The following is a 238,749-nucleotide window of genomic DNA, read 5'->3' as shown; positions in this document are numbered from 1 at the left end:
TACACTGAAATTCTACCTGTGTTGGGTCAAGCCTAATGTATGAAGTGACACTGGGCACAGTTTGAAATGGGAAGTTGCCCACCTGATGGAAATAAACTTGCTACTTGTGTAAAAGGAGGAGCCCAGAGAAGAGAGTCATCTCCACCAGCACTCCTCCTAGTTTTTCAATCTATCCATCTTCATTTTTGTTTTTAATACGGCTGTGGTTGTTAGAGTATGCATGGGCAAATCTACATCATATTATTATGATCCCATCATGGTAACACTATATCCCTCTTGCACATGTATACCTCATAGGACATGCAATGACATTTGATGGATAATGTGGAATAAAATGCAGGAAATAACACTACAGTAGCAGTATACAGAATGCCTAATGTGCCCCTATAGTTATCAATGCACTTCAATACTGCTATAAAGTAGTAGGGTAGATCTATCTAGTAGATCTAGTCAAAGCTCTTAGTTGTGAATTACACATGGTCATGCATAACGACACAACTGGTGTGTGTATTGTGCTGCGTGTAAGTGTGGCATGCAACATGCTGGTGAGCAGGCTGCACATTCGTTCTTACACGGAGTTAGTATTAATGTAGGAATTTTGTACTGTTTGAAGGGACAGAAACCAAAGGGAGCAGCAATACACTTAAAGCGGGTGTCCCCACCGGAAGTGGCCCTCGGGACCACAATGGCTGTTACAGATGGTGGAAGGAGATGCTTACTTGTAGCGAGTCGTTTCCAGACTCCCCACACACTGCAGCTTCAGAATATCCCCTTTTTCTCCTCTCCCCACAACGGTGTCTGCCTCCCTCCTCCCCCCCCCCCCGCTCCGGCACTCTCTCCGGCTCCTAAGGCCCCAGCCAGCCCCCTTGCTCACCAACTTGTTCCCGGGCTGCTGCGCGGGACGCCAGGTGCGATGGGGCGCCAGGTCCCCTCTGCGGCTCAGCCGGCCTCCCGGCCTCCGCTATATTTTCCTTTCTCTTTATGTCGTGACCAAAATGCAACAAACAGGCCGCAGCCAGCAGCTGCCGTGGTCGCCATAGCAACGCACAAGCTGCCGGGGAGCGCAGGCCTCCATTCGCCTCACCTGCGACGCGAGGCAGAGGAAGGACGGACAGAGGGGCGACTGACCTTGGCGCTCTCTTGCCTTCGCATTCCCCTCGGGCTTCCCTTCGCCCATTTGCCTCTCCCAACCTCCATCTTATTTTAAAGGAATTTCGGGACATTATACAAAAAGGAAGAGAAGGAAGCGGACGGTGGGTGTGTGCGTGTCCGTGCAACAACACCTCCGTTTTCTGGTTCTACCCCCCACATCATCCCCATATTTCTCATTCCCAGGGGTACAGCTAGGGGTGGACTTTGAGCGCGAAGTCGAGGACCCCATAGCTCCACCCCCCCACCCCCCATGGCCACCCAGAAACTGGCAGAAGAAGCAAACTATATTTCATTCCTGAGCTATGATGGTGCTATATAAATCTACTTAAATCATAGATGGTGCTATGATTTAAGTAGACTTAAAAATGCAAAAATGCACATGTTCAGATTATTATTAGGCTCAGGGTAAAACAAGGATCCATGAAATCAAAAGGGATCCCTGCCTGTTTTCCCATGTTTTTGCACCATGACCAAGCCCACAAGTGGTGGATCTGTGATTTTTCTGATTCAGTCTTTGTTGGCAAATGTGCTCTGTGATTGGATGGTGGTTTTCTTGGCGTCCTCTTTAACAATCATGAAATCATGAGGATCCCTTTTTTGATTTCATGGATCCTTGTTTTACTTTCTACCTTATTATTATCATCCTCATCAAACAGGTAGCAAACAGTTTTGCAGTTGTTCCAAGAATGGAGAAACAGCAATAAAACATGGAATGGTGGTTGGATGGGGTGAAGAGAAATGTTAATTGTGTGCTTCACAACTGAAGTAATACCCATGGCCATCTAAAAGAGCCCCGCATAAGCTATTAAATACTCTAGGGTTAAAACAAAAACAAAAAACCTAGCCGCCTGCACCACTGGTTGTTCCCCTTATTCCATCAGGTAATTATAGGTCCTTTGCACTTCTTTCTATAGGCCTTCAAGCAATGGTGCAGGTAAGGCTGGATCTCGGGTTGAAGTCTAGGAGCCCCACAGTTCAACTCACCCTGCCAAATAAGCATCCAGAGAGTAGCAAGTGATGGGGGCAGACACAGTAGGCCTGGCAAGATGCCGCTGATCACTGCAGCAGCATCCTTATTTCAATTTTCTTTTGATAATCGGGTGGCCAGCTGAGCATTTGTATAGATACAGATGCTCATTTCATTATTTTTAGATTGAAATACTATTCTTTTTTAAAAAGGAAAAGAAAGAAAAGAAAATGGTGCTTATTCCCAATTAAAAGTTTATCATCAGGCAGCAGAAGGGAAGTCCCATTTTATTCCTGTAGTCATATTTAAGACGACTTATTCTGTTTGATGGTCTCATCCAATAGTTGTACTCATCTAATAAGTACAACAACAAAAACCATCACCAGGAAAAAATACCTTTTATGATCTTTTATATTTGTGGTCATTAATAATACTGACAAATAATTAGCACTTCAGAGCATTCAAAGGTCTTCACTCTCAGTCATCTTTAATCCTCTAAGGTGTGTCAATATTATTATCACCATAAATGTGGATGATGAGTTGGAGAGTCCATGTGAACAAAACTAAGCATATCTCTTTACAGTACCAAATGAGTTTTTGTCCAAGCCAAGGGTAGTGAGGTGCGGAGAAAGGAGCAATGATTTCCGAAAGTATGGGAGATTGTCATAATGGAAAAAGTAATAGACTAGCTGAGAGTGTGTTAAACAGCTGAGAAATCTGATTTTTTTTTAATAATATGGACTTTTTTTTGTCATGTGCTGAAGCAAGGCTGGCAGGCAAACTATCTCAATGCTAGCCAAAATCCATGTACTAAAATATTCTTCTAAAGGAAAATATTCTGCAAAAGGAATTTGGTGAAATTCATATACTGAAATTTTCTACACAAGGAAAGGAAAAGAAACATTAACAGTGCAATCCTATGCAAGATGACTCCAGCTGTGTTCAACTGGGGATTACTCCCAATCCTACGTAAATAATATGCGTAGGATTGCAATCTAAAAGAGAGTAATTAGCTGATCGTTACCACCTTGGCCTTTGGAGGCTAAATATTTCTCAATAACTCTTAGATACGGTAAAACTAATTCTGTGATGTATATTATAGGTTTTATTTCTTTTTCTTGCACACCTGTACAGGCATAATAGATATTGTAAGGAACATAATAAATAAAAGATTTTTTTAAACTAATGGCAGAAGTGGCCCTAAATGTCCCTTGATATTGGCTTATCTTAAGCAAACTTTGACTCAGGCTTATACCATGACTCCACCAAGCTGAACTCAGCTCATCATCAGCTATGTATTTTGCCTAAGTGCTTGACAAGGTGTCCCCCTATTCTTGCTGTCACAAACAGGCAGCAAAACCAGGAGGTTTCACTATACATAGCTGTTAAAACACAAGTTTTAAGGTCCGCCTGGCGCCTACACTGTACTGCTTTCGTCGCCAGCTGAAGACCTTTTTATTCACTCAGTATTTTAACACTTAATTTTAACTTAAATTTAAATTTTACTGTTTTAACTCTGTATTTTAATGTTATATCAACTTTGCTGTGTGGTTTTATCTTGGTTGCGCTTTTTATACTGTATTTCGTAATTGTGTTTTAACCTGTTGGGTGTTTTACTGTGGTTTTAATTTTTGTGAACCGCCCAGAGAGCTTCGGCTATTGGGCGGTATAAAAATGTAATAAATAAATAAATAAATAAATAAGTTGTGCAGGTCAGTTTTAACTCATCTTTGAGGCCATTGAAAGTAATGGTGTCAAATAAGATACTCATGAACTTATCGTAAGTAGCTATCACTCACAATAACAGACATTTCCCCTGACACAAACCACAGCTTTCCCAGCCAGGTATTTATATAAGAGGGGCTCACCTATTAGCCTGTAAGGGAAAACTGCAGTGAATAACACTAGCAAAGATTAGTGAGGGAATTGTGTCAGTCTGAAATAGGAGATCCCCCCCCCCCCCACACACACACGAGGATTTGTGTGGATTGATTAAAAACCCATTACATGGCTAAATGCAGACAAAGAGAAAGTAAAACATAACAAATTTACATTAATCCTAGATAGCTGTTGTATAATCTATGAATAATTTGATTTACACCTCCCATAATTCCTGCAAGATGGGAAATGAAATTGCCAATGTGACGTTGCCAGAAAGAAGCTATTATAAAACTAATTTCATTGCAGGCAGGAATTGCTTAGTTAGCGGGGAAGCAAAGTACACACAAGTGAGATGCTGGCTTTGTCACATTGTACTTTATTTTTTGCAGACACTTCTTTCTGCACTTTCAGATTAGGTTTCAGTGCCAACCTGATAGCCTAGTGAGTTTTCAGGTGTACCTTTAGGCCATGGTGTGTTCTTTTAAACTTTTAAAAATCAGATCTGAAGAAATTTATTGCCTTGAACTCATAAACATTAAATAAAGTAAAAACTGGCTGTCACCTGTCTCATATCCAGCAAACTCTCTTTAGCCATTGGCTGAAGTCCTCTGCTTTCATCATTAAAGATTTATCTTTCCTAATGTTATGAATGTGTAGTCTCAGTTTTTAGGAAGCCTTAGAATGCAATCTTCACCACTTATGTGGTGTCTATTAACCACCCTGTATGTGTTGGTCATGTGCTGGCCAGATTTACATAATGTTAACCTTGCCAGTGTGGCTTGTTGTGATGTCTGAACCCAATGAGGGTGGATGGTTGGGCTGGTTGAGAACCCATCCAGAACCCATAGCCTGCTTCCTGAAAATAGGGTGAACCCTAGATCACCCTTAAAACCACTTGGGGGAGACTTAGGGAGAGGTGGAATGGAAAGGGTAAATCCCATACTTTAAAACTTAAGGATAACTTTGCTAAAGGGCCGATCTGTCAAGCCAGCCTATATGCAGCCCTGCCTTGTTAATTGCCTTGTATATTTCCTAGTACACTTTAACAGCTGAAACATACAAGGCTATAGACCAGGCAAGGCTATATAGATTGACAGCTGCAATTGTGCACCTCTGCAATTGCAAAAAACTGACTAAAAGAAAAAAAATACAAAAACTTTTGTGCACATTCCTGGGGTTGAGAAATAATAATAAAGAATTAATTTTCAGGGGGCGTGGCTTGGCTCTGCTCAAGATGGAGGCCTAATCTCTTGCTGCTCTGAACCGTGGGCACAGTAAGCATTTGGAAACTGGCTTTAAGCACTAGTTTTTTCTTAAAAGTGGGGGGAATAGTGAGGGGATGCAACAGAGACTGCAGCCAAAGAGAGAAGCTGCAAAAAAAAACAAGTCTCAGAGGCCTTGACACTGACTGCCTATTTGACAGTGCAGATAAAACCGAGAAGGCCGCAATGGCAGCAACAAAGCCTAAGGCCGGAAAAAATAGCAGGGAATTAGAGGAGACTGTTAGCAATCATGATCTCCTTCAATACATCAAGCAATTAAAACATGATTTAACAGAAAGCTGGACTGTAGCCTTTAAAGTGCTAGAAGTCACAGTAAAAGAATTAGCCAACAAACAAGCTGAAACGGCCGTATCTGCAAATACAGCCCTGGAAATGGGAATGAAATCACAATCCCAAATTAAGAAAATGACAGATGCAGTGAGAGATTTGCACATTCAGCTGGAGGAACATCAAGATTACAGCAGACGTCGAAATTTTAGGGTACGTGGGATCCCAGAAAAAGAAGAGGGGGGAGACATGATCAAGTTCATAACAACCTGGCTTTCTGGCTTAAACTTAGGAACCCAGATTTCGGGAGAAGACATAGAGAGGGCACATCGATCCTTGGGAAGGGCAAACAACAATGGCGGTCCCCCGAGAGACATTATTATATGCTTTGAACGGTATACAAAGAAAGAGCAAATATACAAAGCTTTGCGCAATCTCCATACAATCAAATATGAGGGCGTAGATCTTCAGATTTATCAGGACTTATGCCCAGACACCCTTGCACGTCGTAAGCGTTTTAAACCTTTCACAGATGTTCTCCGTATGGCCAACATTCGTTACCGGTGGGGCTTCCCCTTTAAACTAGTGGTTCAGCAAGAAGGTCATTTCTACACAGCCTCATCTGGAACCCAGGCGATTGCCTTATTGAAAAGCCTGCACTTGGATCCTCCAGACTTTGCTACAGGTGACACCCCCATGGGCTCACGTGGCCACTCTCCAGATTGGTCAACTGCTCGAGGGCACAATAGAAGGGCTGGAATTCAACGTCGTCTAACAAGGGCAGATGGTTCTCCAGACCACAGTCGCTCCCCTCACCCAGATTGAATATGGATACTCATTGATTTGTACGGCTTACTAGGGAGACTTGGCTTTCACCCAATCTCCTGTACTGCACCTCCTACACACATATTTAACAGGCTTTCCTTGAATACCTATAACCCCATCTATGTGGGCTTTCAGCAATGCCCACGGTTCAAAAGAACGTTATGATTTTCATATCAGATGTTTAGAATTATTTCCCCTCCTGTTGCCCCCTGGAAACGCCCACAGGTGACGATCACTTCTAGTGATTTCGTGGAGGTCTCGCTTGTTCAGACCTCAGCCAGTTGGTGGCGCTTGTTTGTTATGCTGTTTTGTTATATTAATGTTGTTCAACATGGTAGTTCCCTCCACGTGCATGCTTTCACTGGGTGTCCTATATCCTCTACTTTGCTTTCTATGCAGTGGTTCATATCATCTAAGCACTACTTACCAATAGCTTTGTTTTTTCTGGACTCTGATGGCTGACAAACTGAAAATTCTATCATTTAATGTAAAGGGCCTGGGTTCCATAATAAAACGTGCCAAAGTGGAACTGCTACTCAGGAAAGAGCGACCCGACATCGTTCTGCTACAAGAGACCCATCAGAAATCTCAATTGAAAAACAAAATTAAGGCCAGATGGATTCAACACTACGTATGCTCCCCTGGTTCTTCCAAATCAAGAGGAGTAGCCATAATTGTGGCTAACCAATGCCCATTTCAGATCTTGGACACATGCTGTGATACACAAGGCCGTTACATTTTCATTTCGGGACTCTTGGGCTCTGAGCAACTCACAATTGGATCTATCTACGCCCCTAATGTTAATCAATGCTCATTCCTTCAGGGTATGTTTTCTACCCTAGACACTTTTAAAAAGGGTCAGGTAATCCTTGGAGGTGACTTCAACACTGTACCCAATGATGAGATGGATCGCTCTAAGGCTAAGTCTGGTCGACCCCAATCCTCAACTTTTCTCACGGACCTTCTTCAGGAACAGGGCTTGTGTGATATTTGGAGAGTTCTACATCCACAGGATAGAGACTTTTCCTGTTTTTCTGCAAGATATCGCTCCTACTCCCGTATAGATCTCCTCCTCTTATCTGAGCCCTTAAAGGACAAAGTGACTACAGCTGACATAGGCAACATCACAATGTCAGATCATGCCCCAATTTGGATTGACTTGACACTTTCAGAAGATCGCACCAACTCTTATTTCTGGCGCTTGGACCCTCATCTTTTAACTAAACAATTAGTTCGAGAACAACTGCAAAAAGATCTCTCTGAATACTTCCAATTCAATGACCTGCCAGAAATCTCAACTGATATCTTATGGGATTCTATGAAAGTGGTTCTTCGAGGATCGTGCATCAAAGAGGCTTCACAGATAAAGAAGAAGAGAGAGGCAGCACGCACCAGGCTACTGTACGACATTTCTCATCTCGAAGCGCTTCATAAACGCACCGGCAGTCAAAGGACATACAGACAACTAATAGGCAAACGTGGTGAACTTATTGCTTTAGACACACGTACTGTACATAGATCCTTGGCATTTCTTAATCGTTATTATCACAAATTTGGCAACAAAAGCTCTAGGCTTTTAGCCAAAGCCTTACACAGAAAAATGGCTAAATCTTGGGTCTCACATATCAAGTCACCTCAGGGGGACCTTCTTTTTAAGAATGAGGAAATTTGTAAGGCATTTGAAAATTTCTACCAAAAATTATATACTACAGACAGCCCTGATGTGACCAAGATAGACGCATTCTTAGACAGGCTGATTATCCCTAAATTAAAAGTAGACCATAGAACTCTTCTTAATAGTCCCATAAGAGCTGAGGAGATAGAAGAGACCATAAAATGTTTTAAAAATGGGAAATCACCAGGCATAGATGGTCTTGGGGGGGAATTTTATAAAGCTTTTAAAGTCACCCTTACTCCCTATTTAGTGAGATTATTTAATTTTATTTTAGAAGGTGGGGAGATTCCAGAATCCTGGAAACGCACGCGTTTGATAGCCATTCCTAAGCCAGGACGAGATCCCCACCTAGTGAACTCTTATCGCCCAATAGCACTTCTTAATCAGGATGCTAAACTCTTCACATCCTTGCTTGCTCATCGTCTGAACCAGTTTATAACAGAATATGTAGATGAAGATCAAACAGGTTTTATGCCAGGTCGACACTTAGCAGATTCAGTGCGCAGGATACTTAACTTAATTCACCACAGCGAAAGCCAAAAGTCTCCTTTGGCACTGTTTTCTCTTGATGTTTTCAAGGCATTTGACCGCTTGGAATGGCCTTTTATTTTCCACTTATTTCATAAAATGGCGTTTGGTAATCAATTTCTTAAGGTATTGAAGCAATTGTACTCTGATGCTAAGGCAACAGTATGTGTTAACTCTTGGGAATCAAAAAGGTTTCAAATAACTAGAGGCACACGTCAGGGCTGCCCACTCTCCCCACTTATCTTTGCCATTGCAATAGAAGCCCTAGCAACCTCAATTCGGGCAGACCCAGCTATATCGGGGCCTAGAATAAATGGGAGACATCATTGCATCAACCTTTTTGCTGATGATATATTGCTTATGTTAACAGAACCTAAGGTTGCTCTTCCTGCTCTTCGCACACATCTGGATACCTTCAAGGAAGTTGCTGGTCTGGAGGTCAATTATGACAAATCTTATTTGCTCTGTGTTAATATCCCTTTGGCTGAACAGAAAAATATTCAACGAATTTTTAAAGTCACTTTAAGATTTGGCAGTTTAAAATACCTAGGCATTCAGATCACTAAGGAAATCAAACAACTGCGTATATGCAATTTTGATCCTTTATGGAATGCGCTAAGAAAAGATATGACACTGTGGAAGAAACTTAAATTATCTTGGCTAGGGAGGAATGCAGCCCTGAAAATGACTTTGTTGCCTAAACTGTCTTTTTTATTTCATACCCTGCCAGTAGAGATTCCTGGAAATGAGTTCAAACGTTGGCAACAAGCTCTATCCACATTCAGTGGAGGGGGCAAACGCATCCGGGTCAATCAGGCGACACTATTCCGACCAACTAAACTAGGGGGGTTTGGTGTCCCAAATCTTAGGCTGTACCATGATGCTTTTCAATTGAGGCAACTACTCAAAATAATTAGAAATGAGACAGCAATCCCGTGGGTGTCAATTGAAAGCGCCTCCTGCATCCCTACGATCAGGGCGATCCCATTCCTTCCAACACTGAAAAAACATATTCAAACAATTAATAACCCGTTTTTGAAAGCAAATTTAAAGGTATGGGCAAAGTGGGCAAAATGGTTTGCACCATCCCCTTCCCCCCAACCCCGATTTTAGACCACCCCCAATTCAGAGATCATTTTAAGTATAGACAATTTGCAGGTTGGGAAGAAAAAGGTTTTTTCCATATTCGTGATCTCTTTATACAAGGAAAAATCATATCAATGCAACAATTAGAGGCAAAACTGAGCCCACTCCTTGTACCTGGCTCCAAAAAATGCAAATAGTCTCTTTTGCAAATGCTCTATATCAATTCCATAACATTCCACGCTCGCTTACTATATTTGAGAAAGCTTGCCTGACTTATTCTAGAAAGGTTAAAGGGGGAGCTTCTGATATATATCACATGATGTTGGATTGTCAATTCCCAGATAAGGGAGGGTTAAAAATTATTTGGGAACATGATCTGTGCACCAGTTTCACTGAAGGTGAATGGAAAAGCTTGTGGCAATCAGCACCCTATAAAACAATATCAGCAAAAGTTAAAGAGCTCACTCTGAAAATCACTCATAGGTGGTATATCACCCCTGTTAGACTGCACCATATTAGTGGTAATATATCCCTGCTCTGTTGGCGTGGTTGCTCAATTCCTGGCACTTATATTCATCTTTGGTGGGAATGTCAACAGGTCAAAACTTTTTGGTCAAGGGTTTTCCAAACCATTACAAACATTATTCATGTTGAAGTAGAAACTGACCCAGCACTGGCTCTACTTTCTATTTTTAGGAATGCCAATATAAACATTATTCCCAAAGCCTTGGTCACCCATTTGCTGGTTGCAGCCAGGTGGGAAATTGCCCAATTCTGGAAAAGCGACAGAGCTTTTGACCATCAACGCTGGTTTGATAAGATTTGGAAACTAGCTTTAAATGATAAATTGACACAACATAGCATGTTAGCAAAAGGGGAAACAACATCAGACACATTTTTGGGAAACTGGTCGGACTTTTTCACATTTATTAATGTGAATCCTGGCGAACCTAGACCCCCAATGACTCAGGAATCCTTTTGGTCAGAGGTTCTAACCTAACCTGCATCTTTTTCTGTACTAAGTGCTTATTGAAGGAATGAACACCCATGCTTTTTTATAGTGGTGCTGTGGGAACATCTATATTGTTGTTGAGTGTTTTCTTTTACTCTCTGTGTGTTTATTGTATTTGTCCTTAGTTGAAAATCTATAAAAATAGTATTTAAAAAAAAAGAATTAATTTTCAGCCCTGTTTTGTATAAATGTCAGGGCACTTAAAAAAAAAGGTTGCTGAAAGAGTAATAGCCCCTCCAAACTGCTACTTGGGTACTAGCAGAGGGGCTGTCACTGTAGCACAGGTGAGATCATCAGCAAGGGTTTCTGCTGCTCTTGCTGAGTTGCTTGCTCACCAATGCCCACAACCCATTGTGGGTTGGCAGTGCCGGGTTCAGATGATGCAGCAACATATCGTGGGTATAGCAACTCCTAAAGCAAGTCATTGGTTGTTATGATTGCTTGTTGCCCATAAACAAGCCATCCTGCAGGAATCAGTCCAGTTTCACATGACACGACAACCTGCCATGCTGTATAACCCACAATGGGTTCTTGTGTCGTGTGAACCCAATGTCACCCATGGCTGAGTGGGACTCGAATCCAGGGTTCCAACACTCTAACCACTACCACTATGGTAGGTGCCCCAGACACTCTAGGGGATAGTGGAGGTGCAGGGATGAGGAGGGGACAAGAAAGATCCATTGCATGAGGTTGCACAATGATAAATACCACCTACGCATTTGTTTTTCTAGATAAGAGAAGACATCTTAACTAAGATTTACAATTCTCTTTACTGCTATTACACTACCATCAATTTTATAGTTTTTTTTATAGTGCTTTTTATATTGTATTGTGTATTTGTGCTTTTAACCTGTTGGTTGTCTTACTATGATTTTAATTTTTGTGAACCGCCCAGAGAGCTTCGGCTATTGGGCAGTATAGAAATGTAATAAATAAATAAATAAATAAATAAATAAATAAATAAATAAATAAATATTCTTTTCACAACATTATTTATTGACTATTAACTCATAAGCAGAGTTTTAAGTAAACATTTGGACCCCGAGCAGGAGTTTAATAACCCAACACTCTCTTTTTGGGTTGAAGGTGAATTAGCACTCCCCACCCCAGTAGCCATTCCCAGAAACTTAAGAAATGCTACACAAACACACACCCCACAATCCATGACATCATGGAATGATCCTCAGGTTGCAATCTTGTACATACTGAACTGGAATTAAATCCCATTGAACTCAATGTTACTTCTGAGTAGACATTAGGGGTGTGTGCTCCACTCAGCAAATCCGAGGGTCCATCGGAGGTCTGATCTCGCAGAGAGGATATTGAACGGTTTAAAAATTGTCGGATCCCTGCGGTGTGGAGCAAAAGTCGTTCGGAGCTCAGAAGGTATCCAAAGTATCAGAAGATTTTTTAGGCTTTGTGAGGGGTCTTTTTAACTTGATGGACTAACTGAACACGTTTCCATATTAGGAAGATGCTGAAGAGTGAGTGAGGAGTAGTTTTGAGACTGACATCTGTGGCTAACCAATAGCCACAATGTTCTCGCTGCCCCCCTCCAGTCACAGTGCTTAGAGGGAGGGATTGCAAATGATATAACCCATTTGTCCCTGCCCTGGAACTTATTCCTTTGCTAGCTCATGGAGCTATAAGCATTTGGTTAATTTCCATTGACTATAATAGGGTGGTTATCTGAAAATGGAGCGGTTCTTCAATGGATAATCCAACGGGGCAGAGCAAGGGAGTTGCTCCAAAAATTGGAGCAGAGAGCATGATCGTCCGAGCTCCACTCTGAATTTTGGAGCGGAGCAGACCTGCTCCGCACACCCCTAGTAGACATGCATAGTGTGGATCACACTGTATCCTAAGTGCTGTGAGGGTGGGGTCAGTTATAGATTGATGACAAATAGTACAATATAGATAATAAAGTTGAAAGATTAGTGTGCCTGGGAGAAGAAATGTTTCATGCATTAATGGGGGAAATGGAAATGTGGGTAGGTTGAGGAGAAAGAGGCATAGCTAATGGAGGGACTAGAAACCTGAGTGGAAAGGTTTTGCCTTTTTAATTAATGCTATGAGTTCCGTGTTCTCTGTTCTCAGTGGAAAGAACATAAAGGATACATCTGTAAAAGAATTCAGAAAGTAACACTTTTACTCTTTTCTATCACTCAGATTTGTGTATTGAAGCTTACTTCTTTGCAGTGCACTTGCATTGGCCTCAAATCAGGCTTTTGGGAATGAGGTTCCTCATGTTCAGGGCTCTCTCAGGGCATAATTTGGCCTATTGAAAATAGTAGGTATTGGTTACTAAAAGTAATGCTTATTATCCTCCCTGTCAGTGTAAGTTTATTGTCACTAATTCAGAAACTCTCAAATTTTACTTCCACATTAAAAAATGTCAGGATTCATTTCAGGAAAATGGGGGAGGATGTTTTTTGTGTATGATTTGCTAAGCACAGATTCTTAAATTAAGGTAATTAAGAGCAGCTCCTTGTCCTCCAGCTGGTGAGTAAATACCAATGAATGAATAACTAAAAACAAGTAGCATATGTCCCAAATTTCCTAATGAGACATCTGGATTGATTCTTGCATGAAACAGAACATGCAAACTATGGAAATAGATAATGTGCGTGAAAGACAAATAAAGCAAAAGGCATCCAAGGCTGATAAGTTGTTAAAAGGATGGAGGTACCCATAACAGCACCAAACTAATAGCAACTTATTTATTGTGAACTTGCGGCCCTCCACTAGCCCAGCATCACATGATGGACCTATTCACACGCTCACGTGTGGATAGGGGAACCACATTGTAGGAGGGGTAGGAAAACCATGCTGCATGGACCTCTCACACAACCAGGAACCATGCAAAGAAGTGTGGTTCCCTTGCCCATACCTGCAGCATAGTTCCTGCATTGTCTTCTCACAGTAGTGGCTGCATATTCCAGTGACTGCCATGGCAGGAATCAGGTCCCGCCAGCCACTGCATCTATTACTATGCGGCGGTCACCATCAAGTTCAGCCGCATGTGTTACAGCGTTGCTGGAAGTCCCAAGCACTCTAGGCAGCTGTCTGGCTGATTGCTGCAATTTCTGTTTGGAACACTGTGATTGATCCATGCATTGCCAGACAGACAACTCAGCAAGCTGCTGCAGAGGGTGGATAAAGTGACCATCATGGAGGGTGGGGGGGACGCCCATCACATGACATGGTAACCCCATGTGGGTTGCTCCTGAACACAACTAATGGTGGGTTAGCATTGTGTGTGAACCCAGCCAATGTGCAACATGATTTCAAGCAGGATTCAAGCAAAAGAGAGACCCAGCAATGGGGAATCTCAGCCATGGAAGGTTGTGGAAAGGGTAAATAGCCCTATGCAAAAAAAGTGCTGTGTTGCCTATCTATACCTTAATGAAAGTGGAAAGGACATAGTTTGTTAAGGGTAGAGTTCTCAAGAGGTTTTTTTTCAGCAACTTAAAGCTTGTCTGCCTAGTAGCAATCTAGGTTTAGCAGCATTTGATCAGGCTTAACTAAAGCTAAATTTGAAAGGGGCAAATCTCTGTTTTCAAGTGCAGATTTGATGTGAAAGCAACTAACATGCACATTAACAAAAAACATCTAAATAAGAGCTTTGGAAGGGTGTGTGCACAGGATCTGGAATGTGGCAGGCAGGCAGGAATCAAAACACAAAATCTTATGTTTTGATTCCAGTGGGTTCCCCTGGAGCTGATCTTAGATCTGGGAAAAATGCCTCCATTGTTACCTATGAATGGTTTATTATGGTCACAGACCAATACAAGTTGTTACACAAAAGAAAGATACAAGTGATTAAGAGTAATTAGATCAAAACAATACATTTTAAAATTGGGCCAACATATTTCCCCCTAATTTGCATTGAAATAAGAAATTTGCAACTTTCTCAGTGATATAGGATGAGTCATCCTACAAACAAAATATCACCAGCTCTTCAGAAGATCGTCCGGGGAGAGTTCTTAATAAGGGAAGAATCAGCTTCTCTCTGCAGTCTCTATACAGATTACAGTACAGGAGTACATGACCAACAGACTCAGTTGCACCCATTCTGCATGGAGACAGACATTCATTAATCGGGATCTTCTTGTATAGTCCACTTAACAGTGCTGAGGGCAACACATGGAAAGCAGTGAGCATAAGTGGCCTCCTGTATTTGGAAACAGTCAGTGTTTGCCAACACAAAGCTCTAATGATTCTGTATTTCAGAGGGTTACTTACAAGTAATGGGGAACAGGATTTATCAGCTGCAACTCTCAAACATTGGAGATCTAAAACAACAAATATCTGCATGAGAGGGTTGTGCCTTTTTCAAGCCACAATTGCCCCAAACCTCAGGAGAAAAACCCAGCCTGAAAAATCTTCCCCATCTCTCTCATCCACCAAGGAGTCAGAAAGCAATAAATGAATAAAACTAGCAGGAGCTGTAGAAAAATGTAAATATAGCCACCATTTCAAGGCATTTATCCAAGCCTGGCATTCAATTGCTTGAATACCCCCTTCCAAGTAAATAGCTGCATTTCCAGAAGGTAAACCCAGAATCTTCCTAAGGAAGCTACTAGATTGAACACTTTCCACTTGAGAGTTGGACCCAAACATCCAAACTGGGATAGCAAAGGTAAGTTGGGCCAAAGACTTAGCTTTATAAACATGGATAGCAGAAGATATGAAGTGGCCTCCTTGCATAAAGAAAAATCTGGAAATGGCCTGTTGGCTAGAGTTTACAGAATTAATTGCCTGCTTCCATTGTTCAAACCAAGAGACAGTGGTCTGTATTTGTATACCAGATATCTTATATGAGGGACTTGCTCTGTATTGTTGCCATTTAGGGTCTGTGAGTGCTACCACAAAATGGCTACTATGGAGGATGTGGCTAGTTGCGTAATGGCTGCTATGGGGGCCTGGCTAGTCAAAAGTGGGCTAAAGAGGAGGGGGAAAGAACAATGCTAGAGGCTGGGAAGGAGAAGGAAATTAAAGCAAACAAAGGGGAAGGAAAAAGCAAGACTAGAGGCTGGGAAGGGGGAACCAGCAAGGTAAAGAGGTGAGAGAAATAGTGAAGCTAGAGGCTGGGGAAAGCAGGAGGAAACAGCAAGCCACAGGGGTAGATAAAGAGCAAGGCTAGAGGCCAAGAGTGGGAGAAACTTAGCTAAAGAGGTGGGCTGGGAATAGCGAGGCTAGAGGCTGGGAAGGAGGGGAAAATAGCAAGGGAAAGGGGTAGAGAAGAGAGAAAGAGCAAGGCTAGAGGCTAGAAAGGGAGAGGAAGAAGGCTATTCTAACATTTGCCAAGGGTTTTCTTTCGTTGGGCCCGTTCAGAAGACACTTTAAACCATGGCTTTAACCATGGTGAATAAGTATTTTTGCTTTATTCACCATGGTTAAAGCTGTGGTTTAAGGTGTCTTCTGAACACAGCCTAGCTTTCTGGCTTAATCACTGTGGTTAAAGCCATGGTTTAAGGTGTCTTCTGAACAGGGCCATTGTTTTTTAAAGGGAGCAGGGAGTGGAGAGCTCCATGGGCACTACTGGAGCTGTCTGTGGGCACCGCATCGAGAACCCCTGCCCTCACAAGTCCACATCCCAAAACATATTCCTCAATCCCATCCTGGGCAAGAAAAGATGTTCCATCAGGATTTGGAGCTCTCATACCTTAACCTTGCCCTGACTCCAGGTATGTTTCTTGGAGTCAGGGTAAGGTTGACCCCAATGGATATGAAGCGGCAGGCAGCATATTGACAAGGCCATCTGAACTTTCTGAGTGTTCAGTTCAAAAGCTCACAAATTTTTTTGAGCAGTTACGAGTATTCAGTATGAACTCTCCCCAAGGTCTTGGCCCCCTGTGGGGTGAGCAACATGACACTCATGCATTCCCAGTTACAACCATCTAGATTTGAGCATTAGGTTTTTTGGGGAAAGAACTCTTGAAGTGCTGAGAGATTTTATTATATTCAGCGGTATACAAATGCCACAAATAAATAAACTTCAATGAAAACTGAAATGTTTACACTTGGTGGCTAATATTGCCCATAGAGCATGTTGGGGGCACACTAGTGTGATCTGAAATATTTGCTAGAAGCCAACGTGCAGCTAGCTCTTTCCACTAGATATAAGACTAGGATAACTCTAGATATAGCGCTAGGCTAACTCTAACACAGTTCTGTTTTGGCATTATTTTGCTTTCCTCGTGGAAGTGAAACAGAAAGAAATGTAACTTGCATTGCAATTTGAGTAGCAATTTGGACAAACTGAAGCTGCCATAATGCAACAAGATTATCTGTCTTGTGGGTGCTGCCCGTGGCATTATAACTATCATTGAGTGAAATGATGTTGGATGCTTCACAAATGGTGTTTTATTAAAACCAGCAGAGCCCAGCCTCAAAGTCATTCCCTCTACCACCATTTGCTATCCGCTATGAATAGGCTACATTATGTGGTGTCGAAATGAGCCTGCCGCTCTTGACAATACTTCCGGAACTTTTCAAAAAATTAAAGTTGTAAGATGCAGCGGCTTTAAGCAAGTTTTCAGGTTTTGCGTTGATCTCTGCAGATGGATATCGTAGTAATTGGTTCTGTTAATGTATAAATATCAAGAAAAGGCAGGGAAAGAGCTGTCACTATTATTTTCTAAAATTGGCACTATTTCCAGAAACACTGATGGCAAGCAACGTGAAGTGTGATGTTGCTGTCTTACAAAGCAGTTGCTTGCTCTCTCAGAGGTAAAGACACGAGCTTATCTAAAGGCTATTTTCCACTTTAATTTAGAAAGAAAAGAAACGGATGTGCCTTCCAAAGTCACACAGTGTACTGTTGTAGGGTTACTGAGTGGTTTGTTAAACATCCACTCTTGCTGAGTTCATAGGTAACGACAAGCCATGCCCCACACTTGGCGAGGGTAAATAGGGAAATGAGCCAGCATATGACTGCCACAAGCGGGTGTGGCTAACAACCCACCGTGACTTATTAACCACCCTTGTATTTTGTGGACTGGACCTCTGTGTTTTAAATACATTATTAGAAAAGCAATACATTCACTAGGACTCTTGCAGTAGCATGTCTTAAACGTTTTCTTGATTCCAAACTGATGGGTGTATTTCTATTTTTAGTTATTTTAGCTGTAGCTGATTTCTAAATGGAGAGGGATAGGGGTTCAAATGTGCTTGGAGTCATTTCCTTCCTTCTTGTCCAGGAGCCCTTTCCCTATATCAATTTTTGGAATGCATACGGTTGTGTTTAATTTGTAGTGAGGGAATCTAGGATTCCTTTGGTGCATAATGCATCTCTGTGTGTTCTGTGCACAGCGATAGATTGCACCCTGTGTGAAGTTCTGCCAGCAAAGGCTGGGCCACCCTGTAGAGGGTGGTGGTAGGTTTTGTGCCTGCTGCAGTGTTGTCCAGGAGTGCAAGTATTTAATTTATTCACCTGCACGAAGCAAGATACCAAGTGTTCCAGTTTACACAGCATGTTGGCAGTTCCTGGGCTCAGAAAAAGAATCTAATGTTGCTTCAAAATTATAGCAGAAGAAAATTATAAAATACAAGTAAACAATTGTAGTTACATGCTGGAAATGTGCTAAATATTTTTATTTACATTACAAGCAGAAATTACCATCCCATTTTTGAAAGCAATCACACAGGGACAGTTTTATTGCAAAGCAATCTGAAGTTGACTGCTGAGGGTACTTCGGGGAGTTAAATGAAACAGCACCATCTAGTAGTCCATGATATCCTGTGATAACTTTAAACATTGCATTATCTCTGATCTTTTTTAAAGCTAGATTGCCAAGGGAGGGCACGGGAAATGTCCTGGAAATTGATGGCATCATGTAAACGGCCCACAACCTTCCATGAGTGGGCAAGCACGAGTGTGCAATAAATCACTCATGTAGAGAAGCTCCAACTCACAATAGGAGTTTCCCTTACCCACCCCTCCTTGTAGTCCTCCCATGTCCCACAGTTCTGCTCTGGAGAGAGACCCCTAAAACTAGGGTGACCATATTTGGGAAACCAAAAAAGAGGACACCTAGTGTGTGTGGTGGGGAAGCAGCTTTCTGAGTCCTGCAGAAAGTACGTTATTCCCCCGCCACCTTAAAGAACCCGATTGGATTGGAGGAAGGGAAATGATTTCATTCTGCACCACCACCATCCACTCCAATTGGGGCCTTTTCTATAATGTCCACGAATGACCCACTTTCCCCTTTAAGACCTCAATTGGAGCTCGGGGTGGGGGAATGATGTGCCTCAAGAAAGCATGTCATTCCCTCCTGCCATGCTAATGGCAGCCTTAAAGAGGAAGGTGTATCATTCCAGGACATTATTGAAAATTATAGAAATCCCCCGACACCATGGAAAGAACAAAAACCAGGACAAATCCGGGGAAATCCTGACAGTTGGTCACCCTACTAAAACCTCTGGAGCAAATCTAGGATATGCATGGGAGTTGGGGTGGATGGGCACTGCAGAAAGGAGGGGAATTTCAATCCACCAGCAGTGTCCACTCTGCTGGCAGAAGGATATCATTGGATACAACCCAATGGAGTCACCTTGTTTGCAAGATGTGGTAGGAAAAGTACAACAAGCTAATCCAGAAGCAGGTCCACAGCATATCCAGCCACCCCAGCTGTGGCAAATTTGTCATAAATCATATGTTACCAACAATTTACGCAAGTTTATAATACATACAAAGGGAAAAGAAAGAAAATGGGAGGATAATACTGTTGAAAACTGCAATCACTTCTTTTCATTGGAGTCGTTCAACCTCAAACGTTAAAAGCCCTAGTAGGTCTTCATACTAACTTACAATCATACTTACAAACACCACATTGATTTTTTTTCATTTTGGCTTCAAAAATATGAATGTTACCAGCCTTTTTTCTCATATTTCAAGCATGCATTTTTGACAATTGGTGCTTGATTATTGTTAGTATTATTTACAAAAAAACCCATAATGTAATACTTGCCTTGAACGCTATCCGGTGGAAAGTCTTGATGCAAATGTAACAAATGACAAATAAATGTATAATATCATTTTTAAATTGGAAAGGGGGGAAAGAGGATGAGTACTATACAGTTATCTCCTACACACTATCTTCAGGAGATCAAGGGCCACTGGGAGGCTGCACCCACTGGCTCCTGGGAAAACTGTAATGCCAAGGGGAAGACCAACCTGGTCCTATTCATCAGCCAGTGAAGACGCAACTACTCCAATGCTTGTTTTCCTCTTTTCGCCCCATTCATTTTTCTTTTCTTTTTTATTGTTTCTATTAGATATTTTTCCTGCAGGAGGGATTGTCTCATCTTTTAACATCTGTACAGCTCTTAGAAAAATGTAGGTGCAACGAAAACAACAACAATAATAATTTAAGGGTTTAGTGTATTACAAATTTTTGACTACCTGTTTTAGTTGTTCAGATAGTTTAATAAATTACCATGGTCTTTCATGGGTTACAATCCACTTCATCAAATGCTGTAAGTTCTACTTGAATTTGTAACAGAAGGTTAACACAGTTGTAGTATAATAATTATGATGTGATTCCCCACCATCACCACATGCTGGAATGTGTGGGAAATATTAATCATGATTACAGGTTGTGGGCCTTATCAAGAGTTAAAGCTTCCCCAAATTTAATAATTGATATATTTAATTTCATTTACTACATGTGTGCTAATAGCTTCTGGGCATTTTACAAAGATTAAAAACCTTAAAAATACAATATTGCAACATAATACATATGAAAACATTTACACACACACATATTAAGGATCAACAATAAGAAATTCAAGGACCTATTACGAACCCTACCGTATGCTGTCAAATGAGTGGAAGTAGAGGAAGGTCGTAACCTGGCACTAAAAATGATGACAATATTGGCCTCACTGAGGAGAATGTTCTATGGCTGGGAGGAGGCCTTCTCCCTTGTTGCCATCCTTCGAACTCCCTCTGAGAAGGCACTTGGAGAAGGGCCTCAGTTTATGATCCTAGTGTACAGGAGATTAATACTGGGAGAGGTGCTCTCTCGGGTACTGTGGTCCCAAGCCATGTAAGGCTTTATAGGCCAAAACCAGCAGCTTGAAGTGGGCTTGGAAACATGCAGGCAGCTAGTGCAAGTGGGCCAGAATCAGTGTCATATGTTCAGAACTTTTGACTCCTGCTATCAATCTGGCCACTACATTTTGTACAAGTTGCGGCTTCCAAACCGCCTTCAAAATCAGCCCCATGCAGTTTGCATTTCAGTAATCTAATTTACCAGAGCAGAGACAACTGAAACTAGGTTATCCCTATTCAGGCAGGAGCATAGCTGGGCTCCAACCAAAGCTGATAGAAAGCACTCAATGTCACTGAGGTCACCTAAGCCTCAAATAACAGTGACTGGGTTCAGACAACATGATAACCAACGGTGGTCTAAATAGTCAATGGTTGGTTATGTAACCCACTGTGGGTTATCACGTCATCTGGAGGGAGTTTTTTTAACTAATGATTGGTTATTTGGCTGAAATAACCAATGCAAATAACCAACACAGTGCAGAGTTGGCTATTTGAACCACCATTGGTTATTGTGTTGTGTGGAGGGCACCATTGATTATTACTTTGGTCACTTTGGGTATTTCATCAGCCTTGGGGCTCATCTACACCAAGCAGGATATTCCACTGTGAAAGCGGTACGAAAGCGGTATATAAAAGGCAGGAGCCACACTACTGCATTACAGCGATATTGAAGTGCACTGCAGGATCTACACTACTGCTTTATAGTGGTCATGAAGTGCACTGACAACTGTTGAGGCCCATGACACATCTACATCAAACAGGACATAGCACTATGAAAGCGGTATATGATGTGTCATGGGCACTTTAGTACCACTATAAAGCAGTAGTGTAGATCCTGCAGTGCACTTCAATACCACTATAAAGCAGTAGTGTGGCTCCTGCCTTTTATATGCCGCTTTCTTAGTGGAATATCCTGCTTGGTGTAGATGATCCCAGAGTTGCAAGGCAAGAGCAGTCAAAGCAGTGGCTGCTGCTTTAGTCCAGCTGGCAGCAGCAATGGCTGATGGGATACTAGCAGGAGGACTGAGGAGAGAGAAAGGATGGAGGATGAATGAGTCAACTCAGCAACTCAACACCGATCCTAATCTGCACCATGGTTGATTATTATCATGTTGTGTGAGGATTACCCCCTAGATAAACAACTGTTGAGGTTATTATTACCTCACCGTTGATTATTATATTGTCTGAACAATGGCTCTAAGAGAACCACCAAGTTATGGACCTAAATTGATCATCTCTATTAGTAATCTGTTGCAGGTGACACTGAGGGGGGGGGAATATATTCCTACAAACTGTAGAATCTCATGGCTAAAGTTGTCTTTTAGGCAGGACAACTGTTTTCTTTTTCCTTATTCTCTTTTGTTTTTATGTGTTTTGTATAAAAACACCTTTTAATATATAAATGGAATTCCTACTCACTTTATTTGAAGGCTATGAAAACCGGTTCTTTGTTGCTGGAACCCACAGGGCAGAAACTGGGAATAAAAGTTTGAGAGTGGCTTTTTGCTCCAGCCTGTAATAACACAATGTTCTAAATTAAACTCCCTAGTGGTCAGATTGCAATAGGAAGATTAAGAGGATTTTGTTTGATTGATTTTTAAAGACAGAAACGTATCTTTGAAGTTACGCTTCAGTGTACGTTCTATGATGAGGGAGGTTGGGTGGGGAGTTGAATTTAAAGTATAAAATTAAACATATTTGGGGGGTCTATACATTGTGGCTGTGCAGTGGCAATGCTTTGTTTATATAATGCAGCCACCAACTCACAGCCACATTGGGCTTCTACACCCAAAACTCTGCTTTTTTGCTGTGTCCTTTTACTGTGATTTTTTTAGTTGCTCCGAGGTCACCACGTTATTTTTCAGGCCTTAGGTAGACCTAAGGATTATCCCAGGCAAATGGAGGGGTCATCCCTGCCTGCTCCCGGGATCCCCTGTGTGTCATTTGGATGCAGAGGGATGATCCCAGGACAATCCCGGGATATAGGCCTGGTCTAGCCATGGCCTCAGTCTGTCAGTGGTGGCCTTGGTTCGGGTTAAGTCAGTGAGTGTTGCTGAAGGTGGATGCAAGTCCAGGTAAGCATGGGGAAGCAGGGCAGGGAGCAGGCTTGCAGGCATGGCTGCGTTTTTTCTGTCCAGATAGCTCATTCTCCCTCCTGCCATCTGAATTTAGTGTTCCTGCCTCACAGCAGCGATGCTGTAGGGTTTTGAGGAAACCCATCTACAAAGCGTCATCGTAGAGACACACAGGATTAAAAGAAATGCAATTTTCTGTTTTAAAAGATAGATTATTTTTTCTAAGAGAATGAAAACAACTCCAAGGAGATCAAACATGTTTTATTGATCTTTTTTTAAAAAAATAACAACACCATGATCACTATAAATAAACTTGTAAGACTGTGAGACTATATCAACCATCTACTCCCCTAAACAAACACTGCAGAAATGTATGGGGGGTTAGGTCTAAAATCCATAGCAATGGAACAAGTCGTTAACTAGGGGTGAAGCAACAGCAAACACAGAATACTAAAAAGCTGGTGATAATGATCTGTATCACTGCAATTTAGCACACATTTAAGAACCAGGCAAGCCACAATCCAATACTGTATGTTGGTTAACAGTCTTTTGTTCTGCTGATGATATCAGAGGAATAAAAACAGGTCACTAGCATTTATTTGGAATATTTCTAGTTATTTTAGTAAGAGAGAATTGAGACATGTGGAGATAATGGGCAGCATCCTAGCTGGCACTACCACGAATATAAATTATGTTGCAACAGGTTCCCCAGAAAGCCGATCGCATCAGCAAACACTATTGGGGTTGCACTAGAGGTCACTTTTGCTAGCACAACAATATTTACATTAACAGCATTGTTGAATAGGATACTGTTCATATACATAAGCAACAAACTTATACTGTTAGTTTTACCCTACCCAGTGCCTGTTTACCCTACCCTGTGCCTGTTTGCATTCTCTTCCCCTCCTTATTGTTTCATTATGATTTTATTAGAATGTAAGCCTATGCGGCAGGGTCTTGCTATTTACTGTTCTACTCTGTACAGCACCATGTACATTGATGGTGCTATATAAATAAATAAATAAATAAATAATAATAATAACAAACAACTTACAATATCGTTTTGTTTATTTTTCCTCAGGGGTTTGAACAGAGCTGAGCATGCAAGCATTTGACATATAAAATACTGATTTGGCATACAATGAATTGTGAGTCCCGTCCCCCCATTTGTCCCAGGTGAAATTACATGATGACTTTCCGTTACATGCTCGCTTCTGAAATGTTGTCACACCATCACAAACGTTGTTACTTTCACTCCAGGCATAGTTCTGAAAAGCACTGAGGAATCTTTTAAATAGAACAGTGGGCAAGATGCAGGAATGAACATTTTTTTAAAAAAATGCGATTGCTTATTCTTTATTTCCTGGCAGAGATTCTGGGTGGGCCTTTTTCATCCATGTGACAAACAGAAGAAACTAATGCAGTAAGCTTGGAAAAAGCTTTTCCTATCACTGTACTTCCATAGCAGGAATAGTTGCACCACATTTGAATGTCTGGGCTGCAGCTGTTATAGGCACAAAGCCTCTGTAAGTCCCATTCAACGTACTCCCATGATTCGCATGTAACAACAATCCAGAGTCAGGATTGTGTATAGGTTGTTGTTGAACTGTGGGTTGTTGTGTATGAACGCGGCACTATGGTTTAACTATGAAGTTGTTAACCATGAACAACTTGGGAAGAAAACCCATGGTTTATTGCTGGGTTATGAATGCTATGTTGTTCATGGTTAACAACCCATAGTTCAAGCACAGTGCAGAGTTTGCACATAAAGCCAACCCATGATTCAACAACACTCTGCAATTCAATGACAACCCACACTCAGGCCTTAGCTAGACCTAAGGATTATCCCAGGCAAATGGAGGGATCATCCCTGCCTGTTCCCGGTATCCCCGTGTGTCATTTGGATGTACAGGGATGATCCTGGGACGATCCCGGGATATAGGCCTGGACTGGTCTAGCCATGGCCCTTAGTCTGTACTCTGGGTTGTTGTTACATGCAAACCAGATCGGTTGGATTTATTTCTCAGTCAGGATGCACAGGGTTGGGTTGTATGTATAGCATAACATAAAACATTTCAAAATAGTAATGACTGGGAACCAAACCAGCACAAGTACCTGCTCTGCTCACACAAGAGATGTTTAATCTTCCCCTTTGGGTGATAGTTCTCATTTCTTCAAACAAAGGCTGGGGAGCCATCCAAATATATATCCATTAGTCAAAAGGGGACAAGGAAATTATCCACCAGCCCCATGACCAAGTGGACACCCTTCTCACTTCTGCATTGGGTCCACTGCATCTTGCCCACCAACAGCAAAAACAACATTTTCTCCCCCTCCACCCCAAAGCCAGTGCACCTATATAAAGTATGGACAGAGTAAAAGCCTTTCTGCCCTATCATTTTATACAAATAGCATAATGATTTGATTCTGTTCATTGTATACCCTGGTCCGAGTCAGAACCTTGGCTTCCTTGGTTTCAAATTATTGCCTAGCATAGCTAGAAAGGTAGTACTATCTCTAATAATTCCGGCTGTTATGAATGGGTCACTGTTCTTATCTTGCATTCACTTGGGCTCTCCAGATTGACCACTGCCTCTTAGATTTTATGACCTTTTTGTTCCTTGCCAATTGAAGATAGCATTTCATGCGTCTGATTAAATGGGCTCTCTTCCATGGAAGCTTATGCCAGAGTGAACGTGTTCCAGGAGTGGGCAACTTGTGGCCCTCCAGATGTTTTGGCCTACAACTCCCATCCGCCATAGTCAGCATAGCCAATGCGAGGGATCATGAGAGTGGTAGGCTAAAATATCTGGAGGGCCAAATGCTGCTTACCCTGTGTTACATTTTAGGAGGCCACATGACTTTGGCGTGTGAGTGCTGCAACACATCAACATCATGCCTGGGTCCAGCTCCAGCTGAGAGCCCCCTCTCTCCTGCTGCCAACTGTCAACTGTCCCTGCTGAACTTTGCAACTAAGAATCTAGTGCCTGAATTTGCTTTTCTTCCCCCCGTCCTCCCTTCCAATCCCCTTTCTTTTTCTGTCATGTCTTTTAGATTGTAAGCCTGTGGGCAGGGACTGTGAAGAAATATTTTTGTAAGCCGCCTTTTTTGGCTGAATGGCGGGATAAAAATGCTTAAATAAATAAATTAAATTAAATTAAATAAATAAATAAATAAACAAAACTCTCCCTCTAGAATTTGTTCTATTTAGTTGTATCCCATCTCTTTAACTGGCTGTGGTACACCAGCAAAGGATACAGCTCTGGTGAATCTTTTTCTTTTCTTTTTGCACAATAAATGTGACATTTAATTTAGGACTTTGTGCTGCTGCTTGGCAAATTATACATCAGTTTTGAGCCTATCATCTTTGTTGTGCTATTTATGTATGTTTTTAAGTATATATACTTAAACTATATAAAGATGTGCAATACCATGCCAATGAAGAAGGGCAGGATATATATATTAAACCAGCCTTTCCCCAACCTGGTGCCCTCCAGATGTGTTGGACTACAACTCCCAGTATCTCCTAGCCAGCAGGTCTGGCTGCGGGATGCTGGGAATACATCTGGAAGCTACCAGTTGGGGAAGGCTGCATTAAACGCAAACCCTCTGTCCCCCCCTCCCCAAAGCAGCTCTTTTAGGCTTTTAAAAATGCACAGCATGCAATTTAAATGAACAATGCAATAAGAGGAAGAAAACCGCTGTGAATTAATTAGCAGTGTTGATTGAAAACAATGCAAGCTTTGTAAAAAGAAGAAGAAAGAAATAGTGGTTATCCAGGCATTGCAAGAGTTGTTTAAAATAGAGAAAATGTAGTCAGTTGCGGGCGCAAATTACTTGAACTACACAATTATCCCAAAGGCTGATTTTAGTAATCTTTTCACCATTTTCAACTTTTAAACATGGTGACAAATCAGCCTTCTTTGAAACTCTGTGTCAGGTGCTGACATCAGTCCTGGTTCAATTTCCTCTGCTGCCATACTGGATTTTGCTGGCCATTTAGGAAGTTAATACCATTGGGCAAGTCCCCAGTCAACCTTGGCTTAATGCATTCCAGTGGCCACTTCGCTATAGTATTCCTGCGGCCATTTGGAAGGCAACAATGCATTCTGATGATCATCGGAAGGAATTCTTTCTTGTATGATCCATTAACATTCTTTCTCCCACTACAGATTATTGTCCACCAGCCTTAAAGAAAGGAAAATGCTACCAAAGAGGACTTAAATTTTAACAGCAGCAACACCCAAAGTTGATCTGGCGATTTCTGACCAAGAAAGAGACCTTGGGGTTGTGGTGGACAGCTTGATGAAAATGTCAAGCCAGTGTGTGGCCAGTGTAAAGAAGGCAAACTCCGTGTTAGGCATTATTAGAAAAGGAATTGAGAATAAATCTACAGTTTTGGTCACCACACCTAAAAAAAGATATTGTAGAACTGGAAAAAGTGCAGAAAAGGCAACTAAAATGATCAAGGGACTGGTGCATCTCCCCTACTAGAGAAGGTTTCAACAGCTGGGATTGTTCAGTTTGGGGAAAAAAGGAGGTTAAGGGTAGACACAAAAGAGGTGTACAAAATTATGCAGTGTGTGGAGGGACATTTATGCAGGGATATTTTTCTCCCTCTCCCATAATACTAGAACCTGGGGTCATCCAATGAAGCTGATTGGTGGGAGATTCAGGACAGCTAAAAGGAAGTACTTCTTTACACAGTGTATAGTTAAACTAAGGAATTCACTCCCATGAAATGTGGCGATGGCCACCAATATGGGTGGCTTTAAAAGAGGGTTGGATAAATTCCTGGAGGCTATCAACGGCTACCAGTCCGAATGGCTAGGCAGTACTTCCAGTATCAGAGGCAGTTAGCCTGTATGCACTACTTGCTGGGGATCATGGATGAGAAGGTGCTGTTGCAATGTATCCTGTTTGAGGGTCCCTGGTCAACAGCTGGTTGACCACTGTGTGAACGGAATGCTGAACTTGATGGACCCTTGGTCTGATCCAGCATGGCTCCTCCTCCTCCTCCTCTACTACTACTATTACTGCTATATAGCACCATCAATGTACATATTATGATGTTCTTTTAAAAATAGCATAAGAACAGCTATGCTAGATCAGCCCAAAGGCCTATATAGTCCAGCATTTTGTTCACACAGTGGCCAACCAGATGACCATGCGAAGCTCACAAACAGGACATGAGCGCAATAGCACCCTTCTGCTCGCGTTCTCCTGCCCCTGGTTTTCAGAGCCATACTGCCTCCAATACAGGAGGGCATATAGAGCCATGGTAACTAGCAGCCAGCTCAACAGAGAACTATTCATATTATGATCCCCCTTCCATTGCTCCATCATATTTGGATGTATTTTCTCATATATTAATATCTTGCTTTTGGAACGAGCACAGCCAGCAAATCTGGAGGAAGGCAGGGGGACCCCCCCTCCCCTTCCTTCCCTCCTCCACCCAAACTAAGCCCCCGCCTCCCGCCAACTGCATCGCGATGATCTCAGAAGGTTAAAGGTAATCCCCACGTTCGCGCGTCCTCGAGCGCCACCTAGCCAGGATTCGGGGCGCAGCGACCCGCGTTCCCTTTCAGGGCAATCGCCTCCAGAAGTCTCGCCGGTCAGCAAACACACACACGCACACAAAGCGACCGCTCCGGCTTGTTTCGGGTGGCGCGCCCGGTCCATCCAGCGCCGGCGCCGCGGCGCCTTCTTCCTTTGGGAAAGCGCCGGATCCGAGGCGGCAGAGGGCGCGTTGCTTTAAGGAAGCCACGATGGTTTTGATTTAGAGTGGTTGGTTCCGTTCGCTCGGCTTTCGGTGCGCACGCGAGGAGGTCCCGAGCTTGAGAGGGGCTCCCGTGTCCCCGTTCCACGCAGGATCGTGGCCGGGCGGTCGGACCTGGCAGGAAGGAGAGTGCGAAAAGAGAGCGAAAAATCTTTGGGGCTTTTGCAGTTGCAGCCATCAGCAGTTCCCTCCGCCTCCTCCTCCGCCTCCTCCTCTTCCAGTGCCATGTGTGTGCGCGCCGTGTAGACAAAAGCGAGCGGGGAGAGAGAGCGAGAGCCGGGAGAGTGTGGCGGGGAAGAAGCGCCACTCCGCCCGGCTACACACGGGCGTACAAACACGCGCGCGCGCACACACGCGCTGCCAGATCCATCTTGAAGGTGTTCCCTCCCTCCCTTCGGCCGCTGTGTCTCCACGACCGTCGCCGCGCCCGGCTTGCCCGGATCCCCAGGACTTTTAGGGAATGCCATCTCGCCTCCGTCGCCAATGTTTCAGTGGAGCAAGTGGAAGAAAAGGATGGGAGCAAGTACTTCTTCCTCCTCTTCCAAAAGACCCGTGTTCGACGAGAAGGAGGATGGTGAGTCCCGGCCACAATCCTACGTGGCGTTATTGTGGTGGTGACGGCGAGGGCTTTACATTTAAGTTGTTTGACACACTGCCCGTCGTGGCTAGCCAGTCTAAGTGCGGAGGGGAGGCGGGATGGGGGTAAGGAGAGATCCAGGTCAGGAGGGCAGCTGCTCCTGCCGCACAGAAAAGATGCTTGGTCCAAGGAAGGGAACAAGCGGGATCCGAGAAGGCGCCGTCCACAGCAGTTAGGAAAGTGATCGATCGATGAAATGGCAGGAAACTCACAGCTGCTTGGGGGAATCGAGTCGGCGAGGCTCGGACTGCCTGGAAATGATGTAGTCGGTTGCGGGCGCAAAGCTGGGAAAGAGACAATTTCTATAAGGGGGAGAGAGAGAGAGGGGGGGGGGATTCGGATGTTCCATCTCTGAGGGGCAAAAGATATCGCTCGATTCTCTGTCGGGGTGAGTGTGCGTGCGTCAAGGAAGTATTGCTGATGTGTTCACCACCTTGTAAGTTTCCTTACTCACAGGTGCAAACCTATATAACAAACAACTTTTTTAAAAAAAAAACACGCACATCTCTCATCCCCATCAAATGAAACTCTGGAGCTGGTCATCTGCAAGTGTAGGTTCCTTCATGGCATGTAGGATCCTTCAAATTATAATCGGCCCTTGCCCCTCAAAAGAGAGATTTACGATTCCTTTAATTTGACTGGTGCTGGATGAAACCGGCGGGGCGGGGGCTTAATGGGATTAGGCATTTGCACGTGTTAATTGGAGGGGATTATAGGACGGTTTGCCATGGAGCTGTGAAGACTTGATAATGGGGATTAGGCTATATAGCCCACTTTTGATCATGGGGATTAGGCTATATAGACCACATGTCCCCCTTTCCCCCTTTCCTCTTCTGCTACAGCCTGAGATTGGCTCACAGGTTGGTTGAGGAAATGGATTCTATTTTATGATATTGCTCTCTTCTTGGTTGTACATAATTGATAATCTCTGCATGGCTTTTCAGCCTGGGTTGAGTATTGGTGAGGTGGCTGCAATGACATGCATCTTTACTTGGGAGTAAGACCCTCTCATGCACTAAATAAACATGTGCAGAATTGGGCTAGCCAAGTTCCAAGTCAGGTCAGGGCTTGTTTATATGACACTTGTAATACTTGTAATAATTATGTATGGGTATAGGGTTGTCCTGATAATCTCCCGCATTATTCTTTCTATGTGTTATTACTTTAGTGGTGTTCATTCATTTCAGTGAGGAGCAGCGCTGAGAAAAACGACCATAAATCACTGAATGCCCTGCAGGAGTCAACTTGCTGATGGCTTTGAGGACAAATGAAAATATAAAGTTCTAAGGAAAATGAACCTCTACACAAACCATTAGTTTCTGAAGACATAGAATAAGCATTAAAACCCTGGGTATCTATCATTTTGAAAACAAGAGTGCTAGCAAAATTATTTCCCAAGATAGCACTTTGAATGAGATGGATTTACTGTGTTTGCTCAGAATGTATTAGAAAACATGCACACACACACATCACACTTTTTTTGTCATTTCATTCTTTATAGAACTATCAGTAAGTTTCCTTGAATTAATGAACTGATCAGACTATATTTCATAGCTAGCATGTCATGAATGACTTGGAGAAGAAGGAGACCTAATATATTCAGGGTCTTCATTTGAAATTCTCTTCAAATTATTATATCACTGAAAAATCCCAAATTGAAACTTTTTCTGCCAATCAATAATCCCTCTAGCTGTGTGTGTATATGTGTGCCCCTCCCCTCTTCCCTTATTCACTTGCAGCATTTCCAGCGCCTGCCCTCTATCATCCTTAGGCTTCTAACCTGCTATGTACAGACCCCAAAGCCAGGGGGTCTAATTTAACACATTGGGGGATTGTTCTAGGAGTCATACTTGTTTCCTCATTTTACTTCTCGAATTTTTTTTTTAGAGTTCCTCCAGATTTTGCATTGGATGAAAACCTGGAAGCGCATGCATAAGATGAAACTTCCTTTACTTTGCATTGCATTCCTCTGGGACTAGCTACAATCTCTGGTTCTGCACTCACAGTTACTAATATGAATTCAGAATGCTGCTTTACATATAGGAAGCTGCCTAGTGCCTACTTCGTTAGACCACTGTTTCATTTAGCTCAATGTACACTGACTGGGAGAGACTGGAGTTTTCCCCAGCCCTACCGGAGATGCAGGGAATTCAGCTTGGGTCCTTCTCCCTGCAAAATAGGTGCACTGTCCCTCCTCTGACATACATACCCGGAAACATACAGCAAAACATTGGGGAAAATATTTAATTCCTGTTCCCTGATTTGAGGACAAATGAATGGTTAAGGTGTAATAATAAGGGGTAAGTAACCCATGATCTTGAGATGACATGCTAAGGTCTGTTTTGTTATCTCAAAGAAGAAGGGGGGAGGGAAGCAGGACTCCTTCAAAGGACTCTGGGTATGTCATTCAGTCTTCCCCACCCTGGTGTCCTCCAGTTGTGTTACACTGCAAACCCCAACATCTGCAGCCAGCATGGCAATGATGGGAGTTGCAGTCCAACACATCTGGAGAGCACCAGGTTGGGGAAGGCTGAATGACATGCTCAGAGGTTCCTTTGCTCCCAGGTTTCTACTCGAGGTGAGATTTTGAGCAGGCCTTGGGCTTGTACCCTCCTTCCTCTTCCCATTAGTCTCTCTGCAGGCTGAAGGTAACTAGTGAACCGGGAGACCCCATTTTATTTGATTGTGGGCTCTCCTTAACTCAAAGGGAGAGACCCTCTCCTTAGCCAGAGACTCGCTTCCAATCTTACTCATGGTAGAGTTCTAGGGAGAAAATTAACATCGGGGCAAGACCCCAGACTCAGGGTAGGTGTAACCCAACTTTCACAAGTCTTGTTTGGCTGTAATGTGGAATACCTTCACGAGTGTATGTTTTCCCTAGAAGCTTTCCTGAGAACCAGTTCCATTGACACCCTGGGACAGAAATATACCAAAAAAGAAAAAGAAAAAAAGAGCCCCAACAACCCTACTTACCCAACTCAGCTTGGTCAAAGAATCATAGAAGAGCAGAGTTGGAAGGGGCCTATAAAGCCATCGAGTCCAACCCCCTACTCAGGTGGAGTTGACTATGACTATGACTATGGAGTTGACTATGACCTGAACTCATGACTATGCATGAGTTCAGGGGGCCACACTAAACTGCTCACACAGGTAGACCACACAGAGGAAGACCAGGATCTCTTCTCGATCATCCCAGAGTGCAGGACATGGAATAATAGGCTCAAATTACAGGAAGCCAGATTCAAGAGGCAGCTGGACAACCATCTGTCAGGGATGCTTTAAGGTGGATTCCTGCATTGAGCAGGGGGTTGGACTTGATGGCCTTGTAGGCCCCTTCCAACTCTGCTGTTCTATGATTCTATGATTCAGTGCAGGAATGCACATTAAAGCATACCTGACAGATGGCTGTCCAGCTGCCTCTTGAATGCCTCTAGTGTGGGAGTGCTCACTACCTCCCTTGGTAATTGGTTCCATTATCGTACTGCTCTAACAGTCAGGAACTTTTTCCTGATGTCCAGCTGGAATCTGGCTTCCTGTAATTTGAGCCTATTATTCCATGTCCTGCACTCTGGGATGATCGCGAAGAGATCCTGGTCTTCCTCTGTGTGGTCTACCTGTGTGAGCAGTGCAGTGTGGCCCCCTGAACTCATGCATAGTCATGGCTCTCATTCTGTGAAAGCAAGATTTTTGCAAAGTGTCTTTTTGTGTATTGCAGTTCAGGTTATCCTGGTGAATTTTCAGAGCCTATTCTGAGGCTCAACAGTATTGATACTCAAGACTGCACTCTGTATATTTGTTAACTCTAGGACTTATTCAGAATTAGAGCTTTTCTACATGAGTTATTTATTGCCCACTAATGATTGGCTATTCGTGGAAGTTTGTGGATCCTTTACATGCCACCGTCAACCTCCAGGACTTCCCTCAGTAATCTCGTTTTAGAAAAGATCAGAGACAATGCACTATTTAAAATTATTGTGGGATATTGCAGGCCAGTGGATGGTGCTGTTTCATTTAACTTTATGGAGCATTGCCAAGAGGGGAAGTATTCAATTACAAATCATGTGGTCACCATCTAAAGAAGCCATAGTCAATCCAGAAAGACCCCAGAAGAGGAAGGAATGATAAGGGTATAGGTTTTTCTTTTATGTAGAGATGCTCATAGAGCAGAATCCAGTGTCAATTTTCCCTGTCTGCAATCTCAGGTGAACGAAACTCAGCACAGAAGTCCACAAATGATTACCGACTGATAACTCAAGCCAACTTTTGTGGTCATTGTTACCAAACCCTCTCCTCCCCTCCCTTCTTTGCCCTTGAGCCCTTTGGCATGTGCAAAGGCCTTAGGGAGAGTAGCAGGGTCGCCTTTTTCATTTTCCATTTCCAAAAATGGAGGATCCAACATTTTCCCCTTTCTTCATTCAGGCAGCCCTAGGGGCAGCAGCAGGTCCTTCGTGTAACCATCACATGACCTGCAGAGCCCAATTTAAATGTCTGTAGACCCCTCCTTCCCCATTCCATCTTGGGACCCTCAATATACAGATAATGACCCAGTTCACATAGCACACCAGGTCACCATGGGTTGTTTAACCCTTGAGGAGCTGTGACATGTGCCAGACGCCATTTAGAATATGCAACCTCTGATCGTGAAGATTTTAGGGTGTGTGTGTGTTGGCATATCCTGCAAACCTGACCACTGTGGGTTATTTAAAGATTAAGCAACCCTTTAACGCTCAAATAACTCTCCGCGGGCAGGTTTGCACAGCCCCTTAATCCTGCAATCACCCTGATCATGGGTTGCATATTCAAAATGGTGCTCAGCACATACTGCAGCTCATCAGGGGTTAAACAACCCAGCATGAGCCCAGTGTGTCGTATGAACTGGGCCATAGTGATTTGACCATCAAGTCAGTTCTCGCTCTCTCTCCCCTATCTGTCCTCCCACCTGCTTTTTTTTTAAATAACACCTTGCCTGATGAAGAGATCTGGAGATCTTAAAACCTTGCAGTTTTTGTGCTCTTTTGATTGGCCTAATAAAGGTATTACACTAAAATGGATTTTTGAATTTTATGGAGAAGGGAAGTCCCCTTCTGTTCTGAAGATATTCCTGCTGTTACCTTCTCGAAATGTCAGCACAAGGCAAGTTTTAAGGAGGGGTTCTGTGGGGTGCTCGTTAGGGTGTCACTATCCTGCTGGCAAGTGGATTTTTTTGATGCCTGATAGCACACTTTCAAACATGCAAATGGAAAGATTTGCTGCCGTTTTCTCGTGCTATGCCTGCACATTAAGCTTCAAAGTCTAGTGCTGCATGACCCTGACAAGATAAAAGACAAGAACCCATGTTGAAAAAATTAAGAAGGAGAGGAGTGTAATTTACAGTCCTCTGTAGGAAAGCTGCATTCACTTTGGCTGAGCAACCACACAAGATTTCAGAACAAGCATGCATGACCCTTCATGCTATGTGAGTCATGAAATGTGCTTTTGAATTTGTCCCTAATATACACCTAGAAAACTGTCCAGTTTAGTTAGTCAGAAAGTGGAGATTAGCATGGTTTTTTTTTACTGCCATAAGAGGATAGAGACATCTACAAAAAAGAAATATAAAGGAAAAGTAGGAAAATGACTTGAAACTGTCCCACCTGTCTTATGTCGCCCTAGCTAAGACAGCAAGTGTAAAGTAGCAAAATTGAAGAATCCACTTAACTCCATAGGCCATGTATTTCTACTTCTGTTACCTCAAATTTTCCATAGCATGAGTTTATTGTAAAATCTGATGCCATGGGTGGAGAGATATTTTCTATTTTTGTTTCCCCTAGGATTGCGTTCCACCATACACTGGGGATATGTTTTCTCTTATCTGATGATACCGTGTGTTTAAGAAAGAACTGAAGGTAACTGGAGTGAGATATTTGGCATTACTCACACTCTCATTTACATGGAGGGCAAGCCAATGGAGAATCAGAAGAGGTCAGTTTTGGCTTCAAAGCCATGAAGAAGCTCATGTTGCACTAGGGTGACCACATGAAAAGGAGGGCAGGGCTCCAGTATCTTTCACAGTTGAATTGAAAAGGGAATTTCAACAGGTGTCATTGTATGCATGCAGCCCCTGGTGAAATTCCCTCTTCATCACAACAGTTAAAGCTGCACAACCCCTGCCCTCTTTTGTATCTGGTCAAAAGGGCAGGTCTCCTGCAGCTTTAACTGTTGTGATGAAGAGGGAATTTCACCAGGGGCTGCATGCATACAAATAACACCTGCTGAAATTCCCTTTTCTATGCAACTGTTAAAGATACAGGAGCCCAGTCCTCCTTTTTACATGGTCACCCTAGGTTGCTCGCAGACTTGCCCTTTTCTCTGCTTTCTCATTCACTCAGTCTGGAGAATCCAGATGATGTCGCTGACAAACTGTTGCATCCTAGTTTTTTCGGAGTTGTACTCCAGTCGTCTTAAAGACCAGGTTTGTGGCGACTTTTCAGCATGTACATGCGGTCAGTAGAGGCTGGTGGCTCCAATGTCAGTGGGGCTCTGAATTCACTTTGGGTTTTGGACAGAACTTTAAAGGAACTATCCAAGGTGCTTGCATAGTTCTGACTGAAACTCGGCACAGATTCAGTGCCCCATTGACCTCAAAGCCACCCCCCCATACTGCATGCAGTTGCAGCACCAGCCTATCCAATGTGGGCTGGCAGGGGGAACAGAAGGAAGAGAGGGCCTTGTTAGCTCGGACTATAGAGATGACAAGTTTTGTTCACTCCCGGTAGACTAACCTGCTTGCCCAGTAGCAGCAGAAGCTGTAATGCAAGCATCTCCCCTCAGCTGCAATGAGCCAACCAACTATGGGCCTGTTCAGTCAACACACTAAGCCTTGGTTAGGCCGCTAACCCCTTTGCAGCAAGTGTGTTTAAACCACGGTTATGTAGCCACCATGGTTAGGATTGGTCACACGACACACTAAGCCATAATGCTTGGCTCAAAACGCTTGCCCATCATGGTTTGGTGTGGTCACCTGGAACTTTTTGGGTGGCTCTTGTGTTTCAGGTCCTTCCTTCCCCACTCCTCTTCATTTTCTTCCAAGTCTTCTGAACCATTGGAAGCTGTTGACCCCCCCCCCCCAAATCCAGGCTCTCCAGGCAGTGGTGTGTGTGTGTGCGCATGCATGTTAGCGATGGGTGTTTGATCTTAATTTTACAAAATGTTTCATTTCCTGTTTTGCATAAGTACACTAATATTTTTTTTTTTAATGAGAACATTGTGGGATTAGAGTTCAGGGAAGTAATTATTACAGGGCTTGATGCAGGTGGCTGGGAGGAAATCAGTTCAGCAAACAATTAATTAAAGGGCCAATTTTGTTAGTGCTGGGAGAAGCAGGAACTGATTTAAACCACAACGAATGGAGAGAGCTTTGCTGTTTGGAGACTACGATCATCTACATACTTTCAAGGGAAGAAGTCGCATTGAATGGGATTTCTTTTAGAATGTCATTGCAGTAGGGAATGCAGTGCTGTATTGAATGCCATCTGGAACTCCAGTTATAATTCCACTTTCATAGCAATTATGAAAGAGGAATTCCCAGCACTGTCAAAGGGCCCTAAATTAGAAAAGACCAGAGGCATCGTCGCTGACTGAATTCCCCATCTACACATCGTGAACAACAGAAATTTAATTCACAGTCCAGAATGAATAAAAGAAATTTTACCTGCTCTTAACTTTCAGCAAGCGATTGACCCTGCATCAGCCTTCCCCAACCTAGTGCCTTCTGGATATTTTGGACTACAACTCCCATCAGCCCCAACCAACATGACCAATGAGCAGGGATGGTGGGAGATAATCCAAAATATCTGGAGGATGCCAGGTTAGAGAACCTACGTGAATAAATACCAGTGTTGCCTGTGTAAATAAGGAAGTATAACGAAGGTACCGCTTCTTGTTTTGTAGTAGCTGGTGGAAGATACTATATATAGCAGCCTTCTTCAGCCTGTCTGGGAATGTTTGGAGCTGTAGTTCCACACATGCGGAGGGCTCCCGGTTGGGGAAGCTGATGTATAGTATGCTTACGTTAAAATGTAGCTGTTCCAGGAACCGGCTAACAGGCTTTTAACAAACCATTCAAAATAATTAACGCTGAAGAATGATTAACATGCACTGTGTTCTGAAGGTGGAATAAAAGTTTTGTTAGGGCTGCTGGCTCTGCAAAAATTGACATCATTTTAATAAGCATGGAACTTTCTAAATTCTCGTCAAGACCTCAATTCATTCTCTAATCCATTTTGAATGTAAAAGAGCAACCGGAGCTGTGTGTGAGGGTTTTAAAATAATACAGTCAAACATAAATTTTACTATGTATTTTTTTTAAAATATATGTATGCAGTTTAAAAAGATGCACACACACACACACCCCTTTTCAAATGATGAAATATTGCTGCGAAGCAGATTATGTGTGCCTTGGAGGATTCTTCTAAAGGGAGGATTGCCTGGCAATGTTCATCTAAAGATATTAACATTTCATAGAAATATATTTTTAGTATTGCTTGCTGTTTTTTTTTTAACACACACACATTGCTTGTTAGTATATCCAGAAGCAATTACAGCATTGTTCTGGTGTGCTCCTATTTACTGGCGCAGCGTGGTTGCTATGGAGACCCCTTAAGACATTTTGGGAACTTCCTTAAATAAAACATCAATTAATACTTTACATTTTTGTGGGAGAGGAATAATATTATGCAATATATGCTCTTATTATGGCCATGTGATGTAATATTTGGTTAAAATCATACAAAAGCAGGACAAAGAATCATCAAGAGGGGATGGCCTAGTGCCAGCTGGAAATGAAAGGCATAAGCAAGCATCTCTTTGTTACGAAAGGGGGAAAAGGCAGGAGCTAAAACCATCCTTAGCAGACATACGAGAGGGGTACCTTATCTGTTGTTGTAGAATGTATAGACCAGCCTTTCCCAACCTGCTGTTCTCCAGATGTGTTGGACAGGAATGATGGGGATTGCAGTCCAGCACTTCTGGAGGACACCAGGTTGGGAAAGCTAGGATAGACTTTCCTCCAGAGAAACCTAGCTCCATGAAGGTGGGGCATGTGAAGACAACAGCATCCCAGCTGGTTGAGGGGTGGTTCTTGTTTTTGCCTTCCACGGCAGAGATGGGAGATATCAAAGCCAATCTAAAAGGAGATGACACACAAGGCAAAAGGAAGGAAGAGGAGAAAATGAAGTAGTCTTTCAGCAGGGCTTAGTGGAATGGCCCAGCCGCCCCTCTCATCTTCCTCTTACATCCTGCTGAAATGGCTGCAACTATCGAGGATGGAGGAGCCTTCATAGAAATTGGGATAGGAACATTTATTTATTTATTTATTACATTTCTATACTGCCCAGTAGCCGAAGCTCTCTGGGTGGTTCACAAAAATTAAAACCATAGTAAGACAACCAACAGGTTAAAACCACAAATACAAAATACAATATAAAAAGCACAACCAGAATAAAAACCACGCAGCAAAATTGATATAAAATTAAAATACAGAGTTAAAAAGGTAAAATTTAAATTTAAGTTAAAATTAAGTGTTAAGATACTGAGAAAATAAAAACACTGCAGAATGTGGAGCTTCTCAGAGTTAACCAGCCTACCTCAGTTCTTTACCCACAACAGTCCAAGCCAACCTATAGCAAGTAGTCTTTTTGGAAATGAAATAAATATGATAAGTGAGCCACTTTAGTAGAAATCAACAACACACATATCTAGACTGCTGCTAGAGGTACTCTATGTTTCTTGGCTTCTGCCCTGTGCCAGTTTGTGTCTCAATTTTTTACTTTTAGTTTGTGTCCCATCATTCTACCCCACAGGCACGTGGTGGGTCACATGGGCAATCTTCATGACCCCCTCAGTAAAATTCCACTGTAAAGTGCCACACACTAGTTTATTTGTCATGCTGACTATAATACTTAGCTGCTAGAATATTTCTGGTCAATAGGAATGAGACAAGGGAATGACAGGTTAACACAACTCTTTGAATCTGGACTCTGTGTGAACCCTTGAGTTATTAATTTTTCTGGAGAATATCGAGGGCCATGGGGAATTCTTGAGGCCCTACAGTAGAGGTGAGCAGAAGGTAGATCTGGATCTACTGGTAGATCTCTTAATGATTTGCAGTGGATGGGCAGACTGCTTATAACAGCAATAACAAAAATGTTCCCCTCTCTAAATTAGGTTGCTGAAATAAAGAAAGCTCTGTGGGGGGAATCAGGAGTGGATTCCCCCCCTCCCCATGCTGGAAATGTATTCTTCATCTGAGCCATATTCTCAAAGGCACTCTGTTCCTTAATTCTTCTAGGTGTATGTTTTCCCTGAGCCAACATTTTGCACCTGACTTCTTCTGGTGGACCTTGAAGTTGTAGCAAAAAATCAAAGTAGGTCCTGGAAACCTGAAATCTAGGGATGCTGGAGAAACTTGCGACGGGCTAAAATGAGTTTGGATTTCTAAGAATCTGACCTGTGGAATCTGCTGCAGGCTGCATGGAGTTTGCGGATGTCTGGTTTTGTGTTTTGTTTAGACTTCCCAAAAATTTACGCAAATTCATTCACAGGAAAATACACACATTTTTGCTGAAAAATATGTCATGCTGGAAAATATGCTCAGGGAAAATGGGAGAAAGTACGCTAAATATTACCTACTAACATAAGTTATGTAAATAATTGCAAACTTTCTTAGGGAATTATTTGTGTATTTTTATGCATAACAGGAAAAAAATCAAGTCCATCTGTGAACACACGCTGGAGTTAACGACACTGCACAATTCACGAAACACACGTGGGACGGATTTCACAAAATCTAGAAATCTCTACTAAAATCTGACCACCCCTGCTTTACAGGGCATCACAAATATCTTCCTGTGATCTCCACTGTATGCAGTACTGCTAGCTCTAAACACAACAAACTGTATAACCAGCTCAGATATACAGGTAGTCTGGGCAGCTACTAGGGTTGCTTATCATGCCAGGAGCAAGTCTGTCCCAGTCATGGTATAAGCAATGTGCGAGCCCAGACATTCATTTAGGACAGAGGTGGGCAGAAAGCCAATCTCCAGATGTTTTGGACTCCAACTATCAACATTCCTGGCCATTCGCTATGCCGGCAGAAGTTTATGGGAGTTGAAGCCCAGAAATCAGGAGGTCTACCTTCTGCCCACCCCTGACTTAGGAGGCTATCCTGTTTGGCTTTGTAGCTGACCTGGACCTGAACTTTCCTCTTCATCTAGTTTGTCTTTGGAGTTCACAAATGAAAACACAAGAAGAGCCTGGTTGGGGACACCAAAAATTTCACATAGGGCCCAGACTGGTCCCCAAGAGGTGTGCATCCGGGCAGTGTACCGACAAGGGATGAAGTACCTCACCATCTGCATTGCAGGGGCTGGAAATGCGAAAGCAGCCTTCCCATCTCCCAAGATTAGAGCTGGCTGCGTGTGCTGTTGTTTTTATTTTGTGTTCTATATCTTTGTGTGGAGCCTAAATGCTGTTGAACTTAATCAGAGTTGATTATAAAGAAGGGATGAGGCACCTGCTCCTTGACTAATCCACTTCTTCGCGCACTCCTTGATTATGGTATGCATTTTTACAAATATTTTTCCACACGTCTCTGCTTTAACCTTTAAAGTGCTCCAAAGAGTTTAGTGAAATGCTTCAGTTAGCCCAAAAGATGTTCTGTGTAATATACATTTCATAGAATCTAAAAGCCTGAATACATCTGCAGTAGTGTAATTTCTGTCTTCTCTGAAACCACAGTAGATATTTAAGCTGTACACAAATTCAAGTAATGGCTGGTTATCACTGCTAGCCAAAATTGGTGAGACTTGGATGTCAATAAAACCAGAGTGTCTGCGCTTCATTCTGAGGTCATATGATGCTGTTAAGCAACTTTGACGCTGTAAGCTGCTTGCATGGCAGATGGACTTAGAGCCAGCTGAAGAGGGGTGTATAACTAGTATAAGTAAAATAAAAGAGATTCATTTTCACATGGGGTTTTATCCAATGAGGGCTTTGTTGGAGCATAAAATGCTTCTGTTTGTTCAAGTTGGGGCACTCTGTTTTCACCATTCCTCCCTATCTACAGGAGACCTTCATTCCATATCTGTCATGGACTAAAACCCCAAACTCTTATCCCCAGAGGCTCTATTCAGGAAGAGGATGTGGTCATTTCAGGTAAAGGCTTCCACCTCCCCAGGACCTAGTTCCCCAGAAAGACACTGGGGGTCCTCTGTACCAGAGAAGGTATCTTTGGACTCTGAGGACTCCAGCCGGGAGGACACTTGCATGCCATAGCCATTCCTTCATTATCATAACATGAGGCTGTTAAACAAAGCCTCACTCTTATTTAAGGATCAGTTGATCTGCTCTCGTTGGAGTAACATGTAGGCAACCCACTTGTAACATGTAGGCAATTCCTGCTAAAGATGACTCGTAACAAAACCCTGCAACCAACACTACATTGCAGAGGTTCCAGAGAACCTTCTGCCTGAAACTGTACAATATCTTATTCAGTTCCAGATGGTCCACAAATCCTCAGAAGTGGATGTGTAAGTGGGTAGGGTGGATTGTTGAAAATTGAGCCCCCTCAACTGGTGTGAGCAGAAAGGCATTTTGTATAGAAAAGCAACCATTGGATAAAAGCCACAAAACTCATCCAGGTGGTCTGTGCCACATATCAGTTCTATTCTCTGATACAAAAACTGGAGAAAATATTTAAACTTATGAAAAGGCCAAGATGTTTGGTTCAACTGAGAGAGAAGGAATCCCTTTAATATAACTGTCTATCTGAAAAGGGAATGTATAAATTACTTGCAGGACTTTCCCCCCTGGTCTACTTCCTTTGACACATTTAGAGCACTCCAGGCTTCAGGAGTTGTATTAGACCCTGCAGGCTCTTAAAATCTTGTAAGTAGCATTTGAAACATGGCACTTGCTATTTTTCACCAGCAGCTTCAGTTAAGAAATTTCGCAGAGACTAGTGCCTCTGGTTGGTCTGCCACAATACTGTTCCCGTTCCCACGGGAGTCTACATGAAATCTGAAAATAAATAAATATATACATAGAAGGTAAGGTAAATAATTTCCAAATCTGAATCTAGTAATAGTGGGCTGGAAGTTTAAATGCACATCACTAGCAGGCATTATATTGTAGAGGGGAAAATATAAGCTGTTTGTGGAGTTCCCTTGCCAAATGAAGTTGGGTGGGGGCTACAATAGAGAGGACCTTCTCAGAAGATGCCATGGACTCTCATCCTCAGAGAATCCTGACCCCTGGTCCTCTAAGGAGGCTCCAGGAAGAGGATTTGGTATCAGAAAGGTATCAAGGGTTCCATCTCCTCAAGACCTACTTCCCCAGAAGGATCCCTGGGGTTGACTTCTCTGAATCCAGAAGAGGTTGCCTTGCCATCTTTGGACTCTGGCCATAGCCACTCTCACGTCATATCTAGGGATGTATAAGAAATTAATTACAGTTCATTTTTATCAGGATTTACTCAGTTAGCACCTTCTGAACTGAACACTAACTTGAACACAAACTGAGGCTGAAGTCCATAGATTTCTGAGCCAGCAATGTGATGCATGGGCCAAACAAAATGTGTTGAACAGCATGCATACATTGCTGTATGCATGAAAAACGTGTATGAAAAAAGCATAATTTTGAAAAACGTGCACAATCAATGGATGAAGAATGCGTACATTTCAAAGATGCTAACAATTGATGTATACATTTGGGGAAATATGCATACATTTTCATGTGAAAAGAGAACTGAGATGGGCATGAGATTGAATGAGATTAAGGGTGGAATTTGGAGAACTTCAATGAACTGAGTTTGGCTTGTACTTGCATCCTTCATCGTCACAGCTTGAGGCTGCTAAAACAGGCCATGTCCCTTTAAGAGACAAAGCCTCAGTTAGTGTACAGGTGCAGCCACCTAGTCTACTGGACAACTATCTGTCAAGTATGCTTTAAGGTGGATTCCTGCATTGAGCAGGGGGTTGAACTCGATGGCCTTATAGGCCCCTTTCAACTCTACTATTCTGTGATTCTGTGATTCTAAATGTGAACAAATTCCTACTTAATGCTCAGTCTTGATCTGCTTCGAGTTGGAGCAGATACAGACAACTCTGTCTGGCTTCTAGCCCCAACACCACTTGGAGCTTTCTGCAATGCTGATCTCTTACTGTCTTGCTTCTCTGAGAAATCTGAATTAACCTGATCTTTACTAAACATCTGATCCGTAGCAGAACACTGCAGCCCAGACTAGATCACAGAGCATTATCAGAACCCATGGCCTGAAATGGTACAATTTGGGTGCCCTGTTTATAGAGACTTACATGGCACTCACACAGTTATCTTTTTGGTGCCAGGTGAAGACATTTCTCTAAGGCATTTGGGGTTGTATATAACAGTGTTGTTACACTAGTGCAAATGATGTTTCGCTAGCAGAAAGCAAGTTTTGAACTATGCATAAGGGAAGAATCCAACTAAAGTACTGGTTGGGGGATACTTTGGAGCAGATTTGCAACATGCATGGAGTGCTCAGGGGGAGGAGAGCATGGGGAAGTCCTGTTACACAGATGGAAGTTCCATTGCGGCTCACACCAGGGTTGGATCCAACCCCTATATTTTGTGTTTATTTTTTTAATCTTGGCATTAGCTGCCTTGAGTGGTTCTAACAAGAAAAGGTGGGATCTAAATCAAATAAATATTATATATTTAAGAGACTGACAAAATGAGAATCAGGATAACATTATGCCATTAAACATTTTAAATAATGCCTCATCAGTAACACAGAATTGTTAACGTCAAAACAAAAGGCTTGTTTCGAAATCTTAATAGTTTGCCTTACTGATAAAGGTGGAAGCCTCACTATTTAACAAAGTAATTTTATCGTGATCTCTGTTGACACTCACTTCTTTACCCAGACTGCTTCCTGTTCAGGATCTAGGGCTCAGCTATATATGTTTAGTTGTTTTTCACTTGACTATATATATGTGTGTGTGTGTGTGTGTGTGTGTGTGTGTGTGTGTGTGTGTACACATGTCAGTATATGGTTCTGCATATTTAGCATCAAAGTGTACCAGTAACTCCTTGGAAACTAGTGTGTCTCCCTCTGTCTGCCTCCTCTCTTCCTTTCTGTTTCGTTCCTTTCCTGCCCTCCAACTTTGCATGCTACTTTGCACACTGACCAATGCCTGCTCCCATGCATGCCTATGTGCTGTGCATGCAGGGCGCTGCTGGGGCTGGTTTGACCAAAAGGCTGTGGGGCAGGCAAATGAGGTGGTGCTAGGCCCACTGGTGGTTTCCCAGCCCACTGTTGGAGAAACACTGGTCTAAAGTTACCATACCTGCTAGCCTTGCATCAGAAACTCAGAGGTGCGCACACAAATATGCACATACATATACGTAAGTGGATCCAAAAGGTTTCAATGGAGCTTCCAAGCATGTGTGGGACTGCAGCCATAATGTCACTTCAGCAGGCACCAGATAAACCCACTGGATTTCTGTTTTGCTCCACAAAACAGTTTTAAACAAGCAACAGAGAGTGTATTATTTTTAAAACACACACATGCGCGCGCACGCGCACACACACACACACACACACACACATGCCAAAATCAACCCCTGCAATCATCCTGGATCTTAATTAAGCATAGATGGCATCGCAGCCTCTCCGGCTATGATTTCACACATTTACAATAGAAACCATCACAACGTTGTTAAAAAGAGAACTGGTGATCTTTGTTAAAGCATTTCAAAGCAAAAAGAAAAGCAGGGAGGGATTTGGCAAAGAAAAGAATTGATGAGAGGGGATGTGAAAAGACCAGAAATGAAAATGAAAATTAATATATAAAGCACTTTTGAGCTTAATCAGAAGATCCACTCAGCCAATCGCATGTAGAGCAGGGTGCAAGGATTGCTGGGCTGTCCCTGAGTCATTTCTTGGGATCACTGTGCCATAATGGCTAAGAGATTGAGCTGTGAACAAGGAAGTCCGTGATTGAAATCTCACCTCTTCTATCAGCTCATGATGGGGGCTTCTCAGGCTTGAGTGGACTTTGGCATAATGCTCTCCGGCAAACCCTGTTGTGTCCCACTGCCCACTTTCTGAGGGGCTTACCTGGAGCTACCCTTGCCAGTATCAGGTGGCCACCATTTTATATGACCCATAATGCCCCAGAGCAACATTACGTCACACACTCAGGGGCACTGTGGAAAATTCTAAATGGTGCTTCAGTCACCCAGCGGAGGGAACCCATGGGAGGTATTTGCATCAATGGGCCCTCTTGAGGCACTAGAGCCTCTGCAGCTGCCCAGACATGCCAGGTGCTGACTCAGGTCCTGCTGTTAGTCTCAGCCTCCTACCCACAACAGGTAGATATTGTGAAGGGAGCGTGTTGCTCCTGAGCCTACCTGGCAGGGAGGTCTGATTAACTCGGACCTTCGTTACAGATATTTATTTATTTATTTATTTATTTATTTATTTAAAACATTTCTTGGCTGCTTTTCAGGGCAGAGGCCCTCACAAGGCGCCTTACAACAATAAAATAAATAAAATATTTAAAGTAATAAAATATTAAAAGCAATAAAATGTGTTCACAATAAAATAGCAATTAAAACAATAAAACCCGCAGGAACATCTATAGCTGTAATAACAGCATACATCATGAGAAGGCCATAATGATACCGAAGTCCTTACAAGATTATTGTAAGAATTACTGAGGCAGGGTATGAATGTGAAGTGCTTTGAACTCTCAAAAGTGTTAAGTATTGTTGTTATTATTATGAACTGTTGCATCACACTAGCATTTTCCACCCAAACGGGGTGTTGCATTGGCGGAGCAGAATGGTTGAAAGCTGCTGTGCTAGGAACAGACACTATGGCAACATCAGTAATGATTGCTGTCCAGGACAACAATGTTGATTATGGGGAGATGAGTCAAAGCGGAGCTGGGAATGACGTCTTTATGCTCTGGTCTTTGCTGCCAACAGGAAACATACAGCCTTGCTACATTGTGGGAACATGGTACAATATGTTTGCAATGGGCAAGAAGTAACAGAGGGTGCACTGTTTGCCTTTTACAGGAGGATGGGAGGATGTTCTGCTTGCAGCTCAGAATCTTGTGGTCCATATCGCTCAGTATATCCACACAATGAGGCTTCGCTTCAGGCATTTGTGATACTACAATCGAAGGAAGTATTTTTGGATGCTACGGTAGCTTGGCACAAGCAATTTGAACGTGTGGGTTTTCCTCGGCTTGACCCTCTCCAGGGGCTCCTTGCATCCTTGTGCAGAGTATTCAATGCAGAAATGTGATAACCACTTTGTACCCACCCTCTACATCATCAGGGTGGGGAGGGGACTGTCGACATCAAAAAAGCAGACACAAAGCTGCCCTTCAGTCTTGCGAATCTGTTGAGATGTGATTGGGATACGCAAGTGTCATAAACACAGCCTTTCCCCGAGACATTCGGATAGCATTCATGGGGGTTGCCCCATCTTATCCTCAAAACAGCACTGAGAAAATACACATGACCGCAGGTGTTGTCCTCTCCTCTTCATAATTCCATCACACCTGCCATGGCTGAACTGCACACAGAGCATACGTTCTAGCTCTGAAGCCTGTTCTCTTCAGTCTAGCCCTGAAAACTGTAATCCTAGGAGAAAGCCCATTGAAAACAGTGAGCTTTATGTCTGAGTAAACATCCATAGGATTGAAGTGTAAATCAAACCAGTATCTTCTGTTCAATCAGTGTCAGGCGTCAGAGTCTCACAGAAAGAGGCCCGTTGATCCTTGGTTTAGATGCACTTCCGTTAAAATGCTGATTCTTAGGTTGAACCAGTCCCTGGGTGCATGAAAAGCCATTACGGTATATCTAGGACATTAGTAATGGGGAAAGGGAGTGGAAGAGGGGAGGTTTCAAATCGATCCAGCTATCCATGGAGTAAAACGCTTGGCTGCTTTCCAGCTAATAACCCTGTTGACGAGGTTATGCAAAAAAGATTTTCCCAACCAAGAGAAACAATATTGCTACCTTAAAGAGCTTCCTTTGGAAAAACAACAACAAAACCAAACCCACAGACAATCAAAGAGGGTGGGGGGCAGAACATATTTTTGCTTTGAAGAATGCGCTCTTCTTCATCGTTTTTTGCGTACCTTTACAGGCAGCACATAATAAACAGGAAGCATCAGAAAATGGGCATAAACAAGACTTTAATGCCACATTGATCCATTGGGCCAGCCCAGTTGCTTAGAAGCCAGCATATTCTGTAAATATAGTGGGCATATGGGTGCATGTCACACCCTCCTCTTTGCTCTCCCTCCTTCATCTCTTGTCTGTAGGCTGGGAGAAGATTGGAAATGACATGTTTTCTGCTCTCCACATGCTTCACAAGGACACAGTTGGGAGGCAGAGTGAGCAGAAGACATGGCACCAATGTCACAGAGAGAAGCCAACAGCAGCAATATAGTTGCATCCTGCCTTATTACCAGCACTCAAAGGCTTTGGTGTTGCCGGCTCATTCATCCCCCTTTTTTTCTTTCCTATTTGATTCTTTGATAGATGAAGGTCAAATAAATTGGGCTGTACTGTAAGGGTTATAGCTCAGTGGTAGATCTCATGCTTTGCATTCAGAAGGTCCCAGGTTAAATCCTCAGCAACTCCAGGTAGGGCTGGAAAAATCCCTCCCTGAAACCTTGGAGAGCTGCTTCCTGTTAGTCTTGACAATACGGGGCTAGATGGACTACTGGTTTAGAGTATAAGAAGAGCCCTGCTGGATCAGACCAAGGGTCCATCTAGTCCAGCAGTCAGCTGTCGACGGGAAAACCACAAGTAGGACACGAGTGCAACAGCACCCTCCCATCCATGTTCCCCACCAGTTGTTGTACAAAGCCATATTGCCTCTGATACTGGAGGTGGCAAATAGCCATCGGGACTAGTAGCCATTGATAGCGTTCTCCAGGAATTTGTTGCACCCCCTTTTAAAGTCATCCAAATTGGTTGCCATCACTGTGTCTTATGGTAGTGAATTCAGTAGTTTATGCACTGTGTGAGGAAGCACTTCCTTTTATTTGTCCTGAATCTCCCACAAATCAGCTTCATGGGAAGACCCTGGGTTCTAGTATTTTGAGAGAGGGAGATTATTGAGCCACCAGCTTCTTGTCTCCAACTGGGCCCTAGGATGGCCACATGTCCTCTTTTACAGAGGATAGTCCTCTATTTGAAGGGATGTCAAAGCTCTGTCGTTTCATTGAAGGCCTCCCCTATTTGAAGGGCTGTCCTGCACAATTCTGGTTTAAAGATAAGAACCTATTTTATCTTTTCTTAGTAACTGATCAGGTAAGCACATAGGCAGAGATGTTGTGAGCACCCGACTGAGTCCAGGAGTCTGGCAGACTCCTCCATACCTGCCCCCCCCATTGAGCCATGGGGTACTTGTGGACCCACTTGTTGAGCGGCCACACACCCAACAAATGGGTCTGGCAGCTGCCATCCCCATAGCAAGCCACCATTTGCGTAGAAATGGTGGCTCAGGTATTTCCATAGAAGTAATGTTGCACAAATGGCAACACAACATTACTTATACGGAAATCCTCAATCTGCCATTTCAAGGCAAATGGATGGATGGGCTGGTTCAGGTGGGGCAGGCAGCAGTGGAGGCTTGGCAAGTGCCCACAGGCACTGGATGAAGTTGAGTCCGTCTGTCCCTACATACAGCTTACCTGGTCACAGTCTTCTACACGGTTTAAATTATAATAATCATTTCCAAATTTGCATCAACACACATAGATCAACCTATGCATTTTTAGGCAGATCAGTGTCCTCTTTTGTACTTTTCTTTTTCGGCGATCCATACGTGTCAACCCTACACATCTAGCTGCATACCAATACCACACATACTTGAAGCCTGCTGCCTGTTATGAACAGCTGAACATTGTCTCCCCGCATGGGCCACACCTCCTATGCTTTGCTCCTGGTCATGTGGCTCCGGATAGTCCCCGGCTCAACATTATCCTGCAGTCATGTCAACTCCAGGTGCCTCATTCTGCACCTGAGCCAAGGCAGTTCCCTGGAGAGAAACAACATGGAGCACTTGAACAATGTCCTAAGCTCTGCCACTGGAATCCATTTGCTATAGAAGTGCTGGTTCTTGCCTGGATTTTATGTTTTACTTGTGAACCATTGTGACAAAGGAGACTTACAGAGAAACAGCGAGGCACCCTAGGACATTGCAATCAATCTCGACAAGGGATAGCATTCAACAAAAGGACCAACTGGGTAATCTTCAGTACCAAGGCTTTAGCTCCACCTGGGAACTTTTCCCTTTAATCACAATCCAGGGGAAGGATTAGTGCACGCTGAGCTGGCAGGAGCATATTTGAAACAGAGCTTTGAAGAATTCAGAGGCTGAAGCATCGTGCACCATTTCCCAAGAGAACTCACGGTACTCAAGCTGTCCTGAAAACAGTCTCATGCTTGCAGTTTTAAATTGTCCTCTTTAGTTAAAGGACTCAATAGAACTCACTCTATAGAGCAAGCTTTCCTAAATGAGTGACCTCTAGATGAGTTGGATTACAACTTGCATGACTGGCTGGGAGGGGGGGCTGCTGGGAGTTGTAGTTCAACATATCTGGAGGGCACTAGGGTTGAGGAAGGCGGCTATAGACTAACATTAACCAAACTCAGTTGCATCATGCTGCACCATGTCTTGCCTTGTTGGTCCCTGGCCAATGGCTGGTTGGCCACTGTGTGAACAGAGTGCTGGACTAGATGGACTCTTGGTCTGATCCAGCATGGCTCTTCTTATGTTCTTCAGTCTGATGTGCCCAGAGGATCCACTGAGGAACAGAGTTGTAGAAGGTCTACATAGGCTGCCTTTGAATATTTATTTATTTAACTATATTTATGAATTGCTTAATTTTTTCATTATTATTATATATTTATTGCATTTATATACCGCCCCATAGCCGAAGCTCTCTGGGCGGTTTACAAAAGTTAAAAACAGTGAACATTAAAAAGTATACAAAATTTAAACCCATCAAAAATGTAAAAACAACAATATAAAACAACAGTATCCATTTAATCAACAACAGTTCTGGGGTCCATTAAAAACAAACAAACTTAGCATATGTTGTTAAATGCTGTTAAATTTCTAAGTGGCATACGTGAAACAAGTCTTTGTACAGAGGGCAAGGTTACTTTCCTGGGAATGGTTGTTGGAAAAGGTATGTTTTCAGTAGGCACCCAAAACCCAGAAGAATAGTGGTACAAATTACCACTCATTTGAAGTGCTACGGAGTACCAGAGAAGTGGGTGTTATGATAGTGAAGCCCCTATTCTGAGCCATGATGGACCAGGCCTCCAAAATCTTATCACCAGGAGGGGATTTCCTGTGTAGCACAGGAATCAAGCTGGCCAGGAGATCAGGTGATCTCTTAAGTATCCTGCTCCTGAGGTGTTTAGGGCTGTCTGGAAGATATGTCAGCAAAAACATGTAAAACTGATGCAGTGTGTCAACTGTATTTGTTGCTGGTAATCTCCCTGGCGTTGGTGAAATGCCGATAACACCCTATAGATCCTGAACTTGATGTATCTCAGGGAAGACCTCCTCCCAGATAAACTTGCATGCTTACCAAGATAGACATCATCCTCTGGGTTCCATTGGCTGTGAAGTAAAATTTAAAAGAGCAAGGAGCAGGTGAAACAGCTCTGGAAGCTTACTTTTCAAAGATACCTCATCCTTTTTGTCTGTTTAATAATTTGCATTTGTATGGCTGTTTGTTAACAATATTGCTGATAACTGACTTAGGCCTCTTGATAATGAAAGGGCATAAGACACATTTTTAAAAATAAAAATAAAATAAAGCAAGCATATAGAAGCAGAAGGTCTCCCATTCTATTCATCTCACCCCGCCCCCAGTAATTTCCCTGTAATGTGGAAAGAGGGGTTAAACTGATTTAATCGTATGTAGCTGGAAGACAACAAAGCCAGAGCGAAGGTGGGGAGGCTCCCACGTCCATCACCTGACAAGAACAAATGAAGCGGAGAGGGAAGGAGAAGGGGGTGGAGTGGGGCGGGTGCAATAACAGAAGAGCAAACAAGTGAAAAGAGAGTCCCCCAGTAGAGTGATGATCATGAAAGGGACCAGTACTTGCTGCGCTAAAGAAACAGAGGTCAAAATCATGGGTGCATATGAGGGGGGGGGGGAAAGTAGGTGTGATGGAGCTCACATATCTAGCAACCATTTAAATATTAGCACTTACCTGAAACAGAAGAATGCTATTGAGTTCATTTAGATTTGTTCCCAAGCAAGTGTTTATAGGATTGGAGCCTATTATACCACTGTGGTCATACTATCCTCCTGGTTCAAGAGAGGAGGAAGAAGGGAAGTGAAAAGGACAGATGGACTGAAGGAGAGGTAAAGGAGAAGCTCTGGGGCTGGCTGTGGCTGTGGCAACAGTGGCCTCCTTCATCTTTGAAGGACAACCTGGGATTGGGTAGTGGAACTGGGAACTGGGCAACTTTTGTGTGTATGGGGGGAAAGGACGAAGAAGATGGAATTGAGTTTTTTTCTCCCTCCCCCACCTTTTATTGTGAATATCAACAAAACAGAACAGAAAATACATTGTGTAAAGAACACACACACACACATTACTTATATAGGAACATTGTTATTTTTCATCACTGAACTGAGTTAAGGTTGCTGGGTGATGGAGAAGTTCCAGGGGGGAGTTAGAAGAGAGCCAGTGGCATTGTTGACTCCTGGTCATGTGAGTTATAGCCAACACATCTGGAAGGTGAAAGGTTGGGGAAGACTGGGCTAAATGAATTTTCAAAGGGCACAATCCTCTGCATGTTTAGACAGAAGAAAGTCCTACAACCCCCAACATTCCCCAGCTAGCTAGGGGAATGCTAGGAGTTAAAGGGCTTTTTTCCTATCTAGTATGCCCTGAGATGATAAAGATCCAAATATTCAGTGTTCTCGTGTTCTGTTGTACTCTTGTATTTGGTTCACAAATTTCATCTCACCAAAAGTGGCAAGAAGGTCGTTGTCTTCCACAGTAATTGCTCTGTGAAATGCCTGGCTTGGATTTTTTGCAAGGTGATAGTTACACCCTCTAATTGACTCTCGGTACTCCAGAAGGGAAAAATAAAAGTCTGTTTGATTGCAAGCTTGGCTTATGAGTAGTTTGAACTAATGGGCTGTGCCACCTACCACCATTAAGAAATCTCTCTCCCATATTTAACCAAATTATTCCCTGCGGTGCACAGGTAAAATACCATATGTCGTTAAGTAAGAAACTTAAAAAAAGAAAAATCAGTACAGATAAAACATTTGGCCAATGCAGTAAATACAGTTCACCTGCTGCTATTATGTTAGTGGGAAATGGATGATCTTCTAAATAGTCATTCATGTTGGTGTCCACTTCCTTGACACTGATATTCTTTGATTTCTGTGCCCCGACATTCAGGTATCTCGAACAATAAGGGGACTTTAATTTATAGAAGCAGATGGAGAGCACAATTTCTTGCCAAGGAATGGTGGAAGACCCAAAACACTGAACGGGGTCTGCTGTTTTAGGATTGTGGCTCTTAGAGGCTCTCTGAGACAGGCTCTCTGTCTCACTGCAGCCAAGGCCCCCACATTCCCTGACTTCTAGGGTCCACCATTGATGTTCTTTCTTCCACCAACGTCCCCTTAGAGCAGATTTTTGTATGGTAAGAGCTCCATGTTAGCTGGCAGTTAGAGACATGATCATCCCCCTGCACTTCAGTGTATTGTTGTAGTGCTCAATTAACCCTCAAACACCTTTGGTAAAGTCACAGAGACCTCCATGTGGTGTGTTGATGGCTCTAGGTCAGGAGTGGTGAAGCTTTTTTTTTCTTTTCTTTTTCTGCTGAGGGTTGGACTTTCTCTGTGGAGAATGTTTCTGGCATGGTACGATGGTGGGAGCAAGACCAGAGCTGACAGCCACTGGAGTCAGAATCACCCCAATCTCCCTCCCTCCCTCTTAAGAACGTCATCACTTCACACTCTCTGGCCTTAGCTAGACCAGGCTATATCCCGGGGCAAACCCCAGGATCATCCCTGTGCGTCCACATGACGCACAGGGGATCCTGGGATCAGGGAGGGATCATCCCTCCCTTGCCCCGGGATACAGCCCTCCCCTTTGGGCCTGGTTTTTCTGTGTTCTTGGGCTGAGCTCGAGACCGTGGAGCGTGTGGCCTGTTTCCGCGGGTTAACTGGCTCCTCACATGGAGCCAGGAGCCACGCACGGGGCGCAGCACTCCTCATGCGCCCATCAGAGGTAGGGTGGGGGGAGTGGGAAAAGTAGTATTTTTTTTAAAAAAAACACCTTACCTTTGCACACGAATGTTCGTGCGCTCTGTCCCCTTTAAAAAATAAAAAAATGGTGGGCATAACACCTATCTTTCTGAGGTCGTCGCACCTTACATGTAAATGAGGGCAAGATCTCGCATTAATCGCAATGCGAGGTCTCCCCTCCTCTCCCCGGACTTTCAGGTAGGTCTAGCTAAGGCCTCTCTCAAGGGAGGAAGAAATGGATAAAGAGTATGGGGTTGTGATAATCTTCACTTAATATCACCATCACACATTCTCTCTTTCTCACATCCCCATCCACCCACACCCATTCGCTTGTACCCTTACACACACACACACACACACTTCTCTCTGCCTCTGCCCCTGCCTCTCCCCTTCCCTTCCTTTCCATTCCCCTCCCCTTCCTCTTCCCTGCTCCCCCTCTCTTTCTCTCCCTCATCCTCAACCATGTTCACCACCACTCCCATTAGGGCCAGTGGGAGCTCTTAAAAGCCAAAGTGCTGCACAGTCCTTTTGTTGGCATCACAGACCCCAGGGATGCAAGGGTTAGCCTTCCCCTCCTCAGCAGGAAAATGCTGCCATTTGGCCTAGAAACAAAGTTCCCATTGGTGCCCATGAAACGCCTTTAAAAAGCCTAACTGCTGTGCTGTAGCTGAGCAGGGCTCAGGAGGAGAGACCATGAGCTGGATCCAATGGCATCACTTGCGGCATGTGGCTTGCGAGCAGCCACTTCCCAAACCCCATCCCTGCTCTTGAGGTATACGTAAGAACATAAGAAGAGCCATGCTGGATCAGACCAAGGTTCCATCTAGATCAGCACTCTGTTCACAACAGTGGCCAACCAGCCCTCACCCAGGGATGAACAAGCAAGACATGGTGCAACAGCACCCTCCCACCCATGTTCCCCAGCAACTGGTGCACACAGGCTTACTGCCTCGGATACTGGAGATAGCACACAACCATCAGGGCTAGTAGCCATTGATAGCCTTCTCCTCCAGGAATTTATCCAACCCCCTTTTAAAGCCATCCCAATTGGTGGCCATCACTACATCTTGTGGTAGTGAGTTCCTTAATTTAACTATGTGCTGTGTGAAGAAGTACTTCCTTTTATTTGTCCTGAATCTCCCACTAATCAGCTTCTTTGGATGACCCCAGATTCTAGTATTTTGAGTGACGGTAAGAGCCATACATAGTTGTATGCAAACACAAAATGTAGAGTGAGACCTTGGAGTGGGCTTTGGGGGTTTATGGTGCCCTTGGTTCCCTGGTACTTGACAGATTGCCAAGTCAACAGTCTGCAGTTCCTTCTCTTGGCCAGCTGCCTTGATGGCACCCCAGAGTGCTGGCTAGCTGCTTTGATGTACCTGTGTCTCCCTCTTTTGGCTTAGTGGAGTAGAGCATGGCTGGGCATAGATTTGCCGATGTTTTGGACTTCAACTCCCAGCTTTCCTGACCATTGGCCATACTGGCAGGGGCTGCATTCTCTTCCCCTCCTTATTGTTTTACTATGATTTTATTAGATTGTAAGCCTATGCGGCAGGGTCTTGCTATTTACTGTTTTACTCTGTACAGCACCATGTACACTGATGGTGCTATATAAATAATAATAATAATAATAATAATAATAATAATAATAATAATAATAATTTTGGGAACTGGAGTCCCAAACGCCTTAGAAATCTACCTTCTGCTCATCCCTGGAGTAGGGAATAAGGGTCCAGAGTTGGTTAGCAGGGGACCCTGATTTGAGATACACAGTACCTTGCAGTGGTCTGTAATGGTGTCAGTCCTAAAAGAAGGTTACTATGCAACTTTCATTTTTATTTATTTATTTATTTTATTTATTACATTTTTATACCACCCAATAGCCAAAGCTCACAAAAATTAAAAACCACGAAGAGCATAAAAACAACCAACAAATTTAAAACACACATACGAAATACAATATAAAAAGCACAACCAGAATAAAAGCACACAGCAAAAATTAATATAGGTTAAAATATGAGATTAAAACAGCAAAGTTTAAATTTAAGTTAAATTAGGAAAAAAATCCATAGTGTCTTAGAACAGAAACTCCTGAAGCCTATGGGTGAATTCACACAATCAGAATGCTACCAGGAGTCACCACTGTTCAGTGCCTCTTATTATATGAGGGTAATTTGCTTTAATGTCTAATCAACTTAGCAGCTCTGGGTATTTTTGTTGTTTGCGTTTTATGAGTAAATAAGGAATGCCAGGCTCCAGGCCAGCCAATCAGAGGCGTTTTCTAAGCTCTAAAGAAATGGATGATCTAATGTGTAGTATAACTAAACAGCCAAAATGAGTTCTACTCTGAAAATAACCATGGAACTCAAGCCAAATGCACTGTTTCATCCTTGCATTTGAGAAGGGTCTTAAACAGCATGCATAGAAGTCAATTAGTACATTTAAAGTCATCCCCTATCACATTATCCTTCTTAAACATTCTCAACCAGCTCATCCCACACACTATAAACATTCAAGTTTCTATAATATCAGCTAAAGAAGTTTAAATACTGAAGATGTGAGGGGGGGCAGTGGAAGAGTGGCAAAAGCCTTTATTAATATTTGTCTGCTTTTGTTCAGAAAGCCTTAGCTGTTTCACGTGCCTATCCCACCCCTCGGTACTTCTAGCGGTAAAGGAAAAACAACAACTTAGCTATTATTTTCTTCTTCTCTCAAGCTGTTATCTGTGCATATAAAACCTAGGGTTTGTTCATTTCAGAAAGCATCAAGATAACCAATTTCGCTTGCCTTATTTAAGTCTCCCATGACATTGTTTTCCCCAAAGGGATCCAAATTATTGTTAGGTCTGATCTCCCTGTCTGATGTATTCGAAAACCTCCTCAGATGCTTTTGGAAGATATGTTACGCTAGTGCAGCGTTGTAAAGCACCCCCAGCAGGGCCTGTGCAGGACCTCAGGTGATGGGAGGACCCACTGCCAGCAGGGGGAGAGCACGAGCCGCCACTGCGGCAGGGAGGGGTGTGAGGAGCCACTGCTGGTGGGAAGAGCACAAAGAGCTACAGCCACCACTTCTGGGCTCCCCCTCCTCCACTCTCAGGGATGGGGAGGATCACAAGGAGCTCCCCCTCTTCTCCTGCTACCTGCCTGCCCCTCAGTACCTTGCTCTGAGGAGGAACTTCTTGAGAGCAAGGCATTGGTGGGCGGATGGCCGTCGGGACTGCCTGTTCCATGGCTACTAGCAAGGCCTCTCTCTCAAGAAGGACCCCATTTGGTGTGGGTGGGCTCTGTGGAAACCCAGATGGAAAGCCGTCAGTGTGGTCCACCTGGTGCCTTGCTCTAAGGGGTTCTCAGAGAAAGGCTTTGGTGAGGGGCAGTGCTCCCGGGAACTGTGAAGGGGGGGGGGTTCTTCAGAGCGGCTGCCTGTCTGTCCCTTACTACAGCAGGAGAATGGCCAGAGAGGCCACTCCCCCACAATGGGGGAATGAAAATAAAAGAAAACCAATTAACTAATCACAATTGAAAAATGAAACGAATGCAATTTGAATGAATGAAATAAATGAAACATTTTAAAGAAAAAGGACATGAAATTATTCCCTCCCGTTGCTTGAGTAGCTTCCTACTAACCTGGCATTCTGTATTCAGAGAATCTTCTGGAGATGTGATCCCTGGCTACGCGGCAGCTCCTCTGCAGTCCAGGGCCTCTCAGAGCAATTGCCCTTGACCCGCAATAGGTTCCATTGTAGTTTGCTGTCTTCAGCCTTGGGTGATATGAGCAGAGGGCAAAAATGTGACATCTCCATCATTGTTTACTCGGCTATGTCAATAGAGATGATGGTGATATTTTGTATGTATACTCTGTAGTATCCTGCACTCCACATGAGTAAGTACCAGTTAAACTGCAAAAATTTTTTGGTCATTTGTTTCTTTGCAACTGTCATGCAAAGGCCCATGACACCTGGTCAATACTTTCCTGTCCAACGGAGGTTCAGGGCCCTTGGCATGGCAGTTCTATGTTCTCCTAAGCCCTCTTAGCATTAAGCTTCTCTGACTATGGCTGTTCGGCACCTTTCCAACATCAGAGCATCTAAACCAATGGCAGTCAGCGCCTCTGCCTGCAAAGTTGCAGTATTTATTTATTTATTTATTTAACATATTTATACCCCGCTCCTCAGCCAAAAAAGGCTCTCAGAGCGGCTTACACTTCGCAAAAAAGTACAGCTTCACAGCAGACCAGCCAAGGCACCAAGACAGGGAAGGCAAGCAGAAAATGAAAATACTGACCATCACACAGTTGTTCTTTCATACTAACAAATCAGACTGATGATATCATGCAGGTCACTTTAAGCCCCAAATATTTCAATTCCTGCTGATCAGAACTAGGTTTCAAGCAAGATGCATAGTGGAAATGTACAAGACCAGGGCCTCAGTATATTTTTGGCCTTGTTTACCATGGGAAAAGTGCAATATACAAGTTTTAGAATTTTAAGAAGTCTCTACTCTCATTGTGAAGTCTGTCATGATGCATCCATTAACAACTCCCTCCTTAGGCAAACCTGAAAATGCGTTATCCCACAGTGTTCTTGCTCTAGTCTTCGCTCAAAATTTTGTTAAAATTCTTTTATATATTAAAAAATCCTTTAAATGTTTGCCCTGTTTTATATAATAGGGCTTTGTGTCATGCATGCTCATTTCCCAGGCACCCACTCTAAGGATGCATTTTGTGTGCATAAGTATGCCTAGAGAGGCAGTGTGGTCTAGTGCTTATAGTGCCAAGCTAATAATGGTGAGACCTGTATTCAGATTCCCATTCAGCCATGAAATTCATTGGGTGATCTTGGGCCAGTCAGTATCTCTCAGCCTAGCCTTCCTCACAGGGTTGTTGAGTGGATAATATTTGGGCAAGGGGAAACTATGTCACCTTGAGCTCCTTAAAGGAAAGACAGGCTATAAATCAAATGAAATGAAATCTCATATGCTTGCACTCTATTCCCCACCAAAATATGACCTGACAATGCACATCATATAGCTAAAGAGATCAATTAGATCCTGCTCAGTCCAAACTACTCTGTGTGCTGTATATGCATATAGAGTTCTCCACCCACCAGGGGTGACCACAGAAAACAACATGTTGCAGGCGTGAATGAGTACAAGGACCATTATTAAAGGAGCAAGGGTTTTTGCTATGCATATGAAATACAAATATGTTATGACTGAAAGCTGCAGGAGTGAATGTGATAGGGAAAATATTTGGCTATCTGTGCGAAGGGCCGGCCCTACTATGAAGCAGAGTGAGGTAGCCACTTCAGGAGGCCAACTTTGGCTGTGATGAAAGGGCAGCAAATTGTTAGTTATTTAATTCGTTGTTATTGTATTTTTTTACTGCCAGGGAGGAGGAGAGGCCCGTGTAGGATTTTATTCTCTCTCATGTGCCAAAATAATTTGGCTGGCTTTGGGTACTATGCACCTTGACTTCGGGAGGGGAAGGGTGCCATTTGCTGCTCTGCCTCAGTCAGCTACATGTATTGGGGCAGCTCTGCTTGTTGGAGCCATTCCTGCCATCCCCAAAGGCATACTGTGCACTCCAAAGAAATGTGCTCACATGGAGCTAGTCATCTTCTTCGGAGAGGAGAACCTTTGCACATGCCATCTGGTGACCATCTGATAATTAACGGAGACAGAAAAAGCTGCATCAGAAGAAGCAGTAGATGATAATATGACCACTGATTCTAGAGTAAAAGGGGGAAAGATCCTTTACAGATATTTCAATTTATTTCAGGCTCTGATTCAATACTAGACCCTCTGTAAAAACAACAACACCCTCATAGATGAATATACATTAGTGTAGGGGTTCCTAACCCTTTTGGACCTGTGGGCACATTTGGGAATTTGTGAAACTGCTGTGGGCACTACCACAAAATCCCTAATCACTAGATCGCTGCTTTGGCATCTACCTCTTGTGTCTATGGATTTTAGGCTGCATCTTATTCAGCAAAAACTTTTGTTTTGTGTCTATTGGACACTGCAACATCTCTTTAATAAGGGCTTGTCTAATTCAGCTAATTGCTGATGGGGTGCAATGCACCTAATGCTTCCTTTAAAATGTCCAGTAGTTGCTCCTTTTGGGGAGGAGATTATGACACAGATACATTTTGTACTGGAATCGTCTTTAATATTCAGTGAAGAACATGCTCTTTTAAATTATTTATCTGCTTCATAGAAATTAATACATTTAATTTGTCAGTGTAAATGGATTCTCCATGACCTTTTGACAGGTAAAAGACAGCTATTACAACATTGGAAGGATAAACACTCACCTTCTATAATGCAATGGATTGAGAACCTTACAATGCTTTCCAATATCTGAACAGGTGACATATAGACGCTACCTTCAAATGGATACTTATTTGGATATTTGGTCCACTTTTGTTGAAGCTTGTATATAATTGCTGTAATGTGGTATGCATTTCATATGTATTCATTGCTATGGATATATACAAATCCATGGATGGATATTTTAAAAATGGGGGGGGGAGTTTTATGGGTGGAGAGGGGCTGCATTAATGGGTTGGTATCATCATATAAATGGTCATGTAAACAAAGACTTGCTGGGAATAAAAACACACACAATAAAATCTAGCCTTTACACGGGAAGTTCTACTTAGTTCAGTATTCATTCTACTTCGAAAAGAGCTATTGAAATCCCTCCTACAGAAGGCAGATGAAACTTTCTACTTGATGGTTCAATTTTTCAGGCAAAGTTGCTGTTGTTGTTGTGATGATGATGATAATGATAATTAGGAATTTCAGAGTGCCTACAGTGGGACTCCTGGTGGCAACTCCACTCCTAGGGAAAAATACAAAATGTTCTCCTATTGAGTCTTTTACAACTTGGTTCTCTCAAACTTGACCACACTCAGCTTAATGGTATTGATGGGGGAAGCTGAATCTCCTTGCCACATGTTGCTTTTCAAAGCTGCTGGAAACCTGGAATGCAAGTCACAGGAGGGTTAATTTTTATTTATTTATTTATTTATTGCATGTACTGTATATATTAAACAATATTTATTTGTTTCCTGAGGGCCAAACTACATGTTATTTATTATTTATCGAATTTTTATACCGCCCAATAACCGAAGCTCTCTGGGCAGTTCACAGAAATTAAAACCACAAGGTGCAGCATAAAATATGAAATATGGAAGCTTAAAACTACAGTATAAAAGTACAACCAGAATAAAATCTAGCATGTGATATTTTTGTACATGCAGCTCTAACTGCACAAACTGGCACATCACTATTCTTGTACTTTGCTGGGTAATTTTGCTGTTGTTAAATTCCAAGCAATCTAACTGACCTAACTTTCCTCTAGCTGAGCTACTCTATGGCCACAGCTAGACCTAAGGTTTATCCTGGGATCATCCAGGGTTCGCCCCTGCCTGAGCACTGGATCCCCTGTGTGTCACCTAGATGAACAGGTTTGACCCCTGGACGATCCAGGGATAAACCTTAGGTCTAGCTATGGCCAATGATAGCTTAGGTAGGCCAATATAACCTTTAAATTATGTGAATGGATCTATGTGCTTATTTACAATTAAGAGGAATTTCGGTATATAAATATATGCCAATTTAATGCTTTCACTGCATTATATTAAACATTTGGTACTAGCTGCTGTGGACTTGTTTGGGGCAGGCATCGCCTGGATGACCACACCCTGGGCTTCAGAATCATTACTGGTGTGGCAGAGCTAGTGTGGCATAGTGGCTAAAGTGTTGGACTGGGAGTCGGGAGATCCGGGTTCTAGTCCCCACTTGGCCATGGAAACCCACTGGGTGACTTTGGGCCAGTCACAGACTCTCAGCCCAACCCACCTCACAGGATTGTTGTTGTGAGGATAAAATGGAGAGGAGGGGAGGATTATGTATGCCGTCTTGGGTTCCTTGGAGGAAAAAAGGCAGGATATAAATGCAATGATACATACATACATACATACCTGTACCAATATCTTCTACTTTTGTTAATGAAATTACAGGCACATGGGATGCATGTGCAATTCCTCCCATACATGTAGCGTGCAGCGAGGGGAAGGTTACTTCTTCCGTATCGCCCCTCCACATGCCAGGAGGCTTTAGAAAAAAAGTTGTCATTGGCATTAATGGTAAGTTTATTTTTCTAAAGCCCCTTACCATAAGGGAGGGGCAATTACTAGAGATGTGAAGGCCGGGGGGGGGACTTGAAAAATGGGGGGAAGCCCAGAAAAATCACCAGAAAAAAATATTCCCCTCCCCAATTTTCTAAAATCTCGTCAAAACCTCTGGAAAACAACAACTCCCCTTATTCCCCCCCTGTTTTTTTTTTTAAACACATTTTCCAGTCCGTCCGTCCCCAGGCCTTTATATCTCTAGTAAGTTTCATTCTGCTTGGAGCTGGGCAGGGAAGAGGTTAGCCTGCCCTCCCCATGCACTACATTTACAGTAGGAATTGCAGCCCCCCTGCCCACAGCTGTAATTTAATCAACAAATCACGAAGATGAAGCTACACAGTACACAGTAAGTGTAACATGTAGTTTGGCTCTCTGGTAATTCTTGCTATCCCAATTGGCAGAGGATACTTTGTTTTCTGCACCTGTGGTGCAAACTTCCTTACCAGCTGGGAACATCCCCCCTTATTATTACTTGTGCCCTAAGTCTTTACTTGGCCACCACCACTGCTTTTATTTTCAAGATGATGATATCACATCCTAGTGTGAGTCTTCCTACATGTGCATGGGAGGACTTGACACTGGGTACAGGGCGGTCTGGCTTGAAGGGCAGCCCCACATAGAACACATTGCAGATTTTCCAGCCAAACATACGCAAAGGCACTCTTGGCCACACAAACCACTTGATCCTCTGATGCTGTCTTTTACAGATTCAGGAATTTCCTGACAATTGAGCATGTTTTAATTATGACTGCTTTCTGGATGTTGGTGTGGATGTATTTTGGTAGGCCCAGTTTCTGAAGGTTTTTTGATGTGATGCCGGTGAGTGATGTGACTAATGGAATAATTGCGACCTTTTCCTGTTGCCATAATTCTTTGACTTCCACGGCCAGTGGTGTATATTTTTCTCTCTTTTCCTCTTCCTTTTCAACAACATTTTTGTCATTCGGTATTGCTATGTCAATGAGGTATGTGTTTGTTTGTTTTTGTCTATGAGCATTATGTCTGGTCGGTTGCAAAGGTATTGTTTTGTCAGCATGAATTGTTTTGTCCTGGTATTATATTATTATTATTATTATTATTATTATTATTATTATTATTATTATTATTATTATTTCTTCAAACCTTTTTTCCTCTTGGAAGATGGCTTATATGGTCCTCCTCCTCTCCATTTTATCTTCACAACAAACTTGTGAGGTAGATTAGCCTGAGAGTCAGTGACTGAACCAAACTCACCCAGTGAGCCAAGTAGGGACTAGAACCCAGATCTCCCGAGTCCCCTTCCAACACTCAAACCGCTACGCCGCACTGGCACAACAATCGAAGTGATGAAGAGACAGGATCTATTTTACTGCTTTAAAACAGTTTATAACAGTAGTGACAGCTGCTGAGGCCCAGGACACACTCCATATTCAGTTTTCAAACCGTTTTCGAAGTGTCATATCCTGCTTGGTGTAGACCTGGCCAGAGTCATGAGTGCTGGAGCCCTAAAGCAGCAATAACATGAGACATTTAAAAGCTGTGCTATGCAACAGTGCAGTGTGATGAAATCTGTACAGCCTGTAAAACTTTCTTTTAAGTTAGAAATTGTGCTTTCCCCCCTGCCGTCAGCACTGTTTCTTCACTATTTAGCATGAACACTTTCGAAGCACTGTGCGTCAAATGTGTTACAAAAGTTTCACACTTAGTATCAGCACATATTGCTAACACCCACAACCCACTGCCATGACAACTGCATAACAGAGAAATCTCCCTGAGAGCGTTCCCTTGTAAGTTCACCGGGTTGTCTGAATCGGTTCAACCTTTGGGCTGTTTTCTGTAGATACTGTTGTCGCTTCAGACTCAATTATCCACGAAGAGCTCAGCTCTGGATTGGAGCGTTGCCATGAAATGGGCATTATGTATGTAACATTAATTTCCTGACTCATCCTTTCCCAATTGCTCTGCAGAGTGCAACATTAATGTCTCTTGCGAAAGAGTGTTTATTAAATTCCATTGTGTAACAATGGGCTAAATTACCTTGGAATGTAAGGTGACATAATCCGTCAAAACTATGTAACTGAAGGAAGCTACTGGTTTAATGCCGGAAGTCCTATTGGGAAACAAATCATGAGGGATGGAACTAATATACTTGTTTTAGGTGCATGAAATTAACATAATTTGTTTATCATTCTCATGATTGCCAAGCCACAGATGGTGGACAGCTTGCATTTTTCCCTGTGTCATACCCCAAATGTGGGAAACCTTGTGTCAACCTTCCTGAAATTTTGTGATACGTGCTCAGAAATCATGCTGTTTGGGTGACACGACAAATTTAGAGTTCATTGTACCTGCATCTTTGTTTTTTCAGGTTTTAGCATTTTGTGCAATTACTGTTTCAAAACTATTTCTTCTACCATCAGCTCTAGAATTTTTAAAATATAGATTAAAAAAACATGCACCATGCAGTCAACAACATTTTCGGTAGTAAATAATAAAAATAATGACACAATCCAGTATAAGTTCAAGTCCCATTGAGTGTTAAGTTCATGCTTGGTTTTCTCCATTTAAATCATTGCGTTATATTATATAACACATTAGTTATATAATATATATCAACATATCGTCAGGCTCCTAATGAAAAATGTTGAACCCAATAAAAGGATAACTCATGGCTGCTTATCTCCTTTCTCAAGTTTCTAGCCCATGCTGTGCCACATTTAGGACATGCTGTCCTCACATTTTCTCTATTTGCTCACTAGCATGAAGAGTAGAAATTCAGTTTCTAAAAAAAATTAAAAAAATGACTGCAGGTATTTCCCTTGAATATATTTTTCCTGCATGTGGATGACACTAATTGGAATATAAGGTGCTCTCTCTCTCTCTCTCTCTCTCTGCCTCATAAGGCTGTCAGTTCAGCTAATATGGAAAACTTAAGTTTTATGGGAAATTTAAATGTTATTAGCGGATTCAAATACAGTGAGTCACTATTTTTCTCTGGTAAGTCTACCATACAGTGTCAGCTCCAGGTTTTTGAGGGCCCTTGGGCAAGGTTTGAAGCTTACTGAGGCAAGGTATTAAGGTCAGGCCTTAGAGGACTGGAGTTTTTCCTGCTGGAAGGGAGATCTCTCTCTCAGAGGAGTAGCTTCATTTCTCCAGTTAAGATTCATTCCCTGGTTAAGTTTAATTTCTCCAGTTAAGTTTCATTTCTTCAAAGTGGGAACAGTACTTGTTGTTTTGGTGGAAGAGGGCATAAAATATAAAAGAGGGAGAAGAGTCAGGGAGACTAGAGCCAGAGAAAGACTGGACTGTAAGGAAGGAGTAGAAAAATGCAGCTTGAAAGGTCTAGGTGCAGCTTAGGGTAAAAGAACTTGTGTGTTTGCAACTCTTATTTTCTGTTAATGCTTTGTATCACTCAGCTCTATTGAATAAATACATTTAGTTGTCAGCCACTTGTTTTACTTTACTAGTGAACTGTTTTGTTTTATCTAGAGTGTCACTCACCCCACGTCTACACCCTAAACCCCATGTTACTGGGAAGGGGAAAGTAAAAGAATGAAGGTGAGACTTTTAAGGAGGCAGAGATCCTTAAGGAGTTGGTCAGGGGGTCCGGGTCAGAGAAGAAACCCTGACACACCCTCAGTGGGCTCCTCCCTCCGTCATGAGCCCTCTACCTCAGTGACCACCATTGTCACCAGATGCTATCGCTCCTCCTCCTCCTCCTTCTCCATCATTGCTACCATTTTCTTGCTTGACAAGCAGAGAGCCAGTGAGTAAATAGGCATTGCTTTCTTTCTCACTGCCACTGTTGTCTGGACCAGAGTGAAAGGCAGATGAACAAGCAGAGGCTGCAATGGAGAAGAGGACAAGCACCTCCAGAGGGCTCTTGTCAGTGGGCCTCTGCTGGGGTGTGGGCCCTTGGCAGGGGCCCAAGTATGCCTACCCTTGATATCAGCCCTTCTGCCAACTATCTCAGGAAATGGAATCATGGGATTTAGACCATAGCATCAGTATGTTTAGCCATTCTTTATTTCTCTTGGCTACTTCATGGTGTATTTTTCAAGCACGTTATATAACCCTCAGTAGCGCATTAAAGCACCTGAGGATTTGCCCTTGACCTGTTTGTTTTCATACATCACTGCACCCTGAACTGATGACGAACACAGCCTGAAAACTCAGACTTTTGTTTGTGTTGTCACTGCAGGCTGAGCATAAAGTTTCAGAGAATGATGTTAGTGGAAATAGTGATTAAAGAGTCGATAACGTAAATATATTTGCTGTTACAAAACCTGCCAAGAAACCAAATTATTTGATATCCCTTAACAGATCAAAATTGGCTGTTTAGCAGCTTTCTGGTAAAAGTGTTAGCTGCAGAAAGGTGCCAAGAAATATGGTTTCTCTCCCTCCCTCTGGGCGAACCCATGATGTGTCAATCAGCTGTATATACATTTTGTTACATTGCTCTAGCAGCTTTGTTTGTTCACACTACATCGACATGCACATGGCAATTTGTGTATATCCTTGCTGGGTACTTCCTTGTCTGTTCTAAAAATATAGTGGGTTTGAACCTTGTTTCTATTAAATTCCCAGTACATCACTGGGAAGTATAGTGATGAATGTGTAAAAGTAATTAATGTCTCCTTAAAGGCCCATCAACATGGAAAGAGCGTGATGCACAGCTTCATTTAAACGTAAAAGCTCTACTCTTGCTGTAGTGGTATGCAACAGCAAGAGGCTCTTCATGGACATTGCACATCTGGATTGGCATGAAAAGATGCATCTAGGCAGCTCAAGCATTACCTAGGGTGACCATATGCAAAGGAGGACAGGGCTCCTGTATCTTTAACAGTTGTCTAGAAAAGGGAATTTCAGCAGGTGAAATTTGTATGCATGCAGCACCTGGGGAAATTCCCTCTTCATCACAACAGTCAAAGCTGCAGGAGCCCTGCCCTCTTTTGTATCTGGTTACTCTAGTACAGCTCCTGCAGCTTTAACTGCTGTGATGAAGAGGGAATTTCACCAGGTGCTGTAAGCATACAAATGACACCTGCTAAAATTCCCTTTTCTAGACAACTGTTAAAGATACAGAAGCCCTGTCCTCCTTTGCATATGGTCACCCTACATTACCGTATACGTATAGATATGCCCCTGAGGCAAAAGATCTGTAAGAGTTCTAGGAAGAGAACTGTTGGGAATGTACAAGTTTCTGTCTGAGTTCTGGAGAAAAGCTGCTTATTTTGCCATAGTTCCCATCACCAGCGCTCTCCCTTGTGTGCATTAAGGGCCAAAACAGACCATCCTTTAAATGTGCATCTAGTAGCTGAGACTTCTTTCGTTGTTATGCTAGAGTAGGCACAAGGCCCCCAAATAGGAATTTAAAAGCCCTCCTACATCCCCTTCCTACATGCTAGGGTCCAGACTGGAGCCCCTGGACCTACTCTAGAGCAAAAATGAAATAAAGCAGCTGCTGCTAGATACACATTTAAAGAATGTCTGTTTGGCCTTAAATGTGCATCCTGTGGGGCCATAAGGATATAACCCCCATGTCACATGCCTTGTCATCTGGTTATAGTCTCCATGAGAGGCTTAATTTGTGAGTCTTGCTTTGCTGTGATTGGGTGCAATTATACCAAATCCTGTACTCCATCATAGCAAGGTGGGCAAGGCAAGGTAGGCGGTGAATGGTTTCATGTGTTTTTCCGCCTCTTTCCATTGACTTCTATAGGTGATGTTTTCCTTACACCAATTCTATGGTTGGCATAAGGTTTCATCTTTGTCAGGTGTGGGATCAAGCTCTGAAAGGGTATAGGATTTGGCATGGATCTACCCCTTCCCTGTCCTGCCCATGACCTGTCCATGACTCTGCCTCATTTTCAGCCTAATGTTGACAGAAAGGTGCTATCATAGCAGATATGATAGCCTAGGGATATACAGGCGTATCCTCGCAGTTGCGCTGGTGTAATTCAATTCTGCCTGCATAGCAGGGCTTCATCCATAGACTATAGCCCTCAACCAGCATATCTTGCACCCCAAATGTTGATTTTTAAAAAACTGTAATTATCTAAATCATTAGCATGGAGTGAAATGAAATTTTGGCTGATAAAAGATAGATTCTGAGTTGCAACCTAGTTAAATGTCAGCCTTGAAAATTAATGTATTCCTTCTGAACACCGCCTTTAAGCCTTCATTACTTTAGTAAAATTGGTTTTTACTTGAAGATACACGTTTTTCGGCCCTCTTAGGTATAATTGGGATTGTTGCCTTTGACTTCAAATTAGGTGGATCAAGCCACAGGTTTTATATGAGAACAAATGAAATCTATTCAACATGCCTTTCTAATGTGTTTGTGAATAAATGAAACCAAGTTTTTATTTTTCCTTCTGGGGAATATTAATCACTTGAGTTGGATGCTTTTTGATTTGGAGGAAATAGAACTTATCATGACAATTGCTAAACAAATTAAATGGTCTTATATAAAGCTCTGGGCTTTCACCTTTTGAGTATCAACTAAAGTTGATGTCACAAGTTGGATAAGAAAGTGAACGGCTGAATTCATATGTAACACTAAACCATAATTTAGTACTATGTGTGTGAGCAGAAAAAAGTCCATGTGAAGCATTGAGCTCTCTCACCCTCCTGTCTCCTCCTCCCACATAATCAGGAAAGGGAATAAGCCAGACTTCAGTTTCACTTTATCAAATTCCTGGCTTGTTGTTACATGCAAACCTGGAATCCTGGTTTAAAATAAATTCAGTTGCCGAACAAGCCAACAAAACAACCCAGTTTGTTGTTGCCTTATTTAGAAATTGATTAGAATCTTTTTTAAACTATGATTCCTGCTTTGTATGTAAGGACAAGCCCAGAATCTGCTGATGTGAAACTGAAGTCTGGTTTATTCCTCTCCCTGATTGGAGCAGAGGGGAGGAAGGAATTGTGTGAGCTTAAGGCTTCACACGGGCTGTTTTCTGTGCATTTGTGTAGCACTACACCATAGGGATGTTGGAGAAATCCACAACAGATTCAAATGAGTTTGGATTTCTATGACTCTGTCCTGCAGATTCTGCAGCAATTTCCAAGTTTCAAAGTAGACTTGCAGACCAGTTTTCTACTTGGGGTGGGAAATTGCACAAATTCACAATAGTGCATTAGTATGAATTTCTACTTGCACTGATGTGCATTAGTGCAAGTGGAACAAAATTCTCATACACCCCTAAAAAAAAATCCAGTTGTGGAATTTATCTGCGAGACTTACTGCTATAGAAGATGTTGATGGACATAAGATACTAGGGATATGTAATTATTATTTACAGTTCTAATGAATTTTCAGGCTCATGTTATGTAGCCTTAGCTTAGCTACCAAGGCATGTGAATGACAGGAAACGATGCATTCTATGATCCATCACTTTCACTAATAGGGCATTGAATATTGTATCTTACAGCTTGATACCTTAAAATAATATTAATCAAAGGACACATTCTCACAACCATTTTTAATCTACTGCATCCAATCAAATCTACTGAGCTAGTCAGTTCGTGTTGACCTCAGCAAATCCTTAGCAGTATCTTGACATTTGCTTCTAAATAGCATGTTAAATTCAAGAAAAATAATCCTGACCACAACCAACATCAATAAACAACCTTTCTGCTGTTTCCCCATCTCCATAAATCTTGCACAGCAGGAGTCAGAATGAATGGTAGTGCTTAAATATACTCCGTGATCCTCTTGAATATCACTTTTTGGTTTGACTATCAAAATAGGAGGACTACCATTTTTAGTAGATTTCTATTTTGAAATACTGAAAAAGAAATTCAGCCATAACTGCTTACTACAGAGTTTACCCAAGTTTTGGTACCCACAGCACATTGTTGTTGTTGTTGTTTTACTATAAATTAACATTAGAGGCACACTTTGGTCTTACACTAAAACACACACACTCAATCAATTTCTGGAACAACTAGTTGTACCCGGCGTAACATACGCCGTTGTAGCATATTTTAAAGTTTATTAATTAAATATCATCGTGGGACATGAGCTGCTTGGAGGCAGCCAATACAGCGCCGTCTGGCAGACCTGGGGGGCAGGGAGGTTGGGGGGAGGGGGAGCAGGTCTCCCTGGGTTTCCTGTCAGCCTTGGCCCGCCCGCCCAGCTCGCATGAGATTAGGCCGTGGCCGTGGCTCGCAGCAGGCGAGCGGCCTCCCACCCGGCCACCAAGGGCCCCGGCCGTGCCTCGCTCATGCTCCGGACCGTGGCGCTGCCCCCTTCGTGGGGGGGGGGGAGAGAAGAGGCAGAAATGGGGGGTAGGATTACCTTGGAAAGCCCGGGGGTGTCGGGCGAGGGGCTTAGCAACCTGTATCAGCTGATGTTACATGTTACTGTTGCTTAGCAACCTGTATCAGCTGAAGCCTTTATGGAAACATACCTAAGCATTTTATATATATAGAAGATGTGCATGACAACGCATAGACTTTACTCAAAAAGAAACTTGTGAACCAGACTTGGAAAAGGGCTTGATCAACCAAGAATGAGGTGAGGTGAGAAAGCAGAAGACATGGAGAGAGAAATGGCAGAAACAGACTGAAGAGGAATTCACAGGACAAGCTTATAAATGACAACTTATCGGGTCACTTATAGCTATAAGAATCATTTGCCTATAGAGTTAATGGCAAGGGGGTTGGGCAGGTGGGAACAATAAGAACCTAAGAAGAGCCATGCTGGATTAGACCAAGGGCCCATCTAGTCCAACACAGTGCCTGTGGGAAGCCCAACAAGTAGGACATGAGTGCAGCAGCACCCTTACATACAGTGCTTTCCTTCTTTGAAGGACATAGAATGCTGGATGTAGCCAATATGGCGGCTTCATTTTTCAGGGTATGTGCCACTCTTTCTCGCAATGCATTAGTGAGCCCTGGGATATCATTTGGGGACCACCTGCCTTGCTATTTTATCTGCTGCTGCAGCTGAGAACAAAAATTCAGGAGGGCAAATGAAGGGGACAGTCCTAGCAGGAGAAGTAGCAGGATTCTCATTCTCATTGAATTTCATTTAGAGAATGAAAGGTCTAGACAGGGGGAATTAGGGAAAGCAGCAGGCTGTAGAATATCAGCAACAAAGTGAAGTCTTTTTTTTTTTGGTTTCTTTTGTTCATCTACTGGGGATTGTAGATTTGACAGATAAGGATGGGGACATTGCTGTAAAGGACATTTAATGGGTTTTAGATGCTACAGGATGACATGAAAAGGATGATAAAATGCTCCACTGAGCTCAGCAAATAAATAAATAAATGTGAACTAGGTGAACCTAATTACCATGTAAAGAATAACATAAGAAGTTCACCCATAACTGAATACAAAATTCATCAGATTAAATATACCTGGACTTTTTCTGTCTTACATATTGTCATTTCCTCCTAGATGCTCCCTGGATCCATCAGACTGAACATGTAGTCTTGGATTCTAAGATATGTTATCTTAAGGAGGTTCATGGAAGGGAAGTTTCCTCTCCATTCCTTCCCCCCACTGCAGCTGCCTGCAATCCCTAAAAAGCTTCCTTGGAAGGTCAGGGGCCCTCCTGAACAATATAGGATGGCTTGTGGAGGGAGGGAAACTTTTATTCCATGTACATCCTTAAATTAACTTCTCTCAGGATGCAGCTCTGATTTTGGTTGATTCCTTTCCCTAGCAATCTGCCCACACCTCATCCCAGATTGTTCAGGAGGGATTGTCCAGAAAGGCTTTGAGGGGGGCAGAGCTGGTTGAAGTGGGGTGAAGAGGAGGGGGGAAATTCCTTCCCTGAACTTTCCTTAATTTATCTTCGGATGCAAGCCATAGCTTTAGATATCCTCACATTTCTCTTTCCCATACTCATATTCTCTCACTTTTAAAGATCTCTCTATATCCTATAATTTGTGACTTATCATCTTTGATTCTTCTGCTTCTTTCTTTGAAAGCATCCTGAATTTTAAGATTTACCAATGGGGATATTAGTATAATATAATATGATAGCGTAGGGACATTATCAAAAATAAGCACAAACTTTGGGAAGAAACTCATTTCAACATAGCTATCTTTCCTAACCATGAGTTGTTTAATTTGACCCAATTTATTTTAGTTTGTTATCATCTTAACAAGAGCCACATCATTATTCAAAGATGAATTTTCCATATTTGATGTCACATATCTCACACTTTGTTGGGTGGGTGTGTCAAATCACTTTATGCCATTAGACTTTACACTTCATTTTTCACATTCTCAATAAGATGACTACCCAGCAGCTCTGCTTTTCTAACACATGGCTTTGGGACAGCAAGGCATCAAAGTGAACCCTGTTGGAAAACAAACAAAAAAGCTGGAGAAAATGTTGTTTTTCAATGAACCATTTTTGCAGTTTTCATTATTCCTGTTATTGAAAAAAGGATGAAACTTTTCTACCTGTGCTTCCCCCTCCCCTAAACAACAACAACAACCTGCAATCAAGGTGCAAAAAAGTATTATAGAAGTGTGTCAGTGGGATAATTATTCCCAGGCAATTCATTTGCGGTTAAAGGGCGTTATCTCTTAAATATTGTGGTTGCTTGCTCCAATCATATGTGTTTCCATGATCCTGAGAAAGACTCTTTTTTAAAAAAAAAATATGTAATTGTTATGGAGCACCATCTGCCAGTCATGCCCGGGGGCTATGCTGAACCACCTCCTTCATATTACCATGTCCCATTCCTTGTCAGCTAGCTGAAATATTTCATTATCTCTGTGCTACTCTGCCCATAAGGAGGTGGGTAGGAATATTCTCACTTAGCTGTTCCAATCTGATGAATATATTAGGCTGCAGCTGATCATGTGACAGAATGTAACGATGCTGGGATTATTACTTGACTTCCAGAGCGAAGCATGCTTCTGGTTTCCAGGTGGTGAAGGACAGGCTTTTAGAGCTCAGCTGGCTTCTCTATGCTCACCTGGGGACCCAAGTAGCAATCACATGGCAGATGTGAGTCAATGCATTAATTGTATCCATTTCTGTTTGTGCAGGGAGAGAATACAACTGGTGACAGCTTCTGCTGCAGCCAAATTAAAAGGGCCAGAATGTGCCTGCCTTGGAAACTGACACTGTTTGTTTGGCAGAAGGAATTCTGGAATAACCAGACACTGCTGGAGAAATAGTTCATAGAATCATAGAATAGTAGAGTTGGAAGGGGGCTATAAATGCAGGAATCCACCTTAAAGAAATTCAACTCTTCCATGTTTGTTTATTTATTATGTACAATATTTATATACCACTCCATATCTAAAATAGATTCTGGAGTGGAGAACATAGGAATAAACAGTAAAAAGAAAGAAGATTTAAAACAACAAATTAAAATTGTTCAGATTAAAACAAAGTACCAATAAATACAGTGTCAGCTAAGGAATGCTGCCTGGAAAGGAATTGTTTTCAGAAGGCACCGGAAGTAGCTTAGCGTTGGCGCCTGCCTGACCTCCAGGGGCAGAGAGTTCCAAAGAGAAGGGGCCACCACACTAAAGGCTCTTCTCCTGGTGGACTCCACTCAAGCCAAAGGGCCATGTGGAACCGCCAGGAGCATGCCCTCCAATGACCTCAGTGACTGCGGAGGTTGGTAAGGGAGAAGACAATCTATCAGGTATCCTGGTCCCAAGTTGTTTAGGGCTTTGTACACTAGTAAAAACCTTAAACCTGGCCTGGTACCCAATAGGCAGCAGTGCAGTTCCTTCAGCAAAGGAGTTATATGCTGAAAAGAGGCAGCTCTGACAACAGCTGAGTTGCTGCGTTCTGCATTAGCTCCAGCTTCCGGAGCAGCCTTACATAGAGCTCATTGCAGTAATCCAGTCTTGAGGTTACCAATGCCTGTACCACCGTGGCAAAGCTATCCCTGTCCAGAAGAGGCCGTAGCTGGCGAGCCAGCTGAAGTTGGTAAAAGGCACTCCGAGCTGCTGTGGCCACTTGGACCACCAGCAACAATGATGGGTCACGCAGTACCCCCAAACTACGAACCTGATCTTTCAAAAGGAGTGCAACCCCATCCAGAACAGGCAATGAACCTATCTCCCGGAGTTGGGAACCACTCACCCACAGGGCTTCTGTCTTGCCAGGATGCAGCTTCAGTTTATTGGCCCTCATCCAGCCTATTACTGAGTTTAGGCACAGATGTTCAGTTGCATCAGTCATAGGGTTGGGCAGTTTTTTGTTAGGGTTCTTGTGCTTTTTGAAGGCTTTAGGACAGGTAGAAGTTCAGCAGGAGAAGGATTTTTTGGAGATGAAAATGAAGGTAGAAACTGAGCAATTGTGCACTTTTTCAGAAAAGCATTATTACATTAATGCCACATGCAGACTAATGCATAGTGTTCATTTTCAGATATGGAGGGATGTGATGTACACAGGTAATTGAGTATTTGAGCATAGTATAGCATACAGTGACTTATATATGGCACAAGATGATATGAACATCGTTCATGCGCAGCAGATTATATATGGCATAGCACACTGTCTGGTATAACAATTGTGAGACATGCTGATATGAACACAGTTCATAAAGTCATTGCAAACACCAAGATACTTTTGAACATTTAAAAAGATTATTTTTAGACATCATGCATATGTGCACATGTACAAACATTTGATATAATCTGCTACCCACATACACAGTTCAACAACAATTGAGCACTTTTTCATTCAAAGCAAGATTTTTTACACCATATGTGGACATAATGATCATATTAAAATATTGAGGAATGTGATACTGAACATGTTTGCACATGACATATGTCTCTGGACAAGTAATATATCTTTTCCTCTCTGTGTCAAACTCACAGCCTAAGCAGCTGCACCCTCAAGGACCTATGGCCTTGATGAGGTGTACAGTTATGTCATTTTGACAGTAGAGGTTTACTGCCTTTATGTTGGACAATGGAATCAAAAGGGGAGGGGACAAAGATCATACATGGATAAGCCCACATGGAAATATGCTAACTCTACTCAATGGCTCTTACATATAGGCCAATGGACTGCCATTTTGCCAGAAGGCAATATATGACTGGAAGGAGGGTTCTGGCTGGAAGGAATAAAAGACCGCTTAGACATCAGGCTGGAGAAGTTGAGAACAGAATAGCAGCAAGTGGTGGCTGTCCAGAGGAAGGACAACAGAGGTGAATCCCCGAAGGCAGAAGCTGGAAGGGTTTGAAGAGACGGAGAGGAATACAGACCTACAAGAGAGAGAGTTGAGGCCACATTTGTCAGCTAGCTGTGGTTGGGCTCAGGAAGCAGTGTGTCAGACTGTAACTGAAACATCTCTTCTGTGTTGTATCCTTACCAGTAAGTCAGAAGGAAAGCTTCAGGTTTAAATCGCTGAGCAATCTGTGAGGGCTAACTGGGGAGGTGTTGGGATAAGGGGCAGTTGGATATTAGTATTGGTTAGGGATGTGGACTAGCTTAGGGGAGGCTGCCTGGCACACACAGCATTGTCCTCCAACATCACATTGCACCTCCCAGCATCTGCTGCCTGAGGCAGTTGCGTCACTCTGTCTAATGATAGGGCCAGCCTTTCACCCAGGGACCTGGAGAACAGTCAGTGTTGGCTGGCTCTCAGTAGCAGAAGCCCAAGCCCCTCAGAATACCTCTTCCATACCTTTCACAGTTCAGTAACAGGGATATTGCCATGCTCACATTCGTAAGCAGAGTTAAATTCCTGAACTCCCCCCCACCCCCAATATTGAACTGCAAACTGTTTTCATAGTTATAGTCAATTTAATTGTATGCTGCGTTTTCTGTAATATATTGTTCTCACAGTGGTTCAGAGAACAAACAAACACAATCACCATAATTAAAATCAATTACAACATAACATTAAGAAGTCAATGGCAGTTCATTTAAAACATCATAAGTTTAAATGAGCATAGGACACACCAAGAGGTCTGTTAACAATATCCAGTACCAATAATATGAACGTTAGAGACACACTAAGCAATTCACTTTACGAGTTCATATTAAGAACAACTCAGAGCAAAAAAATAGAGGAAAGATAAAACAACCACAAGGCACTTTGGACAGCCCACCCTCAAGCAGCGAACAGAGACTCTCCTCTTACCAAAATACCAAGGAAAGGGAAGGACACTCTCATCCCAGAGCCAGTGTGGTGTAGTGGCTAAAGTGTCGGACTGGGAGTTGGGAGATCTAGGTTCTAGTCCCCACTTGGCCATGGAAACCCCCGGGGTGACTTTGGGCCAGTCACAGACTCTCAGCCCAACCCATGTACGCCGCCTTGGGTTCCTTGGAGAAAAAAAGGCAGGATATGAATGCAATAATGCATACATACATACATCCTCTCCCTCAGAACCTGCCCCCTAGCTGTCTCAAGGCAACAGAGAACCAGGAGAGGCAAAAGGGAAAGAAGCCTCTCCCAGTGGGCAAGTGTCCTTATTAATGGGTATACTGCTGAAGAGAGCACAACACCTTCACACACACCAGTAGTAGCACAAGCTTTCTTATGAAGACATCTGGGGTTGGCAGTGAATCAAGGCCGGTGGCAACTGCCCAGCCCTGGTCGCAAACACAAGAGGCGCTCCCTGCTCACCGTTCCTTCTGGCAGCAGCCCCCACAATGAGAAAGAGATTCAGCATAACATCTGTGCTGCACGCTATCAGAAGCAGTATGGAGAAATCCACTGTGAGGTTCATAGCTCTCAACCACCTCCCCTTTAGGTGGATTTGAACATCTCTATCAGACTACAGTCCTCAGAGGTCAACGCACATATTCAGCGCGGTTTTCTTAAGCCAAAGGGAGGTGGATGGTTAACGCATTTGAAACCAGCGAACAGTAATACCTGCTAATTGTTCTGAACTTCCATGAGAAGAAGGGCACACATGAATGCTGCTGGGACATTTGGAGAGTGGGAAGGGAGTTCAAAGGAGAGGGAGTGTGGGTGGGAATGCAAGACGGGTGGGAGAGGAGCCAAAATAATGTTCTCTTATGGGAAGCTAATGCTGTCTCTTTTACATCAAGACATTTCAGTGGGGAAACACAGTTTTTGCTATTGTGTTTTTCAATACACTTCAGCAGGCTTCAGGGACTCTCTCTCTCTCTCTCTCTCTCTCTATATATATATATATGCATGCAATGGGTGAATAACTTTTTTAAACATGATAAATCTTGCTATTTTTCTTCTCCACCTTCTTTGGATAGTCAGCTGATCCTTACATTGGGTGGAGGGGGCGCAAATTTCTATTTAAAAACTAGCCAAAGCCTATGTCAATCTTATTAAGTATTCCTCCCTTGTCTGTACTGTTGAAGGTATTTATAGCAGCACATGTCTTCATGGGAAGAGGAAAATGAAGGAAGGAAGAATAATCTCCCCCCCCCAACCCGGGCCAAGGAACATTAAAATACAGGATTAAAGTGATTGAGGCTGTAGGCCTAGGGGTAAAATCCAACAGAAGCTCTACTTAAAGTAGACCCATCTAAATGAATGGAATTTAAATTAGTCTTACGTTGGGACTTACATTGGATTTTGCTGCTGTGCCTGTGCACCTGGGAGCAGGCCCTGTTGAACACAGTATGACTTTACTTCCAAGTAGGGTGACCATATGGAAAGGAGGACAGGGCTCTTGTATCTTTAACAGTTGTATAGAGAAGGGAATTTCAGAAGGTGTCCTTTGTATGCATGCAGCACCTGGTGAAATTCCCTCTTCATCACAACGTTAAAGCTGCAAGAGCTATGCCCAGATACAAAAGAGGGCAGGGCTCCTGCAGCTTTAACTGTTGTGATGAAGAGGGAATTTCCCCAGGTGCTGCATGCATACAAAGGACACCTTCTGAAATTTCCTTCTCTATACAACTGTTAAAGGTACAAGAGCCCTGTCCTCCTTTTCATATGGTCACCCTTCTTGCAAGTATAGAATCAGGTTGCATGCTACTTTTTATTCTTTTTGCTTTTCTGATGTTCACCTTATTTCTCAGTGTCAGCTCTTTCAGTTCACAGAAGAGCCCATAATTAATAAACACCTGACAAATCAAACATGGCATATTTTTCATTATTTTGTACATTGATGGTCCAGTAGATGGATGTGTCTGCCTTTTTTGTTTTTTGGATCACAATATTTTTGTAACCATGTCACACAAGTATCAATTATTTGCAGTTCAAAATATAAAATAACACCATGAAATGCCAGATTTAGCTCTGAATTCCAAAAGTAGGTGAGATGAGAGGAAAACTGCCATGTTTGTTGCTGAGCTTATCTACAAGAACACAGGTATTAGGCATAGGTCTAGGCCATGATTCTGCCAAGAGATTGCTGCAGGCTCCTTTGAAAGCCAGTGCTGGAACAGGTTCTTAATTAAATATGTATTTCATTAAAAAATAAATACACCAGCTTTCATTTCTACAGTTCACAGGATGGCTACCAAACAAACATTCAAAACAATACACATTTCAAAATAATATATTACTTAAAGCAGAAGGATAAATCTTCAGAAACATTAAAACAGATCTAATAAACATAAAAAGACTAGGTAAAGGAAAATGTCTTCCCCAGGCAACAGAAAGACATGAGATTCAGTGCCAAGTGGGCTTCCTTCTCCCGCTCAAGAGAGCCTTCCACAGAGACGGGCCATAACCGAGAAGGCTCTTTTTCCAGTCACCAGCTGTCTGAAGACTTAGGCCTTAGCTAGCCCTACCTGTTAGCACGCGACGGAGGAGGGAAGATCTCGTCATGTGTTTACAGGTGACGACCTCAGAAGGAGAGGCATCACGCCCACCATTTTTTTTATTAAAGGGCCAGCAGAGCACGAACGCTCATGCGCAAAAGGTAAGTATTTTTTTTAATTTAAATTATTTTTCCCATTCCCTGCACCCTACACCCAATGGGTGCAGCACCCCATGCGTGGCTCCCGGCTCCTCGCGAGGAATTGCGAGGAGCCGGGTCAACCCGCGGCGCCCAGCCACATGTTCTGCGGTCTTGGGCTCAGCCCGAGACCGCGGAAAAACTGGGGCTAAAGGAGAGGGCGAGATCCCGGGGCAAGGGAGGGACCACCTCTCCCTGATCCCGGTATCCCCTGTGTGTCATGTGGATCACTCCGGGATTTCGCCCAGTCTAGCTATCGCCTGAGATACTTAGAGAAGTGCCTGAGAAGATTGCCTTAGTATTTAGGCAGGTTCATGCGGGAGTAAGTAGGAGGAGCCATAGCTCAGTGGCAGGTTCCAGGTTTGATTCCTGGCGTCTTCAGGCAGGTCTAGGGAAGAATCCTGTCTGAAACCTTGGAGAGCCACTGCCAGTCAGTATCGACAGTACTGGGCTAGATGGACCAATGGTCTGACCCCGTATAAGGCAGCTCCCTATGCTCCTAGTGGCCCTTCAGGTCCCAAAGTCCCAAGCCAGGTAAGGTGTAAAAGTGAAGCACTAGCATTTTGATTTGTGCTCAGAATGGACTGACAGCCAATGAGATTATTTAAGAACTTCTGAGATACGTTCCGTTCAGTTGTTCCTGATCAACAACCTAGCCATCTTACTTTGGACCTCCTGAATTTCTGAGAAGTCTTCAAAGGCTACCTCACAGGCAACATGTTGCAGTATTCTGATCTGGGATGTTACCATTGTGTGGTAATTGTGATAATTGTGGCCAGGCTATCTCTGTCTATGGAACAGAAGATAGAACGGTGATGTATTTGATTACAGGGAAGGGCCATAGCTCAGTGGTAGAGTGCATGCCTTTTATCCAGATGGTTATGGGTTCAATCTCCAGCCTCTCCAATGAAAAGGATCTGATCTAGCAGGCCATGGAAAGATCTCCATCAAAATAGACAATATTGGACTAGTTGGACAGTTGGTCTGTCTTGGTTTGAAGGAGTTTCATAGGCTCCATAATTATGAAGGCGGAAGCACCGCAGAAGATAGTTTCTTCGCCACTGTATGTCAAGCTACACATGATACAATTCCCTCTATTAAGCTCCTCCTTTGTGCACATGCCAAGATGTGTAGGAGTTGCTTATTCATGGTGTATATGAATGTCACAACAACATGGGCAAAGTAGAACACAGGAGTCTTTCCCATACAATCCTGGAAGAAGAGTGCTGATCAGGCAAAAGAGGAACACACATTTGACCACCCCTCGCATCATCACCTATATGCCAGTGTTCTTGTACATGTATCATATTTGTGTGGGATAGAACCATGGGGAAGCCTCTCCCATCTGGAAGTGTACATGTAGATCCCGGATACTTCAGATGGCACTCATGAATCTAATAGCCAGTGTAGTGTAGTGGTTAGAGTGTTGGACTGGGAGTTGGGAGATCTGGGTTCTGGTCCACACTTGGCCATGGAAACCTTCTGGGTGACTTTGGGCTAGTCACAGACTCTCAGCCCAGCCTACCTCACAGGGTGGTTGTTGTGAGGATAAAATGGAGAGGAAGAGGACTATGTATGCAACCTTGGATTCCTTGGAGGAAAAAAGGCGGGATATAAATGCAATAATAAAATACAATAATAATTCATTCTTTCTTTCTTTCCTTCTTTCTAATGAAGAAAAATATTGGCATCTAAGTTTCAATTATGTTGCCTCCAAACAACTACTTCCTGCACAGCACCTATAATGAAAAATGGCTCAATAGACTGGAGCCACTACTATTCTCCATAGTGTGCTTTCTATGCATGGTGTGCTTTTTTTAAAAGCATACATGCATTTATGCTTATATTTGGGACCACACAGCAGTTTTATTTAAAAGCAAATTTTCCAACTGTACAAATGCCCTGTCAGTCACACCCACCCACACCCAGACCAAGAGAAGTACACTACTGGTTGTCACCTACAGCCCCAAATTGGAACCACTGCAACAGATCATCAGTGAACTCCAACCCATCATCATCAGACATACTTCTCTCCCACAAGCCTTGGGAGGCAGACCAGTCCTGGCCTACAGACAACCTCCCAACCTGAAGCAGATACTAACCAGCAATAGTACTCAGGACAGAGACACAGACAGAGAGACCAGACCATGCAATAGACCCAAGTGCCAACTCTGCCCCCACATCTATTCAGGCAACACTGTCATAGAACCCACTGTCAAGTGTTCTTTCACCTGCATCCTTATATAATTTGTGTTACATGCTAACCCTGACTTTGTCTATTGTTAAGTTCTTAATATACACAGAACACATGTCTTATTTTTTTCACCATTTTTTTTCAACTGCACATTATCAAATTTCCAACTGCACATTCCCCCCCCCCCCACTGCACATTTTGTGACCAACAGTACACTTAAAAAACACCTGCCACACAGGTCCACAGTGTGCAAACTAATACGGCAATTATGGGCAGTTAATTATCTCTCCTGTCAATAGGCCTAGTTTAATTTTTTTTTTTTTTTTTTAATTTTTATTCATTTTCAACACTATATAAACATAGATAAACATTTCCAAAATATAACTGAAACTAACACAATAAGAAAAAAAATACATCAAATATCTGCTGCATACATATTGAATAATTGTTGAGTACAAATATCAAAAACTATTACATATGCCTTATCACTCTACAACATCTTCATTCTTAACATAAATGTGCACCCCCCACCTCGGGATCATTCTTGAGTCCAAAATCTAATCATTTCTTCTGCTGGTGGTTTCCCACTTCCCTTAGTAAACACGAACACTAGGAACTGTTTCCAGATTCCTTCGAACTCATTTATTTTAGTTACGCCTTTTCTCCACTTAATATTACATGTCAGTTTATCATTAATGGCTATGTCCCATACTACTTTATACCATTCCTCAATAGAATATTCCCCTTGGATCTTCCAGTTCCTAGCTATCATCAATCGTGCTGCAACCAACAAACTCGATATCAGCTCTATAGTTCCTTTTCCACACTTTATATCTTCAAATAGTGACAGCAATGCTATTTTTGGTGTTTGTTCTATTTTCATTCCCACTATTTCTTCAATTTCTGAAAACACCATCTTCCATAATCTTTGTACATATTTGCATTGCCACCACATATGTAAATACGTTCCTTTTTCCCCACATCCTCTCCAACAATTTGCTGAATGTTGATCACTTATCTTATTCAATCTAACCGGGGTTAGGTACCACCTCCATAAAATTTTAAAATAATTCTCCTTTATTCTTACTGATAAACTTCTCAACACTCTTTGTTTCCATAGTCCCTCCCAGCTCTGTCGCCCTATTTGTATCTTCAAATCTGATTCCCAAATCATTTTCTCTGTATTCTCTCTAAACTCCTTCTCTAACAATATTTTATATATTTCACTCATTAATCCTTTTGAAACTATACTACTTCCTTTTCCTTTCTCCTTACTTACTACTAATTCTTCAAACCTCGTCATCTTTCTGCACATTCTATTATCTTTAATCCACTTTTTATTCCATTGCTCTAATTGACCATATTCTAGCCAAGATAGCTTCTTCTCCTTTAACAAATTTTCCATATCTTCTCTTGTTTTAATATCTCTTACCCAATCCTTTAATTTTATTTTATTTTTCTCTTTTAATATTTTACATAATCTACCCTTTAGATCCTCTGGGAAATTCTTTAACATTATTATCGGTGCTAAGGGAGAGTTGCTCGGAAGCAGCTTCCCTTTAAATTTACTCCAAATTTCCCATTGAGTCCTCAGGAGTGGATTATCTATACTTCCAACCCACTTTCTTCCTCCATCTTTAAAAAAAACATTCTCCAGATTCATCTCTACCTTACTTATAATTTTTTCTTCCATCCAATATAAATCTCCTACTCCCATAATTGCTTCTACAACATGTCTTAATCTATTTGCTACGTAGTATAATTTTATGTTTGGGAGACCCATTCCCCCCTTTTTTTGGCTTAGGTACCAATTATTTTTATTCACTCTTGCTTTCTTTTCTCCATTACAATATTTATTAATAATATTTTGCCAACTTTTTATCTCGGTTTCTGATATTTTTATAGGTAACATCCTAAATACAAAATTAATTTTAGCTAATATCTTCATTTTTATCAAAGCTATTCTCCCAAACCAAGATAAATTTAATCTTTTATATTTTTCCAATTTCTCTAGTACCTCCTTCTTTAACCTCGTTAAATTTTCCCTTTCTAAATTCTCTAGATTTTTTGTAATTTTAATTCCCAAATATTTAATCTCGTTCTTAACTTTCAATTCCATTCCCTTAACTTCCCAATCCTTTTCTTCCCTCTTAGTATAGTTAAACCTAGTTTAACCAACTCAAATTTACTCTCAGGAAAGAGGCTGAAGATATTATGACAGCTAATCATCATAAATTAATTAACACGCCACATTCACCTGGACAGCCCTAAATGATAAAATAATAACCAGTGGGATTTGAAGAAAAATGAACACCTCTGATTTTACCCAAAATACTTGGAAAGAGAAAACCAGTGGGGTGTGGCTATGGTAGATGCAGTTAAGAGAAAGTGGCAACTATTGACTCCTCTAGTTTCCAAGACTTATACGGAGGGAAGGGAGTTGGCAGGCATAGCTTTATCCTCATATTCATTCACAGGACAGCGCTGCAACAGATTCCCCCATCCGCCTGTCTCTTTATCTGACTTTTATCAGGAACTTCCCAGCAGTGCCCACTTCCTGACTCCCTTTATTTGCTTCTGACTGGTTATTCCGTTTCACTTTTTGCTGCTTGCCGTAGTCGTTGCCTCTCAGGAAAGTGTTCAAGTATCTCCATGTGCCTTTGTAATGGGGCTAGTATCTCTTTTTATTTCTGCATGCCAGTGACACAGATATCTGCCTCCTGTGAGCCGGCTGGCTCCTGCCCTGCCCGTCTCCCGAGTCTCCCCACTAAGATGAGGTCTATTCCCCACAGTGACCAAGTGCCACAATGGGCTGGTTCACATGCTCAAAACAGCTCACTGTGGGTTGCTTAAGCCAATAGCCATGGTGAGCTCTGGTCTGTGCTGGCCAACATTTTGCATGTTCAATCCTGAACTGGGGGTTGTCATTGCATCTGAACCTGGCCACCCTCACATAATCCTACAATAGTCCATGGGTTATGTGAGAATTGTTTAACCCTCATATAACCCACGATGGCTGGGTTTGGAAGCAACAATAACTCCCAGTTGGTGGTTGAATTTGTAAAACGCATGCACCGCAGTGCACCGTGACTTAAACAAACCATGGTGGGGTGTTTTAATTTTGTGAACTAAGTTAGTACATACCAGCTGTGGAAATAAATACTGTTGTAGACCAGGGTGTTTCTAGATGGCTATTTTTTCAGATGTGTGGTTGCTACTGAGTTGTTGTGGTGGAAAGAACTGTCTTTCCCTAAAGCAATGCTTTTGTGATAAAGGAAATAATATTTCCTTACTACTGATTATAGGCAGCAATATGCTGTTTCTGGAAAACATTTCTTTCCGAAAGCTTGGTTCACATATAACGTCAACCCAGGGTTGTTTAAACCATGGGTTGTCAGGGCCATGAGTGAAGGAACGAGCATTCGGACTCCCATGCTCTCACCATTTCTGTTTTGAATCAGCTTTGATCAACAATCCGGGAACACCCCATTCCTGGGTTGTTTGATGTGACATCCGAACCTGAAAATCTGGGTTGTTTAAGGTTAAAATACTGGAGTTTAACCCAAGAATAACTCATGGTTTGTTGTTGAGTTAAAATTCTGGGTATTTTGTCCCTTAATAAGCAAGAGTTACAGATTTGGACATTACATCAAACAACCCAGGATTGTTGATTAAAGGTCATTAAAAGAGGAAGTGGTTGTTTGTGGCCCCACCAATTCTTGGGTTAAACTACACATGACTTGGCACTATCATTACCCTGGATAGATTCTGGTTATGTAACTGTTATGGGCATCTATTGTATAGTGTCTATGACATCACTAGTAATGATTGGCACAACTCTACCCCTGCTCCCATTAAGGTTACCAACTGCCAAGAAAGGCAAACTGTTTTGCCCCGATGTTATGCCTTCTTAAATAAATGTTTAAATTGAATTTTAACAAATAATTATAAACATTATAAGAATAACATACAGAAATGCAACAAAGTGTTATAACATGTGCATTGCACATTGGCTGATTGCTGTTATTATACATTTATCTGCTCTCCAGGATGGCATTTTACAAATAAGTATGATCTAATGATGACAATGCAGATAAGCATTCGTTGCCCTTACAGCTTAGTATGCTGAGGCCAATTTCATGCACTGTGTTTTTGTTCAAACATGAAGTAAAATAATGGCTTTGAGGTGACATTTGCTCCACAGACTCTCACAACAAACTCCACCAATAACCAGACATTTCACTGCCATCTTGTGACTTGTTTATTGAATACACATGGGATATGCCAGACTTGAAAGTTCAGGGGAAATGCAGGAAACCATACCTGTGGAGATGTAAAGTCATTCTGTCTGAAAACTCTGGTAGCACCAAAGTTGACAACAATTGCTTGATAATGTTGCTTAATATTTAGTAAATGGTTGCTTAATATTTAATAAAGTTTGCTTTATTAAATAAATGAAAAAATGCCAAAGAACCTGAATTCTGTTATTTCCCTATGAATGTTTCTGCTTTTAACTCCATACATTCTATTCTAGGATCAGTTGGTACTCTTCTGAATAGATGAGACACACATTTGCAAGATATCTTTCCTCAGACAATATCTATATAATGTACAATAGTGTTACTTGCATATTGAATTACTTTCACAGTAAGAGTGAAGGAAGTTGAAGTGAAGCCAACAGAAATAAGTCAATTTTCCTAGGCTCACTTGGGATTGGGACCAGCAATTACCAGCAAATGCGGAAAACACTTGGACAAAGTAAATTTCCCTCCCGAAGAGTTATAAATACTCTCATCATTTTTGTTGCATCCCAAACCCCCTTACCTAGTATTGCTGCTGCTTGATTAGAGGGTGAGCTCTGTCCCATGCTCTCCCCTTTCCTGCTCCACAGTGGCTACTGTTGCTGTGTGGGACTTCCCCTTTTCTTTCTCCTTTTTCTTGCTTTTTCTTTCTCTCTGTACTCCTCCTTTCCTTATTCCTAGAATCATAGAAACACAGAATAGTAGAGTTGGAAGGGGCCTATAAAGACATCGAGTCCAACCCCCTGCTCAGTGCAGGAATCCACCTTAAAGCATACCTGGGAGATGGCTGTACAGCTGCATCTTGAATGCCTCTAGTATGGGAGAGCCCACAACCTCCCTAGGTAACTGGTTCCATTGTCATACTACTCTAACAGTCAGGAAGTTTTTCCTGATGTCCGGCCTGTATCTGGCTTCCTGTAACTTGATCCCATTAGTCTGTGTCCTGCACTCTGGGATGATCAAGAGGAGATCCTGGCCCTGCTCCGTGTGACAACGTTTCAAGTATTTGAGCAGTGCTCTCATGTCTCCCTTCAGTCTTCTTTTCTCAAGGCTAAACATACCCAGTTCTTTCAGTCTCTCCTCATAGGGCTTTGTTTTCAGACCCTTGATCATCTTCGTTGGACGATTGTTTATCCAGGGGAATCCAAAACCCAAGTCAGAGAACTCAGGGTCATGATGCTTGCTTTATTTTCAGACGTGCATTATAAGTTGCCAAGATTTGCATGCTGAGCCAAGGAATTACAAAACTTGGTAATATCCCTGGGTGTCTTCTTTGTTTCACTGTAGCCTATAGCCATGATTCCACCTGTTCTGCATCACCTCTTTTGCAGCCAGCACCCTCAACACATATGCGCTCTTCTCGCAGAAGATGGCAAGGAGAACCTAATAGAAAAGCCAAGATAATGTGTCAGAATCTATACATAGTTCCTTTGTTTTGACAACCAGCATACAGTTTATGTTCACACTTCCCTGTGCATTAGTGAATGTCTTGTAGCATGTTTGAACCAACAACAATGTCGTAGTGAAGCAAGATATTTTTAAACAGGCAGATTCTGAGAATTGTGACTAGACAATTTTAAGTAGTTAAGAACATAAACACAGCCCTGGTGGATCAGACCAAAGTGCGACCTAGTCCAGCATCCTATCAGCAATCAGCTGCTTCTGGGAAATTCACATAGGGGTTGGAGGCAAGAGCCTTCTCTTCCGTTTCCCATCTCTCCGGCGATACGTGTTTGTTGGTGTTCAAAACATGGATGTTCCATTTAGCTATCATGGCTGTTAACTACTGATCAACAAAGTTCTCTACGGATTTGTCTAATCCCCTTTAAAGTCATTTAAGTCAGTGGACAGGAATACATCTTGTACCAGTGAATGCCAGACATTAATCATTGTATGTGTGTGTACAAGTACTTTCTTTTGTCTCTCCTGAATCTACTGCAAACCAATCTAGCATTTCAGCAGAGGGAGAAGCATCTCTGCCTCTCCACATACTCCTTGCCATGTATAATTTTACAAACTTTTATCATGACAGTGATGAAATTGCAATCCTATACAATGAGAGCTATTCCCTAAGCATTCGTAGGATTGCAGACTGTCGTTTTTCTTTTCTTTTCTAAATTAAAAAACCCAAATGGTTTAGTCCTTCCTCATTTGGAAGCTGCTGCAACACTTTGATCACTTTGGTTGCCCCTTTCTGAATCAAATCAGCTCTTAGCATACCCTTGAATGCCAATTTTTGGTGAAAAGGTGAGCTATACATTGACTAAATAAATATCCTTTTTGGAGATTACCACAGGGCATGTCTACATCACAAGGGTGTAGGAGGAGGATCGCAGACTTACTGGCTTCCGCAATCCTCCCTGGGTGTCTAGATGGTCGTGCGATGTCCCGGAAGGATGTCGCAGCCGCCATTTAAAAACAACAACAACGAGAAGAGCGCACTCATTATTATTATTATTATTATTATTATTATTATTATTATTTATTTATTTATATAGCACCATCAATGTACATGGTGCTGTACAGAGTAAAACAGTAAATAGCAAGACTCTGCCGCATAGGCTTACATTCTAATAAAATCATAATGAAACAATAAGGAGGGGAAGAGAATGCAAACAGGCACAGGGTAGGGTAAGGAAAAAAAACCCCGACCCCACTCCCCAGCCCCCAGCCCCAATGGGCACAGACTGCTGTCGTGCAGCTCCATGCCCATTTTACGGTCCCTGCTACTTGCGAGGAGGACAGGACAACCCAGTAGCAGTGGCCGCATGGCCTGCACTCCTTGGGATGGTCCTGGAACCGCAGAAAAGTTTGGTTTCCTGTGGTTCCTGATATCCTGGGGTAAGTTCTTGTTAGTTCTGGGTTGCCCCCAGGATCCCCTGTGTGTCATGTGGATGCACAGGGATGATCCAAGGACTACCCCGGGATATAGGCATGGTGTAGACGTGTCCATAGCTGCTTGGATACTTGAAATGAGGGGCAAAATACAAATGTTCAAATAGACATACAAATCCCAAGATGAGAACAGAAAAGCCTGGATTTTAATGCTCGGTTATGACTTCTATGCTACATACTAACCCTTTTATGAAGCTCATATGTCAAAGTTTCAGGCTAGCCTGAATCTGAAGTCTATGGAAACCTGGAGGCACACTATTTTCAGTGTCGCTTCTCTAAAGCATTTGGTTGTCCTTGTATTGCATTTGCTGTCAACTGTGTAAGCATCAGGATGATGAATAGTGGCTGTTGGCTTGCCACTTGATTAGATACAAGTACAAGATGTTTTCTAAGCAGGTCAAGAAGGGATTTGTTTTTAAATGGGGGTCTTTGATTTGTTGTATAGCAGGGAGCGCAAAGTCATTGATGGAGAGGTTGCTAGCAAAAAGAGATAAAGGACTCAATCCTTCCCTTGGCCATATTAGCAAGGGGGGAATTCCACATGTGACTTGAAAAACTGTTTTGTCTTTCCAAAGCAGTAGAAAAAACGTAGGCTTTCAGTGGGTGGATGTCTTGTTTGCATGTAAATGAATTTCAATTAAAGTCAGGCTAGCTTCATGCTATACATAGCAATCTTTTGTGGATGTACTCCAGAGATCCTGAAACAAATCAGGAAAGTATGAATGTCTTTAAACATCCATGCCTATGAGCCCCAGTCTAATTGGTGTTTAAAGATGCATGTCTGTGGTTCACATGCAACATTCCTGTGGGAAATACCGTAGCTGGTGCAACATTAGCGTACAAACAGCAAACACGTTTTCACATATAATATGAAGCCATCCTCTTACACAGATAATTTAGTACATCAGGATACTACCTTAATCAAAGTGTGTTGCATTTTTAAGAGGAAAGACTCTTTGCATAAATACTAGAACAAATTATGAGGAAGAGACGCTTGTGGACTGTTCCGGTAGTTGTTAGTTTTGTAAAGGGAATCATCATTATCATTGCTAATTCGTGCCTGCTTACTACTAACTACTGTTTCTGCCACTAGCAGCACAGATTCCTTTGTGCAGGGGTGGGCAATTTTTTTGGGGGGGGGCATATTGGTCCCTGGTGGGGCTTTGGAGGTTGCATGATTGGATGGAGATGGTGGTGAGTGGGGAGCTGGGGAGGCAGGGCATTCACTCACACCCATTGACACACAAGGTTTCTGTCACCCACCTTGCCCGCATCAGTATCATTGGGGGGAGGGGAAAAGCTTTAAATTCCCTTCCCCCACCCCCCATGATCCCAAAGCAGTTAAATTTGCTATTTCCCCATTGATATTACAGCTATCTTGATGGGGCATGCTGGTGTGTGGTGCGGTGGTGGTGGTGGTGGGGTAGACTTTGACCTCAATCCCTTCCAGCACTCTTGATTAAGGTTGCTGTTTCCCGCAATGGGGAAACAGCTCTCTGTTCCTCAAAGCCAAGCTGGGTTGTGGGGAATAGTGGGTGAGGCTCCCTGGGGCTCTGTGAGCAACACAGAGAGTGACGGAGGACCACGTGCTGCCTGTCGGCTGCAGATTGCCCTTGTGTGGCTTTAGTGTAAATAACCGTGATCCCAGTCGTGCCCCACTGATTTCAGAGGGACATACTTCCACATCAGTTTGCTTAACTTTGCAACCTAAGCGATTAAAACCATGGGTAGTGGCCATGATGCTTGAGCTAACATTCTAAAACAGATCCAGCATCTGGAACTGAATGTACTGGATTTTATCTCATATCTCTGTATATTTGGCTAGTATCACACAGTCCTGTCTTACCCAGGGAACTATATAGTGTCACTTTTATTACAGAATATTAAACTTGGAATGTTTGAACATATGAATATCATGTAATAATATTGGACAATTTTGGCTACAAATAAAGAACTGCATCGCCTTCTGAGTTTGGGGAACAATCTATTAGGTGGGCATGTCACCAGCCCTGATGGGGTTGATGGTTAGTCACTAATAAGCCGCTGTTCAGTTTTAATATTGGGGGGATACATGACGGTCCTCGGTCCTTTACAACCTGTTGTTTGTTTATTCTGAGAAGCAGTTGATATTTCTATGGAATTATTTTGCTTGTAACAGTTTGTCTTGTTCTTATCTAGGAAGCACATTTGATATAATATATTGTTGGGTTGCTCTTTTTAACTATTAGTGTTATTGATGAGCCCCAAACTGGAACATGTTCTGGAGGCTATTAGCCTTTAGATCTATTTTTTCAGATGATCATGGTTTCCATGGCAACATATACTGCTGTTGTCATTCTGAGAAAGCCAATGGGGAAATGACAAAGAATGGCACTGGCGAAATCCCTACTGCTCTTAACGGGGAATGGCTGATCAATTGTTGTTGTTGTTTTAAACTATCTGAAAGTATTATGCTATGTGTGGCTCAAGTTTTAACAGTGCCACTACTCTGTTTAATAATAATAATAATAATAATAATAATAATAATAATAATAATAATAATTTCTTACCCATCTCTCCCTCTGGATCAAGGCAGGGAGCAACACCAAATACAAAAACATAAAATACATGAAACTGATTAAAAACATAAAATACATTATTAAAATCTTACAATCTTTTAAGACATCTTACAATTCGACTGAGTAGGCCTGCTGGAAGAGATCAGTCTTCATAGCTTTTTTAAATTCAGGAAGATTGTTAAGTTGGTGAATCTCTCCCGGCAAGCCATTCCACAAACTGAGAGCGGCAGAAGAAAAGGTCCTCTGGGTAATAGTTGTCAGCCTTGTTTTTGTTGGCTGGAGTAAATTCTTCCCAGAGGACCTGAGTGTGCGGGGCGGATTGTACAGGAGAAGGCGATCCCGCAGATAACCTGGACCCAAACCATGTAGGGCTTTAAGGGTAATAACCAACACTTTATACTTTGCCCAGAAACTAATTGGCAGCCAGTGAAGTGATTTTAAAATTGGTGTAACATGGTCACCCCTAGGTGTACTGGTGACCAACCTGGCTGCCATAGTTTGAACTAGTTGAAGTTTCCAGACTAGACACAAAGGTAGCCCTATGTACAGTGCATTGCAGAAGTTGAGCCTCGAAGTTACCATCGTGTGCACTACCATCTTTAGGTCTTCCAACTCTAGGAAGGGGCACAGCTGGCAGGCGAATGTGATAGTAGGCACTTCTGGTCATCGCATCTATCTGGGCTGTCATTTGTAGCGACAGATCCAGAAGCACCCCCAAGCTGCAAACGCAGTCTTTCAGGGGGAGTGTAACCCCATCTAGAGCTGGTTGACATACCTCCAAAACCAAGTTGAGGCCTTTAACAGTAAGCACCTCCGTCTTGTCTGGATTCAGCTTCAGTTCCTTTTTCCTCATCCAGCCCATTACTGCCTCCAAGCATTCATTCAGAGGAGACACACTATCCTTAGCTGATGCTGTTGTTGTCGAAGGCATAAAGAAATACATTTGGGTGTCATCAGCATATTGATAGCATCCTGCCCCATGCCTCCGGGTGATCTATCCCAGCGGTTTCATGTAGATGTTAAACAGCATTGGGGATAGGATGGCACCTTGTGGTATACCATACAACAGCTTCTTCTTTGAGGAGCAGCTATCCCCAATCATCACCATCTGGAACCTGCCTGGGAGATAGGACTGGAACCACTGAAGCACAGTGCCCCTGATTTCCAAACCCACCCACCCCCAGGCATTTCAGAAGGCTGCTGAGAGGTCCAGAAGTACCAGCAGGGACACACTCCCTCTGATCATCCACTAAGGTGACCATAGCTGTCTCAACTCCGTATCCTGCTCTGAAGCCTGTTTAAAATGGCTCTAGAAAATCTGTATCATCCCAAACTACCTGGAGTTGGAGGATTTGATGCTGGTCTGTAGTTATTAAGGTCCAGGGGGGCGGGGTCCAGGGAGGGCTTTTTTTTTTTTTAGAAGCAGCCATACCACTGCTTCTTTTAAATATGTTGGAAAACTTCCCTCCCTGAGAGATACATTAATAATATGTTGTAGTTGTAATCTAACTGCATCTCCTCCCTGGACAACCACCAAGAAGGACAGGGATTGAGAGGGCAAGTTGTCCTCCTCACTCTTCCAAGCAGTTTGTCCACATCCTCGGTACTCATCAACTGAAACTGATCCAGTGTAATCCTACTCACAGAGTTGCTGGACACTCCATTGTCAACTTCTGCTATAATGACGGCGTCTAAGTTGGCACTTATCCAAGAGATTTTATCTGTGAAATGATTGTTAAAGCTATCACAAGCTCCTTGTAGAGCAGGGATGCAAAATATGTCTCATGGGCCACAGGTGGCCCCCAAACCCTGTCTGGCAGTCCCCAAGACCCTCACCTCAAAAAGAAGGGGGAAAAGGAAAAGAAAATAGAAAAGAAATGAGAGAAGAATAAATGTTCCTGTACTGGGCTCTATGGTTCCTTCCTTAGAAGCCTCTTTCCTAGAGCATCCTAGGAAACAGTGCTCAAATGTTCCTATCTATTGCCTGGGATGCTCCAGGAATGCGGTTTTCATGGCAGGACCCAAAGAGCCCATTTCTAGAGTGCTTTTCTTTTATTTATTTCTTGATGGTGGGCATAAGGTAAATGTTGAAACTGTGAGTGAGCTGGTATGTGTATGTGAGAGTGAGTAGAAGGGGAAATGACTGGGTGTGAATGTTAGTGGGGGTAGTTTGTGTGTGGGGGGGCATAGGGCCCATGACAGATTAGCTTCAAGTTACCCATTCCTGTTTTAAACTGTTTTTAGTGAGTTTTCTGTGAATGTGCATCCACAGCAGATGCCTGATGTGGCCCTTGGAGCTGAAAAGGCTGTGCGACCTCATGGTAGAGGCATTGTGCCATTTTTTCATCAATTTTAACCAAATTGAATTACGTGTTGATTCACAACACACCCTTCATTATGATGAGCAGATTAGAGAGAAGAGCAGCCAGTGGGTCCTGTATGTTGTAAGTATCCTGGAGAGGGTGCAATTTGTCTCTGCACGCCCTGCATATACAAACATACGGCACACTTTGGAGTCTCTCTTGGTGATGGCAGTGCCCCCTCCCAGTATCCTGACAGGGAGTCAGGGTTTGCCCTAATTGTGATTACATCCCAAAGTACAGCAGTTTAGGAACATAGGAAACTACCTTATCCATCTAGATCAGGGATCAGCAACATGTGGTCAGGGTCCACATGCTCTCCCTAGCCTGTTTTGTGCCCCTGATGACCCCCCCCCCGCAAAGTAGGGTTGTACAAATTGTGCAAAATCTGTTCCATCTGTGTTTTGCGGATTGTCAGGCATCTTTCGTTCTGCCATCTGTCCATTGGCAGAATCGTTTTTTTCTTTTCAGTTTCCAAATTTGTGCAAATGGTAATCTATGCAAATTTGCCCTTGCACAAAATTGCACACCACAAACACACAAATCCCCCCTGCCAAATGCACATTTTTGGCCAGGGTATGTGTGTGTTTGTGTGTGTGTGTGTGTGTGTGTGTGTGTGTGTGTGTGTGTATTTCGCTATGCTGAAAATTGTGCAAAATTCCTGAAGGTTAGGAAACCGGTCTGCAAGTCTGCAGATCCCACCTGACAGGGGAAGAACCCACCCGTTGCAGAATCTGTGGGTCAGATTCACGAAAATATGAACTCGTTTGGTTCCATTGCAAATGTCTCTGACATCCTTTCCCTCATGTGCTGTTGTGTTGCCAAAAGCAAAATGCCCCCTTTAAAACAAGGTGCACAGTAACCACACACCTTGTTTTAATGGGAAACCTCACTCTTCAGGGAACACCGTTTTTTTAATAATAATAATAATAATAATAATAATAATAATAATAATAATATGTGCACTGATAAGAAATACAGCTTTACGGCTTCTGCTCTACCAAAATGGAGAGGCAATTTGGCAATGTGGTAGCAATTATTTTTATGAAAATTATCCCCTGGGCCTCCCGAAGTTGCCCAGCCCTGTTCTAGCTCAATATTCTCAATACAGAATACAGCAGATCTCTAGTCTTTTAGACAACGTCTTTCCCAATCCTATTTGGAAGATTTGAATTTAGGTCCTTCTACATGTAAAGCATGTACACTGCTACTGAGTGATGATGCATCCAAATAAACAAGTTTACTTGTTCCCATGGGAACTCCCCGAAAATTGGAGGAAATCAAGGTATAAACTAAGAGACAACAGTGAGGCAGGCCATTATGATGCCAGTTTCTTAGGGAGGAGTTTCCCCATTTCCCCAAGTGCATGGCTGATTGTAGCTGTTGACTTTGTCCCAGAGAAATGAAAGGGAGCTGTTGGTTACTAAGCCTGAACCTATTTGAAAAGCCCATCATCTACATATTCTCACCCTGCCTTCTGCTTTGTAGTGATGGTAGAATGTGACAAGAAGATAGAATATTGGGAACTGTTTATTAGATAGCCCATGGTTTTATAATGTATTTCTGTTTTAGTAAAATAAAAATTGTGAAGTGCCCAAAGAGCTTTGGCTGCTACGCTGGGCGGTATAGAAATGGAATTATTATTATTATTATCATCATCATCACCATCATCAATAATAATAATAATTGCAAAATAATATACACAAAACATGGTGCATGATGTTGAGCTAAATCTAGAGAAGTGATTGAATTCAACATTTGTTGCATCATTTGTTGCTCCCCCTCCACTTTTTAAAGTAGGCCCAGCTTATTCACATGGTAATCACAGGCTTTCAGTGTGTTGCAAATGAAATTGAGATGAAGGTCCAATTCCCTAAATAGAAGATTTCAGCAGATATTATGTTAATTTTGGCCCTGCATCTTTTATGCAAGAGTCAAGGTGCACATTGTTTGTGTGAGTTCTTTTAAAGAGAAAATCTTGTCTTGTACCAATTTAGATAATTGCCTGTTGTCGTCAATCCCTCATGAAAATTGTAGGGATGGTATCCATGTCCATGTTATTTTACTTTTCAATTAGCTTGTCAACAGATGCTCTCGTGTAGGTGTAAGGGCGGGAGTGAAAAACATGGGAAGGCAATGCTCTCTGTGGCAAGGCATCAACTTGCTGATCTCATCATGAGCCTTTTTAATCATTTGTATTCACACTAAGTCAGGAAAGAATGGATGTGTCCACGAATATTGTTCTGAAAGGAAAAGGTTCTTTATCTTATTGGAGCTATGGTTGCATATATGGTATCCCAAATCCCTTGTTTGTTTTACTGAATCATATGGATGGACTCTAATACTTTGAGTTTGTTGGGCATGAAAACTTGCAGATATGGTAAAAAATAATAATGGAAAATATACATTTAAGAGACGGTAGAAAAAGAATGGAATCATTTCAAGATACTTGGTTCCCCCCCCCCCCCCCCAGATAGGGCCTCCTAGTGCTACTACTAGGGTGATCATATGAAAAGGAGGACAGGGCTCCTGTATCTTTAACAGTTGTATAGAAAAGGGAATTTCAGCAGGTGTCATTTGCATGCATGCAGCACCTGGTGAAAATTCCTTCTTCATCACAATAGTTAACACTGCAGGAGCCCTGTCCTCTTTTTCATATGGTCACACCAGCTACTACTTAAAAGGCATTGTACTGCTATACCATATTTTCCTCCTTAATGGATTTCTGCATTAAGGAAAAAGATAGAAGAAATGCTAAGAAAATGTGGGAGCGTTAGAAAACGATGACATCTGAACTTCTCATAAAGGGCTGTAAATGAGGCAATGTGATGGCACCATTACAGCCTTGTCTAGAAGAACCCTTGAGCTATATCAGTTTTATGAAAATTAAATATAGTATGCCCCTTAATTTATATATGTCACTTACCTTGATTTGAGATTATTTAAGCTGTACCTTTATATTGGATTGCATTGTATTTGGGATTCTGTATATATTGGATTTATATCAATTACATATTAGGTAAACAAACAAACAGAAATAAAATAAGGAAAGAATAAAGAACTCTCAATAACACCCTTACGAGAAGCAGGATTGCTTGAGCTTTAAAGATGTAGAATATTAACAGGGCCGTATGTACCCTACAGTAAAGAGAGAGAAAGAGAGAAATCTGGACTTAGTCAATTGAAATCCCACCCCAATAAAAGCTGAGTTTTGTAACCTGTACATGTTAAGAAATTTAAACAAATGTATAAAACTTCTCTTATTCTGCCGTTGCTGGTTATTGAAAAGGGCAAGGAGCTATGCAATAGCTTGAATTTTGGGGCACTGGAGGGAGGGAAGAACATGCAGTCTGAGACAATCACTGTGAACTACATGATGAGTGGGTAAAAAAAAAAGGAAAAGGAAAAGGGCTACCATAAGAAGAGGACTTTTGAGGTAGGCAATACGTTTTCTTCACCCTTGGATTTCACAGCCTCTCATGAAAAATGGCCAATTTAGCCCCCGTATTTTTCTACCCATAAATGAGGCCCCAAAATGGGGTCATTTCGGGTCAGCCCAAGACAGCCCAGGATTACCAGCCACTGGCAATCTTATTCAGTTCCATTTTAGCTTCTGAAAAGGCATTGTATAAATACACTTTCAAATATATCTAGCCACGAGGACTATATTTTTAAAAATGGAAGCTGAGACTCTCAGGAAGCTCAGTGCTTTGATCAGTATTGCATTTTCTGTGCCATTGCTAAATTGCAGCACCCACATATGTTTTGTTGGTGTAGAAGGAAAACACATACAGATCAAGCAGGCCTTTCAGACTATAATAATGAAACAGGATGTGTGCCTTACTGCCAGTATCATAGCCCCAAGACTGTGATACTTAAGACACCTGAAACTAAGGGGCATGTCTACACCAGGGGGGTGGAGGGGGAGGATCTCATGATAAGAGCAGGATCTACACTACCACTTATAACGGTTTATAAGGGTTATGAAAACTGTCCAGGCCCAGGACACATTATATATACCGTTTTCATACCGTTTTAAAAGTGTTATATCCTGCTTGGTGTAGAGATCCTCCCCCATAGTCTATACATGGCGCAGGACATCCCAGGAGGAAGAGGATGTCACACCCACCACTTTTTTTATTGAAAATGAGCGCAGGAGCGTTCCAGTGAAAAAGTTATTAAAAATAAAATAAAAACACCTCCTCCTCTCCCCCCACCCCCAATGGGCATGGAGCTCCTGAAGTGCTCTGTGCCCGGTTCCCGGCTCCTCACATTTACTCGTGAGGAGCCGGGACAAATTGGAACAGCTGCCCACACGTCCCGCGGTCTTGGGATGATCCTGGGACCACGGGAAAAACTGGGACAAAAGTGTAGGGCAATATCCCAGGGAAATGCAGGGATCTTCCCTGCCTCCTCCCGGAATCCCCTGTGAGTCATGTGGACGCACACAGGGATGATCCCGGGGCAATCCCTGGGATATTTCATCATCTGTACATACCTAAGAGAACCCTAGGGATGTGCACCTTTTTTTTTTATTTTTATAAAAAGCATTAATTGATTTAAATTAATTTAAATGAGTTCATGAAGCTTACAGTACTGTCTTCAGTCACTAGGTGGCAGATTTATCCAGTGCTTAGCTTTGCGGTCAATACAATTTGAAGCTATGGGGAGTACTCTGAGGAACAGATTATACACCCTTTGCTGTGGGTCAGCCAACCCCTCCCTCAAGAATGAAGTGGGCAGACCCCTCCATCAGGGGGCAATAGGGATGCGCCAAGGAAAGGGACTTGCCTAGGGGTGCCAGCAGGTGTGGCTTCACTTAGATCAGTGGTTCCCAAACTTTTTCAGGTCACCGCCCCCTTGGTTCCACAAACTCATGCCCAGCGCCCCCCTACCCTACACTATAAAAATCATTATTCAGAATAGTGGTTTTCAACGACCAACCAAGGAAGATAATAACAATAAAATTCAAAACAGTAACAATTAATTGAATACTTTATTCAAAATCCAATTGGTGTGCCCTGCCATGCTGGCTGCAAACAGAGGCATTTGCTCTCTTCTCTCTTAAAATTATGCCTTTAACTTATCATGTCACACTAGCATGAATACAGGAATCAAATAGGATTTCCTTTTTCAGTGGAACACACTTACTTAGGAGTAAGCACCATTTTGTTATAGGAAAGGATAATGTATTTTAATTAAAATTTTAAAATAATTATCTGCCACCTGGTACAGAGTTTTCCTATGGAAAATCTGGCTGGGACTGAAGTAGAGGGGCACTAATTTTACTGTACTTATTGTCTTTAAATATGGTTAAATATCCCACAGTTAACTTGCTATTTTATTTCTACAATTCATTTTCTCCTGTCTTTTCTTCACCCTCTCTTGGTTTTCAGGCGGAATCCTATGCACATTTACCTCAGAGTAAGTTCTATTGATCTCAGTGGGGCTAACTTCTGAGTAGACATACTTAGGATTGTGTTGCAGCTCTGTTTTTATGGTGACACAAGATGCACACATACCATGTTTACCAAAAGAACGCTTGAAAAAAGGATGTTGGACAAGGGCAGATAGGAATTGTTTCAGCAAGCATTCTGGAAAAAGGTGCTGCTGAATCTTCTTTAGCCAGGAAGGACCTGGGGAATTGCAATTCTCTCTCCCTCCCCCTTTTCTTTTCTCTCCCAATCCTGTTGTAGTCCAGATATTTTTGGGGGTGGGAGCACACACACAGACACACAGCATCTCTTTCTCTCCAACCCCCCCTCCCCCCAAGCCTCACAATATGTCAATATGCCAACATTCTATGGTTGGGCAGACGCGGTATGCGGTGGGACCATCTCCTCCCTACATTATTTCAACAGCGAGCGTTGAGCAGCCCTCCTCAGGTGCTCCGTATTCACCTAGGGGGAAATGATCTGGGCCTTTTGCAAGGCAAAGCCCTCATCATGCAAGCAATTGCCGACTTCAAAGTTATTTGGCAGCGGTGGCCAGACATACTGATAGTTTAGTCTTGTTTGCTCCCAAGATTCAACTGGCGGGAGAGCAGAGATCACAAGGCTTTGAGAAAGCATGGAACACCCAGTTCTTCCGTTAGGGCTTGAAATTCTTGCGTTAGGTGGCTGCATAAATTACTAGAAGCAGGGCCTGAGAACACTTTGCTAGTCCACTTTGACAGAGATGTTAACACCTACAAGTTATCAAAATATTTGTTTGGTGGGGCCTTTAGTAAATAGTTTAGAACCAATAATCCTAGAAATAGAGCAGTCCAATATATTTGTTGGTGTTTTTCTTCTTTGCTTTGCTTTGTTTTGCAGTTCATGATCAAGCCACACATTTTATATTATCATGGGCAAACTTTGTGACCACTGGTCCTCCATTCACTTAATATGGCTATGACAGTAGCAAAATGTGCCTGTATATTGTCTAATGAGAACATGTATAGATGGCAGTCCTTTTTCCCTGTCCAAAGGATTCTCCTCATTATTGTGAGACAATAAGCTTCTATCTCCAGATTGGTTGCCTGGCTGCACACAAGATCTGCAAGACTCCTACTGCTTCAGTGACGTTGACTGCCTTCCATTATCTACAGCAGCCTTCTTCAACCTGGTGCCTTCCAGATATGTGGGACATCTCCCAGCATTCCTGATCATTAGCCACACAGGCAGGGTCTGATGGGAATTGGAGTCTAAACCATCTGGAGGGCACCAGATTTGGGAAGGTGTTTTGACCAAATAATTATCTTAAGCTCCTATGGGCTTGAAAGTCCATAGGATTCCACGTAAGTGGATTGTCTATTTGAAATTTGAATTATATTTCCCTTGTACATAAGGACCTTTAGAACATCAAACAAATTCATTATTTTTGCAACATTTAGACATTCAATAACAAGAGCCAGATATGGACTAAAAGCCTTAGTGCTGTTGTGAGTTGATTAAAACCTGCTGGCTGTCAGTGTAATATCAAATATGCTGTTGCACTAGTGTTGCAAATCGATAAACTGTACACTGGTGCTGGAGGCTGTTCTCTTAGCTTCTGCATAAGTTAGAGCTCCTCACTCTCTGTGAGTGATACAGGCATGGAAGTAGTAATGTTGAAGGCTTCCTTGACCCTTCTTATGTGGCATCCTATGGACTTCCAAGCCCATTGGAGCTGCAGATAGTGATTTGGCCAAGAGGCCAAATATCAGGTTGTGCTGATAGGGGTCAGAACTAGTGCTGCTGCAGTGGCTACTCTGGCATAATAAGCCCCAAATTTAAGAAGGGCATTTTAAGGGCCACAAATTTCTGTCTGACAATAACTGAATGTGCAAAGTTATGAATACCAGATCATTCACATTCTTTTAATAAATACCAGCCTTTTGCAATAAGCAGCGTAAGTATAATAGCTATCTACTTATACAACTTCTATAAAATTACTGATTAAAATCATATGATAGTTTACAGGCCATCTAGCCCTTGCCCATTTGCACATCTTCAATTTGTTCCAAATTTAGCTTTTCCTAGATCGCCATTCTTTCTCTCCTATTAAGTAATGATTTTATTATAATTTCCTTTTAGTCTTGCTTCCAAGCTCAATAATGCATTGATTATAATCATCTGCCTCTGACCTACAAAGTCCATAATAATGTATGTCTAACTCTTGCTGATTTTTTTCCCTGGGATCTGCGTATAATACAGACTGCTAATTTATGACTGCTTGTTTAGTGAACCCCTGAATGTTATCTGGCAAGCTTCAGATGATACTGAAAAATTCTGTGTTTGTTCTTTCCAAGAATAGAAATGTTTGTTTGTGATTCAGCTACCTTTATGAAAAGAAAATATTCTTCCCAGTTTACTCTTGTTTGTAGGTAATCCAATTTAGGCCCTGACCCTAATCCCTTTCAAAGCAGCATTAGCAAAGATGTCTTAATTAAATATTATACAGATGTATTAACTTTGCCATGGTTACATCAGGTAGATGTGAAAGGAGAGAGACATACTGGGAGAGCCAGTGTGGTGTAGTGGTTAGAGTGCAGGGCTGGGACTCTGGAGAACTGGGTTCTAGTCCCCTATTTGGCCATGAAGCTCACTGGATGCATTTGGGCCAGTCATTGATTCTCAGCCTAACTTACCTCACAAGGCAGTTGTGAGGATAAAATGGAGTGGAGGAGGACCATGTAAGCTGCCTTGGGTTCTTCGCAAGAGGAAAAAGGTGGGATATAAATGTAATAAATAAATAAATAAATAAATAAAATAATTTAAACCAGAGATTTTTATAAACAAAACTATCCATCCTTTCCATTTTTAGGAAGGAGCAGTCATGGCCAAGTAGAGTCTGAATCAAGTTTATTTTATTTATTTATTTATTAATTTCATTTCATTTCATTTCATTTCTATACTGCTCAATAGCCAAAGCTCTCTGGTAAAGTTTCTGGCAAACATTTCCAACAGAATGCTTGTTACAGTAGTATTGTGTATGTGGTGGCTGATATATGAAAAGGCTCAAAGACCAAACAAAGCAAGATGAAAGGCAATGTAGGAAGCATATCTGCCTTTCATTCAGCCAATTGGGTTACGCGGGAATGACTAGTCTGCTTGATCAGGCTCCAAGGGCTAAAGTGATGGCTTAGTCCTGGGCTGATAAATTATCAATTGCTTCTTTGGGCTGTTGCCATAACACTTGCACCACTGCAAGCTACTCTGCACATTCCTGTGGTCTGTTGGGGCAAAGGGTATCCTGTATACTAATAGCGTACATATTCTTCGAGTGGGGGTCCTTATGAAACCAAAATGTCCATGAATCTTAATAGAAGATCCATGTTCTTCTATTAAAACTATGCAATTCATGATAGGAAGTAGCCCCCATCCCACCCCCCAACTATGGAGGACATTACATTATAACCATGTGAAGAGAGGGGGCACTTTCCCATTTGTCCATACCCTTTTTCCAGCCAGTATTTTTAAATGTGAGCACTATTTATACATACCACTTTGGCCGTAACTGTGTGGCTGGAATTAATAGTTAACATGCAGCAATCTGATACCCAACCAGTCAATTTAGACCAGTTTAGACCACACAATTTCTTCATTAAAGCTAACAGTCTCTCTCTCTCTCTCTCTCTCTCTCTCTCTCTAACTTAATGCCCCAGGAAGTTTAAAAGATCATTAGCTTTGAACATTCTCTTTTCTAGCCAACGTATTAGTAGTAAAGCTAATTAAAGTACACTTTATAAGCTCTCTTGCTCCTGAGTGTGTTTTTCATGGTAAGAGTACTTTGCGTAGTACTGTTTGAAATGGCCTCTCTCTCCCTCACTGCCATCACAAATTGCTACTTTAGAAATAGCTTTTCCCTGAGGAAATGCGGGGGGGTGGGGGAGATATAACATCCTGGAGAGAGCTGCCTCCATCCAGTTCCCATGGGTCCCTGCTCAGGATGGTCTGTTCTGGCCCCGGCTGCTATCCTGGGGCTACTGAAGCTCTGGGTGAAAAAAAGAATAACCTCTCTTAAGTTTTGTACTTCCTTGGTTTGGAGTATGTAACTTGGTTACTCACAATGCTCGCCTTTAACATGGCAGGCCTATTCAGCCAACACGCTAAGCCATGGTTAAGCCGCTACCCACTTTTCAGCAAGTGGTTAGTGAGAGTGTTGAAACTGTGATTATGTAGCCACCATGGTTAGGAATGGGTCACATGACACATGAAGCCATAAGGTTTAGTTCAAAATGCTTAACAATCATGGTTTAGTGTGTTGTTTGACAGGGCCAACATGAGCATTGCAAACTCTGGATTCTTCTCAGGTTTGGAGCTCTTCCCTCCCACCAGCCATGTCCTTACCTGGCTATTGATCCAACGGCTGTGGTCACTCTTTCTCATTCTTTTCCTTCTTCCCCCTCCTTGGCATGTGGAGGTTCTGCTGTAGCAATGCTCTGGGTGCAAGGAGGGAAGGGGAGAATGGTAAGACCTCCATCCTTCTCACTGGTGCTGGAACAGTTGCCTCCAGGTGAGGGAGGTTGGGGGCAAAAATGGGAACTTGTTGAGTTTCTGATGATTTCATTTAGACTGCAACAAGCTCCTATTTGGGTTTATTATTGGGCTCAGAACAAACAGCTATTTTCTGATTATGAGGTGGGAGGGAGGGATAGGGGAAAATAATTGAATTTGCTGAGAACTCCGGTTGGTGGTTGGGAATTTGACCATCACTTCAAATAACCAGACTGAAGAAGACAGCATGAAAAGATCAGGTCAGGTCATACATTGAAACTGCCCATTTGTCTGTGACGTATCACTGTCAGCTACTGAAACCGAAGTTTTTGAAACCTATGCATTAAAAGCGCTTTTCAAAAGTTTTTTTCAGAGGCTGAAAGGGAGATTCTACATGTGTTCAGCTGAGCATGTTTAGAATGTTCTCTGCCACCAGGGACCCTGCAAAATCAGAGTTTGCAATCATGCAGAGAATTCGAACTCCATTCAGCTGAACATGTGAAAAATCCTCTTTGAGACATTCAGCCTCCATGCACAAAGTTTGGGGATGCTGGGGGTGGGGCTAGCATACACAACCCCCTCCCCCTTCATGCAATGTTTGAATATGTGAGGGGAGCTTTTATTTATATATAAACCACTTTTTAGATTAGGAGCAACCGCATACAAATATCCTAAATAAATAGTTCCCTAACTGAAGAAGCATATAATGACCATAACCAGTGCTAATGAGATAGCTGCAAAATGGAAATGAGAAGCTACCTCATAGAACATAATCATTAATGCCTACTGAATATCCTCTGGACATAGAGTTGGAAAAGGACATTATTTTGTATTGCTTAACCATGAAGGCACGTTTCTGTTTTGCTTTAAACTGTTATTTAAACTGACAGGCCTCTATCCATAGATATCTGTGGTGGTTATGGAAAAATATTTGGGCTCTAAAGTAAAAAATTAATTTAAAAAATTACCTGTACTTTCCAGTATGTGACAAAGTGAAATTTAGGGAATTGCTGTTGTGTTATTTCATAATAACTAGAACTGTAAATGTACCTGAAGAATAATCACATGTGGTCTTGAACAGAGGGCGAGTGTTGTGATGGGTGGGAAAGGGATCTGATATTTGTACTGAGAAGTCTGGGTTTTTTTGTCCTGTCATTTTCTTTTTGTTAAGCCCTATATGAAAGGCATGCGCCAGAATCCAAAGTGGTGCCAAAAGTGTGTTTCGCATATGGCTCAAAGGCTTTTCAGTTCTCCTTTGCTGCATTGTGACTCAGAAGCCCCTCTTGGAGATCACAGACTTTCAGGAGCACCCGGTCATGGGGTGTGAAGAATGTCACTAGAAACTATTATAGTTTGTTGTTGTTGTTGTTGTTTTTAAAAATGACATCAATGTTCACCAGCCTTTCCCAACCTGGATGTGTTAGACTACAACTCTCATCATCCCCAGCCAGTGGAATGATAAGAGTTGTAGTCCAATATATCTAGAAACTGCCAGGTTGGGGAGGCTGGATTTCACTGTACCTTTCAGTATGCGCATGTGTGTGTGCAAATTAAATCTATTCGTATCCTCTTCACAGAAATTGTATAGAAGTTCTCTGTATAGTGTATCTATAACATTCCCCCACCACCAATAAATCAAGTCCAACCAAGGACACCAAAAGGAGAGGTTAAGAAGCTTTTTGTCCTTCTGTTGAATCTCATGTTCATTACTGGGACTAGGGAGAGCCACCGATAATTGGAGCAATTGCCTCTCCTTTTAGCTGTTACTCTCTTTTGCTCTTTGGTTTCTTAGAATGCCAATTAATATAATACCTTGATGATGATTTCAGTGGTTCAGTATCATGGATATGACCTTTGTTCTCCAAGAGCTTAACAGTGATAGCTATCTAATTTCACACATGGTTGGACTGAGATCACATGCAGACCATGGAGTGAAAGTCAAATAGAGTAGACATTTGCTCATGGCTCAGATGTTTCACATCTCTGAGCTACACTGATCCAGATGATTTCTGTGAATCAAAAATTATTGTGAGCCTGAAGCTCAAACTGCTGAAATTCCAGAAAACAATTCATCCTATTATTTTATCACTATAACATTCTGCATGTGACCTGTGATCTAGTTTAGCCGACGTTTAGTGGGTTGGTGTGCACAAGCACACATGGACTGTTTTATGATAGTGGATGGTTTGTTAACCATGCAGACAAACCACCCTTGCTGGGTTTGGACGACACGACAACCTACGAATGGGGATTGGGTTATGGAATGGGCACCTACAGGTGCCTGATACATGCTGCAAACCATGGTGGCTTATTTAAGCCTCCATGGCTGAAAATGATCATGCAAACCAGGCCTATGGGCTGGGATTGTTAGCATGTCATTTGAACTGGGGCTCCTGGCTTGTTTCTTCAAAAGAAGCTAGGAACTGTAAACAAAGATTGCAATCCTGGCTTGTTAAATGAGTAACAAGCCTAGTTTGGTTGACACGTGAAATAAACCCTTACTGATTGTACATGATTTTGCTAGATTGTACATGATTTTGCTAGAACTGTCGTTCTTATCGCACAGGACACATATTGAGGGCTGATGTACACTTATGTGTGCATCGCAGCACTTGATGAGTCATCAATTTGTAACTTAGAGCTGACTGCTCAAGTCTCTCCATTGACAATTATTGTGTTGGACTTAATATGAAAGCAAAGCCTCTCTGGTGTTTGAGCTGAGATTTTTGTGTCATCACACATCATCATCATAACATTTATATCATCATCATCATCGTCATCATCATCAATATACAGCACATTTTACTCTTTAAATAATTAGAGTTTCAAAATACTTCACATACATTATCTTGGTAACCCTTATGGCAATGCTGAAAGTTACGTCAATCTTACTATCCCCATATTACAGAAAAGACTTTTCTGAAAGAGTGGCTTGTTGAAGGCCAGCTAATGAGTCTATAATTGAGGCAAGATCTGAATTCACAGCTTATAGAGCAATCCTTATACATGTCTACTCAGAAAGAAGCTCCATTGATTTCCTATAGGACTTACTCCCAGGTAACTGAATATAGGATTGTAGCCTTAGTCTTTTACTCACTACTGTACACTGTAGCACACCAAAGCAATTATATTTGGTTTTTTTGGATGTTTAGGTTTGACCCTGTATATTTCACATAGTTAAATAACAAAAGGTGAAGTAAAGAAGATGTGTAAAACAGAAAGTAATTTCAGCAGTAAGGTGTATTATTTTTTTTGTAGTTTATATAATAACATACTCTACATTATACAGCATTCAAATAGGCTACAGAAGTGTTCATAATAAAATAGGCAAAGAGTTTGTCTCAGTTCAGTGTTTGTTGGAGGACACAATGCCTGACCATAATGGATTGAAACACCAGGGGTGTGGGATAGCCTTGGTGGCTTCCAGACCATGACGCTGGCATTTAGGAATTTGAAATGCATATACATATCTGCTCAGAAGTAGCTTCTCAAAATTTGGAATGCATAGAGTTTAGTAGATTAATATATTTTGATTTAAATTATAGATTTTTGGAAAGCGAAGGTTAAAAAGCCCTCTACAAACTTATTATTGTGTGCCACCTTGAGGATTTTTATAAAGAAAAATGACTAATAAGTTTAATAAATATTTTTTATTAATAATAGGTCAGAAAGAACACTATCATTTGGGTATCCAATCAGTCTCTATGAATCACAGATGAGTACGCCCTCTGACTTAAAAACTGAGAGAGGGATTGTTACTCATGGAAGCAATCTTCCAGGTACCAGTAGAGACACTTGCAGAAACGAAGAACAATTCATGAACAACCCATTAGTCAGAAATTTGTACTGAGCGCGATGTGTGTAGCATTGCCTCTCAAACAATACTGGTGCGGGAAGATGAAGCTGGCAAATGTTACTGTTGGATCTGCTGTTGATTTCAAGTGCTGTGATTGATCACCAGCACTTGGTTGGAAATATAACACTTGATGGACTAATGGATGGAACACTGGCAAGGCCTACTTTTTTTCAGTAAGAGATAAATGAGAGGTTGCTGGAAACAGGTTTTAGTTAGACTTCTCTAATAAGCAAGGGATCAGTTCACACATTGGTAAATCTGTTAGGAAGTAAGCTGTGACCTGACTTCTGCTTCACTTCCACCCCTTTTTGGATGTAAGTTCAGTTGCCTGGTGGGGACTATTCTAACTTTTTGAGAATAAAATGTTACCATAATTACACCACTGAGAAGCATGTGGAGCAATACAGCTGTAGTGAAAGTGTTAAAGCACTCGGACTGTACAGACTTTTTCTAGGGGAAAAGCAATATTCAAGGCCAATGAAAAACTAGCACAGTTGTTGCACCCGTCCTGTCCACATATGCAGATCCAAAGGAAGAGGCTCTTAGTGTATACTCCAGCCTTCCCCAAAATGGTGTCCTCCAGATGTTTTGGATGTCAACTCCCGTCAGTCCCAGCCAGCATGGATAATGGCCAGGAATGCTGGGAATTATAGTCCAAAACATCTGAAGATCACCACGTTGGGAGGAAGCTGGCATATTGATTTCCTGAAAGAGTAACTGTGAGTAAAAGTAGCATCTGCTTTTTCCTTTAAAAGCACAGAATCAGTATGTGGAACCAAGATGGACTTTCAGTACTTGACCCCGAATGCCAACTCCCCAATTTCTGCAGTGCATGTTACTGACTCATTGGCATTGACCTTGAGATGTGATAGACAAAACCAGAATTGACAAAACGTATGCAATGGTGAAAGTCATTATAAAGCCTAGTGATGATGAGCTGTATTTTCCAGGTTCCAGTGTATTATTGAGGTGTGTCCACACCACAGAAGGGGTACAGGATGCAGTTGAACATGTCTGCAGCAAAAGAATTGGATCTGCAGCATCTAAACATGCATCCTACTTGGTCACAGATGGAGTGTCTGGTATGTGGGCTCTCTTCCCATCCAAAATGAAGAATGATAAAAAATGTTCACAAGATGACATTGTCCCATTTGGTTCACTTTCTTGCATTATCTGATGCATACAGACATGTGACAACCCCCATGACACACCTTTTGGGGATTAAGTCTCATAGTGCAGATTTCAAATGTCTCATCAGCATGAACATCATTGAACTCCATCAACAGCCAAGCTGTCAATGGATTCAGGAAATTAATACATCTATATCAAGCAACACGCTGCCCTTCATAGAATGGGATCTTAGGGTATCTGCAGTGCTCCTCTGGATTGGAAAATGAGAGCACAGTACCAAAGACATGACTAAAGCAAGAGAAAAGATGTGATTTAAGGAAATGTCCTTAGAGGCTTGCTCAAAAAACCACCCCAGGGCTGTTGAAGCCCCCACCTCAGGTGGGGCAGGAAATTGTGGTATTCCACCCATCCTCACCAGCAGGGGCCACCACTTCTAACAAGCGGACTGGAGAATCCTGCCAGCTACTCTCCTGCTGTTTCATTGGCCACATTAAGAGTGTGGCTGGCAGGGCTCTCCAGAGCAGCTGCCCTCTGGAGAGCCAAGTTGGCTGAGGAAGTGGGTGATGCAACTCTTCAGAAACCTGGCCAGGCCAACATCCATGACTCTGAGGGGGCAGGGTCCTTCCTCAGAGCCGGGCTTTGTGTGTGTGTTGGGGGGGCAGGGCGGCAAGAGATTGCCAGTGCACTGATTCCAATGGGGACATTTTTTCTTTTTACCACCACCTCAAGGTGTGTGTGTGTGTATAAGTTTGGGATGAAAATGAGAGGGGGAAGCTTAACCCCCCCACCTTCTGAATTGCCACAGTCCTGATCCAAATCAAGGCCATGCACTCTTACAGTCAAATAAGCAAGCCAATCACATGTAGCTCTGCCTATGCATGATTAGCAGAACATTTAGTTTGGCCCTTAGTTTCCAATTTCCTGGCTTTATGGAGCTTGAGGCAACTTGAGATAGTCTTAACTCTGGCCTTAAACTGGCAAGCGTTTTTAATCATTGAATAAATGAGTAGTTCAAAAGTACTGGTGAAAATCTCTGTCTGAAACTAGATGTTTGAAGAGAAATTGAATGGCCATGGCTTCTTGTGTCTTTCTCCTTTCTTGGAGAAAAATATGTAGTATTTTTCCCTCCTGCAATGTCAGCGTCCAATGATGTGTGATGGAAACAGGAAAATAGACAGTGTGATGATGTCAAATCAGGCACTGTGTATTATACCAACTGTTACCAGGAAAGAAAAGAACATTTCAGGATGTGAGGATCAAGCAAGAGAGTGCATTATGATTTAAGATCAAATGCCACCTCTTTTCTGCTCTGCTGCCTACTTAATGATATAATGTACACATTCTCACAGATTTTTCGTTATGAGAAGCTTGGTACGAATCTGTTCTTTGGTATTTTGTGATTATTAATCTTGTTTGCAGTCCTGTATTACACATGGAGTGATTGCTAATGAGATTAACCTTGTAACTTTCCAGTCACTCCCGTAATAATGGCGTAAGAATTATGATTAAAAACTGCTGCCATCTGAAGGGTAATAGTTTGGGAAACGGTGTGATGATTACATGGAAACAACTTAAACATCTCTACACTGGCAGAAGGCTCTGGTTGCCTTTTGGAAAATTTGATTCTGCATTTGCCATTTATTTAAAGGTTAGCCGGAAAGCTGGCTGCAGAATTTCCTTCCCCAAGCTAGAGGAGAACGGGGCAATTTTGCAGATGAGAAGAGTTCTTATAAGTTGATATTCATAATCGTTCAAGAAAATTCAGAGGCCTTTTTGAAAAGCTATAGGATTATTAATGCTGAGCCAAAAGTGAGAACTTCTGGCTTGAAATTTAGCATTGGGGTTGAGGTGCAAAACTTGCCCTGAAACTGCCCCTCGCCAACTCCTCGTACTTCTCCTACAATTAGAACACTATGCATTTGTGTGTGGCACTTGATCACATTATAAACATGGTGGATAGTGCGTTTTATTGGTTAGTCTGTCCCTCCAGAGCAATGATTGGAAAAAAATAGGGGTACAGTGGTGCCTTGCACACAAAAGCTCCTCTAGTGTAGATCCTCCTCCTGCTGCTCAACATGGCAAGGTTGGGGCTGCCCTGCACCCTCCCAGACTCCCTACATGGGTTCAGATTTCCTGCTCAGACATATTGCATGAACAGAGCTAATGTAGGTAATGGAAGATCCATGTTAGTGTAGGAGAAAATGGTTTTAGTATTCATGCAAGCAGTAGAGTTTGGAATGCATATAAACTTTGACTTGATGAGCAGTTGCAAATCATGGTAGTTACCAAATCACCATTCAGAATCCCTTCATATGTATGCCTTAACCTTCCTGAAGTACATGATTGTGCTAACGTGGCTATGTTAGGTTTAACGACAGAGGATCTCCTGGACCAAATATCCCCACTGCTACCAAAGGGTACCACCAACATACTCCCACTTGGCAACTTACAGGCAAAAGAGGGATATGGAGGGATTTGTCTGTAGGACTTTATAATAGGCACCTTTGAGTAGTGGGATGACCTTGGTCCTCATCTCTTACTCTGTTATTCAAGTGTCTTTCCAAGAGAAATAGCTGCTGACCACGGGCTCTGTTTTAATACTGCGTAGTTTATTTGTACAGATCTATTTGATGGCCAATTTTGTTCTACCGTCTTTATTTTTAGTCCCAAATAAAGGCCATCTGTTCTATGATAGCAAAGCATAAATATTTTTTTAAGGAGCTTTTCATTAGCTCACACCTACCTTAGAAAAATATGTTTTTACACAGTACAGTTTTTTAAAAATAAGTTTCGGCCCCATGAATCTTTATTCAGTAATAGATTTTTGAACACCATTTCCCATTGGGGATTTTACACCGCAGTCCTATGCATAACTATTCAGATGTAAGTCGCACTAAGTTCCATGGGACCTATTCCCAGAAAAGTGTATATAGGATTGCAACCTTAGCCTCGTATTTACTGAAAATCCCATTGTGGAATAAACAACAGAGAGTCATGTGGCATGAGAAAGATCGTGACCCACAGCGGCATTTGCTGTATTCTTACAGCCATCCTTTTTGTAAAATGTTACGTTGTGAGATGCATAACCTTTCAGATGTCAGCTTGCATTAATCTCCCTGTCATTCTGCGAAACCTGAAAAATGGCACTTTAATTCTGGTTTAATTGATTAGCTCTGGTTTGGCTGTGAGCCAGGTTTCCCAAAGAAGAGCTTTGTGGAGCTTACATTTTTTTCAAGTGTTGCCAATTCGAAGGGGAACAAAGGAATAGAAATGTGTATGTGTTTATACTTTGATATAGCTTGCTAGTCTATTGCACAATAAAGTTCTTACTGCTATTCCTTAGCTGCTACTGTTTGGTATTTATATTCCGATTGCTCTGAGAAAGGGAATCTTCCTTCTTAACAAGTGGAACTGTAGTGAAGGCCTTGGTGGACCTATAGTGCAATACTGTGTATGTTTACTCAGAAGTAAGTTCCTCTGTGTTCAGTAGGGTTACAGAGAAGTGTGCATAGGATTGAAGCCTTAAAGTTACATCTGGTGCAGCAGCATAGAACTGGGTTTGCAGTTGAAGCAAAGATTTCAAAGGAGCCCTACTCAGGTGTTCTGTATATGTGTAGAGTAAACACATGAGGGGGGGGGGAAATGCTCCAGCCCCACTCCCCTGCCTCATTCATTTCTGTCATCCTCTACAAGTACACCTATATCCATGGAGATGCTCTCTTTCAGAAAGTTGCCGTTTGAGAACAAGGCAACGGAAATGTGTGAGGAATGGATCAAAGTTAGAGTGCTCCCTCGACTTATGAGTTTACGTTATACAGATACAGAACACATGAATAGGACTTAGATGAAGGACTGTCCTACAAAAAACAAAACAAAAACAAAATAAAACCCCCACATGATAACTTATGTTTGTGTTTCTGCAATTCATTATTACTCTTTGTTCAGACTCATTTTCTTCAGTAAGATATATTGACTTCAAAATTGAAACAACAACCACAACCTTATTATAGAAAATCCATACACAAACTTATAAACTCCCCTTTCTTAGGGTGGCCATATGGAAAGGAGGACAGGGCTCCTGTATCGTTAACAGCTGTATAGAAAAGGGAATTTCAGCAGGCGTCATTTTTATGCATGCAGCACCTGGTGAAATTCTCTCTTCATCACAACAATTAAAACTGCAGGAGTCCTGCCCTCTTGTATCTGTTCACTAGAGTATAGCAGGGCTCCTTCAGCTTTAACTGTTGTGATGAAGAGGGAATTTCACCAGGTGCTGCATGCATACAAATAACACCTGCTGAAATTCTCTTTTATCTACAACTGTTAAAGATACAGGAGCCCTGTCCTCCTTTCCATATGGTCATCCTACCCTTTCTCCCAATCAGCATGAGAGTGAATCCTGTATAGATGATTGTAGTGACATGACTCCTGCTCTATGCTTTCTATACCTAATGTTTATCAGAGGTTTTAATAAGCTACCTAAAGAGGTACAGTTATCTCTGACGATCTTCACTCCTGGTCTGATCAGGCCTGGCACCGGGGGTCAGCAAGGCCATGCAGCTGCTGAGGACCCACAGGCTTCGAAGGGTCTATCCTCCACCTGCTATTGTTGCCAGCCATCCTCTGGAGAGCCACATCAGTGGGAGAAAGTGGCTGGCACAACTCTTCAGAGAGGTGGCCAGTTACAAATGCCTGGCTCTTACAGACTCTGTACTAGGAGTCAAGCAAGGCTGTATTTTAGCTCCTGTTTGTTCAACTTGTATGGTGTTGAACATTTAACATCTTCAGTTTATCATGACCCTGAATTGGCTACAAAAACTATCTCTACAGCAGATGATGGTGTAGTTCTCAGACTAAAGTAGCTCTGAGAGACCTGTTCAGGGCATGTTCTTAATACTATATATATATATATATATATAAACACCTAGTGGTCAATCATAGTAAGACAAAATTAATGGTGTTCTCTAAACAACATAAGACTTCATAAATCATATTTGGATAAATGGTCAATTGAACAAATTAAAGTAATTAAGTAACTGGGCATGGTTTTTCAGTTATTAGGAGCATGGTTTTCTCAACAGGAATATGTTGTGGAAAAAGCTTTGCAGAACATTAAAATTTTAATGCATTTTTTTTAACACGAAAGGTCATAATTATATACCTTCAGTGTTTGACATTTTTAAGGCTAAGCCCTTAGTCCAACTATGCTATGGGCTTCTCATGATTGTGTTGATGCTAATTTTAACAACTGGGGGTTGTGCAGTCCAAATTTCTTAGGCAGAACTTTCCTATCCCAGGTTGTGTCTCAAATATCTTCATGAGACTAGAAGCTGGTCTTCCTTCTATTTCTATGCAAGCTTGGCTTAGGACATTAAAATATTGGCTACAGCTCAATTTAGCCCCTTCTGGCTTGCTTCCTTTAGTTCTGCTCACCTCTCATGAGAGCAGCTATTTGAAAGCTGTTAATCGCAGGCTCCGCTCTTTTGGCCTTTTGGGCCTTTCTCCACAGCAGTTACTAACTCTTGGTTTTAGTAAACTGAGAGACTTCCTGAGGCAGCGACTTTGACACTGAACAACAGAACAATTTTTTCTGCTACAAGAAAATTTTGTCCCTGGTATCACCGTTTTCCATCTAGCCCCCCAAAGATACCAGCATCTTATTTGCAAGACCTAACAATTCCACCAGCGTTACCTGAGAGTAATTTTAAGAGAATTCCAGTGGAAAATCATGTATCTCCATGTGGTGATGGCACTGAAACACTAGCTCATGTATAGTAGTTTTGCTCTTTCTTTAAAGATTTGGAGAAAGAGTTAATTACTCCAGGGCTCTCGACTCCTCTGTATATATCTCTCCTACTTTCAGACCAAGAGAAATGGGTGACAGTAAAGTCTTAATTTTTTCTTTTATGGTGCCAAGTTTAAGATTTTCTTTAGAAATTGATTTTTTTTGGTGGTGTCTTCCAGTTTTATTTGCTTATTAGTGTTTTATAGTTGATGTGTGTTGTGGCTTGTGTAAATAAGTTTTTGTCTGATAGTTTTATCTGTTTTGTGTACGATGTTGCAATAGCTTTGGCTACTGGGCAGTATAAAAATGTAATAAATAAATAAAAAAAGGCTTGTGTCTAATGCAAATAATATTTCTATTCTATTCTGAATGAGCGTATGTAAGTGTGTGTGTGTGTGTGTGTGTGTGTGTGTGTGTGAGCATAAGTGCACATCTGTCCTGGCCCCACCAACCGCTCCCAAAGTGTTCCAGAGGGGCAAACGTGGCCATTGATCCCAAGTGGTTGCCACCTCTTGTTGCAGAGCATTAAATGACATAGTCTTTAGGGTACAGAACTAGCCTTTTGTGACACTGTGATCCTAAGAAAATGGAAATTTAAAACCTTAAATGGCTAACCAAAATCTGTGCATCTCAATTGTCTCATTTTCTAATGAGAACAATAATGAAAGGTTTACAGCTACAAAATAGTAATTGGTGTTATATTATATTATATTATATCATATTATGTAATATTACATTAGAACAGCATATCTGCTTTTATATTGACGCATTAAATATTTCATTTGACGATATAGTAGAGGCAAAATAATAGGATTCCATGCTCGTTTTACACAAGTGAAATAGCTGTTTACGTCTCTGAAGTTTCGATGGAATCTAAATCAGCAAAAGGAAAAACTGGAGACATATTATAGGTGCACAAAAAGGATTGATGCAATCAAATGAAAACTATACTTTAAGTGGAAACCTTTAAACTGCTGTCTCTCAGCCAATTTACAGGCAAACCTTTTCAAATTCGGCCATCGAATGGCTCTCACCATGGAGACTCTCTTTGCAGGATTTCATGAAAGCATCACAATCCCACCCCCCCATTGCCAGGAATTGAACGTGGACTTTCCCCATCCAAATCACGTGCTCTGCCAACAGTTGCCCCAGAATTCCTAACCACTGACCAAGGTTAAAAATCTTTCAACCTCTCTCGTGCAAGCATTGAGTCATTACTGACTCTTGGAGCGACACCAGCTTTTGCTGATGTTTTCTTGGCAGGCCTTATAGCGGGGTGGTTTGCCGTTGCCTTTCCTGGCCGTTATTACCTTTCCCCCAGCTAACTGGGTACTCATTTTACCGACCTCGGGAGGATGGAAGGCTGAGTCGACCCGAGCCGGCTGCCTGAAACCAGCTTCCGCTGGGATCGAACTCAGGCTGTGGGGAGAGTTTCAGCTGCAGAAACTGCTGCTTTACCGCTCTGCGCCACATGAGGCTAAAAAGCTCTGCTAAAATAATAACGAAGATTTTACAACATTTAGTATTACAAATTACAAAGTATTATTAGGAATTTGTTTGCAGCAGGCAACTTCAGGTTGATTACCTATAATTTTGCCAATAGAAACAATAGGTTTTAGATCTATCCCTATTCAGGAATGGGGGTGGGGAGGAGCTGGGGAGGTGTGCTCCAGCCCCGGCCCCTCCACTCCCAACCTCTTTCTGGGTGGATGTGACAGTACTGGAGATTGCATGAGCTTCTTTATGCAGCAGCTCTCCTCTTCCAGGGCCCAGATCAAATGCCTTGGTAGTGTTCCTGAATGGCTGAGCCATGTGGGGAGAGAAAATTCCTTCCCTGGTGCTTGGTCAAAAACCTCAATCACACACTTCCCATCTAGATTAAAAGGAAAATAATTTATTGTCAGAAAAACTTTTACAGAGACAGAAGAAGAAGAGAGTGTACATTTAAATAGAATACGAACCTAAGCCCTTAACTATCTAATCTGCACAGAATCCAAACTTGCTCCCACATGACAGTGACTGGGGAAAGTTTCAAGAACCACCACCTCCTTGCTGGGAGGGGAGCTAGGGTCCAGAACAAAACAACGTCCAGCTACCAATGGATCCCCAGTCTCAAATGAACAGGGACTCCCTATCCTTTTATCAGGACTAGCCAGAAGAGGAGGGCAAAGGAATCACATACCCAACATCTCTTGCTGCCGTCACTGTAGTGCACTCCTTCTTGCAACCTCACATCCCTTCCCAGCTGCGGGGCTCTTGGGAGAGCTTGGATGGGTCTTGAAATAGCTTGGCTGGCCAGGCCTTACAAGAAGAGCTCAGCCAGCCAGCTGGAGCCCCACAGAACCACAGTTAAGGAGACGGGGGCACAACATGAGGGAAGCGTGGCGGTTGGCTGCTCCAGAGAGCCTTACCATTCCCTCTCTCACTGTGGTATCATTCATTCATTTCTTTATTTACAGTCAACAGACCAATATAAAACAAGAAGTTATACCGTTACATAAAGCAATACAAAGTGGGGATAAGGAAGTAAGAGGGAGTGTTACAAAACCACTAAAGATACTAGATTGTTATTTTCTGGGTTATGAGAAGCGAACAGAATCGGGTTATTAAGGCCTAGCATAGTGAAAAAGAGAGGATGTATAGATAATAAAATTGCTAATCTGTGGAATTAAGCACAATCAGACATCCATAAGAGATCTGGTGCGGATGGCCAAATCCAGGAATTTGGCCACCTGCTCAGTGGTAGATTTACTGGAGCCCTGAAGTAAACTAATCAGAAGTGACTCGGGAGAGCGTCTTGGGAAACATTGCATAAAAATTGCAATGGAAGAGCACGTGTGAAATGGATTCCACCTCGATGTTATTACATGGGCAGTATCTGTTTTTGGATGGAATTTTCTTATATCTGCCCTCCAGCAGCTTGGAGGGGAGGACATTAAATCTTGCTAGGGTGAATGCCTTCCTGTATTTGGGAATGGTTAACCAACCCAGGTATGACATCTCACTGTGGTAAATGCCATGGTGGGAGAGCTGCTGGTGAGGTTCTCCTGAGCAATTTGCCACACCTCCATCTCTGCTGCCTGTTGCAGGAGCCTTAGTTTGCCTCATGTTAGGGCCCAGCACACACCTGGTCCTGATTAGGCTGGGAGGGGAAAGGGGACAGCTATTAATTAAGGGCAAGATAGTTGCCCCAGTTCCATAAGCCAACTGTTTTAAAGAGACTTGTTAGAAGAAACCAGGTGTGGGAAGGCAACTCTATGCCACAGTGGCAATGTAATCTCATTTGGTCAAGAAGGGATACAATGACCTTTGCAAACCTTCCCCATTGACATGGGAAGGTTAGGAGTGAAGGACAAGGGGGCAGAGTGTGTGTGTGTGTGTCGTCCCCCCCCCCCCCGGCTCCTTCCACTTTTATTGGACAGCCCTTTTTTGGTGAATGCCTGAAGGGGGCTTATACAGAGTGGAAATTTTGTATTTATCCCCAGTTTGTATGAGTGAGTTTCACGTCACAGTCCTTTCTTGTAAAGCTTGCCTGCTTTGCATCTGGGAAACAACACAGAGTTACTGGCAATGCAAAGAAACAAGCTGACTCTTCTGAATCTAGACCACTCAGCAGGACTTCCTGAACACTGTGTTTTCAGTTTGGAGAGGACTGAACAAAAAGTCGAAGTCTGCACCGCAGGAACCCTAATTAGCTCCGTGAGCATATGTATGCTAAAGTCATTAAAAGTGCATTCTTAACTTTAGCTAAGCAAGAGCTTCTCTCAAATGCCATGTAATAACGTTTGGGGTAAGAAGTATTAATCCCTTCGACATTTAAGAATTTGTGCCATTACAATGTGAATTCTTTAAACCGACAAGGAATTAATGTAAGCTGTTGACTAGCATAGCTTGGGAATTCAACAGAGGCTTAGCACTTAAACCAAGACAGTAAGCAACGCTTTTATTAACACCCCCCCCCCTGCTACTTTCTATTAAGTAGAAGTGATTGTTGTTTTCTGTGTCAAATAAAGACGAAATTGAAATAGCCAATGACATGCTTCGTGTATGCCTGTTATAAAACACACCAGCAATGGAATGCACATATATGTACTGTTCCACCTACACCCTTAAAACAGTGGCTCTTCTACTTTTCCTCTCCAACACCGGAGATGCAACTCTGTGGAGCATGTGTGTGCTTGTGTGTGTGTGTGTTAAAATCAGTTCTCACAAGACATTGGTGGTTGGCTGTGCTTGGAGGAAAAATAGTTAGTAAGGCCTATTGGCCACAACAGATTTTATATTTTTTGTTTTTGTTTTTTTGCATTGAGGCCATGAGTTTTTAAACTGAGTAATCTGATTCATTCTTACTTTAGTACTTTAGAAAGAAAATTGTATTAATTCTGTAATGTAATTAATTTTATCTACATTTTTCAAAATCAGAAATTTTAATGGATGTTACATAGAAAATAGTTTCATAGAAAATAGTATTTCAGCAGCTGTCATTGTATGCATGCAGCAGCTGGTGAAATTCCCTCTTCAGTAGCTGCAGGAGCTCTGCCCTCTTTTGTATCTGATCACTCGACAAAAGAGGGCAGGGCTCCTGCAGCTTTAACTGTTGTGATGAAGAGGGGATTTCACCAGGTGCTGCATGCATACAAATGACACCTGTTGAAATACCCTTTTCTATACAACTGTTAAAGATACAGGAGCCCTGTCCTCCTTTCCATATGGTCACCCTATTTATTAGTACTTTTATTGATCCTAGTTTTTTAATCTGGGAAAACGTGTTTGTCTACACTAGTGTTAATTAAGTGTAAAGTATCATACATTTGTTATGATAACATTTGCAAATAATTCATAACATGAATAGTAAATTCTGGGTGTGATACAAAAATATTAGAAGTAGCTGTCACCTCATAAAGTACTTCTATTGCACCATACTGCTCTTTTACTCCATGTTTCTTATTTGCAAAAAGGGTCATTGCATGCCAAGTTGCTTTAACATGTTTTCTTGTATTACATTCAGATTTCCTTTTAATCCAGGTTATTTATTTATTTTTAAAAGAAGAGATGTTTACTATAAATTACATTTTACAATTTACAATTATTATTTTTTTAAAAAAGATCTTATTTAAATACAATTATATTTTAGGTGGGTTATTTAATCAGGATTTGTTATCTAGTCTGTTTCTGAAACTGATAAAATAATATGAAGTTTGGAAGCCTATAAAAGTACCTTATGTCCATATGTTTTAAGGAAGGTGTCCCCAACCTTTCTGTGTAGGTGGGCATATTTGGCATGTTGAGAGTGTCATTGGTGCTCTCACAAAATGACTGCTGGGGGGGAGGCTTGCCCAATCATAACATTGCTATCACATTGGCCATGGCTGGCCACAAAACACTAGAAGTCATCACTTGACTTTGCAGCATGCCAGCCTCCCATTTTTTTTTAAACTATAAAGAAACATTAGTGCCCTACAGGATTCACGTTGGAGACTTCAGTTCTAAGCCTTTAATAGTTTGTGTTTAAAGAGCCGGTAGGTGATGACAGTAAAAGACTTGTCATTTGTTGCCAGTGTAAAGAAGGATTACCCATTTTCTCCACATATAGTAATTGGTAAAGTTTAAAACCATCAAGAACATAAAAACAACAATATCCTTTTAAAACAAGTATTCTGGGGGCAATTAAAAAACAAACAGCTCAGCATATCTTGTTAACTGTCTGGGAAAAGAGAAAAGTCTTAACCTGGTGCTGAAAAGATAACAATGTTGGCACCAGGTGAGCCTCGTTGGGGAGATCACTCCATAATTTGGGGGGCCACCGCCTAAAAGGCCCTCTCCCTTGTTGCTATCCTCCGTGCTTCCCTGCATAGAATTTGGGTTCCAAACATCCTGTTGCAACAACTAGCTCATTGTCTAATGGGCTTTGGTTTGGTCAACATGGGCAGATCATGGGTGTCAATTTGAATGACTCTTTCAGAGGTCTTTAAAGAATATAAGTAAGCAGATCAAGTTTCCTGTCCAGGAAAATGGTAAGTGTGAACAAGCCAATCTGGTGTAAACACGGCTTTGCAAGTGCACATGTAATGAATCCATAAAACCATTTATGTTCAGTATTAAAGCTACGTGTGGTTTATGCATATCTGGGTTTGTATAATGCGTATATCTCTGGCTTTTATACATATCTGGTTCTTTTTCTTCTTCAACCAGCCAATGCAGTGTTTTGAATCCTTTTTTTGCTTAAGGAAACCCTGTAACATGTTGTGATATCCTGCAGCACCCCACCCTCTCTCTCTCTCTCTGTCCACCCCCAATTAAAATAAAAACTAAAAAGTGGCAATAAGTAATTCCTTTAACCATTGCAACATTCAAAGGCTGGCTGGAAAACACAGAAGTGCAGCATACAGAATTGCTTTGAATAATTTTGTTTCATGCTGATTACAATCTATCTAGGGTATAAGTGTGGCACTTGAACACTATTGAACATTGAGAAGGGCTTTTAACCCCTGGGTTTGAAATAATGATGCTAATTGTACAATCCTATGCACGCTTGCCTGGAAGTGGTCCCATTGAATTCAGTGGGAGTTACTTCTGAGTAGACATACATAGGATTGTGCTGTTAGCCACCTAACTATTAAGATAATAGTTGAGAGATTCTCTAGCTGTGAACAATGGAGAAAGGCTTGTTTCTTCATCCCACCGCACCCACCCATTTCACTGCTATGTCAGAGTTGTATTACAAAACTTGTATAACACTAGTAATAACCCATTGCTTTGCTTAAATATCATACGCTAGCAAACAGACCCAGCTTTGCACCTGTTGGAGTAGCCCTTAGTTTGATGCAGTGAAGCCTTCAAGCAAATGTACACAGCTTTCAGAGATGGACATATTGTGCCTGCCATGTCCTGAGTAAAGCCATGCCCACTGGTACCCAAAGGTATCCCCCCTGCCAGGGTATAACCCTGTCATCCCCCTGAAAGAGGGGTGACTTCACTCCATTCCCCTTGTGGGGGGATGCCACACAGCAAGGGGCAGGGATTAACTCTGTCCTTCAGACTACTAATCTCTCCTGGCTTCAGACTATATGGAGGGTGAAGCTAGCTGCTGGTTAGGGAAGTCTGAAGTGACTGAAGGGTGACCATATGAAAAGGAGGACAGGACTCCTGGACCTTTAACAGTTATATTGAAAAGGACATTTCAGCAGGTGTCATTTGTATATATGGGGAACCTGATGAAATTTCCTCTTCATCACAACAGTTAAAGCTGCAGGTGCCCTGCCCTCTTAAATCTGGTCAGTCTAGTATAGCTCCTGCACCTTTAACTGTTGTGATGAAGAGGGAATTTCATCAGGTTCTCCATATATACAAATGACACCTGCTGAAATTCCCTTTTCTATGCAACTGTTAAAGATACAGGAGCCCTGCCCTCCTTTTCATATGGTCACCCTATTAAATTAATTTAAATTAATGTGTTTTAAAAACCAAGCAACCTTTAGGTGCACAACCTTAGGGTCCCCTTAACACGCATGACAAGTTACAGCTGTCTAGGTCTTGGCACTGATAGACTGGCAGATAGATAGACATTCTGCTTTACTATTATTATAGATTTGTGTGCATAAAAGACGCTTCTCGCCTCCAATCTTACTGTCCAGATTTCATTTCGGAAGGAATATTTGTGGCTGAGCTACTCATGTCTCCTCATAATACAGGCACTTGAGGTTATTAACAGCTCAATCTTATGCATGTTTACTCAGAAGCAAATCCCATTGAGTTCAATGGGGCTTACACGCAGGTAAGTGCAGATAGAACTGCAGCCTAACTGGTAGCTCTGCCAACATGCACCGCTCAAAATGTGAGGCAGAACAGGGCCTATTCGTTTTGTTGCTGGGTGCAGCTTATTAAAAATGTATCAAGCCAAGGGCACATTGTGAGGGCCTGGATTTGGCACGCTTGGCACTCCATGAAAAATGCATGAGGTCTTATTTTTGTCCTTCATCAAGTGAGAACTGAGCTAAAAATAACCACCACCCCACTCAACCCATTCCTCATTTCCTTGTTCAATCTATCTATGGGAGAGCTGATGACCTACTTTTTCTTGCAGTGAATACCTTTTTCGTTGCCAGCTTTGTGAAGTTGTTCCTAAAAAATGAATATTTCATTTCATAAGTAAATTGTTTATCCGTAGACGGAAGCCTAGTCTTGAAATGGCTGCTTAATGACTAGTGAAAGATTCTCCGTGAGGGTGCATCAATTGAGTGGATTTTCAGCCAGTCTTGGAATTTATTGGGAGTGCTTGCTTATAGATATCAAATTGCATGCTGCCAGAGCTGGCGGTCACACAGTGACATGAGAATGCGGTCATCATTATTATTTGGTACACAATGTCCATGGTGCCTTACAGTTGAACACAAGCAAAATGATGAGTTCCTCTTTGAAGGAACTTGTATTTTCTCTCAAAATAGAAATGTAAGTGCATGTTTTGAGGCATTTAAACTGCTGAGAAATGCATTGCAACATTCAGAGAAGTCTGAAACCTGGTGGATAGCTAAGTTTTGGTCTGTGTATTAGTCCGAGAGGTGCATATTGGATCTTTTTGTATATGAATCCACAAAGTTTGAGCTCCTCAAGCATCCCTAAATTTAATACAAGGGAAAGATCAGGAGAAATAGAGGGAAATGTATACTTGCCACCCTGTAAAAGTAAGTCTTTGCAGGACATTTTCCAGAACTAACAGTCAAGTTAGTTTCTGTAATAAATGTTGTAGGTTTTTTTAAAGTTTTTTTTAAAAAAGTTGTGATAATTACCATACAGATAGCTGCTCATGATCCCAGTTCTTCAAACATATGTCAATATGAGGAATTCATAGGTCTGTATTAGTTAATTGCAATTTGGAGTTTGGAGTTTTATCCATATATTGCGTTGGAAGCTGAAGCACAGTTCTTAGTATTTTCTGCAGTGCGACCACTTGGTTGATTTTGGCCAAGTTCAGTTAAACCCAATTGGTGAGGCACTTGATGAGTAACTCCAATTTAAGCCATCTGATAGTATTTAAGGAATATTCCCTTTGAGGTTTCGTAGTCAAATTAAGCTGAGATGGCAGATGTGTTTCCTACTATGAAGAGAATTAAAGAAAACTAGGACAGTCTTCAGACATCAGTGGCTGGAATTTCTAAGAGCAGGGAACCGGTGTGTGTGTGTGTGTGTGTGCTGGTGAATGTCACATTTTAAAAGCTGGAGCCCAGAAGTCGGCCGCAGCAAAACAAAAGCACCCGTTTGTGTAAGAAGACACAGTGTCCTTCTTCACTTGTTGCAAGGCTAAGCTATTAACTGGGAAACCTTAAACATTGAATTATAGTTGCTTTGCTAGCCTTGTGGGGGAAGAGGGGGATTAGACAACCAATTTGTACGTGGGTCTGAAGGAGGTCAGATTTCTGAGGTAAAATAGAGAGTATGAGATGAAACAATCTGCACTAACCCTCTTTATGACATCAACTGCAGTTGAAATAAAGATAGCATTCCCTCTCCCCTGAAAACAGTTACAAGGCCTTAGTTCTTTCCCTTAAGATTATGCCCTTTTCAAATTTAACCATTATACGTCTATAGCCATGAAATCATATACTTTCAGAAAATAAGAGGAAGGATAGCATTATCATTGCAAAATTTTACCTCCCTCAGTTATGACCCACCTTCCTCCTCTGCTTTCTATACTCATTGAAGTTCCTGTTTACTTTCAGTCTAGAATTGAACATTTTGCACTCAAATCCTAATTCTGGGGTGAGCAACAAATGCCGCATGTGCCCACCCTCCCCCAGACCTTGAGTGCATCCTCTGCCACTCTGTAGTGGACTCTCTTAGCTGTTCTCCCCACCCCCCAACAGTGAATAGTCTTGCATGTACTTGTTGATGCCATTTTTCAGATGTTCAACGTGTTTTCAGTGCTATTTAAGATGCTCTGCGTGAGTTTCCACAGTTCCACTGATGCTATCTCTGTACTCCCCAGGGCTGAGCGCTTTCCTTCTTATCCCTTTCAAGTGCTGTGCCTGACCTCTCAGATCCTGCTGACCACTCTGATGCTTTCTCTGCTGTCACCCGGACAGTGTGATCTTTTCTTTGTAATTCTTATGACGGTTCCCTTTCTCCTTGGTGTGCTCAGCTTGATCAATCTCATTCTCTCTTCTGGAAGCTGCATTCTTTGCTTTAGCTCCTTCAGCACTCAGACTTGCAGCAAATTTGCAATCTGTTGGTTTGGCAATCAGTTGATTCATACAATTTCCACTGTTGATGTATTCATGTGATAAGAAAGTTCGGTGTGTGTTTTTTAACTGTTCTGTGATAGGCAGAAGGGAAACTCTTGCTTAATCACTGCGGTGATCAACTGATAAAGTTTGCACTGTAAATTCTCCATTAAAAGAGCCATTACACAAACTATATATTGTATCCAGACCAGAGCAAGAGGCTGCTTCGCTTGTGCATAGGAATCTGTAAGCTGCAGTTCCTGGGATTCCTGAAAAGGCAACTCCCAAGATTGGGGGTCTTCCAGAACGATACCCCATAAATATAAGGCATTGCTGTCAGAAGGTATGTTTCCCCTTCTTATTCATGCAGGAGTGGAGGGATGGATCTCACCCTGTGTTTTTCAGATGTACAATGTGGCAATCATATATGGGGTTCACACAACCCTCCATGCATTTGTGAAGATGTAAGGAGGCTATTAGGATTGTGCCTGCTGACCATGCCCCTTCCTCACCAAAACATGTGCTGGCTATGCATTTGGCACCAGTGTAGGGATAAGCAGAACAGAAATTCAGGCTCTGGAATGTAGCTGGTGGAATTCTGACCACAAGCCATTTAAGTAAAGAAGCTAGTTAGCTAGACTGATTGGTAGAGAGATACTTAAAAAAAAGGTGGGGGGAGAAATTATCCCACAATTGTGAAATGTTGAAATTGTACAAATATTTGTCTTTCAATGTTTGGGGCATGGGTGGATTTGGCTTTCATGACATCTTAACTAAATATAACTATTTCTGATTTCTCCTATTTTTTAATATTTGTGAAATTGTACAATGGCGAAATAGTGCAATTCCAGCATTGCATCTTTTCATCACTCCACTCAACATTGCTCTGTTCTTTCCATCCGTCTTTTCATCAGTTCAGGGTGGGTAGGTGGACTTGCTAAGAACTTCCAGGTGGGGTGACTACCATTTAAGGAAAGGTAGCCGAGGGTTTCTCCTTTTCTCCCCCTTTTTTAATGCTCACCCAAAAGCTTTGCTGCTGCCCAAGCAGTGTCTACCATCCTCAGCGGTGTAGTATAGATCCCAGAGATAGTCTTGATAAACATGATGGCTGCACCCATTGGCCAATTTTGAAACATACTGCCAGAACCACCCTACTGCTTTAAAACGGTTTGTAACAGTAGTGACAACTGTTGGGGCCCAGGACACACTCCATATACAGTTTTCAAAACGTTTTCAAAGTGTCATATCCTGCTTGGTGTAGATCTGGCCCTGATCAGGAGCCCACAAAGGGGTTAAAAACAACATGTGAGGAGGAGGAGGAGCACCCTAGCCCTTACCCTTGTAATGTTTTTTGCCCTCAACTCATAAGAGGAGAACCTCCTACATCCGTGGAGGCTCTCCCCACGAGCCAGAATGCTAATTTTCCAGCATCCTAACTGTGAAGAACAGGACCCTGTTCTTCCTGGCCTCCCTGAAGGGACGCTGTGAGAGTATGGGGCCTGGATCTACCAGACCAATTTTGCTCATTTTTGTTTTAAATCAAAGCTTCAATAGAAATTCCTTCTGGTGGTTCTTTATCTTTAAATGGGATTTTGTCTTAACAGTCCTTCAAATATAGAACATTTTCCAAATAGGGGGCAGTTATCATGCAGTTGGACATATGTAGGCCTCTTCCACATGTAATGCCGATTGCACAGACATCAGTGGTCATGATCCCATCTTCTGTGTGTTCGGTATACACATGTGGGAGGACGAGGGAGGACATGTGTACAACTCCTCAGCTTAAGACAAGTTCCATCAAAGCCTTTTCTCCTCCTTTTTCTCCTATCCTATCTGCAGGATTTACAAGAACCCTGAGGTAAAAAATGCTTGTACTAGCAGGAAAATATATTGTCTAAGACACTCGGCTTCCTTGCTTCACTGAGTTTGTTATATGGAGCCATCTGTTTGCATGTACTTTTAGTTCCTGATCACAGCACACTGGAGTCTGGGTTGTCTTGCCCCTGCCAGGCCACGCCAGGGCAAGCTGCCAGACTCCATCCAACACTCCATTCACTTGTGCACAGGAATTGCCCTGTGTTCACCTGTGAAATCTTGGGTAGTAGGTTTGTGATCCAACTTTGTAGAGTACTAAAAAATCACAGCAGCTTTCTCTGCAGACTGTGGCCTTTGCTAGACCAGGCTATATCCCGGGCTGATACCCGGGATTGTCCCTGTGCATCCAGATGACGCACAGGGGATCCCAGGATCAGGGAGTGGTCATCCCTCCCTTGCCCTGGGATACAGGCCTACCATTTGGCCCTGGTTTTTCCTGTGGTGTCAGGCTGAGCCCGAGGCCACGAGCATGTGACCTGTTTCCGTGTCTTTACCCGGCTCCTCACCCATTGGGGTTAGGGTGAGGGGAGCGGGGAAATCATTTTTTTAAAAAAAAGAGAGAGAGAAAGACTCGCTGTTTAACTGGAGCCCTCCTGTCTTTCTAAAAATTAAAAAATGGCAGGCGCGACACCTCTCTTCTTGAGGTCGTCGCACCTTGAGTGTAAATGAGGGCGAGATCTTGTGTTATTCACAACACGAGGTCTCCCCTCCTCTCAACCCGGAATAACAGGTAGGACTAGCTAAGGCCTGAATTTCCAAGGATCATACAACCTTCCTCTTGCAACGAGGTCACAGCTAAGTAATTTTAGTCCCTGGAGTTGATGTCCTTACAGCCCCCTTTAGACAACCATGTGTATCACTTCATTTTTGGAGCACATAACTAATATTTTTTTATCCTCATCCCCCATACCGCCATTCCATGCTTTACAACTGGTTCTGCATTCCAGATGAAGTTAGTTGAACTTAGTTCCTGTTAAAATCAGTGGGACAATTTAGTCATGACTTAAGTCTCACTGATTTCAATAGACCCAAATTCAACCAACTTTGCTTGGATCAAACCCATTATCTGCAATTATCATAAAAAGATACAAAAGACTCCCATCTTCTCACGAAAGTCAAAGAATGGTCGATAGTCAATGAATTACTTTACTTCTGCCAAATTACCACTGTACTATTCAAGACAGCACTGTTTGCTCAACTAATGATAATTTTAAAAGCTGGCTTCCATTTAAATGGATGCTAAGTAGCAGAGCTGCTTGAATTTCCATTCTTTAATTTTCTTACCTTTTCAGCATGCCATGGGGCTATTTCTCAGTGATGCTTATTGTTGCATTCAGACATAAAATAATCTTGAATGATTAAAAAAACATACAAAACAGAAGAAACTGGGATGCATATGTTTGCTGTCACTCCTGATTGCAGTACAGAGGGCGATTAGAAAAGCCATTAAGGCCACTCAGGAGGGCAAAGAATGATCTGGCAGGAAAGTATCGCTCACAGGCACTGAGTAAGTAGGGAATCCTAAATAACACAAAGAGGCCTTGACAGAGAGGAATTGAATTAGGGTAAAGTCAGCGTGAAGAATTGCAGAGTGCATCCCGAGAAACAGAGCCCAGAAGCAGAGTAACTAGAATTCTACAGTGATAAAAGGAAGATCCTCACATGGCAACCAACAAAAGACCAATAGGCTTTGGTAGGCATAGGATGAGGGCTGCTTCACATATTATATAAATGTGATGTCAGTGTAGGAAGGGACATGTAGAAACATGGGTACGTGTTCATTTTGAAGGAAGCCTATATGGCTATCCACTGGTGGTACAGATTTATGGTTGAATGCAGGCTTTATTATTCATGGATTTATTAGTAATACTGGTATGCCGTGCCATATAAGAAAATAGCTAAGTGGTTTACATATATTAAAAATCACAATTAAAGTTTCATAGATTATGCAACTCAGTGCTAAAAAAATTCAACAAAAAATATAAGATAAAAAAAAAGAGACAGTAAAGTGGAGCAACTAATGATCAGTTATAAGCCAACAAAAACTTTCCATGTAGAAGGTACAGATTTATTCCACAACATCTCCAGATAAAAAGATCTCAGGAAACAGTGCTGGGGAAGACCACACTGAGACTCTAGGGAGACTCTGCCAGCCCGAGTAGACAAGATTGTCTACTCCAGTGTGGTGTAGTGGCTAAAGTGTTGGACTGGGTGTCAGGAGACCGGGTTCTAGTCCGCACTTGGCCACGGAAACCCACTGGGTGACTTTGGGCCAGTCACAGACTCTCAGCCCAGTCTACCTCACAGGGTTGTTGTGAGAATAAAATGGAGAGGAGGAGGATTATGTACACCTCCTTGGATTCTTCAAAGGAAAAAAGGCAGGATATAAATGTGACAATAAATAAATAAGATTGCGCTAGACCAACATCCCCAAACTAGTGACCTCCAGATATGTTGGGCTGTAAGTCCCAGTACCCCCAGCCAGCCTGGCCAACGGTTGGGTTAGATGGACCAATAGTCTGACTCACGTGTAATGTAGCCTCATCTATTCACTGTGCAAGCCCAGATATGTTCATTCTTTGCACATTATACATGCCTTTAAGCAGACTGTGTGTGATTTTTCAGAGTAGCAAAATTCCATCTGTTCAATGACGTTAACTGACCTTTGTCTGAGGTGAATGAAAAGCACTCTTTTCATTCACCTCAGACAAAGATACTGCCCCATCTTGTGTTCCCTTGAGGCTCGCAGGGGAAGCTGACCGCATCTGATGGCAGTCAAAAAAAGGCAAAAGAAAAATAAGACTTTGGATAGCTCCAAGTGGGTCCTGCTAGCTGAAGTTCTTACCTACTACAACAATAGGAGGATGTTGTCTCAGCAAGGAACTAAAGCCAAGCGAAGCCTTATGTAGTTTGACAAAGCCTGGAGGCGCTGACTAAACTGTTAATGGGTTCTCACCTGATTGTTTAGCCTTTTACTTTTGTGAGGCTGGGCTGATGGAGGTTCTGCCAGGGAATCATCTTCTGAGCCAGAAGAAAATGGTAGGGCTGTGTCCTCTGGCTAGGGCCCTGGGTAAGGCATTGACTTCTACCCCTGAGGAAGTAGCCTGGGCCTTGTACTCATCAGAATCCTCCACTGTACATTGGAAGGGGTAAGGGCTGGCGGTCATCACAGATACCAGTTTCAAAAAAAAAAGAAAAAAAAGAAGAAGCATGTAAAAGATGTATTACCAGTGGTTGCTCCCTGGCTCTGGAACTTTTTCCTCTGAATGTCTCCCAGTCCAGAAGATTGGTGATATAACTCCAGTTACATTCAGTTTATTTATTTGGTTTGGCATTTTTTGTCAAGGGACAAAGAAAGATTTATTGTACCGCTGTGTTATACGGCTGCTGAAACTGCATCACTGACAGGGCTGGCATCAACAGTGGCAAACTGGACCACATTATGGACATGTCTTTTGGAAAGGTCCCTGCTGACCTCGCCTTCAGCTTCATTACCAACCAGGGCTAATGACAGCAAGCAGAAACTAGGGAAATCACATGGATGACTTCTTCCCACCCCATTCCTGATCCAGACAAGCTTCATGCAAGTGGAGGGCTGTTGGCTTATTCTGATGCTGAAGATAAAGACTGGGAAAGGGCACTCACAGCAAAGCTATGAAAATGCTGGGAAGGGCTGTAGCTTAGTGGTAGATGGCCCCAGGTTCAGTCTTTGGCATCTCCAGGTAGGATTGGGAAGGACTCCTGTCTGATATCTTGGAGAGCTGTTGCCAGTTAGTGAAGGCAATACTGAGCCACATGGACCAATGGTCTGACTTGGTATAAGACAGCTGCCTGTTTTCCTGTGAAAGTGGGGGTAGAAACCCAGAGCACTATTGAAATATCCAGGGCCAGGACTCCTTTTCTGTACAGAGAAACAATTTCCCATTAGGAACGACTGGCTGCCTCTGTGGTCAATTGAGGTTGGTGTGTATGGTGGGGGAGAAGAATGCCTTGAGAGGTAGAGACAGAGGGCATTTCTGTCAGCATCAGACAAGCACCCATTGCTGACTTGCTAGCCACACTTGCATAGTGTTGCCTGAGGTAGCCCTGCCTTCACTGCTGCTTCCTGGTAGTTACTAGGAAAGGCCCCTGTGATCGCCCTGTACCAGCTGCCTTAGATCCCTGCTACTTTCACTGGTCACCTCTGTCAGTACATCAGAACTGTACCTGTTCAATGACTATGGGACCCACTGATTCTTGAGGTGAACTTCAGTGCTAATCCATCAATTTGAAAGAATTACCCACCGAGAATCTACCCTTTCACTTGGATCACTGGGCATACCTAGTTTAAATGAATTTTATGGGAAGTTCTACCACTTGGAAATGGGATACACATTTATTTCCTTCAGTATAAAGCCCTGGGGGGAAAAGGAAGTTTTCGAACCTGTGAAAACGAATGCTTGCGCTTGCATTTAAGGTCTGAAATGCTTCACTTAAGCTGTCTGCTGACTGTATGGTGCACACGAGGCTTGCAGCTTAATACCCACCTGCTGTCTGCCTGAACCCCTGCCAAGATTACCACAACCCAGAGATGAAAATGTGAAATTCTTTAATGCAGGCAAACATGGTATCGCTAAATGCTTTCGATTCTTTTAATACACTGTGCGTGTGGATAAGAATCACAAATGTAGCCCCAGAGACTCTGTTGTAAAGTGCTTTAGTACGTAGTTGGAATTTTTAATGGGAGTGGCCCATATTTTAAGGGCCATGACATGACTGCCACTCCCTCCTCCATTTCTCTTGGTGTATCATTCATCTCTTTGTAAGGATTCTCTCACAGCCAATACTCCCACTGTTTTGTGAGGTGGCAAAGTCTTTACGCAGTCGTTCTATTACCATGTTGGTTTTGTTTGGTGACGTACTTTAATAAAATATAAAAGGCTACCAAATTTGAGAAATGGTTGTTTTCATGCATTTTTTTTGATGTCTTAGTTTTGTAGGCTGTTGTGCAAAAAGAAGAGGAAGGAAAAAAAAAAGAACCCACTACAAAGAAAGAATACAGTAATGCCACTGACAAAGGGCTGGTTTACTTAATTGCAGTGTGATTAACTAGGGTGACCATATTTGGGAAACCAAAAAAGAGGACACCTAGTGTGTGTGTGGGGAAGCAGCTTTCTGAGTCCTGCAGAAAGTACGTTATTCCCCCGGCGCCTTAAAGAACCCGATTGGAGTGGAGGAGGGGAAAGGATTTCATTCTGCACCACCACTATCCACTCCAATTGGGGCCTTTTCTATAATGTCCACGAATGACCCACTTTCCCCTTTAAGACCTCAATTGGAGCTCGGGGTGGGGGAATGATGTGCCTCAAGAAAGCATGTCACTCCTTCCTGCCATGCTAATGGCAGCCTTAAAGAGGAAGGTGTGTCATTCCAGGACATTATTGAAAATTATAGAAAATCCCCCCTGACACCATGGAAAGAACAAAACACAGGACAAATCCGGGGAAATCCTGACAGTTGGTCACCCTAAATTAACCCTGCTGGCTCCATGCCGGCTGGATTTCCCTAATTATCCTCATTGGCACAGTTTGCTGTTGTTGGAACCCAGGCAGTGTGGCTTGTTTGAGGGGGCAACAACCCTCAAATAATCCACGGGCTGTTGTTGGATAATTTGAGAGTTGCTGCTCCCTCAAACAATCCATGCTGCCCGGGCAAGCCATGGCAGTGAGAGTAATTAGGGGAATTCGTCTGACACATGCGACAGGGTTGATGTTTCACTGGATTGGACTGCATGCTGTTTCTCTTCTCAATTCAGGGAGTACTTAGTTTTCCTGGTATCTGTTGCTGCTGCAGCCACCACCACCACCATCAGTTCAGAATTTGTATCTCTGCAGCTCTGGAGGTCTAAGTTGGGGGAAGAGTGTTTTGTGATTAGCCCCCATTGAAAGCACAAAAGACAGGCCCAAGTTTGTTGACATTCCCAGGACACACAAAAGTTGCACAAGCTTAGGGTGGGGTTGTTGCAGGATGTGGAATGCCCCTCCTTATAATTTCCCTGGAAGAACTGATGAGATGAGAGACAACTCTGCCTGCCTACAAGAAAAAAGTCTGATATGAGACGTGGCTTCTTCCTGCACAATTCCAGTATGGAATGCCTGGCTGAGACCAGTGGCTTGATTGCTTAGCATCTCGCCAGGGAGAGGCCTCCCTTTAGGTCAGGAGTGCTGGTGCTTTTTCAGCCCAAAAGCTGAATTCAGTTTTGGAGAAGCTCTCAGGGTCCACATTCCAGTGGGCAGTGCCCAAGGTAAAAGAGGCAGGGTGAAAAATACCCCCAATAACAGCATATTTTAGCTTTAAGCGCTTCCTCTCAGTAAATAAATCTTGGGAGAGGCATTTCAACCTTTTAGAATGGGGAAGAAACTGCACCAAAGCCAGGAATCCATGAAATGATTGGTTGGTTGGGGGAGAGGAGGTGGGGCCAAGGGAAGGGGGCGTGGCAGTCTGGGGACACCAGAGGGTTGGATTGGGATTCCCAGGAGGCCAAATTTGGCGTCTGGGCCTGGGGTTCCTCATTCCTGCTTTAGGTGATACAGGAATCAGCCCATAATGAATGATGGTTAGTAACAGAAGGCAGCAACCCCACAGCATTATCTTAAGGGCCAATTCACACAATAACTGGCTCACTGGTTTGTAATGCCCAATTACACGGTGCCCATGGTGAACTGGTTGCCTAGCATTTACAACAAGCACAGCTCAGAATTTGGCAAGTGTGGTGGTGTGCTCAATTACAATCTGTGCTTATAGGAAATGCTTCAAATCAAGGTTTGTTTGGGCACATGAACCACGAATGGTTTTGTAGAGCTTAATTTTTTAAAATTTATTTTTGAAAATTCAGTTTTCTTCTTTACAAAGCAGCTGTGTGAAGGCCATTTTCGTCCCAGACAAAAATAATTTGTTTTCATTTTTTTTTAACCTTTTTGACATTTTATATGTTTGCGAGTCAGAATGTTGTAAGTCAGAATGTACTGATCAGTACAAGGTTGTTATTTTACTAGGTAAAACTTGGAATTATTTTAGACACCTTTTTTTTTATCCCCACAGATTGACATATTATTCAGAGGAAGTTGTGACGGCTTAAGTAGTAGTTGGGTATATTCCTTATAGCTCCCAACTATGGTGCTATTTGTCCTCCTGTATGCAGCCGAATATATTTATTGCACTTTATTAAAAATGCAGATAAATATACACTTGGAGAACAGGATGATTATTAATGATAATAATAATAATTACGGAGAAAGCAAATACAAACGTTACATGCTGGGATCTTATTCTCACAACAGTAAGCTGGGTGAAGGCATTGTATCCTTTACATGAAAATTCCTCATTTGCAACCATGGAAAAACCAGGCTACGATTTGGCAGCTAAACAGGAACTGGAGTGCCTCTTAGATGCCAAGACACCCACTTGTACAGGCTTTCAGTAAAAGCTCTTACTGTTACTCTCAACAAGCAGATCAATGCGTACCGTTTACCTTGCGAACGGAGTGCATGTGTTTCATTTCCTACTCATTTCTCTGTCTGCTCCTCTTCCTATCTGCATCGTGGCAACAGTTCCATAAATAACACAATTCCTTTGGGAATATATGAGCTACACATATTGGTCATAATCTAACTTGGAATTAAGTGCTTTTAAACCCTGAGAAGGGCCACTGAAGCAGATGCGTATGGAAGAGGTTCTACACTTTCAAAGAACATTTTTTGTATGTTGAAACTGACCTCTGCACAGAGTGGATTGCTTGGGTCCACTGCACATTGATATGCAGAAAGTATTGAAGTAGTCTGTAGATTGGTGCCAGATATAAGGAAAAACGAAATCGGTGCTCTTCATGCTTTCAAATAAAGGGACCATGATTCTAATGCATAAAAAGGATCACACATGACTAATAGATGCAAAGGAAGCTGTATGCAGTCAAAGAGATATTTGATATGGATATTTATATTTGTATCCACATCCAGAGATGAATGGGAAGGTGCACGTTCAGCCATAATTGTACAGAATACTCAGGGTTGCACTGCACATGTCGCATTGGTATGCATATGCACACGTGTGTATGTGTGTCACTCAGTTTGCTACTGCACAGTGACATATGTTACACATTTACGTGTGTTCATTTAATTAATTTTAATTGCAATTATAACAAAACAAAAGGAACTGCAAACAATATCAACATTAGCAAGAATGTAAGAAAAACAAGAATAAAAGCATACCCAATCTCAATAACTGTTCACAACAACTGTTGATTTAAAAAGCAAACAAACATTTTTTTTGACACTTCTGTTTCAAATATAAGTATTAATATAAGCAGACCGTATGTCTAAATAAGCATCCAAATGAAATAGACCAAGGGTCCCCAACCCCTGGGCCATGGACTGGTACCGGGCCGTGCAGGTGAGCTGCTTTCACCCCCTATCCCAGCGTACCTGGGTGCAGCACGCCATCTCGCCTGCCCAGCCGAAGCGAAGCCAGGACACTGGTGGGGGAGAGTGACTTCCGGGCGTGCCGTTCCGAAGCCGCCAGGACGCTGGAGTGGGGCGGGGGGGCTTCCCAAAACCATCCCCTCAACCATCCCCATACCCACCCACCCCGGTCTGTGGAAAAATTGTCTTCCACGAAACTAGTCCCTGGGGACCGTTGAAATAGACGACTGTAAGATTTGCGCTCAAATGCATTAAGAGCAGTAAGTTCCTCAGACCACGAATGATAGGTTGTGGGTGTTCTTCTGTTTCTTTGAAACTGTTAAGGCTCTCTGAGTCCACCTTTTCTGCACATAATACTGAACATTTACTTAATTATATTCCAAAAGTCTTTTGTAAACAACTATGCTCATGCACAAACCTATGAATTTCTCTTCTCTGCCTAATTGCACACATCAAGGGTTCCAGACACAAATCAAACAACAAGAGAGAAAAAGGTTAGCCCTGCTCCGTACTCTTCTGTAGACCCCCCTCCCCCAAAAAATCCCATGAAAGAATACCATTTGTCATCACTCGCGACTTAGGAGAGAGAGAGAACATTTTAATCCATCTTGAAAATTCCTGCAGAAAGCTGAATGTTTCCAAAGTGAAAGACATAAACTGCCAAACGAATTTGTCAAATGCTTTCCAGCATTTGACAAATTACGCACTTACGTGTGCAAAGATAAGTATCTTTATCTGTCTCTTGCTTCTTCATGCAGTCACATCCAGGGTTGACCTGCATGCACCAAATGGCTTTTCACTACGTGCAGGGCCCTATTGCACATAGGGGATGATAGCTGGATTGAAGCTCCTTTGACTTTTTTATTTGGAAACGGGTAAGGAATGAGTATGTAAAAAATGAAAATCCCAACACCAGTATCAAGTGTTTGGATGGTGCTTCTTGCTCTAACCTTTCGTCCTTTACGCTGGCATCACAAAGTCATTGCAATCCCATCACGATAGCACCTTTGACTCTTTGTAATAGTGGAAACATTTTTTTAATTCATTCAATGTAATGATTTTGGAGTTGATGTCATTCATGCAACGCACTTAAGGGCTGGTAGAACAAGTCTTAGAATTAATACTTTACCAATTTGCCAGTCATATGGCCTGATTCATGCCAATGAACAGAATTAAACCCCACAGTGGCACCTTTTGAAGATTATTGTTGGTTCCTGAAGAATAATCAGTAATCGTGGCAATAAAGAGCAGACGTGATTAAATTCAGCATGCGTTTAAGGAAAGGTAAAGCATGCCAGAATTTTCATCTGTGGTTAATGTGGTTATGTATTAAAGTTTTATATCCGTAAGTGCAGCATATTCACAGTTTAGTCCATAGTAGGAAAGCAGTAATAAAAACAGTGCTTATTTGAAAAGGCTATTAATTTAACCAAGTTACTAAAATAGAGCACTGCACATGTTGGGACAAAATACTCTAGCAGTGTGTCAGTCACAAAATAATAGCATTGTACAATTATAATTAATACATTTTATTAATGAAAACTTACAACGTGTTTCACAGTTTGCATATATGCAGGAACCACTTAGTTTGCAGTGAACTGTGATGTACCTTGAAGTGGAACAAAACAGCTACTTTACATTCATGCAGCTATAACAAGACTGCTATTAATATATTATTTTATCATTGCTTTTCTTGGGTAACAACAGATCCTTCTTTGAGGTCTCTGCAGTTCCAGTTAGGAAATGTGAATGCACAGGCTGGCCATGAACCATTGCAGGCCGTTCGTTCTCAGTGTCTTGTCAGCAGAAGATGACTGCTTCTGAACATGGAGGCTCCGTGCCACTATGATGACTAATAAAAACCATTGTATGATCTATCCTCTATGAATTTGACTAATCCATTTTAAAAAGCTGTTTGCTCTACTAGTCATGTATCGTGGTACTTCTATGGACTCACCCTGATCTGGAGTCTAGTAAGTGCTTTAAAGCTCCATTAATTTCAGATAAGAGAGCAGCTCTTATGTGCAAAGGAAATGTGCATGAACCTGCCTCTTCCATTGGAACAAATGCTCGTATGCTGGAAGCCATGTGCCAGTAAGAAATGGCTGATCAGTGGCAAATGTGTTTAAGACTGAGGGTTTTAAGACTTGAGGGGTTTGAAGATTTTACCTTAAAAAATAACCAGACATTTTTGAGGCAAATTGTCAAGGGGCTTAAGGGTTTTTATTTATCTAAACACCTCAATTTTTTTTATTTTTATTTTTATTTTTTGAGCACTGATTTCTCTTGGTAAAGGTGGTCATTAAAAATATATATGTAGGAAATAGGGCTGGAACAAGCGCTTCCGCTGCCTGAGGTGAGAGAGCTGATGCACTGCTGTGCTGCGTTGCCCCCATCAGGGACCAGTCATACTGGGTCTCCCCCCCCAACCCCCAGTCCATCTCCCAGTCCACCACCACATCTCCCCTCCGCAGCCATGACTTCCTCCCACCACTCAGTCACCACTGATTATTATAGGAGGCAATTTTCTTGCCAGAAGTATTGCTGCAGACATCTTCTAACAGCCTCCTGAGGAAGGCCTTTGAAATAATTCAGGCCGAAATGCGTTGGGGTATGAAATAAAACATCTTTTGCATCCTGAAAACTTGTTCAGGCCGAAATGCATTGGGCTATGAAATAAAACATCTTTTGCATCCTGAAAACTTTTTTCTCCCTTTTTTCTGACCTGACTTGGGTGCTCTCCTCCTTTTGGTTTCCCTCCCCCCCGGCCACACAACACATATCCCAGGCCTCTGTTGAATCTCCTTTTATTGCAGAACAGGTGATCTCCAGGGACATCCCTCTAATTTATTTCATTTATTTAAAACATTTCTTGGCCGCCTCTCAGGGCAGAAGCTCTTACAGGGCAGCTTACAACAATAAAATACATTAAAAAGTTAAAACATTAAAAGCAATAAAAATAAAACACAATAAAATAGCAATTAAAAACAATAAAAACCAACAATAAAATCTTATTATTGCATATTATTCTATATGCTACTGTCGTGGATTTCCTTATTCTATTGGCAAAACCACCAACACAACACAAGTTACATTCTCAAGCATCAAAGCACCTTTAATTACAAGTCAGAAAACACACATCGCGATGGAGTCGCCAACCACGCTGGGAGGGAGACTCCCCCTCTGCCTCGAAAGTCTCTGTATTTATAGTACTGTTCAAACAGCTTGCTCTTCCCCCACGACCCCCTTTATTTCTGTCTTCGAAGGTATATTGTAGTGGTTTAAGTTTCTTAGAGAGAGCAACTACTGTCTCTCTTATCAGCCATAAATTCATTATGTCCTTCGTTGCCATGGTTATGCACATTCTTCTAGTTTGTAGCAAGGGGCCCCTTCCTGTGCAACATCCCAGAGACTCTAACTACAAATCCCATCTTAGGAATTCTACTACAATTGTTAGTAACAGACACTTTAACATATAACAGTAGATTAAAATCCATTAAACATATTAAAATCCATCACACTAGAAACGAACACAGCTGAGGGAAGGTTAAGTCAGCATCAGGGATGGCATCAACAGTAGGCATGGGTGTGCACCTGACAAAGGCCCACACCCCAGCAGGAGCCCACTGACAAAAGCCCCCTAGAGTTATTCCTTCTCTTCACCTTGCAGCCTACTTATTCACCCACCTTTCACCATGGGCCAGACAACAGAGGTGGTGAGAAGAAGGAGCAGTAGATGTCATGGCCTACTTGCTCAGTGGCGCTCTGCCTGTCAAGCAAGCAAGTGGAAGCAATGATGAGGAAAAGGAGCCGGAGCAATAGCAGCAGGTGGTAATAGTTGTGACTCACTGAGGGAGTGAGGCTATGAAGGGTGTCTTGCCCAAGGGCCCTAAAAAATCTGGAGCCAGCACTGCTTCTCCAGACACTAGGATTGCTGGGACTCCCCAATGGATCCCTTCAGTATATGTGCCCATCACAGTAACAGGCATTTTATGGATTGCATGTATATTGACTGGTCTTTGCAAAAAAAAAAAAGGGAACACAACATATTTCTATCTCAGTGAGATACTATCACTGATCTGATAAATGTTCTATAAACACACAGTGAATACAGCTTCACCTGCAAGTGCTTCACAGTTAAAATTACCCAAGGAGCATATTAGCACAAACAAAATGGTACTGTCATGCATTATAAAATAGGCAGAAAACAAATTCATATTTGAATACCTGTCTCTTTTTCACCATCTACTAGGTGTCAATGGCTGAATGAGTCAGGAGGATGTTGGAAGCTGTGGAGCCAAGACATGGTTTCACATAGAAATGTGTTAAAATAGCCTTAGAGGCGTTGTCACACAATGTTCAGTTTGAAAATCTTTCCCTCCAGACATGTGAATATGTAACACCCCTTTGGTTTTTAAAACTTCTAGCATACTCACTTCTAGGCACAGGCCGGACTTCTACCTTTCCCCCTAAGGTTTCTCTCACATCCTCATTTCCTTCCCCTTTTCTTGTAAAACTTCCAAATCCCACCTTCCCCCATCTGATTTCCTGAGACTTCTGGGTGCACACAAATGTTCTACTTGCTCTTATCTTAAGGATGGAGAGGGTAAAGAATGTTAGGCCTTGGCTTAAAGGAGGGAGCCTCCATGAACCTTCCAAGTTTGAGGTGGAATTTCAAGCTATGGACCTTGTGAAATTCTGTGGTACCTCTACTTTTGCATCTGAATGGAATAAGTGCGAAATGCATGCTACTTAGTATGAAATAGAGGCAAAACAACAAACAAAACATTGAAGAGTATTTATACCAGGGTACAACAATTACATCATAAGCGGTACTTCATTCCTTCTGTTTTTTATATTGTGTTTAGACAGCTTGTTTGGCCCTATTCCAATTAAAGTTAGCCCTAAAGTTAGCCCTAGTTAAATCCCATTGAAATGGAGCTTAAGTTCGTCACATTCATTTTAAATGAACTTAAGCATAGCTAGCTTTAGTTGGATCAGGGGCTTGGAACAGAGCTGTTGCCTGTAGTGAGTCAACTTCAGTGCAAATGTCCTGCAGCTTGTGGTGTCAGAAGGGTGAGGGTGGTTTTTTTTTGGGGGGGGGGAGTCATATATTTTTTGGCAATTTTATAAAATGTATCAAAATATGAAATCATGCTTCTGCATTTGAACATTAAAAAAAATGGTTGAAACACAAATCATGAAACCCTTTACAAATCTGAGAAAATAGATATTATTGCAAAAGTACACCACCCCACAAAGCTTTCCAATTTTTTTTTCACCATCATTGTCACCAGATAATATTGCTCCTCATTCCCATTCTCTTCATTGCTACCACTTGCTTGCTTGACCGGCAGAGAGCCAGTAAGTGGTGGAATTTACTGTGTCTCCTTCTCATCACCACTGTTGTCTGGGCGTGTCATGCCTCCCTCAGATTCTTCCCATGAAGAGGAAGGTCAGGTTGCAGATCTGGGTGAGGGTCCTAGCACAGAAATAGCTCCAGAGCCCTCACCGCCAGATAATGGCCAATGCCCTGCCACAGCCCCTCAGTCTGATTCAGAGGACCAAGTTCCATTGGCCCCTGCAGAGCAAAGGAGGCTTAATTTAGGAGAGCAACAGAGATGAGCGGCGGCTCGTTTAAGGAAGAAAGCCTGTCAGGAGACTGAGGACTAAGTACCAGCAGCTGCTCCAGGACGCTGGAGATAAAGCTGCTGGAACTCCACAGGTCGGCACTGAAGTGCAACTTCAAATCAACATGCCGGCTCTCCTCTGCCTGTTCCGAGACCCTGAGCCTTGACCTACCTGGACATCTGGACTCCCCTGGATTTTGGACCCTGGACCAGAAAGAGGAGCCTTCTCTGCCTCAGTGAATTGGCTTCGAAGAACCTCCCAAGCCCTGCTTTGTCTCATCTCGCCCTCCCTTCTTCTCTGGCCTTGACGGTTTTATTGCGAGTTATCTGCAGGAGATTTGCAGCCATTCCTCGTAAGTCAGCATTGGTCAGCCAGCAAAGCCTGACAGGGCCAGAGCAAGAGGCAGGTGAACAAGCTGATTGCCATGGTGAAGAGGAGGAGCAACTCCAGGAGGGTCTTGTCATTGGCCTCTGTGGGCCCTTCGCAGGTGCCCAGCCATGCTAACCCTTGACCCTGGGGGAGTCTACACCAGCCATTTATTGCAGGATTGTATCAGTCATCACTAACTGGGCATGTGACATTCACTGCTCCTGTGGTGATCTTGGTTCCACCTCTCATTTATCCGAGAATATCACTAACTGCTTTTGTGCTGTTTTCCCGGCTCTCTCACTTCCATACCAAAGGACGTCTGCGGTGTGCCTCCCCTTGCGATGTCTTTGCTGTTTGTTGTGAGCTCAGCAAACAGCTAATCAGCTGTGAGGGGAATACCCATGGGTATCGGAGGTGTGTGGGAGTGGACCTGTCCGCGATTCCCACCACACGTTTTGGCTCAGTATCAGTGTGTTTTATTACCAAGTGTTTTTTTTTCTAATACAACCATAGCTCTGCGCAGTAGCGCATATTCGACAGAGTCCATATGCCCCCCTATGTTCCTGTGGCTGCCCTCTTGCGCATGCTTCACAACTCGTGCACATGGCCCATAGACAGGTGTGATATGGCACTGTGCAATAGGGATGTGCTCCACTTCTCTTCAGTTCAGAGAAGCAGGAGCGAGGCGGCCTAATTCGCCTCCGGAAAAGGCAGAGGCGAAGAGAGTCAGGGGGGCTGCGGATCGAGGTGAAGAGGATCGCCTCAATCCGGAGCTTCGCCTGCAGGTAAGTGGGGGGAGGGGGACTAATCTGGCGCTGCCGGCGCCGCCATTCATGCGGCGGCGGTGGCGGCAGCACCAGGTAAGGGAGCAGGGAGGAGGGACACTTACCTTCCTCCGTCGCGGGCTTCAATTGAGGCCCCGGTTGAAGCCGGAAGTGAAGGCCGAGGCCTTTTCCGGCTTCAACCGGGGCCTCAATTGAAGCCCCTGACGGAGGAAGGTAAGGCGGTGGGAGCCTGGCCTACCTGGCGCCGCCGGCGCCACCATCCACACGGCGGCGGCGGTGCCAGGTAAGGGAGCAGGGAGGAGGGACGCTCCGGTTGAAGCCCCAGGGAGGAAGAGCCTCGGCTCTTCAACCAACGCTCCGGTTGAAGAGCCGAGGCCTCTTCCAGCTTCAACCGGGGCCTCAATTGAAGCCCGTGACAGAGGAAGGTAAGGGGGCTGGGGCCTGGCCTACTTGGCGCCACCGGCGCCGCCATCCACGATTTTCATGGATTTTCATGGATTTCATGAAAATCCATCTGGATTTTCCGGATCGGGCCACGAAGTGGATTGGGGGGTCCATGCACACCCCTACTGTGCAATGCTGGCGAGAGCTGTTGTACACGTCATCTGCCTTGCCCTGCCCACTTCTACCGATACACATGCGGAAGTGGCATAACAAGGCACACGTGCTCTCGTAATGGTTCCTGTAATTGCAGTAAACATCAGTCGCATGTGCCCCATGAGTGCTGATTGCAGACACGGGGAACATGCGGAAGCATCCTTCTTCCATAGCGAAGAAGCCCACTGTCTATCATAACATCACAGAGTGTAATTTGCCCTCTGCCTGTTTTTGCTTTTTCTGTTCTCAGTGATCCAAAGTCTGTAAGAGGGTGAAATGATACTTAAGATGTAAATATAACATGCTCTTTGTTACTATACTTTGAAACTAATTACATTTTTTTCACTTGCTGCATTGTCTCTGGAGAATCTCTGTGTAACTTGAAGTCTTACCAACATGCCCCATTATTGTATAATGAAAGACTAATTTATATACCATTTTCCAGTGTTTCCTAAGAACAAAAGGATTTACGCCTAGTATATAATTAGATACCTGATAGCCGGAGTTGCATATTTGCATTATTCCTGAAGACATGGATGACTTGAGGGATGGTGTTGTGTTTCTCAAAAACCTTCTGCCTTCAGGGGAGACAATGACGAGGCCTGCTAAGTAATCCACAAAGCTTTATTTAAGCAATAAACATCTTTTCCCACCTGAAGAGAGTCTAATCTTTTGGAACCTTCCCCCTAAGGCAAAACTATGCGAACTAAGCGAGACAATTGTTCTTTCAAGGGAAAACGGAAAACGGAAAGCTTTTCCCAAGCTTCAGAGAGGCTCTGTGCCTTTTTGATAGCTAAATATTACAAAATTGGAAGGATAAACACTCACTTCCTATAGTGCAGTGGACTGAGTACCTTAAAATGCTTTCAATATTTGAACGAGTGGCATATAGACGTAATCTGAAAATAGATACTCACTTGGATATTTGCTCCGCTTTTGTTGAAACCTATGTATAATTCCTAGGAAATTGCATATTTATATGTATTCATTGCGACAGATGTATGCAAATCTACGTATGTTTATTTAAAAAACATGGGAAAATAAAATAGAAATAAAAAAGGTTTGTGGGCGGGGAAGCCTTCAGGACACCACTGGAGGTGCCATGGTGCCAGCAAGTCTGGCATTGAGGACCCCTGCCATAATATATTCTAAAGGCATTGTTTGGAGTTCCAGTTTCATTTATGCCATACTGTAACTTTACTGCATTCCCTACCCTTTGTAATTTAGAGAATATTTTTTGGCATTTGTAACCCTCCAATTTCTTCACTGAATTGTCAAGCCAAAAGCCTTATTATATTTAATAGATTGTCATTGTCAAAACTATGTCACACTGAAGATACATTAGTGGGTGAAAATGGTCCTCTCTGAATAGGTGATAGCTGTCATCTCTTTGCTTGTTAAGACTGTGTATCATGAAACTCTCCAGTCCCTATTCATACGTGACTCGGCTATTACAAATCATCCCCAATGATAAGATATTTGAGTCATTAGTGAAAGACAGCTTTCTCTGTCAGCTGTCACACACAAAAGTAGAATTACTTATTGTTCCCAGCAACTTTACGATATTCTATTTTTGGAATAATCACATCTTTTGTGGAGATGTGTTATCATTTTTAGAAACGCTGTGCATTCCACATAAAAAGCCATACTGAGCAACTATGATTAAGAGAGAGAGAGAGAGAGAGAGAGAGAGAGAGAGAGAGAGAGAGAGAGAGAGAAGGGGCTCTAAGCTGTTTACTTATTGTAGTCTTGGTCATTAGACTTTCTTGTTCACTTCACAGTTTTGTGCTTGTATCCTTTTGTACAACCGCCTTGTACTTTTAATAGAAGTGAACAGAAGTGAACATGGATGTCTGGGCCAGAGTGATAGATTTATATCCTCCATATTGTAATAGGGACCTCATTCTCTGAGAGTGGATCCTTATTTAGGAAAAATGATGCAGCCTTACAGAAATGCTAAGGTTGGCATAACTTTAAAAAATCTTTAGTGGGTGGGAGAGAAACACCCTTTCCCCCACACTAAAGGTTTTTTTTAAAAAAACTTCCAAACAGCCTAATGATGACTAAGCATGCTCAGTGGCCAAAGAATATTGACTGACTTGACTGACTATTTGCAGGCTTGGGGCGGGGTGGGGAGGTGGAAAACAAAGGAGAGAGAATGGGATGGAGCATATCTGGCCAGTTGCCTGGCTGGAATTGAACAAGAGAGCTTGATAGAGCAACATTTATGTTCGTTGTAGGTCTCACTTGTTCATATAATAATTATATTGTTTGCAGAGCCTCCTATAAAATGTCACATATCTTATTAACTTGTAGAAGAAATCACAACCCAATTAATCCAAGTGTCAAATGGCAACCTTTTGAAGTCAGGGCCCTATTGAAGTGGAATTCTTTTATTGATTTCACTTAAGATTTAAACCAGTATTCTAAAAGCAAAAATGTTTATATTTAGTTGACGCAGATTTTTTTGTATCTAGCTAAATTATATAGCGTCTTATACTATGATTACTTTTTAAAGATCATGGATGGCCATTATCCTAGTAGTAATAATTTTCCGGTTGCTTTGTCTGCAGATCCTGTCCACGTTAAATATAATTAAAATGATGTATAAACACACTTGCCTCCCTCCATTATTTTCCATTATGGCTCTGGAATTAGCTAGGAGCCATAAATCAAATGAACAGATGCCACTGGCCTGTTCTTCAAATGCTGATTTCTTCCTAGCGGAAGTAACGCTATGTGGGCTGCTGCATATTCACAAAGACTCTTATGCATTCCTCACAAACAAACAAAAGACCAGCCTTTGAAAAGTTGGAAATCAGTATAATAATTTATTATATGTACTCTTCTTACATGAAGTACGGAGTAGTATGCATGGTTTCCAAATTTTACAGTTTGAGAATTTTTGGAAATTACATTGGGGGATAATAATAATATATTTCTTACCCGCCTCTCAGATTGGATCAAGGCAGGGAACAAAAACAAGCATAAAATACATAAAATACTGATTAAAAACATCACATACACTGTTAAAAAACATCCTAAAAGCATGCTAAAAGCATCCTAAAATTCCACTGGATAGGCCTGCCAGAAGAGATCAGTCCTGATAGCTTTTCTTGAATGCTAAAAGACTATCAAGCTGACGAGTCCTCCTCCTCCAAATAACTTGGATTGATTGATTGAATATAGCAAGCTGCCTTATACTGAAAGCTCCATCCAATGAGCGTTTTATTGCATGGACGTTACTGGGCACTCATGGATTCTTTCAAGGTAGCTCACATGACGTTGTCTGCCTCTCTCGTGCCTTCTGCCCCTTCTGGTCTTCCTTGCGCCGCAAGAAAAATCAGAAAAACGCCGAAATATTTTTTAAACCAAAGTTGCTGCTCTCTCCTGCTGTGTGTGGGAGAAGCAGCATGTTCACAATGAGGGACTGAATGGCCCTCGTGCACCCTGTTTACTTCCTGTTTGAAAACAAGAAGTAACTGAGTCTCCACGGAGAAGCAACAGTAGCCAGCGTTACTTCCAAGGTGTGATGGAGTTTTCAGTCAGACCATTGGTCCATCTAGCCCAGTATGATGACACAGCAGCTCCCCAGGGTTTGATGCAGTTTTTCCTGCACTACTTGGAGATGCCAGGGATTGAATCTGGAAACTTCTGCATGCAAAGCAGGTGTTCTATGACTGAACCACGGCCCCTTAGGAGGCTTGTGGATTTCACATGCTGAAAGGTGGGGTTTTTTTGGAAAATAATGAGATTTTATCTTTTGAGTTTATGAGGGATAAGATGAACTCATTTGTTCCGAAGCTGTATACGTGCTTTCAAAAAAGACATACCATTGTTGCATTAATTAGAAAATATGGAACACTGAAAGATGCAGCAGTACTGGGGAACTGCTTTATAGGTCAGTAAAAAGGGGGTTAATTGAAAAAGTATGTAAAATTCATAGTGAAGTGCGAAGTAAGGGATCTATGAATTATAAAAACAAATGGGGAAAGGATCTGGGTATAATCATCACAGAAACAAATGTGGTGTTGGTTAAGAGAGAATATAGGTAAAGTATTTATTGCAGTAAATTTCAAAGAAAAGTTCTATATCAGCGCATCCATGGTATTTTACACCATATAAATTACAGATGGTTTATAATTAATCTCAGGACAATTTCTGGAGGTGTGGAAAATCTCAGATTATATGCTTGTATTTTGAGAAATGTGATAAAATCAAAAGCTTTTGGTAGTTAGTATTGTGTTATTTTGAACAGATTATGGGTTATATAATATTCCAGATGAACCATTAGGAGTATTATTAAATTATCTGGAAGCATGTGTCGATAAAGTTGATGTTGAGATGATCACAAATTTATCAATGACAGCTAAAATGTCTATAGCTCTGCCTCTATCAGATTGGTTAAAAGGATTTGGGATGCAATTATAATGCTTAAAAGTAAGTATTATATTCTGGTTCATGAAAATCAAATAGATGAAAATCAATCTATTAGGAAATCATCAATTTTCATTAATTTTTTAATGATAAAGTTTGAAGGTGATATACACCTCTATTTATTGTTTTCATTGGATAAGAAAATAGGAAGCTGCCTTATACTGAGTCAGACCATTGGTCCATCTAGCCAGTACACTGATGACACCAAACTCTACTTCTCCTTTCCACCCAATTCCAAGGAAGTTGTGCTAAACCGGTGTCTGTTGGCAGTAATGGACTGTATGAGGGCAAACAAATTGAAGCTTAATCCAGACAAGACAGAGGTGCTCTTGGTCAGGTGAAAGGCTAATCAGGGAATAGGGATTCAGCTTGTGCTGGATGGGGTTACACTCCCCCTGAAGACACAGGTTCACAGCTTGGGTGTACTTTTGGATTCAGCCCTGAACCTGGATGCCCAGGTTTCAGCAATGGCCAGGAGTGTATTTGCATAGTTAACGCTAGTGCGCCAGCTGTGCCCATGCCTAGAGATGTCAGACCTGGCCACGCTGACACACGCCTTAGTTACATCTCGGTTGGATTACTATAACGTGCTCTATGTGGGGCTGCCTTTGAAGAGTGTTTGGAAATTTCAGTTGGTTCAAAGACTATTGACTGGAGCTGGTTACAGGGAGCATACAACCCCCTGTTACAACAGCTCCACTGGCTTCCAGTCTGTTTCCAGGCACAATTCAGAGTGCTGGTTATGCGCTATGAAGCCCTATGTGGCGGTCTAGGTTATCTGAAAGCCCGTATTCTCCCTTATGAGCCTGCCCATGCCCTGAGATCTTCAGGAGAGGCCCTTCTCCCAGTCCCACCATCATCACAGGCGGACCTGGTGGGAATGTGGCTGCTCCAAGGCACTGGAACTTTATTCCCAGGGAGGCTAGACTGGTTCCCCACTTGCTATGTTTCCGGAGGCAAGCAGAATATTTCCCCCCCAAGCAGGCCTTTGAGGAATAGCCTGGATCTCTGTTTATACGTATGATGATGATGATGATGATGATGATGATGATTAGTCAGTTGTATTTTAAATGTTTTAATATTATAGCGAGTTTAATTATATTTTCAACTTTTGTATATTTCTGTTTATATGTTTTAATTGTATATGTTTTTACTTTGTAAAGCCGCCTTGAGTCACAGTATTGGGGAAAAGGCAGGATATAATTAAATAAATATGTTGTTGTTGCTGTTGTTAATAAGAACAACAATAATAATCCCTTCTGTATTTCTTTTATGTTAAAATGTAATTTATTGTCAGGAATTACCTGCATGTTGTTATTATTATTATTATTATTATTATTATTATTAATAATATTTATTTATATAGCACCATCAATGTACATGGTGCTGCACAGAGTAAAACAGTAAATAGCAAGACTCTGTTAATGTATATTAGTTATATATATATATATATATATATACACACACACACACACACACACATTTATAATCTTTGTCCACATAACACAGATTTTATTTTTGTTCTTAAAATAAAAAAAACCTCACTTTTTGACCGATGTCCTCAGGGCAGTTTCTTCTGTCAAACTGAGTAATTCTACTAATTATTTCTTGAGTTCAGTTCATTATTTTTATGAAGCGTTATGTGAACCTCTGACATACTTTGCCACTATTCACCATTGCAATTCAGCAAGTTACTATAGTTTCCAAAAGTCATTGGGCAATAGAGGGCACAAAACTCTCCTGTGCTAGTGGGTTCTCATTAGTACCCTGAACTTGTTATGATTTCACTAAATGAAAATAGTGCACTTCTAGACCTCATAATTGCCGGGTTCATTTTGAAAATGTAGTTGCAAACCTGCACTCAGATGCAACATAAGGTCCGTGGGTTCTTTGGATTGTTCTACATGCATGTTCACCATTACATTCAGGCATTGCATTTTGGGGGGTCTACGCCATGGTTTGGAGCCAAGTTTTGGCTTAAGTCCCATTCCTTCCATCACCCTCCCGCTGCTCATTAGGTAAACATCCGAGTAAGGGCAGATGAGCAGATGGCTAGCATTGGCAGTGGGGCTGCATGGAGCCCCCAGTGGATCTGGGTCTGGCAGGGCAGCTGCAGCACCAGGTGTGTGTGTGGGGGGGAACAGGTTGGGTCCAGGAAGGGGGCAATCTATGGCACTGTGCCACTGGTCCTGAACATATAGGCAAAAAATGTGAACAAATTATCCTGAAGCAAACCCATATCTATATTTTATGGAGAGGCAAAGTTCAGCATGCAGTCTGGTGCTGAAAATGAGTTCTCCACCTTCTCTCTGTAATGTTTAGGCTGACTTAACTATGTTTCTTCACCTCTACTACCAGCAGCCAATGATGTGGAGCAGGGAGAGGGAAATTCATGAGGTGGAGAACTCGACCCAGTCTTGCCTTTCCGGCAACAGCCCCCAGTTGAATGACACATCCAGTTTTGCCTTAACTCAAGGCTTTGTTCATGTGGCTTTAACAATACTAGAATAAGAGTCCCAGGATGGTGATTTCAGGATGGTCAACAGGGGTCTGGTGTACCTTCCACCAGGTTTTCAGAATTCCATGCCACTTTTGTTGGTTACACGTAACTGAGTTTACAAGATAATTACAATCATTGGCTATGGCTGCTATGTGTATAGCAGGGCTTACGCTACAATGAGGCAGAGTGAGGCAGTTGCCTCAGGCAGCAAATTTTGAGTGGTCATAAATGGGCAGCAAATAGTTAATATTTACCTTGTTGTTCTTGTATTTCTATTGCCATGTGGAGAGAGAGATGCTCATGGCATTGTCTGACACATGTACCAAAATAATTCAGCTAACTCTGGGTACTGTTTACCTTGATTTGGGTGGGTTGGGACACCATTGGGTGCTCTGCCTCAGGGAGTAAAATGTCTTGGGTGTATGGAGTCTCCCCGTGATGAAGAACCCTGCTTGTGTAGAGTTCTAAATCTCCTGGAGAATCTGTGTGTATATAATAACAAGCTCCGGTCTACAGATGTACCCCTCCAATGCATGGATGGTGCCACCTACAAGTGTAGCCAATTCTCCCCCTCATGTAATAGTTAATTGCATATAGGAGAATGGCCACATTAGACATAAAGCAACTGAGTCAATTTAAAAATACATTGCCAGAGTAGGAGGTTTATGATTTGAACCCAGATTTCTGCATTACAAGTCCAATGCTCTGTTCCATCACAGTCTGGTGTTATTATCAGTGCCATACGTCTGTTAAATATGTTGATAGAAAACTAAGAAGAAATCATGAACACCTTTTCTTTTTCTTTGCAGTGAATTTTGACCATTTCCAGATACTTCGAGCAATTGGCAAAGGCAGCTTTGGCAAGGTAAGAGAAAACTTCTTGATTGGGACTGGGGTTGTGTGTGTATGTAGCGCACAACAATGAAGACAATGAGATGATCTTGATTTTGTTAGAACTTGGTTGTAGTTTTTTTCTAATTTGACCTTATAATGCAATTTACCTTTGAGTAAACATGGCTAGGATCTCACCAAATTTCATGAAAACATTTAGATGCTTTATGTTCAGAGCTCATTTCATGGGCTTGGTTTTGACATTGCTGTCATCTGCCTGATGCTCCTGAATCTTTGGATTAAAATTTTGGATCAAAATCCAAACAGGTGGTGTTTTTTTGAAGACTTTATTTAGAAAAAGTGACGTGGGCCACAGCTGATGATTTTAATTTTAATTTTGACAAGCTCATATCTCGCCTTAGGCCCTGATTAATATCTTTGAAACCAAAAAGTCCCTTTCCCTCCCCTAATCCAAAAATAATCAAGAAGATTAAGGTAAAAGTGCTAAAATGTCATGGAATCAGCTGAGTCGCAACATGCAATTTGTTCAGTGACTCACAGAATGGGTTAGGGCTGATATGTACGAGTTGCTATTTCCATTATGATCTGCATAATCTTTTAATTCAGCGCCCCATAGAGGAGCTAATAAAATGCAGTCTGGGAGTTGGAGCTTGTGTCAAAATGTGCACCTAACTCTTAGGCATCAATATCGATGGTATGCTAACAATGTTTTTTTTTTTCAACTGGTAGGGTGACCATATGAAAAGGAGGACAGGGCTCCTGTATCTTTAACACTTGTATTGAAAAGGGAATTTCAGCAGGTGGCATTTGTATATATGGGGAACCTGGTGAAATTTCCTCTTCATCACAACAGTTAAAGCTGCAGGTGCCCTGCCCTCTTTTAAATCTGGTCCCTCTAATATAGCTCCTGCACCTTTAACTATTGTGATGAAGAGGGAATTTCAGCAGGTTCTCCATATATACAAATGACACCTGCTGAAATTTCCTTTTCTATGAAACTGTTAAAGATACAGGAGCCCTGTCCTCCTTTTCATATGGTCACCCTACATCTGGTGAACAGGAATATAGAAAGCACACATTCAAAGAAGTTTCATTTAACAAGAATATAGAGGGAGAGAAAGAATGACACTGAAGCCACACATGCACACAACAGAGAGCGGAAGTTAAAAAGATATGTCCTGAGAGAGAGAAAGAGAGAGAATTTACCCAGGCATAACTGATTAACAGCTAGACTTTAAGTGGAGTTGCTCAACCTCAGAGAATGTAATGCAACAGATTCTTGCCTGTGACTGAAAGTGTGAAATACTCTAGACTAAAGTGTGTTTTAAATCAATCCTCTACTTTAGCGCAGTGCTTTTTTCTTCTCTACATATGTGTACTATCTACCCTATATGTCTCCAAATATCAGTCACTGGGGTAGAACAGTGGGAGCGTGCTGTTGGCCTCATGTCCTGCTTTTAGGACTCCCATAACCATCTGCTTGGCAACTGCAAGAAACTGGATGCTAGACTCAATTGGCCTTTGGTTTGGTCCAGCAGGGCTCTTCTTATGAGATCTATTTAATATGGAAAGAAATGACATGGGAGTAACCCAAGCTTTATTTTGAACTGGTTTAGCTACCCGTTTTTGGGGTGGTTTTTTTTTTAATGGATCAAGCTCCACATCTAACTGTGTTTGGCTACCCATTTTTTAATGATCCAAGCTCCATCTGTGCTGGACATCAGTACCTCCTTGTACAACCTGTGCAGAACCTCCTTATCAATGTGAGCAATACCACACCAGAATGACCTTACCGTAGGGCCACATAACGTGTCTTTGATTGTGAGAAGAATTGATTGAATTATTCACATATACAAACATCTGAATAATTAAATAAAGTTGAAGTCTCAAAAGTAGTCCTAGTGAGCTGTATTGTTGATTTTTGTGCACCAATATTAAGAAAAGTCCGTAAATTGTTCTAAAGTCATAGGGCTAGATACGGACCAAGGTCATAGCTAGACGGGCGATATGCTGGGGCGATCCCGGGATCGTCCCTGTGAATCCAGATGATGCATAGGGGACCCCAGGAGCAGGGACGGATAATCCCTCCCTTTCCCCAGGATATGGCCCTACCCTTTCAGCCTGCTTCTTCTGTGGTCTCGGGGTGATCCCAAGACCACTGAATGTGTGGGTGGGCATCATGGTTTGTCCCGGCTCCATGCGGTTACTTGTGAGGAGCTGGGACCTGCACATGGGGTGCAGAGTTTCTCAGGAGCTCTGCACCCATTGGGGGTGGGCTGGGGGGAGTGGGGAAATTATTATTATTTTTTAAAAAATAACCCTACCCTTGAGCGCACGAGCGCTCCTTCTGTTTCTTTAAAACAACAACGGCAGGCATGACATCCTGTTCCTCCAAGGTCATCGCGCGCTGCATGTAAACAGAGGGGGAGACCTCGCAATAAAAATATTGCAAGACCCTCACCTCTCCATCGCGCTAGACCCGTAGGTCCAGCTGAGGCCCAAATTAGTTGAACTTAGTTCCCATTGGTATCAGTGGGGTTTAAGTCATGACTATTGGTTTCTATGGAACCTAAGCTCAACTAATTTATTCTAGATCCAGCCCATAGTGGGCACTGTGTACCAAATATAGGGACAATGCTCCCACGCAAGCCATCTTTATTACATAGCTCATCAATCGAAAAGGGTTGTGAATAATCTTTTGATCTTGCTCACCGTAATATAAATATAGCTGGCACCAGGACACATAGTTCTGGGTCCAGAGGAGGCCAAGGCTGTTGAGTGATAATGGGGACAAGTACAGGTCTGGCCCATCCATTAGTCAACCACTTCAGGTGGAAGATGCTAGGAAGGAGGAGGAGGAGCAGCCCCTTAGCCATTGCTCCTGAGCCAACCACTTCAGCCCACCAGGAATGATCTTCTTTTGGAAGTCAGATCTGTATGTGCCACCAGCCAGTCCTGCAACCCCTAGACTAGCTTGGTGTGGTGTGGTTGAAGATGCTACCCTCTTGCCAGTGTTTAAGTGAGAGTCGACTGCCAGTCCAGCTGACTGTTGTACATGGAGTGGAGAGGGGCCCCATCTTGTCCTTTGCCACAGGCAGCAAAATAGCTTGGGCTGGTTCTGGTTCCGTTTTACCACAGAAGTGAGTGTCTCTCGGCTGAGGGGCATGTGTTGCAATGCTGGAGGCCTTGTTGCAATGCCGAAGGCCTTGTTGAAAACCTACACCTGACGCCAAGAGTAAATAAATCTACACATACATACATAAATGTACATATAAACCAACTGTGGTTGCATGTTCCTACATATTTGTAGTAGATGGGAAACTGCTTCCACACAGTACAAACTGATGTTGTTATTCTGGCATCTGTGTCTGTGTGTGTGAATATTGGAAAGTGGGATAGATTTGCACTGTTGGCCTAGTCCGTGTTATTTTGGTATTCGTATATATATACCACGGGAGCCTGGGAATGCACTGTGAGGAAGTGTGCATATGATCTATTCAAGTAATATTTGTTGCATATCTCTGTAACCTGTTTGTATTTTAGCTGAATGGGCTTATTCCAAAATAGTTTCAGAAATGCAGCATACAGGTTTTTCCTTCTTTTACAAATTCCTTAACCCAGTTAGAACTAGCATATGCATCTCTCTCTCTCTCTCTCTTTCTCCCCCGCCCTCTATATACTTGGAAGCAAAACAAATGAAGTTGGTCATCCTTCTTTTGGATTTACCACTGAAGAATATGTAAAACCTGAAAGGAGACAGAAGATTAATTGATGGACTCACTCCCAGGTCACCTGGGGTTTGGGTGATATCCCAGCTACTTTTCTCCCTCCCTGCATCGACCATTTTTCTAAAGGAACATTTTGGGAACCACAGGAATATGCTCAACAAGTGTTTTATGCAATGACTGTAACAATGTACTGCTCATGCATATCCTATTTTTTGTCCGCGTGATAATGTCCTTGCAGACTGCTACAAGTTATCATATTGAGAAAGGTAGCTGGGAAAATGTTGTCATGAAGCAGCTTTTGGTTTCACAAAAGTCTAAATATTTCTTTATTTAGGGCACAGTCGTATGCATGTTTAGACAGAAAAGCTTCCTAATACTGTCCACATTTCCTGAATCGTGCATTATTGCCATGAACCTGTTTTTCCCCCAGTGTCTGATATTTGAGGTACTCCCTTGCATCAACAAAAGTTAAATGTTTCTTATTCACTGGGGTTAAATCTGTGGTTCAATATGTCATCTGAACAGGGCGAATGACTAGGTGAGACAAACTTAGCACAGGACACTCACTCAGCAATTATAGCCATATCACCCAGCTCCTGCAGCCGTTATTCTAACTTGATTGTAAATTGTCATTTCCAGATCTCTGTGTTGGTAATTAGAACATGTATTGCCAGCTATTATTGGGATTCTATTTTTGGTGCTTGTAATAATTGCTGAATATACTCTAAAGTCTTACTGGAACTGAGGTTGCAATGGCCACATCTAATCTGTGACTCTGCCAGGTGAAATTAAAAGGAATGGAGCTAAGATATTAAGGATGGAATCCTATGCACATTTAGACAAAATAAAAAAGTCCTACAACTCTCAGCATACCCCAACCAGCATGCAGTTGTAGATTTCTTTTCTGTCCATGCATAGGATTGTGCCCTTAATGTGTGTTTTTTAAAATGAAGTTCCACCCAAATAGTGTTTGAGGTAATTTACAGCTGGACCCAGCAAACCAGTGCAATTGGAGCATTGTTGCTGCTGCCCATCCCCATTGCCAGGTAACCCCAAGAGGACCCATAAAAGGTGCAGAGCACCCGCCCTCACCTGAGGGCACTTTGGAGCACCCCTGGAATGAATGCTTAAATTCATAAAGTATTTAGTCTCACAAACTGTGTTCACTTGTAAAGCTCATATCGCACAGGGATGTCAATACAGTCTAGCAGGGTGTTACATATTCGTGGCTCGTGCCCACCCGAACATAGCCTTGGTCACATATCTGATTTTACAGCACACAATTAAGACAAATCTGTTCTATATAACACCTCAATGTTGAAATCACTGAAATAAAGAATGAGTGAGACATTCAATGTATCTGAAATTAACTTCATTTACTACTACTTTTGTAGCTTTTACTGCACTTTGAAGCTTTTGTTATACTGCATGTGATACATTCTCTGCTTCCCTCAAATATCTTTTCTGACTGTATCCTCACTCTGCTGCCAACGGCTGCTGCTGTTAATGGGTTTGCTGTCGGCCGGCTGGCCAGCTTTTTTATTTTTAAATTTCATTTTAAAAAAAACCCACTTGTGTATGATTGTCACAAGTTTCTCTACTCTAACATTAGGGTGGGTGTTGTGGGCAGCAGACACTACTTCGCCCATTCACACTTCTCACTTATATACATTAGCTTCTTAAGGCTTGTGTGTCAGCACTACTTTGCACATCCAGACTTTGAACTCCTATCTACTTCCTGCACAAACATGCGACTCTGAGACCCTCTTCCTAATGCCCTGCGTTTAATGCCAGCACCATGTGGCTAAGTTACAACAGGTGTCTCTGGGTTATCTGTGCAGCCTCTGTTGTCTCTCTCTCTAAGTCACTGCAGCCAAACCAAAGCCTCCAGCCTCAAACAATCTCCCCTCCTTCTCTCTCTGCCCAAGTCTCCTGCCAGTCCAGCCAGGTTGCACACTTGTGGCCGGGGGTATTGCTTATTGCAGCTTATTGCTTGGTCATGTCTGGTGATTCTTACTTTAAAAACCGCCATCTGCCTCCACCTCCTCTCCTCCCGCGCAACCGCTCAACTCTGACATACTCTTAAAACACTCTGGGTGGCAAGCCAGCCTCTCAGGGCTAAGCTACAGATGCATCTGGGTTGCCTTCAGCCTCTGTCTGTCTTATGCCAGCCAGCCAATGTCTACAGCCTACAGCCTCAAACAATCCACCCCCTCTCTCTGCAAAAGTCTCTCAATGGTCCAGCCAGGCTGTGCCCTTGTACCATGTGACCAGGGGTAGGGTGCCACCTTGGTCACATCCGGTGACTCCACCACCAGCCACCTCTACCTGCACCAACACTGAGACACTCTTAAAAGGCTCTGTGTGGCATGCCAGACTCTCAGGACTAAGCTACAGCCATCTTTGAGTTGTGACTCTGAGCTCCGTCTGACAAGTGTTTTATTGTGCTCACGGATTTCTCGGAGTTCCCTCACATGATGGCGTCTGCCTCTTGTGTGCCTTCCACCACTTCTGGCCTTCTTTGCTCCACAAGGAAAACCAGAAGAAGTCTGGTTGCTGCTCTCTCCTGCTGTGTGTGGGAGAAATAGCGTGCTTACAATGCTGAACTGAATGGGCCTTGTGCTTATTGTTTACTTCCTGTTTTCAAACAGGAAGTAACTGAGCAACGAAACCAGGAACGGAGAAGCCAGGGTAGGGAGTGTTTTCCCTATGTGTGATGGAGCTTTCTGTATGAAACTGATGCCAGCCAATACCTCCAGCCAGCCAATGCCTGCACCAACACTTGATTCTGAGACACTCTTGAAAGGCTCTGTGTGGCACACCAGCCTCTCAGGGCTCAGCTACAGACATCTCTGAGTTGTGTCTTCAGTCTAACTCCATCTCTAAGAGATATGCCAGCTAGCCAAAGCTGCAAATCTATCTATTTTTCTCTGTTATCGATCTGGCCACTGCATTTTGCTCAAGCTGCAGCTTCCAAACCGTCTTCAAAGGCAGCCCCACGTAGAGTGCATTGAAGTAATCTAATTTGGAGGTTACCAGGGCATGGATGACTGAAGCTAGGTTATCCCTGTCCAGATATGGGTGTAGCTGAGCCACCAACCGAAGTTGGTAGAAGGCACGCCATACCACTGAGGCCACCTTAGCCTCAAGGGACAGAGATAGTTCTAGGAGAACCCCCAAGCTACGAAACTGCTCCTTCAGGGTTTTGGTATCAGGCAAATCTAAATATATTTCATTGGTTCGCTGCAGATTTCCCCCCTTGTTAGTCCCTGATGCTGCAGTTTCTTTCAGTAACCTTAGCTTTAATGCAGTATAGGAAACGTCTGCTTTCATGTCCACACAGGAGTGGCTTTGTGCAACCAGACCTTTGTCAGATACATAAGCTGCTATGGTGTGAAGATTTAACAATGAATATCTTGACCTTTCTGCCTTTTCTTTCTCTCGCAGCAGAGGCTGCCTTTTGTGTGGGCACCTGGGTCTGTCTTTATGATGTATTCCAAGCCAGACACATGGCGGAAATAAAACTGATGATGGTTCTGCAGGTCTCTGTTCCTAGTGTTGGAAAATCAGTGACAGGAATGGAAGCGAATATTTGGAACAGAAGTCAACGTTTCTCATGCAGGCTTAGGATCAAAAGCTGCCCTACCTGGGATCTTAATATCATGGACAATTAAAACTAGATTGAAGTGACAATAATCAAAAGTATGGAAGGGAACAGATCTTGCACATACAGCAGTCTTTCCCAATGTGGTGCCCTTCAGATGTACTGGGACTGCAATTCCCATCATGCCCTGCCCAGGCAGCATGGTCAATAGCCATGCTGGCCACGCATGATTTATTTTATTATTAAATAAAATTATTATATTATTTTTGTTTTATTTAGCGTCCTTTTAAACTGCCCAGTAAGCAAAGTTCTGTGGGCAGGGTACAATACATTAAAAACATAAATACAAACATTAAATAATAAAGACAGGGCAGAATGAAATCAATATAAAATCAGCAGCAAAGAATAAAACCATGCCAGCATGTAAAACCACATTAAAACCAGTGGCAGAATAAAGTACTAAAAGCACATAAAAACAGGTCTTAAAATGGCTGGGAGAATAAAAAGGTCTTTACCTGGTGCTGAAAAGACTACAATGTAGGTGCCAGGTGAGCACATCTGGGAGGGAATTCCATAAGGGAGTTGGGGTCACCACTAAAAAGGCCCTCTCTCTTGTAGCCACTCTCCTCACCCCATTTGGTGCAGGCACCTGGAGGAGGACCTCAGGAAATGATTTAAATGTCTGGGTGGGTAAATATGGGAGAAGGCTTTCTTCAGGTAGCCTGGCCCCAAGGCATTTAAGGCTTTAAAGGTTAAAGCTAGCACTTTGAATGGGCCTGGAAGTGGACGGTTGGCCAGTGTAGATGGAGAAATACTGGTGTAATATGATCACATCAGCAGGTATGTAATGAAATACGTTCACATTAGTCAATGGGAGTTGCAGTCCAACACATCTGGTTATGGAAGGCTGATTTACAGAGGGATTGAAGTTACAGCTTAAGATGTTGCCTTCGTATTGTTATGAAATGCTGGCTTGGATCCAAAGATCCCACTGCACAAATGGAAGTGCCTTGTATTCAACGTGGCAGGGTCTTTGGATGTAAGCCACTGTAATTCTACATCTTGGATGTGACATTTAGTTGTTATGGTGCATGTAATTCCATCGCAAATGGGAGTCTACATCTAAGAACATAATGAGCTCTGCTGGCTCAGACAAAATATCCATCTAGTCCAGAATCCTGTTTCCCGCAGTGGAGAACCGGAAGCCTCCAGGAAGCCCATAAACAGGACATGAAGGCAATAGCTATTCCCTGCTGCTGTTCCCCAGCAAATGTCATTCAGTGGCATACTGCCTTTGAACACAGAGGTTACATCTATTGCCATCAAGCCTAATCATCACTGATAGGGTTATCTAAGGTCATTCCAACTTAAGTCCATATCTAAATTGCAACCTTTGTTTTTCCTTTTCATATGAAAATGCACGCGTACCTTCATGTGTACTTTTCCAAATGTACAGTACACATCAAATGTACACATTTTTCAAGTGTATGCTGTCGACTGCCTTGCAAGCTTGGAAAGGTATGGACTTCGACTGCAGATTGTGCCCAAGTCCACGTTTGGTCCAGAAGGTGTGAACTGGATAAATCCTGATAGAAAACAAACTGAAACGGAAATCTTACATTCCTAGACTTGTCCTCCTTTTAAAGCCATTGAAGTTAGTGGCCATCAGCATATCTTACAACAGTCATTCTATTAATGAATTACATGTTGTGTTAGCCATTTTCTCCACACCATGCATGAGTTCATAAACCTCAGCCTATCAGGTTTCCATTAGACAGCAGTCCTACACACTTACCTGGGAGTAAATCCCATTGAAGGCATTGAGACTTACTTCTGAGTAGACAATGCCTTAAATTGCACTGTTCCTCAAATTTTTTCCTCCCTAAATGGAAAAGCCCATAAATGCTTTAGCCTTTCCATAAATGCTTTAGCATTGAGTGCACTAAGTGCACTAAGGGCTAGTCTGAGACATTTTTTATGCCTGTGGTGAAGAACAAGATGGCGCCCAGCTTCAACTGGACTAGCCTTTGAATTTTGTTTCAACACTGGCAACGGGAAAGTGTCCTCCGCCACATTTGAAGGCAGCAGGCTAGTTTAAAACATTCAGGACAGGCTTCTCATTTCCAAGAGAAGGAAATGGCTTTGTGGGGAGGGGGGGGCAGGTCACTGCTGCTGTCTCCCAGCATCTGCTGCCTGAGATGGTTGCCCCACACTGCTCAATGGTAGGGTCCCTTTGCTGCATATGTTGAAATGTGGCCTGCGATCAAACGAAGTGTGTTATAGTACACCTGTCTGAGAACCAGCATAGAGGATGGGAGAGCTCATTTAGATGCCTATAGAGGTTGCTTTCACTCCTACAGAGCTAGAAATATCTCTGAACAGAGGGCATGGATTGTGCTGCTAGGTGTAAACATTTATTAGGGATCAATGTTAAATTTAATGTTTAATGTCTTCAACAAAGGCAATGAAGTATTAAGATGTCAAATCTATTTTTCACCTGGTTGTGTTCCTAAATGTGCTGATCAAAAACATTTCTAATTATGAATACTTGTGTGTGTGAGGGAAACCAAATTAGCAACATTAGAGGTAAATAGTGGAAATTGTAGATGGTGAATCCAGTGATTCCAATCTTCATTTTCCTTAAGCTTTTGTTTGTACAACAGCAAGAGTTCCCTAACCCTGTGTGGAGTTTATTTCAGTTTGAGTGCAGAATATAGAGGGTAAATATTTGATTGAGGCTTATATCTGCAATACCGTTAGTAACCCGAGTTTCATATTTTTCATGTTTTAATATGTGGACATGTGTGGTTCCAAAATAGATTAGGCTAGACAAATCTCTGTTGGCAACATTCTCATATTCTCTAAATCTGTTTCTCTTTCCAATGAACTTAAGAAGGCAGGATCTTGGAAGCCCCTGCTATCAAGGAAGAGGTGTAAATTTGAAAGTGCTCTTGCTAATCTGAGAGTGCTACTGTTATTCTGTTGCTTGCTGCAAGGATCTGTCCTTCCAATGATACATTTTCCACACATCTTAGTTGTAAAGTGCCTTTTTATTAAAGATAAACTACTTACATTTGTATGGAGAGTGACTGGTGTTTCCCCCAATTCTTTTCTCTATAGTTTTCTTTAACTATGTAGTATTTTCTTTAACTAACTTTTTAAAGGAATCAACAGGCAATCATAACAAAATAAAACAAAGCAAAAAGTCAGAACTTACAATAGGAGTCTCAAATAACCTGAAAAAATAATCTCAAGTGGAGGCAAAGGTAGTCCAATGACTGGGTTGGGTCATAAATGGTTTAGTCTAGGGGTAGGCAACCAGGTGCCCTCGAGACATTTTGGACTGCAACTCCCATCATCCCTAGCCAATACTCAAGGATGATAAGAGTCAAAGTCCAAAACATCTGGAGATCTACCATCTGCCCAACCCTGCCCTACACTTTCAAGGTAAATAATAATGTAAAAGGTTCTAAATCTAAAGGCCTAAGTGCCAAAACAGGCCACTTTAAACCTGTGTCAAGCAGCTATGTCTTTCTTCATTTTTATTCTAGAGTCGGTACATGGGTCTTAATCTTGATCGGGACCTTAGCATAGGGCACAGGAGGTGGGTTTTTTTGGTTTTTTTACAATCCCCATATTACTATAGCATAGAAATTGGGGGGTAGGGGAGATGTAGGAGTTAGAAACACATTTAAATTAATGTCTCTTTTGGCCTTGAAACATCTGCTAGAGAGGCCACAAAATGCCAAATTATTTATCTGTCCTTTGGGGACCATTTAGCTCCATGACTAACCATCTATTGTTTTTTAAAAGCAGTGTGATGGGGAAAGAGAAGACTGGGAGGGAGGGTGAAATCTGCCTGTTCCTTCGTGAGGCCTACAATTTAGGCATCCTCCATGCTTTCAGGCTATTTGGAGGTAGATAGGGATGTCAGGGCGCTTCCTGGTGAACCATCCTCCCAAGTCCTTTCTTAAAACAGCTGTGAAAAGAGAATGCAGCTGCATCTTCCAGCTTGTTCCTTCCCTAGGTTCATCCCACCACACACCCACACGCCTCTTCATGTGTGGCAAGATGGATGTTTGGTTTGCTCCAGCAAATGGGAAGGATCATTGGCCATGTGACTGGATGTAAAGGATGTCACTCCATGTAGCTAATTGGCAGAGTAGCTGATTTATATGCAGATGGTCCTAGGTTCAATCCCAGGCTTCTCTAGCGAGGGCTTGGAAAGACTGTTGCCTGAAACTCTGGAGAGCTGCTGCCAGTCAAGGCTTATAATACTGGGCTAGATGAACCAAGGATCTGTCTTGTATAAGGCAGTTTCCTATGTTCCTAAGATGTTGCTGCATCTTTTATCACAGCTGTGGGGCTATTACAGAGGGACCAGAGTTCTCAGGCATTTCTTGAATGGAACAGTAGGCTCAAACTTGATGACCGCCACATCCTTGGGGATAGCAGCTTAGCAGCAACGGAGACCACTCTGGGTCAAAGCAGATGTGACCTTTGTCATGTAATTTGCCCCCTGCTTTGTTGATTAAAAGAAGCAGCAGCAGCTTGTGCAGTGGTGGAGAATGAGCCAGGTTGGGACCATCACAAGTTGAGGGAAGAGCGGCTTTAAGCCTCTGCCCCACTGCAGTTCCAGTTGCAGTTGTCCCTAGTCCACACTTGCCATTTACCATGGGTGGAATGCTCAACAGGCTTCCATATTTATGCGGTGGATGCTGTATTGCTTGGATGCTCTATTACTTGAATGTTATATTGCTTGCTCCCCAACTTGAGATATTATTCTGTCCTCACATTCCCAGTGCCAGGAAGGTCTGTAGAAGGTCCCTGGTAGAAGGTCTCTGGCCTGCAGAAGGTCCCTGGTTCAATCTCCAGCATCTCCAGGTAGGGCTAGGAAAAAAGACCCTTCCTGAAAGCCTGGAGAGCCACTGCCAATCAGTGTCCACAATACTGGACTAGATGGACCAATGGTATGACCCCGTATAAGGCAGCTTCCCATGTTCCTATTTCATTCATTCTAGTACTTAACGTTAGGGCCTGTTGTCTGACACAAAGGCAAGATCCCCCCCCCCCAACACAAAAATGCTCTGGTTGCTGATTTGTGGCTTCCGCCAGCAATTTAGCACTGAGTTGGTGCTTTGAGAAATTGTGAGCAGAAAAGGGGGTCAAAATGCAACACTTCCCCTGAGAGTGGGGTGGGGGACTGAGCTCAGGCCAGAACTGGAGAGGCATATGCAGCGGAGCAGACTGAAAACCGCAAGAAGGGGGTAAGGCGGGGAAAGAAAAATGAAAAACGGGACTTGGCTCTTATTGATTTGCTGTCTAGCTTAGTAGTAATGAGAGCAAGCATAAAATTATAGAGCATAAAACGTTGTTAAATAATTTACAGTGGAAAAGTAAAGAGAAACTTCAGCTCCAACGCGTGATAGACTGTACAACCGTCAGCAAAACAGCCTCTGCACTGAGAGTGCTTTGGGGCTCCTCAGTGTTTCAAAGGGAGTGATTTGGTGGTGGTTGTTGTTGTTTTAAATAACCCTCTGCTTATTGGCTTAACAGCCTAGTCCAGCCTTCCCCAACCTGGTGCCCCCACCTGTGTTGAGTTACAATGCTCATTGGCGGATGCTGGTGGCTCTGATGTCAGTGGGGCAGTGAATCCACTCTCGGTTTCAGTCCTATCCAGTTTGAACTCTGAAGGTGTGGAGCACTTTGGATGACTATTTTAGAGTTCTGATTGGTTCTGGCTGCAACCCTGAATGGATTCACCTCTTCACTGACATTGGAGTCAGCAGCAACCACTGTTTCCCATTTTTCCCCAGCCAGCACGCTTTAACATATCTGGAAGGCACCAAGTTGGGGAAACTTGCTCAGTCCTACCCATATTTGTTCCAAAGTAAATCCCACCTAGTCCAAGTGGGCTTATGCTGCCATTGTGGGTGACCTTGCAGCTTTTAATGTGAGATTCAAATATCTGCTGGACTTAAATGAGGCCATGTTTCACCACACTTTGTGGCTATGAGACCTGACTCAGGACTTGTAAAATATCTCTCTCCATGCTGGTTCCCCCAGTAAGCCCTGCTTTGCTACAGAGGGCATGTATGACTGCTGCTTCCATGATGTCCACCTCTGATCCGAGATTGTTTGCTAGGCAGACTCTTTGCTTTGAGTGGCCACTAGATCAAGAAGCAGGAACTAGTCTAAGCATCAAGGGGTCTTCTGGACAATGAGGTGCAACCATTGCAGCACATGGACATAAACCCGGGTACAACCAGCACCCTGGACAGGGCCATGGGCCAGAGGTTCCCGATGCATGGTCTACACCAGGAATGTGAACAAAAGGAACCTAAAAGGCGACCACCGTAGAAACAAAATAAACCCTATGAATTAAATCGTCATTCAAAAATTATACACACTTATTTATACTAGAATAACTATTTACAATCCAATACTAATACAAGTCTACAACAATCAACTATCACATCAGTGTAGCATTTCATTACATATCAATAGCATTCAATTGTACTTAACAATCATTTCAAACCAGATTTAAACAGTCATTGCATGAAAATCCGACCCATAGACATCAAACACTTTCATCTAATCACATCAACAGTATATTAAGACCAAATTTAGTCAACAAGGTTCATGTTATTCCTTGTTTTGAATTATCTTCTTCAAAAACGTCGGTCTTAGTACTCGCCAACAGGCAGTGGAAAGCTCACGCAATCTCTCTTTATTAAGTTTTTCAAGGTGAGACCATCTTCCGGTATTATATCTATACAGTATACAAAAAGCTAATTAGCTATATTTTTCCTAAACAGGCAAAGGTCTGTGCCATTGCCCACCATTATACTTCTTTAACATTCCAGGAAGTCAACACAAAATTAAGACCTTACATACATACCAAAATCAGTAAACCGTATTTCGCTTCATCACATTGTTTTCCTTTTCTCAGCTGGCAGACAGCAGCGTCTGCTCAGTTGATTAAATAATGAACCACAGCATAGATCTCCCAACTGAAACTTCTGTTCTTAAAGTGATATCTACCACTCAGACTCAAGTTCCCAAGAAAGAAGAAAATTCCAGACTGGAATTTAGACCCTGTGGGGCCACTGTATTTAACCTAAATGTCCACTGAGCCTCCTTTCTAAGCAAGACATTGTCATAACACTGCCAGTTGTATTTGCGTGCATAAACTCGTTCAATTACCAGAAACTTAAAATCATTACATCCATGTCCCATCTCCATAAAATGTTGCACAAGAGGTGCCTCCATGATCTGATGTTTAATCTTGGATCTATGTTCCATGATCCTCGTCTTAACCGAACATGTCGTCTTCCCAATGTAAATAAAGCCACATGGACAAATAATCAAATAAATGACCCTTTTAGTCGCACAGTTTGAAAAATGGCCCAAATCAAAGCAATGATGATCCACAGGATGTATGAAAGTTTTTGTTTCCAGAGTCAATGCACACGCAGAGCATTCTACAGTGGTCGCCTTTTGGGTTCCTTTTGTTCACATATTCACCACCACTGCCTCCCTTACTATAGCTACACCAGGGATGGACAGAAGAAGATCTCAAGATGATTTGCAGTAGATCAGCATTTTTTTAAAAAATTCCTAATGGTTTAACAATAGCAATAACCAATGTTCCTCATCCCCCAAATTAGACCACTCTAATAGGAAAGTTTGGGGGGAAACCAGGCATGATTTTTTTTTCTGTGTAAAAGGACTAATATTGAAAACAAATTATTCAGTTGAACATGTGCTCAGGAGCACCATGGACCTTAGTTATGAGTGTACAGACGTTTTTCCTGAGAAATCATTTCACCTCTGGGACTAGTTGCAGGACTTTGAGGTTCTAGTAAAAACCAAAGTAGGTCCGTCAACCCTGAAGTCCACCTACCCCTGGTCTACACTGACCAGCAGCAGCTCTCCAGGATTTCAGACAGGCATTTCCCCCCTCCCCTCCCTAAAGATGCCAGGAACTGAACATGGCACCTTCTACATGCAAAGCATGTGTTTGACCACTTCATTATGACTAGTGGAGGCTGGTAGGTCCAATGTCAGTGGGGCGGTGAATCTGCTCTGGGTTTCATTCAGTAGCCATCAGATTAGGAGCCATCCAAGGTGATTGGCTCCTTTGGAGTTCGGATGTGTTCTAAATTAAACCTGGAGCAGATTCACCGCCCCACTGACAACAGCATCATCAGCCTCCACTGTTTATGGTCCTTCCCCAAGGAAGAGGGAAGTGAGAAGCACCATCTGGTGACTGTTCAATTGCCTGAGAAAAGTGAGTAATGGCCACAGCCCATTTCCAAGAAAAAGAAAAGAAAAAGTGTAAACGCGTCCGTTTCTTCACAAAGTTGGCACGAACCAGAAACTTTCTTGGCAGTCTAAGCAGAAAAGCCACAGATTAACTGGACATGGAAATTGAATTACTCACTCACCCCAAGAAGGTTTCCCTCCAGAGCATTTGCAGAATGAAAGGTGCATTAGTGGTATAGCACAGGAGAGCCTGCATGTCTGCAGCTAGAGCGGCATGGATTGCAAAAAACAAAAACAAAAATCAACTAAATCAAGGAAAAGCATATCTGCCACACGAGGTTAGAGTGCATGCATTAATTCCACTACTTCATTCCAGGACGAGCTTCCTGACATACCCCTAATCCCTGGCCAATAGTGTAGCAGTGTTAGCTGAAGGTCCTGCTCTTTGACAGCTGATTCGAATAATGAGACACATGGTATGGTCTTTACAGGACTCTTCTACCTCAGGTTTGCACAGGGGGCGATTTTATGTTTGCATCCCCAAACACCCCACATGTTCAGGGAGTGGCACAGTAGCAGCTATAGGCACTGTTTTGCCCTTTGAGGAAAATGGGACTTGAATATTGCATCCAGTTCTGGGCACCGCACTTCGAGAAGGATGCAGACAAGCTGGAGCATGTTCAGAGGAGGGCAATGAAGATGATCAGGGGTCTGGAAACAAAGCCCTATGAAGAGAGACTGAAAGAACTGAGCATATTTAGCCTGGAGAAGTGAAGATTGAGGGGAGATATGATAGCACACTTAAAATACTTGAAAGGTTGTCGCACACACAGAGGAGGGCCAGGATCTCTTCTCGATCATCCCAGAGTGCAGGACACAGAATAATGGGCTCATGTTACAGGAAGCCAGATTCAGGCTGGACATCAGAAAAAACTTCCTGACTGTTAGAGCAGTACGACAATGGAACCAGTTACCTAGGGAGGTTGTGGGCTCTCCCACACTAGAGGCATTCAAGAGGCAGCTGGACAACCATCTGTAAGGGATGCTTGAAGGTGGATTCCTGCATTGAGCAGGGAGTTGGACTTGATGGCCTTATAGGTCCCTTCCAACTCTACTATTTTATGATTTTGTCAGTACAGAGATGGAAATGAGCATGTTAGGGGCCCTTGCATGTCATACATGGTGCTGTTTGTTGTCCCAGAAGCTGGAGAAAGTTGATGCAGTTCTTTGGGGGAAAACAGAAATGAGTGTGTCTGTTCCTGCACGGTGTAAACATCTGGTGACAAGGTTTAGTTGCAATCTAGGGGGTATGATGTTAAATAGCAGCAAATGAGGAACAAAAGCAATGTTTAATTTATATATTTATTACATTTGTGCCCTGCCTTTTTTTTTCTTGCAAAGAACCCAAGGCAGCTTCCAGAGTCCCGCTCCTCTCCATTTTATCCTCACAACAACCCTGTGAGGGAGGTTAGCTCGAGAGCCAGTGTCTGGCCAAAGTTATCCAGTGAGCTTTATGACTGAGTGGGGACTAGAACCCAGATCTCCTGAATCCCAGTCCAACACTCTAACCACTACACCACCATTGCCCTCATGCCCTGTGTGGGGTTTTCCCAGAGGCATCTGTGGAAAACAAGGTGCTGGACTAGATGGACCATTCATCTGATCCAGCAGCAAGGTTCTTATGGTCTCATAAGCTACAGTTGAAGGGTTCACATTAAGGGTGCCTGCTTACGAACTGCCAAAAAGAGGAAATGTGTCACCCATAAAAAGGAGAGAGGTCGCTTATTTGCATAAATGTTGCATATGCTAATTTATATGTATAGATGCACATTTAGAAAGCATTATTATAATTTAAATAGAAATACAGTACATCTCACCATAGTGAGGAAAACTGTGACCAGATGGTTTATTTGCCTTGCTCAGTCTGCTGTCCTGGTGCTGTTGATGGGCAACTTCAAGACCCAGTGCTTCCTTCTGGTGGTTCTTTGTTTTTTAACCAGATTTGGACTGGACTTCAAATAGAGGACACTCTCAAAATAGAGGATCAGATAGAGGACTGCCCTCTGTGAAAGATGACGCATAGTCACCTAATCACATTGGACCATGGGATTTTCCTGGCTCAAGACATTTTCCTGTCAGACGTGGAGCAAAACTCATGTCCTTCCCTGCCAGCCCCATTCAAGATACAAACTACCTAAGACCAGCCAAGTTATTTTGGCACCTGAGGCAGAAAATCCCACAAGCACCTCTTCCTCTCTCATTAAAATTACAACAATAATACATTTAAAAAATAACCATTTGCTGCTCTTGCATGGCCTCCAAAATCAGCTGCCTGAGGCAGCTGCCTCACTCTGCCTAATGGTAGTGCTGGCCCTATGACACCTCATCTGCTGTTTCTAAGAACTAGGCCCGATCCATTAATTGGGGTGATTGGAAGGCTAAACCTAATCTTCATGGTTTGTATCTTTAAAAACCGAAGTCCCTACAAAGTCAATGTTCACATATTTCAGTCCTAGAAGAGCACCATCTCTGGCTAGTTTTCCCTCAGCAATTAAAACTCCATTACTCTGTAATGTTGTACCTGCTGAGTGGAATCAACAAATTACATATTTCTTCTTTAAAATAATCCCAACACTACACTACTAATTAAACTCAAGCCTTTATTACCATCACATCTGAACTTTGGAATCAACTTTTAAAAATAGTAAGAAAGTCAGAAGTAAAATAAAAAGGCCCTGCTACTTGTCTTTAAAAAACTAAGAGCTACTTTTGTCCAGGGTCATACCTTGCAACCTTCCTTTGAGGTATGTCATCCATAAGCACCAGCCCATAACATTCATCATTCTTTGGGCTGCTTCTAGTTATCAGCATCAAATGTGGCCTGAATCTTGTAATTCTTAGCGTCATTCACCATGGAATTGTACTGAGCGATAACAAATGCATATTTGTCCCTTTGTGGAATGTGTGAAACCACTTTCATAGATCATACTCCACAGACAAGACTTTTCATAGCATCCTAGAATCACTTCCATTTGTGAGTGATTTATTGATCAGTCTACAATTGAAACATAGGCTTAGCTCACATATTACAGCCAAACCTGCAGAACAGATTTTCCCCAAACTGGTGCCCAGGAGATGTGTTAAACTGCAGCTCCCATCATATCCAGATAGCACGAGGAAAGGTAATGTAGTACGTATAATTAATAGTGCTCTCATAAATTGCATACAAATGAGGCAGACCCTTGTTACAAAAGCTTAACTGGTTATCAGTCTTTTTCCTGGCATAATTCAGAATGCTAGTTATGACCTATAAAACCCTATACAGCTTGGGACAAGACTACCTGAAAGACTGCCTTCTCCTATACAAGCCTTCCTGGTTCTTAAGAGCTGCAGGAGAGACCCTTCTTTTGACACCACCTTCTTCTGAGGTGCCTTTGGTAGCAATGCAAAAGAGGGCCTCTTCGGTGGCTGCTCTCAGGATGTGGAACTCCCTTCCAAGAGAGGCTAGGTTCATTCACCCTATGGTGCCCTTCCTTTTTATTCAAGCAGGTCTGTCATATAAACTGGTCTGTTGGGTTGGATGTTGTTTTTGTTCCTTTACAATTGTGCTTTTAATTGTGCCTGTTCAGACAACACGCTAAGCCATGGTTAAGCCACCAACCCTTTTGCAGTAAATAGTTAGTTAGTGTATCCACCATGGTTAGGAATGGTTCACACGATACACTAAGTCATGGTTCACACGACACACTAATCCTTAATATTTAGCTCAAAATGCTTAACCCACATAGCTTAGCATGTTGGCTGAATAAGGTCTTTGTGTTTTAACGTAGTTTTTTTAAATTAATGTTTTAATCACGTTTTATTTACAATTGTAAGCCACCTTGAGTACCATTTCTCTTGGTAGAAAGGTTGGATACAAATCAAATAAATAAATATTGTGATTCTCAGAGTATAATGTCCAGGCTCATGGATGTGCTTATTGATTTGTTTATTGGCCAATTTCCAGTTCCGGCTATGGCTGGAACTGGAAACAGTCTGCTGTGGCTCTGCAGGGGGAAATGTCACACTTAGGCCTCAGCTAGACAAGGGAGGTAGTAGGGCGACAATCTCACAATTTTATGGCCACGAGATCGTCGCCCTGGTCTACACGCGGTGTGCAACATCGCGGCCACCATTTTGAATTTATTTTTTAAACAAGAAGGAGCGCTCGTGTGAAAACTGTGAGTATTTTTTTAAAAAAGCTCTGAGCCCCGTGCTTGGCTCCCGGCTCCTTACGCTTACTCATGAGGAGCCAGGACAACCCACGTTGCCCAGCCACACGTTCTACGGTCTTGGGATCTGCCTGGGACTGCGGTAAAAATGGGCTAGAAGGGTAGGGCAAAATCCCTGGGAAATGGAGGGATCATCCCTCCCTGCTCCCAGGATGCCCTGTGCACCATGTGAATGCACAGGGACGATCCTGGGGCGATCCCCAGGATATTGCCCCATCTAGCTATGGCCTTACGGAACCATTTGAGAAGGTTTGGTTTGGATGTCAACACATCCAGCAGCACTGTCTCATTTTCTTGGTTTCATCAGGCATCAACTTGCAGAACTCAAGTTCACTCTCTTGTAGGAATCTGTATTTCTTTTATGCAAGTACACGATATATTTGTTACAAAATGAACACCCACCCCCCCACCCCCACCATGACAAAGAATTAAATCACCTGTCAGCCTTATTCTGAAGTAGAATGCAATTGCTCTGATTTCCCCCCTAAATTGTAAAGGCTTATACATTGTCAAGAAAGCTTATACTTTGGGAGAGAGAAACCAATCTCTTCTTTAAATGTGTACCATTAATAGAAATGTGAGATCCCACTGTTTTACACAATGCCAATGTTGTGGTGTGTGTTTTTTTAAAGAAAAATACAGCTTTCCTTGGATTTGGATTTTGCTGTGCAGTTCTCAGCGGCGAGAGGTTCTATTATCATATAAACCAACTCAGCCTAGTGTACAAACATGTATAATTTAAAACATCTCAGTTTATGTAACACACCACAGGGATAGGTTACATGTCCCTCTGTGAGTTTGATGTTTGAGCTGTTTACAGTTTCTAGCCAGAAATCTGCATGGCTGTGATCTTTGCACACTGTTCAGAATCCGGCAGCAGAGATGCCGTAGGCGTCAGGCAGCCTTCTCCAACTTTGTTCCTTCCAGATGTGTTGAGTTACAGCTCCCATCACTGCCAGATGTGTTGGGTTACAGCCCCCATCACTGCCAGCCCACATGGCTGACGGCGCCAAGTTGGGGAAGGCTGGCATAGGGAAATGGGGGAATGGCTGGTTGGCTGGTTGGGGTGGGGCTAGTCAGAGCTGCTTGGTACACTAGAAGATGCTAATACTGCAGTGTCATAGAATGCCATCCCCAAGTGAGTATCCCTCCCTCTGCTTAGCTTAGTGGCAGAGCATAGACTTTGAATGCAGAAAGTGTCGGATTCGGTCCCTGGCACTGCCAGGTAGGGCTACAATCCAGTCCGAAACCCAGAGGGCCATTTCCTGAGGGCCAATGTCAATTTCAGAGAAGCTCTCGGGCTACATTCCAGTAGCAGGTGGGGCCAAAGCAAACAGGGCGAGAGGACCAAAAATACAAGCAAAATTTAGCTTAAAGCTCTTAGTGCTAGTAACTCAGACTCAACTTTTTAGAATATGGAAGGAACATGCAAAAGCCAGGAAACCACCAAACAATTGGAGGTCAGGGCAAAGCAGGCAGGGCCAGGGGAAGGAGTGTGGTCATCAGAGGAATCCCAGAGGTCCAGATTTGGCCCATAGACGTGAAGATCCCAGCACATAACCATAGTTAAGCTTAACCACCGATTAGGGTTCAGACAACATACTAAACTGTAGTTAATGTAAAATGGAAGTAGAAGCATCTGAACTCCTCACCGCAATATTGGAGGAAGAGGAGAAAGGTGGAATGTGGAGGGAGGCTACACTTGTTCTCATGATGCTAAACCTCTATAATATGGAGATAGTATACTTTCAGGATAATTGAGGTGAGGGTGAAGCGAGGGTGGAGCTTTATGTGCTCAGAAGTAAATGTCTATAGAAATACTAGATATTTGTTCACTTTTTGAGCACGTGTAGCCCAATGATTCTTTATTTTATCCAGGTAATCAAACATTTTAGCCGCTAGTATGGTAGCTAAGAGTGACCCTGTTCAGATGACATGCTAAGCCACGACGGTTAAGCAATTTGAGCTAAACATGATGGCATAGCGTGCCATGTGAACCACTCCTGACCATGGTGGCTACATAACCATGGTTTAGACAAGCTCACTAATGATTTACTGCAAAAGGGTTAGCGGCCTAACCATGGCTTAGTGCAGCGCATTGTCTGAACAGGCCCACTGTGTGATGCAAACTTTCACCTTTGCAATAAACTCACTAGATGTCTGTAGGCAAGCTAATATCCCTAGGTCCCATTTTCCACATCTACAATATGGGGATAATAATGCTGGACCACCTTACAGGTTTCTGTAAGGCATACTAAATTGATGTGTATGAAACTCGCTCTATATAAATATGAAGTATATGATTAACTGTAGATCCTAAACTTTGAGATTGATATTCACAGCAGAGCACTTTTTAGCCTATTTGTTCCTTCGCAGGCAATAGCTAAATATGTTGTTCTACTTCTCTGTGCATTTGACATATCATTCACTGGGGAATTTTCAGGACAATATGATACTGTCAGTAGGTCTGACTGAGTAAAATTCTGGTAACCTCTTACACAGCCGCCACTTCACAGCAGATGCAAAGGCATGCATCAGTAACATTCCCTGAAGTATATGTTGGTTCCTTAAAGTATAACTTGTCATCTACCTCTGTGCACTTGATGGCTTTTTAAAAAAGAAAAACAGTTGCGTAAATGGCACTGGCAGATTGTGACCCTTGTAGGAGAACTCTGTGTTGCCAGGCAGTGCAAGACAGCTTTTATTTATAACTTTAGCTTCTCTCAGCACCAACTGAGGACAATTTGTATTAAGACATCCAACTACTGGTACTGTTTATCTAATATTGTATTATTTCTTTCCCGTAACCATGGTCTCTTTAAGTACAGCTTCAGATTAGATTTCAGGATCCTGGAAATACTTTGCCATGGGCAAAATATTTAACCATGTTGGCCCATGATACATAACAATCTTCTGTGAATGATGACACAGAAGTGGAGCTCTGCTATTGGGAGGTTCTGAAAACATCTGGTAGGAACTAATGAACTGTGTAGGCCACAGTATGAAATCTACCTTTTGAAAGCTGAAATTCAGACACTTCTATCTATCCTTCAAATTTAAAAACTGGTTGCGTTCCAAAGACATTCAAAGCCTTAATGTGAACAAGACATATTGGTAATGGAACAAATAAGTCAAAGATATACCAATGGATTTTGTGAATCTAGTATGTGATGAAGTTCGTATGTATGATGTAGGAAAAATAATCCATTCTAAGATGGATTATTCAATAAATTTCAATAAGGGAAGCTCACATTCAAATCCTTGCTCAGCCATGAAGTTTACTGGGCAACCTTGGGCAAATCATAGCCTAACCTACTTTTGGAGAAATGGTTAAAATTCTGAGGTAAATGTTCTCCAGAAAGCTATATTGGGGTCCTCAATGGGCAACCTGTCAAGCATCAGAGATCTGTTACCATTACTGCGAACAAGGGAGTGGCTGACATGTGGCAGCATTACCTTTAAGTCCAGAAGAGACTATTTATTCAGGACGTGGGCACTGAAAAAGGTGCAAAAAGTCTGTCACTGATGGGTCAAGGGGTGAACATTCCACCACAAGTCATTGGTCTTTATAGGCCAATGAACTATCCAGTCCATAAGTTTTATTGGTTGGTATTGTTGTTTTTGCAGGAATGAATAAAAAGCCAGACACAGTGCTATCAGGGAATCAGTAAGGGTACTTCCAGATGAACAGTTCCTAATACATTAATCTGCAAACAAACAAGCAAACTGTTGATTACTCTTTCTGCAAGAGAGTACCAGGCACTGAAATTAATGGGCTCATAAAAGCAATGCATGATTTAAGAAAGCGCATGCCTGGGTGACCTGGGAAATACCCAAATCACATGGATGATCCCATACCTCAATGACAACCACACCACCTTCTGTTCAGTCACAACCTGTTTAAGATTATCTGAGCACAGTTTTTAAATTGTGTCGTCTACAAATATATTTTGAACAGAGTGAGCATGTGGTGTTGAGTATTTGCAAAAGCTGCCCATAACTGTCAAATTCCCACATCTGGGCCAAATGTGGCTTACCTAATTTCCCCAGATAACGATGTCCCCTTTCTCTGACCATCCATCATGGCCTAGTTTCCGAACTTTTGTGCAGTTTTTACCTCATTCTAAGAAGTTGAAATGGCTCTCCTAAAGCTTTGTTACTGGCACTAAGAGCTTTAAGATAAAATATGCTGGCATGTTCAGTCCTACTCCTTTGGCTCCGCCCTCCCCTGGAATTTGGCCCCCAACAGCTTATCTGAAAGGGAATTTGGCACCTGGACTGAAAGATTCAATGTCCTGCCTAGTAAGCACGCCTTACTTTAAAGACATAGCTAGCAGCTCTATCTTTTTCTTTTTTACTCTAGAGTAAGTCTCAGACCAGACCTCTGTCATGGCTGTGTGTGTAAGGAGGGTTTAACCTTCCTCCACCTGTTGCAGTCCTAATCAGCCACCCACCCCACCCCCTTGCTGGAATATATATTACCAAACAGTGACCATTTCCTTTAATGGATCACTTTTTGGCAAACTTAATTGCAGGAATGCCCCCACCCCTCCAATCCAGACGGGAGGGAACAGTTAAAAGTCTCCTCCCTCAGCAAGAGCCCCAATCTGGACCAAGGGCCTCATGGGCCTGAGTGGTCTCTAGAAGAGCCGTAAGACTAGATTGGAGGTAGTTTCCTTTCAGTGAGTTTCAATTTTCTAGGATGAGAACAATATACTTGGCATTGGTGCTCCACATGAATTGCTTTGATAGGTAATAGTTTAATATGACTGGTTTTTGAGATGAGGCCATTCTGCCAGGTGTGGATAGCTTGTTTCCTTGGGACAATCTTTTCTGTTAATGGATGCAGGAGATTTTTTTTTTTAAAAAAAAAAAATCCTTAACACCATTATTTGCCTTTTTTTTAATGAATTAGAATACAAAACAGGAAATTTAAGCAATTTAGCATAGCTGTTTAAGACACATGTTCTCTTTGAATTAAGTAGTTTCCACATTAAATAAAATTGCCTTACTTCTTCACCAACCCCATCTCCCGAGGTTAATTGAAAGAGGCAGCTGTGCTTGGGAAGTCTGTTAAAACACATAGTTAGATATAACTCCTTTATTTGATCCCTTAAAAAAACAGTAACTGTATTGTAACCTTTCTTCACCCTTTCATCATAGGCACCATATTTTCATCATTTGGAAAATATTTCTTTCCAATGTTAACCTCCAAGTAGGTGAAGTGGCCATAAGAGAAAACTGATGGAATAGAGAGAGCCAGTGGGATATGGTCATCTCTGGATATAAAGTCTATCGGAAGGAGAGGGAAGGGTGTATTGGGGTGGGTGGGTGTTTTCTGTGTCAAAGAGGGCATAGTGTCAAACAAACTAGAAACCTCAAAACGGACAGATTGCTCCACATAATCACTGTATGTGATGTCAAAGATAAAAATCCACTTTGGTTTTAAGGCAACTCTGCTTTATTGAGCTGTATGGAGAAAGTTAAAGACAAAGAACTTCTCCACTGGCATTATCCAAAACAGGTATATTTATACATAGTAGCATCTTAACCAATTAGCAGTTAGTAAAGTTCTAAAGCAAAGCAAAGCAAAGACAGATCAAAGAAAACTTCTTCATTATACCTTATCAACAGATAGCACATAACTCTTCTGACAACGTCAGATTGACCTGGATGGTCAGTCCTCCTTATCAAGCTACCTTACTTGTCTTATACTATATCAAAAGGTCTTAAATTCCAATTAAGCATTTCCTTCCAATTAAGCAGTTTCAGCATTATAGCACATTCAGGCACATACATCACTCCAATCCCATCATGCAGTTCACCTGCAAGAACCAATCTACATACAGAGGTGTTGTTTTCTCAGTGACAATACTAGGTCCCAAAGTAATTTAGTACTGAGGACATATTATCACCCCCTGCCTCTTTAACCTTTAGAGTGCTATGAGAGTAGGGTGACCATGTGGAAAGGAGGACAGGACTCCTGCATCTTTAACAGTTGTATAAAAAAGGGAATTTCAGCAGGTGTCATTTGTATGCATGCAGCAGCTGGTGAAATTCGCTCTTCATCACAACAGTTAAAGCTGCAGGAGCCCTGCTCTGTTGACCAGATACAAAAGACAATGGGGCTCTTGCAGACTTCATATTTTGACCCATTCCTTTTTATTTAATCTGGCAGAAGCACAGATTTTGGAAATTAGATGGGGCCATTGCAACCTCAGTTCCAGTAAGGCTTCAGAGTGTATTCAAGCAATTACTTCAACCACCAAAATTAGAATTCCAATAATAGTTGGCAATACAGGTTCTAATTACCAATACTGAGTTATGGAAACAATAATTTACGATCAAGTTGGAAGAATGACTGCAGAAGCTGGGTGATGTGACTGTAATTGCTGAGTGAGTGTCCTGTGCTAAGCTTGTCTTAGCTAGTCACTGTTTTTTGGCAAGATTTCCTGGCATCACAAGCCTACACAGTTTTCACAGTTTTGAGCTGTTGTTGATGCAAGAGAGTACCTCAGATAGCAGAGACTGAAAATAAAACAGGTTCGTGAAAATAATACATGATTCAGCAAAGTGCACTCTGGTTATCAAAATGGCGTGGGAAACATTCAAAATGTATGGATGATCACATGGTTGGGTAAATGGAAACACTGTGAGGCTTAAAAGTGATGGGCCTGCAGAGAGTTCAGGTAATGTCATTTCAAATAAATGACGGCTTGATTGAAGTGAATTTTACGAGCTTGGAGACTGCTTTGAAATCTTGTTAGGATTCACATTAAAGCTCCATGGTGCTGCCATCCACCTTTTTTGTTGTTGTTCCATTTCTAAAAATAAAAAATAAAATGGTGCATGTTAACAAACAAACAAACAAACAGGAGTCTACACTCCCACAACTCTAAAGTCTGTTGCCTTAGAAACATCCTTCGATGAGCGATGAAGTCACTTTTAGGGGCAAAGCAAGAGCGGCTGTCTTTGAGATTTATGGGGGGGGGACACTTCAATACTCACTTCCCATCAAAGTTCAGCAAGAATCACCTATGTCTTTGCTAGGAAATCATTTCATCCCATTCTGCTCCACTGTAGGTTTTGTTGCACATGAAAGAAAGGAGCAACTTGGCTACTCCCCTCCATAGTCTTCTACAACAAGGAGTATGCTAATTATGGGGTATGAGATAACTTATTATGAACATAAGCGAAAACCTTCTAAAATGTCAATTTTCTTAAATTGAAGAGAGAGTTCCACTTATTTGGGAGTATTAATTATTTGGGAGTGAGCTCCATTGAACACAGTGAGACTTAACCTCCAAGTACGCATGTGTAGGATCAGACAGCTCATCCATTTCCCTTGCTAATGAAGTGATGCAGGGCTAAACAGGGAGCTTTGGCTATTGGGCGGTATAAAAATGCAAATAATAATAATAATAATAATAATAATAATAATAATAATAATAATACATTCATTGTTCCCCCATGCTCTGTAATACTGCACCCATCATTTTCTGGTGCCAGGGAGGCCTCGCTGCTAGAAGTGTATCTTGAATGCTATGTTTCTTCATGGTGGATGGCAATTGGCTACAGATAATGCACCTTTCTAAGGATGAGCAATGAAATGGTTTGGACCACAAGTCCCGTAAGCTCCAGCCACTGTGGCCAATGGTAAGAGATCAAGTGAGTTGTAATTCAAAACGTCTGGAGGGCAACAGGTTGCCTACCAGACCATTCACATTTATATTGAAAAATTCTCATTCAAAGCCAGAGAACCATCATATCCCTGTAGCAGTGGCTTCATTGGTCCTGTTGTCTACCCTTTCTCAACCTGTTGCAGTTGATCAGATATGCAGGGATGCTGCTGTCATGGACCAGAATCCTGATTCCCTCATCCTCAGAGGATCCCAACTCTTTGTCCTCTGAGGAAACGCCAGAATCAATGGTTCAGGAGAAACAACTTGGTCACGGAAGGTGTCCCAAGGCTTCCACCTCCTCAGGATCCAGTTTGCCGGAAAGAGCCGATGAGCTGGGTCCCCTGCAGCCAGAGGAGGTTGCATGGCCATCCTCAGACTCTGAGAACTCTGGCCACGGGGATACTAGCATACTCCAGCCACTCCCACAGTGTTGCAGCCTGAGATTGCTAAAACAGGCCGAGCACCTTTAAGAGACCAAGCCCTAGTTGGAATGAAGGTGGGGCCGATCAGCCTGAAGCTGGTGACACTCTCAGGGGCACAGATGAGGGGTCCCTGGGCAAGTTGCTTTCCTGACACTGTCAGCAACATCCCACCCACTGCCAACCAGCCCTTCCTTCTTCCTCTTTAAAATATATCTGGTGGGAATGGTTTTGGTGGGGATGGTGATGCGGTGTCAGCTTCTCCTACTCTCTAGCTGACAGCTTAGCCTCCTCCTTCTCTCTCCAGTTCAGGCCCATTGAGTCCCAGACTGGCAAAAGGAAGTGCTGGGGGCCAACTCCATGGCACACTATTTCAAAATAACGTTTTAAGGGTTGGAGGGTTGCTTGCATTTCAAATAGCAGTGCTATAAAACAATCAGGCACTACCTTTGGAGTAACATGGCAAGTGAGGGCACGGGAGCAGTGAAGTGACAGTCTTTACATTACTCCTGTGCCCTAATTAGCCATGTCTCCCAAAGGCAACATTTGATTGGTTCAGATCGCTGCTACTCAAAACATAAGTAAAAATAAAACGAGTTATTTTAAATTGCGCATCACAATACAGGCCCGCCCAGTCAGCTGCCATGGCAGTTCCTTTTGCAAAAAGCTGAATGAGGTGCAAACAGGGTGAGATTGAGAGCAAGGAGAGGGAGGTGGAGCTGCAGCCCCAGATTCAGGGCATCATTTGGGGTCGCTTATAACCATTGGGGTCCAGATTTGAACCCCAAAGTCCATCCCTAGCTGTGCCACTGCATACTCTTCTTTAAGCCTCAGTTTTGCTCTGGGTCCTTGTTGGAGCAACATATATTTATTTATTTAGTTATTGCATTTTTATACCGCCCAATAGCCAAAGTTCCCTGGGCGGTTCACAAAAAAGACAGTACTGTCTGGCTTCCAGCCCCAGAATGGAGCTGTCTGTGGTGCTGATATCTTTTCATCGTCCTTCCTGAGAAAACTGGCCCTTGGACCAGATCTAATCTATAGCAGAACCCTGCAACTGGAATTCCATCAAAGAGCATCATCAGGACCCACAGCCTAAAATAGTATAGCTATACAGCAAGCAAGGGAGATTTAAAGGTAAATGACAGTTCCCCAGTTTTGCTTCTACTTATTCAAATTAGCCATGACTGTTTCATATGATTACATTGTATTAACAACTTTATTTTACAAGTTAAACATTTTTAAAGTGTTTTTTTAAGTGTTGGTTTCACATATAATGCTTGGGAATGTCTTTTTGAAAGTGGGTTTAGCTCTAACAGCTTGAAGTCCCACATTATGTGATAGGATCTTTGCATGCCGCCATGCTTAGAGAAGGCATTAAAGGAGATAAACCACACCTGAACCTTGGTGGAGGAGGGTGAGAGGAAAGTTGGTAAGGCACTAAAACTCCTGCCATTGAGTCTTAAGCATCCAGTTCTTTTATTTAGAAGTAAATCCTTTGAAATAAATGGGACATACATCAGATTATTTATTTGATTGAGGCTACAATTTTATAACCATTTGCCTGAGATTAAGCTCCTGAAACATGTAGGCCTGTATAATATTGCTGCATTTATATAGCTGCCCTACAACGTAAGTTGTCTTGGCCGTTCACAAAACAAGTGCAACATGAAAATACAAAACACAATAATAGAAACTCTTACAAATGAAACAATTAAAAACACAGATTTTTAATTTGAGAGAACAAGACTACGAGACATAAGTCATTTTAAAGACCTGGGTGAATACAAAGGTCTTTACCTGAAAAGGTTTATTTCTTTTCCCTTAATAAAATTTATCACAACTGCCTTACAAACTTCAGATTAAAATATCATAAATTCAAAATGACAACAAGAAAAATTAAACATGGTTAAGGATAACCTGTTAAGGGTGATGGTAGGCATACAATCTAAAGTGTGGTGGAAGTGGTTGGAAGGTAAGCCCCTTTCAGATTGCCTGTTCAACAAAGCCTCCAAGAAGCCCTAAAAGAAACCCCTTGATTATTATTATTATTATTATTATTATTATTATTATTATTAATTAATTTATTTATTTATATAGCACCATCAATGTACATGGTGCTGTACAGAGTAAAACAGTAAATAGCAAGGCCCTGCCGCATAGGCTTACAATCTAATAAAATCATAGTAAAACAATAAGGAGGGGAAGAGAATGCCAACAGGCACAGGGTAGGGTAAGCAGGCACAGGGTAGGGTAAAATTAACAGTATAAAGTCCGCACAACATCAAGTTTTAAAAGCTTTAGGAAAAAGAAAAGTTTTTAGTTGAGCTTTAAAAGCTGCGATTGAACTTGTAGTTCTCAAATGTTCTGGAAGAGTGTTCCAGGTGTAAGGGGCAGCAGAAGAAAATGGACGAAGCTGAGCAAGGGAAGTAGAGGCCCTTGGGCAGGCGAGAAACATGACATCAGAGGAGCGAAGAGCACGAGCGGGGCAATAGTGTGAGATGAGAGAGGAGAGATAGGAAGGAGCTAGACCTTCCTATCTCTAGATGCTATATGCTTTATCTAGATGCTAGATAAAGCATCTGGAACATAACCATACACGCAGCTGTCTTTTTGTGTGTGTTTGGTGGACACAAACCATAGTTTATAAAGCTGGCTTGGCTCTGCTAACAATATATAAAATTAACCACAGTTTAGGGTTTCAGTGACACACTAAGCAGCTATGGTTAATCTAAAATGGAAGTAGAAGCTTCTGATTTGCTCAGAGGTGTGAGTGGAGCAGGGAGCACAACAGTTTTGTGAACCGCCCAGAGAGCTTCGGCTATTGGGCAGTATAAAAATGTAATAAATAAATAAATAAATAAATAGTCCGAGGTGCACTGTGTCTCATCCTTGTAATGCTAAAACATGGTTTAGCATTACATGCAAACTGTAATAATGTGGTTTGAGACCACCTCCACTGCCTGCTTTTCAGGCAGTCAGATTCCATGAATAAATGACTTACATTTGTATATGGCTGCCCTGCACATTTACAATTTCAGTTTCTCCATCTTCAGCTGCTACTCCAAACAGGGAATGGGCCCTCTGTCCTTCTCTCACAGAGACCATTCCAACCAACTGCTCTGTAAGAGGAAGTAAACTGTCACCAGGCTTTATTACTATTACTTCACAATTTTTAATTTTATATACCCTCCCTCCCTATCTCTTAAGCATGAGGGAAGGAACTGTGATGCGTCTTATCATGGAAGGCCTCTCTAGGAGCCTTTTTGGCTAAAGCCCAGGGTATCAACTCTATAAATAAATGAATAAGTGTGGTGGTACTTTGCAGACAGAGACCTGGTTTACATGACACAAAAGTAGTTCATAAGCCATGGTAGCTTGTTAACCACTCTCACTTGAGCCAGTTGCATGCCAGCTCATTTTCCTAACTATCTTCACCGGGTGCAGCTTCTCATATCATCCAAGCCCAGTGACAGTGGCTTGTTGGATGGTTAACAAACCATCCAGAAGCCATGGCCTGTTGTAGGATTGTGGGATGGTTTATTAACCATCCCAACAAATCACCATCAAGAGGTTCGGGTGGCATGAGAAGCCACAGTGGGAACATAAATCAGCAACCTGGCACCTGTGGGCATCTCACTCGACCATGACTTAAATAAGCCACGGTGGGCTTACAGTGATCTTGCAAACCAAGTCATTGCATGAAACATGCGTAGGTCAAGGACAGAGCCTCCTGTAACTACCCCACCCTAGCCCAGTTGGTAGCTTAAGGTTCCTTGCAAAACTTAAAGCAGTTGCAAGTGAAATGATTTCCTTATCAATGGTACCCAAGGAGCAAGAATGTTTTTACTACCATGTCTTGCCTCACATTATTGCGTAAGTGTGGTTATTGTCATGCAGATCGCCACTGAATTCAATGCCACAGATGTCCAATTCAATGAAATGGCTTTCTAGGTGCTGAAGATAATACTTGAGGATAACATTGCTGGTGACACTTGTCAAAACTGTTCTGGGAACAAAGCCCTGATTGTATGAGATGCATCATCAAAGCAAACAGGACTCTGTGTAACTGTTCTGAATGATAAGCCTATGTCCTATCACAATTCTCCCTTTTGATAAGGCTAAATACAACGAAAGATAATAAGTCTATTCCACCAATGAGACTGCCATTATTCTTCTGAACGTATTGTCTGATTTTATTTGGAACAGGGCAAGGATGCAGAACCACAGGGTCTTAATTAGGCTCTTTAGGGGATCCAAAGGAGACCATTCCCTCTCCGCCAGCCCTATCACCAACGATTGGGTGATCCCAGCTTTTGTGTGAGTTTTCCTCATTCTAAAAGGTTGCAATTTCCCTTCTCGCCCTTAGTTACTGTTAGTAAGAGCTTTAAGCTGCAGTAAGCTTGCATTTTGCCCCCACCCCTGTTGCCTTCAGCCCCGCCTACCACTGGAGTGCAATCCCCAAGAGCTTCTCCAGAATGGAAGAGGTTCAGCAGCCCTGGAAGAGGACAAAATCATAATATTCCATTTTGGAGTAGCTAACTCAGCTAAGTACTCTTTTTGTTAGTTGTCTTCTTGATTTTAGGGCCAATGGGCAGTGGCAGAATAGGTGCAAGGGGGACATGAGATTAAACTTGGCTACCTGTAAAATTCTCTCCCAATCAAAACAACAGCCTTGGGCATGGGGAGGGGACTCACCTTCTTGTTAGGACCATACTAAAAGTCGGGGAGGTTTCAACTAGGCAAGCCTTCCTGAGGAGAGAGTTGCATAGGATAGGTGCTGCAGGTGAGAAGGCCCTCTCCTCACATGCCATCTGCCTTGAATGACACCTAGACAGCTTGGAATGACTCCTAGCCCTTCCGTTAAGACTCGCTTAAGAAAGTATTTTGTTGCCTTTGTCTTATTTGCACAGGGGGTCTGGGAAAGATTCTAGTAATAAGTCAAAATCTGTCAAGGGTGAATCCAGCAGGGTTCATATAAAGGGCACAATACAAGGCAAAGTTGAATACAGTCAGAAATCCAGATCAGCAAAGTTCAAACACAGATTAGGGTACCAGGCAAGGAAGAGTCCAAACACAAAGGCAAACCAGTGTCTACTCTCAGGACGTCTGGCAGCAGGTGGAAGTCAAGGCAAGAGGATCAGGGAACAGAAGTAGTGTAGAGATGTTGTTCCAGCCGCACTTGCTGCTGAGGAGTGAGGTTTATAAGCTGGAACTTCCAAAGTCTCACCGAGGACTCAGCTGCAGAACTTCAGAGGCTTCTGGAAGATGTTCTCCTCCCAAGGAGCCCTTTATTTGCGAAGAATTTCCTTTGCAACCAGCCACTTTTTCTCGTAGAGATGCTTCTGGCTTGTCTCTTGAGATGCTTCCACCTTCAGGAGCTATGTGGTCTCTCAGCCTCCATCTCAGAATCATCTCCCCTGAGGACCCAGTCTCCTCCTGGTCTGTCTCCTAGCCTTGGGTGTTCCTTTGCTTCCATGAGCTCTAGCAATTCCTCTGAAGAGGTTATTCCTCCAGCAGGAAATGAAAGCAGAATGAAAGTGGTATATAAGAGGCAGGAGCCACACTACTGCTTTATAGTGGTATTGAAGTGCACTGACAACTGTTGGGGTCCATTGACACATACCGTATCCCACTTTCATACTGCTTTCATAGTGCAATATCCTGCTTGGTGTACATTAGGCCAGTGTTTGTTTTTTTTAGATCATTTGAGGAGGACAAGAAGAAAAAAGAAACCAGTTGTGAATTATTTCCCTGTCTCCCCACATTCCGACCTTTCTAACAACACTTTTTAAAGGCAGGCTTTTCTGAGCTGGCATGATATAAGTCATTGCTATGAAAGTGAGCTATGAGCCAGTGTAGCATAGTGGCTAAAGTGTTGGACTGGGAGTCAGGAGATCCGGGTTTTAGTCCCCACTCGGCCATGGAAACCCACTGGGTGACGTTGGGCCAGTCACAGACTCACAGCCCGACCCACCTCACAGGGTTGTTGTTGTGAGGATAAAATGCACAGGAGGAGGATTATGTACGCTGCCCTGGGTTCCTTGGAGAAAAAAGGCAGGCTATAAATGCAATAAATAAAAAATAAAAGAAAAGAAGTTTCCAGTTCAAACCTTGCTTCAGTTTAATTGAGGTCATGCATTTTTTTTTTTTTCATGCCCCATCCTCCTTCTCATGCTGGTCTTTCCTTTTCTTACGAGAGTGCAATGCAGAGAGGCATCAGGTGTTTAATTGTTTGCTCCTGACGCTTTTTAAAAGGTTTGGCTCCCCCACAGGAAAAAGGAACAGAGATGGCAGCTTTCATTTTTCTGTCCCTCTCTTCTGACCTTCGTGCTTTCTTTTGTTCCTTTCTTTTTCCTTCAGCCTTCGCTTTCTGTCTGTCTAGTTTTAAACCGTCTGTTCTTTCTGTTGTTATTACTGACATTCCCTTTATTGTCAAATAAATGTCGAGAGCTTCAGAGCCGTGTTTATGCTGGGATGGGGAACGGCTCAGCCTATAGGGCTTGCTGGATTCAAACCTGATAAGACCTTTGTACTTGAGAGGCTACAATCTTCCTTGGAAGGAAGCCCCACAGAGCTCAGCCAGACATAATTTCCACCATTTGGATAGAGAAGGGAACATAGAAGGGAGAACGTTGCTAGGTGCAGCTTTTCCTATCACCGCACTGCAGTGATGAGCGAATGGTGGAAGGCAAATGCCTTGCATTTTGATTCAGCGTTATCTTTTTCAAAATGCAATGAATATAGCCAAGTCGACGGCGAGATTGCAAGTATTTCAAGTGGGAATATATGATACATATATTTGTAAAAGGGACCGAAAAGATATCTTGGCTTTGAATTGCTCAAGCAATTATTTTCCAGTACTTGATATTGCTCATGGACATGGCCCAGAATACAAAATGTGTGTGTGTGTGTGTGTGTGTGTGTGTGTGTGTTTTCAATTCTGTGCTCTGCTTGTATAGTTGGAATGAGATAGCTCAGGACATGTTATCCAATTATTAGAGAACCTTTAATCTCAGCGAGATTCTTGGCTCATTGCATTAATCCAGACACTCAAGAAACGAGTGATTAAATGTCTAGCAATGAAACGTCCTTTAAAAAGTGAAGGATAGTAAATAGGATCCTGCATTCCAAGAAGCAGCTCAAGGTGTTACGAAGAGGATAAACCTCACTGCTGCTTTAAGTATCTCCCTAGCACCTTGACTCCAAAACCTCCATTTTGTCTGGAAAGCTATATTAAGCAGAGGCTTAGTCATACAGCGCAAGAAAGCAGGAAGTGCATTCTGCCTGTCCTCCACTTAGAATTTAGAAATGGCTCCCACCCTCTTTCCAGCAAGCCTGGGTCCTCTGGAATGCACAAATGTCTTTCTCCATGCTTAGTTTCTATTCCAGTCAAGGCATCCAGGCACACTCCTATATTGTCTGTCTACCTATCTATCTATTCATATACTACCTTTGCTGCTGAAAAAGCCATCAAAGCAGTGTACAACTTCAAACAACAAAAAACTGCGACAATAAAACAAGAATGTTAAAAACAGTAAAAGCTACACATTTTAAAAGGCTACCTTAAAAGATGAATCTTCACACCCTTTCTAAAGGTTGAGAGAATGGGGGCTGATCGTAATATTTGAGGAAGCGCATTTCATAGTTCGGGGGCGACACAGGAAGAAGCTCTTCCATGCATACCGGTCAAAGGGGCCTCTGCGGGTAATGGTGCCCATAAAAGGGCTTCTCCTGCGGATCATAATACTCGACTCATAGCGAGACAGGCAGGCAGTCCCTTAGATAGCCAGGTCCTCAGCCATTTAGAGCTTTAAAGGTTAGGATCAACATTTTGAATTGTGCCAAGAAAGCAATTGGCAACCAGTCCAGGGCTTTCAGGACAGATATAAGTATGGTTTCGATACTGTGCAGCGGTTAGCAGCTGATATGCCACATTGACCTTGTTCAGACAACACACTAAGCCACAGTGAATAAGCACTTTGAGCTAAACATTATGGCGTAACGTGTCATGTGAACCATTCCTAACCATTGTGGATACATAACCATGGTTTCAACACGCTCACTAACCATTTGCTGCAAAAGGGTTGGCGGCTTAACCATGGCTTAGCATGTTGGCTGAACAGGCCCATTGACGCTTCTGGTCACTTTTCAAGGGTAGCTCCAGGTGCAGCGCTTTGCAAGAGTCTAAATATGATCCTAATAGCAAAAGCACCGTACTGGAGGAACAAAAACACCCTGGAAAACCCATCATACATTAGCATCCAACAAAGTTTGGGATCTACACCCAAAATATGCAAGTGAGCCCTTCTTGCATTCTGCACCATTTTGCACTAGAAAGTGCATTCTCTACTTTTTCCAGTGGAGGCTGATAGCTCCGATTTTGGTGGGGCTGTGAATCCATTCTGGGTTTTAATAAAAGCCAGCCAGTACTCTAAAAGAGCTATCCAGGGTACTGAACCTGGGTTTTGGTGTAAGGCTTCAGCAACTCAGATAGCTCCTTTAGAGTTCTGGCTGGCTTTTGCTAAAACCTAGATGATGATGATGATGATGATGATGACATTTATTTATATTCCGTCTTCCCTAAAAAACTGGGATTCAAGGTGGCTTTACAAATTAAAACATGTACAGTTAAAACAGAGATGTACAAAAATTAAAACAATGATTAAACAAGCTACAATATTAAAACATTTAAGAACATTTAAAATTTGAATAAACAAAACTCCAGTATATAAACAATGCATAAACAGTGGTCCAGACTACTCTCCAAAGGCCAGCCAAAACAAAAAAGTTTTAGCTTGCCTCTGGAAACATGCCAGGGAGGGAGCCAGTCTAGCTTCCCTGGGAAGGGAGTTCCAGAGCCATGGGGCAGCCACCAAGAAGGCCTCCCCTGAAGATCTCAGAGGATGGGCAGGCTCATAAGGGAGAATACGGTCTTTCAGATTACCTGGACCCGAGCCGTGTAGGGCTTTATTGGTCATAACCAGCACTTTGAATTTTGCCCAGAAACAGACGGGAAGCTAGTGGAGCTGTCATAATAGGGGAGTTGTATACTCCCTCTAACCAGCCCCGGTCAACACTCTGGCTGCAGCTCTTTGAACCAGCTGAAGTTTCCGAACACTCTTTAAAGGCAGCCCCACGTAGCACGTTACAGTAATCCAATCAGGATGTAACTAAGGCATGTGTCACCATGGCCAGGTCAGACATGTCTAGGAACAGGCGCGGCTAGCGCACTAGCTTTAACTGTGCAAATGCACTCCTGGCCACCGCCGAAACCTGGGCTATGAATAGATCCATAGCCTCACCAAATCAGAGCCACCAGCCTCCACTGCATCCATGAAGGAAACCAAAACTCTCTGTCTAGGTCAGCTTAAGGTACTGCATGGCCTAAGATAGGAAGAACCTTCTTCTCGCCTTATTTCCCGCTCACACATTTTAATTGTTTTTGCTCTTGTGTTAGCAGCGGCAGTGCGGACATGCCTGGAATTTCTGGGGCGAACTCATCCCTCAGTGCTATGCTCTCAGGTAGTGGTTCCTTCTCAGAGCAATACAGTATGGGTGAGGTGGCCTTGGAGAGTGCTTCCACAGCTACTGCTCAGCCATGACAATGGCAGTTCCTGTTTAAAGCTTAATAGCCTTTTGCACTGCCAAGACAATGCAGCAGCAGCACAGGCACACTCCAAGCCCACCTCACCCACAGCGCTTCCTCAGAGCAACGCTTCCTCAGAGCAAGGTGACCCCTTCCTCAGAGCAAGGTGGAGACACTCCAGCCACTTTCCTGCAGCAGTAAATACAGTTCAAAGTGAAACAGTGTTTCCTGTTGCAACAAAAGTGGCAGCATCACTCTACAACTGGCTGATGGGTGATGGTGGCAAAGCCGTGACAGCAGTGATGGGTTGGGGGCAATCGTCCAAGTCTCCTATGGGTTCAGGATTGCATTCTGGAAAAGTGTGGCTGGAAACTATATTTATTTTTAGATATTGGACAGCTCTGAGGATTTGCCTAGTATTTTTTTTTAAAGAGCTGCAACCTAAGGCTGTCTCAATCTTTTGCTCCAGCCCATCAAGGGTTGTCAGTGTGTGTGTGTGTGTGTGTAAATAAATATACAAACCCAACAGAAGAGAATAAAAGAAAGAAAACGGATCTAAGTAAAGGAGAGGAATGGACACTGTTCCGTTATGCCAGCTGTGTGAAGTACAATCTGGAATAGATTTGAGTGGTTGGTGGCATGATATTGTTTTTGACTAGTCTAGTCTTGCTATAAAGTAATATGACAAATTCAACTTCAGCCTGTTCAGGGTTGCAACTTTCTCTTTCAAGTACATTAAAGTGCAGTCGAATGAATATTTAGACAGGGAAAAGTCCAACAAAACCCACTCGGGTACTATGTTTGCTTCTAGATTGCATTCTTGGATTTAAAAAATAATAATTTTATTGATTTTCCAAAACCAAACCAAAAGAATGAAAATAAAAAGAAGTAACTAAATACAAAGTTATACACTGAATTTAAATGAACTTATTGACAGAGGATGGTACATTTAACCTCATATTTTTTGCTTTGCTTTACAGACCAAAATATATGTGGAGTCTGTGGGCTGCTTAGAAGTTTTCTTTATAACTCTTCTCTATATCAAACTTATATTTAGTCACTTTCCCATAATCTAAGGAAATCTAATATACAGTGCTGTGCATGTTCCTAATCAGTATATAGAATAACATCCTGCCATGCTTTATAAAAGTCAAATGTTTTGACTTTCTCTTTAGATAATTTTAGTTTGGGATGTCAATTTTTCTCCCATGGCTATTTGCCATGATTCCTGCAATGGCTAATTGCCATAATTCCATATACCATGATTTCAATGTTAGAAGTTCTGCATTTTCCCAACTTTTGGCTATGAGCCTTCGAGCAGTCATCAGCATGAACTCAAGTCCTTAGATGTCACTTCTGCATTTTGTTCTTCCTATATTGTTAATAAGGCCCACACTGGTGTCATATGTATGGTTTGATGTAAGCTATTTGCTATTTCTGGAAATAAGATATTCCAAAATGGTGACACTATGGAGTAGCAGTCAAAGAGTAGTCTCCATAGGGCAGCAAGCCACATCCACTCCGAATGAGTAGCTGGGAGCATCTTTCCAGGAGAGGAATTGGGTTAAGTGGGTGAGACTCCCCTACGTATTGAATGTTTAGCTACTTTAAGTGAAGTCAAAACCATTAGTCCAACTAGTCCAGTTCCGCCTAGTCTCCAAGGAGCTCTCCAAGGATTCAGACAGAGGTCTTTTCCAGCCCCTCAAACTGAGGTCTTGGAGATATTTAAGCACTGAAGTATGCTGGACACTGCATGCTGGACACTGATCTATAGTTTGCTGAGAACTGGCCTGTGCAGTGATGCCTCTCCTAATTACTCCCCTAGGAATTATATCAACCAGGGAGTTTGGACTTTGCCATGACAACTGCACAATCCATCTTGCTCCCAAGATAGCTTGCAGTGTTCTTATCAAGAAATAGCACCAACTATTTTTTTAATACTTTCATATAGACTGCTGTTTCAACATTAGTTCCAGTTAATGAAAGATACAAAATTATGACAAGCAATATCTTTTATTGGATCAACCTCTACTGGTTTAGGAATAGGCAATATTTTGAGTTATGGAGAGCTCTTCATCATGTAGAGACACTGTAGATTTTTACTTCTCATGCTTTGAAGGCATAATTGGCTAAGATTTTCTGTTTGTTCTTTCTTAGTATTAGCCATTTTTATCTGGTTTCTTTCAGCAATCTATTTAGGACCTGGTGCTTTAAATTCTGCTTGTTGCCCCTATTGCTGGCAAAGAAGCCTAAATGAGATAATTTCACTAACAATAGCTTCATTATCATGCCAGCTGCTCTTATTTTATGGGATTCCCTGTCCCTTCCAAATATGCCCCCTTTGTCCATCTTTTTTTGGTTGTTATTTGAAATGCAGTGACTCAGTTGCATAAAAAATTCAGTTCCAACCAGAGGTATTTTTTGGATTGTCTGGAGGTGAGAAGAGTTATAGGAACCGCCCTTGAAACTATACCTTGAAACTATGCGTAGCTAGGCCATTTCCCCCAAATAAATTTCTCCACAATAGTCTTACAGAACAATCTCTGTTTCTAAGGAGTAGAAATCTTCGCAATGTGAGTCACTTACACAAAAGCAAGGCCAGATGGTATTAACCCGGAGGGTCAAACAACTTTCAGCACTATTGAATTTTGGAGAAGCTCTAGGGAATTCATTCCAGGGGGTGGGCAGGATTGGAGGCAAAAGGGTGACGCTAAAATACCAAATGTCACCCACCCCCCACAACCCAGCATATTTTAGCTTACAGATGTTACTGCCAGTAACTAAGATGTAGGAGACAGATTTGAACCTTTTTGAATGGGGGAAAACTGCAAATGTGGGGAAACAACCAAACCAATGGCAGTGAGGGAAAAGGGGGCAGGACCAGGGGAGGGATGGAAGGGCCGCCAACCCAGAGGGCCAGATTGGGCCCATGGGTGGGCTGGATTTGGCCCGTAGCCTGAGGTTCAACACCCCTGGTATTAACAATATAGAGTAAGGGTCGGCAATTGGAAGACACCGAGCCAAACTCGGCCCTCTGTCTGGCCCACACTCCAGTTGCAAAAAAATAGGTGTATGGCAGAAGTGGTGGCTCTGGCCAAAGCTCTTGTTTGTGCACCATTTTGGGGAACAGGGACACCTTCCATCTCCTCCTCAAATCAGAATTGCAGGACACTGTGTTGCTGACCAGGAATATGTGGTCAACGGAGGAAAAATTTAAAGAGTACGCAGACAAGAAAACAAACTAAAGTGATGATCAAGAGAAATGTGTTTATATCAAATTTAGGCTGCAAAGTAGATCAGGCTGGGACAGAATCATGTGAAACATCCTGTGCTCCTTGGAGGAAGCTTGGGATAACAATGCAATTTATTATCATACTGTGAGCTATACAAAACCTACTTCATTTTGAAAGGGAAAAGTCATTTTAATGAGTTGGTTCCAGATGTAGTCATACTTAGAGTAGACCCATTGATATCAATGGGGCTTAGGTTAGTTGTGACTAATGTTAGACCTGCTGAAATCAATGGGTCTACTGTAAGTATGACTAAGACTGGATCCACCAGTCTTTCTTTTCTTTTTTAGGTCCTGTTTTAGTAATATACAAAAACAAAAACAAAAAACAAAACAAAAAACACACCCACCCACCCACCCCAAATTGCTCTTGAAACACATATACGTATATTCTTAACCCTAATGGTTAAAGCTTATTTACAAAAACTAATCAATTTGAGCTTGAAGTAATTAATCCACCAATTAAACTGATTAAAATGTATAGCCCGAGCACCACTCTGTCTTGCTAAGACAGTAAGACATGGCATCCCAATGGCTTAAGATGGTTTTGCCCCATCCCAAACCCCTTTTTTTCCTGACATGGTGGCTCGTACGATTGGCCCTTGCCTGGAAGTCAGCTCCATTAAACACAATGGGATTTACATCTGAGTAAATTTGTATAGGATGGCACTGCCAGTCAGGGCCAGATTAAGACATGCTGAGGGCCTAACCTGTGTCAAAATTCAGAGGCCCCATACCATAAAAATAAAGAGAAAAAAGTGTATTACATTATAAGAGAAAGGGTAATGAAAGGGTACCACCCAGTGCAGGCCTGGCCCAGTACGAGGTGCCACCTCAGGCATGCAAAGAAGTACGACAACAGTGGTGGTGGTGACTCCGCCCCCCCTCTCAACTCCTCCACTTTCCTTTGGCCAGAAGACTGACGATATTTCAGCTAAGTCTCACAGTCTCTGAGACGCTGCCAAAATATTGCAAGAGCTCTCATGTTATTTCAGCTCAGTCTTCCAGGAGCCCCACAACTGGGGCAGAAAGCAGTAGCGGCTGGCCAAGGGAGGGACGAAGAGGAGTCGCCACTGCTGCTGCTGCTGCATGGCTGCAAGCTGTTGGCTGGCTGGCCAAGCAGGCACGCAGGCAGGGAAGTGACAGTGGTGGCGAGAGGGTGGGAGGGAGAGAAAGTGGCTGGCCGGCTGGTCATGCAGCCGGCCAAGCAATGGCAGGCCCTTTGGGTGAGAAGACAGCACAATTTGCCACTCTTCCCATTCCGGACTGCCTGATGTGCCCATATCAGGCTGCCTCATTGAAAGGCTGGCCCTGATGCAGTGTTAGGGGTGCATGTGGTTAAATAATGTTATATGGCCTTCTCTGAAGATGTGTATAAAAGCACTAATGAAATAAGTTGATTTGAACTTCTTTTAAAGTGGCTCTGGTTTTCACTTATTGCCTTCAATACTAAATGCTGTGTTGTCACAATTTCTCTCTATAAGGCAACTCTGCTGTAAGTCACATCAGACTTTAACAACATATTTAAGACAAAGTGATTTCATCTTAGTTGTCTTGCATCTTAGGCCTCATCTATACCAAGCAGGATAGTGCACAATGAAAGCGGTACGAAAGCAGTAAATGGTATGTGTCAATGGGCCCCAACAGTTGTCAGTGCACTTCAATACCCCTATAAAGCAGTAGTGTGGCTCCTGCTTTTTATATACTGCTTTCATAACACTTCCAAAGTGCAATATCCTGCTTGGTGTAGATGAGGCCATTGTCATCTCCAACATATTTAGAGGCCTTTCATAATATGAGGCCCTTAGCCGTGGTTTACTTAGCTTGTTTCTACATCCGGCACTGCTGACAGTACTTTTTAAAGAGCTTCGTCTATGGGGTGGTATAATAAAGAAAGAAATAAGGAAAGGAATCTAATTTTAAAATGCCTTAATCATTCCTTCCTTCCCAATTAGGTCAGTAAAATAGGTTGGTTGATTTTTCCAGTTAATGATGAAAACAAAAGTGGGGTGTGAGATTGTCCAGAATCCCCTCAATATGATTACAGACAGGAGACCGCTTCTGAATAAAGTAATTTCCAAGCTCTTTATGCCTCTAAGTTAATAAAAGCAATGACAGATGTGCACAAATCAGTTGGCAGCAGCTGACTCTAAAGGGAACTCTGGTTTTATTCAATCTATTATGCACAGGATCTTGAACAGGCATACAAGGTTGTCCCTACCTTAATTCTGCCAGTGTTACACAGAGTTTTTTTTCTAATAATAACACTTAAAGGGTTTTTTATGGGGGGGGTGGGGGACAAAATAAGAGGCCAGACACTGGCAAACTAAGGGGGAAAACACCCACTTGCATTTCCTCTTACTCTGCAAAACATCCTGGACTACAGTGTCTGGGTTAGCAAGGCTCTTCGTAATTCCCATCTTCGGACTCTTAAATGATGGATCTTGCCTCTCCTAGATAAGTGTAACGTTAAAGCAGACATTATCCAGTATGAAATATTTACAGCATCCATGCTTACTGGCAGTCTTCAAAATTGGATCCCCTGTCACTTTGAATTGCATCTTTCTCTCTCTCAGGTTTACATCAGAGGGTTTACATCTATACGCAAGAAATGAAGGGTGTTTCTGTACTTGCTATCTTTTTTCCAGGGCAGATTGCACATTGGCTTTGGAATGGGGAGAGGCGCTATCTTGTCCTTTGCTTTAGGCAAGAATGTTTTGGGTTGGTCGAGCCGGAGATGCCAGGAATTAAGATCGTATATGTGCAAAACATGCACTCTGAAACTGAACTGTAGTCCCTTCTACAGAGCTATATTTAATAGTAGTTTATATACATGTTAGATATATTTACATAAATAATCTCGTTATTTTGCAATAATATAAAAACAATAATTCTCGTGATTTCAATTTGTGCCTAATTGTGTTCTCCCCTTACCCCTATCAAAAGGAGGACAGGGCTCCTGTATCTTTAACAGTTGCATAGAAAAGGGAATTTCAGCAGGTTTTATTTGTATATATGGAGAACCTGGTGAAATTCCCTTTTCATCACACCAGTTAAAGCTGCACGTGCCCTGCCCTCTTTTAAATCTGGTCACTCCAGTATAGCTCCTGCAGCTTTAACTGTGGTGATGAAGAGGGAATTTATTTATTTATTTATTTATTTATTTATTTATTACATTTTTATGCCGCCCAATAGCCGAAGCTCAATAGCCGAATTTCACCAGGTTCTCCATATATACAAATGACACCTGATGAAATTCCCTTTTCTATGCAACTGTTAAAGATACAGGAGCCCTGTCCTCCTTTTCATATGGTCACTCTACTCACCCCCATCTCATGATAACCATTCATTATATTTGCTCTTTCAATTTCTAATGTATCTACTGAGATTTTGTAAGTTGTTAGCAACCCGCAGTTTGCAGTCGTCATGCTCCCTGCTTATCCATGTCTTGTTTTGATTGTTTACTTCAGCTGGTATATGAGTAACTATTTTCATATTTGTCTGATTTTTTCTTCAGTTCACGTTTGTCCAAATTGGGCCTAGCTATAGGACAGGACGATGGAGTTATAGATTCAGTGACTTAGCTTTATTCAAAGATGAATCAAGCGATATAGATGACACTTCAGAAGTCATAGCACTTAATCTTAGATCATGTTATACAACAGAGTCTGCATTGGGAATCTCTACTGTACGGGTGTCAAGGCAAAACAACAGACTTAAAAGTCACCAATAGTGCAGACCAGAAAGCTTTCATAGCAATCATAGACAAAGATAACTTGTTCATGGCAAACAATAATCCATGGTCTATGAAAACAGCATATTCCACAGCAAGTTTCAACAATGCAAGGTTCAACAGAAAGAAGCCCAAGGGAAAGAGTGATTTATTAGTCCAATAGATGAAAAGTCCAGGCAGTAAGTGTAACAAGCACTAAAAACAGACCAGCTGTTCCCTGATAGGGAACCAGATAAAGTCCCAAAGTCCTTGGGTAGCATTAGTTGCCAGTTTGGGGTTTTCTTCTTACAAAGTTCTCTGGAAGCACAAACAGAGGAGGCAGAAAGTGTTCAGTAAGAAAAGATAGTGCAGGGACAAAGGGTTCTACTAGGCACCAGCAAAGCCTTTCTGCTGGTGAATCGGCTTATAAACAGGCGAGTGGTTACTAAGCCCATTATTAATTCCTTAGTTCTGACGAGTGAGTTTGACCCATAGGCAATTAGCATGTCAAACCAGGGTGTTTTGGCCCTTGGGCGGATGCTGAGAGCTGAGGCCTCCACCCTGCCCCAGCTTGCTTCCCAGAGAAAATCTCTCCAGAAGTCACCTCAAAGCCAAAATACAGCTGTTTGATAAGGCATACTTACTCTTTGGGATTGTATCCCTCCTTTCACCCATAATTAGCTGAGAAGTTAAATAGCGATGCACTCTCATGGCAGCCAACTCTCACAGCTATCCTGGGCTTTACATTATGCTTTTTAAAGGCTGAAGCCAATTTTGATTCAGAGGCAGCAGGGCCTAATGGGGCAGGACAAATCCCAACAATGTTCAGCCTGCTGTTCTTGATGAGGAACTTGCATGAATGAACTGGTGCAGAATTTTCATCCACTCATTTCCAAATAGTTACCTTGTAACTAAGTGTTTCATTAGTTCTTGAAAGAAGCTGAGGAAGGCATAAAATACAACCCCACATAAAGCATTAGTTCAGAAATAAAATAATGGGAACTCACCAGTTTTGCAGTCCTCAACACAGGATTTAAAAATAAATAAATAAAAGAAGAACCAAATTAACCTCCTTATACTAACAACTGCAGACATCAGTTTGATGGTTGAAAAAGGGCATCTCAAGGGCAGCACATCTTGACTCTGTTTGTCTGGATGGTAATGGAATTAATTGGCTAATGGGAGCAAAGATCATTTCAGTCTGATGAACTCCAGAGGTTATGATGGGTGAACTATGTCTGGAGTTTAACTAGATGTGCTCATTAAGAAACCTGCATCCTTAAGTCTCTTTGTGCACATTCAAGAAAGTTCTGCCAGAGAGATAGAGAGGGAGGGAGAGAGAGATTTAAGTCATAGCATCACTCATTGGGAAAGTACCTGCTCAGTTGGAAAGTACTCAGTGGGAAAGTACCTTCTACGCATGTAGAAGGACATAGGTTTTAATCCTTGGTCTCTCTAATTTAAAGGATCAGACTAGGTGTGAGATTCTGACTCAAGAAGATGATAGGCCCCCACAGATGAGATGGGGCTGCCACTATCAATCTATCATAATCAATCTATCATAATGTTAGTTTTACCCTACCCAGTGCCTGTTTACCCTACCCTGTGCCTGTTTGTATTCTCTTCCCCTCCTTATTGTTTTATTATGGTTTTATTAGAATGTAAGCCTATGCGGCAGGGTCTTGCTATTTACTGTTTTACTCTGTACAGCACCATGTACATTGATGGTGCTATATAAATAAATAAATAAATAAATAATAATAATAATAATAATAATAATAATAATAATAATCCAGACTAGTACAATGCCCTAAAAACACAAAACAAGAACTGCAATTGTGTGGAAGTCCTATAATGCAAGCACATGATCTCATCCGTAGACTACACATCAAATCACAAGAGATATAAGAACATACATATATGTAAGGTATTATCTTCCTGAGTTTTTTGCTATGTTAATCTTCACAGGTAAACAGTTATATACCCAGACTCTAAGAAAATAGTAATTTCATAGGCTGGACCTAGGGATGAATGAGTCATTTCTTTCAGTTTGTTTTTGACTAGGATTTACCCAGTTCACATCACCTAGACTGAACACGGATTCAAACTCAGTCTGTGGTCAAAGTCCATACACCTCCAAGCTTGCAATGTGACTCGCAGACCAAATGGAAAGTGTTTGACAGCATGCATACATTTGAAAAAAAAATGTGCATGAACAGCATGCATACTTTTGAAAACGTGCACAAACATGCTTTAATCAATAGAATAATGCATATGTTGATATGTACAGTTGCTGCGTACATTTGGGAATATATGCATGCATTTTTGTGCGGAAAGGAAAAACAAAGATTGCAATTTGATAAGGAAAAACAAGACGGAATGTGCTTTAAGATAACTTGTGTGGTGTAGTGGTTAGAGTGTTGGACTGGGACTCAGGAGATCCGGGTTCTTGTCCCCACTCAGTCAAGAAGCTCATGGGGTGACTTTGGGCCAGTCACTGATTTCAGCCTAGCCTAACTCACAAGGTTGTTGTGAGGATAAAACAAAGAGGAGGAGGATTATGTAAGACACCTTGTGTTCCTTGCAAGAGGAAAAAGGACAGGAGATACATGTAATAATAAATTTAAATAAATATATAAATATAAATAATAATATAAATAAGGTGGAATTTGGAACACTTCAAACTCAAATTTTGCTTGTATGCACTTCCCTAGCTTGGCCTACCCTTTAAAATAACTAGTTAAGCTGGTCCCACCTGAGTTCCTTTCCAGGTGATGGAAAGGACACTGGAGTAAATAGTGCTGGGCTAGATGATGATGATTTATTTATTACATTTTTATACTGCCCAATAGCCGAAGCTCTCTGGGTGGTTCACAAAAATTAAAACCACGAAGAGCATAAAAACAACCAACAATATAAAAACACAAATACAAAATACAATATAAAAAGCACAACCAGGATAAAACCACAAAGCAAAAATTGATATAGGTTAGAATATGGAATTAAAACAGCAAAGTTTAAATTTAAGTTAAATTAGGTGTTAAAATGCTGAGAAAATAAAAAAGGTCTTCAGGTGGTGACGGAAGGAGTACACTGTAGGCGCCAAGCGAACCTCTTAGGGGAGCTCATTCCACAGCCGGGGTGCCACAACAGAGAAAGCCCTCCTCCTAGTAGCCACCTGCCTCACTTCCATTGTCTATTAGATGGACAATGGTCTGCCCTCATATAAGATAGCTTCCTATGAAGTTCTTCATGCAGACCAGTTGTCAGGTAATTTATATTTGAACATGTTACCAGGGCAGCTTACAGAAAGTTAAAATTATACTAAAAGAATTAAAAGAGGAATATTAATACAAGAACTTGAAAACCGCACAATATAAAAGTGGTACAAAAGAGGCCAGTGGAATTAAAACAAACACCAGGCAGCATAAAAATAAAGTACAGACATTTTTAAAGTCTAGGGAAATGGAAAGATCTTTGCCTGGCACCAAAGTGACATCAAAGTAAACACCGGACAAAGGTCTATGGGCAAGCCTAGAAGCAAACTGGAAGCCGGTCCTGTTAGTGAAGCTCAGCTTAATGTGATTATAACACCTGGTCCCATTAACAGCCTCACAGCTGAATTTTCGACTTATTCCAAATTAAGGACAATTCGCCAAACACTTTTTTTTTTTTGGCACAACCTTTCCTGAGGTTCTTAGATCCATCGTTTGCCAACCTCATGATTGAAGGCTATATGGAAATGGGGCATGGTGGCTAGCTCTTCCCTATATAATTCTGACATTACCTGTGGTATGAGAACTGTTGCAGCTTATCTCTTTCATGCGCTGCTCCAATAATATTGTAATCTCTAGATGTGGCAACATGGCTACTCCGAACATCAGTTTCACCCTCTCGGGAGCCAAGACATTGCTGGAGTGGGGAGTAACTGTGTTGTGAACTTTTCCCATATGATCTTCCACGTGGGGATCAGGTTGTCAGATCCAGGGCTGGTGTTACTATTAGGCAGAGTTAAGCATTTGCCTCAGGCGGCAAATGCTGGGAGGTGGCAGGAACATTCTGTTGCAGGGAGGCAATTGCACACATTCAGCAAACTCAGTTGTAACCATGAAAATGGGCATAGAATCTGAATGACACTTTAACAGCTGCATGAATAAGCCAATAAGAACAGACAAGTCTAAGACAACTTTTGTTTTCTTTTCTTTACATCAAGGTGTGCATTGTACAAAAGAGAGATACAGAGAAGATGTACGCCATGAAGTACATGAACAAGCAGCAGTGCGTTGAAAGAGATGAAGTTCGGAACGTGTTCAGAGAACTAGAGATCCTGCAGGAAATTGAGCATGTCTTCTTGGTGAATCTCTGGTGAATCTCTTCTTTTCTGATATAATTTGAGAGTTGAGGGGAGAGCTGTATTCCACCAGTTGCCTACCTGGAATCAAGGGCTGTATCCAAAGCTGGTTTTGCCTTAGTAGGAAGTGCTTCTGGTTGTGGAAGTCGGGACATCCAATTTTTGCCAACTGCCTCAACACACACTCCTGCAGTCGTTCACACCATATTCCATTCAGTTCCAAAACGTCCCCCAACCTTCAGGGTCACATTGAGGGGCATTTTAAATAGGTGGTTGGAGTCAGTGAAACTATGGATGCCTCAGCTTGCAGGAGCAAAAGTGCTAAAGCAAAGTTACCATAAGATACAACCTCATGTCACTCTTGTAAGAGCTGGGTTTGGTGAAGGGATGTCTGTCATCAGGAAATTCGCCCCTTTCTGGGCTCACTGGATTTCCATGGCACCCCCAACTCAGCTTGCATTTGTGCCCTGAGCTACTTGTTTTCCCAAAAATCTGGGACCTTTTTCCAGGTTTTTCTTATTTGCACAAATAGTAATTTGTGCAAAATGCAGCTGCCGTTTTGCATAATTTGCACTAATTCTGTCTGTAATTTGTACCGATTTCTATTTATGCAAATAAAAAAGCCACCTGGATGACTAATGTGGTGTAGTAGCTAGAGTGTTAGTCTGGGAGTCAGAAGATCCGGGTTCTAGTCCCCACTTGGCCATGAAAGCTCACTGGGTGACTTTGGGCCAGTCTCAGACTCTCAGCTAAACCTACTTCACAGGGTTGTTGTTGTGAGGATAAAATGGAGAGGAGGAGGAAGATTATGTAGGCTGCCTTGGGTTCCTTGGAGAGAAAAAAAAGGTGGGCAATAAATGCAATAAGTAAGTAATACAAATAAATAAATAAATAAAAACCCACAAATTGCCTTGACTTGATGTGGATCGAGTCAGGCCCAGCTCACAGGGAAATGCTCCAAAGTCCAGTGCACTTTAACGTTGCAATCCTATTCTTTGACGTTGCAATCCTCTTCTTGTCTGCTCATTGATTTCAATGAGGCTTGTTCCCAGTTAAGTGGGTATAGTTGAATATTAAGGTACATTGGGGAAAGCTGCAGGAGAAACAACCCTTTGCTAACGGAGACGTTGTGGCCAACCACATCTCCATTTCTGGAGATGAGTCCTGGCAGATTACAGCAGACTGTGGTTCGCTGCTCATGGCTTCCGGGTGTTGCTCCTTCCTGCATCAGTCTTTGCTTAGCCTGGATCTCAACCTCTGCAGTTGGGATGTCGGAACAACCAATCCTTGAAAGGATTTTTTGGTCACAGTCAGTCTGAGGGCATGGCAGTGGGATTTCCTGACCATGTGTAGTGCATTGGACACAATCTTCAGCTCCCACCAGTAAACCATCTGGAGGGTCACTAGTTTGCTACACCTGACCTAATTCTATGCTCCTTTCGAGTCTCTATGAGAAGTAGGGAAGAAATGAAAATGAATAATGATGTGGTGCTAGGCTACCAACATAGGCATTGACCAGCAGCAATGGTGAAAATCACAACAGTTAAAGCTGAAGGAGCCCTGTCCTCTTTTGTATCTGGTCACTCTACTATAGCTCCTGCAGCTTTAACTGTTGTGATGAAGAGGGAATTTCAGCAAGTGCTGCGTGCATACAACGGACACCTGCTGAAATCCCCTTTTCTATACAAGTATGAAAGATACAGGAGCCCTGTCCTCCTTTCCATATGGTCACTCTGGCAGTGATGGTATTTTCGGGAGCAGCAGGGCCTGCAAATCAGGCCATGTGTTTATTTCTGCATGGGTGATGCTGCCTGTGGCCTGTGTGTTGCCCACCCCTGTTTTAAACTCATCTTCTCTAATCAATATGCTCTGATTCCAAGACAATTATTTATTATTTATTTAAACATGTGTATCCCACCCTATGTCATTGAGATCTCAGGCCGGCGTACAGATAAAATCAAACAGTACAAAACAATAAGCGATGTACGCAGCTAAAATGTATCAAACCCTTAACAAGCTAAAAACTAGAAAATGTTAAAGCTATGAAAACAATTAAAACTATGGGGATACAATTAAAACTACCTGAATTTTAGAAAGAGGCTAGGTAGCAGCAACTCAAGCTAACCTGGTGTTGCCAATGAGCCACTCACACGGATGGAAGTGTTTTTCTGTTGATAATGAAATGAGATGGGCTGCTTGATATTCCAGTACATTATTGATTATGCCTGGAAAAAATGACTGTAACAATCATAGTACAGCAGCCATGTGACTGTGCCAAATATAGAAGCGGAGTTTATACGAGGAAGGTAAAATTAACTGGGACAGCTGCTCCTTGCTAGATATGAAACCGGGGGCAGCTCATATAATAAGCACTCCAAAACAAAACGACAGGAGCCAAATTGATTTGCCTAGACTATCAGTACAGAATGGCAAGGGGCAAAAAACACCGGGACAAATGAAAAGATTTTTGTTTCTCATTTAAACATTTGAATATTGAAGGGGCGTCCCGATTCTATTATTATTTGGCAGGTGTGTATGCAAATGGAAAAGGAGAACAGACCTCTCATTTGGTGATGCCTTCTGTGAAATTGGAGTAGGGTTCCTCGGTTTACTCACCGTTGCTCGCTTTCTGCAGGTACTCCTTTCAGGATGAAGAAGACATGTTCATGGTAGTAGATTTGCTCCTGGGCGGCGACCTACGTTATCATCTCCAGCAGAACGTGCAGTTTACCGAGGAAACAGTGAAACTCTATATCTGTGAGATGGCCTCAGCTTTAGACTATTTGCGCAGTCAGCGGATCATACACAGGTAACGGCACAATCTGTAACTCTCGGCTGTCAGGTGCTGGCATGGCTGTACAAACCCACCTAGACTCAGGCTCTCCAGGGGTTTCAAGCATGTGGAAACTCAATTACAAAACTGAACTCGAACTTGATATAATTTTTACTCTGTGAACAACTAAGCCCCACTGTTAGTGTGGGAATGTATGATCATTCATGATCAATGGTGTAAAGGGATGCAATGCCAGCACTTTTTGTTAGCAGGGACATGACTTCATCTGCCACGTCCCTTTCAGTCATCTGACCCCTCAGAGTTCCCTCAGAGCTTAGTTGGTGTCCTTGCAATAGTTGGTGCAGGGTGGGGAGAGATGGGGTTGAATTTGCCTCTCCTTAGTTACACTTTAAGCTACAAGATGTTGGCCCCTCCCATCATTGGACGGCAACTCCCGAGTGCAGTTTTCAAGCTGAAAGACAACAACAACAACAACAACAACATTATTTCTTACCCTCATCTCCATTTTGATTGAGGCGGGGAACAATTGTAAATATAAAATACATAAAACTGGCACCCCTCCCCTAAGAGAACTGGTTGTTGTTGTTGTTAGCATAGGCGTGCACAAGGGGTGTGCCAGGTATGCCCAGGCACACCCTAATGTCTCAAGCAATAAGCACTGAACTGAGGGGGTCACTTAGTAGGGATCCAGAGGGGGATCCAAACACAGGGGGAACAGCCCTCTGGCTGCTCTGCCACCGCACTGAAGAACCACTGCGCCCAGGAGAGCACCAGGAGCAAAAAGGAATCGCTCTGCTGGGAGCCTTTCTGCCAGCAGCCATGCTTCAAAGAGGCCCTATCTCCTGGTAAGCTCCTCCTCTGGCCAGTGCCACCACAAATCCCCACCAATGCTGGGGCTTGAGGAGCATCTCCTTCTCCCCCCCACACACCTGCAACAGCCCTCCTGTGGTCAGGCAACCCAAATGGAGAAGGGCATCAGTGCCTACAGTGTTTAATAAATAAATGAATAAAACTAAGGCCCTTCACGATTGAGTATTCAGTAAACATTTGCCTTTAAAACAACAACAGCCCTGGAGGCACCCCCTAATGAAATGTGCTGTGAACACCTATGATTATTAATTTTATTTCTATACCGTCTAATAGTTGTTTCTCTCTGAGCAGTTCGGAACAGACCTGTGTTCGTACCCTGACATTCTTGTATTTACCAAGCACATTTTAAGCTATTTCTTTCACGTAAAATGTCTTTGAGAAGGTTATGTGAATTTCACCCTTATTATTTTGTATAATGAAAGTGGGTAATATTTCTGTAATCTTAAAAAACACCCTCTTAAATAGCTTTCCCAGGGCATTTTGTATTATATGATTACATAGTCATAAGAAACCTTAAAGGCTTGTTTCTGCTTTCCAGAGATGTGAAACCAGACAACATTCTCCTTGATGAACAAGGTAAGGGGGGGCGGGGCAGGGGAAATGCTACTTATTTCTACTGCATTTGAATAGTCTGGGTCTCCCACCCCCTCACAGCTTAGTGTCTTCTGCATTCATTTACATGTTCCCATTTTATACTCCAATTTTTGTGGCTGTGAATGATGCACACAAGGTTATGGGATTTGAAAGTGAATTGATTCTGTTTATCAGCTGTCAAGACTCATTTCAGTGAAGAATTAGTGGTAATTGACATTGATTGGTAGCTACTATTACTCGTTCTGGAAAGCTTCGGATAAGCGCTGCTGTATGCAGAAGCAATTAAAACGAAAGCCTTATGGGGTACCCGTTGTCCTCTGTTGATATAGATACCTTGCTCAGAGGGCATATTTCTACATTTCTCTTACATTTGACATCTGTCTACCTGCTTGGGTAGGCAGAGGCAGGAGTAACATGGCTGTTTAAGCTTGAGTTCTGATAGGAAAGCCAGGAGTGAAGGAACATTCCACATTTCTGCTGGGTTTTGGTAGCGGCAAGGGCTTAGCTCAGTGGAAGGGCACATGTTTTGAATGTGGAAGGTCCCGGGTTCAATCCCTGACATCACCAGGTAGGGGGTGAGGAAAGAACCTTGTCTGAAAGTCTGGGTACCACTGCTGATTGGTCTAGACCAGGGGGAGGCTACCACTACCAGTGTGCCTCTAGGCACCTTTCTCGGCACTTGCTAAGGTGACCTACTCCTCTCATGTTTTACTTTAAAAACAAAAAACGTTATTATTATTATTACTGGCATCTGGGATTGCTTCAAAGCAAAATGAGGGCCTCCTGCCACTGCTGTCTTCATTTCTCATGAATGCCTCTGGGCCAAGCATGGGGCTCAGAGACATTCTTAGGAAATTAAGATGGTGGATGGCTGCAGGCCGATGTTTTCCGCTGCAGAACACCCAGACAACAAGGAAAAAAATGGGGGAAAGAAAAAAGGACTCCTGTCACTTCTGTTTGGCAAGCAGTGGGGGGCTAGGGAGTTTAGAAGGGCAGTGGCAAACCAGCTTGGTGGGCAAGTGGGGTGTGGACTCAGTGATGCCAACAGGTAGGGGTGTAGGGAGAAAGACAAAAATAGGGCACTAGTTGAGTAAGAACCTCAAAATGAATAACTGCTACAGAGCACACAACTGTACAAAAATATATAATAATGAGTGACAAACCAATACAATAGAAAATAACTATACAGCAATGTACAAAGTAAGCAGAAATAGGCTAAGTGTCGCACAGGTAACTGAACAGAAAACACACATGATAGAAATTCAGCTCAACACAAAAGCACAAATGATAAGGTTTTACAGATGGGCAAAGGTTTTACAGGAACCCGGTTCAGTCCTGTTTCGCCATGTCTGGCTTCTTCAGAAAAGCGATACTTACATAATAATATTTACATACATAATAGAATATGGTATACATCCCCATACGTCTGAATGGATGGGGGCTGTGTGCATGTGAGAAAGAGAGAGGGGAAAAGAAAGGGGTTGGAAGGAGATTTGGAGGGGGGAGGCAATGAAAAAGTGTGACTTTGCATATGCTTGCAGTGAGGAGGAGGAGGAGGAAGAGGGAGGTGTGTGTATGTGTGTGTGTATGCATGCATGCAGGAAGAGCACCTACTGGTGGTGAGCCAGGGGGCTCATCTACACCTGCAGGTCTTCCGGGATGGGGGTGGGGAGGATCTCAGGCTTTCCAGCTTCCGGGATTGTCCCCCAGGGTCCAATGCCAGCACTTCATTCTGGAAGTGAAGAGGGACATTCCGGCGTGGCGTTGTTGTTGTTTTTCTTTAAAGAATGAGACATTTGCGCAATTGCATGTGTGCGATCCTGTGCCAAAAGTAAGTTTTTAAAACAAACAAACAAACTATCCTGGAAACTCGGTGCTAAAAACTACCGAGAGCCATTCAAGGATGGCGAAAATGCTTCCGCCCTCACCCCCAATGGGCATTGTAAAATGCTACAGCTAGTATCATTGAGAGAGAGAAATGGCCTGGGGGTGGGGGGCGTTTGTTGACCAGGAAGGAGAAAGAGTAAAGAGTTTGCCTTCTATGAGACAGGTTTCTGTTGGTGCTGAAAACTGTGGACTCAAATGAGTTATTTAGTGTATTGAGGATCAGACTCTTCCTCTGCCTTATACTCAGTCTTTTGGGCAGGTTTGGGGCAAGCCGTGCCTCCTATGGCAGCTATTTTATGGTGGTGTCCAGGACAGTTCCTTACATTGTCAAATGTGCCCATGGGCCCGAAAAGATTGTTCAATGGACAAAAAGTTTGACTTGCCCAATACTGGGCCTCATGCAAGATTTCTTTCCAGCCTTTGTGAGAGAGCTGGTGAACTGGCCGCAGGTTATATACTGGGGCTAATTCTAATTAAAGTGAGATGTGGTGATGCTGGCCACCTATTCAGCATTCCAGATTGAAAGCTGCTTTTTATAGAGGTGACATATATTTAGGTCAGAATCAGTCCAGGTTAATGGATGAAATAACACTGGAGGTGGGCCATCCATCAGAACCTTCCTATCCTCTACTATGCAGACTACATCAAGAATCATGTGGTTAAATTACACATGATGGCAGACCGTGGGGTCATCTACACCTGCAGCCATTTGGGGAGTGGGGAGGAATGATCACAGAGTTTTCCACTTCTGGAATCGTCCCTCAGGGGCCACATGTCAGCAAGTTGTCCCAGAAGTAAAGCGGGATGGTCTGGGCCGACATTATTATTATTTTTAAAAGAGGAGACAATTGCGCAGACGTGATCCTGCATGAAAGTATGATTTTTTAAAAAACAAAACAAACCACGACAAACTCAGAAGACACTGTCATTCCAAAGATGGTGAAAATGCTCTCCCCCGATGCCCACGGACTCTGCCCGCATAGCTCTGTGCCTGTTTCCTGAGTCCTGCTACTTGTGGGGAAAAGGAGGGCGGGAGAACCACACCATCCATGGAGCCTGGGATGGTCCCAAGATGATGGAAAAAACAGGGGGAAAGTTCTAGCTATCCTGGGAGAACTGAGTGCTCGCCCCCGGTTCACTCTGGGATCAGCTGTGCATCATTTGGATGTGCAGGGACAACCTTGTGACCACCCTGGATAAATGACAGGTGTAGATTAGGCCAGAGTCTTTAAAAACAGCCCTCTCCCTATCACAGATATAGCAGGTTGCATGAGCACCAACAGAGTGCAAAGGAGAGCAAAGGAGTGTGTGGGCAGTAGGGGAGGCTTCAATTCTTCCTGCCCTTGAGTGCTTTATATTCACCTCCCAAAGCCACCCATACTTTGCACATGCCTGAGGCAGACCTACATTTAAAGAAAGCTGAGACTTTTTCTCTCTGTGACAAAATATTTCTTCAAGAATCCAACAGAGAGGGTGGCACTTTTCATCAGTTCAATCAGCTTCTGATTTGAAGTCCCTTGAATGGACTCTTGCCAAGCGTGGGTCTAATGATTTACCATCAGCTGCTGGATGATTTGTCCATCTGTCCCCTGGTGTCTTCAGCTCTTTTTCAGCTCACACAATAGCATGCTCCCACATGGAGTCTTTTGAACAGCTTACCAACTAGCATTTTACAGGACAAGAAAGGGAGGTGATAGGGATGGGACCTATTCTGACCACAGAGTAAAAGGCTTTTATCCTGCATATATTCCCAAGCTGTATTCAAGGTGCCATCATTGACACATTAATTTATTGACCGGGAAGAGATTCTGGTTTTGTTTATAACACAGCTCTTTTCTTCTTTGCTGAGAAGGCAGAGATGCACTGCCCACACTCTGGGAATTACGTGCCCTTTTGCTAGACATGTAAGGAGAAAAGAGAAAAATGAAAGAGAATTCTGAGTCTTTATGTTGACTCAGGAGAGGTTTCTTTTTTAGAAATAACGTGTGATACGTTGATCAAACTGCATTGTAATAAGGGTTTTATTAGGATCATCTTGATCAATTCACAATGCAATATACAAGGTTTCAAGCAAGTTAGGAGGACTCTTCCATAAACCTGATGTTCAGTTAAAATGAGAAAAGAAAAGGTATTTCTTAAAAACTTAATACTCTTAAGTATTGAGTCTTTTGGTTGTTTCACTGATGCAATCTGTTGCACTATTTTTTCCCCTGTCATGCAATTCAATTTGGAACTGTTTAGCCCAAAATGTAAAAAATATTGATTAAGTGCTTTTAAAAATAAAAAAAATCCTTGTATAGGTTAGAATCATTAGATTTGGAAAAACTGTATCAAATTTAGCTATCTTTTCATTGATGTTTATTCCAGAGCCGTAAGGTACTGCCATCATTTGCAAAATATGCATGTTGTGCTAAGAAATTTCAAATACTCTGATCACTCTGAATATTACAAATGAGGGATATTTGTATATTGTACATCTGGTTCAATTTCCAAAGCTTTGGCCAAAATCTAGAACAGAGTTAGGTTTCGTAGTAGGGCTCCCCCCCCCAAAAAAAAGGCTTTGCACCATTATGCTGGATTAAAGTTCTATTCTGCTTTTAAGAATCTATATATATATATATATATATATATATATATATATATATATATATGGATTTGTTTCCCCTTACTCCAAGACCCGGGGGAATAGAAACAAAGTAGGGATGGCTTGATCCATAGGGGGGAAAGTCAGGGAAGTTCCATCCCAAACCACTAGAAAACACGTTCAACCTCCCAATGGCGGAACTTTTCCAGATATCTTTAATATGTCTCTATATTTTTTTCTGAATCAGCAAGGACTAGAAACTCATATTTTAAAATGAAACTGAGTTTTAAGCATGGCAACTAAATAGACCAACACACACAAAGGCCTGCTTTATTTAATTTAATGAAAGCTGGCATGTTGTGGGGTGCTTGCTGGCTACAGGACGTGTTTGTGGGATGGCACAGTTAGTGCACTAAACCCCAAGAGGAATAAATGTAGTAGTTCCGATTAACTGTACAATCTGCAGCCCTTTATCTTGTAAAGCAGCAAGGTGTTACGTTTTTCAAATTATTTTTAATCCAATGAGACCTTGATGATGCCACCTGGTTCACATTATCCATTAGGGACAGGTTTTACTTTTATGCTGGTAGGGGATGATATGGGTGACCATATGGAAAGGAGGACAGGGCTCCTATATCTTTAACAGTTGCATAGAAAAGGGAATTTCAGCAGGTGTCATTGGTATGCATGCAGCACCTGGTGAAATTCCCTCTTCATCACAACAGTTAAAGCTGAAGGAGCCTTGCCCTCTTTTGTATCTGGTCACTCTAGCTATGCTCCTGCAGCTTTGACTGTTGTGATGAAGAGGAATTTCACCAGGTGCTGCATGCTTGCAAATGACACTAGTTGAAATCCTTTTCTATACAACTGTTAAAGATACAGAATCCCTGTCCTCCTTTTCATATGGCCATCCTAGACGATAGAGGTTGTAGTCTATAACTCATCTGGAAGGCACAAGGTCAGGAAAGGCTGTCTGAAAGTATTTTAGCATCAATGGTCCCTCCTCTTAAGTAGTTTCTTTCTAAATAACTTGGGCACAATTGGTTTACATCCTTTACAAAACAAAACAAAAAACCCTGTGTTGTTGTTTTTCTTTTTAAGGCCATGCACACCTAACAGATTTTAATATTGCAACTATCATCAGAGATGGTGAAAGGGCAACTGCTCTAGCTGGAACTAAGCCGTATATGGGTAAATAAACCTTTTCTGTTTGTTTAATGATGACATTTGCATGCAAACATTTTCATAATAGACCATTTAAACATATTCCTCCCCTCATTAAGTGTTTTGATTTCCTTTGGCATTTCCCCAAGAGTCAGTGGTCAGTTCCACTGGTTAGAACTGACCATCACGAGATCTTTTAATAACTGTAGAAAATCAGATGATCTGGGCGTAAAGCAATAAAAACATGTTTATTCTGATCACACACAAAACAGCTTTGTGGCGGATCTGTTACTTTTGGCATTAAAAACACAACACTCCAGAGGCACACAGCAAAGAAAACCCAAACCAACCCTTATGCGTCTCTACGTCCCCCAGATCAGCATAGCAAGGAAGGTCCAAAGCAAATCCCCCTGCAAAGTCGTCCAAAGCAATAACAGGACAATGGGATAGAGGTTGATGGTTGTCAGTGGGCAGCATCCGCCCAACTTTGGATGGTCACGTTCTTCTTCTCCAAGGATCCTAAATCAGGATTTCTTTCATAATCACTAGCCAAGGTCCAGGTTGGCTTCACAGACCACCTGCATCTTGAGACAAGCATCATTGTGATAAATAACTCCACATTTTGGGACCGTATCATTTGATGTCCATATAAGGGCTGGTGGCGTGTCTTACATCATGCATACGCAGCGTGATATGATGTCCTTGTTTCATCATGAAACATTTTGATCCATAACAATCCCTTAATAGTAACATTTTCATTACTTTTCCCAGTTCATTATACGTTCTTCGTCCAATTTATTAGCAACCTATTTTGACATTTCTCCTGTTGGTGGTTCATATAAAGGGCTTAATTAAGCATAAGAGTTTGGGATTTTCACATTTATCCCTTGAACCCTTTTACCCATGGTCAGCTGGGTTCACAGCAGTAGATAATTGCAGAAGGAATCACAGGCCCAGGGATACACATACTGACCAATGATCCCTCAAGCCACCTCCCTGGGCCTAGATTCTTGGCCTGTATCAAGATGCTAGAGCTGTGGGTGGGTTCATACTAGCAAGTCACATGGTGCTTGTTGTTATACCTGAATGAAGTGATGAGCTCTAAGCTTGAATAGCAGCATGGCTCTCCTTCCTGTGGCAGGTGGAGCCAGTGTCCTTTTCCCTGGCTTCTGCAGCCTTCAAGAGTAGATGTATGTAGAGATGTGCTGTACATTAGTTTGCTGCCCTCTTGATCCCTGTCCTTCATGGCTGGTCATCCAGGGCGGAGATGTAGTTAGACAACTATTACAGCATATTATTAACGCATCTCTCAGAGAGGGGAGTTTTCCATCATACTTAAAAGAAGCTGTAGTATGGCCACTTTTAAAAAAGCCCTCCCTGGACCCCCTGGACCTTAATAATTACAGACCAGAATCAAATCTTCCGTTTTGGGGTAAAGTGATCGAGAGGGCAGTTGCCTTCCAACTCCAAGCAGTCTTGGATGATGCAGATTTTTTAGACTCATTTCAAACCAGCTTCAGAGCAGGATACGGAGTTGAGACCACTATGGTCGCCTTAGCAGATGATTTACGCCTGAGTATTGACAGGGGGAGTGTGTCGCTGCTGGTACTTTTGGACCTCAGTGGCTTTCAATACCATCAGCCATGGTATCCTTCTGGATCCCCTGAGGGGATTGGGAATTGGGGGCACTGTGCTTCAGTGCTTCCGGTCCTACCTCTCGGGCAGGTTCCAGATGGTGATGCTTGGGGATAGCTGCTCCTCAAAGAAGGAGCTGCCGTGTGGTATACCACAAGGTGCCATCCTTTCCCCAATGCTATTTAATATTTACATGAAACCACTGGGAGAGATCATCCGGAGGCATGGGGTGGGGTGCTATCAGTAAGCTGATGACACCCAAATATATTTCTCTATGCCTTCGACAACAGCGTCAGCTAAGGATAGTGTGTCTCCTCTGAATGAATGCTTAGAGGCAGTAATGGGCTGGATGAGGAAAAAGAAACTGAAGCTGAATCCAGAGAAGACGGAGGTGCTTGCTGTCAAAGGTCATGACCTGGCTTTGGAGGTGTGTCAACCAGTTCTGGATGGGGTTACACTCCCCATGAAAGACTGTGTTCACAGCTTGGGGGTGCGTCTGGGTTTGTTGCTCCAAATGACAGCCCAGATAGATGCAACGGCCAGGAGTGCCTACTATCAGTTTCGGCTGATATTCCAGCTGTGCCCCTTCCTAGAGTCAGAAGAGCTAAAGACGGTAGTGCACGTGCTGGTAACTTCGAGGCTCGACTTCTGCAATGCACTCTACATAGGGCTACCTTTGTGCCTAGTCCGGAAACTTCAACTAGTTCAAAATATGGCAGCCAGGTTAGTCACTGGTACACCTAGTGGGGACCACATTACACCAGTCTTAAAATCTCTTCACTGGCTGCCAATTAGTTTCCAGGTGAAGTATAAAGTGTTGGTTATCACCTTTAAAGGCCTACATGATTTGGGTCCAGGCTACCTGCGGGATCGCCTTCTCCCATACAATCCGCCCCACACACTCAGGTCCTCTGGGAAGAATTTACTCCAACCAACAAAAACAATGCCGACAACTATTACCCAGAGGACCTTTTCTTCTGCCGCTCCCAGTTTGTGGAATGGCTTGCAGGGAGAGATTTGTCAACCTCCAGAATTTTAGAAAGCCATAAAGACTGATCTCTTCCGGCAGGCCTACCCAGCTGAATTTTAAGATGCCTTCTTAATGGTGTTCTGCTTTTAATGATGCCCTGGTTTTAAACGTTTGAATTAGTTGCATTTTATGGTGTTTTTATTTGTGTTGTACCCTGCCTCGATCCAGAGGGAGAGGTGGGTAACAAATAATTTATTATTATTATTATTATTATTATTATTATTATTATTATTATTATTATTATTAATATCATAGCAGTCAGAAATGATAGAGGCATTTCTTTATTATTTATTTATTTGTTTATTTACAACTTTTGTATACTGCTCCTCTTACTAAACAGGTTTAGTAAGTCCCTCCCGTTTTTCTTTTCTTCATTTTCCTTTTCAGCTCCAGAAATCTTTCATTCCTTTCTGAATGGTGGAACCGGTTACTCCTTCGAAGTCGACTGGTGGTCGCTGGGAGTGATGGCATATGAGCTCCTCCGTGGATGGGTGCCTGCCATGTTCTTTCTTTCTTTCTTTGGCTCAGTCCTATGCATATTTAGACAGAAAGCTAGGACTTTTTTTCTATCTAAACATGCATAGACTTTCATCTGAAGATATTTTGACAGTCTGAAAATCATGTTACTTCCATGCTTAATGCTCTTCAGAAGTAAGCATGGTGTTTCTTAAGAAGTAAGTATGACATTTCCAATTGTTCCATTTCTTTCTTTCCTTCTTTCTTTCTTAGAGGCCTTATGAAATCCATTCCAACAGCCCGGTGGAATCTTTAGTTCAGTTGTTCAGCACTGTGAGTGTCCAGTACGCAACAGTGTGGTCAAAAGACATGGTGGCATTATTAAGAAAGGTAAGGAACTGTCTTTCCCCTAGAGATGGCAATGATTTATCAGCCCAATGCTAAACAACAAGGCCCTTGATCCAGAGATATGTGCTTATAGTGGTTTGCCCACACATTGCTGTGTCATGTATTAGCAATGGCTCAACCTTCGAACAGACGGCTCTGTGTGTGTTGTTCTCAGTACAAGGTCAGGAAGCAATGCATGCAGTCCTGAGAATTGAATACAACAATGCAGCACTTGACATCACAAGTGCAGTACCCTCCTGCTAAGACGCTTCCCAGCCCCATCACAATATCAAAATGTAAATGTACAATGGTAATGGGGGGGGGGGAATCACTCTCCCGCCCTGTCCCCAATAAGTGCAAGAAGTAATTTGTTTAATGTGATTGTTAAAAGTCCACATCAGTTATGTTTTAATTGGTAATATAAAATAACAATTTGATCTTTTTTCCCTGTTCAGATAATATTTATTTTATTTATTTTATTTTATTTATTACATTCCTATACCGCCCAACAGCCGAAGCTCTCTGGGCGGTTCACAAAAATTAAAACCATAATAAAACAACCAAAAGGTTAAAAGCACAAATACAAAATACAGTATAAAAAGCACAACCAGGATAAAACCACACAGCAAAATTGATATAAGATTAAAATACAGAGTTAGAACAGTAAAATTTAAATTTAAGCTTCGGCTATTGGGCGGTATAAAAATGTAATAAATAAATAAATTAAATAAATAAAATTAAGTGTTAAAATATTGAGAGAATAAAAAGGTCTTCAATTGGCGACGAAAAGAGTACAGTGTAGGCGCCAGGCGGACCTCTCTGGGGAGCTAGGAGCCACCTGCCTCCCTTCTTTGGCAGGGGCCCACGGAAAAGGGCCCCTGTAGATGATCTTAAGGCCCGGGCAGGTACATATGGGAGGAGGCGTTCCTTCAGATAACCTGGCCCCAAACCGTTTAGGGCTTTGAATGTTAATACCAGCACTTTGAATAATAGGGGCTTATTCCCATGTTACGTTTCCAAAGATGGACTGAACAAGCAATTCCTGTGTCTACGTACATTTACAATCTGGCATGTGGATGAATGGCTCAGCATGTGGGGTTTACATCCCACTCTTGGCTTCACTTGGGCAAATTTTATTTGTGAGCAATTCATGCAACATACTTGCACAAGTATCTGATAGGGTAAGGAGCTGGGCCTCATCCCGTGCCTGAAATTATAATGTGTGACTTAGTTCTAATATTCTCTGTATCGTTTTAGTTCCACTTCTTAGAGCAGTGATGGGCAACTCCCTGACAGAATCCTGAGGAGCCTGGTTTTCGTTTTTAAAAATTAGTTTTTAAGCTGTCAGGGTTGTGGAGCCAGCTTTGAAAGTGTGGTGCTAAGTGCCCAAGCCACACGTCTGAAAACCTGGGCCTCTGCCAAACATCTAAAAACCTGTGGGTGAAAGCCACAATTTGGAGGTGGGGAAAGCAGCAGGTAGCGAAGTAGTGCTTAACCCTCAACTTGCCTCTCACTTCTTTCCTGCAGTTCCCTTCCTAAGCTTCATTTCCCCATCCCAGATATGGTTAGCTAGGGTGACTATATGGAAAGGAGGACAGGGCTCCTGTATCTTTAACAGTTGTATTGAAAGGGGAATTTCAGCAGGCGTCCTTTGTATGCATCCAGCACCTGGTGAAATCCCTTCTTCATCACAACAGTTAAAGCTGCGGGAGCCCTGCCCTGTTTTGTATCTGTTCACTCTAATATAGTAGATACAAAAGAGGGCAGGGCTCCTGCAGCCTTAACTGTGGTGATGAAGAGGGCATTTCACCAGGTGCTGGATGCATACAATACAACTGATAAAGATACAGGAGCCCTGTCCTCCTAGGGTTCCAGAGGTGGGTTAGCTACTACAGCTCAACGAAAAATGACCGGGAAAGGGGAGTGCAGGGGGAAGTGGTAGGCAGGGAAAGTGTTAAGCAACTCCCTCTTGCCTACTACTTTCCCTCTCTAAATTGCTTCCCTCTCAACCCGTTTTCCTTCCTTCTCAACCAGCAGAAACCTGGTTTCCTAGGGCTGTGCCTCTGCCAAATGCCCTAAAGAATGCTAAAAGTGGTAAACAAATAGAAATGATAGAAGGAATGCTTTAATGCTCAACTTATTGTTCTGCTCCCATGATTTCTAATGCTCTAATCACATAGGTTGGCAAAAGCTGATCTAGCTGCACAGCCCAGAGTGCTATTCCTGAGGTTCATAAAAATGGTACATTAGGGACATATTACTTAAAGATACAAGTCAGGTGTGATCTTCCAGCTCTTGGTTTGTTTTCCGGTGTGGCTTGAATATATTTCCAGCCCTTGCCTTTGTAGGGTTCAAATATTTTCAGGCAATAATTCGCAGGTTACATATTTTGACTAAGAGAAGCATTAATAGGAAACTATGATTTTTTTCAATCCAGCAAGACTTTGCATGTGAATGAGTTTTGGTACAAGCACAGAACTCTGCAAGAACTCCTCCTTCATTTCAGTGGAGGAATTCTGGTCGGCATCCACAGAATTGACCAAGTTTTTGTGTTGAAATGAAAGGGATAGTTTATGTACATATCTGAATGTGCACAGATTTCTGTATTAAGGAGATTGCCTCTGTGACATAACAGACTCTTACACAAGGCCAGTCATATAAACTCTTCCCAGGCCAAGCACCACCACTTGAAAACCTGACAGAGGGTTAAATAAAACTTTACTCCTAGCTATGTGGGAAACAGGTTTAATACAGGATCTGCTCTAAATATACTGTGGGTATAATCTGGTGTGGGTGTTTAATAATTGTAAGGCAGGTAAATAATGCCAAGATGACACGTGGTATTTGGTAGCTAACAAAATAATAATAAGTTTATTGTCATTCAAAAACTTTAATAAAATATAATACTTTCAATCCTGCCTAATCTTAACTCTCCACACACCAACCACTTCTCTCTCGCTCTTTACACCAATCCTAAGTCTCTAGAATCTAAACTCTTCTTACTTTACAAAAACACACACAAGAAAACCAAAACTTTAAACTCCCTTAAAACTCCCAACATACTCTTTATATACTATTCTTCTCACTCTCTACTGATTACATTATAAATTACACCCATTCAGTTCTAACATTCTCTCCTTACCAGACATACTAATTTAGACATATACAATATAATCAATTTTGGGGTAATGCTACAGCCTCCTGTATGGAGAACAATAGCTAATTATTGCAATGGGTACTTGTTATCATTTAAGCATGAAATGTGAGTTTTTGGAAGCCTATTAATGTGAGAGAATTATCACCCCCTCTAATAGTGAACTCAAGTGGTGAGCGCTGACAGGATTAGAGCCAACACGGGGGCATTGAGAAGTAAAAGGGAAGTATCAGCATGTTTGATGAAACCCTGAGGCTTGTACAAATATGAACAACCCATTTTAAAAAAAGTCCAACGAGAACTGAGCATGTTCAGTACAATAGTCAGAGGGGCTGTTCACACAAGATGCTAACCCACACTTGGTGATTGAGTGTGGGTTGTTGTTGAACCATGGGTTGTTTGTTGAACCATGGGATAGTGTGTTGTCTGAACCCAGGACATTTTTCACAGGGTGGCTTGTTAACTACCCTGAACAACCCAACAACAAACCATGGGTTCTCAAGGTGCCTTCTTCGAGAAAAATAAGCCACACTGCATGGTTAACAAGATATCCTGTGGATAATGTCCCGGGTTCAGACAACAAGCTAACCGATGGTTCAACAATCAGCCCACAGTTCAACAACAAACCATACTCAGCCACTGAGTGTGGGTTAGAGTGTTGTGTGAACACACTCACAGGATATTGAGAGTCTGTTGAAAAAGAAAAATGGCTGGTGGAGGAATGGAGTATCATGTAGAACAGCGGTTCTCAACCTGTGGGTCGGGACCCCTTTGGGGGTTGAATGACCCTTTCACAGGGGTCACCTAAGACCATCGGAAAACACATATTTCCGATGGTCTTAGGAATCTGTATTGACTGAACTATGTCATGTATCATCTTTTGTATTATTAAAGCTATTGTTATGTATTATTTTCATTAGCAAACCATCCCATGACAATGGATTGTGTAGAGAAGAACGAAAATAATTTTATGGTTGGGGGTCACCACAACATGAGGAACTGTATTAAAGGGTCGCGGCATTAGGAAGGTTGAGAACCACTGATGTAGAAGGGTATGCTAGCCAGCTGGAACCTTGAACAAGAACACTCCTGTTTGGAGATGAGAATACATTGCAACATTTTGTTGTTGTAATATCTCAAAACAAAGTTGAGGGGGACCATATGGCCTTCCGATGGGTTTCTGCTATACAAATCTAGGATTAAAAAATCTATAACACTTTCCTCCTTCAGTGGCAGCCACCTAATATGATCTGTCTTGTTATGTAATGTTTTGATGGGAGAGGAAATTTGTCATTTTATATTTGTAAATGTTGACTGGTTTAACAAGTGAGAAGTGTCAGCATCCTGGTTTTTTTTTGTTTTTTTAAAAAAAGCATAAACACAACAGTGACAGGAATCAAGTGGCTTTGCTATAAGTCAATGTCAGATGGACAATAAACATAATTAAAGTTTGATTTTAAAGTAGAGTTCCATTATGAAACAATTCCATGCCAACTTACTCAGCAAGATCACAGATGCCCTCTGCTGGATTAGTGTAGGAACACAGCCTCAAAAGCAAAGGTTGCCAACGGAAGTTTTCCCCACATGTTTCAGACTACAGCTCCCAGCATTCTTCACCATTGACTATTCTGGCTAAGGCTGGTTGGAATTTTAGACCAAAACAGATAGAGGGTACCAGCTCGGGGAAGGCTGTTCTATAGAAATAAAAAGAATGCATCCATAGTTACATAGCTTTTTAGCAAAGTCTTTGATGGCTAAATTCACCAAGGTTGCACATAGTTGTAGTTGTTTTAATTGTTTCTAATGCTTTTATATTCTATACTAGTTTTCGTTTGATTAATGGTTTAATTTGTTTTTAGCTGTGTATATTTATTGTTTTATACTGTTTGTATGATTTCATCTGTACGCCGCCCTGGGATCTCAGTGATATAGGGCAGGATACAAATGTAAAAATAAATAAATAAATAAATAAATAAATAAATAAATAAATAAATAGTTGAAAGTGCCCCTGAACCCATCTGTAGAAACGGCACAAAGTTTAAACAGTTGTTTAAGGGCTTTTGGAATGCATCTAACTGCTTTATACGTAATGTTAGCTACCTCTCTTCTGAGCAGTGAAGAGCACATTGAGATTACTTTTCAGCAAAGCTGACAGAATGGTGGTAGAGGAAATATTGGTTGCTTGTTGGCTGGCAATGATAGGCCATCAGGTTACAGCTTCTCTGCATGCCAGAGTCAGTCTGGATCCATCCAACCAATGCACCATGTCACACCGTTGGAATTGTGCTAATTGGCCTGCTGCCAGACTGGCCATACAGGGAGACAGAACTTTGGATCAGAACTCCTGAATCATGGGAGAGATGTTAGCTCACTGGCAGAACACATGCTCCGAATGTAGAAGGTCTAATTGTGGTGCTTCCATGATGTCAACAGTTGAAAGGATCAGCCAGTGATGGGAAAGACCCCTGAGAGCTGCAGCCAGCCAACAGAGACCATATTGGGCTAATCATCTGATGTGGTGTGTATAGCTAGTGTGGTGTGGTGGTTAGAGTGTTGGGCTGGGAGTCAGGAGATCTGGGTTCTAGTTCCCATTTGGCCATGGAAGCTCACTGGGTGACTTTAGGCCAGTCAGAGGCTCTCAGCCTAGCCTACCTCACAGGGTTGTTCTTGTGAGGATAAAATGGAGAGGAGGAGGATTATGTACGCTGCCTTGGGTCCCTTGGAGAAAAAAAAGGCAGGATATAAATGTAATAAATAAATATTTTGTAAGTGTCCTCTTTTAGAAGAGCTGTCTAGTCCGAGTTGGGTTTAAAGATAATGAACCCTCAGGAGGAAGAGCTGGGCCTTGAAGGTGGTTAGAACCTGGACAGTAGACTGAGCAGCAGGCACACAGGTCACCTGGCATAGTCTTCCATGCCATGGTGAGATGTAAGGTATTTTTGTTTAAGTCACAATAAGTATCTCCAAATTAATTAATAAATAAAATAGCAGCTTTCTAGAATGCCATGCCCTTGATTTCTCTAAGCAGTCAGCATTGGGTGATGCAAAGAGGTTGATGGTGGATCTTATCTTTCTTCACTAGAATGATATGAGGATATGATCAAGGTTGTTGAAGTTGTTGTTGTTGTTGTTGTTGTTGTTGTTGTTGTTGTTATTATTGAAAGCAGATGTACTCATTTTATCGAAGCGGAGAAGCAGTCTCACCTGAACATTTTGTGGAATAGAGTAGTTGTGGAAAAATCTGGAGGTGAAGAATTAATTGTTCTCGCCCCCTGTGATGTGCCTAAAGCTGCAAATAAGGTGTTCCTTCAAGCCAGCAACAATGAGGTTTTTGCTCCTGTTCTCATTAATGAGGGGAGAGTGAAGCCTACTTTTGCACATATTCCAATGCCAGCATTTGAAAAGCCAGTCATGGGGAGGGGCAGCGCTCATGGGGTGGGGGGACAGAGCACTGAATTGAAGCACGCACAAGAGGCCTTGCTCTTTTTCCCCAAAGGGAGGAGGAATTCAGGAGGGAAAAAGAGCCAAGGGCAGCCATTGTCTTTAGAAGAAAGACCTTCCTGCCACCGTCGTGTGAAATTCGCACTGTGCTTTGAATTCTTTGAGCTTTGATTCAGATATTGAGTAGGGCATGTGGTACGATTCTCACTTGACTGCACCACCTCAGTTGAAAGGAGAAGGGAGGTCTTACTTGCTTGGAAGCAATCCACTGCATCAAAATATCTGTGCACTTCTAGCACAATAATAATGAAGCTTTAGCTTAGAGTTTTCATTTGGTGTATATCTGACCCTTGAAGCACACTCTCATCATTCGGGGACATGGTGCTCTGAACAATCCTAAGTGGGGAGGGCGAGTGAAGTGGTGGATCACCCACCACTTCCAAAGCCTTGGCCGGTTCGTGCTGGCTGGGGTGGGCGATCCTTACCATTGTTCCTCCCCGCTAAAAAAATGGGGAGGGGGATGATCCTGGGTCCTCTTGGGGGAATGAAGAGGCTGTGAATCCAGTGGATCAAAGGCTGCTTTTGCCCTGCCCCTGGAACACTGTGTTCTGGGATCTACCACCAGTTGAAGCATTGGCTGTAGCAAAATCTATGGCTAGAGAGCTTTCCATGGTAGTGAATGCACCTTCCCCATGAGCTCATGTGCTCTCCACTGGTGAAGGAGACACATCCACCCCATCCTAACCTCCTGTGGCCAGGAGAACAGAGGGTTAGGATTGCTCTGTAAAATCTTATTTAGAAAAGTTTTTGCCACCCCAACAGAATTTTAGCACTGGTTTTGTGGACCAGATTTTGAATGGCTTTATTAATTTCCTGTCCTGTTCGCCCCACTCCCCATCCCTCACACCAGGAGTTTGTGCCTCTCTGTACCTGTTCTTTTTTCTCAATGCAGGTTTTGTTTATTGGTTTATAATGCTACTTTTTAAAGAATTGTTTTAGGCCATTATGAACTTTTTTTGTGTTTGTGTTTGGATCTACATTTTGGAAGGAATAAATACTAGGTGCATTGTTGAACATTTGAATAGGTTCATAGACAAGAGCCTTCAGCATGGTGGGCCCCCTCCTATACAATTCCCTGCCTCTGGAGGTCAGGCAGGTGCCAACTTTGTATTCCTTTCATCGCCTAGCGCGAAATCAAGGAAAACCCCGTAGGGGAGTAAAAAATAGCCAAAGGCAAACCCTTGCCTTTGGCTATTTTTTGCTTCCTTTCGCCTCCTGAAAATGTTATTGTTCCATGAAGACTTCCCGTGATGACCAGCCATGGTTCACTTTGAATTTTGCTTTTTTTTTTTTTTTTTTTAATATTTTAATGTGTTTTTATTCGGTTTTTATTCTTTTCTTTTTTTTATCTTGTACACTGCTCCAAAATTTTGAATGGGGAGCAGTATATAAATATTGCAAATAAATAAATAAATGAGAGAGATGATTAATCAGGCCTCTATGGACCTGTTCAAATGTTCAGTGAGCATGGGACATTCATCCACTTCCAGAATTTATACCTTTGTTGCATGATGGCCCTTTCTAATGGTTGGCACTTAAACAGGGACCCTTTGTCCTATCTATCTGAAGTTTGGCAGATCTGATGCCTGGAGGGAGGGATAGTTGAATGTCTGCACATTTCAAGCCATTTGGATGGAAAGCACCAAAGGTGCAGGCAGCAGAAGACTGAATGGGTCGTCCATTGAAGTTAATGGAAAAATAAATGAACAAATGCAATTCCAATAAATTAGACATTCCCACCCCATATTCATGCCCCTAGTGGGACCATGCAGAAGAACAGCCACACTGCAGAGGTAACGTATGAATCATCCCAGACTAAAACTGATCCCCCTCCCCCAGCTGTACTCTTGTGTCTCACCCCTTGCCTCACCCCTCAACATTTGCAATTTCAGCTTCTGACAGTGAACCCTGAGCATCGGTTTTCTAGCCTAGCTAACATCCAGACTTCCTCCTACTTATCGACCGTGGACTGGGACGAAATCTGCGAAAAGAAAGTGGAGCCGGGCTTTGTTCCTAACGTAAGTCAAAGTGATGAGTACATTTGCGTCTGTCCCTGATCTCTGCTTCTTGTGATGGAAGCAGTGATATCAAGCCAAGGATTTTTTTCCCCCTCTGGCAAGCCAATTTTGGGTTCAGTAGGCTGCTTGAATGATCTGGCTTGTCATTCACATGGCTCTGAGGCAATCTCTTGGTCTGATTCCAACAGAAAGGCCGCCTGCATTGCGACCCCACCTTTGAGCTGGAAGAGATGATCCTGGAGTCAAGGCCGCTGCACAAGAAGAAGAAGAGGCTTGCAAAGAATAAATCCAGGGATAATAGCAAGGACAGCTCACAGTCAGTAAGTGACCCCTTGCAGTTACCAAAATAAAAAGGAAATGTTGGAGCGTCGTGTTATTGTAGGACTGGTTTGTTTGTTAGTTTATTATTCCCATGTATTTCCAGCCCTTCATTTAATGCTGGGTAACAGCAGCATTAAAACATTTAACAATAGGATATTTATATATTCTATTTATTTATTCTATCTACTCTTGTGTGTTTGTGTGTGTATACAGTATGTACACAAACACACACGGTCTCCAGTGTGATGCCTGTGGGTACCAATGCATCCACAGACACCTCTCTTGGTGCCCACCAGGCTTCTTGCCTCTCCTGATTTTTTTTTTCATTTCCTATAAATAAAGTGGGAAGCTGGCATGCAGCGAGGTGAAGTGCTGCCCTCCAATGCCTTTTCTTAAAAATTGGGTTGAAAAGAGTGGTTTTGTGTTTTGGAGCTCAGTGCTTAAATTCATGGACAAGTGACTCTTTAGTCTCATGGGTTTGCCTTCTCAAAAAGAGTGTCTTGAGATCATCTGTGCCTTCATGTCAGCCATTTTGTGAGAGTGCCCACAGCACTATCAAGATTCCAAATGTGCCTACCAACCCAAAAAGGTTAGGGATAATCCTTTAATAAATAAATTAATAAACTAATCCAGGTGAGCCAATAAATCTTAGCCATGGCACTGAAAAGATAGTAAGGTTGGAACCAGATGAATCTCTTGGGAGATGGCATTCCAAAGTCAAGGTGCCACCATGTAGAAGCCCTATATTGTGTCACCAATGAATTAATTCTGTTAGTGGTAGGACAATGAGAAAGTTACTTTGGGCCCAAAGAAGCTTCTAGGTTGCCAAACCTGAAACACTGCGGTGCTATCTACCAAGTTAGCTCTTCTATTTCTCCTTTCGGTTATATGGGAATGAAGAGCATTTCTTTCCTACAATGTCAACTTCTGTTATTTGAGTCCTCTTCACATATTGGGCTGTCAAATGCCGATTGTAATGGCAAAGGACCCATCTTTTGTGAGGCAATAAGTTGCACCAGCTGTTTATGCTGCTGCTGTTTTTATTTTCCCCCTATAGTTCAATTGGCACCTAACATGTCTATGGAACTTAACCTAAAACACTTACATTTAGAAATGAGTGTTTCAAAATAAGCCACTCCTCCTACTAGGAGGAGGGCTTTCTCCGCTGTGGCACCCCGGCTGTGGAATGAGCTCCCCAGAGAGGTCCGCCTGGCGCCTACACTGTACTGCTTTCGTCGCCAGCTGAAGACGTTTTTATTCTCTCAGTATTTCAACACTTAATTTTAACTTAAATTTAAATTGTACTGTTCTAACTCTGTATTTTAATCTTATATCAATTTTTTTGCTGCATGGTTTTATCCTGGTTGTGCTTTTTATACTGTATTTTGTATTTGTGTTTTTAACCTGTTGGTTGTTTTATGATGGTTTTAATTTTTGTGAACCGCCCAGAGAGCTTCGGCTATTGGGCAGTATAAAAATGTAATAAATAAATAAATAAATGAATAAAGATCAAGTTTTGAAATATATATTTAAATAATATATTTAAATGTGGGGTTTTTTCAACTGGATTTTTAAACAACAACAACAATCAAACTGTTACAGATTAATGAATAAATAGGAAGGAATGGACTTAATGAGCAAACAGATGTGGAAGTGACACAGAGCAGAACTAGAGTGATCCATCCATTCCTTCTTGAGGCCCAGTGTTGATTATCTTAGTTAAGATCATGCAGAGGCTTGGAATTTGACAGGTTAGCAACACAAACGATTAAAAAAAATACTGTTGTCAACTGTAGGTGAGTTCTAATTTCATCAAAGGTGATGACCCTATTGTTCTAGCAATGGTCATGCCAGAAAACATATTCCAACTAGAATAGGGGCAAAACTACTCACGAAGGTTCTCATTACAGTGCCTGTTTTTCATGCATTTTCTACCCAGTATTATTATTTTTTCCTCCTATTAATTTCTGTGGGTGTCCTGAATGTCAGCTTTCGGGTCAGTGGGGTAGGGGAAGGGAACACCAAGCGCCTCCCGTAATCCACGTGGCATACTGAGACAGAGATGATTTCTACCCAATCGAAATGCCAGGTTCGCTCCCCTTAGCCTCTGACATGACTTCAGCATGTTGACGTTATTCCTTCATTACATATGTATCTTGCCCTTTCCTTCAAAGAGCTCAGTGAGGGGTACATGGCTCTTTCCTTTCCATGATATCCTTGCAACAATCTTTCAAGGTGGGTTAGGCAAGGCTCAGAGATAGTGACTGGCCATAAGCCAACCAGCGAACTTCATGGCTGAAGGGGGATTTGAACCCTGTTCTCCTGAGACTTAGCCTGGCACTTTAATTACTATACTATGCTGGTACACTCCACTAAGGGAAACATTGTTCTAAAGTGATCTACAGAAAATGAAAACATCAAAGAGCACACAATGATTGAAAAGCTGGATGAATCAAAGTTGAGTGGGATCCCCCCCATCATCCTTATTAAATATTCACACTACTTGAGCAAACTTCATTAAAATTCATAATGCAACAATTTAGACCGAAAGTACAATCTAAACTACTTTCTTTTCTTTTCATAGGAAAATGACTACCTCCAGGAATGCCTTGAAGCGATTCAGCAAGATTTTGTCATTTTTAATAGAGAAAAGTGAGTTTGGGAATATGAAGGGGGGGCACTTGTTTTCATTGGCTTGAACTCTGCTAAGTTAACTTAATTTCATGCGAAGTCCGTTTCCCACCCCCTGCCCCCACCCCCTGCAGGAACCTGTGCCCCCACCCCAAGTTAAACCATCTCTGGGCGGTTTGGATGCCCTCCTGAACAACGTGGGATGCGGCATATGGGGGGTAGCTGGGAGAGTGGGGGATCAGCCAAAACCAGGCTTGGATCCTAAGCTAAGTGAACTGACCGAGCAATCCTATTATTTCTAGGAAAGCATCCCAAGTACCATGGGATATTTCTGATTCCTCCTCCCAAGGCCATAGGCACTCTTATGACCTCGGGAGGGGGGATCCGACATTGGATTGGTCTTCTCCTTTCTCTCCCTTGCAACTGTCATAGAAAGAACCACACTGGGTGCTTTCTAAGGTCACAATAGAAACCTTATAGTGGTTGAAAAGGGGACATTCCGGTGGGATGGAGTGGGAGAGGAGAGGCCAGATCCACAGAATCCAATGGCTTCCCCATTGCTCGCCCCTGCCCACCATTCAGAGACCCATCCGGCAGCTTGATTTTATTTTTTTTCTGGAGGAGGGATGGGAGGTGAAATTGCCTCTGTGTCCTTCCCACCCTATCAGCAACTGCCTGGCAGGGCATGGGATTTTTGGAAGCCTCTGAGCTCAGAGACTTCCTTCTAATGGGCAGCAAGTCCATAGGATTTCACCCTTAAGGAAGGTCATGGCAGGTAAGTCTCTCATCCCAACCCCCACCCTGCTTCTGCCCTTGCACCCCATCCCCCAGTGGGGGCTGGTGGCTCCGATATCAGTGGGGCTGTGGATCCATTCTGGGTTTTAGTAAAAGCCAGACAGAATTCTAAAGAAGCTATCCAAGGTGCTGAACCCTATCTCCAAATTGGGTTCAGCAGCTTGGATAGCTCCTTTAGAGTTCTGACTGGTTCTAACAAACCCAGAGCGGATTCACTGCCCCACTGCCATTGGAGCCAACAGCCTCCACAGCATCCCATTCCATGTTCAGGAGGTTTCCCTGATCACCCAGAGAGGCTTTTTGCAGAGTCTGTAGGTGGGAGGAGGGGAACTTCCTTAGCAGTGCAATCTCCTGTGCATATAGCTGTTCCTGATTGCATTGGGCTGTGTACACCTAGGTGCCTCTTTTCAGGCTTTCAGCTTTACACATGGAGGTTGGGGCAGGTGGGGCACAATGTATGAATGATGCTTCAAAGTATCCATACAAAGCATTCATACAGTGTGCACAGCTCCATTTGAAATCCCCTTCAACTCTGCCACATGCTTCATCCCGTCATTCACAGAAAGCGTGCGTAACCGGCATGCTTTTTTCTTGGCACAGGTTGAAGAAGAGCCCCGATCAAATGAACGAGTCCATTTCTCCTCCCGAAACCACTGATGAAGCTGAGACGGAAACAGAATCTGAAAATTCCAACCTGAATATGTGTAGCTCAGTTTGTTCTTCCACAGGCAGCAGCTAGGACTATGGGGGGAATGAGGCAAAAGGGCCAGAAGCATGTACATCTCTTGAATAAATCATTCTCAGGTTGCACTGACAAGCCGATGACAGTACATTGAGTACTTTAGTTGAGAAAAAAGGAAGGAGGAGAAAGAAGAGGAGCCACAAAAAACAACACTGTAGAGCCACAATAGAGGCAGATAGTTCTTAGAGAACTCATGGATGAAAAAGATCACCAGTTACCTGATATTTTGCTATGCAACACTTTGGCGAAAACCATTCCATCTTTTTCTTTGTCCTTTTCTTTTTCGCAGGGACTGAGAGTCGTCTGAAGTATATTTTCAGGTAGTAACAGCTAGAGAGCGGATCCTAGCTGAGGTCCGGGAGAATGCCGATCAAACGCACACAAAGTGCAATGGGAGGCCCAGGAAAGATGACAGAGGCAAATGAAAACTCAACTATTTGGATTTTCAGAGCATTTGTCTCTTGGTATTTTCAGAGCATCTGAGGGTTCTTATGGAACGTGACAGATGCTTATTACCTGTAGGAACTGAGCTCAACTGCAACACTAGAGTCACATCTTGATTATACTTTATTTTCAGTGAGTCTAGTCTCAGTGTGATCAGATGCCTCCTAGCTTAGGAGGCATTAGAATAAACTCACCTAGGGCCAAAGGCTCTGGGTTGCAGCTGGAATTTTAAACTGGTGGAGGAGGGTTTCTAACTGTACCACATCTTTTCACAAAGCTATCCTTATGTGCAAGGGAGCTGTGCTAGTTATGAACATAAGAGTAGAAGTCGGCATTCCCCTCCCCCACCTGCAACTCACATGAATGAGCAGGGCACACGTTTGGCTAGATTTAGATGTGACGCCTAAACAAGGATGCCCTGATTATGGAGGAAGTGATGCCTTGATGAACCTTTCTGTTTATGTCGTATTAAGTGTAATTTAAAGTACTGTATATATAAATCACTGGCATCTGTTTTAACTTCTCATGAGGATAGGAGAGTTCTGACATTTGCTCCAGCTGTGGATATTGCCTTTTTAATTGTTTCAGAAGCCTTCCTCAGCCCCGTACTGGGCTTTGGCTGCAATCTTATACACACTTACTGGGGAGTAAGGTCCATTGAACTTAGTGGGACTTCTTCTGGGTAGACATGCATAGGATTATGTTGTTAATGGCTTACTTTACTGTATTGTGGCTTTAGGTTGCTATGGAAACACTTAGAGCCCTTGGTTCTAGGTTAGCAAATGTTTGTGTTGTACATAAATCTTGTAATTGTTTTCACTCAAACTGTTTGTTACCAGATGTCTAAGAGATTGCCCTGTTTGCATCCAAGTTGTGTTTTCCTCAAGGAAAGTGAACTTAGCATGCTTTTAATGTCAAGACCTTTTCTTTTCCTTTCTTTTTTTCCTGCTCTTTTACTGAGGTGCCTGCTACAGGCCAAAATGCCAGGGTTGAACCAGGGTCTTCTGAAAGCAGGAAGCTTTACAGCCTTACTTATGAAGCTACAACTACCTCTGTAGCTGTGCTGTAACAAGTTCCTTTCTATTTCTCTGCTGCTTAGGAGCAGCGATAGTATGGAATTCATGCCAACTCTTCGTACCAACCAACACAACAAATGGCATAACAGGTATATCACAATTTTATATGGGCGGCAACCAAAACGTGCTTACTTTATTCCACAGTTTTATGTGGAGGTGGGTAAGAAATGAATATTGTGCACAACCAAAATTTCATAAAAAAAACCACTACAAAATTAAATCTTTAAGAAATAAAGTTTGCTTGGGCACAATACACCAAGATGCCAAAGCTTTCTTATCAGTTGCTCCTGCATTGGTAAGCCACGGCCCAGGTAAAGAGGCTGTCCGCTCTACCAATTAAATTGTAGAAATGATTAGGTTTTGGTAGCACCGAGAGTGTCATTTCATTGGGCTTTAAGGGATTAGCTCTTGAACACATTCACGAACCAGACGTCAGACTGTTGAGGTTGTGCTGTTCCAAGACCTCTCCTAACACCACAATTACCTGACGTTATGCTGGCCCCACAGGGGCGTTGAGCTCCAGGCATAGCCTTCCATGCCAGCAGAAATGTTCAGAGTCAAAAGTGCCAACACAGTTCACCAGCTGGCCACAGACTATACTGTTCAGCTGCATTAGCACAAGAGACTTCACAGTAAACACACTCCAGCTTTAATCCCAAACTTAAGTATGGGTTGGCGATTGCATGTTCTCTTCATCCGCTGTGGTGAATTTATCCAACACAGATTTAAGATGTTGAATTTTTAATCATTACCTCCAAGTGGTCGCTTAGAAAGAGTGTTCTGTGTAGCTAGCATTGTGATGAATGTTCTACCTTTATTTAGAGGAAATGGTTATCGTTAAAATATTGTCTGCATTGGAATAAGCTAATAGATGTAGTTATTAGCAAAATGATTCACAGAAAGTCCTTTTTTAAAAACAAACTTTTAACTGGCTTCACAATCACAATGTTTGAATAAGGCAGACATGGAGCAAGATTCAGCCAAAAGTTAAGCACTTTCTATTGATTCTAATGGGAGAGTTAAACATATGCTCGAATTTTGCACTGGAAAACCAGAGTGGGGGGAGGGTGAATAGTGCTTAACATTGGCTGGATTGTGTGCACAGTTTTCCCATTCTCTCCCAGTGATCAGAATACACACTGCCATTCTGCCATAGGAAACTTTTGTAGAGTGGGCAATCACTTCCCTTCCCATTTCCACCCTGAATCGTCTTAGTAAAAGCAGCCCATGCCCAGTCCACCACTCTCTGCCACATACCTTTTTTCTTCTAGGAAAGAACAGGCATGAAAAGTCACTGCTTAGCTGTGCTCAGTGTACTTGTTGCTTCCTCCAGGCCTGTAGTAGCTCAGAGCACCCTCAAGCAGCAGGGTGACATTTAAATTTCCCACAATGCTCTGGATCAATGCTGCATTGGAGGGATTGTGGGAAATTTAACCAGTGGCTCCCAGCTGTTTAATGCTGATTCATAGTGCTCCTGCCACAGCAGTTAGGTAAGACCACTAGGACCAATAGAAGTAGAAGGTGCCCCAGTACTGGGGATACCTCTCTTATCTCCACCTTTCTTGGGAGAAGAGAAGGATGAAATTTCTAGTGCCTCATCCACTGGAATCAACAGGACCATGAGTGGATTCTGACAATCACAAGCCTCATTGTACTTGCTTTAAAGCTTATCTCGTGGTGTCATATAGCCATGTAGGGAGGTGGCCTTATATTGGCTCTGTGTGTTAAGTCCAGCACTCCCACTGGTTTACTGCCAGGAGAAAGCAGATGGGTGGTGATTCTGGGTCCAACCAGTTATGGGAACAGTAGACAACCACCTCCTCACATATTTATGGGTACCAAGAAAGCTTATTATGTGGCTTGCTATGGCTGAATTCATCCTCCTTCTTTTCACTTACGTGGTCATGGGACTGGTGCTTTGTTGCCCATTTCAGTTACGCTCATCAAAAGTTACACATAGAACTAGTTATTTTCTTTCCCCTGTGTTATTCCCATCTGTTTCATCAATACCGCATCCTGGGTACACAATAGCACACAGATCTTAGGAATCAAGGATTTAATGCACAATCTTTTAGACAAGGAATTTATGTCTTTTTAAAGCCTGTTCCTACATCCTTTACTTACAACAAAAGCTATGTACTTTACTTTTCACTGTAATATATATGGTATTTGTGGGATGCAATGACAGAGATCTGTGGTCTCGAAGACCTAATTCTGAAATAAATGCTTATATTGAGCACAGCGGTTTGTTGACATCAATGCTCAGCTGGTGAAGAGCTGATTCCCCCCACCCCGCAGTTCGAATGGGTATCATGTTTTATGAATGGGTAATCAAATAAGCTTTTGCATGGAATAAAATCTGTTTGTAGCAGTCCACATCATGGCCACCTGCATATAAATTCTGCATACTAACAATTATGCTAGTAAATCCTTCTCACCTTTGTGTGCATGAACATGTACGCTATGGATGATGAAAGGGGCTAGGACTTTGAGAGAAGGGTCCCTGTTTTAAGAATGCCGAGGGTGTACCAAGACACTTGGTCACACACAGAAAATCAGAGTGTGTCGAGTATTGAACTGGACTAGGGAGATGCAAGTGCAAATCCTGGCTCAGCCATGAAGCCAACTGGGTGACCTTCAGCCAATCACTGTCTCTCAGCCTAACTCACCTCCCAAGATATGCCACCCTGAGTTCCTTTGGAAGAAAGAGGCAATCCAAACACAAGTAAAGAACACATAATGGAGAGTCAGCAAGAGCAGCATAGCAGGTGAAAGAATGGCTGAGTTTCTAGTGTTGTGGATGAGCAGACAACCTGACATTCAGATCATCTTGATGTGATCCTGGCCCTGGCATACAAACATTTTAGTATTCCAGCTTAAAAAAATTGCACATACTGTATACCATCTCTAGTCTTGGGGAACAGATATTCTCCTAAAAGCCACCGCAAAACACCTCTGCCCTCCACTGAGCATACATGGGTGTCTGCTCCATGTCTTCTTCTCAACAAGGTAAAGGAATCGGATCTAGCAGGGGTTTGTGGATCTCTGAATGAGGCCCCCAACTGGGTGCGAACTGGGCTATGGACAGCAGCCTCCCATCAACCATCGCCTTTGTACAGCAACACTGCTCATTCCACCTTATGGAAATCATAATGAAAACCACAACTTTGGCAACATAAATAAAAGACAATATGGAATCCTGTAGAGGGCGACTGTTCTTTCATTAGTTTTTTCTGGTCAGCTTAGCTCTGTAAGGTATTGCAAACAAGGTTAATACATTTCTAAGAACATGAGAAGAACCACAGTGGATCTACTTCAGCATTCTGTTCACACAGTGGCCAAACAGCTGCCTGTAGCCAAACTACAAGTAGGAGTACAATAGCACCTCATTTCTGTTCCCCAGAAAAAAGTATACATGCATACTGCTTCTGATACTGAAGGTAGCATAGAGGCATCAGAACTAGTAGCCAATGATAACCTTCTCCATGAATTTGTCTAATCCCCCTTTAAAGCCATCCAAACTGGTGGCCATCACTACATCTTGTGGTAGCCAATTCCACAGTTTAGGTTTTCTGTAAAGAAGTACTTTTTATTTGGCCTGAATCTCCCACTAATCAGCTTCATGGGATGACCCTGGGTTCTAGTAGTATGAAGGAAGGAGGAAAATGTCTCAGCCCTTTGATCATTTTAGTTGCCCATTTCTGCACCTCTTTTGATCTCTGAAAGTTTTACTACATGGAAATGAACATTCTTTTCTACAAGGAAATTTAAGTCACAGCAATATATCTGTGCGGGGGAGGGTGTTGGGTGTATATGTTGCAGAGAGCTGCAGAAAGCTGCATTTCAGGAATAAAAATGTTTTGTTTTAAAAATACATACCCACCAGGGATTAAACGTTAACATTTATTTTTAGCAGAGGTGGTGGGCAAGCTGATTGGGAACAGAGAGAGAGAGAGAGAGAGAGAGAGAGAGAGAAGGGCTGCACTATCAGGTAACATTCTGCAAGGGGAGTGCCGCCCTCCTGCACATAGTACAGGGGCCATCTCTGCTAAACACTGATCCTGCAGGGCATGCCTGGCCAATATCAATGGCCTCCACCCATGCAGGGTGTGTCTGGCCAGTAATAACCATGTACCTGCACCTTGCCGGCCAAGAGGCTCTGCTGCCCTGGTCCACCTTGCAAGGCTAAGGCGTGAGTTCCTACCGCCCTAGACTGGGGCTCAGCAGTGGCCTGTTTCTATATGTCCCATCCATTGGTGAGCTACCACTGCACTTCAGTAGATACTAACTAGCTTTTCTTAGTTTGTTAGCAACCGCGTCTTTCGTGATCCAATCAGGAGTCATATGCACCAGGTGTCTTGGCAAGAGCCCCCATGAGTTGCGTTGGGTTAGGGCTCTGCCGTTACTCTCCCCAACAAACACCTAATTGCCACATCCCTACTGTGCTTATGTAACAGGGTGAGACACATGCAGCCACCCCTGCTGTGTGCACACAGTTGGATGTGGGCCATTTATTTATTTATTATCCTGACCCAGATTTTGCCCATTTTATCTGTCTTAATGGTGATATAAGGCTAATGGGAATGCAAGATGGTAGAGAAGAGTGGGTAAAGGAGGTTGAAGCCTGCTTACAAATTTTCTCTTGATGTATCTCACATTCACAGGATAGTGTAGTATCTGAAAACAACAACCTGATCTCTGTGCATTCGTTTCTAGGATCAATCATTAGTGCATGAAAAAGCAAAATGTTCCAGTATTCATGTTACTATAACACTCAGCAGTGCTGCCAAGGTTGAGGGGCCCTTTGCATGCTCGTGGGCACTGTCTCCACCTGGAGGTCACACACCTCTTGCTTCCCCTAACCCTGCACTCCCCCCCCAGTGGAAGCTGGTGGCTCTGATGTCAGTGGGGCAGTGAATCCTCTCTGGGACTTAGTCAGAATTAGTCAGAACTCTAAAGGCTCTATCCTTGGTCTTGAAATTATTTTGGAGAAAAGGTTAAGAACATTGGACAGCTCCTTTAGAGTTCTGACTGAAACCGAGGGCAGATTCACTGCCCCATTGGAGCCTCCAGCCTCCATTGCTCTCCCCTCATTCTTCTACCCCTCTCCACAGTACTCTACCCCTCTTACCAGGGCTGAAGCAGAGTCAGCAGCATTTTCTTTCCCTTTCCCCCTCCCCAACGTACAGTAGCATTTGGGCACAGTGCAGAGAGAAGCCACAGTCCTGCTTGTAGGGTTGGCCACTTGTGAATCTCCAAAAACATGGCCCTGCATCCTCAAAAAGGAAAGGACAAAAGAGGATTCCAACACAGAGAACGTTTGTGTATGCTAATCTATGTATAGATGCAAATTTGGAAATACTTCTTGTGACTTAAACAAAACGCCCTACATCTCACCATGGGGTGGAAGGCTATGCCAGGTGGCCTGTGTGCCTGCTGCTCAGTCTACTCTCTACTGCCCAGATTCTAAACATTGATGGGCAGCTTCAAGGCCCAGCTCTTCCACTGGAGGATTCTTTATCTTTAAACCAGGCTGGACAGCTCTTCAAATAGAGGACACCTTCAAAATAGAGGACAGTCCTCTGTCCGCCTTTCAAATAGAGGATTGTCCTCAGCATTCGAAGCAAGGGATCTGAATGCTTAGATTTCCCTATAGGTGATATTTGGTCCAATCATTACAAGTCCATTCTTTTGGCCTGCACTTCGTTTCAGAACTGTTTTATTTTCTCCCAGATTATCTTCTAGCCCTAGAGGCTGTTGGCTCTGATGTCAGTGGAGTGGTGAATCCACTCTGAAATTCGGTCATGACCAATGGGAGCTCCAGAGGCTCCTTTAGAGTTCTGACTGGTTGTGACTGAAACATGGAGCAGGTTTGTCGCCCCACTGGCATCGGAGCCACCAGCCTCCACTGCCATGGCAGCATGTTGACTGAGCATGCCGGGTCTGGAGGCAGAAAGAGTCCAGGGCTCATTCGTATGAGGAGTTTCTGACTCAGCATGTGTGGAGGCCTCTCTTTCGATTCACACATTGTCCTCACTGAATAAAAGTAACTGCTCTCTGTTAATAGCCAGTGGGGAAAGGCCAAAAGCCTTTGGAACCAAAGATATATCTTAGAAAATATTTATTGTTTTTTGCCCTTATTGTTTTTGCCTGCAAAATGGATGGTTAAGGCTTGATTAGTCCACAAAAGAACCAATTGCTCTCTTTCCCCACTAGAGGGTGGTTAGAGGCCATGTATAAGAGTGCCCCCTCAAAGGAAGGAAGGAAGGAAGGAAGGAAGGAAGGAAGGAAGGAAGGCCAAACCAGTGGTGGCTGGTGGCTCTGATTTCAGTGGAGCTGTGGGTTCCAACCTGGGTTTCAGTCAGAACCAGCCAGAACTCTAACAGGGCTATGCAAAGTGCCAACCTCTAGGTCCAAAATGGTTTCAGCACCTTGGACACTTCCTTCAGAGTTCTGGTTGGTTCTGACTGAAACCCAGAATGTATTCACAACCCCACCAAATTCAGGGCCACCAGGCTCCACTGGTCCAAACTACCTACTTCATTACTGTCATGTACAGGGCATTTCCATCGGCTTTTTGGTAAAGAAGTGAGCTTTCAGAACTACAATGATATAAAGATATATTTAAAAACAAAAAACAAAAAAACAGCCCTAAATGTTTTAAACTTTCCTCATATGGGAATTGCTCCATTCCCTTGATCATTATGGTTCCCCCACCCCACACTTTTACACATTTTCCAGATCTACAATAACACCATAGATTTCTATAAGGGCATTATGATACTGGCAGTTTTATTTTCCAGTCTGCATGCAAGTCAATGGAGCATGAGGCTTCTGCATGAAATTGGGTGCTTGATTTGGCCTGGGAGGAGGTGTGCGGGGGGGAGGGGGAGCCGTTAAGTAGATTGACCTTTGGTGCAAGCTCAGTGGTGGTATAGGGGATTTGGGACTGGGAATTCAAATCAGCGTCAGACCCACCTCTGACCGCAATTGTAACAATGGACTACACTGCAGGGCTGCCGTTAAGCTATGCTCTCTCAGCCTGGACCTCCAACCTGCAACAGAGGTTTAACAATGAATTGTTCTTTAGGATTGCCGTATGCAATTCTCTCAGCCCAACCTGCAACGTAGGAATAAAAGCAACAGTGTTGTTGTCCTCTCTCAGCTTCACTCACCTCCCACCCTGCAGCAGGGGTTAACTGCTGCTGAACCACACTGCAGAGCTGTTGTAAACTTCTCAGAGCCTCACCTACAATATTCGGTGTGCACTGCACTGCAGGGCTTTCATAAGCAACTCTCTCCCAGCTTCCTGCCTGAAAGTTGGAGAATGAACTGCATTTGCTTTGCCATGAATTGAAAACAACAATTTGGCCTAAATAAGAACCGAATTTGATGTATCTGCCCAATCCCAGATACATAAAAAAATCTTGGATTTCTGTGCTAATTTCTATGAGTTGCTCACACTTTTGACCCTCTGAATGAGCTCTAAATGAGAGAAGGCTCCCCCTTTATGTGCAGAATCAGCCTTAAGTGGTTCCCTGCCAGCTAGCTGCCCATGAATTGTTTTCTTCGAACTAAGCACAAGCAACGCCATTCTGAATCTTTCATTTTGGGTGTCATTTAGGGATTTCGTGAAGAGAAAAAGAGAGACATAGACAGACAGAGCACCCCAGAAAGGAAGGAAGGAAGGAAGGGGTTCTTCTCCCCAGCAAAACAGAGACACTTGCAATTCATTGAATTTATCTGGAGCTCATTATAGGATGCGCCTCTCTCAATGTCTTGGCCCTTTTCTGCCTGAATATTCATGGATCATTGCTCTTTCTACCTGACCTTTGCGATAAGCATGAAATACAGTCACCTCATGGCTCGTAGGCAGGGGGAGCCATCATTTCTCATTACTGTTTTCACAAGAGTAGGTGGGCGGCTGCATTCTAGTGTGCCGGAATGTACCATCAGCTATGAGCTTTCAAATTCTGGAGGGAGAATGCACCACCCGCAAAAAGGCAGGTGGGGGAGAGATGAGTTTTGCTGGGGCGCCCAGCTTTCTAATATTAATTTGGTTGACTATTCCCAAAACTTTGGGATACAGCAGGGGAAATGCTTAGCCTCTGAAATTTAAAAAAAGGGGAGAGGAGTACATAGAATTTATTTAAGGGATTAGGTCTCATCTTTTCACTAATATCTCAAGCTGGCTTACAAAAACTCATTAAAATTTTAAATATAAAACCGTAACACAAAAAATCCCCTCTGTAAATGCAGCAGAGCAAAATCAGGATTACAATAATAATTAGTTGATGCATTAAAATAAACACCTTAAAACAAATTTCATTGTAAAATAAATAAATAAATCAGATACAAAAGAGGGCAGGGCTCCTGCTCCTTCAACCGTTGTGACGAAAAGGGAATTTCACCAGATGCTGCATGCATACAAAGGACACCTGCTGAAATTCTTTTTTCTATACAACTGTTAGAGATACAGGAGCCCAGTCCTCCTTTCCATATGGTCACCCTACTTATGAGGTGCCTGTCTCAGCCTAACACCCAAGTTCTGAAACCTGGTCTTCAGCTAATATAATGTCTGCCTGCAAAAGTCTTTCATAGGTTTTTGTTTTTGTTTTTTTAATAAAGGAAAGTTTCCCCAGCGTAATAGTCCGTATGACTAAAAATAAAAAAGCAATTCAGAGCTTTTTTTCCTCAGCAGGATTTCAAAAGTATGCCTTACTCTACCCCACCCCACACCCTACCACCATCTATAGTAATCACTCCCACACTCTTGTGAGTCTGTCTTTCCAACTGTCTGGGCATATCTACACCAGCCATTTATCCCGGGATCGTCCCAGGATCATCCCTGTGCATGCAAATGCCACACAGGGGATCCCGGGAGCAGGCAGGTATGATCCCTCCATTTTCCTGGGATAATCCTTAGGTGTAGAGAGGGCCTCTGCCATTATCTCCTGAGCTACAGGGTGGTAAAGGTGCCTTTTGAAAGCTGAGGGGGAAGGGAAAGTTTGGAGAACCTGTAATATTGCACCTCACATGCTCTCTCTCCCACCCGCCACCCTAGGGAGTACCTTCCTGAACTGCTACAGAAAAACTCACCAGTTTGCAAATTCTACGAGTTGGTTAGGTTCATTTTCAGAACTAGGAAATAACCATTTTCAGCAGGTCTGGACAAAGATGTGTTTCTGCCTGAGGCAAAGAACAAGATGGCACCCTCCCTCATTCCACATACAAAAGCCAACTGGGCTGGCCATTGCATCTTACTTCAACACTGGTGATGGAACAGCTTCTTCCACAGCACCTGAGGTCAGCAGGCAAGCCACAGGACACATACAGTTCTGCCTTCCTAAAGCTTGCTGCTGCTCCATCCGCTGTCTGAGGCAACTGCCTCACCCTGCCTAATGGTAGGGCCATCCCTGAATTACCATGAGTCCTCATACATTTCTTCCAAGCCTCTTTCCCTCCTGCTTTGCCTCCCCTCCTCTCATAAATTGTGAACTCTCCAGCTCCTAATGCTGTAGGGAGTCAGGGACACAGCATGAGTTACCTGAAAAGATTAAAAATGAATATTAAAAAACCCGCAGTACCTTGAGAAACTCTGTTGTTTTTGTGCACCAATCTCAGCATCGACAAGATAAAGGAAGCAAATTATTTTTTTACCCCGCCTGGGGTGACAAAATGCCCTGAGCTGGGACTGTTGTCGAAATCAGCAGCGTGAGTCACTTTTGTTCTCAGGGAATATATGCAAATATTGCCAGGCAAAACTGCTTCTTTGCTCATTAATGATTCTGCGGTGTAAAGAGAGCATTTAAAGGCGTCTTACCTTTTGATCTTCAAGTCAGTATGTATGTTGCCAGGAGACTGCAGGAAAGGCTGTCAAAATAAATTAGGGGCAAAAAGGTATTCCCCCGCCCCACGTATGCATTCAGACCCACTGCAGGTAGCCTTATATTCTTAAGGTAGTGAATGCCTTTACAAAAAGCCTAGTATGATGAGACAGATTTCTAGTTAGGCAAGGAGGCCTGTAGGAAAACGTATAGGCATGGTGAAGCTGGGCAGGGGGAGGTAAAAAAAAGGAAGAAGGGAGAAGATGAGCCTTTATAGATCAATTGTCCTCAATGCACATTGCTGATTTGGATGACATCATCCCCTACCACAGGACGAAAATTTGATTTCTTAGATATTCAAGGAAAGCTTTTTTATTTTCCCTTTGAGATGAGAACAATGCTAAAATAGAAGGCTACAGAGATTGTTCTGCTGAAATCTGCTACTCTTCTTTTTAAATCATTTTTATTGTAAGTTTTAACAAAACAATAAAACAAATGAAAATAAAAATGCATGTGTAACTACATACTTTAAAGGCCTCACTTTCAAATACTACAACATTCTTTAAAAAAGGAAAAGGAGTGACACATGATCTTCATTCAGTAAAGGCAGATCAAATATCCAAATATAAGTCCATTCATGAATGGGGCCTGTATACTTCTCTTTCGACTTTTATCTTTCTAATGTTGTTGTATCAATCTTTTAGTAGTCAAGAGGGCATTTATGCTGCCCCATGTGTAATGTTTAAGAGAACATGTACCTCTGAAAATATTAAAGGGCTTTACAATACAAAGTTTATCCATCTGATGACTTCCTCCCAAAAGGAGGCAACTATTGGGCATTTCCAAAACATACTCTCCTAACAGCAGGAGTCTTGCTTCTCACATTTGGAAGATTCCCATTATTTATCATCATCCTTGTGAATGCAATTATTGCATTAGTAAGTAAAGTTTGCATTTTGCAATCATAGGAGCAGCCTGCCTACCACTAGAAATCACTCTACCCCATGTGACTATGTTAAAGTGTGTGAATAGGAAATTCTCAGGCATATATGGCTTGTCCTGTTTTCAGCAATGATTAAGAGCGAAACAGTTCTCAGAAGGACTTGGATTTATTCTGGCCCTATGTGTTTCAAAAAAAAAAAAGTTTTCTTCCTCAAGGGTATTTTGAAAGCCTAAATACCCTTTTGAGAGTCAGTGTGGTGTAGAGGCTAAAGTGTTGGACTGGGAGTCAGGAGATCCGGGTTCTAGTCCCCACTCGGCCATGGAAACCCACTGGGTGACTTTGAGCCAGTCACAGACTCTCAGTCCAACCTACCTCACAGGGTTGTTGTTGTGAGGATAAAATGGAGAGGAGGAGGATTATGTATGTTGCCTTGGGTTCCTTGGAAGGAAAAAAGGTGGGATATAAATGCAATAATAAATAATAATAATAAATAAATAAAATTACATGAAATTTCATAGAAACATAAATCGAAGAAAACAAATCGACAAAACAACCTCAACCATTTAATGCAAACTGTTAGAATATGTATCAAAGTATTTCCTTATAAGAGTAAAAAATGCAGAAATGTATCACCTGTGAGGAATGGATATATGAATGGCTAAAATTACCTGGCTGCAGGAAAGGAAATGCTTTTTCACTTGCTTCTTTCAGGGAACCACTACCTCATGCAGCTGCCAACACCTGCTTAGTGCTAAGGCCAACTGTACGTTGGGAGCTCTGGTGAGAGTAGCGGATAATTAATCACCCATGTCCATTGTGTCAAATATCTAACTGCAAAGACAGGTGGCAAAATGGGGGTACCTGCAGGTTGAAGTGGACAGCAGCTACTCTTTGAAAATTAATTTTAGAGGCACCTACATTCCCTCCAGTGAAGGTTTCTGTCTACAGTTGTTTTTGGCATCCAGACAAGACAACTTGTCACTCTCTGTTAGTTTCCAGTCCCACATGTAAAACCAGCTTGGTGTGACAGCTTGTCTATGAGCTCCCTCAGACTTCAAAGATGACCTCATTTCTCTTTGGAATTTTATTATTCTCAGCCTGCTGTCTTACAAACATTCAGACTTGTTATCAAAAGTAGGGCTGTAATATTTAACTGATTAGGCAGTTTGTGTAAATTGATCAGCAAACTTTCAGTCGACTAAAAGAGTGCCCTTAGTTAACAGGGCAGATTTTTTGTAAAAAACTGATGACAAATATAAAAACTGAAAATAGTAAGCATTATCTTAAAAGAGGCATTCTCACATCAAAGAGGAATGCTTCTTCTAGGATGGAGTCTGCTGCTATAACATATATGTGTAACAATCTATAACAACTACAATCTATAAAAACTACGAAACAAAACAAAAAACACCCCAATGTTTCTTGTTTCAGAAATATTGCTTTTACTCATGTTCAATTTTAGGCTGCAATCCTGTATCCACTTACCTTGGAGTTCACTCTATTGAACTCAATAAGATTACATTATTTATTCATTTATTGCATTTCAATACCATCCAATAGTGATTCACAGAACTCAAAACCATAAAGTACAATTTAAAGTATAAAACTTAAACCCCAATGTAAAAACACAATATAA

The 238,749-nt window shown here is 42.5% G+C and overlaps 1 protein-coding gene across 1 annotated transcript; it reads left to right on the top strand.

Annotated features, from left to right (window-relative positions):
• Positions 1-28,984: 28,984 nt before the first annotated feature.
• STK32C (serine/threonine kinase 32C) lies at positions 28,985-225,230 on the top strand. The gene is made up of 12 exons (XM_063131600.1): positions 28,985-29,164; positions 149,305-149,360; positions 198,123-198,274; positions 200,896-201,069; positions 202,463-202,500; positions 208,091-208,180; positions 211,206-211,309; positions 211,548-211,664; positions 220,209-220,334; positions 220,523-220,654; positions 223,240-223,307; positions 224,682-225,230. Exons 1-12 carry the CDS (start codon positions 29,074-29,076, stop codon positions 224,818-224,820), a joined length of 1,287 nt encoding a protein of 428 aa, XP_062987670.1. The 5' UTR covers positions 28,985-29,073; the 3' UTR covers positions 224,821-225,230.
• Positions 225,231-238,749: the final 13,519 nt, after the last annotated feature.

Source organism: Elgaria multicarinata, chromosome 8, assembly GCF_023053635.1.
Source record: "Elgaria multicarinata webbii isolate HBS135686 ecotype San Diego chromosome 8, rElgMul1.1.pri, whole genome shotgun sequence".
NCBI classification, from domain to species: domain Eukaryota; kingdom Metazoa; phylum Chordata; class Lepidosauria; order Squamata; family Anguidae; genus Elgaria; species Elgaria multicarinata.
The sequence above is the reverse complement of the archived record's forward strand: the minus strand, read 5'-3'. Positions and strand labels throughout refer to the sequence as shown.

What these genes read in the sequence shown, in the direction of transcription:
- STK32C (XM_063131600.1), top strand. Translation starts at nt 29,074, where the DNA reads ATGTTTCAGTGGAGCAAGTGGAAGAAAAGGATGGGAGCAAGTACTTCT. An exon ending in GTTCGACGAGAAGGAGGATG is followed by an intron (nt 29,165 to 149,304) that starts GTGAGTCCCGGC and finishes TTTTCTTTGCAG; the next exon opens with TGAATTTTGACCATTTCCAG. An exon ending in TGGAACTAAGCCGTATATGG is followed by an intron (nt 208,181 to 211,205) that starts GTAAATAAACCT and finishes TTTCCTTTTCAG; the next exon opens with CTCCAGAAATCTTTCATTCC.